This window comes from Pezoporus occidentalis, unplaced genomic scaffold (assembly GCF_034315485.1).
Source record: "Pezoporus occidentalis ecotype Australia unplaced genomic scaffold, CSIRO_AGI_Poc_V1 ctg268, whole genome shotgun sequence".
In the NCBI taxonomy this organism is placed as follows: domain Eukaryota; kingdom Metazoa; phylum Chordata; class Aves; order Psittaciformes; family Psittacidae; genus Pezoporus; species Pezoporus occidentalis.
In genome coordinates, this window is record NW_026914589.1 from 305,482 (window position 1) to 593,839 (window position 288,358).

The 288,358-nt window shown below is 42.5% G+C and overlaps 4 protein-coding genes and 2 long non-coding RNA genes across 43 annotated transcripts in view; 4 read left to right on the forward strand and 2 right to left on the reverse strand.

The window, feature by feature from the left end:
• Nucleotides 1–92,555: 92,555 nt before the first annotated feature.
• On the forward strand, nt 92,556–171,204 carry SORBS1 (sorbin and SH3 domain containing 1). Of its 30 annotated transcripts, XM_062624466.1 has the most exons (37): nt 92,556–92,690; nt 100,631–100,686; nt 101,520–101,585; nt 103,567–103,662; nt 106,649–106,768; nt 108,327–108,353; nt 108,527–108,642; nt 110,985–111,794; nt 112,350–112,721; nt 115,695–115,842; nt 120,922–120,951; nt 124,666–124,841; nt 125,638–125,701; nt 126,820–126,894; nt 127,230–127,292; nt 132,883–132,930; nt 133,043–133,172; nt 134,647–134,761; nt 137,288–137,371; nt 140,472–140,486; nt 141,017–141,082; nt 141,644–141,745; nt 143,060–143,109; nt 146,082–146,248; nt 147,838–149,355; nt 150,096–150,181; nt 151,760–151,927; nt 153,375–153,421; nt 154,532–154,646; nt 154,754–154,879; nt 155,857–156,051; nt 157,948–158,676; nt 160,006–160,122; nt 165,323–165,382; nt 166,001–166,191; nt 167,492–167,604; nt 169,002–171,204. In XM_062624466.1, exons 1-37 carry the CDS (start codon nt 92,659–92,661, stop codon nt 169,067–169,069), a joined length of 6,561 nt encoding a protein of 2,186 aa, XP_062480450.1. In that variant the 5' UTR covers nt 92,556–92,658; the 3' UTR covers nt 169,070–171,204. The 30 variants fall into 30 exon arrangements, with proteins under 30 accessions (XP_062480450.1, XP_062480452.1, XP_062480454.1 ...); XM_062624468.1 differs by lacking the exon at nt 110,985–111,794 and having other exon boundaries at nt 92,557–92,690; XM_062624470.1 differs by lacking the exons at nt 110,985–111,794; nt 112,350–112,721 and having other exon boundaries at nt 92,557–92,690.
• A 3,646-nt stretch (nt 171,205–174,850) lies between these two features.
• On the forward strand, nt 174,851–219,196 carry PDLIM1 (PDZ and LIM domain 1). 9 transcript variants are annotated; one of them, XR_009965943.1, is made up of 8 exons: nt 175,066–175,257; nt 186,863–187,014; nt 196,829–196,913; nt 207,898–207,959; nt 209,601–209,897; nt 213,731–213,885; nt 216,169–216,228; nt 216,905–217,022. XR_009965943.1 is itself a non-coding variant. In XM_062624508.1 (8 exons), exons 1-8 carry the CDS (start codon nt 175,162–175,164, stop codon nt 218,837–218,839), a joined length of 1,152 nt encoding a protein of 383 aa, XP_062480492.1. In that variant the 5' UTR covers nt 175,070–175,161; the 3' UTR covers nt 218,840–219,196. The 9 variants fall into 9 exon arrangements, 8 of the variants coding, with proteins under 8 accessions (XP_062480495.1, XP_062480500.1, XP_062480496.1 ...); XM_062624508.1 differs by lacking the exon at nt 216,169–216,228 and adding an exon at nt 218,653–219,196 and having other exon boundaries at nt 175,070–175,257; XM_062624509.1 differs by lacking the exon at nt 216,169–216,228 and adding an exon at nt 218,653–219,196 and having other exon boundaries at nt 175,070–175,257; nt 207,901–207,959.
• LOC134166655 (uncharacterized) lies at nt 194,533–200,194 on the reverse strand. The gene is made up of 4 exons (XR_009965944.1): nt 200,109–200,194; nt 195,995–196,167; nt 195,056–195,086; nt 194,533–194,919 (listed from the first exon to the last, which is right to left on the reverse strand). It is a non-coding gene; the product is annotated as an uncharacterized LOC134166655 (long non-coding RNA).
• A 5,634-nt stretch (nt 219,197–224,830) lies between the features above and the next one.
• On the reverse strand, nt 224,831–249,552 carry HELLS (helicase, lymphoid specific). The gene is made up of 22 exons (XM_062624500.1): nt 249,336–249,552; nt 249,137–249,258; nt 245,374–245,496; nt 243,960–244,019; nt 243,456–243,492; nt 243,301–243,365; nt 242,932–242,973; nt 241,937–242,161; nt 240,272–240,454; nt 239,896–240,039; nt 238,712–238,908; nt 237,942–238,038; nt 236,895–237,056; nt 236,236–236,378; nt 234,512–234,650; nt 233,034–233,117; nt 232,830–232,949; nt 231,026–231,142; nt 229,944–230,103; nt 227,103–227,199; nt 226,814–226,890; nt 224,831–225,393 (listed from the first exon to the last, which is right to left on the reverse strand). Exons 1-22 carry the CDS (start codon nt 249,364–249,366, stop codon nt 225,296–225,298), a joined length of 2,523 nt encoding a protein of 840 aa, XP_062480484.1. The 5' UTR covers nt 249,367–249,552; the 3' UTR covers nt 224,831–225,295.
• Nucleotides 249,553–249,623: 71 nt separating this feature from the next.
• LOC134166656 (uncharacterized) lies at nt 249,624–257,822 on the forward strand. The gene is made up of 2 exons (XR_009965945.1): nt 249,624–250,072; nt 257,681–257,822. It is a non-coding gene; the product is annotated as an uncharacterized LOC134166656 (long non-coding RNA).
• A 13,665-nt stretch (nt 257,823–271,487) lies between these two features.
• LOC134166653 (uncharacterized) overlaps nt 271,488–288,358 on the forward strand; it is a 29,403-nt gene continuing 12,532 nt past the window's right edge. Inside the window, exons 1-2 of the mRNA XM_062624520.1 lie at nt 271,488–271,717; nt 281,350–282,203. Of these exons, the coding sequence (XP_062480504.1) occupies nt 271,675–271,717; nt 281,350–282,203 (897 nt within the window). The 5' untranslated portion in view covers nt 271,488–271,674. The remainder of the gene's footprint in view (nt 271,718–281,349; nt 282,204–288,358) is intronic.

A 288,358-nucleotide genomic window follows, 5' to 3' on the forward strand; every position in this document is an offset into this window, starting at 1 on the left:
AAACAAGCTGGGAATGGCAAGTTATGAAACCATTGTGTCTTTAAGTAGAGAAGAGGCTACTGGTCAGTCTCAGTAGCATTTCTGAGGATTTGTATTTTGTGTGCTTCTATGCAGTGGTGTAAATACCCCTTGCAATCTGTCCATGAGAAATTCAGGAGTGAAAATTATTGGTACAAGTTTCAGGTATCACCAGTGCCTGATGAATGGTTCAGATGCCTGAGAATTCACAGTAGTTTTCATTAAATCCTGTCATGAAAAGGGCTTCGTTTAGATCTCAGTTTTTTTATATAGATAAGATTCTGCAGCCCTGGTATGGCTACCCCTCTGTTAAAGTGTCTTGGAAAGGAAGGGGCAGAAAAAATCACCAGCGTGATTACCATGGACACAACCCTCCCTTATTTATTTATTAGGCTATTATGATAATGAAGAAAAGCCATGCCTGCCCTGCCGTGCAGATCTCATTTCAGCAAAACTGCCTGTACTCCTGCTGTTACCCATGTTTGATTTTTAACTAGTGAGTGCCCTGTGCCTGTGTCAGTGCCATGACTGCTACGCCTTCACCTGTGGGTGCTCATTGTAGCCTCCAAATCAACAGACTGAAAGAGTGGAGCTCAGATTGTTAGTGTAATTTTTTCTGAACATAATGTGCTCTTCACTCTTCTACCCAAAGATTAGTGTCTGATTACTTGTAGTTGCTGATTATTTATTCTACTTTGTACTGCTATTACTGCTGCTGTTCTGGGGCAATATTTGTGTTATTATATGGTAGTATGTATTTTTTATGGCTTATGCTACTGAAAGTAGCATCTTGTATGTGTTGCTACCATGTCATAAAAGGAAACAGTATCTGCCCCAGACAGTTTTTCTACCTAGAAGGTACAGAAAGGCAGGGGGAGGTTTAGCTTGCACAGGATTATTAGCAGAGTTAGTATTTCTTAACTCCTTAAGGCTGGACCATGTTGGTTCTGCTGCACGTATACAAATACAGAAAATGTGTGTCACATTAGTGCCCCGAATGACTCCCATTTCTTTTATACACCCTTTTTATTGTTCTGTGAGTAAACTTAGTATCTTTAAATAGGAGTAATTATTTGTAAAAATAATTCTGTTCTATAAACCCAATATTGATTTAAAATACCATAGAGATACAAGTAGTGATATTTAGGCAGTCAAAACACAGCAAGTGTGGTCTTTGGAATACATCAGATTTTTTGTAAACATAAACAGATCACACACACACATGCAAGTTCATGCCTAAGCTGTCCACAAGAAGAAAGGAACTATGCCTAATAAATTTCACATGCCCAGAAAGCTAACCTGAAAGTCAGGAAGGTAAGAATTGTGTGCTCCATGTAAGTATTATTTGCAGCTTCCTTTTTCTTCAATATATAAGCAATTCAGAGAGTACAAATGTAAGGATTCTTCCAAAGGAAGGAGGTCATGTGATAAACAGGTTATAAACAGGTTTCTTCTTGTGTTTTCTGTTTGTAAGGGAGGAAAAATATTTGGAGTGCGGGGGGAAAGGAGAGCTCAGAGAAACTTTGAAGCACTCTGCAAATGTTGAATTACAAGTTTACTGTTTTCACAAAGGTTGAAACAGGAATGTTAAACCTTCCTGCAAATTACTCGTCCTGTTTTTAGGAATGTGCTCTATGTATGTGTACTTTAGTGCATACATGTGTGCACAGACACTCGTATCACTATTAAGAGATGGCAGCAGATGTTGGTCACAAAATTTATTTATTCTAATGTGTTACTGTATACAATGTGCTAAATAATTGATGAAACTACTAAGAATGCTTTGTCTCAATGGTATCCTGCAGCAGAAAACTACATGGGTTAATTAGTTGTTCCTCTATGTTTCTTTGGTGTGTTTTCTTCAGTTTTCTCATCCTTAACTTCTCTAAATGCCTCTTTGGTTTGTCATAGAACAGAGCATATGGAGATACCAAAGCATCACTGTTTTGTTTTGAGCAAAGACTATAGTTTATAGATCTCCCAAGACGGATGAACAATCATGGTGTTTTTTCTCTTTGCTGAGTCCTTTGTGGTGAGCCAGAGGGGTTCTGTTGGTCTGATTCTAAAATCTTCAATCCCTTCCATAATCTCATTAACTTCAGTGTGGCTATATATGTGAATGGGCATTACAGAATTAGGTTGTATGATGTGTCCTGTTTGTGGTGCAAGTCTTAAGACAGGGGCAGCACTTTCATTGCTTAGCATAATTTATATCAGAGCAGATGCTACCTATGGGATTATGGAAACTGCTTGCACCTTTAAAAGTGGACAAGAAGTTTTCAGCAGAGCAGGGTTTGTTTGGTTTTTTATGTGTGTGTGAGATTTTTCCTTTGGATTTATTCAGCATTGGGAAATGCACTGGCAGCATGTTCAATGTTCTTTGAAAATTATTTTCAATTCAGGCCTTTGAAGTTCTCGGACATGGGTAGGTTGTTTTATTCTTTGTTCTTATTGTGTAAAAAATATGCTAGGGCTTTTACTTGCTCAAGATTTCTGAAGTAGGAGCCTAACAAAAGCCTGTTTTTTCAACAGTGCTGGGTACCCGCATGTTTCCCTTCACTTTTTTCTTTTCCTTGGGTGATTGGCACTTAGTCTGTGTATTTAAATAGGGATTTATGAACCTGGTCTTTGAATTCAGTATGATTTCAGTCTCTGTTCCTGTGCTTAATACACTGTGACCTTTCTACATGCCACAGCATAAGCAGGTTTAGGAAGGGTTTAGGAAGGGTTTGGGAAGTGATGGTGTCATCTTCACATATAGCTAAGATGGTACTTATCCAAGCATGGCAATAAAGGCAAATGTGCTACTGGAGGTGTCTTTCAAAGAAGGTGTCATACTGATGTAATGCATGCTTGAGTTCTTCAGTACTCTGCGGTTCTTTTTGCATGGAAGTTGATCCATGCCAAACCACAGCTTGGATAGTGATGGTCAGCTGCTGTGTAATAACTCTGCTAACTAGATACAGTTATGCCTCGTTCTCCTTGTTGTTTGTGGTTGCTGGGTGTCGCTAAAACAGGCACTACATGCTATCCCAGAGAGAAAGACTATTTAAATACTAGAAGGAATATACCTTTACATGTGCCCAGGGAAGTTGTGAATGCTCCATCCATGGCAGTGTTCAAGGCCAGGTTGGATGAAGCCTTGGGTGGCGTGGTTTAGTGTGAGGTGTCCCTGCCCATGGCAGGGGGGTGGGAACTAGATGATCTTAAAGTCCTTTCCAACCCTAACTATTCTATGATTCTATGATATGCCTTCTCATGTCTTGCTAAGATATCATGAAGCACGATTAAGTAATTTTGGATTCCTGCATCATAGATGCTGTTCATTGGAATGTGTTTAGAAAAACAAATAGTATTAGATGAGAATAATTAGGTAGAAAAACTGATTTGTGGTGTGCTTCTCAGATCAGACACTTCATATCTGAATTTGGGTGTGTGAATGCTTGTATGTCAGTCAGCATTTTACTCTCTCTCTCTTCCCTTACTTTTACACCCGTCTGAAGTGTCTGGTGTAAACCTGGGTATTTGGGTTTCCTACCCATTCACAGTAAGAGGAGATGATCTGGATTGATTTTTAGGAAAGTTTGTTCCATATACTGTGTGAAGTCTCCCCAGCAGCAGAACTACAGTGTAGGACTAAATCTGTTCCTTATCTACAGGTGCCAGCATAGGCAGGCAGCTCTGCCGTCACATTACAGCTGAAGGAAATGAGATGTGGAGAGGTAAAGCAATTTCTACAAAAAATTATCTTTTTTATCCATAGCCAGTCTTGTAACAGCTTATTGATGTTTGCCCTTGTGATAAACAATAAAAACTTTGAAGTGAGTGGCCTTATCTTAGAAAGCAAACTGTTGCTAAAATTATTCTTTGTTAGGAAGACTTCTGAAATAATTCCACTTCCTCTTATCCTGAGAACAGAGAGAAAATTATTCAGTACTGTAACGGCTGGGGGCTTTCAATGCCTCCATCAAAATGGGAAAACAGGAAACAGCAGCATGCATGAAAACATAGTTTGCCTTCAGGTTTGATTTATAGCTATTCTGGTCTTTCAAAGAATCAATTATTTACTTAATATGAATGAAATATGCCCGGAGACCAGAAAGCTATTCTGGTTTTGAATAAACACTGCAACATTCATTCATGTAAGGAGCAGAAGTTACATTTTTCATAGAGCAGAATGAACATAATTAGGATGACTGTGTGGAAAGAGGGGCTGATAACAGTATGTAAGTCAATTTTTCTTCTATATCTGTATTGATCCTAGCATTTAAAGGTCAAAAGTAGTGGTTGTTCAGTTATTATTACGAGTTCTGTGAGTTTCAGCCCACTTTCCAGCGCCTGCAGCATTGCTGTTACAAGAGACATCAGTCTCTTGCAGGAAGGCCAGGCCTAATGGTCCTCACAGTCAAATACCTTTTATAATCATAGGAATGGTTCTTCTCTGTCAAGCAGGGCCAGTCAGTCATGTGAGGCGCTAAGAGAGAAAGGCCAGATTTAGGGACTTGGAATTTTGCCCAGCTACGTCAGTTGCAGTAATGACATGTAAGGTAGCGTTAGCCCTCATTTATCTCAAACCCACAGTTTGGAAGAGCTAAGAAAAAGCAATGATTCCTACACTGGAACCAAATCTGATTTGATATAAAGTGGAATTATAGATGTCATTATCTCAAAAATATTCAGATCAATTCATTTGAAAGTTTATACAGCATTTATGGTAGATAATGATATATTTACAAAACTACCCCGATCTAGATGGTGTAATTACTTATCCATTTGTCATCGGTGTTATTTAAGCAAGGGGTAGTACTAGATTGTACTGGGTCTGATTCCTACTCTCTGTTCTTTGTTGTGGTGTGCTTTGTCTGAGCTCTCTGAATACTGTGGAAAACTGTTTGCAAGTGGTTGCTTAAGTAACACATCTTTGCAATGGTGGTACTTATAACTCCCTTTTATTGGCTAATTTTGTAGAACTTTATGGAACAAAGTATTGGTTTTACAAATAGCTATTTTTCTGAAAACTTGAGTGAAATTTGTTTGCACGTGAAGTACCCCTAATCCTCATGGAAAACCATTTTTGTCTTTTGGAGATAAGCCAGTCACAAAGCATAAGCTGTACTGAGAGACAAGCCAGTCATGCAGCATTGAGCTCCACAAACACTTGGTGGATATTAAAGTGTGGTTGGCAGTCTTTTGCTTAACTCTGAGTTGAAATTTGTATGGTCATGATAGGAGGCAGCTGAGCCAGTGCTTGGTAGCAGAGGAAAAAAAAACAGGAAAAATAGTGTGATCTGTTGGTGCCTGCATTGTGTCTTGGAGGATGACCCAGGTCCTAGAGGCTCAGTAACACACTGGCACTTGTGGTCTGACATCATACTGGCCTAGCAGAGTGTGAATCAAGTGTGAGTTCAGGCTGCCTAAAAATGCTACAAGTCCTTGCATCTGGTAATGTTGAGACTGTGGGGTGTTTTCAGATGATTCCCACCTCATCTTGCCCTCCTGAAATCATCACCGCAAGGGCAGATGACATGACTAGAGGCTGTACCATATAGGGTTCTCCTCATACAGCTGGCTGTGTCTAAGATTTTCTCTGGGAACACTAGCAGGGTCACTGAAAACCTGTCCAGAGGTTCTTTCCAGGAAGTAAATGGATTCACTGCTCTAGACAATGAGAGTGCAACGTCTGTCTCCAGAACCCTTAGAGAAGATCTTTGTGTTAATTGCAATGGAATTTCTCCATGTGTAGTGTGTGAGATACTGCACGTAGTATTCTGTATGTCATCTCAGAGTTAACAGTCAAATCTTGTGTTGCAAAGAAAATTTGTGATGAATTACTGCTTAGCACCCTGTACTGTTATAACGTGTCTTACGAAGAAATCTGTTGGGCACAAGTCTGCAAAATTGGGAAAGAATATATTGCATATACAAACATTCTAGATGACAGTTAAAAGCTGCATGTGCCCCTTAGTTACAGCATCAGGAAAAAATGGTTAGGTATCACAGCTTCTCCTGATGCAGTGTGACATTTGAAGGGCTAGAAATAGCACTCTGATAACACATTTTAATAGGTGACTAGATATTTAGTTTTGTTTCTCCTCTTGAAAAGTCTGGCTGTGCTGTCAGTGCAGCTAGACTGAAAGCTCTTAGGCTGATTAATTATTAAAAGAACCCATTAAATATTTTAGACCTTTTTATTTTTTATCTTTTTATCTATCGATCCTTTTATTCTTCTAAGACTTTACAGCAGCAGGAAAAACTAATCACAATATATGTTAAGAACTTACACAGCTTCCTAGAAAAGATTAAGAAACCCAAAGACTCTGTAAATATTTGTTTCCTCACTCCACCTTTGTTTCAGTTTATTCTCATTTTCTCTACAATGCCCCTCTGAATCTGTTTTGTTGGGTAAGTAATCAAATTTATTTACATGTCAAGCAAATTTGTGCTCCCCTTATGCAAGGTGTTACGTGAACGTAGAATAAATCCAAATGTATGTGGCAGAAAGTGTGCTTTCTAGGTGAGATGTGCCAAACAAAGGTCGCATGTTATGACTACGGTAGACAGACATCCATGAAGAATACATGGTTGTGTCCTACCTCACTGTATCATTAGATACCATTTCTTAGCACAGCTGTGAGTTAGGAGTCTTTACAGCCAGCTATATAAGTGCACAAAAAATTACAGAATCAGAGACCACTGGAAATCAAATTTCTTCGGACACTGAAGACATGTGGATATGAATTTAACATCTTGAGCAGATCAACAAAATACTTGTACAGTCTTTGCTTGCTCTTCTAACGTCTAAATGTTTCAAAATGTGTACAAATTGTGTTATGGTTCTACAAATGGTGCTTAGTTACATACCTGGCAGCGCTGTAATACAAGCAATGTGGTGAGCTCCCGCCTTTTCCTTTCCTTATCTCTGAAGCTCGGCTTTTGTCTGTGATCTGACATCATTGGACAGTTTGCATATTTGGTAATGAGTCTTCTCCTGCCTCAAGTAGGTATGAGACAAAGCTGGCGGTAGAAAACCCAGAAACTTTCTAACTTCTCTTTCATAGCAGTCTGCATAGTTTTGTAAGACTTCTTCTGTGAAGACTTTCACGAATAATACACTGCTTATTCAGTCATGAGATACATTATCCAATCAGAAAGAAAAAAAAAAAGCCTGAAAGTACTTAAAAGAAACTTAGCATCTTCACAGAGAGATGGCTGTCTTATGGACTTGGAAGACTGATTGATACTCATGATAGAACCAATCTTCAGGCCTGGGTATACTTATGAACAGTAAGTTTTTAATGAAAGTGTTCTTAAAGTATATGTAATTTGTTGCTTCAGTGTATGAGGTGGTCTTTGGAACACTGTCATAAAAGTGGTATCAATATTTTAATGATAAAGGTGTGCTTGTTTCCTTAAAAACTATTTATACCTAGAAAAATGAAACAAAGCCCCCAAGGACTGTTTCTTGTTTTGTTTCCTGGGTCACTGTTCATTGTTGAACAAATGAATGTGAATGGAGCTAGTGACTGGCCAACAGTCTTTGTGCTTATGATACTGAATGAGTGATGATTAGACTTAAATCATGTTGTTTAATTAGCTGAGAAATGTGACACATGTATCTTTACATGAGGTTTGTGAACTTCTGTAAAAATACTAATCTGTATCTTGATGCTAAAACCAAACAGTAAGAACTCTAACGAAAAGGGTTTATCAAGCAAGCTAACTGGGGGTTCTTGGGTTAGAAGCCATGAAGGATAGAAGGGAATCCTGTTATTTTAACTCTGAAGGGTAGAAAGTGGAATAGACTTCACAGTCAGATGTTCCACATAAAATTGTTATGTTCAAGTCCAGGAAATGAACAAGGCAGAGGTGTTCCTTCTCCCTGCAGCTGGCTTTAACTCATGGCACTCCTGCTAGTAAGTCTTTTTCCTCAGTCTGCATATTTCATATGGCTGTCTTTCTTTGGGTGGAATTTTGGTTAAAAAGAATCCTAGTCTCTTATTTTGCAATCAGATTGCTGGCAGGAATAGAAACATCTCACCTGATCTCCTCCATCCCCTTGGAGGGGGGATTATAATATTAATACCCTAATGTGTGGAATCATAATGTTAGTAGATGGCCTATGGAAAGTCATCTGTTATGTTGTGAGACCTTATTAAAGAGAGGACAGCAACCCTTTGCTATCTTACAGCCTTCACTTTTGTTCTTTCTTGCTTTCTGCTTTGTTCTGTACTAGAACAAATAAGCTGTGAGCGCACTCAGATGCTCATATTCATGTTTACTGAAAAGCATAGTGCTAGGCATGTGCCCATTGTGTTGACCCAAACAAATGTTCTGCTGCTGATACTGTACTCATGTGAGCTCAGACACAGTGTGAGCTGTGGTATTTTGTGACTCATGCTTCATAAGACTATAGTTGTTAGCTGTGTTTAGCGCTCGCCAGTGCAAGGGACCCAAGATCAGATCCAAACTTACTGGAGTTAATAGAAACAATGTTACTGGCTTCAGTGAACTAGATTAATCCAGAAAGATTTTGGGTTGTGTTGTCAGGACAGGATGTGAAATAATTTCTTCCTTTTGGTTTTTAAATGTAAATAATTTACCCTGGAATTAGCAGAGAGTAAGAAAGAGCATGGAAATATTACAGTGGCATTGTAGTTCATTGTTACTTTTGAGCAACATGTTAGGCTCAGTGGATGGAATAGCCCTTACTGCTGTACTGCAGTTGGCATGAATCACAACAGATGCCAAAATCTCCTTTTGAACACCATGCTGTTTGCCCTGTGATTCTCCGCACTGCTACAGAGGTTCCCTGCTGTGAAGAGATGACAAATTCCAGAGTGCAGCCCACAGGAAAGGTAGAGTCACAAGTGGTTCAGTGTTTCCTGATAGTCCAGGGCTTGTATGTATTCCTTGAATAGAGCTGATAGAGGAGCCCTGGACAGAGGTATTACTAGCCTACAGTCCATTAAGAGAAGACAATGCAGTCATGTCCATCTCTCCCTCCCAAAGCAGAGCTGTTGAAAATTTCCCTGATCTTAACATGTTTACATGAACATTTTCATTTGCATTTTGGTTGTCACTGGAACTGGGTGGGTATTCTTTTTTCTTTCTTTTTTTTATTAAATGTGACATTTCTCCTCTTTTTTTTTTTGTCAAATGTTGTCCTGCTGCCTTCTTAGGTGAAGTACTGTGCTGTGATTTTAAAAAAAAAAATATAATATAATATAATTTACAGAGCCTGGTATTCATAAAGGCTTGTAGTTCAGCCCTGTGAAATCCTGTGACTAATTCATGATATGCCCTTGTTCTATTATAAAAGCCTATAAGCCCTTGGCCAAGAGATGATGGATGTTTCTACATAGTTTCTTTTCTTTTACAGGAAGACTAAAATTTTACGATAAATGATTTCATGCCTGTCTGTCGTATTTTTTATCCCTCTACTAGTATTTTGCACTACTAGGCCACTAGGTCTTCCACATTTGTGATAAATATGAGAGAAGTCTGTAGGAATTTCAGTCTGGTTGCAGGCTTTAATTAAGACCCCTGTGCTCCAGTACATTCCCTGCTACGTGAGCTAGAGCAAAATCACTGTTAGTTAATAGCGCTCACTGCTCAGCAATTGAATCCCATCCCGGTTATATACTCCTATGAGTCAGTTCAGTGAAGTTTTTCAAGTGAAATCTAGCTGTTGAATTAAAAAAAAAACAAAAAACAAAAAAACCAAACCATAATAATTTTATATAGACTCATGACCTTCCAAAATATCATGCTGCTTCTCTGGCACATCAGCTGAGACAGGAATTCAGTCACCTGGCAACAGAAGTCCTTTGTGAGTCCTGGGTACAAGGACAACCCACAGCCTCTGTTTGCCTCATAGCAATGAGCTACAAGAAATCGTTGCTGCTTGAGCTGCTGGATGTCACAGACCTCCTCATCTTAAGTGACTCCTTGATGCTGAACTAGCCTGTGGTTGACAGTTAGCTTCTCAGACAAAGCTTAATCCTGTGAAAAGTCTGCTTTGCTTGGCATCTTGCCAAACCATGGTCTGTCCTCGTATTACTTCAGAATTAATTAATTAATCCTGTTTGTAATGGCTTAGTAAATTAAGGCCAAATCTGAGAATACATTTAGTTTTGTATTTAGGAAAGCTTCCACTGAAATGAAGACCATTTTGCTTGAATAAGGAGCCTTGGTATCAGTGCCTTTTATTATTAAGACTCTACTAAAAGCTAGTTGCTATTATGTTACCTCCTCTTGTCATCACGTAGGTGCAGACAGAATGATAAAAATTCATCTCCTGCAAGCTGGTGACTGCAGAAAGGGTAGATGCAGGGGAAAGAATTCACCAGCAAGCTTAGCTGAGCCTGTCTTACCACCCATCCTTGCCTTCCCATGATGTTATGCCTACATTCTAGCTTACACATGCTTTGGAACAGGACTATGAAGCACCTGTCATGCCTCTTGATGTGTCTAATAGGGGAGGTTTCTATTTCAAGCTCTGTAACTGCTATAGAGCAGGGCAGCGGGTAAATTATACAACATTCTTTTATGCTTCCACTCTCCCATCTGTGATGTGGCTGGAGGATTTTTACCGGCCAATCAGAGTTTCCTTCTGCTGTACTGTAAGAACTCTGGTTTATTTGTGCTAGGGCTCAGGGTGATTTTGGAGCAGAAGAGGGATATCCTGTCCACATAGAATCATAGAATAGTTAGGGTTGGAAGGGACCTTAAGATCATCTACTTCCAACCCCCCTGCCGTGGGCAGGGACACCTTACGCTAAATCATATCACCCAAGGCCTCGTCTAATATTTAAATTTACATGAAAAGATAAATGATGCAGGAAGCAATGTTGATGGCTCAGTGCGAGGCAGTCTGCTGGTTGCATGCTGATCATACGACCCAGTAGTAATTAGTGGACTCATAAGCAAAAATGCAAGCAAGAGGTCTGATTATCTGCCTGGCACTTTGCAAGTGTACAGAGACATGAACTCTGGTGATATCTCGTAATTTTTTAAATGCCACAGTTCCAAGCATCTCTTGTAACCTACCCCAAAATTGTCTGTGCTCCCTGTAGTGAGTACAGGAACTTTCGCCACATGTGGTTTCTGGGAGTGACTTCGGGCCACTGTGACTGGAAAGCACAATAGATGTGCGAGACACTATCTTTGTGGGGAAAAAAAAACATTGCTGGAGCTGACCTAATCATCTTCACTACTGTAAGTTTCCACTCCAAATAATGAAGTTTTCTATATTCTTTTTTGTTTGGTCAGTGTTTTGTGCACTGCTACTCACAAGATTCTCAGAAGCTTGTTTCAATTCTGTTCTGCTTTTTCCTCCATGAAATGTTGAGACAAACACTTTTATCACACATTGTTTGTGGGCCATATGTTCCTGTAAAAGCTATAATTTCCCACGAAGGGATTCTGTTTCCATTAAGTCATTCTGAATGTGTGCTACACGCTGAAATTGCCACTGACTTGAGAAGCTTCATTGTAACTCCACTTGGGTACAGTACTGATGTGTGATGCTGAGACCTGAACCAAAAGCATAGATGAAGTATTTGGAGCCTCACCTCAGGCCAGATCTGAATCTGAGTGAGAAAAAATTCTTATTTAGTTGTATGCAACAGAGAACGCATGCATAAAGTGTCCTGGCATGGTCAAGGGTAGAACACTGGTTTTTGCTCCCAGAACAATGATAGCACAGGGGGTGTCTGAGGCAGACACACAGTGTAATAGAGGTGCAGCTATCCAATCACTAGTAATTTAGTATTCACATATAATTCAATTCACTAGATACCCTGGACATAAAAAGAACTAAAATAAGACTGTCACGTTCCCCAAGCCATTTTATACCCAAGACACATGTCACACAAAGTTAAAGTGCCATAGATCTTCCCAAGGTCTCTAATGGTTCCTGTATAAGAGCCACTGCTTCCTCAGTTTCAAACTGGGTGATGGCCAAGTTCACTCAGCATACGCATCCTTGAGTGTGAATTATGAGCCCTTCTAAAGTACCCATGTAAGTTTACTCCATTTTTATCAGCATTGTGAAGGATGACCAGCCTGTGACTTAGAGTATTTGAGTCTATCAGTTTGCATCTGGATTTTTTTTTTTTTTTAAGGGCCATATCAGAATTAAGCAGGGATATGGATGAGGCAGAATTAACTTTATTGTTGTTATGGCAGCTGCTGGCATAGCATGTATCACAGATGCGTTGGGAGGAGGGCTATACATGAAGTTCACTGTGACCATTAAAATAAGGTAGGCAGTCTCCCTGCTGGGACCTGGGCTCTTATGCCTGGGAGCCCCAGATATGGAACAGGAGACTCTTGTGCTCTGTGTTATCCCAGCCAGAGTAGGAGGACAATCATAAGAGCCAGCCATGGACAATGAACAGCAGAATGAAAAAATGTATTTCTCCTTATTTTGCTGTAGCCTTCTCTGGTTACTCTGATCAATGAGTTATCCCAACTCCATTCACTATAGAAGGCATCTTCCTGACTGACAAGACCTTGGTTAACTTTTGGATGCCCAAATTAGGAAAGCTGGAACCACAAAAGCAAGGGAGCACAAGGAAGCAGAAAACAAATGCAATTAGCTGAAGGAAAAAGAGGTTCAGCCCGTGTACTCCTGTCAGCTGGACTCTTAGGCAGCGCCTGTTTTCCTTCTTTAATCTAAACCCACCTTTCTAGATTTTAATATTATTAATACAAAGAAATTCAGTTATGCAAGTCTGATGATAATTTCACTTCCTGCCACTTTAATATTTCATGAGAAAATGTTATTTTGAATCTAAAAATTACATTTGTGATGATTGCATAGCAGCTAACTGCTTGCTCGATACTTGTCCTTAAGCAGAGAGTTGTTAATTTTTGTAAACCCCCCGTACTTAGCAGATGAATTAATCAATTAAATATTTAATGTCCTTCTGGGGATTTTTGCAAGCTATTATTAAATAATCTATAAAAGATAAAAAGTACACATGTGCACACACACCTGCTGTGGTGGATTTCTTCTTCCTGTTCCATATAAAATAGGCCCAAAGGGTTCCTCTGTTTTCTGCCTCTGGTTTTCTTCTGTATGAGGATAGCATGTCTTGTTTCCTTCCCCCCCCCCCCCCCCCCCCCCATTTATTTATTTATTTATTACAATTTCTCCCGGAGTTTATGCATAATTGATGATCCGGTAGAATTATCTCATGGATATTATGAGAATGAAAGCTGAGCAAAGGTCCAGGGAGGAGGTACTTTTATTTTGATGGCGTAAAAGTTTAAAACAAACTAACAAAGCCCCCAAGGTTTTGAACACCTGAATAAATATTTGGGGGTAAAGTTGTTTGCCAGAATGTAACAGCTTGCTCAGATAGATGGCTGTAGGAGCTTCAAGTCTACAAGGCATCTAAGGAAACCACAGAGTAAGACAAGCGATATTTTAAATGAAAAGACCAAGTGGCAAATAAAACTCCCAAACACCCCTCTCTCTCATTCTAAACAGTTTTCAGGATTCTGGGAATTAAAAATAAAGAGGGCACAGAACTGGAAAGGTCATCTTTTGTCTATTTCGCCATAGAAGTCAATGTTATATAAATAGATAAGCAAGATATTATTTACGGTAGTAAATATTAACTATGTTGAACAAATCTTTTCATATGAAAGTAGCCAGGTTGCCACTGTTTGCTGTAAGTGAAAGATCTGAGTTGCAACATTTTTTCCCTCACCAGTTGTACAGATAGCTTTGCAATTCCTGCATCACTGAACATGGAGGAGTTTCAAAACCATCTTTTTTTGCTGCTGTTGGTGATTAGTAATTACTCTGGCTTCAGGGAATCATTCCATTTCTTTGTGCAGGAGCGTTTTGGTTTTAATTTTATCAGCTCCTAATCATGCCACTGTGTCTTGCTTTATAAAAGCTGACTTTGATAAAGGGTCAACATTTATATTGGTATGTGACTTGGGGTGAGGGAGGTGCACAGGGCTGAGGGGGAAGGAAGGGCTGGGAAGGCTGCTAGGAGAATCTGTCAGACAATACAGACCAGGGTTGTGCTCTGTTCCTCTGAACCAAGGTAGGTCACAAAGTCACACCCTGTCCTTCAGTTCCAGACAGAAAACAAACTAGACTTCTTTCTTACTAAACTCCATATATCTTGTTAATACTATGTATGTATGTCTTCTGGGAAATGTTTTTCAATTGCCTGAATGTAGCTAGCCAATTTAGTTTATTTGATTCCCCAAGAAGCTTAAGAGAGGTATAAAAAAAAAAGTCTTTACTTCTGAAGCTAATTCATGTATCTGAAAGCATTTCCCATTAGATGTTTCTTGGGATTATGAAGTATTATACTAGTGCTTCGTGTTGGGCTGGTTTTGTGTTTGATTTGTATGTCTGTGTACTCAGTGATCTGCAGGATGTTAACTGTTTTAACTGTATATTATAAGTCCTGTGCTACCACTGGAGTATCCATTGGAGAGTATGGGAAAGCGTCTCCCTGTTTAGGGATATATGCTTCTGGAGCAAGAATGTGTACTTGCTGTCCTTGCTGTGGAATTGCAAATCACCAGGGAAACCACAGCTAACTCACATGTTTGTTTCCATAGTTGAGAAGGTTGCATGGCCTTAGTGCAGTAAGGTGCTTCTACTTTTCACAAGCTGTTGATTTATAAATACCAAAGGGAATGTGCCTCTCAGTGCTGGTCTGTGAGAGACAGAACAGCAACAAGATGACATTAAGGAGAATGCAAAATATAAGAGGAGAATCCTCAGTCTTTACAGTCTCAGCTCTTCCCCATATTGTTGCTTCTTTCTTTTAGGAAATGGATGTGACAGTGATATTTTTTTCTGCCCTGGTTTACTTTAAATTCAGGTTTAAGTTTCAGGCAAGATTAGAAATAGAGCTTTGATATGGATTTGAGCAAACCGCTGTCACTAGAGCTGCTTTTCATTACTACAGTGCAAACTTTCAGGTCTGTGGTGGGCTCTGACACTAAATTGCATAAGACAACCTCGCAAAGGTCATGCAAAAGGACAGCGATGCCTTCTCTATATGAAATTCATCATACCAGCATGCCCCTCAGTAAAATCTCTATTGCTAAGAGGAAAGGAAAACGTTTGAAAAGGAAAGCAGTGTTCTGAAGCAAGCCCTGCAGTGTGTACCATGTTGCTGGGATGATGTCAAGGCTGGTAACTAGAAAGTCTGCCCTTGCTTATGCCACACTGTCTTTCTAGGTACTGCAAGATAGGCAGGAATTCCAGCTCTCTCTTGTCAAGAAGCATGGGAATAGCAGAAGAGTACTGTGGGTTTAGTTAAGTTGGTCCTTCTTGGCCTTATGGGACATCATCATTGTAAGTCTGGAATAATCATTAATGTTTATTTTCCATAAAGTGCTGTGGTTGTCCATTTTTCCGAGGAAAAATGTCTTCACTTGTTTTTAGCTCCTCCTTCAAGCAACCTCAGTATTCAACATAGAACTTAAATTTTGTTCTTTTTTTTTCTGAGCCAACTCAGGACAATGAAAGTCCTGTCCTTATACATGGACAGAGTTCACATTCTGGTCTTTGTCACTGATTTTCTAGTGCAAGTTCAGGTGAGGCTGCATGAGGCTCCTGTGAAAAGGCCTCAGTGGAGTATGGGGAGGCTCATTTGTAATAATTTCACCCCAGAAGCCGTGCTGTTGTAATTGTAATTGCAATATGTAATTAAGGTAGTATGGAGCTCTATTACTCACATGTGCCATTTTTTTTCATTAGAAATATATGATAGTATTTAAATCCTCAAGTGACATAATCCAATATAGTCACTGACACCTGCAAGTGTGGCAGAAATGCCAATGTAATCATAACAACCTTTACACTTGGTTCACTAAACCTTACATCATTTCACTCTAACTTGTCTTTCAATCTAATCAGTCTGTACTAGAATTTAAATTCAGCCGTTTGTTTATTAATTGTCATGGTTTCTGCCTGGAACATTGGACACTGATCTTTTTATTTCCCCTCTGAGCCGCACGATGGTAAGCAGTAAAGAGCTCAATGGCAGAAAGAGATTGTTGAATGACTGAGGAGAAAGCATCTACAAAAAATCTGTGACTTTCCTAGGTAGGTACCTCTGCAGCTGATCTCCCTTCCTCTTCACCCCAGTATCTCAGCAAGGTGGGTGCCTTCAGAATTCCTTTTTGTCTTCTTCATCTTTTAGTAGTAAGGTCTGAACCAGAATCCCTCATCTGAGCATCCTTTAAGGTTGTATTTATGTGGCGTTTTAAAATTGAAATAAGAATGGGATGTCTCAGGCTCAGATAGTCAGATTTAAATTGCTTTATTAGTTATTGATTTTTTTCAGGCATTTAAAATGATTTATTAAGTACTTCAGCTGATTAAATATGGTATATTTCTTCTTTCCAACATCCTTCTTAACCTGCTTGGGAAAGGAAAAATGAATTATTTTTGTGAGAGTACTGAGGTGTCCTAGTGCAGAATTATTCTCTCTCTGGAAAGCAACAGAAGAAATTTTTAAAGCAAAGCATCAGAATGTGTTTTCTAAAAGCTATGAAATGAAGAAATGAAAGATAATAAAGATTCAAAATGTATTATTTATGAGGTTATCTAAAAGACAAAGCAAAACCTTATGATTAAAACAAAATTCTTGAGTCAAGATAGCCAGCTCTCTTGATTTCTGAATGTTTAGCTGTGGCCCTGGTTTCAAGGTGGGTATCTTCTAAATTCTGCAATTTGAAACCCAGAATTGCTCAAGCAACAAAAATCTTAATTCAGAGCTCATTGTCATAACTCTTTTAAAATGAACTGTGGTGCAAGTCCTAACAGTAGGTAGTGCTCTGAATGGCTGTTACAAGGTGCAAAAGTAATTCATTAAAGTTCTCCAGTAATGATAAAATGTATGTCAATGCCAGGCTGGTCAAGACCCATGATTGCAATTTCTGTCTCCGAATGTTCTGCATGAAATTTGCCCTTTAAAGTATTACAGCTGTGTTTTCTCATCCGTGGTGGGAGCATTCTCATGTATATTTTCTGCTATTTTGAATTTTTGTCTGAAGTAGTATTTAGCAGTGATTTCTTGCTGTTTTTTGCTCTTGTCCTTGCTAAACTTCTAGGAGTGGAATTAGTCCTAAACACATGTCTGTCCTGTTTTTTTTCTTTCGTCACTTTCATTCTGGTTTCTTTTTCAGACAGGCTTTTCAGTCTCTTAGCCATTACTCTGATGCATGTATGATGCTGTTTGCTGATAAACAGATCCTGTTAACTATTATATGCATGCAGGTGCTGGGCTTTGGCATAAAATGTCTGCATGCTTCCTATCAGATATTCTGGTGCACTGTGATATGCGTTGTAGGATATACTGTCGTGTGTTTTACATACATAGTAATTGAGAAAGTATGTGGTCTAATGTTTCTGAGAAGGGAGCTCTGATTCAGCATCTGGTTCTGATACCAGCTCTGTCAGAGTCTAGCTGCCACGTTGGGCAAATTCCTTCATTCCTCTACATCGTGGTTCATGAATAGAAACTGCTGTGACACTCAGGTGATGCAGGCAGTAACAGTCACAGTGAGGGACTGCAGTTGCGCACCTTTGTTCTGCCTGTTCTGCATATCCCCACCTTGCCTGGGCTGCCTCGTGCCTCTTGCTAACCCATGCTCCTATTGATGTCTGCCCACTGCTTTACACCTTCATTATTTCATGTGTGAAATGGGGAGGAATGCTAGTTAGCCCACCAAATCCACCACTGCATGTGTAACATGAATTGAAACATGCTTTGATAAATGTTTTGGGTGTGCTGTGGAGTCTTCATCTACGAGATGCTGGGCCAGGCTACCATGAGGAGAGATGTGTCTGGGTCCTGAGGAAGGGAGTCAGGTGAGGGGAACAGGCACTACTGAGAGCTCTGGTGGCTTTATGACGCCTTCCATTTGTTAACTTTGGTCTTTCAGTTCCTACAGAAATCCACAATCTAGTTCTTCTAGAAGTTTCATTAGACTTTATTTTCAGGCATGCAGAAAATCTTGTGAAGTAAAGCTGAAAGATGAAAGCATAATTTACAGTCTGTCGTTATGCTGTGGGTTGCTGATCAAACTTTTTCTCTCATTTCTCTCTTCTGCTCCCAGATAAGATGAGAATTAATGTACACAGTGCACCAGGAAGTTGTGAGGGTTAATGACTCATCCAGTAGTGCTCTGAACATTACAGTTCTTGAAAGGGGTTTTATCTCTAAATACAGATCGTGAATTTTTGATCCAAGCTGAAGGATGCAGGCAGGTGTTTTGAATAGCATCCTAAGTCATGCTCTCCAAGAGTTTTATGTACTCTTGTTACAGTTTATTGGAAAAGCAGTGGGAGGACTTCTGCCACCAGTTAAGTTGCTTGGACAGTAGAAAGGGTAAAGTTTGCACTGTTTTCAAATGAGTGGGGCCAAAATTCTGCCCACTTTGCTTGGGCCTGCTACTGTTTGGTAAAATAAAAAATAGACTATGAAAGATTTTGTAGTAAAGGTTAAATTTGTAGGATTTGTTGCATTTGATACTTTTTAAGTAGAAATAATATGAAGAACTTAAGTCAGCACAGAATAAATCTCAGTTTTGTTGCACCAGTTGTATAAAACTAGGCTGCTCTGCTCTACATTTGCGTTTAAACTGTTTATATTACCTAAAATGTCATTCCAGAGGAGAGTTTGGCTTACGACTGCAGTGAAAGCCGTTTTATTCCATGTATGGACCTAGTCTCACAAAGCTATTTTAGTGAGGAGCTAGAAAATGTTTTTTAGTGAGCCATAGTTTCATTTGTGTTTACGTGCCTAGGCCAGTTTAATGAGGGAGCTATGCTGTTCTACAATTCTTCTCTCCATTGTTTCAGGAAAAAGAGAGGAATTTTCAGATGCAGGGTGGGTTGTGTTTTTTTAAATGCTTTATTTAAAACCACAGCTTGAAATCGCTGTGTTCTCAGTATAGCTACCAAGAAGTTAAACCCTTCTGTGCCTAGAAGACGCTCTGTTAAAAAAATTACATCCCTGGTTGGTGTTAATCAACATTGCCTTTAACAGAACCAAGCCATTTTTAAACCATAGCAGGCGCTGGTACCGACTTTCACATCTCAGCCTTCAGAAGCTCATTCATTTCTCTTGTTAGAACACAGCGATAGGTGGGTGAAGAAGATCCACTGGTTCAACAGCGGAATCAAAAATCTTGAAGCTTTTATCCTTGGGACTATGTCATGGCAGTTCTGGAGAAGCCCGGTGTAAGGATATAGTTCTAGAACCGTGCAGCTCTGGGAATGGTAGCTGGGAGTTTGCTCTCAGGGTAGCTTCCCTTAGTGTGGATCCCCAGAAAGTGGTAAGGAAAGTATATAATTTGACCATATTTTTAATTTGGCATTATTCCATGCTAAAGAAATAATTTGGAGTCTTTTTATGTTTGAGACACCATTTGGTGCTTTTTCAGAATACTCCCTCGTAATTAATTAATACGATGTGATCTTTTAACATAGAGGAAATGTTATAAAAGTGGTATATTTATATATAATACTAGGAATAATTAGAAACAGTTATCTTTTATGCCACTGAATATTCCTTTGAAAGTGGAAAACTTTTATATTCTGCTGTAACTAGCAAAAAGTAGTTCTAATATGGCTGCCCAGTTTCCTCCATGTATAGTCTAGAAAGTCCTTTATTCCACTTCCAGGGGATGTATTTCTGGAATTAAAGAGCAAGTTGCACCTCTGACAAGGCATGCAGCCTTTGCATTGACACTACCAACTGCTGTCATTCATTCTTATCATCTTTATACTTCTAGTGACCTGGAGCCAGGTTTTCAAAGGTATTTATTTGCTTAAGAGCCATTAGACTCTAAAAGGGATTTCAAAACTGCCTAAGTAAATTAGATTCCTAATTCACACTGTAGATCTGATTAGGAAGCTTTGTGTATCTCTGGGTGCCTAAATACCTTTGTTCGTATAGCTGTCTGCTGGATACTAGGAACTGGCCTGAACGCATCTGTGAAAGTCACAAACAATAGTCAGAACACTATAGTTTTTGATAGATTTTTGAATTGGTAGTATTCAGATTACTGAAGAAGAGGTAAATGGCTCTGAATTTCTTATTGATCTTTGTCTTTCAAAGTGCTTTCAGTCACCCGCTTGAGCGAGCCCTTGCTATAGGGCAGGACTGAAGTGGATGTGAGGCTGATACGATGAATGTATAGCCTGTGCCACTTCCAGCACCAGCTGGGCTACAGTGTGGAGCTGTTTCATGCTTCTTCTATTGATATGAATAAAAACTCACAAAAGATGTTGGCAACTGAGAAATCCATGGTAGGTACCTCATCAGCTTGAAACTCAGTGTTTCCTCAGAATATTGCCATTCCCTAGATTGATTTAATTCAGCTTTGGGTTCTTGCAAAAGTAAGTTTGTCTTTCACACATATGTTCAGTAGGCAGTCCTTTAGTAATTTGTTTCCAAAGAAATGTCCTGAAAATGTTTTCAACTTATCCTTTAAACTTAGTGCTTACCTTGATGTTTCTCTTAGAAGATGAATGAGAAAACGTTCAAAAACTTCAGAAATTGTAGGACTGGGGCCTGTAAATCCTGAATAGCTTTTCAAAAATTCCATTTTGCAATAGTCTGATTTTTACATACTTGGAGTTATTATGATCACTATCAATTTTGTATGTCTCAGAGAATTGTTATTAAGTTCTTAGCAGTCAATTGAGAAGGTTCTTACACAAGTTTCTTTTCAAGCATGTGGCTAAATTCAGCTAAATTGTAAGCTGATCCAGCTTATCTTATCTTGACTTTTGTGTTATACTCATTTATATCAGAGTTAGAACTCATACAGATTATGTGGGTTGAAAATCTTGTGACCTCCCTGGGATATCGCTTTGGGCTATGGGCTATATTCAAATGCCACTGCTAGGTATGCAGTGTAGACATGTCTACTGTGATCCACTGATGGTGCAAAGAGTCAGGCTTTTCTCAAATTTTAGGTGGTCTAAAGTGCGTATTGTGGTCTTGACTAAAATGGCATAGTAGTCACACCACCAAAGTTGGGCATGAGTAACGTGTAGTCTGAATAATGCCATTTGTCTCAAGGCTGCTGAGCAAGTTTGAGACTGATCTATCTCAGATTTGTGTATGACTATTCAACAAGGTTGTTGAAGGTGAGCAGTGAATTCCAGGGGAAAAATTTTGAGTATTCTACCTAGGTCTTAGATCTTTTAACGTCACACTGTGGCCATGTTTTCTCATTCTCTGTTAAGGCTTCTTTGAATGAATTCTCTGTTAATTCATTCAAAAGCGAATGCAAAACTATTCCTCAGAAGCACTTTTGAGAAGTATCTTTATTTGCTTTTACGTGTCAAATATTTGGGTTTCCTCTGTTACCCTTGGAAATTATTTCATTGTCAAATACACCTGGAATTTACTGGATACTGAAGAGCGCTGCTATCATTAAAAGAGGCAAAGGTAGACAAGTCAGTAAAACCTTTACTAACATATATTTATGTCATGCTAGAGTAACTCTTGGTAATAAAGGGTGGGTCTATATATTCCAGAGCTGGACCATATTGTAAAGCTTTGTGTATTTTCTGCTTCCTTTGAGCTGATGGACAGTCTTTTAATCTGAAGCAGCAGAGGTTTGTACTTCTAAGTTAGTGTTCCAGTTTTGCTTTCTGTGTTCCTAACACATTCTTGCACTGGGACAAAAGCAGACAATTGGTGGAAAGATACCAACAAAAAGTTGTTGGTTAGGCACAGTGATGTTGCAAGAAGCACACCATGTCATAGAATTTAAGCCCCACATTCCAAAGAACTATTTTGTCTCAGAAACTAACTTTCAAAAGTCTAGACAAATAAGCCTGTTTCTTTTACTGGGAATTATACCAGCAGGGTTCCCAAATATCTTGGGCTTCTCTGAATATCCTGAGTAGAAAAAGTCAGTAACACTCTTCTGAGGATGTACCACATGGAGAGGACAAAACAGGTTTTTGAGCAGTGCTTTGCAAAAGGCTGTAACTGCAGCTGGGAAAATATTACTGTATTCATAGTTATAATGGCATATTGCTGTCATCTGAAAATATTAAAACTCTGTAGTAAGATGTTCAATGGAAGGCCATTAATACACCTTTTAAAGTTTTCCACTACAGGTTCTTGAATGTATTTGCCTCCTTTTATTTTGCTACAATAGGCAGTTTTGTTTTGCGCTGGCTTGCATACCAAGTAGTTAGCTAATGAATATTTAATTGCCATTAATGCAGAGATTCTTGTTACATAGAAAAATATGTTGTGCAAGAAAAGTCTCAGACACATCCTCACTGGAAATGGAAGTCTGATTTAGGTCTGCTTTTGGAAAGTTTGCTAGTTTAGTTTTTTAAAAAGGCTTGGTGTGGAAGCTCCACGTTTACTGGATTTTTATTGTGACTTATGTGGCAAAGTGGTGCTAGATTATTGAGCTTGTTAAGTGGGGAAGGATCAAATATAACTGAAGGGGTTGTGTCGTCTGATTCCTAGGCTATAAGTCTCTGAGACAGTACATGTTATGTATTTGCACAGTTCTCACAATCAATGCATAACTCAATCCAGCTTTCATTGCTGTCTAGACCTGGGAAGCAGAATCAGGTGTTAAAGGTTAGAAATAAACATGAACAGAAATTAAGATTGTGAGTATCTGAAGCAAGTGCAGGTAGATGAAGGGTAAACAATCTCAAATAATTAGAAATATGGTGTGCATCTTTACTGCCCAAGTCCTTAACTGAATGTGTCCTTCAAGATGGTCTTCTGTATGCAGCGAAAGGTTGTGTTGTGCTCTAACTAGTCTGGTTCACTGCTTAACAACCATCAGGTTGCCTGTGAGTAGGGATCTTGAACGTCCTCACAATTCATAGTCCTCAAAAATAGGATATTCAATGCTCAGACAAAGTGTTTCGGTAAATGACATTGCAGCTTGAGAACAAGGTAAGTCCTGTGTGTTTCTGCTGAGTGAGGTGATCTGTACAGTGTAACATGCTTTCCATTTGATAGCATGCTTCGAGTGTCCTAAATATGATGTTTATTTGTTTGGCAGGCATTATGGTTTCCTATTGAGAGCTCAAATGGTTCACTGACAGTAGCAATTCATCTGTAATAATCTACCTTGGATGGTTTTGTTGGTTGTTTTCATTAAACATGAACCAGAATGATTTGTGGGGGAATCAGAATGAAAAGCCATTTAGATTTAAAACACTTAAAGCAAAATTGCTTTTCACACAAATTTCTTTGCAATGTCTTTCTCTTTGCAGTGTTTTTTGTAGCACTGTTCTGAGAGATGTGAACTGACTGACAGGAGACAGGGACTGTGAGATAAGATTCTAAAACCTGATCAGATACCTCAGTATGAGCTGTGGGAAATGTGGGTATCATGGAAAAAAACACCTTTTAAAAAAGAACACCACAACAAAAAAAAAGCCCTATTGTTGTGAAGATCTGTGGATATTATTCTTTCTGTAGTGCCAAGAACAAGATCCAGACTCAGGAAGTGGTACTTAACTTTATTTGTTATCTTAAAGTCCATGATCTCTTTAGAGAGAGTCAAGAGAAAAGAGGCTAATTTTCTTAGTAGCTTACAGACTTCTGCAAGACCTATTTTCCCCAGGTCATTTAATTTAACTGCTCTTTGACTACTAAAAGCAAAATGATAAACTGTCTTTTACTGCAGCCTGGATTTCTACAAACGATGGTAAGGATGAAAGCATGTCTATCTCCTATTTCCATATGCCTACATTTGATGGATGTCGCACATTATAGTTAGGAAGGAAAACTGAAGCTAGTTTTAACTACTGTACCAGACAAAGGTGAAGACCCGTTAGCATCACTGGTCAGTCTGTCAGCCTTTTTGCTAGGTCAGCCTAATTTATATGCATTTTACAGGGCATTTTGAAAGATTATAAGATCAAATTCAGAGCTGCTGGTAGAGCTGTTCTTGCAAGTAACCACCTCCTTCTTGGATGTGATTCCATGAATCTGAAGAGGCAGGAAAGTTTAATTAGGCAAAGAGTTACCGTCATCCTGTTCTATTGTAAAGAGCACTACCTAGATGCATTTCAGGTTTCCACCATTAATTTTGGGTCTCAGCCAAAGTTAACAGTGCCAGAATTATCTCTTTGGGATGTCAGGAACTGTGTCTAATGAACTAGTCAGTATACTGGTGCCTTTCTGCCCTCAGCACTCCATCATATTGCATCTCAGCAGTCTAGCAATATTTGGTTGCTTCCATTCTGCGCTGCGCTGAATGTCTGTTAGGAATTCTTAATGCACAAATTAAGCACAAATAAGCTAAATGAGCACTAAGGAAGGCTGGCATCTTGGCTAGAGTAAATCTACCTAGTGCTGTGTTTGAGAAAGTTTCTGTGAAAATATGGTTACTTAAGATTAATTAAGCTAGTTCATACGTTTGTTGGTTATCTTTTATGTATTATTATTCCAGTTTCTCTAGAACCACTCATTAAGTTTTGATCAGTAACTGTCAATGGATAGTGTGTTATCTTATGACTTCCAGGCAGTAAATAACTTTTAATAGGTATCCTAGGAGGTTTTAGTATATAGGCGGCTGTGACACAACTGCAATTGAACAGGAGACAGTATTTAAGTATATGTAGCAGTGCTGCTAAGACACAGTTAGGACCACAGCCTCCATTTCTCAGGATGTGAACAAAAATTTAGCTCTTGTCCCAGAAAGCTTACAGTCAACAAGGCATTGTACTGTAAACACATTTGTCTGTGGCCAAATGAAAGTACCTTTGTTTATCTGCCTAACTGAAGGATCGTATAATGAAGTGTAAGTTTAGGAAAAAGCAGAAAGCAATTATCACTTAGCCTAAAATAATACTGTGTAATTCTTTCTTATGACATTGTTCAGCAGCTTCTCACACTCTTAAACTGTAGTAATGGCTGCTGCTGAGCCTTAGTTTATCTGGTTTTGGCTCAGACTGTTCTTCCACGTCATTTATTCTCACTTTATTTGCATCCCAAATCCAAATCTATCTACCTGTTAGCCATCAGCAACAAAATTGTTCGTAATGTAAAATGTTGTATCAGTTCACAACTGATGTACTAACTCAGCAATAGAGACTGGATGTATTGTGGGTTTGAAAGGAAAAAAAGAAAAAAGACTAACTGCCCTAAAAGCCTCTAACAACTTAATTTGGAAGTCTTTCCTCCTCTTGTTATCTTGGTTCAATTTGCAGTATATTTTGAGAAGACATGTTACAAAGTGTGCAGAGCCACAGGACAGATAAAATTATGGGTTGAAATATGGTTGTGCTGTTAGAATCAGTTTTGCATGGCATTTTCCAGTGTCTCATTATGGGAAGAACATTTAATTCCAGTCATGCATCAGATCTGTTTGACTTATACATACCACAAGATACATGTAAGTAAAACAAAATGATTTCATGCATCAGGGCTCTGAGAACTTTCTGAGCAAGCGTAACATTCCAGGTACTTTGTCGTGGTTTAAACCCAGTCAGGTAATTTCGTTCGCTCACTTCCCCCCCTTTTCTTGCCCTCCCCCTGCTCTCGGAGGGACGGAGAGGAGAATTGAAAAGAATTCAACTCCCACGGGTTGAGATAAGAACAGTTTAGTAACTAAGGTATAACACAAATCACTACTGCTACCACCAATGATAATAATGATAAAGGAAATAACAAGGGAAGAGAATACATCATCTCACCACCAGCCGACTGATAACTCGCCCCCCCCCAGCCCGACCAAGCTCTGACCGATACCTCCTCCAACCCTGCAGTCTCCCAGCCCTTCCGGCTAACTCCCAGTTACATCCTGGGCATGACGTGCTGTGGTATGGAATACCTCTTTGGTCAGTTTGGGTCAGGTGTCCTGTCTCTGCTTCCTCCTGGCTTCCCCTCCTCCCTGGCAGAGCATGAGGCTCACAAAGTCCTTGGCCAAACCAAAACATCCTTGTTATCAGCTCTGTTCCCGAGCTGAAAGTCAGAACATTGCACTGCACCAGCTACCAAGAAGGGGAAAAATGACTGCTACTGCTGAACCCAGGACATACTTGGTGCAACAGTATACACTGAAATAAATATTGTCAGGAGATACACAGGGGAGGAATTTTTTGTACAATACATTCACACAGCAAACCACATTGACTTCAGCTGGTTTTCTGGCAAATCACCAAACCTCTGTGATGATTTAAATAAAGAGGAGAAATCTTTTTTTCAGAATGGCATAATTGTAAGGTCCTAAGAGGTCAGGAAAAGCATATAAATGCTTGTTTAATGTGTTTTGTTGTACAGTGCAGTAACTTTTTCATTGTCATTAAAATTTGGTTATATCTGTCTAGAAAAATACCAAACATGTTTCCATAGGGAATATGTTGTCCTGACATGGAGGAATATTGTTTGGAGGGTTTTGCATGTTTCCTCCTTTTTTTGTTATTAACTGGCATAGCTGAGTCTGTTGTAGTTTACATCCTGTGAAAGAGCTGAAGCCTGTTTATTTGAAATATTGAGCAGTAAATATTCACTAAGATCGTTCTAAGGCAAAACACAGGAAGATTCTAACTCTTATGGACCCCTGCCAAGCAAGACAAAAAAATAGCAACATCCCCAACATCCTTTCCCCCTGATTTTACCCCAGTTTGGGTAAACACCAAGTATCACGCATTAGAGTGAGCATTCTTAACTAGTTCATGAAACCAAGAAATATTCTGATCATCAGAGCTTTTGGTGTTAAACCTATAAATACTGTGTGAAACTTAGATAATGTTGATGCACATTCAGGCACATTACAGTTTGGTTCCAGTGACTACAAGGTGTTGGAAGCATTCCAGTGCAGTATTTTTAGCAAGTCACAAATTCTCTGAAATTGAAATATGCTTCAGAGATAGCTCAGTTTTGACAAAATGCTGACAGGTTCCTGACTGCCAAACACATTTCCTGTCTGGGTGCATGTCTGGTTCATTGGTTGTCCATTTGCTGGGATACCTTGTCCTGAAGTCAGTAGCCTGGGGACATACTGACTGAACTGCCTCTGAGCTGCAGGTTCTAGGCTGCCAGTATCCACATCTTGCCCTGGTCAAGTGCTCTGCATCCTTTTGCAAAGAATGGACAAAGATTTGATGCTTCTTCATTGTCATAGAATAGTTAAGGTTGGAAAGGACCTTAAGGTCATCTAGTTCTAACCCCTCTGCCGTGGGCAGGGACTTCTCACCCTAGACCATGTCACTCAAGGCTGTGTTCAGTCTGGCCTTGAACACTGCCTGGGATGGAGCATTTACCACTTCTTTGGGCAACCCATTCCAGTGCCTCACCACCCCCACAGTAAAGAACTTTTTTTCGTTGTATCTAACCTGAACATTCCCTGTTTTAATTTAAACCCATTATCCCATGTCATATTGCTATAGTCCCTGATGAAGTGTCCCTTTCCAGCATCCTTGAAGGCCCCCTTCAGATATTGGAAGAGGAAAACATAATTCAGAATGGAAAAATTCCCCACAGATAAGAATTAATCTTCTTGTGCACTGTTCTAGAGCATGCATCATGTTGGCAAGTAGAATGGGGAACTTAAGTTGTTCTGCTGATGTAGAATTAAATTGCTATCACTTTGCAGAATCATGTTTTGTAATGTTGCAGGGTAGAAGATGAATGCTAGCCTTCCATTTTAGATGACAGGTGGTGCTAGGAGGTTAAATGACTTGTCTAAGTTATTCAGAAAGCTTTCTCCAAAGAAGCTGCACTTAACGTCTTCAGCCTTCACCACAGCGTCACCCAGCTTTCCTTTGTGAAACCTTTCAAACCTTTCATGGTCTTGCTGCCAGTAGTCTCTGTATTTGATGGTCTCTCCATGTTGCTCTTCAAGTGGAACCATCTTCTTTACACTTGAAGGCTGGCTTCAGGTACCCATGTGGGTGTGATGATATGGTTTTGGCTGATGGTATGAACTGTAACTAAATTAGAAGCTCTGTTCCTGTGTTCTTCAGCTATAAAAATAGGAATCTTGTTATATGCCTTGGTTCAGGCACAGAATGCTCAAGCAGCGCATGTTAATGCAGTTGGGAAGGACTTTTATTTTCCTAGCTTTTAAACTAAAAAGTGGTAAGTTTAAATTGCCTCTTCCTTTATTGTTATGTTTTTTATTTAGCTTTAAGATAGCATGGCAAAACCAGGAAGCATTCACAGAAGTTGCCAGCCTTAGCTACGGTAGCATTTCCCTTTCCTAAGCTGCACTAGTGCTCACAGCGATGATAGCTACTGGTATTTTAATTGGTGCCTAGTGTCCTTTCACTGTCAGCATGCCTGGATTATTTGGTAGTCCCACTTGGTGGCCATGGGCCACTAGGGTTAGTATGAATTCACGCACAGCTGGTCTTGGTCAAATCACTGCATACTTCAGTTTGTGAAAAATTCTGATGGCCTCCAGTATGTGGTAGAAAGGATATAGCAGTTAAATAGTTATATAGAAGATAGTTATCTTTCATTATCATGGACTAATTAGGGTTGTCCAAACTTCCTGCGGGGATATGTAGTAATACCCTGTAGTTACAGAAGATTGAAACCAGGCAGGAGTTATTAGCCTGTGGAGGAGAAAATGTACTTGTTTCTGCTTCTCTGTCCTTTATCTCCTTCTTACATCTTAATGAAATGTAACTTGGATAAAAAAGCTAGGAAAAAGATGAACAAACACTCTCTTTTCTTTGAAGCCTGTGAGCTTTAGGCCCTAAAGGAGGCTAGAAGTGTTTTCTTTCTCACTGTGGAAGTGTGATTGCATCTCAGCCTTGCTTTTGAAAATTTAGAGGGTTTTTTTTTCCTCCTCCTTCATTTTTGTTTTACTTCTCACTTGCACTGCTGAGGCTGATGCTATTTTGCCTGCATTGCTAGAGTGAAAACAGGCTTTGCATTCATGAACTTCTAATCGGAAGTGATGACAAGCCCTTGAACAGACCACCGTTGCCCTTGTCCTCATGAAATATTTTATCCTTTCTGATACTGTTGGACATGTAACTGTTATAAAGGGCAGTTTCTGCCACTGGATATGTGTAGAAGTTGATCCCTGTTATCTTTGTGCAGGAACGCCTCACAGTGACATCTATGGCTGTGCTGAACATGATTTCCTCCATTTCATGGGAATAAGATGATGCTTGTGCATTATTAAAAGGGACTAACAAGCTTCCTGGGGAGAGACTGTGAAGTGCAGTGTATAACAGTATTTATGTAATTAACTCCTTGGGATTTTAATGAAAAGTACTGCTATTTTGCAACCATAATTTTCATTTTCTGGCAGCCTCAGAATAACAAGGAAACTGTAAATTGCAGAGTCCCTAAGCTGTTGTTTCTGATAGGAAAGGTGGACAATTTTGCTGTCTTGAAGTGATGATTAACTAGGATCTAATTGTGATATTAGAATATAACCACGAGCATTTGGTGTAATGTCATCAAAATGTCATTCCAAGGATGAGGTGTAGTAAGAAACTTAACTCCCCCTTCCTTCCCCCCCCTCCCCCCAAGTTGTTATTTGAGAAGACATGAAGGAGATTCAGAAAACATGCAAGAGGTGAAACAAAGCATATGTGTCACCTTTGACTTCTCATGATGTTCTTCCCATACGGAGTTAGCTCAGATACCAGATCAGGTGCTAGGCACTCTGAATGGACTAACTTCTTGAGCTGTCACTCTGCTTTTCAGCCTGGTCTGCTGGCTTTCACTGAGCTGTCTGTGGTTGTGGCTGCACTGCTCTCCAACCATAGCTGAGCTAGCAAAGCAAATGGTGTCCCATTCTTGATGGTTACAGTAATGACTGAAGGGTGTATGTAACTACAACTGCTCCTTCTTTGATCATCAGAAATGTAACCTGCAGGAACATTGTACATGCTGATGGAGTTGTAGCCCCTTCTGAATGCCCCATCCCTTTGTGTGGGACATGATTTGTCATTTCCATAATAGGGTTGAGCTGAATGTAGTGCCCTTGACCTGACTTAGTTTAGCACTACTGTAAAACAACTGAATAAAAACAACTGAATAAAGCTCCATCTGTCATCCAAACTCAATCCCTGTAAAAGTGTAAGTTTCTGTGATGCCCAAAGACTAGCAACATTATCTTCATTCTGTAGCTTGTCTCTGGTGAGGGTCCCCAGCCCTCTCCAGGGACCTGAACATAGTGTGTCTGCCTGCTGTCCTGTTTTCATGGTAGCAGGGTTTATGTGTAGGCAAACTAACGCAAGCTGCAATGATCTGCTTGATAGTAGATAAGAGAGTGTTTGCAGTTGTTTTGTAGGAAAGTCCTGGCATTTGGCTTCATTACAGAAGACAGTAAGTGAAGTTGAGGGGAAGAGCTAGTTGTTGGTGAAGCAGGAGAATAAGTAAGGGCTCTCTGGAAATCTGATGCTAAATTGCTGTCAGGTAGAACGTAAATTGTGGAGGTTTGTTTCAGTGGAGGGTGGTATAAAGTCCTAAGCAGACTTGTCCAGGGAATCTTAACAGGTCTTAAGTTATGCCTTGTGTGCAGTGTTTAGCTCGTACATTTTTCAAATGTTCTGTGCAATTCAGTCCAGGATGGTTTTTCCTTCAGACCAAATTTTCAGGAGGATGACGCACCATAGGGTGACAATGGACAGCCTACATTCTTTTGGTTCCAAGAGGATTTATGAGAGAGTTTCTCAAGTGAATGATTTACTGTCTCATGCCCTGTTCATTCTCCAACACAGCTGAAATATTCTAGTGACTGCAAAGCTAATGCAATCCAGTGTCTCTGGATGGCGACAGCGACATTTTTGGCAGTGTAGTTTTGAAGCATTATTGTCCCTTCCATTTCCAGCATTTTGGGATATGCTTCTAGCAGAAATCATGACTTCAGAAGCCTCTGCTGGAAATCAGTCCACCCACACACACTGGGCAGATTAATACTGCTCTTCATGCTATCCCCTGTGAAGGTGAAGCAGCTTCCTGTGTGTGCATAAATGGAAAGCATGTCATCTTCTGGTTATTATCTGTATTGTCTTGATCAGACCACTGAAGTTCTTTTATTTATTAAACTGTTTCATAGTCTGTGGCTACTGTCATATGTCAGAAGGTTTAGGAACAAGTTTCACTATGGCATTTTACATCTGAAACTTTCAAATATTCTTCTATAGAGAAAAAAATATTTGGCTTATTTCCTTATGTTATTGTAGTCTTTTCTTCCCAAATCTCTTGCTCATACAACTAACTATAAGCTTTCAAGCTGAATATCCCCATGTTGTGAATATAAGGACTCTGACTATCCTGGCATATAATTCATGAGATTTGTTGAAGTGTCAAATAATTGACTCTGCACTGAGGTGGACAAAGAAAGATGTCTGTTCATGACAATGTCACTGGCTTCAGAAGCTACTCTTACTGCACTTGTTGAAGATCTGGTCTTTCGAGCCTGTATATACACTCCAGTTAATACTGTTAATATAATAATAAGTTATCTTATTTGCTTCTAAAAATGTTCTCTTCGTTTTCCAGATGGTACCTTGGATATGATGGGAACTTGCCCAGTCAATTTTGCCTTCCATGGGCTGATAACAATCTGCTTAGAAAAGGTTTAAAATCCTGTCTTCCTATATTCAGGTTCTGCTTTGGTCTTATTTATTCATAACTGAATACCTTTGATTATTTCTGCTGTCATGTGCTCAGTATTTGATGCTTTGCATAGTAGAACTGGAATAAACTGGCTGTGCTACAAGATGTTCAGTGTATATATAAGACAATGACCATTTAGCTGTCTCATTTCCTTAGCAATACTTTAAAGATTAATCATAGAGAGTGGTGTTAGCCAAGAAAAAGACAGTTGAAATAGATCAGAAATAAAGTATTTTCTTCATGTTGTTTTGCTTGGATTCAGTATTTTGATAACTTGGTGCAGAATTTGCAACCACCACAATGTCTTGTGTGCCTGAAATTTGGATGAGCAGTGGTGAAACAATTCTTAAATATGCAAGGCTAAAGTCGTTGAGCCCGTTTCTCGCTCTTTGATGAGACGGCAATAAGCAGTTAATACTGGTGGCAGAAGTGGATATGTTTCCTTTGTGGGCTGGAGGGGTGTCCACTCATTAGATAAACTCCAGGCAGAGGCACATGAATCACTACAGTATAGGCTTCCAAGCAGTTAAAGCAATGGCTTCCTTCATGTCTGGGAGATTGCTGTGGGGGTCTGCATGTGAGAAATTGCTCCTGTTTTTATCAGTTTAGCAGCATGGGGGAGAGAGGAAAGGCTTTAAAACATCTAGAGAAAGTGTTTTGTTTTCAAGTACTCTCAAGTACAAATGTATTCTTAAAAATCTTTCCTATTGGAGTTTGGTGTTTTAGCTGTTTTGAAAGTCATATTACCAATTTTATGAGAATAATTTTGAAGCCTGATTTTTATATTAAAAATCAAGGAGTGGCCTTAATGCCAACACAATATTGCCTGTGTAAAAAAACCGAGCAAACCAAACCAAACCCCACACCCAAAGAACAATAAGCAAAACAAAAAAACCCTCACTGAAAACCAAACATCTCTACCCAAAGCAATCTCCCCCACCAACTTTATTGCTTATATCAAAAGGAAATTCTATGATTTCTCTTCCTTCAGAGTCATAGACACTGTTGTGGGGTTCCTCTTAATGAGTCATTTTTGCAGGTGATTGACTAATTCCACCATAGGCATGAGAGTAAGGAATCGTTTGTGCTCTCTTTTTCTCTGAAATAATATATTGGGATAGTTTTTGTTTTGCTTTGTTTTGTGTTGTTTTTCTGACAGGCAATCAATCAGTCTTACCTGAGTAGCTCCAAGTGGATGAATCATGGCATCAGCTAAACTTGAGGACGATGGTTTAGACTTTATTTTTTAAGTTTGTTTAATTGCTTAGTAATACAGCAAGGACAGACTGGGGAAATTTTGACCTTACCTGGTGTGGATTTGACTCATGAGGAGAGACCTCATGTCTCATGCATGCTGGCTGCTTATAGTCTTTAAATGCTTATAATGTGTTTAAACCCTGAGTGGAAGAGATGTTTGGGAGGACTTTCTGAAGCTCATTGAGGCCTGGATTGCTTGGTTTTTGCATTAGACAAATCCTTAGCAAAGGATCCTTACCTAGTCACTACATAGGGGATCAGACCTTTGCCAGACCATGTTTCTCACCAGTTATGCTATGTCTAAGTAAATGGGCTCTTTGAGCAAGTAGCAGATTTGACAACTGAAATAGTTTTTTCATGCTTTCAGGCTTAAGCACAAAACTGAAGCCCTCAAACTTGTATCTGAGGAGATGTCAGCAGTCTTGTTTCCTAAATGAATGGAGTTTGTGTTCTGTGCTGTTGTACCTTTTCAAGTATCCTCTATACCTTCTTGGTTTCATATACGTTTGTAGTTACTTTCTTGGAGCTTTTTCTTATTGCTTAGTTTTTTATATATCAGCATGAAGAGACTATTAAATTCTGTTCTGACATGGTGCAATTTTCATCTTTGATTACATAAACTGTACATGATTATTGAGTTGTTTGTATTGTGATAGAGTCTAAACTTGCCTCAGTCATGAGTCAGGGTCTCCTAGGATTTTCAGAAATGCAAAACAAGAAGACTGTATTGCTCTGGACTGAACTGCACAGAAGCTGTATTACAGCTGGAGATGGGGAGGCCATATGCAATGTACTGTTCCAGGGTGACACAAAAGATTTCATTTGGCTGGGGCTGCCGCAAGCTGTCACAGGTATTCTTCTTTCATTAACAATAGCTCCCTTAAAATATAAATGACTGCATTTATTACATCAGCTCTTTTTCCTTCTTTGGAATACTCCAGCTAAAGTTACATCACACATAACAAATGTTCTTGCTCCCTTGAGTATTAGTTTAATTACTGATGTAGGTGGGTAAAGGATCTATCTTGTCTGAGATGTTAATTTTACCATGCTTTAATTAAGAGGTCAAGTGTGAAAGGCAGCAGAATACCTCCCACTTAAAGATGCTGAAGAGAATGGTGGGGGATAGAAAGCACTGATATGATGAGTTTTTTACTGTCTGTAGGAGTATCGACTTTCCTTCTGTATCTCATTACAATGAGGTTGGCTTCTGGAAAAACATGCCAACTTTTATTCTCTCATTGTGTTTTTTAAGAATAAGGGTTTTTTCCATCCAGAGTCTTTGAAGCGCAAAACCAGCATGTCTCTTGTTTTCAAAGGTGGTGATCACTCCTAGGTGCCACTGATTTCCATTAGAAATGTCAGGACCGCATCCTCTTACCTGATGTGCTTGAAGAATGGGGCTATGACTACCTTTGTGCTCTGGCACAAGGGTGGATGTGGGGCATGTTCTCACCAGAGGACAACAGGTGCTACCATCTCTGAACACTCAGTTGTTTCCTCCTTATGTCTCACTGTGAATGTGGGCAGATTCCTTTCAGCATTTAATTTGAAAGTTGCATTTCTAGCTCACTCAGAAAACAAGGAAATGGACTTGGAAAACTTTTGTGGAAAAATGGGCAGGCAGAAGGAAGGAATGTCTCATACCAAGATTAAAGAAGACTAGACAGTAGGAATGCCTTGCAGTAGGGTGGCCAGGATGTACCCAACTGACCTTGTTGCATTTATCCTGGCAGCTGGAGCAGCAATGCCATAGATAAGAGCAGGTATTCGCTGCCATTGTTTGAAAGTTTTCTTGAGATTCACCTGCTGCACTTTGAGAAAGAGTAAGTGACCAAATAAAGCAGTACTATTGCTCTCAAAACAGCTGTGAAGGGGTACAGCTGATGATTTTTATTAATGTCTTTCTCATCACTTACTATGTGAATTGATGATTCATTAAGATATTTTTGTGATGTGTGATACAGAAAGTTTCTTTCCATAAACTTTTCTCCTTTTTCTTGTATTTTCTGTTGCTGTTTTCTCCTTTCTGTGGTGGTCACTTCTCTGGCTTTTAAAGGATAGTAACAGTTCAGCTATGTCACTGCATTAGTGGTATAATACTGGAAAAACACAGAGTTAAATATTAACATGTGCTACTGAATGTTCCCACTGAAAAAATCAGGAACACTTCCAAGCAGTGAAAGCAGACTTTCCTTTCCTGTAGTTAAGTTTTGCTTCTTCACTTTTAAAACTATAGCTTCCTTGGTCATTTTAGCGTGGTTAAAAGTTAGAAATTGGGAGCCCTTCCTTGTATCCAGACTGCTTCTCTTTCCAGATTATAGACTTAGGGGAAAAATCTCATGTGGTGAATTAGTGCTGAAACATATAATAAGATTTTTCAAGGTAAGAGGTTGATTTTTTTTTTTTTTTTTTTTTTTCCTTCCCTCTGTACTTTGGCTTGGAAATGGAAATTTCATTGCTTGCTTTTATGGTCAGAAAAGCAATGTTGATAAATGTTGTGATTTGATGTTGATGCTATAGTAACTCCTTAATCAGACTTGGGGTTCCTCTTGAGTTATGAAGACACATAGTTGTTCCTATGTAGCTGTCCAGCTGTGTATTACCTGAGGACCTAGTCAGCTGAGGCCTCAAATGCGGCATTTTCTTCTGCTGACTTGTAATGCCACCACTAGTCTCTGCTGAGATAAAAGAGGCACAAAGGAAATGGTTTTGATGAAGAGGAGTCTTTCACACTTAACAGTTCGATGTATTGTGAAGACATATTTATTCTGTCTTGCTGGTTGTCTCAGGTGTTGAAACTTCTGCCTCAATGCACTGGGAATCCCTGCTCAAGGTGTTAAAGCTCTAATCTTTGTGGAGCAGCTCAGGTATGAGGTATAGTAAAGCAGGAGCAATAAAGCCCGACCCTGAACTGGAAGGTCTAATTCAGTTAATGTAATGTTTGTGGGGTGGTACTGCTGACACTTCTCTATATATGTAGAAACCATGCATAAGAATATGGACTTAATCTGTCAGAAATAAAATTATGGGGTTTATTTTAATTCCCATTTACTTGCATTTGTGCTGTAGCATCCCAAAGCAAGAGAGATCCTGGCATTCACATGACGCATGTGCTTCTGTCCACAAACAGACAGTAGGATAAGTCAATAAAAACGAGCATGCAAGGCATGAATTGCTCAGAAGTGGAAGAGACCTATTAGGCTATCCCTCCTGCGTGCCAGTGAAGAATTGTTTTGACTGGATTTGCTTTGTGGGATAGATGAATAGCTGAGTAAAACACAGGATCACATTTTCTGTATGATATGGTAGAAGGCTATCCATATTTCAGTTTTCACCTGCACGTCTAGCTTTGAACCTCATAATCAGCAATATCCCAGAGAAATTTTTTCCAGGCTGTTTTTTTTTTTTTAAAGTGTAACAATGGTTTAAACAGAAACAGTTCTGATTGTGCAGCTGTGCAGTTTTTCTTTGTGGGGTGATTTTTATCTCATCAAAGGAAAACAAGAAGAAAAGGCGAAAATCTGTGAGTATGGCTGTCTGTGAGACCGTGTGTGTCTGTGTGTGTTTGACAGAGCTAGAGGTGTGTCCATGTTCTATCAATTGTGAGAATAAAATGGCTACTCTGCTTGACTGTAGGGAGGGAATCTTATAAAGGCAACACATTGCAAAGAGAACGAAGGCCGTGCTGCATTACGGCTGTGTATGACACTCTTAATGCAAGCTACCATTTCCTGTTAGTGTCTTACGTGTTCATGAAACAGAGGTTGTGATGCAAAGTGATTTAGCTCACTGGGAGCTGATGCATCTAGTTCTGGCATGGAAATAAGATGTCTCTGGTTGAAAAGACAGAAAAACTTATTGCTGCTGTCTTTTAAGCAGCTTCATCTGCAATTCCTGGACAGGGAATTGCAGGCACATTTGTCTCATTGCATCAATTTCTTGCATTATTCCCTTTTATCTGTTATTGTTTCCTTACCAGCATTTGTGTTTGAACAGAAAAAGAACACTGTGGTAATTTATGTGCATGCCTCCGTCTTTCCAGGCCTGACATGTTTATATATACAAAGAATTATGGAGGAATTAAAAAGAGGACCAAAGAAGCTCAGAAATTCTTTGGTAAAGCTTGTCAGGTTTTTAATTAATGGGCATATAGCAAAGGGAATGAAATCTGTTGCTCAATACCATAATAGGCAGTGCAGTGCTTCTGCCTCTCTCTGTCATCCTTAACAGACGTATTTATTTTTGGTAATGAGACATTTATCTCCTTTGCATCTATTAAAAGCCAGTTCCAGTGTCAAAAATCAGTTGGTAATAACATGAAGAAGCCTAATCAAGAAATGTTTTTCTTTTGGATGCTTGTCACAGCTCCATCAAATTGTGGGGCTCTGTTTTGACTTTATTTTGGTGTATTTTTGCCTTGCTGCAGCTTGCATTTCCAGATGACTTAGGTGTTTTTCTGATGGCACCAAATAATAGTGTGAATAATACTTTTGGTGTAAATAATTGTTTTTCAACACTTTTCTCTGTGTGGACCCTTTAGGACTATTTGTTAGCTGCAGATCCCTGCCTACCTTACTTCAACCTATTGAAAGCAGACTTGCTTTTCTTCATGGGCATCCTTGAAGCAGTCCACAGAAAACTATGCTTAAGTGACAGCCTGGTTGAACTCACCTGGTGCTGCAGAGGAGGAGTCCACATAGAAGTAATTGTGGTAAAAGAATGCCATTAGTCAAAAAAAAATACGTGCTCTGCATATATTTCTGGTCCTGATGCAGTTTAGTTAGGAAAGTATTTTCATGCCTGTGGATTGAGTAGTTAATGTCATACTCAAGCAGGTCAGCAAGCAGACAACATTACTTAATCTGTCCATAGAGAAGCTTGTGTGAGCGCTAGATGAATGCAGTGGGGGTTTTGTAGGCATTTGTTTTAAATCTTGTGGGATTTATTAGCTGCCTTTTAGTAAGTTCCCAAACTGTTCTATAGAGTTCTGCAGGTGGGATGTAATTTTCGTGGTGAGATCTGAAGTGCCTGACAACTGCTTTCTTTCAGGTTCGTAAAATAAGATTTCTTTAAAGAAGCTGTCTGGTGCCTCTGTGCCACCTCCATTTTGTTAGCTTTGAAAGAGGGGAAATGATCAGGATATCAGAAAGACTTACTGATGTGAAGTGACCCAGAAGCTTATTCCAGGAGGTTTATTTTCAGAAAGTGTTGAGTATTTGTACTTTGACAAACCTGTAAAGTATTTATGATTCACTCCAGATGCTCCTTTCAGTTTTCATTGATACCCACCTCATAAAGGTGATGCAAGACTAAATAGGTTGATTCAAGGAATGTTTCGACTTTTTAGCTGATAAAGTGCTAATTATAAGAATCATAACCCATCTAGTAACAAAACCACAGATAATAAACATTGAAAGATTAATATTCCACCGGAGTTATGTCAGCCAGCTCCATGGATGAAACATCTTTTCCATAGAAGAAATTGCATCCTATTTGGAAAGGATTCTCTTCTGTACTGTACAAATTCTACAATTGTCCTTACCTAGCCATTTCCTTTCACTCTTCCATTCTTTCATGGAAGTTATTCTCCTTGTTTGGCTTCTGCTGCAGTCCCTTTGTATATGTACTGTAAACAATGCTACCCTTTCTTTCCTCTATCCTCCTACACATGCTTTTGAACAACTCCATTTGCTACGGTTACAGTTCTTATAAGGCTAGAGGTGGAGAAAAAAATGTCGCTTAATTGTCAGCTTCCTTTTGTGAGCTTTGCATTACCTAAGTCATTTTTTCCAAAGGCATGTTTGTTTTAAGGCCTTTGCTGTGTTTGATGTTTTTGTTCTTGCTGTCCTTGATGGTCTTCCTGGCTTTTTGTTTAAAAAGGCATGGAAAGTCAGTGACTAAGTTGGAGAAAATTATTTAATTTCATTGCATGCTGTGAGCTAAACCTTCGGTGGCTTGCACAGGGACTACCATAATTTGTGAAGAAAAGGGACAGGTATTCTAAAATGGCAGAGGCAGTGATGCTGTTCTGTTCCCTCTCCTTCCTCCCTTCTGCCCTGTATTCAGGTGTATGCTGACTCTGTGATGCATCATGTATGCTGTGGGTACTACTTATGGGTAGAAGTATGGATATATGTGCTATTTGTTTTCTAATAAACGTGTGCTTCTGTATAGTGTGAGCACTGATTTTTTTAAGCATGAACGCTGTTTGTCAGCCTGCTTGAGCTACAGTGTTCAGCTACAGAAAGTTTTAGTGCTTCTTCCAGGAATCTTACCATAGATTTTCCCTGGAAAGGTTAAAAAGTGTAGTCATTCCATAATCTATGTAAAACCTGAAGTTTGAAATGCCTTCACAGTGCTGAAAGTAATACAGGATAGTGCCAAGTTCTCTGAGCCCACTGGACCTGTTTTCAAAAGGCAGGAGCTCATTTTGGAACGAAGTTTCAGTGTGTCTTAACACTTTACCTGAGATACTCAGGAGTGAGTTGTTTAATAATAATGCTGCAGCTGAATGATTCCTCTTGATCAAGAGGCCCAGCATGCAGCCATGGTAAAGAGTGAGGTTTTGAACAGCCTTCACTGATCCCTGCTTCCCAGCAGCCTGGCTGATCCCCACATTGCCTTGTGCACCCTGTGGGAGAGGACACTGCTGAAGTCCTGCCTCTGGATCATTGAGCCATGTGCTTTGGGAGAGGACAAATGGCTGGAAGATGTGTCATTCACCTGAAAATACAATGTGGTTAGAGAGGAACTGGTATTCAGCAGTTGCCCCTCTATGCAGTAAACTCAGGACAATATTTACTCCATCAAAGAAAAGTGAAATGTTCTTACCCTTTCTGTCACAGAACAGCTCATATTAGGACACAGAACATCTCTGTGTAAGCTTCTTCCTGGGTTTTACATACAGGAGGCTGTCCAGATTTATTGGATACGTTCTCTTTGCCTGCTCTTCAACTTGTTTCAGCTTAAATGCTTAACAGCTGTGGCAGAAATTGGCTTGGAGGTTGAATAGAGCACAAGTGAAAAGCTAAAAGCTTATGGTGAACCGTAATTAGGAAGTACTGCAAAGGGTGGTTTGGGAGGAGGCAGTGAAGTGAAGTAGTATGAATGAGGTTTCTGCATGAGATGCAAGGAAGGCTCCCCAGAATATCTGCTTCTACCTCCAACAACTTTCAATATTGCAGCATCTTTATGGATGGTATTTTGGATAGGTACTTTTGCTGCTCCTAACTGGGTATCCAAACATTTCACACTTTAAAGTAATTTAGAAAATTTACTTGGGCCCTAAAAGAGTGCCTCAGTCAGAACATTATGTTCTGTACATTTTGCATACTACTTAATTTAAAAGTTAATAATTCAGATACTGTACTCTCATCTTGCTCAACCTATTTGGAAGCTGCTTGGCTGCCACCTAAGCAAAATTTAGACCATTGTGCTTGCCAGAAAGGAAATCTCTGCATATTTTGCCCTCACCAAATCATTTTGCAGTGAACAGGTGACATGCTGGATACTGTGTCTTCAAGATGTAAATCAACAGTGTAAAAGCAGAATTTCATTTTGCTGTTACTCCCTTTCTGGCTGTTAGGAATGTAGTTGCAGTGTGTGTCTGATCCTCGGGGATATCCGTAGGAAGCATGTGTTAGTGATTGAATTTAACTGGACTCTAAAAGAAGTTCTCCTTCATTGCAAACCATGGAAACAACAATCCTTTGGAGCTCTGAATTAACATTAGATAAGAATGGTTCGTGTCAGAGTTACTTATCTAATGGGAACACATACTATTACTGCTATTCATAATAATGCTTGTTCCAGTATAATTGGGCATTTTGCTGTCCTGTGGTGTATGGAAATTCCATGATTTTCCTTGAGCAATCTTGGTGGAATTAGGGTGTATGTATCTCACTTCCAGTTCTCAGCTTTTGACTCTACATTCTTTGTTTTTGTTTTTAAAGAAATCTTACTTTTTTTTTTTGTTTTGTTTCTGTTTTCAGAGGCAGTGTGTAGGGCATGATTTGAGTCAAAAAGTTTTTTGTGCAGGTAAACAATCCAAGTTTGATACATTTACAGGCAACCTGTAGTCAACATGTGACCCTCATAAATTAATACAGGGGAAATAAAAATAACCTCTGTGTTTTCATGTAAGCACCAGCATTAGAGCATGAGATAGGTGTAGCTAGGGGATTTGATCCAGAGTAAGCATAGGATAGAATGGGAAGATACAGCTGTGACATTGTTAGTGTGCCTCTTTTTTTTTCTTTATTAGAGTTTCTAAACAGGGATGTCAGCACATCATAGCACTCAAATTGTGTGGAATAGTGTTACTCTTCCTGCTTTGCAGACAGTAAGTGAGAAATCAAGAGCTGAGTGTCACAGGAAGACAGACAGCTGGGCTAGGCAAGCAGGCAAATGTCTCTGCTGGTGAAAGGGGCATTACGGTACCAATGGTACCACATGGTATCTGACTGGTATACCCAGCAGTGCTATGACATGGTTGTGGGTTGTACTATAGTGTGGTGAGCTTGATCTGTTGACTCTTGAGGAAAATGAGGCTCAGAACCTAAGGAGATGGGGTGAGGAGGGATGAGGTGTTCCTAGAGCCCTTGTTCTTACTTCTGGGTTCAAGTACCTGGTGAGTCAGGTTGCTTTCTGTGAGGGAGAAAGAGGTAGAAAAGTTGATCGGAATTTTACTTACCTTGTGGGACTGGAAAAACTCCTCACTGACTGAAGTACCCCCAAGAACATATCAACACATGCATAAATCTTGTGACTGAGAAAGCAACAGCAGGATAGAAAAGCAGTGATGTGCTGTGAATCTGGTGTAAGTAGTTCCCCAGACTAGCTTCTGCTGCACAGGACAGTGGACTAGTATTTGATGTCCTGTAGCAGGAGCCCTTCCTGGTGGTAGAAGGTGTGTTGGAGAGATGTGATTTTGTTGGAAAAATGCAAGGGCAGAAGGTTTCTGCCCTTTCTGGTGGCAGAAGGTGTGTTTGAGAGATCCTCCTGCTTCAGGACTCTAGCTGTCCTGACTTCAAGGATGAGAAAGGGAAATGTGGACATGATATATACAGCCAAATGAATGCTTTTCATCATGTAGCACCTTTCCCCACTGGGGAGAAGCTGGTGTCTTTTCCCCATCCAGAGGTGCCTACATGTCTACCATTTGAGAAGCAAACAAATTCATTGGTACTGAGGACAGCTTTTCAATGGGAGTATACAAAGGGTGTAGAAGTTCCCTTATCAGAATCCAAGTATAATGAACATTCAAAACTGTGAGCGCTATCTGTGCCGAGGCTCTGTAGCATGGGCTCAAAGAAAGCTTGGAGCATGGGCCCTGCTTGTATCATGCACACTGAACCTGGAGAGTAAGAGTTGAATTCTGCTGCTTGCTGGTATTTCAAAACATTTGTCCTTGGTGGCAGCAGCAGAGAATGAATTTCCCAGCTGCTATCACCTGCTCTTGGAAACATAGAGCATCTGTTGCAGGTGCGGAGATTGGCACATAAGTTCCACTATGTGGTCTTAAAGAAGTGAGAAAACCCTAGATTTAGCCTTGAGCAGAGATTCTGAAAACAGATCTTCTACAGGGCTTAGATCTCATTGAAATACGCTAAACAGCATTTGCAGATCTGTCTGGGTAGCTCTGCGCCTGGTTGATTCTTAGGGAGACCTAGAAGAAGAGACACGCAAAGGTCAACATCTTCAGCCAGGAAGAGGCGCTTCCCTGAAAGAATGCAAGATGGAGAAACAGCAGCAGCGTAATTTTTACAGGAGGGAACTATCTCTGCTTCACACCAAATGTATTTCTACATTTCAGTATCCACAGGCTTTGTCCTTGGCAAGGAAGAAGGCAGCTAACTCTAGATAGTGACGGCCAAAGCTGTACAGATTTCTCTGTACATGAGAACTCTTGTCCTAGTCCTGATTCACTTGTAACTTTGTATTAAGCACAGCATAGTAAGAGTAGTGTTAAATATTTGTATACATTAATCAAGCTGTTATTTATGTGACAAACTAGGAGAATTTAACTATTTACCAACTTCCATGGTATTTTTAGGATGTTTAGAACACTCCTGAAAAAAATGTAAAGATGCTTAGTCGAAGTTACTCCGTATGAGTTGCATACAGTGTTTTCATATTTGGATCTATGTTAAGCTATTATGAAATCTAGTGGGTTTTTTTGTCTCCAAGCAAGCCTGTGTCTGATGTATTAGATCAAAACATATTCCTGTCTCCAAATGCTAACAGCAGCACATTCAGGTCTCTGGATTTCAGGAGCTAAAGTGGGCGTTGCTGGAAGTTTGGCACTGTTTCTCTTTACAGCATAATAAATACAGATGACATTGCTTTGGGTTTCATACAGACATGGATGCTCTTGCATCATAAAAGCTGATTCATAGACAAATGGTGACTCTTAGCTTTAAAAGACAGCAATGCTAGTTGAAGTAGATCAACTAGAAATATTTGTCAAATTTCCTAGCAGACGCCAGGGTGGTGGTTTCTTTTAGTCTGAGAGAACATTTTATAGTTCACTTTTCTAACAGCTGCATTAGATTATTGTGTTCTATAACACAGCTTTTTTCTTTCCCAGGAGGAGTCCAGAACATACCTGTAGAGCTGTGTCTTCTCTTTCTCCAAGCTCTGCCAAAGGTATGTGCTTTATGCGCTGTTACTCTCCCCAGTAAACATCTGAAATGCAGTGTGAAACTTTCAGAAAAGTAGGTTTCAAAGTTGTTAGCAGAAGACTACTTCTGCTGTGAAGTGTGATTGTGCTTCTGAATACTGTGAATGCAGTATTTTAAATAAAGGTCCTCCCCAGAAAGTTGTGTTGAATCAGAACTAAGCTTGTTAATTGTACAACAGTGCCTTCCTGCTTGTACTAAGTGATGTTCAAAATTGGTCTGCCTGGTAATGGATAAACACTTGGTTTCAGAGGCTTCAGAACAAGAGCAGAGCTATTTAATAGCAGGCCTACGCTGACTTCAAACTCATGGTCAGTGTCTGTTAATTAATATGATTCCCCAAGTTTATACCCTAAGTCAGTTACCACTCCTAGGAAAAGAATGTGACATAATAGAAGTGTGGTGTCCTTCTCTTGCTGACTCTGGGAGTCTTCCTAGCCCTCTATAAGAAGGTTTTGTTTTCTAATTAAGCACTTAGTCAAGGTTCAACCGATTCTCCCCAGCAGCTTGGTATCTGAAGCAGTTTTAGCAGGAGAATTGCCTGATGTAGAGAAAGTGTTTTCAGCAGATGTGTGAAATTTTGACCTAAAAATAGGATAACATAGTAAATAAGAGCCTGATGTTCAAACATTCAAAGCTGTCCTTGCTGTCTAGTTTTGTTGTAAAACTGGAAGAACTGAAATAGCTTTTGTGGCAATAATTGTTAACATATGGTTGCATAGTTAAGTATAAAGAATAGTGTTTTTCTGTAAATGTTACTGTAAAAGCCCATAATTCATTATATTTCTGTGTTTTTTTCTAAACTAATGCAAAAAAATACATAGCCTAGTGATTAATTTCTACATATATAAAATAATGAAAAATTCCTGAATAAAATTCTAGTTTCTGATGAACTCTGCATATCAGTTTGACAGTGTCTGCCTGGTAGCAGAGAAAGCAACGTATGAAGAGGGACAGTGGGACTCTTGTTTTGGTTTGGTGGTGGATTTTTTTTGTTTGTTTTTTTCTTCCTTTTGAGCAGAGGATGGAAGTGGTCCTTTGAACTATCACATAAGCTTTGACTACTACAATTTGTACTTCCCACTGTACCTTCTAAACGTACCACCCCTTCCTTGCAGCTGCTGCTGCTGATGCCCCAGGTTCTTAATGAGCCATGGGCAGGGAAGGTGCTGGTTCTTGCTTTCAGTGTCCCAAGAGCCATGAACATTTTCTAGTTCTGCATTTTGAAAAACACATATTCCCTGACCCTGTGTGAACTCCCCAGTGCATTTCTTCCTCCGTAGACCCCTCTTTTCAGTGTGGAAGAAAGAACTGAGAATGATTAATTCACACAAAGTTTTCCCAAGTAATTCTCAGCCACCCATGGGTTTTCCAGGAAGAGTGGTATACAATAGGCTTTTGTCTGCAAATGGATTTATTTATTGTTTTTTGAATCTAAATGCCTAGCTTGACCCTAATCTTAAAGGGCTTTTTAGTCCCCAAGGCTTAGCAGATCATTCTTGAAACCTTTTGACAATGTGAGTCTTCTGTGAAAATGCAATAAATACAATAAAAAATCATAAATCTGTTCAGTACTAGAATGCATGCAAATTACTCTATCAAAGTCAGACTTGTTACATTTTAAATGAAGCAGAAACAAAGCAAAATGGCAATGAAGTTTTATGGTTTCTACAGAAATATACTTTGTGGATTAGGTCTGGATTCCTTGACAAAACCAATACATATTGAGGGGGGTGGGGGTGGTGGAGGAGGGAGGGGCATACTCTCAGCAATAGTTTCAAGAGTTCCCACAAGGTATGAGCTCTAAATTAGTTGAGATTAATTAATTAATTAAATGAGATTAGTTCCTCAGTTAAATATTCTTTTCATTATTTGTTTGGGTACTTGAAACTGTGTTCTGAAGAGACAAAATAAAACACAAATGGATCTCAGTCTTCTCCTCTTTGTTTCACATTAGCTTCATTAACCACAATGGCATTGTACCATTTGTCCACTTGGTGATACAACAGTGATTTTAATTTGAAAATAATGTTGCTAAAGGAATGAGGACTTCACAAAGAGGTTTACATTCAAACTCTTTACAAAGAGTTTGGGTGAGGGGTTTTTGGTTTCTTTGGAGTTTTGTTTTGGTGTTTTTTTTTTTCCTGGTCTCTGAAAAAGAGTGTGCTTTTAACTTAGCCTGTTTAAAGGTCCCCTCTCCATTTTAGTTTGATTCTGCTAAGTCATTTGGCCTTGTAGAACACAGCTTTCATGGGGAAGTCCTCTGACATGTGAGCTCTGATATTTTATAACCTGAAAAGTTCATGAAAATGGTTATATCTTCAGAGGAAGTGTTCTTGACACTAATTACAATAGGTAAAAGAGCCATTGCCAGGATTTGGTGCTTTTGTGGTCTGTTGTTTTTAATACTTCTCACACCTTTCCTCCCAGAGAGATATAATTTACACCAAATCTGAACTCCAAAAATTGTGTTGGTTGCAAGTAAATAAATTTTGACTAGTACTGAAATTTTGTCATGCATGATCCTGAAGTCAAGAGAAAAGATTAGTTCATCTGTTTTACTGCCATGCTAATATAGCTATGTTCCTTGCAATATATTTTTTTACTGCTTGGTCCAATCTACTTTTAAATGACTGAAGTGGTGGAGTATTTTTTATGCCACTGAGGAAACTATATGAAGTCCAGTAGATTTCACTGTTACAGGAACTTTTCTGAATAGAGTTGTCTTTTGCTTAGTTTTAGACTTGCTTCCATTAGATTCCTAATGCACACTGGCAATTTGGAAAACCTTCTCAATTCATCACTTAGTCAAATCTCTTTCAAGGATAACATATTAAGAGTGCTGTTAGTGAAATTATTAAATGTATTAAAATTAATAGGAAAGAGATGCTGACCATAGGCTGCAGTGCTGGCTGGATGGGCACCATCCCATGCTCCTTTTTTCATGAACATGCCACAACAGTGATTCTTTATATCTCTGGATTTCATGTCAACAGTGCACAAATTGTTGAGATTATGGGATAAGATATGTCATCTCCAACTTCACCATTAGGAACAACCTAATACAGGGAGAACAAACCTCAATGATTTCTGTTTGTACAGGTTGTGGGAATTTGTGATGTGGCTTGTCTTTGTGAGCGTTAACCTGAGGCTGGATGACATGAAAGCCTGACACTCCTGCTGCCCTGTTGAATTTTCTCCATTAGCATCACCATATTTTATTCATTGGCCCTGAGGCCAAGACATCATATATTCCCTGTTTGCTTGAGCATTCACTGCCTGTGTGGTGTCAGTGATGAATCACTCGGCCCCTATTTGGTCCCTGAAACAAAAACTATGCATTTGATCTGCCACTGGGTTTTCTATTTCACAGTTAATTCTACATGATACATAATACACTGAAACCCAGAGAAAAATCAGGCCAAGAGCGGTGTGAAAATGGAGAGGACCATTCTACACTCTTCAGCTAACATTAAAGAGAAAGCTGATATTTGAAATATTTGTTTAAAATTTTGTTAACATGGAGGTCTAGAGGTAGATAACGTGAAGGAGATGAGGCGCAATGGTTGCATCTCAATGCAGCCCCACATCCATAGTGCTGAGCTCCCAAACTCTATCCTAATTCAAACATGGAAAGACTAGATAGGGCCATTTCCAGTGCTATGATGTTTTGTTAGACTACTTAAACTGTTGCATCCTTTAGCTTTGAAACTGTAGTGTCACCAAACAACTGCATGGTTTGATCTTTTTTAATTCCAGAAGCTTCTGATAGTCAGCAAGGATTATATCCAAATAGTCTCACTGAGTACCAGCGCACACAGCTTGTTCCAGCTAATGCATTAGTACCTATTTAACATTTATACAGAAGCATTAAGTTAGAGAAGGATTCACAAACATAAACAAGACCCGTTCTTTTCACTGTGGAGCCTTTAGTCTAAATCATGCCTAGATGATGACATACAGCACATCTGCTTATATGAGGAAGGGCGAGAAATACCTGAAAGAAAAGTGATTTCTGAGAAGGCAGTGGTTAGTGAAGGGGATTTGCAGGTCTAGAAACTAACAAATCGGAAGGTGTAACAAGAACGAAAATAGGCGTTGAAGTGATACAACAAATTTAGGAGGTAGTAAAGAATAGAAAAGCAGCTGTTAGCTGCGAGAGAAGCTTGACTATTAAATGGCCATCTTGCCACTTTTTAACATTCAAGCAGAAATGGCTTCATATCCAGATCTGATTGAAAGCATCTTGCAGATACCGAGTGCAAGACACTTCGGGTGGTTTTCTATCAATATTCTCCGCATACTAGCTGAATGGAATGAAGTCTTTCAAAGTGTCTGTCTTGAAAAGCAGTAAATATAGTTTCTTCGGTCTACTCTGGTCAAAATGCAAGTGTTCCTTCATTACCTTGGTCTTTGGAGCTCTGCACTTTTTTTTTTGTTCTTCTCTGTTTTCCACCTAAGGAAGCTTCCTTTATTGATTCAGTGCTTCCAGAACTGAATTTCTTTTGTTTCAGTTAATAACAAATTCTAATGGCTTCTTGCAGTTTTTCCCTTTTTTTTTTTTTTTTTACAGTAATATCGAGGAATTGAAAAACAAAGGGTGTTGCAGACGTTTTTACGTGTTGCCTGGAATGTGGCCTGTATGGGAGTTACAGGAAACACTGCATGATGAGCTTCCAGCCAAATGGAGTCTCAGTAAATCTGTAAGTCTAGTGGACTGTATAGGAAAAGATAGTGATGCTGAGCCTCACTCTGAGCAAAGCTGTCTAGGCGGCTAGATAGCCCTAAAATAAACCCTCCCAAAAAAGTCAGGGTTTTCTCTGGTCTGAGAAACCAAAACTGTCAAAAAGAAAGAATGCATGAAACAGTGACATACTTGGTGTTGAGAAAGAAGTGGCATCAGTTGCTACTTTTTCTCCTTGCTGTGTGTTGTCAGTATTGGGAGCAGCAGGGCTCCACAGCAGTCTTGACACAGCCAAATGCATAATTCAAATGCATTCACTCTTGCCCATATTGCTGGGAAGCTTTTTGCCTATTACAACTAACAACTGTAAGCTCTTAGTAGATCATTCTTAGGAATAATTACATGACAGTGCTACAAAATTGTGCAGGTTTCTGCCAATTTTGTTTTGTGGTTCCTTGAGGTTTCATCTGAGATCTGTGCATAGTGCAAGTATAGTGAAAGACTCTGGGTATACAACCTTGATATATGTAGTGTTAATGTAAACTTTGCCTGTTTATGAAACATGGGAGGATAAAATGACTCAGCTCAAGTCCTGGAGGGAAACTCTGGGTAAGGCTAGAAATGAAGGTCTTTGCCTAGGGCTTCTCAGTGCCTACGTGCCCATTTTGTCCCTGCAAAAAATCTGCGTATGGCATTTGGAAAGCAAATTTTTTCTTTGCCCAGCACTGCACTTAATGTTCTCAGACCATTACACTTCTTTTGCTTTCCCTCACCAGCACAGTCATTTTTAATATGCAGATATCAGAGGAGTAACTAAACATTTGGCTGAATGCAGCAATTTTTATCAGAGCACTCACGGAATGTGGGAAATCACACATTGGAGGGCTACTTGCACAAAGACAGCAAATCCAGAAGTATTGCTGTCAGAAAAGGGACATCCTGTCACCAGCTTTTGTTGTCTGACAGTTGCCACCGAAGCGAGAAGGCTGGACATGCTGTCCCTCCTGCTTGCTGACTCTGCCAGCTCAAGTCTGTTTGTGAGTGTTTCTGTAGTGTGGCTAGTGCCATGGCTGTGGAATGCAGAGAAACAGCTCAGCTACTGATTACTCCCTGCTTGGAACTGAGACCAGAGTCAGGACGTTAAAGAATGAAACCCCTCCTGAGAAATATTTTGTGGACTGTGTCTGTGTAAGCCTCCATCCAGAAGTCTTTGACTCTGGTTTGGATAAAGTCTGGATGACTTTAGTTTCTAGTTTCTGTGTGCTTGGGTTCTTCTGCTGATCTGATCTCTTGCCAGCTGCTAGTACTTCACAGTCTGATGCTTACCCACTCTTTGGGGCAGGGCTGGCTGACCACACTACGGACTGTGGCCATGTGCTTCTTTTGTAGACCAGCGACAGCGTTCAGGAATGGCCTGAAATGAGTAGGCCTGCTCAGAGAAACATAATACTGCAAAGCAGGGCTGTACCCAGCCCTCTCCACCAAAAAGGAAGTTGTATTACACTAGCATTGGGGTTACAGGCCCCATCCAGCTGTGTTCTTTTTAGGTTTGATCTGCAGTTAATATAAGCTTGTGAAACAGGCTTGAATTGGACTGATATTAAAACCAAGTTTAGAAACATGAAGCAGAGCAAAGGTAATTTGTATAAAAGTCTACTGCTGCTCCAGGCACTGCTGCCAAGGAGAGGCAGCTGGAGAGAAGGAAATGTCACAGAGAAGGGGGATGGGACCTGTAAAGTGTCTATAAACTTCAGATTTGTATCTGTAATGAAGATTTAAGTGGCAGCTAAAAAACCGCAAGGATGAGGTAGAAGGGAAAGTAGCAAATGATGCAGATATTAATCCTGCTTAGCAAAATATTTCCAGGAAATAAAATTTCATCCCTGAAGAAAACCAAAAAATACCAAAGCCAAAGCTGATAATCTGAAGGTGAAATAGGAACCGAAGGCTGTGCCAAGGTTAAGCTTTCTTTTTATCTCCTCCCAGTGTATTATCATAGGGGAAAAGGTAGAGACTGCTATTTTTTGCCTGTCCCAACCAAGCCGGCCAGGTTGTTTAAGGGATGCTTTCACGATTTTGGGATTGGATCTGAAAGATCAAGGAGATAAATTATTACTTGCATTGGAACATGTGGGGGTGAGGAAGAAAATACAGGGTGAAACACAAGGGAAACATCTGCTCTAAGGAGACATTTTAGAAATAAGCTTCAGCAAAAGGGAAGGGGAAGCAGCTGTGCTGCATGCAAGGGACCACCAGGGCTGCAGTGAGAAACAGGAGAGGAGGCAGAGCTAGGATAAGGCTTCAGCCAAATCCAGAGAGGAGGCAGAGCTAGTGAAAAAGCTTCTGCCAAATTAAAGAAAGAGACCGAGGGAAGACCCAGACTGGAACTTTGTGACTGAGACACCTCTATAGTCTAGACTGAAAGTGAAAGTTTGGAGTGTCTGTGGATCTTATGACTGCCTTTAACCTAGACCTATCTCAGGGAAAGGAACAGGGTGCTCTGAACTTGTGCTGAAAGCGGGCTACAGGGTAAACATACAGAATGATTTCTCAGAAATGGTGTGCTCCTCACGGAGGGAGGGAAACGAGGTGCCTAGAGGAGATTAAGCCAACCGAAGAGGGTAGGTTAAAGCTTCCAGGCTCTGCTTCTTATTGTGCCATGAGTTCTTTAGATGACCTTGGGCAGAGTACTTTAGAGTAAATTCAGGTGTTTGGGTCTAGGTCTTCAGAAGTGCCAGGTGCATTGTTCTGGAAGTACAATCATACTTGTTTTCAAATACCTGGCTTACTCAGTCTGTTCTCTTGGCTTTTATTTTGTTGCACTAAACTGTAGAATAACTTTTAAGTTCTTGTGTGGAACTGTGGTTTTGTGACTGGTGTAAACTGATCCAAGTCCTGGCTGCCACTGAAATATGCTCAAATTTACCCCTACCCCAATTTCACTCTTGTGTTAGCTCTAGCGTTGATGGGATATGGTCAGGTAAACTGAGAATGAACCCAGCTAAAATCTTACCCAGCAGAGACAAAATGGTGCCTCACTGGAGTGGGGAAGCTGCTTTATGTCTGCTCAACTAGGAGGGATGCCCAGCTTCATCTTTCCCAGAATTGCTGGTTGGTTTCTTGTATGTGACCCTGAGGCTTCTGGTACTGATGAAGGCTTTTGAGTTATGTAAACTAATTGTATGATCAACTGCGGCATCTCCCAGGTCCTTTTTTTCTGGGAAGTATTTTTATTTCTTCTACGTTGGCGAAAGTACACTGGCCTTGTTTCTCTGGTTGTCAGACTTCATATTCTTTTCATGTTGCCCATGAAAGACCAATCTTAAAGTTCAGGTATTGAAGGTAATAACAGGATTCGTATTATTGATAGACTTCAGACCAGAAGTAAATTCATTTATATTATGCCTGGTGGTTGTACTGTTTATACTCCACAGCTCCGTTTCATTATCCCATAGTTATCATTAAGGACAAGTCGGAATAAAATTTATCCTATATATCCAGTTGTCTCTATTACTCTTTGAATTCATGGGAAGTCTTTCCTATTCTTAGATACCACAATTGCCCTAGAACTGATCTAATCCTTGTTTTTATAAAACCTTTTTTTTTTTGGATGAAAGCAATTCAAAGTGCTCTACCATAACTGTTCTCAAACCATTCCAGTACAGCTCTTTCTGTGGTTGTGCCACACCACCATTCCCATAATGAGCCACAAGAAATTGCAGTTATGGGATTGCTTCCTTGCAAGTTGAAAAGAACTGTCTGCAGATGGGCAAAGTTATACTGGGTTTTGGCTGGGACTAGTATTTTTCTCCAGCCTAGGTGGGCTGGAGAAAAAAAAAACAACAAAACTTTCCATGAACCACATTAAAAGAAAGTTTCGCTTCCCTGGTGAGGAAAGCCACTCCCAAAGCAGCGTGCTTTCAGGGTGGGTGGGGAAGTTAGATGGAAGGGAGAGTCTTCATGATCCAAAGAACAGATTGAGACTGTTGAGGTTCTGCTCAGCATCTCTGATGCTTAATCATGTTGCTTCAGCCTGCCAGATTTCTGAGTTAGGTCAATCTCAGTTTGGTTCCATAAAACATGTGCATTGTTTAATGGATCTTGAGAAAACTGAGCCTTCTGTGCTCAAGATGGGTATTAAAATATCCCATGGGACTTCAGTGTAAGCATGGCAATTTGTGTCAACCTCAGTCAAAGTGAATCTTGTCTTCCATGGTTGTGAAAAATGCTGGGCATGGGCAACTTGCTGACCTTGGTTGAGAAAGTGCTTAGTTTTTTAAAAAAGATAGCACTGCTGAGGAATTTATTAGTATATGTTAGGCTGAAAGTAGGAATTGAGAGCTTATCCTGAAATACTGCCATTAAAATGTAGGGTTGTGTCCGATTTCTGAGGCCCACTGGTGTGCTTGCAGATGCTGGTTAAAGAGCAGTAGCCATTCATTATCTTTTAGGATTTTGTGATGAGAGACCAATAGATGTTGTCCACCAGAAGTGTTTCAGTGATCTTTGTGAAAATACAAAGCTGTTTTTCAGGGTACACTGTAGAAATGGCCTAAAAAAGTTGAACATGGCAGAATTTGGGAAGGATCCCATGAACCCTTTGATTACGTCATAGCAACAACGTCTAAAGCCAAAGTTAATAATCTGTGTACGAATAAAATCACTGCAAATTTCCCAAGGATAGCATCACTAGTAATACAGTGCCTGCCATTCCAGAGCCAATAACCAGAGGTGGTTGTTTTGATACATTGTAGCCATCCAGTCCATTTATATTGCAGCTCCCATCTCCCTTTCGGTGTTGAAGTTGAAATAATTATGAATGTTTCCAGAAAGAAGCAATTGCTGAGGAAAACTGTAATACAAAATGTATCAAAATAAGATCTTAAGTTTTAATGGCAGGATTAACTGTTTTATGTTTCCAGAATGAGACACAAGTTTTTTCACTTTTCAGCTTTGAAATCCCTTGTTTCCTTGAAAAATTGTTCTCCCATCCTTTCTGCTTCTCCTTTCCTAGCCTAAATACCTGTGCTCTCCTTTCTTTTTCATTGATTTGCCCCATCCAGTGGAAAAGAGGGTAAGGAGGAAACAACTGGGAGAAGCTCACTGGTATTTCAAACCTGATTTAGTACTTCAAAAGATTTTAATTATTTATTTTTATTTTCTTTTAAATGGGGCAAGATGAAATCTCTGCGGAACTGCTCAGAAAATCCTGTTGGACTGCAGTTGCTGCAATAAATTGTTACCTGTTTCAGCTCATAGTACAGGTGTAACTCTCATCAACTGGGCATGCTGAAGGCTATTCAGTTGCACCTCCAAACACTATAATGACTTTTCCGATCTGTGAAAACATTTGTGTGCAGAGGCACTTGTTCAGAGGGAAACATCATTTATTGAACCATCATTTCCCTCTATAACACCTAAGGGACTTCTTATCCAGCTATTGAATTGTCACAAGTCTGTTTATTTTAGGAGATTTTGATGGGAGGTGCTGTACAAAGAGGAATGCACGCCAGAGCATCCCAGAACATGTCTCAGCACTGTATTGATCTTGTTCATCTACTGAACTAATATCTGGTTGCACTTTGGTTGTTGTTTTGATAACCATCATTCCACCACATTGCACCTGCATGAATTGCTCCATCAGTGATTTCCTTAATGTCTTCTGACATAAAAGGTGTAGTTGCAAGTAAATGAAGATAAATGCCCCTTTTGAGTCCTCTTGATTTACCATGCAACTTTTAATTAAGAGAGGGAAAGAAGGAGTGGGGAAGAGAGATTTCATTGGCTTTGGTTCAAGCCTTGAAGAAGAGAAGATTGCATCTAGGAAAGGCAGATTGTCGCAAAATTATTTTTAATTTTGCTGATTCATTAGCAGCAGTAAAGTGGAGGAGAGGAAGGATAGACTTGTCAGGCAACAGTGGTGAAGGAGACTAAGGGTCAGAGTTTGCTGCCATGAATGGATCGAAGATCAGGACCTGAAAATTATTGATTAAGGTCTGTGTAGGAGGAAATAAAACATTGATTCTTGTTCTATCATCCCCTGCCCTGATGGGAAGGAGATGGAACATACTCTTCACATTGCATTATGTGAGGTAAGAAGCAAAGCCTTGTTTATATTTGTGTCTTCACTGTTTTCTAACTTACTTGCACTGAAACACTCATAATTTTCCAAAAGGTTGTTTTGATGTAGATGTGAAGAATTGCAAAGGAAACATGTTTTCTTAGGTAGACCAAAGCCTGTGGTTTGCTAGGTCCTGGTGACCACACATCTTGTACAAGCTTAAAGTCTTGACCAGCCCAGGATTTAGAAGAAAGCTTTCTCTTTGTGAGGCCCTTCTGCAGCTTAAAGGAACTAGTTGGCAAAGATAGCATCAGAACTTTCTTTTTAATATGAAGAAAAATTATGACAAAGAGAACAATACCAGGATTAACAAGAAGTAACCAAAAATAAGCGTCATCTGTATTCTACAATGTGAATGTAAAGCAGTAAATATTTGTCTTTTCCTTCCCTTTGAAATAAGCGCTTAAGACTCTGCAGTCATTCACATAATCTGTTTCTCTACTAACCCATGTCTTAAAGGGAGACATCTATTTCCTATTACAACCATATAGAGGCCCTGAACTAAAATATTTTGCATGCCTTTGCAGGCCTCCAGGAAACATTAAACACACAAAGAAAGGCAAGCAGCTATGAAGCCCCTGTTTAAAATTAGGAGCAGAAAAGGGAAACAGAGTTTGTTTTTGCTTTTCTCAGACCTGATCTGAAGAGGATCTCAAGTCAGGTCGCTTATTTTGCATAAAAATATCTTGGTTTTCACGATTAATTAAAACTAGCTGTTGAACCACCAAGGTTCAAGGGGGCAGTTCCGCCTTTTGCCACACAGTGAATGCTTGGCCACTACAAGGGTATTTTTAAAAACGGGGGGGGGTGGAAGTGACAACAGGCAAACACAACCTTGATTGCACAAACTATTTGCAAGTTGCTGCTGGAAGAGCAGCCATTACTCTGTGATTGCCTGCTTGCCTTGCATTGAAAAATGCTATTTGACAATATATAAAAAGCACACATGTATTTAAAATAGCTTTGCTACAGTAGGATTTCATGACCAGAATACATTAGTTTTTGTAACTGTAGGCAGAGGGAGAGAGAGCAGAAAATAGGAGTAATAGCTACTGAAATTGTTATGAAAAAGCTTCTGGTGAATAACTTTGCTCATGCGAGTAGTTATACTGAGGTAATTATACTGGAGTGAAAAGGAAAGAGTCACAGAGTTTTGAAGGGCAAGCCACGTCAGGTGCTGCCCTTGAGACGTACAAAGTCACTTCAGGGTGACTTTTAAGGGTAGTACCAAGCTGTCAAATTGTGGCTACTAGTCAAGGTTTCCAAAGAGCTGTTCTGCTTTGGGCCTTAATGTACATAATTAATTCCCCATCTCTGAAATGGACCTAATAATACAGACAGTTTCTCATTAAGGACTGTTGTGAAAGTTAAGTAAATGGGACTATAAGAATGGGCACAGTTGTGGCTCAGAGATCCTTCTAATGACATCTGCTGCTCTGGCAATGATCAGTGTCACAGATTTAGTAGAAAGGTTAATGTAGAGGGAAAATCCAAATTGCTACTTCACCTGAGATATCCACACCTTCTAGTTACTTGTGGTTAATAATTTCCCAAGCTAAAAGTTTTAATTTAGGATTGTTCTTTCATGTTTTTTCATTTAATTTTTTGAGCTTGCTCACACAGTGGATCTCCACAATATCCTGTGGCAATGAGCTCTGCAGTACAATTACGTATAATGTGAAAAGGTACTTCCTTCTGTGGTTTAAAACTTCTGCCTAAACAATTCTGTTCTTGGTCCCTTAGTTCTTGTGTTACCAGAAGGACTGAGCTGTTGTTCCAGACTGGCATTTTTGGTGCCTTTTACAACGTAATAGAGCGCTCTCATTTCCTCTCTGCCAACACTTTCTCAGCCTGAAGAATCCTCATTGATTTGGTGTCCCCATGTCAAACAGTTGAGGAGGTTTTGTTGTTCTTACCACTGTTCCTTATCTAGTTTTAACTTTGAGGTGATAATCTGTAAGAGGCATGCTATCAATTCTAAATGTTACTATTCGTGAGCTAGTATTTGTTGTTTCCTTGAGACTTCTTGGTGGGCAGTCATTTGAGATGAATTGCGGATTACATTACATGAAGATTTAAGCATTATAAAGCGCACATGTGCTTATACTAGTCCTTGCAGAGAGGAGAGGGAGGATATTTTAGGGATCTGTTTTCCTCTAGTGAGATGTAATGATTTTGAAAACAGAGAGCTATCCACTGTGATTTTGAAAACAGAGAGCTATCCACTGTGATTTTGAAAACAGAGAGCTATCCACTGTGTTGTACCTATTTCTGAGCTGAGTTAGAGACAGTTTCTGTAAGAGCAAGGCGAGGAAAAATTAAATTCAGAAGAAAAATTATTTTTCTTTCAGAGATTGCAGAATGAAACCATATTACACCTAAGCAACTTAATCAAGAACTGCCTGGACATCCTTTTCCTTTCTATGGCAGCTGTTTCCACTCTGAATTTTAATAAGTGGGCTGAACGAAAACCGTTGGGGAAGGGCTTTCCCCTCCCTCCCTCCCTCCCTCCTCCTTGGCATCACAACGTGAAAGGCTGTACTTACAGTATCATGCTCTGTGCTTATGTTGAGTGAGTAAATGCCTGTGGCTGGACAGTCCAAAGGAAAAGCTACATCATATTCTCAGCTAGTTAAGCTCCTTAATGCAAGCTTTTGAAAATTTTCCTGGATATTCAACCAATTTGATTTTGGCTGCAAGAAGTAAGTATTTAAAACCTTGGAAGATTTAAGACCTTTCCAGTCTGTTGGATTTGTAGGTAGATTCTGTTTGAATTACTCCAATTTACATTTTCTGTTAACTGTTCTGAATTACTTATAAATTCCCTGAAGTTGCATACTGAGATTCTTGGAGGAAAGTAATTCAAATGGTGTTGTGTATGATGTTTAGTGGAAAGTATTGATTCCCTTTTACTGTATAACAAAATGAGACTTACTTACGGCTACAGATATTTCCAAAATACTGTGTGAGTCTCGTATTTCTTAATTTACCTCTGCCTGCTGAGTGACTTTTTTGATCTTGATTGTACAGTTTTATTGAACGTCTAATCAGTCCCTCTCGTGTATGCTGAGAACATCTGCTTTGCAAGTTTCTGTCCTCTTTCACAGTAGTACAGTAATTTCTCTGTCTTTCGTATGCTTTCTCATATAAAGCAGGACTTAGAAAATGGTGAAAGCAGCAGCAGGGTTTTTTTTGACTGGTTTTCCGTCACACTAGATTACATTCACTAAACTCAGCAAATAGCAGAATTCCCTCTGGAGTACTGGGAAGCAGCACAAACTCACTACAGTTGCATTTTGCTGGACTATTCTTGTAGCAGGGTTTTCTTTTTTTCCCCCTCTCTCTAGTCTGCTGGAATTCTTTCTGTTGTAACTGCATTCCTGATTGATTCCATTCTTAGATAGGCATCTCTTGCTTGTTAAATTTCCCAAAATGAACATCCTGAAACAAAAGTAAAAGAGATGCCATGCATCTAATTGCAAATTTGAAAGAGTTTTTACTAAAACTGCTAGTAAAAAGGGCTGAACTTCAAGATGCCTTAAAAAATTTGGAGCTGAAATTATTGTCTTAATTTAAGAGAGAATTGAGGCTAACATTAAGCCTTAGAAGCCTTTGGGTTTGGTTCTAGATTTCTCTGCTGCAGCTGGAACTGTGTAGGGCCAGACTCAAACTTGATAATTTGACACAGTAATTAGTAACACAGTTAAAACAGTTTAAATGAGACCTAAGGTTAGGTGTTTCTTGGTTATGCTGGCATAAATCATTGAATCATAGAATAGTTAGGGTTGGAGAGAACCTGAAGATCTAGACCTCACCCTAGACCATGTTGCCCAAGGCTCTGTCCAGCTCTGGCCTTGAGCCACGCCAGCATTTACCACTTCTTTGGGCAACCTGTTCCAGTGTGCCTCACCACCTTCACAGTAAGAATTCCTTTAATTTTAAAAGTTCTGGTCTCTGTGACCATGCAGACGCTTGGACTTTAAGACAAGCATGTGCTTGCAATGTTCATTTCACCCAATATTTACATGGCAGCAAATAGCCTGTACTTCCCCATAATGGCATATGGCTACTCTGGGCATTCCTATGGCCACAGGTATGCTGTGTTGTGTAGGGCAGTTGAGCTACTGCTCTTTGGTACCAGAGCTCTTCTATAGGCTTTGGTCTCAATAATTAAAACTGCAGCTGGTCTGGGTTTCATTCTGACATAGCTCCAGGCTATGAGCTTGTCTTGGTTGGGAAAACGAGGCTTAAATTAAGCAGTAACTCTAGGATCATTTAAAAAACACTTTTTGGCTTAGGTAGATTTGAGTAATACCTGATGATAGTAACCCTCTCTCTGTCTCATGATGGACTTCAACTTTGATGTTGCCTTCAGGTATTCATCATCTTGCTGAGTAACTTACGGTCATTTTGATAGGCTGGAGCTGTAGTTTATATTATTGTAAATAAAGGGCTACCTGCTGCTGCTTCCAAGTGAAGAAGGGAGCAGCAGCACAGCTTTCTCAAGCACCCACCAATGCCTTCCCAGTTCTCCTATCAGTGACTGGAGATGGCTGTTAATGGCTTGATCTCAGGGGGCTGAACAGTACCCTGTCTCATTTTCATGTCATGCTTTTCCGGATAATTTCCTTGAAATGTAAATGACAAATCTTGTTGTTCCACAACTTGCTGAGGCAAACAATTCAATAGAGGCAGTCACTTAGAGGGACAGCCAGAACCCAGAGTGTGGTTAATAGCTTTTAAAGCACCTTGTAGAGGGCTTCCTGACTGTTCTGTGAGAGAGATTTCTCTTATGAGACTCTTCTGAGGTGACTGAATGCTCTTCCCTGATGCAAAATATCCCCTCTGTATGACCAACATGTGATAGTTTACTGTCTTGCACACCTATAGTCCATGGACAACAAGAGAGAAAGAAATAACTAGATGAAATCATAAGTGGGCATAGCAGCCTTTCCAGCCTGCCTTGTGGCAGATAAAAAGAAGCTTTGGCAATGAACTGAGGCTTACTAGGAGGAATAAGTTTAATACCTATTTGATCTGTTTGCATTAAGTTTCTCCACCTGTGAATGTAATAATGCTTCATTTGTCTGTATTGGCTGTGAACTAGTCTGATAGGACTATAGTGTTATTCACACCTAGCACATCAGAGATAAGATTTGACTAGACCTTTAGATAACACTGTAATAAAAATACCGAAGTATGGGAACAGACTGTTTCAGGTAACTGCATTGTTAGTATTTATACAGAAGGCATATGATGAATTAAAGATTTGCTGAAAGCTCTGTTAGGGAAGAGTCTCATCTGTCACATAGAATGTGTCTCCTGTATTTCACTTCAGTTAGCTCACAGAACTGAAATATTTGTCTCTTATTTTTGATTGTGGTTTTGGTAATATCTGAATGGAGGGAAGCAGAGATTTATGTGTTCATGTCTGCTACTAGGCAAGCTGCAGTAATGTTTTGCACATGAATATGTTTTAATGTAACTTCTAAATTTAGATGTCATTGAAATCTGCTGGTTCTGTATGTGTTAGATTCTCCAGGGCCAAGAACACAAAACTCTGGGGTGTCCTGAGTTATACAAGAAACCCCATTCAGCCCCTGACTTGATTAGTTTCTGAATCCCCCAGTGTTATGTTCAGAGCTCCCAAGACTCTTAAGACCCCCTTACTTTTCACAGAGAATAAACTCTGAGCTCTATTTCTTTTTTGCCAATGTCTCATAATTTTGCCAGGTTATGAGAAGCTTTTGGCACTCAAATCTTTGCTAACCTGTTTTGCAGCTCACTCTGATACCTCTTCAGAGTCTTCATCCTCACTTTGTGTCCTGATATCTTCCGTATGACAAAATAATTCTCAACCCTGCTGTTTCTGATGTTGGAGTAAAAAAAAAGTTGAAAAAAAAAGAGTAAATGGCAAATTCGGTTTCTCATTAATGAGTTAGGGAGAGTAGATAAAATGTGAAGAAGTTCATAGGGAGTATTGTTTACATACATGATTTTTCTGCCTGATGTATGAGTAATTCTTTAAAGATTATTTGATTTAATGTATTTTACAAAGAATAGAGTACTAATTATCTGTAATGATATACCTTCTTGTAGATAGTATGCATAGAAAGACTGTGGAGTAGTCACTATGAAGTAGTTAAAAGGTATAGGTGGATTTTTCTTTCAGTGCACTTGGTATTCTCATTCTTCCCAATTTATTCATGCTGTGAATGGCTGGGTAGGAAGGAAGGTGGGATTTGTAGAAGTTAATGATGCCATCAGAAATCAAATGGCACTAGGAATCATTTTGTCTTTCTCTGCATTATCTGGTTTTGGGATGTTTTCTGTGATTGGACAGATGAATGCATTCTCTCTGGTTGGGATCTCTATGGCTGTAAGTACTAGCATGGATCAGATTCCATGATGAGAGCCAGATCTTGGATTTACTGCAATAGAGCTGGCTGTAACTGAGTTTGAAATCAGTTATTCTGGATTGACACATGAGTAACTGAAGTCTCTGCTCTTGAGAAATGCTGCTGTGGATGAACTGGTGCAAACGTTGTTTGGAATATTTTGGCAGAATGAAGCAAATAACTATCAAAATCTGGTTGGTTTGGAGAGGGAGGGCTGAGTATTTAACATGGTGATAAAAGTGCAAAGCTTTTGTAGAGTGTTGATCAATTTTTTAAGTGCTTAAAAAGAAGACTGGTGCTTTTAGTTCTGTTTTCTAATGGAGAAAATGAGACACTATTCTGTAGCGCAGTGATTACACAGGGCTGGGAATAAGGCTCAGATTTCCTGAATCCCAGTTTCTCAATGAGCTCTTTGAGAATCTGAGTCCTGCTGCATTATCTTCAGGGAGAAAACATCACCCTGAATTGTGATTACTTTGCAGTGCTCTGAATGGGAACATCCTAAAAGGTTTGAAAGTTGAGTATAATCAGAAATCTGTTTTTCATAAAGACAAATGTGGTAGATGTGTGGATAAATGTCTTCTAAAAATATGGAAGGGGGGAGCGGAACATATCCATTAATTCTACTTGCATCTTACACTATTACCAGGAGCAGGATGTTGTACATGGTAAATTCCACATGCTTACGGGGAATGTCTTATCATTGTGTAAGCTTCCACACATTTCCTGTATCCTGGATATTTCTTCAAAGTGTTGCTGGTTTGTTTTTTTTTCCTTCCTGAATGTCTGTTTCTTATAGGGAAGAGGAAGACTGCTGCAATGTTCTCCCCAGTAAGTCATATGCTGCAAGAGGCGATGGTGATTTTTAAATTGTATTAGAGCTTTTCATGTGACCAGCCACTCCTAAAAATGGCAAAACATTGCTGTTTCATGCACACCGAAGGATTGTAAATAAGAAATTACCCCAAAATACCATAGTTTTTGGCAGGGATAAGACTATTTGGCAGGAAGTTCGTCTGCAGATAACACAATACTACTACTTTAAACATTGGTTATGGTTTGGGGTTTTTTTTAATAAGATCAAAAGGTTTTCCAGAGTTCTTGACATGATAATTTGTATTTGAACCATTTTGGGGGCACATTGTATGTAACTAAGTTTATAGACTTGTCAAAAATCTCAAATAGACAACCTCCTACACATGGAAACTCATCTGTCACAACTTCAGTAGCAAGGGAGAGCAGGCTATCTCAGAGCCATTTGGAATGTTTTTCTTTTCTATTTGCCAAGCTTTTTTATTCTCCGTAGGTTTTAATGACTCAAAACTCTGAAATCTCTTCCATACATGGTTAAAGTGTAACCACTGGGGGTGGAGGGGGAGGAAGGAGGGAACAACTTACTGAATTGATAGAGTTTTAAACAAACTTGGGTGGTTTTCTTGAAACAGCATTTAGGTCCGAAGTCCTAGATATATATTCACACACAGAGTATCTCTCAGGTTTTAATCATGTTAGGAGCTAATGGAAATAATTATCCATGTACAGTGAATGCAGTATGTTTGCATCCAGCAAGGACAGCTAACCTCAATCCTTCATCAGGGTCCACCTTAGTCAGCATCCTTTCCTGGGCTCTTGTTACTACCAGATCCCTTCAGCCTTTCTGCCTTTGCCATTTTTTATGTACAGGTTAATGAAATAACTTGGTTAATATCACCTTCTTTTGACACTGGACCCCCACTGCAGATATTCAAAAGTGCACAGAGTGCTTATGTGAATCTATTCCCATTCAAGCTGATGGAGGCCTAATTCTTATTTCCACTAAGGCTTCATTACGCTGCCTGCAAGGTCAAGATACTTAAAACTAGGCTTTCTGCCCTGCCAGAGGGGTATAAAGGGACCATATCTGGCACTGACGATTTTTCCATTTATTTCAGTGGAAGCAGAATTTAACACACACAGCAGCTTAAAAAAAAAAATAAATCAATTTGTGCTTCTTTGTTTCCCCAGTGTAAAAATAAGCCTAATAATATATCCCTACTTCATACAAATGCAGCAAAGCTAATTTAATGTTTGCACAGCCATTTGAAGATGTACAGTGCTACGCAAGTGTCTCATCATTAACTTGAACTAATTTGTGTGCTGATCCGTGAAAATGTTTTATGGCATTTTATATCTCTCTGAGAAACATCCACGCATCCAAGTAACTTAGTTCTATCAAGACAAACAGTGTATTGATTGTGAATTTAAGAGCGTCAGGCGTGGTACGGACTTCTGATAGGCAGGGCTGCATCATTGTAGGAAAATGTTCAGTCCCATGTGTCATGGTTTAAACCCAGTCAGGTAACTCGTTCACTCACTCCCCCCCTTCTTTCCCTCCCCCTGCTCCCAGAGGGACAGAGAGGAGAATCGAAAAGAATGCAACTCCCACGGGTTGAGATAAGAACAGTTTAGTAACTAAGGTATAACACAAATCACTACTGCTACCACCAATAGTAATAATGATAAGGGAAATAACAAGGGAAGAGAATACAACACCTCACCACCCACCGACCGATAACTCACCCCCCCAGGCCCGACCAAGCACCGACCCATACCTCCTCCAACCCTGCCGTCTCCCAGCCCTTCCGGCTAACTCCCAGTTACATCCTGGGCATGACGTGCTGTGGTATGGAATACCTCTTTGGCTAGCTTGGGTCAGGTGTCCTGTCTCTGCTTCGTCCTGGCTTCCCCTCCTCCCTGGCAGAGCATGAGGCTCACAAAGTCCTTGGCCAAACCAAAACATCGCTATCAGCTCTGTTCCCACGCCGAAAGTCAAAACACTGCACTGCACCAGCTACCACGAAGGAGAAACATGACTGCTACTGCTGAACCTAGGACACCATGTTAGCTATGCTGGATGTCACAAGACTGTTGGTGAGGGCCAGTTTCTTTCCATCCCATCACTACAATTGCCTCTCAGTTGCTCATGGCATTGTGTAACAGATCCTTCTGTAAGTTCATAAGGATATGGGGATCGCTGTCTTCCAAATGCCACGTGTATTTTGCAGACTGAAAATGGAGCATTTTGTTATCATGATGAACTGCCTTTTCTTTTCCTGATGACATTCTAGATCTCAAATTAATATCACACTCTGTAGCTCAGGATAACATCACTTGATTTGTATTGAAGTGATAACAGAAGTAAAAATAAAAATTTATTTTAAGGACGTTCTTGTTGTATGATCTGAAATGGTTGTTAGATAAATTAAGAGACCACAGTAGTGTCAATTTAATAGGAACATACAAACACATACTAACATATGCCTGCGAAACCTTGCTTGCAAGAGAAATCCCTGCCTACATACGTGACTGCTTTGCTGTCAGTGAACTTGCTTATGAAAAGGCTGATTGTATATGAAATTGCAAAATCAGATCCTAAATAAAATATTCAGCATGGCTAGTCTGTGAAAGTGGGAGGTTATAGGCACAGAGCTTTTGCCATCTCTTTAAAAAGATGTCTATGGTGCAAAAATGGTGATGATCTAAAGCATTGCTTCATGAAACATCTCACTCCACTTCCATTCCTTAGTGCTGTCTCTGGATTCACATGATCCATAATGTACGTAAATCTGTCATGAACTTAATCTGTATTTCCTTCTCTTGGTGTTGTATTTTTGTCTCTGTCAACACTGGAATAAAGAGGTTCTGGCTAAACAGGTTGTTAAATACAGCTAATAACATTGACTGTGTCTGGAGTGAAACCTGATTTACAATTAGAAAAACTAACAGGCATTTGTTAAAGGAGTAGCAGTAAAGCAGGTTGAAGATGAGTAAATCAGCGCATTTCTGGTAACTGTGTAGCTAGCTGAGAGGACTTCTTACCTTCTGTGATGTCCAGTACAGCATATGTTAAGCAGCTGATGTTTAAATGCATTATGCTTTATCAACTCCATTATTTTATCATTGATAGAGTTGTCCAGATACCCCAGTACTCCAAAGTGGTTGCATCCAGAGACCACCAGTGATGAATAACCACCCTTAAATCTGTGGCTGTAGCCAGGGTGCAGATTTTCTCTGAGGAATCTGGACTCAAATACGTCTTTAAAGAAAAGAGCCCTAGCCTCATCCGTGTCAGAGCAGAGGTGTGCCAAGATTTAATCTCATTTGGGTGCTGAGCCACACAGCCTCCATGGGACTTTTGGGAAGGTGAAAAGGTGACCATGTTATGAAATTGCTGTTTTAGTGTTCCAGACCTACCACTTTCACCAAAGAACTGTGCCATCTGGCATTGGATTAGTTATCTTAATGCCACAGAATCCTAAATATTCCAATGTAGCCTGGTCTTTAAGTACAACCACATTTCCAGCCTGGAATTAATACCCTCAGCTGTAATACTTGCACCAAGCGTGGTTGGTTTTAAACAACTTCTCTGCCAAAACACAAACCACAGCTTTAAAATCCGCAACTTTAAGTCTGTTACAAGCTGATGCTGCATAACTGCATAAATGCCATTCTGGTAGGAAAAGAAATCTGCATGGCTGTTCAGTGCTAGTTGTACCCTTTCTTTTTGTAAATGATTAAGCATCTCCATGTAGCAGGGAATGAGAGCAGCCCTGCAAATTCAGGATACTGCCAATATGCTATGAGCTACATGTAGCTAGTGTCCATGATCTCAACTGTTACCACCCGAGGTCATGACAGAGGGTTTATTGCTGTGTTTCCTAAGGGGACGTAAATCTCATTTCTCTGAGTAAAAACTAGGATGCCAGCCTCTTGCTGTAGTGAGAGAAAGAAAAGCACTGCTGTGTGGTGATTCATTCCAGCTTACTGGAATTTCAGTGGCTGTCTTAAGACAGGATGACTTGTCCTCCTAAAAGGCCTTGTTACTCACCATTGACCTCAGAGGTAACTGCCTAGATGCCTGACAGTGGGTTAACTCTAGTTAGGTGAAGTGGATCCTGCCATTACTACTTATCCTTCATGTTTATGTATGTGGAAATGTACGTGTTTAGAATCAATGGCATCACTAACTGTTATCTTGAGTGAGGATTATGTTCTACAAAGTTCCTGTATGTGTGTGCTGGTTTGCAAGCCAAGCTTTGGCAGCATTTTTTTTTTGTTCAAGATTCTCTCTGTTACAAAGCACTGTGTAGCTGGTCTTGTTGAGAAATAGAAAGTAGATGTTCGTGAAGAGATAATTAAAACTGCAGCTTTCTGCAAGATCTAAAATTTCTGAAAAATTAAAAAGATTAGAGTTTTGTGCTACACGAGCTTAACGTGCATGGTATCTTTGGTGGTTACTTGGAGCTGACTGGGATTTCACCTTTTTGCGTATGTGAAGTTGTTAGGAATGGAGAGTTTTCTTCTGAACCCATCACCTAATTGTGAAAACTAATTGTTATGAATTTGCAAAGAATCTAAATATCCAGAGCAAGGTGGGGGTAAAGTTAATTCTGTTCAGTAAAGACCAATGGCACTTGCATAAGTGGTGTGTTGCCTCAGAAGCCTTCTGCAACTGCAGCTCTTTACATCCTTAAAGTTATGGTAATAACTAATTCTGTATAGTGAAAGTAATCATGTGCATAGACTTAAGTAGTTGCAGGGATAAATCCTAGTTTTGTAGTTTCTTTGAAGCTTAGACCTGCTGATATCCAAAGCTGTACTGGGGGTTCCTTAACTTATGGCATGTGGGGATACCCGGTTTATCATTCCTGCAGGAAGAATGGTGTTCTGTTTGTATTCATTTTGTCAGGGGTGGGAAGAAGGAGTTGTGGTAAGATACTGTGTCCTTGTCTTCAATTTTTGCATTACTGAGGGAAGAAAACCTGGTTTGATTGCCAAGCATATTAAATTCCTTTAGTCATGGGCCTGGTGTTCCGTGTGTAGTTGCAATGTCAGATTCTAGTCTGCTGAGCTGCTTCATTGATACAACGTGAGTTGTTTCCTGATAGGGCTAGTTTGGATGGATGTTTCTGTGATGGGTTCTTCACAAGACCCTGGGAAGCTAACTTGTTTCACACGATCCAACAAAGTTATGATATGGAGGTGACTTCTGTTCACTCCTGGTTTCAAGATCCTGTTGGCATGGAGTGGTTATTATGTAGGAAGAGGTTCTCTTCAGAGTCATCTTCATTATCAGTGTCTTCATTATGCTGTTTACGTGCTTCTCTAGGCACACTCGTGGAGAGTGTCGAAGACTGTCAGCACTTCACTGTATAAGTGTATTAATTAACTGTTAATACTTTGATTGTAGACGTGAAGCCCCAAATCACTTCAGTTGTTTAGAGAAGCAGAGCCTGAAGAGGGCTTGCTGCATTACTAAGGATGCTTTTTATCGCTTCAGGAGTCTACTGGCAATTAATTGCACTCTGGACTCGGTTCACCCGACCACCATTTCTAATTTCCCTTGAGACTTGAGACAGAACATCCTGCCTGTGCTTTAATTTCTCTATTGATAGAGCAGGGACAACCCTTACATAGTCACAGAAAGAGGGAGTTCTCAACTTAGACTTGCAATGAAGTTCTTGAGATGACGTGCTATAGAAATACATTATTTTGTTCTGACTGAAATGCAGCATTAAAATTCCCCTTGTAAGTCTCTTTAAGAAGAGAGTGCCAGAACTTCAGCACTGATGGCAGTTCTCTTACTGCATCACTGGGCAAGTTCTTGCTATTTGTACCAGCATAGTTTCCATTTGTGATGACAGACTATTTCTAAACTCTGCTTGTTATTTAGGACTGGATTATATCACTTTATTTGTTTCTGTAGATGCTTTCACCAGAAACCAAGTCCAGATGTAGCGGGTTGGCAGTAGATCAGGTTGAACTACCCAAGGTTTTGCTGAGACTAAATAAGGTTTAAATATTTTCATTATGTTTCCTCTTCACCTTACTTATCATACTGGCATTGATAGAAGCAAGGCTGCTTTCCTGAGTGCTGATCACCCTTCTGCATAGTCAGTAAGTGCTGTTAGCAGTGTTTAAAATATAAGTGACTTGTTGATGCAAGAGGGAGACAGGGGTTTGAATAGCTAACCCTCCTTGTTTTGGCAAGCCTATTAAGATGTCAAGTGGCTCATACAGTGGACGGGATTCTGAAACCTGCAGTAGCACAGCCCTGACATTTGGAACTGGCAGCCAGCCCTGGAGGTAACAGTGCACTCAGTCTGTTTTCACAGTGATTCTCCTCACAGGTCTATATCTGGTAATAGACTGCCGCTACAATTTGCGTGGACTAATTGCCAACAGTGTTGTCACCTGTCACAAACGATTCACAATCAAATACTGCCTCTCTGCAACTCTGGGCAATTACTATGTATCTTATAAGATGTGTTATAATGTAGTATGATCAGTAAACAACAGCATTGTACTGACTTGCTTTCTGAAGAGTGCTGGTGGAAGCCAGCTTGCTGTGAAGCATGGCGACCTCTGGCCCTCAGAAAACATCCTTTCATTTTCTGTGTGCAGGAGCCAAGAATGAGGGATGGCTTGCACTTGGAGTGGGGGGTGAGACAAAATACTGCTTTAAAGGCACTGATGTCCCCAAAAGGGCCTCATGGTGAGGCAGTTTGGCTTTCAGTCATTGTCTCAGAATAAAAGGCAAACTCCAACCCCTCAAACCTAGGTCTTAGAGCAGTGTGGGCTTTATGGAAGGTGCTGTTCTGATTTTTAGCACTTGAGTCAGTAAAACAGCATGACTTGGCATCTGCTTATAGAAGAAGTTGGGGAAGGATATTGCTTGCCAAATATGTGAAGCATTTATGTGATTTACTGCAGCAGAGATGTGAAGTACATCCTACTCAGTCTGGGCTGAGGAGGAACCCTGGGGCTAGGAAGGCACAGAGCTTTGAATGGCAAAGGGAGAGTAGAAAAGCTGTGAACCACCAAGGAGATGCCTGGTCTCCTACCTGCTTGAGCAGCCTGTGGTGGTGATAAACCTACCTCAGGATTGAACCCCTAGGACTGTTCTCTGTGTCACAGTGGAACAATGAGGTTTGACAGAAGGTGAAAGCAAGTTTAGGCTCCTGTTTCAGAAGAGCTCCTGCAATATTTTGTTGAAGGCAGATTGCTGCTGGAACTTTCTGATGTATTTAGGGCCAGTGCTGCTTTTCTGCTGATATGGAGGTCTTTGATTTGTGATACGGTTTAGTTATGCATGAAGATAAAATGTCAACTGTCCCAGTCTTGTTTCCTTAAAGCTGTAATAGGAAACATCTCAAGTACATCAAGCTAATTAGCTGCAGATACTATTTAGTTACCAGTATTGAATCTGTTGTATCATCTTCTGTATATATGGAATTTTGACTTCTGAAAGCTGTAGGTTAGAACTTGTCCTTTTACCTGTCTGAGCTTAGGCTTCCTGAATACTTTTTGATGAATTATTCAAATGGTGAGGAGAATAAAAAGTACACCAATGTACATCAAATTTGGGTTGCAGAAGTTACCAGAGTAGAATTTCTTTGCATTACAGAATTCTGTCCCCCTCCAGGAAACACGTGTTACCAGTGATCTCAGCAAATCAGTTGGTCTTCTATGGAAGATCTCATTCTGTACAACTGAGATAACGAACTCTCAGATACATAATCTAAACTGCATTAAAATATGTTTAGTTACCCACCTCTTCACTGAGCACATGCAGCATTCCTCTTTCCTTATTACTACATGACAATTTTCTGATAGCAAAGCTAGAGAGGATTAATTTGTACAAGAAGTCAGGTCAGGTCCGTGTGAAGAACGTATCACTGGTACACTGTGACAGAAATGTGTACATACTGTGAATGTAACTTATAGAAAAACTGCACCTTCTGGACAGAGATCACTTCACCTCCCTCATTCTCTAAAAAGAATAATTTTAATCATTATTGTGAAAGCTTATTTAGCTTCTCTTGGCATATAACACAGCTGGGAGCCTCTATACCATATGTGAGTTATGGGGAGTCGAGAATGAAATAGTTCTCCTTCTAAGGTTTGAACATGTTTTAAGAGTAAAATGTGTTGGCCATGAGCACACGTTACAAATGATGGTATAACAGTTAAGCACAGTCACCTTCATTATGTTCAGACTTCACAGATTTTAGCAGTTGAGAAACAAAGAACTGAGTCTAATGCTGTGTGCCTCTTGATATTGATCTTTGGAATGGGGATATGTTCCTAACTCATTCCAGTCCTGTCATGCTGGGAGCAGTTCTGGTTGCTGTGATTACAAGGAAGTGTGGTAGAACAAAGCTGGCTTGCAATTGCTGAGAACGGGAGTACAATGTAATGGAAGTTCCTAAGATCCTGGCAACTTAGCTAATGGACATTGCATGTCTTTGTTAGTGTTTGAACATCTGTTTAGTTAGTAAATCCCAAGACAAGTGAGTACCTTGCTCTTTCTAGGATAAAACTAATAATGTTTGAACGACTTGTTGAAAATGTTTTGGCCCATCATCATTTGGGCTAGCCCTTTATTTTCTGGATGGATGGCTGGATGGGAAAAAATATTTATCATATTATAGCCAAATACAAGGCAGCTGAGTTACTGATCTTATGAAATGTGTGTCACTTTTACTACGTAGTCATGTTCAAAAGGTCTTTCCAGCCCTTACTATCTAGAGGAAATAGTCTGATTGAGCCGAAGCATACTCCACTTCCGAATGCATGACCAGGCTCTGTTCAGCAGCCCCTTAGCCAGGACAAGCAAGTTGCTTACTTGGGAGTGACTGCAAAATTCCCTACCTTTGTTTAAAAAGTGCAGGCATGGTAGATGATGGGTGATAGGTGAAAGGAATGAGAAGAGAATTTATCCTCTATCAGTGTTTTCTACACAGCCTGTAAAGTTCCATGAAATAAAAGGAGTCTTTAGACTTAAGGTCTGAAATTTTTACCTAAAGGGGATAAGGATCTGCAGAAGACCAGGTGTAGGGTTAACAGAGAATAATCTAACCAAGATGTGGTCTCATAAATGGGAGCACTGTCTCAGGTTGAAAGTTTTGACTTGGATTAAGTGAATAAACATTTCCGAAGACAGAATTTTATGCATCGATGAATAAGAAAGAAGCTGAGTTTCATTTGAATATCTAATGCCAGATAAGTTATTCATGTGCTTCTCTCAGATTTTAATACTTTTTCTTGGTTTTAAAAATGGAAATATGTCACCTCAGAATCATTTTACAAATTTGTGATCTGCCCTATCTTTTGTCTCTGATTTTATGTTTTTTTTTAAATGATAAGTCTGAAAAGTTTATAGTTCATCTGAGTATTTGTGGGTTGTCCTCATCTCTCAGATATTTAATGACCATATTAGGGAAGCTCTGAAAGCCCAGAGAATCTAGTTTATAGGGATGCTGGGGAGGGACTCTTCATTAGGGACTGTAGTGATAGGACAAGGGGTAACGGGTTAAAACTTAAACAGGGGAAGTTTAAATTGGATATAAGAAGGAAATTCTTTCCTGTTAGGGTGGTGAGGCACTGGAATAGGTTGCCCAGGGAGGTTGTGAATGCTCCATCCCTGGCAGTGTTCAAGGTCAGGTTGGACGAAGCCTTGGGTGATATGGTTTAGTGTGAGGTGTCCCTGCCCACGGCAGGCGGGTTGGAACTTGATGATCTTAAGGTCCTTTCCAACCCTAACTATTCTATGATTCTATGATTCTATGATTAGTTCTGAAAGCTTAATATGCTTACAGAATTTGAAAAACAGCTTGACTTGCTGGCTTGCAAAGCTGTAAACAAGAGGAATCAATGGTTCACAGATATGAATACTTTAATAATATCTCATGGGAAATATGAGAAAAGGCCAGTTATTCAGGTTCATGGGCAGCATCTATTCTGGTGAATGATGGAGTATATAAAAAGATACGTAGGTCATGCTTTCGTACTACCCTTTCACCATCCTGAGTGAAAATGTAAGGGGCCAACACATCCCAGTTCAGGGTGAGGAACTGATTATGTTAGTGCCATTTCTCTGTAGACAGAGAAATTCTGAGATGTTCTGCACAACCTGAGCAAGTGTGCTCAATTATTAATTGGATTACCATTATATCTCACATCCCATGAGATATTTAGCAATGAAGTATATCTGCCTCTTCATTTTTATAGAATCCCAGTCAACAGAAGGTATTTCAATGCAATAACAAGGTGGTTGTAGTTAATTTTTTATGAGGTATGTGGATTTTGAAATAATACAAGGATCTTTCTGCGTCATTTTGATTTTTGTTCTGAGCTTTTGATGATGTTTTTCAAACTTATTTTCCATAGCCTCAAAGAAGGCTGAGGTTCTTCTATATTCATATGGTTCTTTAATTAAAAAAAAATAAAGAAGCCAACAAAAAAACAAAATAGCCCTTTAAGAATTGCTATATCTGCTCTCCAAGGTGATGGAGTCTTTATCACTCTTCTGCAGTGGAAGTACAGTGCTCACTTTTGCAAAAGGTGCAGGTAGTTATTTCCTCTGGAGAATGATGCTGACAGCTTGGTGCTTCAGAGGTGATAAATAGAGTCTCTAAGGGGAAGTCAGTCTTTAGGAATGTGAGAAGTAAATGCTGTCTAGGCCATGTGTATATTTATAGGAGTAATACTCATAAATGCTGATTGATCTCACCTGGGAATCTGGAGCAGCCTTCCTTATGCCCGGGAGCACAGTGCTGACATAGGTATGTGGCAGCTTGCTCACATATCTCCATATGGCCCTGTGTTGTGTGGAGTAGGCATTCCCAGAACATTAATATTTTCTATTTTAGTTGAAACCTAAGATTCCTGGTTACTGTGTGAGCTACAACAGCACAGACTTTGCAGAAAACCCCAGCTGTCATGGCAATCGCAGTCAGAGCACAAGACTGGCATGGCTGTGCCTTCTACACAGTTGTCCAAGTGTTCCTTGATATTCTTGTCTCTCAACTGGAGAGGCATGGATTTGATGGATAAACTACTTGATGGATAAGGAATTGGCTGGATGGCTACACTACAAGAGTTACAGTCAATGTCCTGATGTCCAAGGGGAGACAGTGACAAGTGGCATTCCTCTGATTTTATTCAAGTTTGGCTCAGACACCTGGCAGGATGTAGAATCATAGAATCATAGAATCGTTAGGGTTGGAAAGGACCTTAAGATCATCAAGTTCCAACCCCCTGCCGTGGACAGGGACACCTTACGCTAAATCATATCACCCAAGGCCTTGTCCAGCCTGGCCTTGAACACTGCCAGGGATGGAGCATTCACAACCTCCCTGGGCAACCTATTCCAGTGCCTCACCACCCTAACAGAAAGAATTTCCTTCTTATATCCAACCTAAGCTTCCCCTGTTTAAGTAATAGCAGTCCAAGGTGTTTGCTGTTCTGGGTTTCAGTATGCACAGATGGAAGTAACTGAGCTCTGTTAGGGGATCCTCAATTGAGCACAGCACCTTCTTGCCACCTGCACCCAGAGTGCTTGTGCAATGATTAAAGGGAAGCAGTGGCTTCTGGAAACTTGTCACCAAGCATTTAGAAAATCATTCTGTTTGGCAGCATTTCAGCTTCTTATTTGTGAGTCTTCTCTCCTCTGTCCTTTGATATTATAGGTCTTTGCGTTAAAATAGGATCTGTGCTTCCCAAGAGAGAATGCCTGGAGCATGGTGTGAAGTCATGTTGTATGTTCATAGTATTGCCACTTCAGATGTTCTTGCATCAGGGTGTGGGTTCCCCCATCGCAAATTAAGCAATTTCACTTAAGGGATCATGAGGGGGTTTTGTTTGTCATGTAAGAATATACATTAGAATGACTTTTATTTGCCTTCTGGTTCTTCAAGTTTGTCTCTTCACCATCTCTGTCAGTAGCTCTCTGTTTTTATTTTGGGGGTTGGCTTTTTTATTTACTTCAGATGAAAGAGGAGATTCTCACCCAATCTTTTATTTCCATCAGGTTTGGCTTTATGAAAACATCACATATTTTAAGAACTGACAAGGCCCTATTAGATGTGCAGTGCCCAATGGTGCATCAGACTGGCAGGTGGCACTTTGGGCTGTGCCGATTCTTAACTGACTGGGAGATTTTATACGATTTAGAGTAGCTGCATAAGTGATTGTTGGCAATTCTGGATGGGTTCAAGGTTTGAGAATCCCCCAGGAGATTCTTGGTTAAAGACTGAATGTTATTACTTGACTAGAGCTATGTGAGAAGACTTCAGTATTTTGGCAGTGACATTTTAGAACTATTTCAGTTACTTGAACAGTAATGTTAAAAATCTGGGCTGCATTTTAGCACCAGGGCTTTGCTGAAGACATGGTGGCTTTTAAAGCCACTTTACAAGAAATTAATCTCTGTTAAATTTTGTGCACTTCCTGGTGGTCCAAGTATGAAGACCAAACATGGAGTTTTTTCATGCTCCTCTTCATTCATAGGAACAAACTGAATCACAGCTGGGGCAGACTTTAGGGGGAGAAGGACTCTTGAGCTGAAGTAAGTGATTTGCTCGTTAGCTTTCCAGCTCACTGGAGGAATAGTTATACCAGAAAAATCTGTAGGCTTGCTCACTGGCATTAATGCAATCCAAAACTTTTGAGAACTGGAACCAGTGCTCCCCATGGTTTGTGCACCCGTCACACACAAGACCATGTAAGGGCCAAACAGGAATTTTACGGCCTTTTAAATTCCAGCAATGACTCAGAAAGGGCAGACCCTGCCTGAAGGCACAAGTACAGGGATGCAAATGATTGAGAGGTGCCTTTGGGCTGCTTATTCTTGTAACTCCACATGTAGCTCTCCCAACTGTAGGTATTATTTATGTTAATATAATTGTCTAATCCGTTTTGAAAGCCAGTAAAGCTATTTCTCTATGCTATTCCCTCTTTGCCCTCTGATCATAAATTCCTCAGGCTGATTTTATGCCACATTTTATAAATTATTTTCATGAAAGAATATCTATTACATTTACTGCCTTTTTATAGCATGGAGCAGCTATAAAAAAGCAGCACATCCCAGTCTTGCTTCACAATTATTTATTCATTACTTCACTTGCAGCCTGAAATCAATCAGCTTTTCTTCTTTGCTTCCATCTTTTCAAGCTAAATATTCCTCTAATCTTCCCTTGTAACCTTAATATATGTTTGTCATTTTTAGTCTCTTAAGCATTGATTTGATTAGTTGTCTAATCTTACAAGGTTCTTTGTTATTATTTAATTATACATGGGTTAGCGAGTCAGATTTGCTGGCTGGCTGCTCCAAGAGTCTGCCTGATTCTTCTGTAACTCTTGCCTAGAACATTATGAATCCCAGTCCAGATAATAATGGGGTCTCTGGGATTTTGACAGCATCCATATGCCTGTCCAGAGATGTTCCTCCCATTAGAACTTTCTTGTGCTTAAGACAAGCAGGAATTATCTTAAATCATGTTTGTTGGGACCCACAGCTATAGGCAGGGTACTGCATAGTCTGGCAGCAGCCATAGCAGCTTTGAAACTGCCTCTGGTGTTCCTCACTTCAGCATCCTGTACCAGTAACCTGCAGTGCATGGTAGCTGTATCTTGGCATGCTCTGGCCTGAACACTGTTCTCTGAGATCTTAAATCTCTGTGTAATCCATTTTAGAACCCTAGAAAGGCCATCTGAGCAGACGTTTTGTAGTTGTTTTCACCCATTTTAAGGAGACCTTACTATGAGTGTAACTGCAATCCTACCTGATGTAACTTTGCCAGCTACTTTGTCACTTGCAGTGTTCAAGCCCAAGATACAGAGTTAGAAGGGAATCTCATGACAATTCTTCTCTTAGTGATTACAATCAATTTTCTTCTGTTATGTATGGAGACATCAAAGCAACATGAGATTTAAAGAAATACAAAACATAAATTTGTTCTTTAGAACAGGGAGCATTTTCCTTTTCCTGTTGTCCTGATTGAGAACCTTAGCATTTGCTCTTTATTTTGCCAAGAACAGATCATGTTTTCAGGGTACGAGTCCTATTTCTGAATTAGAAGGGCAATAAAGAGAAAAAGAACTCATCTTTTAAAGTCTCAGTGGGAAAACCAGAAAGTCTCAGTCATGCACAGATGGGAATAGAAGCAAGCAGTGTGACTTGCTTACATGAGGCTCGCTTGCTGTTTCATTGCAACACAGAGCTAATGTACAGAGAAAGTGGAGGGACATTTCACATCAGTTACACAGCTTGTGGACAGTATGCCTGTGTTAGGTTTTCTGTGAGCTGATAGTGACCCCATGCAGTGCATTTTTCCTTTTCTCATTTCCATCTGCTCAGACTTCCAGTTTCTGAAATCACTGAAAGTTTGCTGTTGTTTTTTAAATGTGTCCTAGGTTTGCTGTAAAGTGACCTCGTACTGCCAGGAAAAAAGATTTCGAGACACCTTCAGCCCAACATCTACCCTTAAATAAATGGATGATGCTTACAAATTGTTACAACCCTCTGGGAATGCCTGAGTTGAAAGAGAATCGCCACCACCTTGGTGGTTATTGATGTCTGCAGAGATCAATTCATTTTCTTGAGAGAATTCAGAATTCAGCCACTTTACTCTTTGTTCTCTGTATTTTGGTGTATAGTCATCTCTCATTTGGTAGATGCATGGCAGAGCCAAATCTCTGGTTGTGTCTGTCTGTCCAGCATTGTGTGATTTCATTCGAAGGCAATGCAGACTCTGTGTTAGATCAGATAGAGTCTGCTCTGGCAATGATATGTCTGCCTGACATGCCCCATTGCTCCTGCAGTCTACAGCCGAACCCTCTTTATATTATTCCACTGTTCCTTTTCTCATTCCCATCTGCTTGTCATCCTGGAGTTTCTTGAATAACAGAGACACAATGATTGCTTTTGGGATGTGTCATAAGCTTGTCGTAAGCATTTTTTTCCTTTAATAGCCCCCTTTGCCAGGCAGTGCAGTTGGAGGAAACAGTAAGGGGAATGACAAGTTACCCCAGCTGTTCTGCTGAAGCAAATGCCTGTGGCTCTTCTGCGTGTTTCCCCGCTCGCTGTCCACATTGATTTTTCTACTACTCTTGGCAGAAATACTGATGCCTATTATTGCAGCCACTGGAAATTAAGGGGGCCTTGTCTCTTGAAGTGTTAGAACGAGAGATTTTAGCACTGGGGAGATGAGGAAAATAAGTGCTTGTACTTTAAGCAATTACTGATATAAAATCTAAGGCAAGAAACTTACTCGTGTTCTGAATTTTGCATGCTTCACCCTTTCCATGTTCATTGAGGTAAAATTCATTACCATAGTTGTTAGCTGTGAAAAATCATATTCACTGTGGGGTTAACTCGTGGATGGATTTAAAGTCAAAGCTTTATTTACAGCCACTTAATGTTTACCTCAAGCTGTGATAAAGATCTTATACCTTAGGGCTCCAAGTGATTTGCAGAGAGGTCAAGTAGAAATAACATACTGTCTTCCTTGCATAGCCTTCTTGAGATGCAAAGGGAGAATGCAAGTGCGAAAGGCACCTGCCTTCCATAGGGAGTACCCCATGGGAGCCAGCTATTACCGGGGTCAAAGCACAGCTGTGCTGCGACCCAGTGAGGGTGGGATCCTTGCAACCCCTGGAGCTGTGGCTATTGCCCCCCTCCCAGTGCAGAGTAGCTCCCTCCTTACCTTGATTCTGCCTCACAGTGAGTGCAGAACCATGGTTCTGCATGGTTCATGGCATATTCACCCTTGTACAAAGCCCTTTGTGAGTGATACTGCACAAGGTGCAGAAATCATTCACTGCCTTCTCTTTCTCTGCCCCTTCCCTGCTGTGGTTTCTTATTCCTGGGCAGTTTTATAGTTCTTGGCCTTCTTGAACCAAATGTGGTGAGCGTGACCTCAGTGAGATTCTGTTGCATTATGTTTCCCCTCTCCCTGGAATGAGGGGCTATTGTTTCCTCCTAGAAAAGTGTAATAGACACAGTGCCCGGAGGCCAAGTCACTGTGTGTTTGACCCTTTGCCTTGGTCACTGACCCACATTTCATTCAAACACATTGGTAAATAGTGGCACTTCTTATGTCTTTAAGATTTATGTAACAGACGGGGGAAGATTAGAATTGAAGCTATCTTTTACTATTTTGGGGCATGGGCAGCCTGCCAGTTTTACTTCTCGAGAAGAAGCATTTGGTTTTGTGAGTATGAAGTGTGTTGACTCATTCTTCTCTTTGACATGCTTTAATACATGTACTGAGTGGTGATGTACATGAGGATGCATTGAGGCTCTGCGTGAGCTGACAGCACTTGATGCACTATAATCTCACATGTGGAAAGAGGAAATGAATTAATCTGCAGTTAAATATAGAGTTGATGAAAGAGGTGGGAAGGGGAGGGGTTGACTCTAATCTCACTTAGGTTGGGGTCATTTGAGAGTAACCTCTGTATCTGGATGGTATTACTCTGGGGTAAGTCATATCTCACCTCTGCAGAGCTGACAGTATTAGCTAATGGAAAATGGCAACAAAGTGAGAATGTGCTGTAAGCTCTGGCATCGCTGCAGTGTTGTTCTTTCCGTTCAATCTCTACATGTTGGTGGCACTTTTCTTTTTTCCTTTCAAGAGGTAACCAAAGTATTGTAGGTGTGAGCAACTGCACATCGCTGGAATTACATTTTAAGAACCAAATATGAGGGTGGATTAGTCTTGATCTACAAGCTTGGCTCTCTATGATTGTCATGAAAATGCACCATGACTTTGTTTCTTTATTCTGCAGTTTGTTTGGTTTTTATTTATTCCCATCTCGGCTTTGAGCTGGGGATGCAGGAGAATTGAGAAACCAGGATACCTCCTCTGTAGCTATCCCATTCTCTTCTCCTTTTTTGTGCAGGTGTGTTCTTGACCTCTGTGATAGACGGAGAGCTACCGATGACCATTCTCTCCAGCTTCCTGAATGCCTATGCTTTTTTTAGGGGAAAGGCTCCATTATTGTATTGCCTTACTAGTATATATTGGCTGCTTCTGAGCAATTTTCTCTGTGAAGTGCTGCTGGTGTGCCCAACCAGAATGGCAGCTACCCCCAGTCAAAGACAGGTGCCTTGTACTGGGCTGGCACTGCTGCCAGGCAGGGTGCATTGCCTGCAGTGCATTGAAGAAGAGGTAAAATGGATTTTGCCAACTCATTGGGCAGGTAAAACAAGACTTTTGAATATGGGCTGAACAAACCTGAAAGAGGAATTTCAACAGCAGCCAAGAGTTGCTTCTTCTGAGAAGGCAGCTTGAGCTAATCTGTTATATGCTGGCAGTGTTTTCTCAACAGAGTTGAATGCAAGTAGTCCATGTAAGGAATTTGCATTTGGAGATCACATACTATGTGGGTCATATTTGTTGAGCAGTGGGTGAGGAAGGCCACTGGTTTACATAAGCTTGCGAAGATGAAAGGCCTATTGGTTAAAAGAGTTCATTTTTATACTGAAGAATATCTACACCTGTTTATAGAGATTGAGATCTAACCTGGAATGTACTTGAGCCTTTTTTGTTGACTTCACTGGGAATAACATGCTTTTGCAGGATTTGGCCTTACATGTGAATTAGTAACAGCATCGCTGTTGTCTTCACTGTTCCTGGTGGCCCAAAGTGGTATAATGTCAGACAGTCCAGTCCATGGGTACAGGCTGAACTCTGGCCATCTGTCCCTAAGCAGTCTATATAGGTTGCATACAGTTTGTTTGGTAAAGTCTAATAAACTCTTCACAAGTCAATAATATCAGAGATGGCTTGTAATATCAGGCTGATTCTCAGTATTATTATTAATTGTAAGTGGCAAAATGCTACTGGAATCTGATCTTTGCTGCAATAGCTGAGGGTGGCAGTTTTGTTGTGTTTGATACTTACTAAGTTGGAACTTTCAAGATGGAGTGTCTGAGATAAGGAATTTTAAAAGATCTGTTGGTAGCTCCTCTTACCTGGACCACAAGTCTTATGACTTCCAGAGTTGAAGACCAAGGACAAGCATTAACTGAGCAAACAGTTGCTCAGGTTGAAGACAGGGACCCTTGTCCTCTCCTCCACACTGCTGCTTGATGCTGTACAGATGCTAATGGTTGACTTCACTTACAGTTGTGCCAGCTGAGGAATGCATGTGAGCCCTGTCTGATCAGCATCAAGAAAACAGATGAGCTTAATTTATTCACTGGTTTTGTGGTTTAACTTGGTGGATTCTGCTTTCTATGGACTGCGGAGTGCTCACACTGACACTTCTGCCACCAGCATTGTGAGAAGAGGTAACCTCCAGCAGGTGGGATGATGACTAGCGGATTTAAATGGAAACACCATCAAAAGATGGGTGTTGATTTCCACCCTTAGAGGCAGCATTAGACCAATGAAAAGACCATTGGGTTGGGAAAGCAGGAGCCACAGTTTGTTCTTGGCACTGATCCTGGTGTTATGTGATCAGGTCAAATCACTTCTCATCCACGCATCTGTTTTCCCTTTATCTGCCTTGTCCATTTAAACTCCTTGGAAAAGGGTCTGCTTTATGTGGGCAATGGTGAAATAATATTTTTATCCTGCTAGTCTTCCAGAGCTGCTTAAATTTGTTGTTTGCTAAATGGCCTTTAGATCTGAGTATTGTTGGTTTTTTCATTTCTTTCCAACCCTTTGCGTTTCCATTGCAAATCTGGCCCCATGCTGATGTGTTTGATTATTTTTTCATTACCATTGTGCTTGCTTTGATTTTGCAGCTCAGTGCCCAAATCACAGGGTGCTGTACAAACAACATGATGAAGTCAAGCAGGGTTAGCCTTTCTCTTTTTACCTTGGAAACAATGTGAAACTCCTGTGTTCCTTTTGCTTGGCACCTCCAGTTCCTGAGCTCAAGGCTGCGTGTGCATGTGTGTGTACTGACCTGCTGTGTTCAGGTGTGAGACCACTTGGACGGTATTTTCCACTGCTGACTATGGGGGTACTAGATGCTGTGCTGTCTGCTTAGTTGTGTGTGAGGGCAAGCTGTGAGGTATAGAAAATTAATGTAGATATAGCAGCATGCTGAGCTGATGTCTATGTCTACAGCATGTTGGTTGTGACTAGGTGCCATTACTAGGGCTCACAAGTATACACTTGTCTTGATGATCATGTCTGACCACTGTCTGTGACAAGGAATTTTCTCTCATTTCTCACCTCTCCTTTTTGATTTTTGGCAGCATTGCTTTCTCCATGGGGATGCGGCTTGAGTGTGGCCTATGTCCAACCCTTTTAAGAAGTGCCAGGTTACTGGCTGTTGATCTGAGAAAGGAAGAAAGAGCTGGATAGCTTGATTCTGCACTACTGCGGTGTTGTCAGCCACTGTATCAGCCTGAATAGAGCAGCCTCCAGAAGCATCCGTAAAAATGTGGACCTTGGTACTTTTGTACTTTAGGCTCATCCTCTTTTGTTCCTGCTATTCCCCTTCCCATGTCACACTGAAAAGCCCCTTATGGCAGGTTTGGGTACCAGGACAGACTGAGGCTGTGGCTTGGTTCATCAGAATTACAGACAGCAGTTTCCCTAAGTCAGGGTGATTTATTTGACTGAGGATCTGAACACCCTAAACTCAAGCAGTGCTTAGAGTTAGGGAAACCCCTACCTTTAAGAGAGTGGGAGTGTGAGACAAACACCCCCACAGGAAACCCCTTTATCAGCACTGTGGTGAGGGGGTTGATTTTGTGTTGGGTTTTTGTTTTCTGCTCACTTTGCTTGATTTCAGCACTCACCTGTTACACTGCTGCATCCACTTAAAGTTACCAGGTGGGAGTGCTGGTCCAGTTTTATGCTCAGTTACTCAGTTTTGTAGCTCACCAAGCAGTTCAGTTACTGTTGGGGGCCCGGTGTGCTGCCTGCTTGTGCTGGAAGAGTCCAACTACCTCTTGCATTATTCAGTGGAAACTGGTTCAGCAGAATTTTCTGTTACAGTGCATAAAGCCAGAACACAGCTGAACACTAACAATGTTACAATTAAAAAACATTGAAAACTTTTTGGCAGTGTCCTTCATCTCTGACACTGTCAGCTGCCCTACTTTTGTTGCCACTGACAGTAAGGGAAGTCACTAACAGCAGTGGGTTTAAAGTTTGTCTGAACTGAATCCTAGTGTAAATCCTGCATTGATTTTTTTCACCAAAAAATAGCTTCTTATGGTCCTCCAGGAGTTAATGTGGGGCATATTTCCAAGGGGAAAGTTCAAATGTCGAGTGCTGTCTTCTAGTCTGGGGCACAGACCAGCTATAACCTGCGTCTATATTCCTGTGTCTTCCTGTGCTCCATGGCTATATGCCAGATTAGAGTCTTAGTTGTAACAACTCTAGGCACCAGAGGAGTTTTTATTAGTTGCTTTTTGTGCCATTTGCCCTCTCCTCCCCCTCTCAACCTAGCTCTTAGCCCTTGTGATGAGTAACAAATTCTCTGCTTTGGGCAGCTTTTGGTAGCTGGGACTCTGGCCAGCTTCAGCCTTTTGCCAACTCACAAGGACAGGGCAGGTTGGGAAAGCAAACAAGCTGTAGTAAATGCCAGCAGGGCAGCTTCTTATATCACAGCAAAACCAGGGCTTGACCCTGCCGCTGGAGTATTAACTCTGTCTTGGTGCGTACTTCAGTCAACTCTATAGGAAATTTTCTTCAAAGTACTAAATAAGCCTTTCAAAAGTGAGTCATTTCACTGATCCCTTTCTACTTCTTACAGATTTCTACTACTATACTGTCCTGGAGAAATTTGTTTCAATTTGCGTTTTCCTAAGACTATTCTAGGTTATTGGAAACTAGCCTGGTTCTTCCAGGCTCATTGTCTGAGGTATTAATGGGTCTCGAAGGAAGTCTTGAAGCTTGTAAAAATACCACACTATTGGAACTTTGTGAGCATATTCTGAGATGGTTCCTACTCCTCGGCAAGGTCCCTGATGCTCTCAGAGTTTTTACCTCTGAGCATCAACTTCTGTTTATGTCCTCCCTGCATTGTCATGAGGACATCTAGCTAGTAAGGCTTATCGGCTGACAAGCTGATAGTACCAGGCCTTTGGAGGTTCTGGTCTTGCGTTGCTTGTAGAAAGAAATGTTGATCCACTCCTCTCAGAGCTTGAATAAAACACACATAATGATTTGTTCAGTCATCCAGCATAGGCACGAAACTCTTCTAGTTGATCTCTTCAAGTTCTTTTTGAAGTTGTTGAACACAGAGAAGTATGAAGAAGGCAGTGTAGATAGAGTCTGGGTTGCCCCCGGAGGAAACTCTCCCTTCACTCAGTGTGGAAGAAGCTTCGGGTGAGTGGCTGGCTAGTTCAGCCTGACAAATGACATGATTAAAATTGAGGGGTGTCAATACTTGCCTTATAAATCAAACTTCAAAGACATCTCACTAAAGCAAGGCTGCTGTTAATGTTTTTGAGTGAATGAATAAAGCTGCACAGCCATCAGTCAAATCAATGTCAAATTAAACTATTTAGACTTAATATTGATCTGGACTTAAAATAGTCGCATTTAGTAACCATCAATACATGCAAAAAAATAAATTGTCCTCTGTGAATTTTGCCTCTGTAGCTGTCAGTCTAGCTGTGTACCAAGGAATTTGTCTGAAGACAACCTGATGTGTGTTTCTCAGTATGTGTCTACTGTCTGTCCTTCTTTCTGAGGGTTTTTATTACTGGCAGTGGGAAGTTATATTTTGTGTCTGTCCTTACCCCTAGCTCCCAGCCTAGGGTCTGTATGGGACAAGCCTGTTCATGCATCAGGGATATCTGCATAAGATGTGTATTCACATCTCTCTCTCTCTGCATCTTGCAAACCAGTATACTAAATGAAGCTGAAATCAGCAGTGATTTACATTAGTAAACAGACTGTAGGTTGTAGGGAGGCGTTGAGTATTTGTGCTATTTAGCTGTCCTTGCTGCTCTGGGGGGGAATCTCTAGCATAAAGGCAGGAAAACGGATGTGGTTTCAGCTTTCCCAGGAGACAACCGTAAATACCAGTTCTCACATAGGGGATGCTAGGATACAGATCTGGTCAGGCTGCTGTTTATCCCAACTTCCTGCATGGTGAGGAGAGGGAATTGCTTTATCTAAAAGTAACATTATTTCTGTCAATGGCTGATTGCTTTGGTACAGTCCTCTTGATAGTTGTGTTGGACAGCAGGACTAGTGGCACTAATAGCATTTTCTTCCTCTTTGACTTTTGTAGGTATGTACTGTTACACAGCAGTTGCATGTGAAGAGAAGACAGAGTGGAAGTTGCTGTCAGAGGATCCTGTCCTCCTAAGCCGGGCCTAAAAGAGTTCAGCCAGCTGGCTGGTGTGAGTACTCTGAAGGGGTGGGGAAGGAGCATGTCACTGTGAGACCTCATCCTGAGTTGGGGCACTAAAATCCCATCTGTCTCTATCACATGCAGTGAAGGAGTTTGTCTTCCTAATAGCAGCCTACCTGGATGGTGTAGCAAAAGCTATTTGTGGGAAGAGCACCAGTGTAATATAGGGGCTTTTTTGGTAGATGAGCCAGTCGAAAGCTCCAGTTCATGAGAGAAGATCAAGCTCCAAGTGCTATTTTTCTGGCAAATCATGAGTGCATTAGATGAAACATAGTAGTTCCAACAAGGTTTAAATTTACGTTTGTCACCATCAGATGTGTTCCTTGTTTATTATTTGCATTTATGACAGCCTTTTCTGGTTATTTTGGTGCTGCTGCCAGAAAAATATTTTGTGCCTTAGTCTAGGTCAGAAGCATATGGAGGTCGTGGGATTTTTGAACTGGTTAGGCTTTAGGATAAGGACCAAAGTTTAGCAGTTGGTCTTGAATAGGCTATAAATGCAGGTTTAGTACTGTTGCTTGTCTGTATGGCAATAGTGAGCTGGATTCATTGCCTCCTCTGTAAGAGGTCATTGGGTTAGGTTTGAGTGGATGTCGGGGTGTGTGACTTGGTGTAGGTTTAGAGCAGACTGCAGCTGTTGGAGTGGGATTGGGATTTGAAGGGGAAATATGGAGTTGATGACATAAGATCAGATCCTCAAGGGGTTACTGGACTAGATTTAGGATAGCTACAGACACGACAGCTACAAATACTAGTGAAGCTGATTTGCTTTCTTTAAAGTTGGTGTGGGGGTTTTGGTACAGTATGGTCTAAGATTAAGTCCTGGTGGAAAGAAGCTTGACAGTTCTTAGGTAAAGTTTGATATTCTTACTTGCCTAAGGCAGAAGTGCTTCAGCCTTTGAGAACTCTGCATTGAAACAGAAGTCTTAGACACAATCAAGTCTGAGGCTCACATGTCAAGCTCTTGGGACCATTTTTTCCCCATTAGGACAGCTGTGAAATGGAGCCTGTTTGTGATCAGGACAGCAAAGGTCAAAGCAGCAGTTACAGAAGACTGAATCACTGCCATCCCAGAAATAGCAAATACAACTCTATTGGACTACTTCTCTCTTTGTTTCTAAAAAGGCTGAAAGCATCAGGGGAGCAGTCTCTCCTGTCTTTCCCCTTCCCTTTTCCCTGCCTGGATGTTCTAGTGGTCTCAAATTTCAGCTCTGTATGATCATCTTAATGCCTTTTCCATATAACACTCTACCTGATCTTTGTCTCCAAGCCACTCTTGCATCCATACTGACATTGTGATTCTCAGGGTTTGCTTATATCTCTCTCCTTTGCCAATACAGAGCCCTTCCAGTAAGGCTGCATCAGTCTCTTGCACGCTAAACATGCAGAGGCTGTTGTTAGCATGACTGTGCTGTATTTTTTGTGATTAGTCCTCTCTGAGGAACAAAAGTCCAGGTTGTTGGAGAGGAAGCTGGAGAAACTTTTGGGATGTGTCAAGCCACGTTTTATGTTGTCCTGCTGCCTTATAAGCAAAATCACATTAATCCTGCTGTTGAACTGGTAAAACCACTTGGGCCATTTCACACCATTTTATGATCCTGTGCTTTGCTTGCAAAAGGGAGGAAAGCTCCTTCTCCTTAGTTTGCCTGCTTTAGATGGGAATACGGTACTAGTCCCCATTCCAGGTTAGGTGGAGCTTTAAATGGCTCTTCTTACATTACCTTTTTATGTGAGGGAAGATATATGCCATTCTGTAGTTCGATGACTCTTTTCCATTATTTGTTTATGGGAATGCATGAAAGTGTTTGTATACCATACGATTTTTGCATTTGTTGGTTTTAAAGATATAATTAAGGCATTGTGTTGGTTTTTAATATGACCTGCAATTCATGCTGCAGATCAGCTATTCACTTCAGATCTTTAGTCCAGGCATCTGGCACTTATGGCGACAAAACAGTTCTGGGCTTGACAAGCTGGACCAAAGGCGTGGATTTGCAGGGGGATATCTAGCCAGTGTACCAGCAAACAAAGTAAGTCTATGAAAACACAGGGGGGAAATCTTGACTATTTCTTTTGCTGTCATAGGTGAGGGAGGCAAAGTGTGGGAGAACACTGCCAAGTAGGTCCAAGGCCTCTCTAATTGTTTTTCCTGCAAAGGAGGTATCTGCTCCTAGGGCATGTAGAGAGCTGTTGCGGAAGCTGCTAAGGAGCTGCTGTTCTCACTGATGGCCACATTTCCCAGGGCCTTCTGGTCAATAGCTGTTGCCTTATTAGTTCCTGAAGTCACTGCTTCAAGTGAATTCTGAAGATTACTCAGGCTGCTGTAAGGTACAGTGAGTCCTCCATTAGCTAATTCCCTGGAGACAGAGCAGGATGTCTTCTAGAGGAAGGCATTGCCCAGAATGTCATTTTGTCTCCAGTCAGCTCATCACACCAGCTCTATACCAGCTCTGCCTATTTTAGACTGTAAGAAGTTTAAATGGTGCAGCACGGTACCAGAAACTAGAGCAGTAACAGTGAGAGGGAGTTTATAGAAAGCAGGAAGATGAAGTTTTCATTTTTTCCATTGAACTTTTGGGAACAGATGGAGAGTTGATGAGGCAGAGATGCTGGAAGGGACAGTGTGTTTCAAATGTTTTCCTTAATGTCTTCCCAATCTGCTCATAGATTCATAGCTCCTGCCTGTTCAGTATGGGGCAGTTAGTGTGTGATGTGAGCACTTCAGCGCCCCCAGGCCTCCAGAGGTGGATATTCCCCAAGGCCTGTTGAGCTGTGTTTTTTTGCCTAAGGAACTTCTGACATAAAGGGTCATGAGAACAGCTCATGGCCTGAGGGGCAATGTCTTTTTTTACTTCATTCCAAGTCCCTGTAGTGGTGGGCTTTCTGGATAGAGACAATGACCCAGGAACATCTTGACTGAGGCTGGTATGGATGTCAGCCTCTCTAGCTGGCCTATGTTGGGGGTATTTTTGGTGTTTTTCTTTCTGTGGTTTTTTTTTAAAATCTGCTTAGAAGCCAAGAAGAACCTAATCAGAGCTCAGCAGAGCACTGACCAGCAGTCATTATCGTTACTTAGTCACCCACTTGCTGTTTCTTTGCTCTGACAAGGAATGTTGGTGTGGTGAAAGGGGACAGAAGATCAGCGTTTGTCTTCATATCCTTTAAGAGGTTCAAGCACATTTCCTCTCAATACACCTATACCAAAGTGTTGCCATTAGAGGACAGACTTAGTCAGTGAGGAAACTCGGTGGCAGCCACAGTTTGAGGGAGAGTAATCAATGAGAAGGGGGAACTTAAACTCTCATTAACTCCCAAAGGCAATGACTTTCAGCTGTGAAATGTGAGATATGATTACTCTCTCATTAGCTTTCATAGTTACAAATGTAACTGGTTAAATAATTCCAGCCAGCTGGCCAAGTTAGAGGCAAATCCACATTTATGCTCAGCCTGTTTTTTTTAGGCTGGATCTCTAGTTATTAATGATGCACACAGCATGTACATTGGGCAGAACTGCTGGGACTTAATTTCCATGATAGCCTGGGCTTGGCTGCTGGAAGGCATGTTGCTTCTTTTAGCTCTGTCGTTCTGTTCCTGGAGAACACAGAATGAACTGTGGATAGCCTCATTTGATATTCACTTGTCTTTAGCAATTAGGGAAAAGCATCGCAGAAAAATACTGAGATGAAGAGAGCGCACAACCTGAATTTTCTTTGCTGTTTCTACTAGTTCCCTTCTTCACTGCACTCCTACCCCTCATTTTTACCCTTGACAGTCTACCAAATCATTGTAATTAGAAGAGATAGTAAGCTTGGGTACTTGGCCCAGAGATTATGCTAAATATCTGAGTATTTTGAATAAGAGAATTCTACAAAAACCAGCTTCCTTGTGCATCATAAAAGAGATGATTTTGTCCTGGCTGTACCTTAAGGTTAATTTAAGCTCTATAGCACAAAGGTTTAAGAGCACTGGTAAACAGCTTGTGCCATTACAAAAGTTTATAATATTGGTTGGGGTGCATTCTGTTACCTTCCCAGTTAGTGGTGCCTTTCATTGAATAAGGTGCTGCTGGTTGGATCAGTTATGATGGCTCTGGCCTAAACTAAACTTGTTATGCACTTGAACTGTTGTTGATGGTCTTCTGTAGCAGAGGAACAGAAGAGCCTGGGTTCACCTGTCTCACACAATCCAGTATCACTGAGAATAATCTTTGTGTCTTACACCCCAGTTTGGCACATATGTCACAAATCATGCATGTAAGTTTTTGCTTCCATTTTGCCTGAGTGTAGATGGTAGTACAGGGTACAAAGTGCTGGAGATACATGCAGGTGAGGGTGCATGTTTTCTTGATTGCATACTGTAGTGGCAATTTCTTTAGGACTGGGATAAGCATAGCTGAGCCCTAATTTTTTCCCCTGTAGTGTTGTTAGCACATCCTGAATTCTACTACATTGCTTGGTCCCGGGTCAGCAACTGTTCAAGACAGATGAGCAAGGTTATACTTTCTTTTATGCATGGGAGTTTAAATAGGTCAGCAGCTGGGAGAAACTGCTACTCAGGTGACTGCTAAACAGAAGATCACTCCCAGTTTGTGCTGGTGTGAGGCAGTGCGTTCTAGCCACTGCCGAATTCTTTATTCAGTAGAAGACAGCAGCAGGAGCTATGCCTCTCACAGAAGACTCCCTTAAGATGCTGTAGATCCTAAATCCTGCTTAACTGTAATCCTACCAGGTAGTATTTTTTTCTGTTTTAAATGAGAGATCACTAGCCTACAGCATGTCTTGTCTCCAACAGACAGAAGGGACACTAGGACAGTTCTTGAGTCTTCAGCCAGGAAGCCAAATTACCTATTTGCTTTTCTCAGCCATTTGAGAAAATTTTCTAGCAGTTTGTCTTGTAGTCCATGCTGTGTTCTCTGTACACTTAACAGGTAATGTGCTTTCATTGGATTAATACATCTATTATTATTGCAAGGACTTCTTGGTAGACTTTAACTACTTCTGCCCTAAAGACTTACTAATACTGGCAGATCAAGTTCCTATCTAGAGCTCTTAAAAGGCTGTGTACATCTTTACAAGGCATTTTTCTCTGTCTCTGGTGACAGCCTGAACACATTTATGCCATGCAGATTCAGCTGTTAAGTGCTCCCTGAGTCCTTATGCAGTCGCACTAAGGTGCCTGACAGTTGTAGGGGCTGCTGGCAGCAGTACGTCTTTCTGCGGTGACACTGGTTCCTGTAGCTTTCAGCTGGGAGGACTGAGCTGCAGAGCTCAGGCACAGGTCTGAGGCGTCCAAGGGGATCTGGATGTTGGGAGCTCTGGGACAAGCTAGGGCTCATCTCTGATAACAAGGAGGGTGCTGTAAAACTGTACCGACCAGAATCTGGGTGGCTGTTCTGTAACAAAGCAGAAGCTCCAGCCCAGCAGGGTGAGGGTGGGGATGAATGAGTTTGTGCTCATTCATGGTACTGGGTGGAACCCTAGCAGCATTGTGTTACTTTGAGTTATGTTTTGCAATTCAAGCCCTAGAACTTGGAGGAAACTGAATGACCATGATGTAAGTTTGCTTGCCTTCCTCCTCCATTGGCAAAATCAAGTAAGCTCAATCGCTTTTGCTTACTGTCTTCCAGATTTATCAAAAGTACCTCTTTTTTTTTTTTTAAGATTGCATGTCACAGCACTTCTTTGACCTCTTCTGGTGGCTGGGAGGCCTAGCCCCATGGCATACTGGGTGACATAAAAGAACTTGAATGGCTTTGTGACATTTATCAAAACACAAACACTGTGTGGATTGTACAGCAAACTTTTCAGGGTAGCTTATAACTGGAACAACCCAATCCCTCTAGTGAAAGGATTTCCTTATGACTTTGGTAGCAAAACAGACTTGATGAGGGTAGCCTTGTCCAGGGGCTGCTACAGCAGTGATCCAGAACCTCCTAGAACTGGCATCTGCCCGTTATACCAAAGACTTCTTTTTTTGCACAATTTATTTTGGCCCTTTTGCTAGGTGTGATGTCTTTTTGCAAAGACATAGGTATTATGGGGGGAAAACTACAGCAGTGGATGTGCAGCAGTAAGTGCCAGGAAAATTGCAATGTGTAGTACACTGTTACAGCAGGTTGATGGTAAAGCAGCAACACTTCATAAGGCTGTTTATCCTGCACTCAGGGTTGACTTTGGAAACAACCAAGCTATATGGCCATGCAGCCGTGTAAAACTTGCTGCCAGGTTCTACATTTACCCAAGTGGCACAGCAAATTCTCTGAAAATTTAGTTTTCTAGTCTAGTACTTGTCTGTAGCAGAAATTCTTTCCATTATGCCGCATTCATTGAAGGTTCTCTAAGCTGGTTCCTGCAAAGACTAGAATGTTTCAGACCCCAGTCCTTGAGCTGAACTTTTCTATCTAAGTTTGGTCTTGAGCCAGCCCCTGGATTGTTCCCTACTTTGCCTCTCCCCAGGTGCCATTCTTTTGATCACTAGATGTTATTTTTACAGTATAGTTTCTACTCTTTCGACATTTTAATCACAGTCATTTTTATTACCTGAAGACAAACTATCAGAGGCTTGTTTATAAACCCCTGCTACACAGCAAGCAGGGCTTACAACTGACACACTCTTGTGTGGCCCAGGCTCCGCAAGAGACTTGAAGAGATCAAGGAGGTTATTTTCAGGTGGTGAGGGAGGTCTCCTGTTGTGTACTGTTGTATAAACAGGTACATTTCAAGTAATTGGCACTGGTGATGACTGCACATCTTACTCTGGACAATGTTGTAGGCTTTTTTGTTAGCTTTCCTGCTTTGTTGTTGGCTTGTTTGGGGTGGGGGCGGGGGGCTGGAGGGGGGTTGCAGAAGGGACAGTAGGGTCTGACTGTTCAAAACATACTGTTTCCCCATTCTTTATTCTGACTGTTGATATGTCGGAAATAATCCTCTTCCTCCTCCACCCAAACACACCTGATTTTCAAAGGGGCTGGAGTCTTAACCTATATCCAGACCTGAATTTTGCAAATAGCCTCTGAATACCTGCTTCAGTGAATGAAAACAAAACTCCAGGTACAAGCTCCCCAGTGTTAGTCATTTGTGGTGTAGTAGTAAATGTGGGCTCAGGAGCCCTTTGTTTCCTCTGATTAGAACTACCAGCAGCATGTTCACACTGAGGTATGGGATTGGTCATAAATGAAGTGAGAGAGAGCAGTGTTTTCCAACCTCTTCTGGCCCCTCAGCCTATAAACCAAGTCAGAATTGTGCCCATATTGGCTAACAATTAAATGCTTCAACTGGTGGGAAGCAAGTACTGGGATGCTAAAAAGGTGTATTGGGGAGGAAAAAGGAGAGCTTGTGTTTCTGACAAAACCTCAGTCAGCATTTCACATTGCATCAGTATGGGTTTATGTGTGTAGGTATTTGGAAACCTTTGTTCTGTGTCCTTCGCCAACACTTCATTGAAAGAATCTGAAGCTAAAGTAAACATTGACCCACAAGTAGCCTTTGCTCTATGCCCTTCTGCAATCAGCAGCTCTTGCCATCTGTGTTGCATTCTAAGTCTTGTTTCAGTGCTGACCTGCTTGCCTTCGAATAATTTTCAGTACATTTTCCCAGTCTGTGAGTTTGGCAGCTTATCAATGCCTGCACATGCATATTTAAGGAATAAAAATTCAGAGACAGGCTGCAGACAGAGACACTGTGGAGTGTTGTTCATGAAAGCCAGCAATGTTTGGCGCACTGGTTGCTGTAGTCTGGTGACAAAGGACAGTACCAAGATATTTGAGGGTCTACTTCAAATTATTTCCACCATTAAACTATCACTTGGTCTTGCATGAACCAACCACCAAGGTCTGATTTCAAGAAGTCTTGGCGCCAGTGGTTTGTTTCACAGACAGTCACTGTGGAAGGAAGCATGATCCTATGCTGCTACTCACCTTGCTCACCAAGAAGCTGCCTGGGCCCGGGGATATATGAATATACCCTCACTCTTCTAAAAGCTGGCACCATCTTCATAGCAGTGCAAGCCTTAGGCTATCTAAAGGGAAACCAGATTGCACTGTGGTAGCGCCATTCCACTCTAGGGATACCCTAGTAGAGCTTGTGGCTTAAAAGCTCCTTTGATGCCTGTTATGATGCCCATAGAGCAGGCATGTAGTATGTAATAGCAATTCAAGCAGTTAGTTTCTCTTTGTGTCATGTCAAATATTTCTGCTACAAATCTCAGCTGCCAAGTGCAGAAACTTTAGCTGCCCCTTCAGCTCCTACCCATTGAAATAGGATCTGCCATGTCTAGTGCTAATGAAAATACTCCTTCGATGAGCAGATGCTGCCTGGTCTGAAAACAAAAACAAAGTGCTTTTTCAAGTGTTTTCCCTGTATTTTATTGTATCTTCAAGGTCTGCCTGTCCTTTCCCTTCTGAAGGGCATTGCATGCCTGTGCTACCATAGAGTGTCAACTCCAAATTTACTCTCTTTTCATTCCCTACCTCCAGAGCTGCAGGAAGAGTCAGTGTCTTTCATGATGACAGTGGTAGGGTAGTGACAGGCAGGCTGGGTGGGGGTGGCTGACAGTGAGCAAGCCTAGTGACAGGATGGGGTGACTAAGAACCAGCTGGCTAATTAAAGCACAGCAGTGGGAGGAGCAAAGTATTTAAGGGTGCCAGAGAGATGCCTCCACAAATTTCTTGTTACACCTCAGCATCCAAATAACTGGTTTCTTTAACTCTTTTGTGCCTCTTACGAAGTGAAATCAAGGGTCCAAGAAAATGGCACCATTAACTGAAAAGCCTGAACCAAGGTAAGGACATCGGTATGTTTTTTTTAGTCACAGTTAGTCATAGGTAGCCCTCCTAGAGCTGCTGTGAGCTGAACTTCCAGGGCTTTACATGGCACTGGTGTATGCTATGACACTGATAATTGGGTACACTGATGTTCAGGTTGCTTCTTTCATTTGGGTATGCTGCTTGAAAAGATAGGAGATACCAAGGTAGTCATTACGTGGGTTTGTGTTCTCATTAAGGGAAATGGGCTGGCACTCCTTCCCTAGTGACTGGATATTTCTCCTGACTATTTTTATGGGAAGGAGGGATTGAAAGCAATTCCTGAATGCTGATTCTGAGGAAGTTGCTAAAATGAAAGTGATGAGAATGGATGTGGAGTTCTCAACGATATGCAAGTTTGGTCACCTGAGGCTGGAGGAGTCAGAGGGAAGTGAAGATGAGGATGTAATTTTCTGCTATTTATAGAGATGATTTGAATGTCAGACTGTTGGTTATTCCAGCAGTTTGGTTTTCTCAGAGCTTTTTCAGTACTGAGTAGAGGAGCAGTCACTGTTTTCTTGTTACAGTGTGTAGGTGACCTTAGGGGCAGCACAGTCCAACAAGGCTATCAAGCCAGCACTCCAGCCTGAGCTCTCTGGCAGTCATGGGTTTGCTGTCTGGCCTTGGATGTGTAACAGTAACCAGCTTTCTGAGTTTTGCTGGAACCTTTTTGTGCCTGTTTTCAGGTAGATTAATCAGTTTCCTGGTCATTTTTGTAGTGTAGCAATGCTTCCAGGTCAGCAAAGGCTAAGGAAAGTGACCATCTAATTTCAACTTGCATCCTTAGGCTTGTCAAAAGTGTGTTGGAAGTACTTTATGCCTGGATCCCCATATGCATTGGCTAGACTTAGCTTTATGTGGTTCCCTGAAGGTCACTGCAGTTGTGTGTAAATGAGACCAACTCTGAAACTGGCTTTGCTTATTCTGAAAATATAAAAAGCAATCTGTAAGACTGATATATGCACCTTGTTATGGTGTGCTAGCTTAGCTGATTTCAGATGTTGCATAGAACAGAGACCCAAATCTCCCATCTCTGTATGAAATAGGAATATCATTTATACCTTGAAAAGTGTTAGTTGTTGCTTACTGAGTGCTTGTGCAGAGCTTCAAAACTGCTAGTGCTAGCAGAGGTTAATAATAAAATATTAATGTTTGTTGTCACAATGCCTGTGCAATTCCTTTGCCTTACGCTACTAGGAATCTCAGGATATGTCTGGGATGGCATAAGGTGACCTGTAGCATTAAAGTTTCTGGTTTATGTGTCAGGGGTGTGTATCAGAATCTACTCTCTACCCTCATTTTTGTGAGACGTTTGTAATCTGGATTTGAACTTTGTGACAGTATTGAATCTCTAATTAGTATTTCTACTTAATGCAACTTCCTCTTATTTACTACTTCACCATCTGAGAGTGTGGGATGGAGGTGAAGACAGTCTTTGTAGTCTTTGTTATACAAAATCATGCAAGAGAAGCTTCTGGATGTTGTTTAGATGATCTAATTGATTGTATTTATAGAATGCCATTCACTGTAGTAAATGCAATGTAGTGTTTGTGTCCCGCAATCTTGCAGTCAGCTGAATGGATTCATTGTTATACATAATTAGGGCTTCTGGAATTTGGGTCTGTTTATTTACAGCAATTGTTCTGCAGAGATGCAAGTGGCCCCATATCAGAGGTGTACAGAGAGCAAAGTGTGGTACAAATGGCAGCACCCCAGCTGCATGGCTCTTACAAGTAGTCTCACAACAGCTTGAACCCTATGAATCTTTTGTTTCATCCAGCTGAAGTATAAAACCAGCTTCCTCTTGGCTAGGTGTGGTCATTGCAGATTGTCTAAAGGTAAAAAGGTAAATCTGATGTAATTGAATTATTTACCCCTTAACTGTAAATAAATCCTAATTATGTGCTCCCTGCCCAGATTCCTGTACCAGTCTCAGTTAAGTGTCCTGGATGCTCCAGGCTGCATTATGCTGTTAATTTCTTTACAGCTTTCCCTTGAATTGGTGGCCTGAGAGCTGTGCCCAGTGTGCTCCCTTGTATAGGATGTACATCAGGCTGTTTCTAATCTCTGCTCTCAGATGCTGTGCCTTATGTCTCCTGCGCAGATGAATATGGGATTTTATTTAAAATACCATAGAAATCTTTATTTTCCTGTCTGAAGTTTTAAAATGTTCATGTGAGCTGCTTGGGCATATGGGTGTGGCACAAAGGCATGTGTTTCTTTAGCAGACATGAATGCTATGTGGGCCACAGCTACTGTTACCAGGATCTCAGCCATGAATACAAAAAAGAGCGAGTAGTCATGGCAGACTCTGGAGGAAGTCAGAGCTCAGTTAGTGTATTTAAAAAAATCTAGTGTCATGAGAAGAAAGGTTTTTGACTGTAAGGCTGCTGATAGCAGTTATCTGGACGGAACTGGTGATGCACTGCATGTCAAGTTACTCTTCTGTCTGTTCTGTGCCAAACAACCCTCTGGACGGCTGTTTTCCAAACCCCGTGTCTGTAGTAGAGCAGAAGGTCGATGGCTTGAGAAGGAGCCACCTTTCACACCTCCTCCCCCCTGCCCCAGCCCTGCGTGTATAAGTTATAACCAGTGGCTGATATGAAGTATTCCAGCCTATTTCTTTGCAGGGAGGTCCCTGTAGACATCAGATCACTATCTGAACTAACACTGACCAAATAACTGGTTTTAATATAGAGGCCAGAATTAGAATGGACCAAAAAAGCCAATTTATCTTTTAAACTTTGCTTTTCAGCTGTTGGGCAAATCAGCTGTAGTCTTGTGGCGTTAAGCAGAATTTAGACTTCGGGCTGTCAAGCTTTTTCTGCTATTTGCCAAATTTTAATGAAATGGGTGGGAATGTGTAGACCAGTTGCTTTGGAAATGCTTGTTCATAGGGTTGCAAAATGAAGACTCATTTCAATCACCTTCTAAAAATGAGTGTATGGGATGAGTGCAGGGAAGAAGAGCTGCTTAAAGAGAAAAATTGTGTCGGTACAGATCAATTTAACTGTAGCTGTTCATGCATTAGGTTGCAAATGAGAAACAGCATTCAAACCGTAAGAGGAAGAAGTTCTGGAGCAGACTTCCAGGAAGAGCACTGGAAGCAGGAAGCCTTACCAGTTCTAAACTGGAATGTGAAATGTTCTTGCATAGGATTGTATGACACAGTTGCCTGCAATAGCATGGGAGTAGGCCTGATGACCTAGGAGATCCTTTTCTGTTCCCTGCTCCAAAAGTGGTGACCTTGAACTGAGTTAACTCAGGTTGCAGCTAAGCTTTGTTTACTTTGAAATTGATGACTCTAAGATGACTTAGTTCAAAAGCATTTCTGAGTTCTTAAAGCCACATCTCCTAGTTTACATTTCCTGTTTGATTTTTAAGAGTGGCATATTCCTCTTAAATTGCAGAACTGCTGCATGTGACCCAGATAATTTTGTCCATTAGGAAGGAAACAAACGTGTACCATATTAAAAAAAAAGGCACAGTGATACTGCATAGGAAATGTGCTGTTGTTTATTCTAACAGCTCTAAGTTCAATTATTTATAAGTATACCTTATGCATGCTTCTGTTGTATGCTGCCATTTACTTTGTTTAGCAAGCTTTCACTGCTCCCACTCACTGAAGAGCATGGGGAGGCTGTGGTCTTGTACAGAATTGCTGTGATTCTTCCATGTGCACTGCTTGCTTATTCATAGTCTTTTCATGACATTTATTCTTAGAAGCATAATGTCTTCTGAAGGATAACAGAATGTTCTTTAACCCTTAAAATAAAAATGACAGGCAACATATTTCTCTCAGTATTTTAGGATAAGAGAATAATGATTCTTGGAGAGAGAGCTGATTGCCTTGGTTAACCTGAAGCTGCCTCCTGTATGCTAGCTTTTTTTTTTTTTACTTGTCACATTTTATGTGATACAAAATGAGAGGTATAGAGGAGATGTGCTTTCCAGCAAGTTCTTGTAAGCGGAGGAACCTCCTGGTAAGAGGTGCTAGCTGCAGTGCAGTCCTTTGCCCACTTTCCAGATTTGTAACTCCGCATTGCTGGCGTGGCTGGTTGAGCAGAGCATCTTGGTCAGGGACACTGTTGACAATGTGGGAAGAGGTCTGAGTCCTGAGCTTAATGAATGAGTGCTGTCAGTGATGTGTGAGACCTGACCAGGTGAAAAGCAAGTTCTGTGATTGCAGATCATACCTTAAATCTAAAAGATTACCATTTTTCTAAAAGCTTCAAATCCTAGATTATACTAATATAAATGACTTTGATTTTTCATTTAAGTGCAGCCACAACGCACTTAAAGTTCTTGAATATAGAGAGAAAACTTTGAAAATGTTAAAAACTTGAAACTGAGAAAATAAAGCAGGAGTCCACGTGTCAGGAGTATAGGGGAACTGCCCAGTAAGTTTTGAATGCTTGTCTCATGCTTAGCAGTTGTTTTAAAATCCGATGTGAGTCATCAGAGCTGTCAATAATAACAAAAGAAGAAACAAAAGGAAATTACTTTTCCCCACACACACATTAGATCACCAAAAATAACCACCACTTGCAACTCTTAGTTGAGATACCACTGACTTAAGAGCATGTGTCCTTGCTTGGAACTATTAATGAGCTGTTTGTTACCCCCTGCCATTGTAGGGGGAGTACTCAAATGTTTAGCACATGTGAGATAATCCAGAGACATGCTGTGCAGAAGTAGTTGCCACTTATCTGCATTCCTCCTAAATAGGCTTCTAAATGCCCTGTTCTCTTTTCCACACCAAGTAGGGAAGGAGCTACAGCCTTGGAAGAAAGGGGGGGGGCGTGGGGTGGTGGCGGAAGGGGGAAAGGAAGCGTTAAGCATTCGTCTAGAGGTATGACTGAGCTGGCAAGTAGTTGGTGGATGTTACATTTGGACATTGGCATGTTCAGTGTTACAGCTGCTTGCTTATGCCCTGAGGAATTAATTACCTTTCATTGTGTTTTGAATGTCTGCAGCTTTGAAACCTTTGTTGCTATGTCTGTTACATTTCAGGAAAGGCACTAATTCCAGTCTGGCAAGGAGACACATAGCAGGGAGCTGGAAGGACACACTTGGGGGTTCTGGAGGTTTGTTGGGTTTTTTTTAGTTGTTGTTGTTTTTGTTTTGCCTGATCTGGCAGTACTGGTTTCTCTGTTTTTAATACTGACAGATCTCATTTTTGCTTCCCTTGGGAAGGCTTCCTTCTGAAGCACTGCTGTGTGTATTTCATGTGTATCTACAGGAACTGCTTGGCCGTATCTACAGGAAGTTCTTGGGAAGTGGGATCCAGGTCCACTTGCTTCCGCAGCCCACAGACAGCTTTTCTGGTCAACCTGACAGAAACTGCTGGTCTAAGGATGTACCATCCAAAGACTCAGGGTGCACTGATTAACAGCATGTAAATTCTCAGGTGTTAGAAGGCAACACTTTACTATACTGGGGCCATGGAGCCAGACATGCTCTCTGGCTGGACCACGTATCTAGTCCCAACAGCAGCCTTTTGGCTAAGATAGGCCTAATAGGACTTCAGTATGTGCTTTGGGTTAAGCATGTGGGAGGGAGGTAGAGTAACTCTGTAGCCCTGATGCAAACAAAGGCACTGAAGCATGTTCTTTTCTTCAAACGTGCGCTATGATTTCCTCAACCTAACAGCAGCAGATCTGTATGCAGATCCTCAGCTGATCAAAATCAACTTTTAAATGGAGTTTCTGGAGCTATAGGTGCTGAGGATTGATTATGCTTACCCTGAGCATTGCTGAATCCATTCTGTGTATGGGAACCTGCATTAAGTATGTGTTTGAGTGCTTGAATAATGTTGATTAGTTTCACAGTTAAGTGAACACTGAAAGCTTGCTATTTTAAATTGAATTCCATAGTTGTTAAGTGTGGTGATATGTGGAAAAGTGTTTTTCTAGATCTAGTTCTAATGAGTTTGTACACCTCCTAAGTTTAATTTTAGCAAACTTCTTTAATTATCACTTTATTTTTAACCTTGAATCACTTCTTCTGGAAAGTAATTTGTTCTTTTAAGGCCAAATAATTGTGCTTCTTTTTGGTGTGAATTCTTTGCTTAATGCTTTCCTTAATGCAATGAAGGCCATCACTGTAAGCAGTGTCAAGACTCTTGAATCAAAAAAAATCACTGAAAATTAGGTTGATGGCAGTTGTGATGTCACCGTTTCTAAAAAGAGTTTTTTAAACGGTCTGTTTCTAAACAGGCCGTTTAAAAACTTGGTCTCACAGGTTTAATTGCTTGGATACTGCCATTGTGGAAGGGGACCAGTGTTGCTCTGGGATTGCAGCAGCAGTGGACTCTGCCATTGCCTGGGCATGTGAACTAGTATTTCTTCTTTCCTCTCCTGAAAAGGTGTTAGACTAGATTTCACCATCCCACCATCCCCCCTACATCATTAAGTTGGGCTCAACTTTTGTTGTTGACTGGTTTTAGACTGTGCCCTCCACTTCACACTGTATTTTACTGGGATCAGCTTGGATTTATGTTGCATGCTGCTGAATGTTCACCAGCACATAATGTATATCTCATGTGGTTATTTTAACAAAGAAAATATAAATAATTAAGTGTTGGCAGCTGTTGCTTGGTGCCATGCTGGTTTTACAGACTGATCTGTTACTATATTTGCCTGTTGAATTTTCTTTTCTTTCCTTTTGGGTATCTGTTGAATATATTCATTATGTTCTGGCTGGTATGAAACAAATGCTAGTTAAGAATGGGGATACTTTTGAAGCAAGAGAGCAAATTCAGATCCCTGAGGGCAATTTCCACCTCCTACAATGTCCCACTGCTGGCTTCAGTTCATGTAACATGAAAACAAGTATCTCAAACTCTCTTGTTTAGTTTCTTGTTAACATGAGCAGTTTTTCCGTATAATTCACAGATTAGGGTCTTTGTTTATACATGATTTTGCAGCTCCAGATACCTATTTCTATTCATGTTATGGAAGCCATTAACTGACTGTAGTGACACTTGATCTCACTATCTTTAGCACCAACTTTTGAGGGGAGTGAGACTGAAACATAAAATTTAAGGGCATTGAATTCAACCTAGGTCCTTTAGAGAGTTGAGAGATCCTGGCAAGTATGCCTTGTTTTCTATTTCTAGAAATGCTGCTTTTTGAATGTTCAGACCAACATCTCTGATGTGACATTTAAACATGTTCTTTTGCTGCAGATATCAAGTCCTTACAGGAGTGGGTACTGAGTATGAATAGGACCCATTGGTGTCCTGTGTAGACTGTCAGGACCATGATAATTGACTTTTTTTTTAATTCTTTGACCTCATCTGGAAGTTTTTCTCTTGAGTTAATAGTTTTACTACCTTTGGTCCCAGGAGGATTAAAGCTTCAAATTTTGAAGTTTCACTCTTGAAAATATAAGCAGCGCTGCAGGACTGGAAATGGTTGGTGCAGAAGTTAAGCATTTTGACAAGTATATCTCTTCTGTATTGTAACGTCTTTCAAAGGAGACACTGACTTTGAGCAACAGATTGCCTTGAAATCTGGCAATAGTCTAAGTCGAGGGGTTTCACGTAAAGCTTTTAGTTTCACTGAGATTTTTTTTTTCTTAAAGGTGATTCATATTTTATCTATTAGAAGCTTGCTGGATTTGCATATATATGTTGGACTTTAATCAGTACTTTATGATTTAAAGTTGAGGATTAGTCTTAAAGTCTGAAAGTAGTACCTATATTGGCTGAAAATAATCTTTAGTTTCTGATAATTTTCAGGAAAAAAATGTAACTGGTGGTTGACATAAATCTATTTTGGTTTTGAAACTAAGTTTTTTGAAAAAAATTGTGACTATTGCCTGGACTTTCCTGATGAATGTTCAGTGTCATGTCCAGTACTGTCTGGGCGGATGTGAAACATAACATAACCATTCTGCCTTTCACTTTAAACAGACATAAACAAAATCAAGAAGTGAAAAAGGCAAGACCCTCTACCACAATGAGCTCTGGTAAGTCTCTGTTGTTTTTCACTTGCCCTCCTTCACTTTTCCCTCCTTCCTTTTTATTACTAGAAATATTCCTGCCTATCTGGTGCTGTTGTGCAATTGCTCTTTTTCTTTGTTTGTTTTTTTTTTTTTTTGGGGGGGGGGGGGAGGGCTTAGAGGGGGCTTTTTTTGTTTGTTGTTTTTGGTGTTTTTTTTTATGGCTTTTGTTTGTTTGGTTGTTGTTGTTGTGTTGGTTTGTTTTGTTGGGGTTTTTTTTGCCTCCTCTTCTGCCTCCCAGAAAAGTGTCAAAGCCTATCAAGAAAGCTCAGGGAATCTGACTTATAATGACGACAGTGGAATGGCTTTGTACTAAAAAGTGTCTTGGCTTCATGTTTGTTGTTTCAATTTGGCCCATAATGCTCAAAAAATGATTAAAAACATCTTGAGGTCATCGGCTTTTTTAACTTCATAATACAAGAATTCAAAATTACCTGAAAAAAAGAAACAGCCCTGAATTTGATATGTTTTAGTAGGGATGAATGCAAAGTTTGACACCTGGATAGGAAAAATCAGGTGTTCAAGAAAAAAAAAAGGAGGCTGGTTGGGAAGAAGAAAACTTCTGGGCTTGTCTTGGTAGCAGGGTAAATTAGAGTGAAAAACAGACACCATAATGAAGTGAGATATGTAGGACCTGTGGAATAATATTCTCACTTGATTTTAGCAACATCTCCTGAGATAGTAGGGATACTTCATGAATCAAATAGTGCTGATGCATGGCATCCCCTCATAGTCAGAAGTTAAATTCAGTTGCACAGGTTTTAACCCAGAAGTAATCTGCTTCTTCATTTGTCTTGCAGAACACGAAGAAACTGATGTTGCAAAAACTGTTGTTAATGGGCTGAGCAGCAATGGACGAGAAAAAGGTGGGTTAAGAGTTTCAGAGACATCTCTGCAGCTCCCCCTGCATGTCAGCTGCGTGATGTGGTTAATTTCCCTAGACAGTCACTGCAGCAGCGGTTTCCAAACTTAGTTTGCTTGGCTACTGGTACAAGAAAAGCCTTGTGCTGCACTGTGCCAGTAGCAGCAGCCTTTCTTAGCTGAACAAGAGTTCTTTGTCTCTTGAAGGTGTGGATGGCTTTGCCTCCTCATATATTTTGTGCACTGTGTTACTTGTGAGCACCTGTGAATCAGTGTGTTTAGACAGCATGGGCTTGTGGATGCCTATGTGTGAATCCTGTTAACTTCAGTAGGAGATGAAATTTTGAGCCCAGGATTAAAGGGCAGGAGCTAACCATTCAAGTAATAAAAAAAAAAAATAAATCTAAACAAACCGTGTTAACTTCAGCAGGTTTGCAGTGTGCTTTATAGCATTCAGTTTTATATAGTGATGCTGTGTGTTTTGGCAGGCTGAGAGCATACGGTTGTATAGGTTGGTTCTCTGCTGGTTTAATTTCCTTCTCTTTTGATCTTTTTTTATAGTGGTTAGTATTTTAACTGAATTGTAGATGGATGAATTCAGTCACTTAGAGGGTAAAACACAATTAGGATTGTTTCCTAAACCACAGGCTGTTTGGATTTGGGATCTATTGTATTTGCAAGGCCTCCAAGTACTCAGGAAGAAGCATGGAAAACAGAGTTTGATCTGTGTTGCTCATCTGTAAAAAAAATAATTTAAAACAATCCCATCAATTAAAAAAATTATGATTCTGAGGTTTGAAAACATTCTACCAAGCTCTTCCCACATCCATGAGAGCCTTGAGAGCTTTCTTCTAGGTTGGTGGTCTGCGCTTTCCAGTTTTGCCAGGGACCAGAAAGATCTGCCACAAGAGGGGGTGTCCACACCACCCTGATGTGGATGCCTCTTGGGCTGGCCCAGTGCTCAGAATCGGTGTGTAAAGTATTAGAAATGTAGTTCCTCTTACTCCTGATTTTGCAGACCTGTGAGGGATGGCATGGAATGTGAGGAAGCACCGAGCATTTTTCATTTAATACATGCAGAAAGCTAATAGGTTTTAAAGGAGAAAATCCTGGCTCTGAAGAAATCGAGAACGAAACTCAAGTTATTCTGGGGGAGCCATGATTTACAAGATGTTTATCTTGGCAGATCCTGTTGAGCTTCACCTCTGAGTAGTTTTGCCTCATTTTTTTTTAAAAACCACCCCCACCCATTAGCTGCAGTACGGAGTCAGAGAGAGCAATCACTGCCTGGTTTGGGCAGTTTTGTAACAATTGCTAGAATTTTGCACAGTGCTATGTATGGTTTTCCCGTATGTTACTACATCTAGTATAATTAGTGTGCTAGCTGATGGATGCCAGTAGAAATTTCTTCAACTTACTGTTTAAAGGGATGGACTTTTTTCTCAAATAAGTATTTCGATGCTACCCTTTGGCATTGAACAATTTTTAAGATTATTTCACGTTTCACTTCCTTCTGTTGCTGAACTTATAAAATATGTGCCGTAAAATACAGAATTTATGTAATGTGTCTAATGTTCCTCTCTCAACCTTTCAATCCTTGTTTTTTCACTTTTGTTTTAACTGAGTCATACTAATGTTAACATTTTTATTTTTGCATGTAGTGTATCTCTCTATCTGATTATACTAAAATTTTTTGATGGCTTCTAAAGAACTAATGCTTCCAGATTCTTTTTGCCTGCAGCATAGTGGCAGTCAGCAGTTAGTCAATTCAGTAAGCAGTTCTGTATGCAGCATAAAACAGACATGTCCTGAATTAGGGCGAATGAAGGGATATTTTTAACAGTTGCATCACTGCTCTCTGGACTGCTTTTGTATTTGAAATTTCCTGCTATTGTGTCTCCAAGTACATTAGAAAATTTTGTGGCATGCTTCCCAAACTCTGCTCTTCCCTTTTTGGATGTGCCATTTACACTTTTGTGTTTGCAGCTGTTGATGTCCCTTTATGTACACGCTCTATTTCTGCCGTTAAAATAATCCCTGTGAAGAAAGTGAAAAGTTCTCCTCACCTAGTGCTGCCTACAGGTATCTTCTTCCTTCCTCCCCCTGCCATGCATTAGTTTACCATCATTCCCTCCTCATTTTCTCTCTCCTCCTCCTCCATACATCTTTCTGCTTCACCCGTGTGCTTTGGCTAGTTTTCAGCTTCATGCTCTTCTCACTGTTTCCAGAGCTGTAGATTTCATCAGTAGGTAATAAAGTTAGCTCTTAATGGCACAGTACATTGTTCTCAATTATGCTGCTCTTCTGCAGACATAATTGTGTCTGCTTGAATCTGGGATCGTTGTAAGCTCTTCAACTAATGCTTGATTATGAATAATATTGTTATTACAGCCTCATTTTGAACCAAACTCCTGATGAACCAGAGAATGTTTCCTGCATATCTTTAGTCTTTATGAAAGTGAATAGATGTCAGAGATGGTATTTTACAGGTTCAGGCATAGTTCAACATTGGTTGGATGGTTTTGGTTTTCTGTATGTACACTGACTTCACAGAATCTTTATACAGATGAATAAGGATGTTAGGCTGTATGTCACCCCCTCCTCAAGCACATTTTCCCACTAAAAGTAGAAGAATATTTTTGTACTTTGCTGGATTTGCAGAGTCAGAGTAGTTAGCTGATACTGCTTGTCTCTCCTGATCTGTCACACATGTGCTCTGTTGGACTAGTATAGTGCTAATGTCATGTTTATTACCATCTGCTGGATTTGTGTAGTGAGAGATTCAGTTTTTTGTTTTCCATCATCTCGCCTAAATTGTGAAGGAATTCAACATCTTAAGTATTTGTCTTCCTCTCCCAAGTTGAAATAGTCTGACAATATTTTATTTTCAAAGTTTTTCAGAACATTTTCATTTTTCTGAGTTCAGAACACTTTTTTTCCTCCTTCTTATTCTTTTGATTCAGTATACAGCTTTAGTATGTTGTGTGAAAATAAAGTACTTTGATTCCCAAATTTGATCCTCCTCCAATATGATGTAGACATTTATGGCATGTTGAACTCTTTATGTGTTTCCATTTCTCCAGTGCCTGTGAAGGGAATCTAGGTGTAGGAGCATGAGAGAACCCTGTGCTCTTTGTGATTGGCTAAATCAGGCCTGGTGACCCCTAACAGTGTGTCCATGCCTCAGAATTAGTGATCTCAAGATTGGACTGCCAGAGCTTAAACCTTTGTCCTCTGGTGTGAGTGTATCCATTAGAGTCCTTGGATGCGTTGTGCTGTGTGTATGGGAATGATAGAACTGGATTCTTGGGCAAAAGGAATCCTGACCCTATCTGGATCATGCAAAAATCAGTCAGAGAAGTCAACTTCTATTTTACCAGGCATGTGGGTAACCTTAAGGCATGATCAGTTGTGTGGTGTCAGGGCAAATGTGGTATATTTAAGGATGAAGAGCATTTGATATGTCTTTGTGGATAGTCTTTCCCCTCACCCCGGCTGCCTCTGTGCTGCCTGAATTAACTAAAGGCTGAACTATAGGAAAGTATCCTCTGATTCTGTACTTATTCCATCCTTTTGTAAGTGTGGATCTGAAACTGCTTTTTGTGAAATGTCTAAAGCATTGGAAGCCACGTAAAAGCGTGAACTGCAGTGACATCAGCATAGAGAACTTTCTATGTGAGTTCAGCATTGATTGAGTCTTTCCCCCTACTGCTGTTCTTCATCTGGCACTACTGATGTTTCCTTATATTATGGCCTGTTTTTTAACCTTAGTTGAGGCATTATCGTGGTCTATAGGCACTGTACTGGTGTGATTTTAATGGGGCGTTATCTTCTTGGAGTCAGCCAGGGAATATTGATCTGCACAGACATCAGTTGTTGTCTAGGCAATGAGTGGCAGCCTTTGCCTGCTCTGTTCAGTCTGAAGGCTTAACCGACCAATGCTATCTGTGTGCAGAGACAGTATGATCCTCACCCCATAAAAATCATCATGGTGTAACACAGTGTATATGCTCAGTACCTCTTCAGGTTCCCTGTGTGGTTGCATAGTAGGACTAGCACCTCTGTTTAGATAGGTCAAAGTGAAGTCTGATGGCAGCTACAGGGTCAGTAATAGTGCGTGAGAAAGGGAGGCAATGTGTTTTCCTGTGGAAGTAGCTTAGATAAGTGAGAGGCTTTTTTTTTTCTATAGGTATCTTAGCAGAAACAGCTTTCTGGAAGGATTTTAAGTAAGGGGAAGAAGATAACATTGAAGTACTGATTTGCTATGACTTTAAAGGATGATAGCAGATTTAAAACAAACAAACACCCACCCCACCCCCCCACCCCCACCCCCCCCCCGAAAAAAAAACCAAACCAAACAAATCCATGGACAGAAATGCACAAAGGTAAAGCTGCACAGAAGCTGTGCTGAATTGGGCCTCAGCAAGGGTGCTAGTGTGATCTAGCGTTTGGCTCACAGGGTGATTTGAGTGCGTATATGCTGAATCTCCTCTTTTGGGGGATTTTGGTTCCTATGTCAGAAGATGAAACACTGCCATGAAATGGGGGGAGATGGCAAGTAGATTATACTCAGCACAGTTACAAGATTTTATCCAACAGTGGTCATAAGACATTTTTTTTTTTCTCTTTCAGTCCTGCACAAAAGACATATTTAATGCTTCAGCACACAAATCGTATTGCTTTATGCCACTGGGACATCCCAACAGAAGAACTAGAGGTGTAATGGTAGAATGTCCTTCTTGGTATAATATCTCCATACAAAGCTGACCAAATAAAGCAAATGGGCCTGTGAAGTTTGGTTCAAACACTCATCCAATTTTCTTCCTTTCTTAGCTCTGTTACACTGACTCCGAACTTACTTCTATATTCATCAGTTACATGACTGTGAAACTGCTTTGATTTCTCCGTGCTTTAAATCCAGAGCTAATCTTCATCTGCATAAACATTACTAGATTGGTTCACCCAGAGGCAGCCATGCTAAAATTATTCCATAGAGCTGTGATGGATCCTAATAGTTTTGTACCATCTGTTTCAATATGTCTTCTCTGTGTATGTGCATTTCCTATAGAAACAGATCCCACTAGAGTCTGCAGTGGAAAAGGAGCTGTGACTCTCCGGGCATCTCCAGCCTATCAGGAGAATCAGAATATCACTTTGCCATGTCCTAAGAATGTCGAGCAACCTGAAAGTAAGTGGATGGAGTGTTAACTGGAATATCTTAACCTCAAGAGAGGTCAGTCCAGGGTCTTGGGGTGACTCTTTTTTAGCTACAGTTGAAAGCCCCAAATTCCAGTAGCATGGTTGGAAACCTCATGCAAGAACCAGGCCAGTGGAGGGAGACTGAACCCTATTCTTTCTTAGTGCCGGTTTGATGACTGCTGACTCTTTGGCTTAAGTTTATTTACAGCTCCCTTTTGCTGTCAGGAGCACAAAAACCTCTTTCAGATAAAACTCTCAGATGTTTTTTCTTTTTTTTTTTTTTTCTCTCCTGGCAGGCCTATGTCACCTCCTTTTATCCCAGACACAAGGTTAACAGAAAGAGGGCGGGTGGTGCTCCTGCCACTGAAGCATTCACTTGGGTTGTCAAGGGATGGGGATAGGGTCCCAGACAGACAGTGTCCCCAGAGAGCTGTGCCGTCTTTCAATAGCAGATGTGTAATTACTTAATTACAGGAGACAGGCAAAGCATAACAAATCTGGCCAGTGTTTTGGGTCTGGCAGAGAGGATGAAGTCCTAAGGGCACGATGCAGTTAAGAGGAGGGGGGGTCAAACTTACTCTTGAAAGCAAAGCATACGTCATTTATGATTGTATTGTTGGAGGAAAGGCAGTTTCATTAATTTCAGCTTCAGTGTGCTGCTTTCTGCTCTGCCTTCTCTTCCTATTCTGCTCCACCTATGACCTACCCTTTTTTCATGCTTGCCATTCTGTTTCTTCACTCCTACCCTCCACAATTGCCTCTTTCCTTTTTGTTGATGGCTTCATAAATTTCCAGCAGCTTGAATGGCAATGAGCCCATTACTATGGAAATCAGCTCATTAATACTTCCTTTGCTTAGTCTCCCAATTGCTTTATGAAATGTACTTTGGAGCTGGAAGAGCTTTTTGTGTATAACTTAAGCAGCAAAATGGGTAGAGGGGTAGGGAGGAGCCCAGTGGGAAAGTGGGTAAATAGGTGATGAGACCAGTGCACGTAGCTGCAGAAACTGGGCTATAAAGTGACATTGTATTTTGTAACTCCGTTCATGCACACACATCTAGGCTGCAAAACCTGATCTAGTTGTTAGCAATCTTTTGTCTCAGTTAATCACACATAGTGAATTTGATAAGGCTAGTTACGTCTTTGTAGCCTGTATTATGGCTGAATAGGGGATCCCTACATTTCCAGTAATTTGTGGTGCCTGGATGTCAAGCTGCAGCTTTAGAAAGTAGCTAGCTGGGCTGCCTTTTTGCCTCTGAAATAAGAATGTCAATGAACAATTGTTTCTTCATTGCTCTGAATGAATTGCTTTGTGTTTACAAAGGTCATAAACAAGGAGGGCATCATGTTTAGGGCTGGTCTCTATGGTAATTAGGCAGCCCTGTCAGAAAGCATTCTGTGTGTGAAATGAAGTAGCTCAACTCTTAACTTCAATTGGTACATGTTTTCTGTAAATGTAACGGTTTATCCCCCCCCCCTTTTTTTTTCCCCTCTATGCCTATTCTCCACCCCCACCTCTTCCATCCCTCCTTTCTGTGAAATGCTTAGGTCTGGAGCCAGAAAACCCAGAAACAGGTACAAACATTGGCTGCTTATGTTGTTGCTTCTGTTGCTTTCTTGGAAGTATTTCTTGTTGCCTGGAAAAAAAAAAAAGAAGGGGGGGGGGGAAGAGGAAAAAAAGAGTCCCCTCCTTTCATTTGTACTGTAGCTGGAGAGAATTCTCTGTGATCTATTTTCCTTCCCCTCAGATGATTGGAGGTCATCGTCTAACACTGATGCCAATGGGGATGCCCAACCATCTTCTCTGGCTGCCAAGGGTTATAGGAGTGTGCGTCCGAACCTTTCCTCAGACAGCAAGCCACAGGTAAGCCTTTCTTCTGTGACTCTGAGGGTGATCTTCTGAGTTCAAGCGCTGGATTCATGGTAAGGATCCCTGGGGCGAACTCCAGACTTTGCTGCAGACTTCAGTAAGTTTCAGCTTGCCTCCACTTTTCCTCCCTTTAAAATGGGGCAACACTGGTATGACCAGAGTGCTGTGGAGCTTGTGTGTTCAGGCATGCCACAGTATTTCCTTGGTGGATGAAGGAGGAGGACAACGCTATCTGATTGGAAGAAAAAAGGTGAAGTAGCCATCTAGTACTGTTTTGAATTTTATGTTGGTATATTTCCTAGAGGTTGCTACAGGTTGAAAGCATTGTTAAATTAAAAACAAGATACTGGGGAAATGCCTTTCATTCTTAACACTGTAACTGATAGAAGCCAACAAGGGAAAGGTTATTTGTACCTGAAGCTGAATGGTTGAAGTCAATCTGTTAAGAGAAGAGTAACTTCATCCTTTTTCTTTTGGGCAGTTGGTCTGCACAGTCTCAAAACTGGTAAGGAAACCCTTCATTAGAAACCACTTTCCCATGTGAAACAAGAGTTTCTTTAAAGCCTTGTTCTCTATCAGGGACCTATAGCAATGCTGCAGGACAGTGTTCCTGAAATGGTACGTGAAAGTGGAAGGGGGCACAACTTGCAGGAAGGCATGAGAAGGAGCACCACCCTAGAGGAGAAACCCATTTACTGCCTGATACTTACAGCTGTCCTATAGTCCATTATCGACCTTGTCGATGAACACAGAGAACACTGCTGCACATAGTGATTTCTATAGGAGTTTCAAGGACTGCTGTCCAAAATAAGCCGAAGTGGAAGAAAATGGAAAACAGCAGTTTTAGGTGAATTGTTATTTCCTGATAATACTATGTAGCAGGAAAGTGAGGCTTCCCCTAACTTAGGGAAATATGGTGGCATTCTGAAGTTTCCAGGCTGAAACTACTGTTCTTAAGGAATCAAAAGGAATGAGCCTGTTCCAGAAGCAGAAGCCCTTCAGAAGAAGCACTTACCAACCCAATTCTTCTCTCTCTTACGCATCAGGAAAGTGGAGGAAAGAGTTGCAACATGAGGACAGTAGCTTTTGGGGCAGCAGCTGTAATTTTATGAAGCTGTTCTAGGTCTGTGTCCATGTAAGAAGAATACATGCTGGCTGTAAGTTGTCATATGTGGATGAATTATAAAGGAGGTATATTTGTCAGGTTTGAATATTGCAGGCTGTTAAGGCATCTTCATTTTCTGATTTTGACCATTTTAGCAGTGGTTTAGCCAGCCCTTGCCTATAAAGATATGACAACAGGATAAAACCTAATTTTGTGGTCTCCAGAGGGTTCAATTTCAAGAATTCAGGGAGCTACTGTTCACTAGGTGGGTGTTTTAATTCTCTTCCTTTCAGTAGTTTATAGTTTTCAGCCACTAGCAACAAAGCAGTAAATAAAATAAAACTTGCTCTATTGCTGAATTATTTTACTTCAAAACGGTTTGGCTTTCAGAAACAAATTGCTGGAGTTGGAGTTGAAGTTGACAGGCATTTCTGCAGTTAGCAACCTGTATGTTGCAAAGTACTAAAACCAGTTAAGTTGTTTATTATTTACTAGGATTTCTCTGTTGGTGATCTTGATTCTGAAGGCAAATTCTTATGAATTCAGTTCATCATGAAACTTTAATTGTTCTTGTCTTCCTGAAAGCATTTTCAGGATGGAAAAATCCTGAAGAGAATTCAACAGCTAGCTTTTAGAAGGAAGAAATGCTGACTTTTTACTTAGCCAGCTGTGGCAGTCTATAATATTCACATGATGTCTGCTTTCATTAGCACTTGTGAAACTTTGCAGTGTTCATTTTTCAGCAGTGCACTTAACATGCAGAGATGGCCTAGAGCTCTGAATTTAGCATAGTGATTCAGATGTCTCCAGTGGGAAGTATTTAGTTATACAGACACGAGCCTGGGTTTTGTTAGGCAGGATGTTAAATCTTGACTCTAGCTTCACAAGGGGCATGGTGGGTGTTGCTCTGCAGGCCTCTTGAAACAATACAGCACTGAGACTTAATTAGCCAAGAGAGAGGAACGTATAGGCAGGGATTTGAGAGCTGGGTAAAGTTTGTATGCTGCAGTAAGCAGTGCTAGGAAAAACAGTGTGCAAGTGATGTATGTGAGTTCTGCACTAGCCTTCCAGATACTGTATTTGCGTTTTTGTTCTTGCTGTGTTAAAACCTGCTTAACCCAACTCTAATGATCAAATTAATTCTTTGAATTTATTTATTTTTTCCTTCCTTATTCTTTCCATTTGGTGCTGCTTTCTCTCTCCCTCTCGTCCTTCTTGACTGTCTGGGCAGGCCCTTGCTCCTCCCCGTCCTCCTCTTCCCAAAGAGGAAAGCTTTGCATGGCGTCCTCGCACTGACACTAAAGTGACCAACCTGTTGCCAGTGCCCATCATGGACTGTGTGTACCTGAATGCGCCCAAGCCTTATACGCAGCAGTGTGCATCACCAAATGCCAGTGCACGGTGTTATTTCTCATCACCTACCCCCTATGGGATGGTCCCCAGTGGGAAGCAAGGCTTGCCAGCAGGGTATTCTCCCTCTCCAGGCCCCAAAGATGAGGTGCATGCTGGGCAGCCACTCTTGGAAAGTTGCTCCTCGTCAGGTGCATTATCTGTACAACACAACCCCAACAGGGCAGATCCCAGTAGTAAGGCTGGAATGAATTCCAGTCATGAGACGAAGGCAAATAAAAAGGTCAGCAAACTATATGTAGCTTGTTTATCTAACAACACTTGCTCAGCCACATCTGAGAATTCCACTGGCACCACACATGACCCAGCAGCCAGCACCAGTTTGGGTGCTGAGCTCACTCTGGCACCAGCCACCGACATTGTTTCCTCTGTAACAGACACTGGAAAGTCTCTTCCTGCTGTTCCTCCTCCTCCTATTCCTCCCAGGCCGTACTTTTACATTGTCCTCAGTAAAGACGCAGTTAGTTATGGTGCGGGCCAACCTTCCTGGACTCAGTCATCACCTCCGCAAGCTGTGAGGGACAGAGTGCTAGAGCCCCAGAGCACAGCTGCCACAGAGGACAGGATGAGAAAAGAGCCTTATCTTACCCAGCAGCGACAGGCACCATACAAGGCAATGGGACGCAGCATGGTACATGTTTTCTCCATAATCTTGTTTTCTTTCAGCCGTGTGAACAGTTCTTTAATTCATTACAATGTTCCCTTGATGCTTTATTCCCTACCTAATTTCTGAGCACTTGTTGTGCCACTTGAGTCTTGTGGTCTTCTACTTCATAATAATTAACACCCCATGTGTGTCCCCTCAATATTCATCTATGTGTTTGTGTGTGTATGGTGTTTGTAAGGGGTTGGATTGGGCTGGCAAGGATCTTTCTATTTTAGGGAGGTGTACAAGAAGCAAACTTTGTTACGTGATTGTTAGTGCTTCTCAAATGATGGTGGATGCATTTATGCCTCACAGCACAGAATTGGAGAAGAGGGGTGGTGAAGGGAAGGAAGATCTTTGTGAAAAGCTGTGCGTATTCATAGAGGCCAGGGCTGCAACACTGAAGTATGTCTTCTGAAGGAAAGAAAATCTGTTGGGGCTTTGTATCATTTTGGGTGCATCCTTGCATGGCACTATATGGCTGCATTAGACTAAAGTATCAGTCTCCCCTGTTGCATAACAACACCTTGTTTCCTACAGGATGCTACTGCCACCACCACAACTCAGCCTGGGGTTATAGTAGTCCCCCTCCTCCAGGTTAATCCAGAAAGACAGCAAGAAGGCAGCTCCAGCACTCCACCGCCACCTCTGGTTCCTTTCGGGCAAGGCTCCACATTCCCTGAGATTGTTCGTTCTGGCTCACCCTTGACTTTTCCGACTCTAGATGATTTCATTCCCCCACATCTCCAGAGGGGCTCCCACCATAACCAAGCACCCTCCTCATCTGGCACATTACCCTCTGTTTACCCGAAACTGGCATTCTTCTCATCACCACCTTCACTTGTCCCTCCAGTCACAGGGACTTTGCACAGGGGCTTGAAGCCTGAAATTACTGGAGTCATCTCACGTACAGTAAGCTTGCCAAGTACACTCCTCGCCCTTTTCCTAAATTTGTATTCCCAGATAAAAATTACTTTCTCCTTGCAGTACTAAACTTGAAAGGGGAGTGATGACTCACTCCCTGCCAACAGCATGACAACTGAAACCCTGTTTACATCCTGTGCTAGTGCATGCATGTTGCCTGCCTTGTGCAGCTTTGAACCTTCTGTTGACTTCTTGCAAGAATATTTGACTGTCTCCTGTTGTGCTCATTCTGCAGGTGATGCACACATTAAGAGTATTCACAGGACTTGCTCAGAATAATTAATTCTGTATAAACACAATAGTTGCAACTAACTCATCTCTTCAGGCTCTTTTAATAGCATCCTTAATTGTGTCTGAATAATTTTGAAAGCAGCAACAGCAGAGCAGTTAAAGGTTAGGGCTCGCTTTCTGTTGCACTTGGAGCCACTGTACGCTTCCCACACAAATCCCTGTTGAAATCAGTATAAGACTAATGCCAGTATCCAATGACCTATAAGCAATAGTATCAGTTACTGAGCTAAGAGTCTTCCAAGTGTGTAGGTGTTACGGGATAGATAAGCAAGAGAGTATCTCTTCAGTTTGAAATTGCTGGTCTTTGGAAATTTTGAAGAATTCGATCCACATCAGTTGTAACTTGGAATTTACTGCGTTCTTCTTGGGTTAGGTGTTTGTTAATCTTTAAGCTCATCGCATGTTTTAAAAAGTCCTCAGGGACAAGGACTAAAAGTAGCTCTAAGTCGAAGTTGCAGAGGAGGCAAAAAGTACCTGACCCTCCTTGTACTGGAAGCCTTACAACCACCATTTGTTTTTGGTTTTTTTTGGACAAGCAAGAAGTTCAGCAGAAACCCCCTCCTCTCATCACGATGCCTTTTCTGCCCTCTGACTCTACAGGCATCTAGCAAACAGGCAGCTGTGAGGAAAAGAAGCAAAAGAGCAACCAGGATGATACTTTCAAAAGTTCTCAGCATTGGCCTGCTTCTGTTGGAATCAGTGGGGTTTTTACTGCAGAGAGCAACAAAAGTTTGAAGGTTTTGTCTGTGGTGTTTTGGGTTGTTTTTTTGGGGGGTCAGATTTGGGTTTGTTTGGTTTTGGGTTTTTTTTGTTTTTTTTTTGTTTGGTTGTTTTTTGGGGGGAGGTTGGTTGGGTTTTTTGTTTGGTTGGTTGTTTTGGGTGTTCTTGTTTGTTTAGTGGAGCCTATCTGCAGGCTACAGAAGAATTCAGCAGAGAGAGGAGGAGTGGAAATTTTGTTGCGTCTGATTTTCATGAGATCAGAGCTTTGAAACATTTTTGGGTATGCTCATTTCAGGCATGTAGTCACAGAGCTGTTTTCCACAATGATTCTGATGATCTTTGTTCACCAACTTTAGTGACAGGTGGGGCTGTTGAGCCTGTCCTTATCTGACATCCGTCTTCCAGGGGTTCTTTATATTTTAGTTATCAAAGTGAAGATCAAACCTCTCCTACTTCTCCTTGACTCCCACTCCTTTTCCCAAATTGCATTGTTTGAAATATTATCACAGCCAGCTAAATGGGGCTGGGGATCTCTCTTAGGGATATCTATTTCTGAAGACCATTGATTCTCTTCTGTCCACGAAGATCAGATGCTGCTTGGAGCAAGATCACCTCCAGCCATCAGAATAGGATTGTGCTTTCCTATTTCCCCTCTTGGTTGGATGGACTGTAGATGCTTGTTCTGATTCTGGCAAGTTCTTAATGATTTATCTCCAAGCACTGGTGCCAGGCCTCACTCTGTCCTCTGTTCATCCCCCTGCCTGATCTTGTAAGTCCTTTCCCCTGATGCTGGTGGATATGAAGGGCGCTGGGTTGCATTTGGCCAGAAAAGCCAGGAGTAGGAATTCTTCTGGAGCATTATTCTGCACATATTCTTTTTATTATTATTTATTTATCAGTAGTAGTATCAATGAAAATCCCCCTGAATGCTCAGCTCCGTTTTGCAGATCAGTGGCCTGCATCATTTCAGATTGGCAGTGAAGTAGGAGTGTGGAAATATGCTATGTTGTTCCATACTTTTTTTGTTTGGATGCTTATTCCCAATTAACTGTAGTTGTGTCTTTGAATTCCTTAAGAAGATATGAAAAATCTCAGCCTAAACTGACATAGTCTTAGTCATTGTCCCTTCTTTATCTTTTCTCCTTACTACCAACAAAAGCATAGTATCCCTGGACTCAGATTTTTCAAAGATGAACTAGTTTTTAAAGTCTCTTTGCTGACACAGCCTGTATTTCTACAGAACAACCAGAGCTGTAGTGATACCAAAGGTGGTTTTGAAATAAGCAAATAATGTAGCTGTATGCTTTAAGAGAACAAGAGCAGCTTGCTGTCTGTGCTCCAGCTGCAAAGCCATGATGAGTATCTTCCTTGCTACAGTCCTGCTTTTTGTTCTCGTCAGTTTTGGGGTTTTAATTTCATTATTTGAACCAGGTAGGTGTTATACTATCTCCTGAGTGACAGTGTTGAACTTATTTCTCAGACTTTACTTACCAAACCAGCTGCAATAATACTGTTTCACTACAGAATTGCATGAGTTTTGCATGCCTGATTTCTTGCTCTGAAAGGAATATTTTCAAAACAAAGGTTTGTGTGTGTATATATCAGGGGAAAGATGTCCGTGTTTTCCCCCGCCTCAGAAATGAGATACGCTCATTTCTGGCACCCTGTGTTTCCTCCAGAGAGTTTGCTGTATTAATTTAGTACCTCCTTTTGGGGTTGGAGTTGTGAAACTCAACACCAAATAATTATAGTACTGCCTTAGCAAACTAATTGCATTAACAGCGAGGAGGGTACATACAGGGAGCAGAGTAACACTCATGCTTATGCCTGTTTTACTAAAATTTGCTGTGATTGTGCTTCTCATTCAGCTTAAAATGTGGGGGGTATTTTCCAGATTTTCCCAGTGTAGCAGCCTTCTGCATGCTGCTGATATGTTGCTCTCCTTTTCAGGACCCAAGTCCTGTGCTAAATGAAGTGCCCCAGCCTGGCATTGGCACTGACTATCCAACCTCCTTCACTTCAATCAACAAGTCTTCCTCTGCCTATCCCTCAACCACAATCGTCAATCCTACTATTGTCCTCTTGCAGCACAATCGAGGTAAGGAGACATCCAATTAGATATTTGTGGCTGAAATTGAGCAACCTGTTGTGCTACAGGAAACTGGGGAATGTGTGTGCCATGGACAATTAAGTACAGACTACTAAAAGCTAGCAAAACTTAAAGTTGTAGTTAGGGGAGCATACAACAGGTGCAAGTAAGAGGTTAGAGCTGTGGGACAATGCCTATTTCTTCCTAATTAAAACCTGTGGATCCCAGCCACTCTGAGGCTGGGGGAGAGGCTTACAACAGGCTGTGGACATATGAGTAAGTTATTGCAGTGTTGTAACAGTTTGTCCCCCATCAGGCGTCCTGTCATGGTGGGAAGGGTGTATGCTCACATGTGTCAGTAGGAGCAAGGTAGCTTGAGGTAGGTTCACCTGGAAAAGGGACTGTGGTACTTCTCAGCTACTGCAGTGTGAAAGCAGCCATATTTTCAGTTACTGTGGGAGAGATTTGACTTCTGATTCTCAGCAGAATTTACCCAATAGTAAATAATCCATTTGCCCATAAGTTTGAACTTGGCAATTTCTTCCTATATAACTAGATCAACTAAAACTCTAGTAGGCCTAAAGCTCTGGGTTTACATATGAGCAAAACAATGTTGTTTGAGCATTGCTTTCTCGTGTTTACTCATCTAAACCTTTCTCTGCCTCACAGCATCTCTTTTTGAATGAATAGTTGCATCATTTTGCTTCTGGCATTAGAGGGAAACTTTGTTTCTCCTTTTTAGTGCCCCTGATGGCTGGCATTCCCCAGCTTCCTAGCTCATTGTGGGTCACTGAGGAGAGTAGCTTATAAAAGGCCACAGCAATGCAGTCCAATTTGCCTTGATTTCCAGTGGAGTTAGGAAACTCCAGAACAGACAGATTCCAGTCTACAATGCTATGACTTACCTTTTGCAAAATAAAACAAGAAAATAAGGAAATAGGGGCAAAGCCTGCACTCCTCATATTGTAGTCATTCTATAATTGCAGGCATGCATTTATGTGCTGCTTTGCAGCCTCTCATGTGTTGGTTTTTTAGTGTATTTTTAAAGCAGATATCAGTCTTGATCTTGAAAATAGGATCTTCTCTGTAGCCCAGCTGATAATAGGGGTAATGAGTGGGTGATCTCTTCCTTTTTGCCAGCATCTGAAGCAGCTTTGCTTATGTGCTTCTGAATGAGGGTGTCTGGATTCCTCAGCCGCTTCAAGAGGAAAAAATATTTGAGGCATCCTTTTTTATCTCAAAGCTTTTTGTTCACTATCTTGAGGTGGGATACTCTTTTGGTTGTTTTTTGCATTAAATCTGGAGCATTTCAGTGTGTACCACACAAGAATATTTTCTCTTTGTAGGTTTTAATAGCATGAGAGACAAATCTGTAAAATATGATGATCCACACACAATGGCTCTGAGACAACTGATACCAAGTTTTTCCGTTAACTAATCACCTTCAGAGTTACTGATTTGTCCTGTCTGATTGTCTTTACTTTGACCAGTAGCACGCACAATATTGTATCCCGATAGTTTGAAGAGCCTTCTCTCATCACATTTTTGTTGACTGCAATATAGATAATCACCTGATGAGCAACTTGATTGTGCCCGTATCTTATTCTTATGTGTGGTTTTCAGTCTTTTTTAGTCAAATTTGTAATCATATTGAACTGGTTTGACAAGGCATCTTAGTCATAAATCTGCACTGATTGTTGTGTGTCATGCCATGTATTTATTAGTAAAATCACATATAAGTCATTGCTGTTTTTTTTTTCCTGGCATTATTGTCAACTGGACAAATAGAAGTCCCAGCCATCACACTAATGCTTTTCAAAGGTTGTCACAACATTTGCTTTCTTGCTTGTCCTGGAAAAGGAAGGTTCCTTTGTATTCCAAGACATACAGAGGATGAATGTTAATGGTGCAATGAGCTGCTCTCTTGAGAGCAGAATACTGCTCTAAAACTCTTCATTACAACTTATATGAAGATGGTACTTTTCGAGCATCTGACCTCAGTTGTCATTCAGCGTAGTCCTTAGTTGCTGTTGAAGTGGAAAGATTTCTTCATCAGGCAGCAGAATGTCAGATTTTTTTATTTTTATTTTTTCCTCCAAATGCAGAATGGAAAGAGTAATCAGATGTGTCATCTTTTCTGCCCTCTTATTAACAGTTCCACTGTGTCTGTTTGGTAGAACAAGATCATTGCTAGGTTTCTGTTTATTGTTCATGTACCTCAAAACCTCTTTTTGAGTCTGAGACATTCTGTTAATTCTTTTTCTTCCATTGTCACTTTCTTCCATTTCTGAGCATATGGTATCTACTCATAGGTATACGTTTTCTTAGTTTTCCATCTTTTCATGTGTTGAAGGTTTCTTATCGTTCATTATGCTTCCATTCCTATCTAGGCTGTATCCAAGCATAGCATTCAAATTTCTAATTTCTAACACTAAACAGTGTTTTAAAGTGGTTCTCAGATGTTAGTTGTCTATTACATGTCTGTCCTGGCTGACATGATTCATATTTGGTTTCAACTTTATGGACCTTATCTATTAAAAATTGTTTGGTCTTGTAGCATGTAAAGAATTTTTACTAGTTCATGATCCACATTCACCTGAATGGTTAATTATGTTTTGTGCTGAAATCAATTCCTTCATGTCAAGATGAGGTTTAAAATGAATTCCTCTTATCTGCTATGAAATACCCTCTGAATTAGAATTTTTAAGGTCATTTTAATGCTGGCATCTGAGATCTGCAGTAGTTTAGTTAGTTTTCCAGATGTATAATGTGACTTTCTTTCTCCTCAGCAGATTATTGCCTGCTTTTTAAGGAGCTGGTTATCTTTGTTTTTGGAGTGACTGTTGTATCAGACATCACCTACTGTCCTATTTTATGCTTTATCTGCTAGTTGATTAATCTGTAAGCATGTAAGACCCTTTGATGTGAAGCTGTCAGAGACTTAGAAACAAGTAATGGCATTTGAAGCGCCAAAACTACACTATATCCTTTTTTTTTCTGCTTCATCTTAGTCGGTTGTGATGAGAGAGCTCAGAATTTTTTATACTGCATTTCAGTAATGCCACCTGAATAAGATCGATGTTTATAAACAATTCATTTCAGATCCTCTTTCTCATTCCTAGCAGCAAGGTAAGGGTATCTTCCCTTCACAATCTGTTGGTGCCTTGGTTAATCTTTGTTTTTATTTTGCACTAAGTACTTGTCTCCTCTTCCCTTTTTTTTGCTAGTTTCATGTCTTAGTTTCCTCCAGTGCTCCCTCCTCTGGGAACTTTGAAGGCATCTATATTCATTCCTTCATTGGTGCCAGCAGTTCTGTTCCTCTGCTCAACCCTTTCTCTGAGAAGCCTACAAATTTTTGGCCTTTGCTTACAGTTCCAGAGCACAAGATCAGGAGTTAAAAACTCATTTAGCTGATGTGTGCCTGGGACTTGCAAGCTGGTTCTGGTCATGCAGGAGAGTGAAGTAGATACCTCCTACTCTTTCCACTTCTATCCATCAGCAGCTCTCTTTCCTACTCAGAGACATAAGTGAAAATGAAACCTCCTTTTCCTCCTCTTCATGTAAAAAGTACTTTTTTTTTTTTTTAATGAAAAGTCTATTAATCCATTATATACTCTCCCCTATGGAGGAAAAGACAGGAAAGAGCTCTCAAGCATCTACTCTTTAAAACACATGTTCTTGTCAGGAGACCTTAGTGACTGAACATCATTCTCCTAAGTGAACATGATGGCAGAAGCTGAGACCATCCTTTACTTTCATCTTTTCCTCCTTTCTCATAATACAGCAGCCTATCCTGATGGCCTGCTTAAAAGCGTGAACCCTGAAGGAGGTAGTTCCCATCTGCTTTTCAGGTCCAGATTGCTAACCCTTTTACCTATTGCATATAGGGGTTTGTTTCATGTGATAGTAGCTATCATGTGAGCATAATGTGCACTAGCAGCTTGCCATTGGTGGTTAGCAGAGTAGAAGTGCTAGGGTTAAAGAAGAAAGCTGATAGGTGTTGGTGAGGGCACTGCGCTTAGTGAGGAGAAATATTGCTCTCCCTTGCCAAGATGATCTACTTAGTACAAGTATCTAGTAAAGGTGGGTTCTGCTAGCAAACAGCATAATCCTGGAGGATTGTTACCCACTGCAGACTTGCTTGGCAAGTGTCACATGCCACCCCACAGCACACTTACTTCCTGGGCAGGCATTGCATGGCATGATTTATTATGTTTATATAACAGGTGTGATTAATATATTAAAGTTTTTGAATCTTTGCATTAACAATATGAGCTTTGAAGAGTGTTTGTATTTTTGTATGTAAATAAAATCCTTTATTCTTTTCAAATGGTTTTCATGCTTTAAATGAAAGGATTAATTGCTAGGGAATAGAAAAAGCAGAGAACAGAGAGCTCAGGATTCTTGGTTTATTCCCAGCTGTGACTTGGGCAAGTCCTCTGGGCATCCCTTTAGAAAGCAGCTGTGAACATCAACTTTAGGGTGGTCAAACATGCTGGAAGATACCACAAATGTCTCGGTATGAGAACTCAGTAAGGAAAGACCCTAAACCAAGGGGAGCATTCAGAGAATCAAAGCCTTAATCAAGCTGTGTCTGTGTGCAAATCACCAAATCTGTGGCTCAGTAGACTGTGATGAGACTCAGCAAGCACCAGCAATGACTTGATTCTCTCCTGTATCCTTTCAAAGTGCTTCAGCATTATTGCTTCAAAATGTACTTCATGCTAACGGGTAACAGAGTTAGCCGACAAGTTGTTTGACTCTGTGAATCTTTACTGTTTTTCAAACTGTCTTCTGTCCAACTTTTTTCATTCTCTGATGTTAAAAAAAAAAAAAAAAAAGTCCTTTGTAAATAATATTGGTCACTGCATCACGAGATTTATGTTATTCCACAAGGCTGCTGTGTGGAGAAGAGACTGTGGGCTGTCACTTTGGCAGGGTACTTGAAAACAGATTCTCTTCAGCAGCTGCTGCCATTCTGTCTACAGTGTATTTCTTGCCTGTCAGAAATGCAGCACCAGAGCACTTGCTGTTTATGTCTCACCCATTTGTTCTGTATTTCTTGTTTTGTTTCTTCCTTTACCACAGAACAGCAAAAAAGGCTTAGTAGCCTGGCAGGTATGATATGAAAGGTCTGCAACCCCCAACTGCTACCTCTGATGGAGCAAAGCTGCTGCTTTGTAGGCTTGTGGAGTACCTTTAGCAAACACACTTCCCAGGAACTGCAAATGAATTAGTATAAATATTTGCCCTGGCTTAGTCTGGCTCACTTAATGTTTGATTTCAGTCTGTTATCCAAATGCTACCTGTGTTGCTGCATGTTAGTATACTAAAAACCTAAATTACTCATCTATTCCTCATAAGTCATGAGATTTACATAAAGTTTAATTGTTCCAGTTGACTTTGGGGGCTGCCTTTTGTGCCTTTAGGTTTATTCTCATGGGGCATATTATCAAGTTTCTCTACATAGCCATTAGAGTCGTGGTGAGGGGAAAGGAAAAGGAATATAAACCAATATGTGACTCTAAAAGCATAAGTATTTGTGCCAGATGTCAAGAAATAGACAATAAAATTGTAATGTGCAAGTATGCATGTGTGCTGCCATCCTTCTTTCTCTGGGCAGTTCTCTGCTCTTGTAATTGGTATGAGAGTCTGTCCCTGAAAGAAGAGCAAGTTGTTTTCCTGGCTATCTTTCCCTCCCCATGCCTCAAACAGAAGAAGGTCAGTCTGCAGTGGGCATTATAGGACCAGCACATTATGCACCACTTACCCATATCGTTATTGTTAGGTTATGGCCATGGCAGCGTAAATGGAGACGGGAGAGAGAAGAGTCACAGAGAGTGCCTAAGCACTTTAAATGTCACAAATAGAAACACAAGGAAGCCAATACTGTGTGCTCTTACTCTGCTGTGTGGGCCCTGGACTAACAGAGCCTGTCCCATGAGGCAGCTGCTGACTTGGTCCAACTTCATCCGTCAGGCTCCTTCAGCTGCTACACCAGCCTGTCCATCCTCCCTGCTGCCACCCTGCTGAGGTGACAGGCTGCATACAGCTTGCACTGGTTTCTCTCAGCTCCTTCCCTTAGTTAGGTAGTATGTCATCTGACGCCACTCAACTACAAGTTTGATACTTGCCTGCAAGTCCGGATAGATGTTTCCTGTTGGTTTTTGCTTTCGCAAGGTGTTTCTCTTAATTATGAGGAATTGTTTTCTGAACTAGAGATAGTCCAGAGCAGTTTATTAGAACCTGAATGATCCTTGCTCTGGAAGAGTGAAGCATATTGTGGCACAGCTGGGTCTGCATCTGCTCTTACCATACCAAAACAACAACACAAAGCTGCTTGTTGCCACCTCTCCCCCTACTTTTTATGTCCTATTTGTCACAGCAGTAAAACACTTTTACTGTGGAACCCCATATATTGCTGCTGCTCTTGCAAAAGGATAGCTCAGGTACCATGGAGTGTGGTTCCTGGTGCAATCTGTTTATTTGGGTGATAAGGCATCAGATTTGATGCTCTAATTTTTAAATACCTCAAAGCCTGGTATACAGCTCCATAAGCCCTTTCGAAATCATTGAAACCCCATGGCAAAAAAATAAGTATGAAGTTTAGCCTTTATTTTCCAAGTTGTAGGGTATTATAGGAAATATGTGGTGAAAGATGTCTGCTTTAGTTCCTCCCTCTGAAAAGAATGCTGTGCAGCAGGTGTCTTTGTTTGCAGCATCAGCTGAGCAGCCAAACTGGACCGGCAGCTAAGCTGATTCTCTTGGTTGAGTCCTGTGGACCTTGGAAGAGCTTTCCTGGCAAAGTACACAGGGAGGGCTTGCCCTAATACAACTGTCCTGTTAGACAGGCCTCTCCTGTCCCCAGGATTGTCAGTCCAGCACCTTCAGCAAGTTCTAAGTGCACTCTAAAAAAATATTTTTTAAATACATTTAACAGGCTGGTAGGTTTCCCACCTGGCTATACCATGCTTGATTGCTCTTAAAACTTGATGTTATAACATTAAAGATGTGAATCCATGGTTGGGAGATGACTGGCACAGGCCAGGGGTCAATTTTTGCTAAATTAAAGACTTTGCATAGATCATGGCTGGGGCACTGGGGTCCATCTGGTAAACAGCCAACCACTTTTCCAGTGCAGGAAGCCAGGGAATCAAGAAGAAATAACATATATTTACCAGTCCTGTTAGAGAAGGACTTTGTGACCTTCTCTGGTGTCAAATTCTTTGTCCTGCAGAAAATAATGATTTTTCCAGACAGAAGCTCAGGACTTGTAACCAGCAGTGACAATGATAAGTAATGGAAGAAAGCTGTGACCTTTCCTGAAGTTTGCATCCTCTCTACATCTTCATCCACATCCCAAAACCCACTTCCTTTTGGTCTTCAAGGTTATGGAAGAATGGTCTAGTTTCAGTTGCTCTTTCCCTACCCTGTTCCTAGAGGCTTAGTAAGGAGTTTAGTAATGTAAATGGACTAAATACTTCCTACAAAATAGAAAGCCCTGTACATCAGCAACATGAAAGGACCAAAAGACAGTGCACACACCTTCACAGGGCGGGGAAATAGTCTACCTAGTCTAGTGGAAGGTGCCTTTGCCTGTGGCACGGGGGTTGGAACTAGATGATCTTTAAGGTCCCTTCCAACCCTCCAACCCAAACCATTCTATAATTCTATGAAAACGCTAAGGATTTAATAGATTCTTTGCCTGATTTTGAACATGTATAAACATTATTTAATTAATTTAATTAAAGAAGATGAAGACTTAAAGTTTGATGGTAATTTCATACCAGCCACTCAAACACAAATCCTTCATGCACTGAGTTTTGCAGGGCAGAATTGTGTTTGCTCAAGGTACCAACAGACCAATGCTTTGTTATGCATGAGCCTTTCCTCTGCTAACTGCCCCTTTCAGATTTCTGCACACTTAATGGCTTTGGGCAGTATGGTGATGTGCATGTGAATAAAAGTATCTTTCTCTCTTCAATGCATGCAGTGATGTATAAATGATAGAACTTGGCAAAGTCTTGATGAGGCAGACTGTAAAATCATACATGTTTCCTCTCCAGAAAATCCACATAGAAGAAGTCATTGGCAGAGCCTAAGGGTTACTGTGCTGCAGCTCTCCAAAACATTGTAGAGCTTCAGAGCAACCTGGGCTCCCTTGGTTCTTTGTCCAGTAGTGGTGGTGCCCGCTGCTATGTGCGGGTGTCAGTTGTGCTGCGTCAAGGAATTCTGGGTGGAACAAGATGGTCTGGAGCAATTAGTTGTTTTGCCCAACCTTTATGCAGACTCATGTTCAAGAGGAATCATATGTATGCTTAAACAAAACTGGAATTTACTGTTTAAAAACTGGTTAGGGCACAGAGGTGAATTAGAAGCATCATATGTAATGAATGGGACTGTAATGAATGAGATTGCCAGGCAGGTGAGTGCAAGCTGTTAAAAAACTAATGCTCCACTACCTGATAGGATGCTCCATTAGATTGAAGTCACCAGCAGAAAGAGATGTCTAGGAGACTGTATCACTGATGTTTTTGGATGAAGAATGAGACTGCAGAGTCACTACGTAGTCAGAAAGACACAAAACACCAACCCACAGACAGTCCTTGAAACCAGAATTTTCTGTTGTCTTACATGACAGCTGAGAGGTGCTAGCCTCCTTTTGCTGCCATCAAATGTTTTCATGCTAGCTTTCCTTCAGTCCACATGTTAACCACATCTAGCAGTGGCACAGTCTGTCTCATCAACTACTTGCTAGGATTTTTGTCTTGAGTGTGGAATGTGGTGATGTGGTGAAATGCTGGCATAAGAATTGCTCATTGTCATTTCCAGATTCAGTGCCAGACAGACTAGTGTCTGATAAAGTTGATTCAGCTCTCATACGGGACAAGCCACTTAAGGAGACAGTGCCAAGTGAGAAGAGAGCAATGGAGGAAAAGAGAAGCACTGTCAAGAGTCCTCAGCACATGGCTGATACCTCTGTTGATGATATTGGCATTCCGCTGAGGGTAAGGCAACACTGAGCACAAATGTAAAAAACCTGGGCCAGATTCTGCCTACCTTAGGGGTTGGGGAATTCACTAAAGCTGCAGATTTTGCAGAGATTTAAGAGAGGACATAATTCTAGTTCCAATGTATTTTATGATATTATTTCTTATATTTTTTATTTATTTCCTATTAGTGACCTATTTCAGTCTTCTTGGGGAGTAGGGGAGGGATGTGGATAAAAACTTAATTCACTCTTCTCATCATATTTGAAAATACTGATTTCTGCTCTTTTCTTTTGCAGCTAGCAGCTAAGGGAGAATTTTGTCCTATTTTAGCTATCCTAAAGGCAGATACCTCTTTTATATGACATGTTTAATTCAGTGTTCAGGGGAATTATCGTGAAGAGAATTATTAACCTCTTTTTACAACTAGTGTCTGGAGTGACTTGAGCAGTAAATGTTTCTAAGTGCCCATTGAATACTCAGGAAGTTGATATGTATGACTAAAATGGGCAAGGTGTCTACTTCTACATGTCAAATCCGATTAATATGCAAAACCTTCTGCACAATCTACACTTCTGTGTGGGTTATAAGCAATCCATGCAAAGCTTGTATGTTAATCAATAACTTTAGTGAAGCCTGTAGTTTCATTATGTATGAGATTACGTATCTGAATGAAATCACTTGTATTTCAAAGTATTAATTTCATATACCAGAGTGTAAACCTCTTTCATTGCTGTAAGAATCCTAAGAACTTTGAAAGACTGGTAGAATTCATGGTTGTGATTATTTATGTGCATATTTATTTTTCCAATAGAATACAGACAGATCGAAGGACTGGTACAAGACAATGTTCAAACAGATCCACAAGCTGAATAGAGGTACTGTAACACAGATGTTTTTTTTATTTACTTTAAAAGACCGCTTTGATAACATTTTGTTTCATTCATGGGAAAAATTGTACTGGATTATCAAATAAAAACATTTTATGTTAACTAGTGTTTGCTCTGCACCACAGAACTCAAACAATGCATTTGAAATCTCTGAAGGCAAAGGTAAGAGAACAGTGAAGTCCAGAGGAAGGTCTGAGTTGTTCTGAAAGGTGAACTGCAGTGCCTTCATGAAATCAAGAGAACTATTTGAGATCAGAAAGTTGCTGATAATTCCATATTTAAAGAAAATAGATCCCTGAACTCCAGTTTTAGCAGCTAAACCTCATACACACACGCACTTTTAAAGGACAGTAGGTTTTGCTCTGTGAAAAAGAGGAATTTTTACACTGTAAAGCTTGATTTGAAGCTCACTGAAACTAGTTGAAAGGTTTCCATTGGTTTTTTTGGTGAGCTCAGAATCTGAACTCTGCTTTTTTTCAGAACCTCAATTTTTCTCTTTTCAAAACCTCAGATTGTGGTGATCACTTGCAAACCATGTAATGGTGTACTCTCAGGGGATCCCCTACTTCGGGGCACTTCTGTGCCTGGCTGCTGATACACTCATGTTTTCTTCTGTATGAAAAATGGCTGCAGTAGCAATTGAAAACTACTCTCTGAACAGCCTGACATGCAGTAAAATGCAGTTCAGAACCATGCTTACATAATAAAACACAGAGCATGCAAAACTGGAGCTGTATTTGCTGCTACAGGTGCTGTCACAATGAGCTTTATGCATAGGTAGATGCTGTGTTATACTGATTGGAATGTGATCCTAATCCTCGTGGTCCTAACAGAGGTCCTTCAGCTCAGCTTTAGAAGCTCAGCTTTGGAAGCTCAGTTTCAGAAGGAGGAGAATTATTTCAGCCCCCTTGGCTTCCAGACTCTCTCATAGGGCCCAGACATGCATGGCAGCAATAAGCAAAGAGGCATCTAGGTTGTGTCATGCTAGAACACCAGCATGAAAGAGACTGTTTTGCAGCCAGCTTGTATGGATTCTTGTCTTGCCCTTCTTCCCCTTTAAATCTGTCCTCTCTGTTCTTTTTTGCAAATTACGTTCCTCTCCTTAGACACTCCTGAAGAAAACCCTTATTGCCCTACCTACATATTTCCTGAACTTCCTGAAATCCAGCAAAAAACTGAAGGTACCAGAAGTTTAGTCAGAGTATCTGTTGTCTTGTGCTTTGAGTTAACTGTACTATAGCACCCTAATAGTAACTAGATTCAGGTTCTAGAGATTTCTGTTAAACCACGTGTTACACTGGTTGGAAATTCAGTTATGCCCACTATACCTTCTTCTGTGATGCATAAAATAACAAAATCTTTGCTAATCCATTGATCTTTTTTTTAAAGTATGATGCCATTTAGTATCGTTAAAGTAGGCAATAAAATCATACGATGATAGGAAATTGGGGGATGAAGCAGAACCTCCACTTTTACTGTGGATAGTTTCAAAATCCACTGCTTTTCTCTGCTGCAGAAGACAATCCTTATTCTCCTACATACCAGTTTCCTGCATCTACTCCTAGTCCTATCTCTGAAGGTAATAATAAAGGACCATATATATTTTTCTGCACAAATGCTGCCTTACCCATTTATTTTCTTCCTGGAGTTTTTTGTAGTTGCTGAGCATTATGCTGCCTCATAATGATTTGCTGCACCCTAAGCATTGCCTTGACTGTATGATGCCTTTTTGGCTTTGCAGTGTTCCTCTGGCTTTGTAACTAGTATTTGACTAATGCTACTTGGGGTTTGCTTGGTTTTATGTGCTTATCAGTTCTATTTAGCCATGTGCATGCAGTGATTATTTAACATGCTTAGAATGTTGACTTACACAGAGATGTGGTTTAACTGAGATTTCTCCCACCACCCCCCCCCCCCCCCCCCTTTGAGATCAGTGTATTTCTTTAATTATTGGCTTCTGGTTTTGAATATTAACACAGTATTAGGGCCAGACCCAAAATGCCACTGAAGTCTATTGGTAAAAAGGCTGCTTGCTTCAGTGGGTTTTGGGTCAGTCCCTCAATGTAGTCTTTTAAAATAAATATAACTTGGTGACATAGGTTCAGGGCTGGCCTTAGGTGCACTTGGCATATCTAGGCAAGGACAGAGTTTAGTAGTCTCATCAGTTCATCTTGCAAATATATGTTGTCTTTACCTGATCCTCTTCGTGTGCTCAGCAGATTCCTTTAAACTTCATGCACAAACCAATATTATTTGCAGTCATCTTTCAGGGGTGGTGAAATAGCATCTCTTGCAGTGATAATCGTGTAACTGTGTGCGTACACATGAAAACATATATATGAGAAACACTGGAATCCGCTGCATACATTGGACATAGGGAAATTTACTGATTGGGAATTTACTGGTGACAGCCTTGCTGACTTGGTAGTGCTTTGGTGTCACTTTAGATCCTGCAATTTAGGAACTTGCCTACTTAGCCTGTGCCTCAAGCCAACCCTGGTGAGACTGTTAACCATTTCATTCTATGTTTATATTAAACATCTGGTGGGTACTGCATAAAAATGCATATGCATACAATATGGGTTCTAGCTGAGATGCTCTAAGAAAACCTGGAGATGTAACGTGTATGTCACTGTTAAAATAGATGTGGATGAGTGTCACTCAGGTTTCTAAGATAATTGCTCATTTCTTGGTGTAATGTGTAGATGAATTTTGCAGAGTCCTGTCTTGCAAATCATAATACAGTGTAAATTATTTTCTATTGGTAGAATGGTATGTGAATATGGATGAGAGAGAAACAAAGAGTCTCAGTAACTAATTGATAATGGAGTTCTACAGAGATACATTTTGCTCTTTTTTGAAATAACATAGTTTGCAAAAACAGTGGTGGTAACATATTGAGTCTGGTTTACTGTCCCCTATACACTTACAAATGTGCATATGAAAGTAATATGCTGGCTTAGGTAGTTGGAATTTTCTTGGACCAAACAATCGATTTTTATTCTCAATATGTTAGGAAATGTTTCTCTAATATTTGCTTGTATTCTTTCCTACATAAAGAATCCAGAATATCTGTTGGGTTGGAGTGCATGTTTCATGCTTAGAAAACATTTCAGAGTTACATACTCAATGGTAAAGTGTTTTTAAAAAGATGGGCTGAAGCCTCAGTTCCATATAATCAGTGGTTTTTTGCTTTGGATTAGAAACATAGAATTATAGAATAGTTAGGGTTGGAAAGGACCTTAAGATCATCAAGTTCCAACCCCCCCTGCCGTGGGCAGGGACACCTCACACTAAACCATGTCACCCAAGGCCCTGTCCAGCCTGGCCTTGAACACTGCCAGGGATGGAGAATTCACAACTTCCCTGGGCCACCTATTCCAGTGCCTCACCACCCTTACAGTGAAGAATTTCTTCCTTATATCCAATCTAAACTTCCCCTCTTTAAGTTTTAACCTGTTACCTCTTGTCCTATCACTGCAGTCCCTAATGAAGAGTCCATCCACGCATCCCTATAGCCCTCCTTCAGATACTGGAAGGCTGCTATGAGGTCTCCACGCTGCCTTCTCTTCTCCAGGCTGAACAGCCCCAACTTCCTCAGCCTGTCTTCATATGGGAGGTGCTCCAGTCCCCTGATCATCCTCATGGCCCTTCTCTGGACTTGTTCCAACAGTTCCATGTCCTTTTTATGTTGAGGACACCAGGACTGCACACAATACTCCAAGTGAGGTCTCACAAGAGCAGAGTAGAGGGGCAGGATCACCTCCTTGGACCTGCTGGTCATGCTCCTTTTGATGCAGCCCAGGATATGGTTGGCTTTCTGGGCTGTGAGCTCACACTGCTGGCTCATGTTCATTTTCTCATCAACCAACACCCCCAAGTCCTTCTCCACAGGGCTGCTCTGAATCTCTTCTCTGCCCAACCTGTAGCTGTGCCTGGGATTGCTCCAACCCAGGTGTAGGACCTTGCACTTGTCATGGTTAAACTTCATGAGGTTGGCATCAGCCACCTCACAAGCGTGTCCAGGTCCCTCTGGATGGCATTCCTTCCCTCCAGCGTATCAACCGAACCACACAGCTTGGTGTCATTGGCAAACTTGCTGAGGGCGCACTCAATCCCACTGTCCATGTCAGTGACAAAGATGTTGAACAAGACCGGTCCCAACACTGATCCCTGAGGGACACCACTCATTACTGGTCTCCAGCTGAACACTGAGCCATTGACCACAGCTCTTTGCGTGCAGCCATCTAGCCAGTTCTTTATCCTCCGAGTGGTCCATCCATCACATTGATGTCTCTCCAATTTAGAGACAAGGATGTTGTGTGGGACAGTGTCGAATGCTTTGCACAAGTCCAGGTAAATGACATCAGCTGCTCAACCCCTGTCCATCAGTTCCGTAGCCCCATCATAGAAGGCCACCAAATTGGTCAGGCAGGATTTCCCCTTAGTGAAGCCATGCTGGCTGTCACCAAGCACCTTGTTTATTTTCATGTGCCTTAGCATGCCTTCCAGGAGAATCTGCTCCAAGATTTTGCCAGGCACAGAGGTGAGACTGACTGGTCTGTAGTTCCCCGGGTCATCCATTTTCCCCTTCTTGAAAATGGGGGTTATATTTCCCTTTTTCCAGTTGTCAGGAACTTCACCTGACTGCCATGATTTCTCAAATATGATGGCCAGCAGCTTAGCAACTTCATTCACCAGCTCCTTCAGGACCTGCAGATGGATTTCATCAGGTCCCATGGACTTGTGTACATTCAGGTTCTTAAGATGGTCTTGAACCAGATCCTCTCCTATGGTGGGCCCAAGGTCTTCATTCTCCCAGTCCCTGTGTCTGCCTTGACAGGTGTGGTCAGAGCATTGATGCATAGGATCTCCTCGAAACATCAAGATTTAGGCTCTCTTCTAAAAACACTACAGTCTCTCTAGAAACATAGAAAATATGGCCAACCCATGAAAAAAAAAAACAATACCAACCACCTGCAGATTCTCAATGAACTACAGGGGAACAGTCTCTTCTTGTTATAACAATCAGATTTTGAAATTACAAACTGGTGATACCTTGCTCCATTAGGGAGGGTCCCATAGATAGAATGCAGCTCTGATAAATAATACTTATTTCTGATTCATTCTTTAATCTTTATCGAATCATTCCAGATTTCTAAGTGTCAGTATTCCTTGCTATGAAAAGAGAAGAAATGTAGACACTCTTTATAATATACTTGAAGACAAAGCATACCTATTTTCCATATTATTGTAGATATTTGAATACTAGCAACTGGAAAATAGCACTTACATGAAGTGAATTTTTCATTGTGTGATTTTCCTGTCTGAATTATGACCTATAATGAATATTGATATTTCTCTTCAAGTAAATCAGTATTTTCATTGATCACCAGCACTAAAAAGGGCTAAGATGTGTGAATGGCTGTGAAGATAGTTTGAGACATTGGTTCATCTGTATTTGCAGTTACAAGAGTTTTGTGATTTACCAAGTAGTTTACTGATTGAATAAACACAACTTTTATAAAGGAATACCAGTGAATTTTGTGAACAATTCCATGTAACAACATCAAATAAATATTTGTTTCCTTTCTTAGGCTTAAAATGTTGTAATTGGCCTGAAAATTGATCTTCAGTTTTTTTTTAACCTAAAGGTTATGATAAGCACACTAGAGTCAGTAACCATCTGTTTGGAACTTAAACGTCATTCATTCACCAAAAGAGGAGCTAAAAGTTAAGACTTGTTTGAGCCTTCCTGAAAGGCTTGATTAAGGCTGGAGTGCAATTTCAGGTCAGCTTTGTTAGCTAGATTGTTTTTTCCAGCAGATGAGAGTGGCTGCAGCAGCTGATTGAGGTCCTCCTTGAGAGAAAATCTATCTAGAAACTGTTTCAGTCTGTTGATCAGCATCACTAAATTCACAGAAGTTTTTTAGTATGTTCTTTTCTTATTTAGCTTATTCTGGCTTCATCTATTTTGTTTCTCTTTCACTTTGGTGGTTTCTTCACAAAAGCATTGGTAATACTTTTGTTCACAGTTCTTGCAGTCATTGTATTGTAGTTTCCTGCATTTGCCTTGGCAGTCCTGTAGATGTCTCATGTACACATCCCTGCAAGTTTGAACCCTCCTCAACATGGAAAGGTGATCGGCCTGTGGCTCCAGTTTCTAGGTCTGATCCCAACTTCCCCTGCTACTACCTCCAGTTCTTTGAGGATTCATTCTAAAGCCTGTTGAAGATGGTGGAAAGATACTGCTAGGTTTTTGATCGAGTCAAAGTCTCTCTGTCCGTCACCTATAGAGCGAGGGGTGGTAATGCTGCCATCCTCCCACCTTCTTTTTGGGCCTGTCTGCCTTGTGCACTACAGTACCATGTTACCTTTGAAGAAGGCAGTTTGTGGCTCCATGGCCCAAGGTGACACTGTGTCCTGGGAGTGACATTGCTGTGTTGATACAGCGTAATACTTTCACTGTCAAAGAGAGAAGATTGTTCAGCTTGGTTTCCAGACTGCACCACTGTTACACTGATGTCATTGCTAGCTCTTTTAGAGCTGCTTGAAATCTCTATTGTATACTATAGACATGTCTTTCCTATTTAAAAAGTTCTCCAGAACAAGGATAGTCTGTTGGTGCAAGTATACATGTGTGTCTCATGCCAGGAATATTATCTGTGCTTAAAAAATAATCTGAGTCAGAGAACAGACTTCAACTTGGTGTATAAGTTAATACAGCGAAAATGTCACAGTCATTATCATATGTGATTGGGAGCAGGATTTCTCAGTTCTTTACTATGTCCAGCACATAATGAATTACTTTTGGCATATATTACAGCTTTTAGATACCCTATTTACCTTTCAGCTTTTGATAAAGTGGATCTAATAACCCTTGCTGAAGGGTTTTGTGAGAAAAAGTGGTTGTTTTCTGAAGTGCTTTGAGAGCCTGAAAGAAAGGTATTAGTGTAAGTAATAATTCATACTTATGAATAATCTAGGAATTACATTTAAATGCAAATTAAATCTCATTGGGATTTTCTTTTTTAGGATCCTTTCCCTGTGGTAAGTATTGGGCTTATCACACAAATTATTACCATTGTTTTAGTAGAAGAAATGAGAAGGGTCTCTGTTGCTTCTCTGGGGCTTTTTCAGCTCACTTGCAAAATGCTTGTGTCTTTCAGATGAAGATTCTGATTCATACTCTCCTCGTTATTCCTATTCTGAGGACAGTAAGTACTTCTCATTTCTTGTGTAACCTGTCATATAGAAAGTGCATGTAAACCATGTATTTATTTGGCTCTTACCCGGTTCCCCAATGCTTGTATATTTGTCATCCTACAGGCAGAACCCAGCTTGCAGTTCCCCGCTCCAAGAGTGAGATGGACAATATTGATTCAGAGAAGGTTGTTAAGAGGTCTGCCACTTTGCCCCTGCCAAACCGTACTTCATCATTGAAATCAAGCCCAGAAAGGTGACTTGAACGTCAGTAGTGAAAGAATCTCTGAGAGCTGTGAATGGGAAGGGACCAAAGGTGGAAGCTTTAGGTCCACAACTCTGTTTAAACTTCTTTTCAGGAAGTGGAGATGTAGTTTTGTCTCAGGCTCTTCTACTAGCTAGCAGTGAACTCCATCATTGTCACATCCCAATTCTCCATTTTGTATGTCCTGTTTTTTACCGGGCATCCTACAGTTTGTTGCATAGCTTCCCGCCTGGGTGAGGAGTGCTTCCCTGGGTGTTGGGCTGATACAGTGCCTACCACAGAGGCACAGTGGAACCTCAGTGTGACACTGTAAAGGCAACTCAGAATACAAGCAAGTAGCAGTAATTGTGGAGAAGTAAAACTTGGATTTATGTTGAGCCTTGGTAAAAGTTTTGTTACATTTTCAATTTCTGAGGAGTCCCACTCATATGAACTTTATTAGAAGTAGGTTCTTGGTAGTGGTGTCATTTCTGATGTTTCTTTTCTGTCTTCTGATCTTTTTTCCCTCACCAAATTCCACACGTTCTTAATGTTTTTCACTTTAAGAAAATTGCTGCCTAAAATGAGCAATGCTGTAATTTGAGATTGCTAATTCAGAGAACATCTCAAGCCACTGGATCAGGAGGCAGTGTCTGTTGATAAAACATGTCTTCCTTATGCAGGAATTGAAGGCATACTGCTTTGGCCCTCTGAGAAAACTCTTTCAAGTGAAAAGATTGCAATAATTAGTGCTTCCTATTATCTTATATTCATTTATTCCTTCTTTATCCTTCCTTATATTCCCTATTCCTATTATTCCTTTCTATATTCCTTTTCAGAGGAGCTGAACATTGTAGGATATGGACCCTGAACACCTTGTGACTACTGTTGTCTGAACTGTGCTAGTGTAGACACTGCACAAAATTATAGTGGTTTGGATAGTCAATAGACTGTTCTGAGTCATCTTTAGATATACTAGTCTGAGATGATTTGTTCATATCTCTAGAAAAGACTCCCTTGTGGACCCCAGTGTGGCCCCTAATAGTAGTACTCAGGTAATCAGTGATGTGGCTAAAATGAAGAAGTTTAGCAAAAAAGATTTAGTTTGAGTTCTGCTAAGTTTGGACATGTTCATATTTGTGAGCTTAGTTGAAGCCCATCACTAAGCTAACTCTAATGAGGAAAGATATGGAAGCCTGGAAGTTTATTGAAAGTACTTGCAAAAAAAAACCTTCTGCTCCAGTGGTTTCAGCAGTTGAGCTGTACAAAAGTGCTATAGATAAAAAAATAACACACCTGGAGCCCTGTCTGAACTATTCCTTTTGCAGCAGGCTTCTTTCCTAGATGAAAACAAGTACTCTGTTTAACAGAGTAACAGTAAAGTACTCTGTTTAACAGATTAACAGGGAAAGGCGCCTGTCAAAAAGAAGTGCTTATCTCCACGGAAGCCACAGTGTTTTGAGTTAGCTGATCTTTCTTTCCTCAGGACTGACTGGGAGCCTCCAGACAAGAAGGTGGACACCAGAAAATACCGTGCAGAGCCCAGGAGCATTTATGACTATCAGCCAGGAAAGTCTTCAGTTCTGAACAATGAAAAGATGGTAATATTTCTTTTATACTATGTTGTGCCTTTATCCCGTGATTGTAAAATACTCAAGTGCTTGTCCAGTTCCATTTAGGTAGGATTCCTTATGCTTACATTGCAATGCTCATGATATATTTACTGTATATTTTGTTTAATAACTGGTTTTTGTTTTTAATAACTTCCTAACATTTTTGTTCTCTTTAAAGCAAGATCCAGGGGGATTGAGAGACTTCTTTCCTTTTCAACATGTTTTGTTTTCTGTGTTAAGTATGGATCACTAACCCTAGTTTTTAATCCATGTTTGACACTATGACCTCTTCAGCAGCTGTTTTGCCAGCTGTGCTTTTTCTATTGCACAGTGTTAGTTGGTGCGGGAGGGTTGAATGCATTAGGCAACAAAGCAGGCTGGTTCAGTTTCTGTGTTCCTCTGAGGCTTTAAATACCTAACACCTAATGTTTACAGTGCCCGTAATGTACCTCAGGGGATGCCTCTGAGGTGCATTAGGGCATGGCCATCTCCCTAGGGCTGCTTTTTTCCTCAGCTGGATTTCACTACTTCTGTGACAGAGGTGGCAAAACTTAATGTGAGCTGGTTCTCCAGCTATGCCAGTGTGTAACCTGAAGTACAAAGTGAGGTTTTACCAGTTCCAGTTTGAATCAGTAAGAGCTGCCATGAATTGTGACAGCTAGGGGTCATAACAAGAGTCTCATTCTGCAGACTTGGCTGAGAACACTTGGCAAGGGGCAGGGCAGAGAGCAGAGAGGTGGTGCTAACCTCCTAAGCCAGTCCTGCATAAATCACCACAGCTCACTCATGGTGTCCTCCAATGGTATAAGTGTGTAAGTGCTAGAAACAGTACAGGAAGATATAATTGTTCTATATAGGTGTAATTTGAAGGACCATCATCAGCATAATTGAGAAAAATTGTACAAAGCTCATCAAAGACAAGAAGAATGTGTTACTTCCAATGTTATTTTTTGAGCTTTAATTTCAAGCTATTGATCACAGAAGAAAGGAGGTCCTGAAGAAATGGCTTCATGGTCTCTATCAGTCTCATTAAATAAAACACTAATATAGTGATTAGCAACTAGATCTTTCAAGGAGGTTGCAGGAGATTTGTGGTATCACAAATCGCATCCATGTGCAATCACACCCATGACTATCAGAATTTCAATCCAAAACCGCTTCAGAGCAATGAAGAGCCTCCTGTTGATGACAGTGGGCTTTTTTTCCACATGAAGGCAGTTATATAACAAGATGAGTACTTCTCATTGGAGTGCAGTAAAGAAGAAAATGGAGGCATCGCTTTTATTGTGCCTTTAAGAAATAGTCAAATATTCCTCAGACCACTGGAAATCAAACAAGATATAATGATTTATCTTTCATATTGAAGCATTGCTTCTCCTTCAGATCACTCATGAGCTCTTGTCCTAGGGCGTTTGTTGTGATGTCTAATGGCTGTGTCAGAGTCTGGGACACCTTGCAAAGCCCAGCAATGTTGGGAGCTCCCTGCTGTCTAAGTAACCTCATCACAGGATGATTTGCATCAAGACACTTTGTGTTGGCTCTCTGTGCATGTGTGTGGCTCATCGCTTGTCGTGATAGAGCACTTGGAATTGCACTGGCATATCGGACATAATGTATTTATATTTTTAATGCACAGAGATCCATTATGTCTAACACTAGGTACACTGAAATACAAGAGTTTGCTAGATGTCTTTATGAGGGTGGCACCTCATAACCCTCAGCAATGGACTTTATTCTCTTATCTCACCAGTAATGTTTTTAAACAGCTACAACTATTTCAACTTTTTTTGTTTCATTAAAACAGATTGTATGAACAAAAGGGAACTTACTTTTTAACTGTACTGTTTTCTGTCCTGTCTGATTTTTCCTTCTTTGTAGTTTTGTCTGATTCTCTAACATTTATTTGTGAAGAAACAAGTAATATTGTCGCTCTATCCATCCCTTCAGAGATCTTTCAAGGGTGCGCTCTCTCTGACTTGTCTCCTTTGGTTCAGAAAACCACCATTCACTCTGCAGTGTATAGAACAGGGTTTCTCACATACTCATGTGCTGTTAAAGATGCAGTATTTGATTCAGGTCTCACTGAACCTCTATTTTTAACCAAATGAAGATCAAAATAAAATTTCTAAGTACATGCAGCTTTGGACTCAATGGAGTGTCTGACAGTAGGACTGAGGGACTAGTTGACTCCCAGCTCTTCCATTGAGTCTCCCTGTGACTCTGGCCAAGCAACATTATCTCTCTCTCTCTGTGGGTCTCCTGATCTGTAAAATGCAATTCATTCGTATTCGTGTTGCTCACTCACAATGATGCCGTTAGGCTTAACTGATGTTTGCAAAGCAGTTCATGGCCTTTGTGAGAGAGGTGCTACAGAAATTCCAAATTATAAGGTGAAATATCTACATTTTAGAATGGGAACCATGGAATCTGCATCTCTAACAGTCCCTTTCCGTGTATTCTTTGCATAATGTTATCCTTCTCTTTCTTCCATTCCCCTATCACCAACTCCTTTAGACTCGGGATATAAGCCCAGAAGAGATAGATTTAAAGAATGAGCCTTGGTATAAATTCTTTTCGGAATTGGAGTTTGGGAAACCGGTAAGTTTGATAGTTGCGATGACCAATGAAGTCAACCTGCCTTTTTTTTTTTTCTTTTTGCCCCCTCTCCTTCCCTCCTTTTTTTAATGATTGTCACATTCTTTTGATAGGCCTTAAACCTGGAACAGTTGCCTCACTTATTTAAAAATGTGATTGTTCATAACATCACTCCTGTACTGATGCAAAGCAGGTGTTCTGTGACCACTTTAAGTATTTTTGTCATTTACAGACATTCCCCACCTTCCAGCCATATGCATCAATAAGACAATATTTTTTCACACACCATAGTTCAAACTGCATTTTTGTTGTTAATGTGTAGAAGTAATGCCTTGTTCTCATTACTGAAAGGCCTAATTCAAAGCCCTTATTCTCCCTCTGCCTAACAAGATCTTGGATGGCTGATAGGTGGCTTTAAGTCAAGGCAAATCGCTCATTCATACCTGGCCTTGGCTTATAAACTGTAGGTCAGTAATTTTCAGCTATCCATAAACAGATCATGACCCTGTTTCCTGCTCATTTTCTTACGCATGTAGCTGCCTGTTCCCTAAATGGGGTGCATCAGTCTGTGTTCAATAGCCCTTGCTATTCCCTGAAAGCAAAAGAGGCTGAGAACAGTGTGCTTTCTTTACAAATGTGTTGCTATGTGTGGGGAAAGGAAGAAAAAAAAAAAAGAAAAAAAGAGAAAAAAGCCTAGATTTCCCACTCTGGAAAAGATGAAGTAAAGCTTAATTATTCAATAGGACAAAGGACATTTTGATGGAGAGAACACAGCAGTGGTCATTGCTACTGGAAAAAATGTGACTTCAAAGCATTTTATGGCCTGGTTCTTACTGGTTAAACACTGTTAACTTCATTATTAAATACTATTTAATAAGCTACTCTTACTGCACCAGAGGGTCAGTATCAACCTCTTGCATCTACTCAAGTGTAGTGGTTGTTTCTCCCTTCTCCTGGAGGTCAGTCATCACTTGCCCATGCACACCATTTTTTGAGTGCTATTGAGATTTCCCTGCATGTACAGCAAAACAGAATTACATTTTTAAATTCAGTGCTAGCAACTGCAACTGCACATGGACACCAGAGAACAGGTTTTCTTTAAATCTAGCCTTTGTTCTCATGGAAGTGACAAAATTCCTCTGCACAGAATGTAGCTGCCTGAGGCTGGGTGCCCGGTCTGATCACATCATAGAAATAGTGTCATTTTTGCTGAAAATCAAACATGCACAGGGGCTGTATGGTAGTCCATTTTGTCATAGCTACATATTTGTAGCTATGAATCTTCCGTCCTGAGTTAAAGAAGGAGCTTCAACAGTGTTTGAAATGAAAGCTGCTAACTTTTAGGCAGTAGAAGTCAGGTAAAACCTACCTCAGTGGGGCTTTGAAGTGATATCAGTGTAAGTATTTAACTCTTCAGAAGTTGTCACAGTTTAAGATTTCCATGAAGTGAGACAAAACCTGGTTTTCTTTGCTGCTGCATAATTAATCACTTTATGCTCTTGAAATTAATGAATGTTTGCATCTCCATGATCCTTTGAGTTAGTGTAAATTGATGGAAAACGTGTCAGAGAAAGGCGAATATTTATGCTCTTGGGCCTTTCTAGGAGTGAGGGTATATCTGTTCCTCTAGAAGTGCGTTTGTGCTTTTAGTCATGCAGACTTGGCCTTGATTCAGAAGAAAGCATGTCAGGCTACACCAACAATCCATCACATCAACTTGCCCTACCTCCAAAGCCATACAACCATGCGCCCTGATCACTATGAATGTAGTATTCTGTACTTTGGCATCAAGCGCTTAAATTGGGGGTGCCATCTCAGACTTGTATAGCTGGCAAAGCTCTCTCTGAGCTTCTTACCACAGCCAAAGGAGCATTCTTTTTGTAGTTCTGCTGACTCTGATCAGGAGAGGACAAGATTTTTGTGACCAGCTGGTGGCTAAGTCTCATGCCTAACCAGAGAGTTTAAACTGATGTTTGCTAGTGCCTGGGATTTTCAAAGATTCTATTTGTTCTAGCTTTTTTTCCCAGTGCTGGAGATAAGGTGTACTACAGGCATGCTTCCACAGGCGTGGTTTCCCCTGGCTTTCTGACTTTATTTGCAGCTATGTGACAGGGACAGGAAACACCCGCAGTGAAAGGATTCTCATAAGGATTCTCCTAAGTCTGTGGGTGTAGTTCTCCAAAGACACTGAATGGCCAGGACGGGGCTCTCCCCATTGTAGAAGGCATATGTGCTTCTTAGGGCAGCTGAAGCAACACTTCCCTGGACCAACATCCCAGATGCATTTCTGGGGAACTCCATGGACATGCATGTGCCCTGCAGACAGGTAGATCAGTCTCTGCAGTATGAATGTTTTTTCACTGTGCTGCTGGGACCAAATTCCCACGCACTTCTTCCTCCTGACCCATGGCTGTGCAGCTCCATGGAGCCCATCTGTGAAATTTGACATTCAGTCAGTCTAGAGCTCTATTGTCATCTGCTGTGATTGTGGGATCACACGCACAGGGACTTTCTCCCAGCCCTTCCTGAGATAGCACTGAGTAAACTCTTTGCTGGAGAAGCAGGAGGCTGGAAAAAGGGGTGTGTATCCTGTCTTCTCACCTCCTTCCCTTCAGTTTCTTGCTCCAAACCTTAGACCTAAATCTTTACAACACCATTTACACTCCTGCAGTTGCTGATTTGATGGATAAGAAATAGGTATTTAGTATTTGCATCCACAGTGGCTGTCCAAATGCCAGCCAACAGGTTATTTTTGTTTGGAAACAGCAGATGTATTCTGATTTCGCGAAGCAAGTCTTTTTGAGCGTATTACTGAGAGGTGCATATCTGGTGAAACAAAGGTATTAGCATGGCATTTGGATAGGAGTGTCAGGACAAAGGTCTTTCACTTTGAATATGTACACATATGCATCCAAACAGGAAAATCCTATTTGGAAATTGATGCCTTCACCTACAGGATTAATTTTAAATAACTAGTTCCAAAACTTCAACATGTCCCACTCTTTCCACCAAAATCCTCCACAAGCAAACCCTCAAATGAGTGAAATAAAGAATAACAACTCTGCATTCTCATTACCCCACAATGCCACCACTGGAAATTCAGCCATTTGTTCACCTGGTATGTATTCATAGTCTGGTGTGAGGGGGGGAAAGATCCTCTGTTGTTTTGGTTTTTTTTTTATCAAAGGCCCTTGTTTTACCCTTTCATTTTGAAAAGAAGAATGAGCAAAACAAATGCTTTTTAGGACTGTGTGTTTCCCCCATTCCCCCCCCCCCCCCCCCCCTTTTGTTTTTTTGTGCTAAGAATGCTTTAACCACCAGCTGTGGGCTCCCTCTAGAGAATCCAAAATCCCTTAGATCACCTTGCAAAAACAAGAATTTCCTCAAACACTACTGTAAACAGCCCATCCCAGACTGCATGTATGCTCCCTTTTACCTCCCATGATCTCTTGATATTTGTGCTATAGAGGATTTATCTCTCCTTCTATCTCTCTTTCTCTGTTGTGTTTGGGGTTTTTTTTAACTTCTTTTCCGTGTTGATGCAAATCCCGTGTTGTATTCCCTCTCTGTTCTAATCCAGTTTCCATATTCTCTGTGATGTCTTTCCTTATCTTCATTTCCTCATTTCCTTCCTCTGCTTTTCATCAGCCTCCAAAAAAGATTTGGGATTATACTCCTGGAGATTGCTCTATCCTTACTAGAGAGGATAGAAAGGTAATTGTGTCTCATGTACATTGTGCTACAGCATCTAACGCGTATGTATGTGTGTATGTGGTTTTCCTTTTTAATTTTTTTTGTAGCATTGCTTGGGTTTTGTGTGCTTGTGAGTGATTTGTTTTAATTGGGCTTGAGCTCATTAGCCTAACAAGTAGCTAGTAAATTGATTTAATAAACAATTCTTAAAGCATAATCAGCCATAATTTCGAGTGGTGGTTTTGCTACCTTGCAATGATAATGATACTAACAGCATATTGCATATTGTTACAGTGTCTTTTTTTTTTTTTTTTACAGGTGGGTTTTATAACTTTATGGTTTGTAGAATTAGATTCTAGCAGGCCTGTGCATCTCTTAATTTTCAGTGTTAAATGCTTAAAACTATTTCTTCTGTAATGATTGAATCATGATTAATTACTGGTGAATTTCTTTGTATTGTCCAAACCATCTTTGTCTTTTTTTGATTAAAAGGCTTGCCTTTTTTTTTTTTAATTAACATTCCTTTGGTTTCCCCTAACCCTAAGCATTATTTTCCCATTCTTCTTCTCCTTCTTTAACCAGACTGATCTAGAAAAAGACCTCTACCTCTACCAGACTGAGTTAGAGGCAGATTTAGAAAAAATGGAGAAGCTTTATAAAGCGCCACATAAAAAGCCACAGAAGGTATTTCCTATTCTTTTCATGCTGCCAATCCCTGTTTCCAAATTCTCTGCTCTAATCTGTTCACTGCTGGATTATTATTAAATGAGGTTGGGATAAGTAATGGTTCTGACCGTTCTGACTGCATGGCTTGCTGTGTTGCTGTCAGAAATAATAGAACATGATGCTGATATCCGGCTTGAAATCCATACAGATATATCTGCAGTGATTTCCTCTATCCCCCATTCCCTTTCAGCTGCGCAACCCCTCCCTCCCCCTCACATCTCCCTTTAGGATTTGGAGTTCAGTGTCTGCAAAGAAAAACCTATTTTTCACATGAATAGGCAGCAGCAATCAGCTTAAAATTCTTGGTTGGCGTCACGTCATCATCTCGTGCCTTTCAAGCGTGTTGCCATCTACCCTCCCTTCATACAAGCCCTGCTCTCTCCTAGAAGCTCATGCCTATCCACGATTTGGATATTCCAAAGAGATTTTACAAGCTGCACCTTGCTAGGGCCTTCTAGGGCAGGTCAGCTGCTGCTGAGGCTTTGAGGTTCTGCAGGACCCGAACCATGAAGCAATAGATTAATTTGGTAACATGCCATTTTTTCTGGTTTATTCTGTTGTGATTGATTTCCCTTTTTTTTTTTTTTTTTGAAGCTGCAGCATTTCACCAGCACCTGAACAAAGCTGCTCTTTCTTTCTACATAGGAATTCTCAGATAGTTACCAAGATAGAGCATTTCTTCTAAAATTGCCTTCAATTTTTTAAATAATGTGCCTAGGAAGTGTTAGATGGATTTAAAGCAAGCGGATAAGAACTGGCTTTTGCAATTGAACCTGTGCAGCTGGCATTGCTTCTCTTAAGTAAGGAAATTGTACTGAAACATTGCTTTACTTGTTAGTGCTTTGGTATTATTTTTTGAATGCTGGGGAGTGTTTTGCTGCAGAAATGTAATATACCTTTAAAGCAAAGGCAGGCAGTGACTGGTTGGGGAAAAAGCTTGGGGAAATAATTATGAGCATGTGTCTCCTGGTCGTGGCCCAGCTGGTTATCTCTTCTTGCTTTTGGCTTTATTCGCAATGACTCATTTGCAGACAAAGAATAGACTCTGCAAAAAGACATCCGCTGTGCTAAAAACCTGTCACTGCCCTGAAGGAACTCAGGAAAATTGTCACTTTTCTGCAAAGACATTGACAGCTTAAGTTTCAGTTAGACTTAAACCTCAATGTCTTCTAAAGGTTAATATTCAAGCAGTAGATTGAAAATTACTTAGGCAAGCTTTCTCTTTCTCCCCATGTGTGTGTGTGCCAATGACTTTTGTTTGGACTTTTGCAGAATACAGCAGGTGTCACTCCTCTGGAAACTTCCACAGACCATTCTTCCTAGTAAGTTTTCCAATTGCTTTTTGATGTCTCTTTTACCATCTGAGGGCATGTAGAACATGGTTTTGGGTGTTGGAAATGGGTAGCTTTATTTTTTGATGATGGATATAGACAAATGTGTGCACCATGAGAATTGTACAGGTGCTTTAGATGAGTCCAGGTACAATATCTGCTCTTTGATCTTGAATGAATTTTGAAGTAATTACATGAGTAATTTTATTGTCTAGATAAGAATTGCTGTTTATGCTAGGCAATGACTTTAAGGTCTGTTTTTGTTGTTTGTTTGTTTTTTTTTAATCTCCATCATGATGTAGTTTGCGAATTGATTGTAACTTCATGCAAATAACTTCATTGTGTGGAATAAACAAAGTTTGTTTCTGATACACATGTATGATAGATTGTCTCCTGTTAGATATTCCCATTTACGTGCTCCAGATCAAAAGGATGCCGTTGATGGAAGGACGTAGTTTTCCAGCTTCCAGGAGGGGAACAATGGTAGTAGTAATGATACTTCTCTATAGAAAAAAAAATCTAAATTAGGTTTCTAAAGTTCTAATGTGGCTTTGCTTTTCTGAAGGAATACATAATAAACAGTATACTCTGTCTAAATTAGTTGCATATGGAGCTGGTTTGCTTTAAAAAAGGAATGCACACACACAAAACCAATCCAGATCAAGATGCTGAGTTGTACTGAGTTACTTAAGCTGTACTAAGGTACTTGAGCTGTGGAGCCAGCTCCTACTGGGAAGCTGCTACTCCTTGTAATTGGACAGAGCACTTAACATTGTCTGTAGGCACAGTGATCCCCTCTGCATGGATGGTTGTTAGGAAAGGCATGTTCTTTTCCAGACACTCATTAATTTCACGTGTTCGCCACCCCTCTGGGGCTGCCTTAGAGGTCTCTTGTACTTCTTTGAACTCTGTTGCCTTCTGTTTGTGCTCATTGTGCTGAGAAACTTGCACACTGCTGTATTTTGTTGTTTGCTCCTATGACTGTTAGTTTTGTTTTGGTAGGGAGAGGGCAATAAGATAAATGAAAATCTCAGAGATTAGTATAGAAAGTTTATATTTGCCAAAGGACTGCTAAGGTTTCCGCCCACAGCAGCACTGTCTGTCGCCTTTCTGACACCGCCAAAAGCACACAGGCGTGCTAGTGCCTGAGCCAGTGAAGGGATGGTCTAGGAATGGGACAAAACAGTGAGGCCTGGTGTGAGAGTTGCACATTCTTCACTGCCCCATCTTTAGAGAGCAGGGAGAAAAGATACCTGGAGTTTACTGGCTTTTTTTGCAGTGTTGCTCTTCCCTCTGTTTACCTGATTCTGATGTTGCAGCCTGCTTTGGCCCTAATAAGGGAGCAACTGGTAAAGAAGCTCTGCCAAAGGCCTCCTCTCTCTCCTCTAACTGTATTCTGAAAGGTGAATAGTTTTAACTCTTTGGTTTTTAACAACTAGACTAAAATGCTTTTACTTCCCAGGTGAGGAACTTCAGGGCAGTCATTATTCCCTGCAGCAACTGGCAAGGCTTTCCTGTCAGGGAACCTGACAAAGATAAACACTGGGATAACCTCCGCAAGACACAAATCCTCTGTAGCTGTTGATCTGTTTGAGCATTGCCTAGGTTGAAAAAGTGACAGTATTCCCTTTCCGTTTTGTGGTGCTTTTCGTGAGCTTTTACTCCAGAAAGTAATTTATGAGACTGCATATGACCTGGTTTTCCTTGTCCAGAAAGTAAAATCTTCTCTGTGATCCAGATGTTGTGTAATTCCACCTCTGTAGCCAGTCCTCTGATGTATTTGAAATCTTTCTCTTTCCCCATAAGTACAGCATGTATCCAAAATAAACAGATGCATGTACAAATCTGTCCGCAACAAGCAGGCATAACCACAGGCATTTCCACACTTAACATAAGTTTGAATCACTCCTGGACTTGACAATGTTCACCGGCTTTCAAAATGTTTCCATGAACTGGCAAATGCCATGCTTTTTTATTTTTTCAAGCTTTCCAGCAGTCATGCTTTGGCCCAAAAATAGCTTTCTGTGAAGCTGCATCTTATTCTGAAGAGCCCAGTTCAGCGCAGAAACTGGTATCAGATGAGTTTAGCTTTTAGAAAAACACTGCCTGATTGCTCAGTAAGTCTTTTGTACCTGGCAAGGCCATTTATACCACAGCATTGCAATTATTTATTTTTTTTAGAGAAAAATATAGAAATCAGATGTAGGGGCTAACTTGTACTCAGATTCCTGTCTGAGGAAAGGGATTTGTGATGAATGTTCAGTCTTTAAAAGACAAAGAAATTAAAATTGTACTCACTTTAGCAGCATTTTATTTATATATCTGCATGGTAGACCCAGAGTCCGGTGGTTTTCATTCCCTGTAGTGGAAGCCTGAGGAAAAGCTGAGCAGAACTCTGTACCTCTGGGAATTTCTTTGGTATTTAAAACGGTAGTGTCAGTAGCCTCATACTGTTTCTTCTCTGCATGGTCTCCCACCAGTGGAATTCAGAAATTGCTCTGGGAGTCATGAACTGTAGTGTAAATGCGAAGCTGAATTGGTTCGTATGAGCTCCTGAGCAGCTGTGCTTTGTAAGCAGGGTACAGGCATGGCTGGTGTTTTAAGGAGAGAGGGCCGGGAGCTGAAAGTTATTTGTTCTACTTCCAGCTAGCGAGTGAATTTGTGTCTGTAAAGAAATGGTGCATCTGCTCTGTGACTCTCTTGTCTAATCTGTGAAATAAAGGAGGAGTGGTTTTCTGCTACCTGTTTTCTGTGGGACTGAGCTGGGAGAGTTTCTGCAGGTGGAGAATGCTATGGTAGTGCCAAATCTAGAACACTATTGAAATGTCGTGTTCTTCATTCAGAGCCAATTCTTCATACTCAGTTTATTCTGTGTTCACAAGTGTGGTTTTCTCTTACTCTGCAGGAAGCTCTCACTAAACAGAAATGACTCACTGGTGTCCCTCCTCTTTTGTGTTTTCCAGCTCTGCATATTCACCCAACTACCAAGCAGTGAAGAGGGAATCGGAACCAGACCCTGCTGGCTTGGAGAATGAAAGGCAGATTTACAAGAGTGTGCTGGAAGGTGGAGATATCCCATTCCAGGGGCTGAGTGGCCTCAAGCGACCTTCTAGCTCTGTTTCCACAAAAGGTAGGTGGTCAGGGCACTAACCTCTTCATTCTGCACAGTGTCAAAAGACAGGTGATAATGGTGCGAACTGCTGCAAGGTTCATAGTCCTCAAGCAAGTTCAGGTTTCCTTGTCCTCCCTCTTTGCCATCCCCCGTTTTCCCTCCATTTTTGTCTTAGACCGCACTGGCCAATAATTTTTATGACCCCTTTATCTGATCCAGGTTCCTCTTTCCAGCAGGGACCAGCTCACTCCATCCAGCGCATCAACCACACCCCACACCCTCATGTTCTTCCTCAAGGCTGCTTAGGCTGGCCTTGTTATCCATCTGCACCCACTACCTTGCCATGCTAGAGCCCTTCCCTGCCCTTTCTACTCTTCCTGCTGTGGTATCTCAGCAGGCCACACCATGTCTGCTGGCCTGGCTACCTTGATGTAGCTGGAACTGTGTGCTCCACAGCCTCCTGCCTGCCAGGGGTGTGCGGAGAATGCATGGGACACTGTGAACCAGCAATGCCCGGCAGGCTCTGAGACAGGGAGGCAGCAGGGACCACTGCATCTCTTCCCCTTTCCTTCCTCCATCATGGACTCTCTAGAGTAAGACAAGGAAGAGCCTGACTCCCATAAGAGAGTTGTACTGGGGAATATATCCTGAGCCAACTTCAACCTAAAAATGGCTTCAGATGGGGAGAGGACTGAGGAAGGAATGCATTGGCTTTCTGAACTGCTCTCCCTAAAAATAGTACATCATACCAAAAAGGTCTCTCTCTGTCTCCATCTTTCAGCTGTTTTCAGCCTTATGTCAGGCTTGTAGGGCTGGGAGTCAAACTGGGTCTGAACGAAAAAATCTGTTCAAACACTTATTATTTCCCAAACTGAAATTGAACCTGAATGGTGATTTTGACATCCAAGTTTAAATTCAAATTGGAAACTGACCTAAAAACTGCAGTCTAAGCTGAAACCAAACTGGATCTGAATTTAAAAAAAAAAAAAAAAAGTAGTGTCCTGATCTGACTCCTTGATTTTTAAAGCAAATATGGCCAACCACAGTGTCTGAAGGACACTTGGCTTATTCCTAGTATGGGGACTCTTGAAGAAGGCTGTTCTTGAGCAACACCAGCTGCTGTGGCCTGGATGTGCTAGCAGTCAGCCACAAATTGTCATCTTCCTCTCAGAAATAAACTGTTTGGCAAGCAGTGTGGTGAGACCATAGTAGGTGTGATTACAAGCTTAGTATTAAGCCATTTTTGCAATGTTAGTGCCCCTGCATTCTTGCTGACACCCTGATCCTGCCCACTATCCAGCTGCCCTTTTCCATGGTGCTGCAGCTTTCCTAGAAGCTGATGTGCTAGCACTTTTTTAGGAGGGTACCTTCACAATGCTCCAGGTCTGCTTCTGGCCAAGCCTCTCATTTTAGAGATGTTAGCAGCACTTCACCTACTCCTGTAAGCGTGGCTTGTTCTGCAGTTTCTGCCTGCTTTTCTTTGTTTTGAAACTTTGTTTCTTTAAAGTGCATTTTATGAAATCCAAGCATGTTCCTTCTCCTTTCTCAACAGCTTTCTAGCACTTAAGCTAACAGGTTGTATTTATTTTATTCTGCATGCTTACCAGTGGATCATAAAGGTGGGAATGCTCATGTGACTGCACCCTCTTCAGTTAATAGCCGAACCTTTAACGCTAGTCATACCGGTATGTTAGGTCACGCATGTAAACATAAGAAGCCCTTATCAGCTGCAAAAGCCTGCATTACTGAAATCCTCCCTTCTAAATTCAAACCCAGACTAGCAGCTCCAGCTGTTCTTGTGCAGGACAAGAAGGGTATTTTGCTGCCTCATGAGAAAGCTCAAAGCTGCGAAAACCTTCGTAGCTCTATTACCTTGCTTGATAATAAAAAAGCTTTCATGGTAGACATAGAGGAAAGCATAGAAAACATGTTGATGAAGTCGAAGGAGGAGTATGCCATCAAATCTGGTAGTACCATGAGCCTGCAGGAGTATGGCACCAATTCTAGGAAAGGCTACCTGTTCCCTGCCTCCAAGAAGAGTGGGATGGAGTTTACAATGCTGTATAAAGACATGCACCAGATCAACCGGTCCAGGATCCATTTGAGCACAGTCTCCTCCTGCAGTGTGAGGGATATTGCGTGTCAGTTTGAGAATGAAGCAAAGGACAGGATGGACCACAGCCTTAGTCGAGAGGATTCAGAGCAGATCCCCAAACACACCGTTTCCTCCCGTATCAGTGCCTTTGAGCAGCTGATCCAGAGATCCCGATCAATGCCCTCACTTGACTTTTCCACTGGACAAAACAAACTCACCACTTCTCTCCAGTCTAAAACTTGCCTCAGTTCAGCCTACTCTGCAGAGTTTCTTCAGGATTTGCCAAAGGCACACCAAGAAGAGAAGGATGCTACCAGCTTGGCAGATAAATCGTCTCACTCCTGCAGCAACATGGAGGACACTGCTTCAGATGTCAGTGATGCCATCCCTATGGACACACTTTCAGCTTGCACGGATGAGATAGATCTCCTCTCAAATGCATCCAATGACAGTGGTGGCAGCAGCAACCTCAATGGGCCTCAGAAGCATAAAATCAACAGATGCAAAGGCACATGCCCAGCTTCCTACACCAGGTTCACTACCATCCGAAGGCATGAGCAGCAGCAGGCCTCCAGGAGCCCTGATTCCAAAGGGGATGTCTATGGAGACAAACACATGCTCCCCAGAAATGTCTACCTAATGAGCCCGCTGCCCTTCCGATTGAAAAAACCCTTCCAACACAAATCCCGCAGGACTCCACCCCTAGACTGCCTGGGAAGCCTGGCAGTACCCAGCCCTGAGAACCCAGGTGACCCTATACAGCTGCAGGGAGGCATAGGAGACAAGAGTCACCACTTCCAGCACCAACTGTGCTCCACCAGAAGCAGGCCTCTAGCTCCCATGCGCCTGTCTTCCTATGACATTGTGGAGAGGCTTAGCTACTTCCCCACCAATGGATCTAGCCAAGATAGCTTCATGGGCCGGGCTGACACTCCTGACTCCTTAAATATGAACCCTGTTCCATATGCCCTCTGTCACAGCCTGGACACAAACAACAACCCGCAAAGTGACCTTGGGACGTACCTAGGAGGTGGCTTTTTGTGTTCTTTACCAGTGTCCCTTCATCTGTCTTCTTGCTTCCTTTTCCCTCCCCTTTTCTTCCGCAACCCTTGTATTTTTACTCCCCACCTTTGCCTCCCCTGACTCTCTGGTTTTTCCCCTTGTGTGTCTAACGTCCTTTGAGTGTTTTGCTGGACGTTTTTGTTCAGGACTTGTTTACAGCTGCACTTCTGAGAAACGATATCTGCTGCCTTTCTAATCACATCAGTTTCAGTTTGTCTCTCAAGCACCTCTGGGGATGCAAGAATCTCAACATGAGATGTTTCTAGTCCTGTATCATTTGTACACATGGGAATACAAAACAAACCCAGATGATTTGCTTTAGGGAGTAGTTTCTCAAGGTCTAGTTGTGTGTGTGTGTGTGTGTGTGTGTGTGTGTGTGTGTTAAATTTTTCTCAACAGTAAAATGCCAAATCTTACTTTTGATGGCAGCGAATCTTTTCTTCACAAAGTCCTTCTATGTCTTTACACTTTCCCGTACTGTTATTTTCTCCCTGTTTTTTTGACCTTTGTTCACAAGTACAGCCCAAAAGGGAAAAAAATAAAAATGGATAAATTATTGGGCATCTGATTGGCAATTTGGTCAACAGCAATAGAGAATCCTTATTGTCAGAATGGAAACAAATTGTTTAAAAATATCTGTTTTTTCCTTTCTGGTTATGCTAGATAAATCCATCTGTATTTTAACTTCCTTATGTTGTTTTGAAGTAGATTCAGAATCACCAAGGCATTTTGCACCAGTTGATTACATGGAAACTCCAGAAGAAATTATCCGCAGACGGCATGATGATAAAGAGGTAATGCCCTCCTTTATGACCTAATAACAGCTGTAGCAGCTGCACAGATAAGAAATATAGCATTCAGCCTTGAGGACAGCTTGTATGTCCATGGCTAATTATATTGGAAGTTAGAGCAATCTAGCTGGAACTAGTATGTTTTAATTTTATTAATACTTCTGACACTGATTTAATGTATAATGTGTAGTCCAGATTAGTTTTTGTTTAAAATAAAACTGATAGTTATTATCAATTGCATAAAATTACATATTGGGCCTTTAAAGACTGTGAAAAGATTGGAGATGTGTATGGGATGTGGTACAACACCCCAGTATTGACAGATAAAGATGAAATGGTTATTCTGTGAATTAAGGTTTTATTGTTCTCCGAGCAAGCCTCTTGAGTCAGTATTAATCAAAGTGGTGAGAACAGTGTTTTCTTGTGGGGGATCCTTATGTTTTGAACAGCAAATGTAAGATATTTTAAGCTATCAGAAAGTGTGAGTTTTCCCTGAGTGCAAACTAGAATTCTTTATGGTATCTCAAGTTGTTGATGACAGAATGTAGCAGTCCTTTCCAAAATGGCTGGGCAACACTGGGAAAAGCCAAAATAATAGGAAAACCACATAGACTTTTCAGCACTGACTGAATTCACACCGATTTAAAAAAGTTATAAAGTGATTGCTTTCCAGGAAGCTGGATTTAATTTTCACTGTGGGAGTGGGGAGGGAAAGATACATTTTTAGTGTTGACTTTCTGAGTTCAGATAATGTGTATGTGTGCTTTGAAAGATGGTAAAACCTGCTCTTAATTTGTATGTGAAAATTTTTTTTGCTGGCTTCTCCTGTGAAAGAGTTGGTAATCCCCCCATTTCTGAAATCCAGCACAAGAAGTCATGTAAGAGCAAAACTCTGAATTCACTAAGACCTACTGGCTTCAAATAAATTGGCACAGAGCTGAACTCTTCAGCCTACAGTCAGCCCTAAAAGGTGGAAGAATCCTTCTACCCAGGTGCTCAAGAATGCACATTTCCCATAGTGTTCCAGAGACGTCAGAAGTCCAAAATAACTATTTGGGGTTTATTTATATTGTATATGTATATTACATGAAACCAAAGGAAGTATGGAGGATGTGAAACCTGAAGGTGGTTAGGATCTCTCCCAAGCTCTTTGCAAAGCCCAGGGGAGTTTGATGCCCTGGAGCTTACTTTGTGGACCTGATTCAGGTCTCTTGGAAGTCAATGAGAGAAACTTTGTTGGTTGAAGAGTGTTTGGATCAGCCATCTGCATTATCAGCAATCTTCTTAGAAACTCCCAGGACCCCTCCAGAACTTAGAAAAACTCCTTGTTGACTTCCATTAACTTTGGATCAGATCCTCTGTCTGAGCTGGATTTCAGTTATGCCATAATGATGTTTTATTTTCTGTGGTTGCAAAATGAAAGGGTATTGTGTAATTAGCAGAATCAGTATTTTATGTTGAACTGTAAAAGTCTAGCTATTTGCTGGGACCTCCGAAGTTTCATTTAAGTCACATTTGTGGCAGCTTTTGAATACATTTAACTAGATGATTTACTGCCCATTTTGTGCAATTTTATGGCAGAAACTTTTAGAGGACCAGAGACGGCTTAAACGTGAGCAAGAAGAAGCAGATATTGCAGCTAGAAGGCACACAGGGGTTATTCCAACGCACCATCAGTTTATCACTAATGAGCGATTTGGGGACCTCCTAAATGTAGACGATACAGCAAAGAGGAAATCTGGGTCAGAGGTCTGTTTTAGTTACCTCAGTCTGCTGCTTGACCCAAAGCAATATTTGCCTCTCACAAAGTTGTGCTTTAGGCCGACATTAGCTCTTCAGAGAATGTTCGGGTTTTTTCCACCTTCCCCTTTCCCACTCTGGCTTCATTTAGATCTGCTTTGACTCTTGTGCCTGGTAAATTAATTGATATCTCATTACCAAGCTGCATATGTTAAAGCATGGCTGCTGAGAATTGCTGGTGCACACCTGTGATGCATGCCTTTAAAGATCAGCTACTTTTAGTGAATTAAAGGCATTCTACATCTTTTGCATCATATTGCTACATTGTTGTCTTGTCTGTGTCTTATGCTTAGAAACTTCATGTCTTGTTGATCCTGGCCATGTCACTGTCTTGTGGTTTTATTTAGAAATAGATTGTTTCTTTTCCTCTTGAATGGTGCTTAATGTCCTTTAGGAACAACTGGAAAAAGTCTTGGCGTGTTTCACTGCATACGACCCAGTTGGTCTTTCTGAAAGAGACAAAGGAGGAAGTAGATGCATTTCCCATAAGTCCAAGGCACTTTTCCTAAGGGCTGAATGCTAGTTCAGATGTCCTGGCTAAACGCCTTTTTCTGCCTTAGGGATTTTTGCTGGGGCTTTTGACAGTGGTTCTATTCCCCAGGGGTGCTGCATTGCAGCGGTGCTTGAGGTGGTCACTGCGTGGATGGAGTGCACTTGTCTGCCCTGTATGTATTTTCAGATGCTCTGGTGCCACATGAATGTGGCTGCTTCTTATTTTGTGCTCTGCTACCACAATTACGTTAAAATTGTCTGAATATTTTGTGGCTATTAGAAAATAGGCAAAGTAAATCAATTTTTAAAGCAGAGGCCAGCTGTCAATGTCACCTGCAGCGTTGTAGCCACTGGAGACATTTTTTTAGCCACATACTTAATTTATTCATATTTCCTCCTCACCTTTGTCTCTTTCTTACAAATTTACACAGAGTACATGGGTCACATTGCAGGAATCAGCAGGACCAGATAATAATATGTAAGAACCACATAAAATAAAGTCCTGCTGTTCTTTTTCCCCAGTTAGTAAATTTTGCTTTTCCATTCACATATCAAGGAAAAATTTGGTCCTGGAGCCCCCAGTAACTGTAGTTACTGGAGCAGCTTTCATTCAGCAGCGTTTGCCACATTTAAAAGTTTATTGGTGTTAAATCTATGTCCTGTAGAGCTCTTAATTACTGTTACAGCAGAAGCTGGCACTTTTTGCCCTGGTGGGAGAGACCCATCCAGCATATTTGCATTGTAGTACCAGTTGCACACAATGCAGAATACCTGCATTCAGTTTCTTCCCCAGACTAATGTTAGCTGTAGAAGAGTTTGGATGTTTTTCCTCAGAAGAGGGTTAAAACCATAATTATTAATTTTAATGTGTTGGGGTTTTTTTTTGTTTTTTTTTGATCTCTAGATGAGACCTGCTAGAGCCAAGTTTGACTTTAAAGCACAGACGCTAAAGTGAGTACAGCTCATTACTACTGCCTTGAGTGTTCTTCATCTGCTTTTTTCCCTTGGATGCAGCATTTTTGAAGTGTCATGGAATTGGATTCATGTTTTGGGAGTATCTTTGCAGCAGCTCAAACTGAAGCTGTCCATAGTAAGACAGGGAAAAGTAATATGAATTTTACAGGTCATAGTCTCTAAAGGACTTTCAGGAACATGTCTTTTTTCTCAGTGCATCTGTAACCCAGGAACAAATCAGTGTTCTGCTCTGGGGTGAGTTGAGCCATGGGAAAGTGCTCTGGTTGATGTTCTTCCACACACCTTGTAAGAGCAACAGCTGGGTGAGACCTTTGGGCAGCAGCTCTGTCACTGCCCTTGTGCTGGAGATAGAAGGGGTTCCTCTGCATGACATCCCTGGTTGTGCTCCAATCTAGGAGCCAAAAGGACTGTATTAGTCAGTAGCTTACTACCATACAGGTAGTAAATCTATTATACAGGTGGTCAGAACAACATATATATGCAGAACAGCAGCATCCTTTTCATTGTGCTAAGCATTGGGACTTAAACAGTTGTCTAACTTTAAGCATGTCAAGGTGTACCCTTAACTCAGGATTTTCCTGATTCAGGAACTGTAAGGTTACAGAGTGGTCACTCCTCCTCTGGCATCTGTGGATACACCAGTGGATGCTTCTGATGTACCACATGCCCTGTTGCAGTGCCTTGTGTGAATCGCACAACAATACTCATTCTTTTTGAAGACACTGTTGTGAAGAGAAGGCCTAGAAGGCCCTTTGCATGACCTTGGAGAAGCTCTTATTTTAACATTGCTAGAGAAGAAAGAAAGAACAGAATTCAGTGAAGGATCTGCTGTTTTTCTTCTCAGCTGCTAATGAGCTGGGAGTATTCTGTATATGTTCTATATGTGATGATTTACACAGCATCTCCCCAGCACCTGTAATAAAAGAGAGGCAGATGTAATTCTCAACATGGAGCTTTCATTTTGCATGGAGCATGATTTGTATCAATAGGGCTGATGCAGACCTTGGTACTTCAGGATTGCTGGACAGAAAAGGAACACATCTGTTCTCCAGTGATGTTCTTATGGAGCACTTGTGTTGTTAACAGGGAGCTTCCTCTGCAAAAAGGAGATATTGTTTACATTTACAAGCAGATTGACCAGAACTGGTATGAAGGCGAGCACCATGGCAGAGTTGGCATCTTCCCACGATCATACATAGAGGTAGCTGCTTTCCTTGCAGGTGTTCTCTTTGCCCACTCCCTTTCTGCCAGTGACCAGTTTATGGGCTTTTTATATGTGACTCATACGATTCTGTTTGTTCATTCCAGCTCCTCCCACCAGCTGAGAAAGCTCATCCCAAAAAGCCATCACCATTGCAAGTATTGGAATATGGAGATGCTATTGCCAAGTTCAACTTCAATGGAGATACCCAAGTAGAAATGTCCTTCAGAAAGGTAGGACTTTCATTGTGTTGATGAACTGAATCCGGACATACGCTTTTTAACACTAGTAACTTGCAGTTTCCAAATGAAAGCTCAAATAAGATGAACTCCATATTCAGGAAGGATTCCTTCTTACCACCCATGTTTTTACTCCATACTCATTATGTAGTGTATCGCAGAGACAGTCAGGTAGGCTGACTCAGGAAGTGTCTAGGGCTAGCGAAGAAGATACTTTGAGCACAAGTGCTGGAAGCCTGGCTCTGCACGACACATTAGATATTTGGTGACATGTCTCCAGTCCGATCCTCTCCAATGGAGATGCATACAGTCACATGAGAATAGCAATATAAAAGAGAAGGAAACTAGATTCACCTTCCTTCATACCACAAGCCAAATCATTGAGACAGGCAAGTTCTGCAGAGTGAAGGAATAGGAATGGGTTGTGTAATGGCTGTTCAGAGCAGTCAGACATACTTGGGTCTCAACCAGCTTTCTGGTTTACAGCTCAGATTAGATTTTGTCTAATTCTCTTTTAATTGTACATGAAGGTAGTGCTTGCAGTTTATATTAATGGTCTGGAAGTTGGTTCATTTGTCAGCAGAAGAGGAGAGAGAGCAGAGACCTAGTTTAAACTGCAGACCTGTGCGTATGCCCTGTATATCTCATACCCAAGAGTCTTGTGGTCAGCCTGAAACTGCTGGCTTCCATTTTTTTAATTGGCTATAGCAAGTAGAGTCCTGAAAATGTTGAGCATAACTGAGTCTGCAGACAGCCCAAGTCAGCTCCAGAATATATGCATTTCCCTCTTCTCTGAACTGAAAAATATTATTCCCACCCAGAGCCTAGGGTTCCTCCATAACTGGGAAATAGAGGAGGCTGAGAGCCACCAGTTGTTTTAAATCAGGTGCAGCAAGATTAAAAATGTAATCTTCTTTGGACTGATGAAATATGTTAAGATCAGGACTACATTACTACATTCCTTCCCATAGGGTGAAAGGATCACATTGATTCGACGAGTGGATGAGAATTGGTACGAAGGCAGAATCTCTGGCACCAATCGTCAAGGCATCTTCCCTGTCACCTATGTGGAAGTGCTGAAGCGGCCAGTGGTCAAGAATGCCATTGACTATCCTGACCCACCAATGTCCCTCTCCCCTAACCGCAGCATGACAGCCTCACCACAGGTATTTGGACTAGATGCAGCCAGTTACAACACCTTGCAGAACAGAGGGATTTTGCCATTGCTGTAGCTAAGGCTAGTGTTTCACGCAGTAAAAGCCATGTGCTCCCTGCAGGATACTGCAACTGCAGGAAAACGCAATGTTTCATTTACCAGAAGGGTTAATGGATGGGTCACGTGGGGATTTGGAGACTCAGCTTTTCATCTCTGATCTGTAGCTTGAATTCAGGCCAGGTTGAAAGGGCTACAGTTCACTGCCATCTGAATAAATTTCACTGCCAGAGATAGAATGAATTGGTGGTCCAGCTCCTTGTGAGTGCTTGTTTGTACTTTATAGACCTCCACTGTGAAGAGTTACTTTCTTATTATGACTATCAAAAGGGTGTCATAGACTGTTATAGTCTGTAGCAGTCATTATGTTGATTCCAGTCAGTTTGAATCAAGCTGTATATTTACCCTTAAATGTTCCAGCTCACAACCAAGGTTTTGTGAGACAGGGTCAGGAGAGCAGCCTGTATTATTTGAAATTGGTGCTAAACGAACTCAGGGTTTGAAAGCAGGCCAGTCTGGGATCTTAGATGAATATTACAGTCACTATAAACCATGCTGCAGTTCAAAGCAGAAATCAAAATGGCAGCAGGTAATTATATGAGGATCCCAGAATGTTTGCTGTGGAAAATACATCAGGGCAGCAGTGAGTCTCTAAATCCCTTTCTTTTGCTCTCATCCTGAAAATAGTCATGCTTGAAGGTCAGCATATGTGTCTGGTTTGCAGCCATGAGGTTCTGGTACATCCCTCTCTCACCCATGGAACAGAAGCAAGGTCATTCTGAGGTCAAGCCTCCAAGGAACAGAATTGGAGACCTGGGATCAGGAGGGAAGGGGAAGGCTGCCATGGCTCATGCCTGGTGTCTGCCTGGATCTTCCCTAAAAGGAGTGTTTTTATTCTTAGCCACTGTGTAAACAGGAAAGACTTGTTGCTTTTTTGGGGTTCCCTGTCGAAGTGGACCTCAGTTGAGCTTTTCTGTTTGAGCTTGGCAGTCTCTCTCCGTGGCTGTGACCTGTCTGCCACCAGCTCTCTGCGAGCTTCTCCCTTTAATGGAAGGGATCGTGTTCACCCTTTTTTCATTTCCTTTATTATTCTTTTGATTCTTCCCCTGGTAAATCAATTCTCTCCCTTACTTTTTTTGTCTAACTTGGCCAGAGGACTGAGAAAACACTCTGATCAGTGCTAATGTAGCTGATCTCGGTGACATTACTGGTTGTAATAGCTAAGGGCAGAAGTCAGTTGTGTGTTCTGCCGTTATAAACATAGGACCTACTTTAATCACCAAAACGCCAAATAGCCACAGCTGGCTTTTTTATCCTTTTCTCCTCCACAGCTTCAGCAATGCAAGTCTCTTGAGGAGCAGGCATTGCTCATGCTAGAGTGGATAAAGTCAAAATTCATTGCACCAGTAAATTCTGACTTGGCTCCACAGTGTGAGTTGCTGGGGCCCCAGCTGTTACTGCCAGACAGTCAAATGCTGCATGCTGCCATCATGAATGGTGGCTTCAGCTGCTCCCTGAGGGACTCAGGACATATGGTATGAAGTCTTAAGGTCTTCCGCAAGATGTTTTGTGTCTGGGATCCTGACAAAGGCTGGAGAAGGTTATTGGCAGCACAGACACACACAATGGACCCTGTGGTTGGAGTAGCCGTGAACAGCATGTTCTCCAACACAGTGCACACTGTCTGTGGAAAACCTAAGCCCCATGCTTGGTCACAGATCTGCTCTTCTCCATACTCGTTTGCTCTCCTTTTACTTTTGCTCAGTCGCTTTATATATTCTTTGTTGTTTTGGGTTTTTTTTTTTTGTTCATTTCTTTCTTTTTCTCTCCTACTTTTGTCTCCTTCAAGTCTCCCAGCTCTGAGCAGCTCCATACACCAACTCCTCCACCTTTGCCTTTCACACGCCGTGCCTTATCTCCAGAGGTGCAGGCGGTCACATCTGAGTGGATTGCTCTGACTGTGGGAGTATCTCCTAGCCCCACTCCTGCCATAACTCCTCCATTGCCTCCTCCGCCTGAAGCCTCTCTCTCTCACACTGGCTATCTCTCGCCTTCTGCTGCAGCCAGCCCTTCCCCCACGGTCAGCCTCCACCATTCTCACCTCTCTGGCTCCTCAACTCCCAGGTCCATTAAATCCCCATTGCCCTCTTACTCATCCAGACCTCAGTCCTCCACCCACAGTTTCTATGAGTCCACCCCACAAAGTGAAGAAAAGTTTGTTGGTTCCCCTTCTCCCAGCGTGAGCTACTCTAACTCCCCTCGCTGGGCAGCGGAGAGCCCCGAAGGCATCTTCACAGAGCAGCGTGACATCACTGGCAGCCAAACCTGGCTCCAAAAGACTGGAGAGGGCAGCAGCAACCCTGAGCAGGGTGCTCATACTGTTCCCAAGATCTCTGTTGAGCGCTGCCTGAAACCATCCCAACTAGACATGCGTGTGAGCGCAGAAAAGAGACCTGTGGGTTCGTCTGAGGACAACCAGTTGTGTCAGGAACTAATGGCTATTGTGCAGGGAGGTAAAACAGAGAAAAGAGACATGAGGAAAGGTGATCTGGGAAAGTTTCAAAGCGGGGAAAATAAGGTACTTCTCCTGCATGTGTGTGTGCTGCTCTGAATTGCTGATTTTAACTGGTGTGTTAAGGTTTGTGCTGCTCTGCTGGCCAGGCAGAGCCAGTGGTTGCCACACATAATTTTGATGTTCCTAAGAACTTCTTCCAGGGTTTACCAGTGGTGTTCACTGGATAGTAGATCAAAAAGTTTTAGAAGAGGGCTCAGGAGCAGTGTAGTGAAAATTATTTTAGAATAGGTAATAACAAAGGACTGACTCAACTGGTCACCTCTAATGAGGTGATTGTCCCAGATAGTGACTATTACTAGATGTGTCAAATGAAAGTATCACACAGGCCTCATGCACATATACCTCACTGCGTGGAATACAAGCAATTCCTTGCTATTCAGAGATTTTTCCAGTGCAGAATGGATCATCTTTGTTTATAGGATTTATTTGTTCCTCCTAAAGCCAAGGACTAAAACGCCTTGTAAATGTCAACCTGGCTCCTAGCATCACAAAGGCTGTCCATCCATGATCCCAGAGCCTGTGGTTCAGTGAACCTCACTCTGAGATGTATGTGACTCAGTCAGGGAGGCTTGATTGCTGTCTATGTATTGAGTGGAACTTATTGCTTTTGTGTCTCCAAAATGATGTGAAAGGATCTAGCCATAAATAAGAATTAGAACTAGTGATACTTTTCCCTAGGAGTTCTTAATTACATGAAGCTATATGTTACAATGAGAGGGAAGATAGGGGAACCCTGCAGTAGCTTCTATAATAAATCTCCAAACCTCTGTCTTGGTGTAGATCTGTCCTAGTTTGCAGCTCTCAGTTGACTTGGGGTCCACTGTGGGCAACAGAGCCCAAATACATGACAGCATCCCCCATGCTGTGTTGTGTAAGAGTGGAAGTTTGGAGAGCTCAAAATCATAGCATTATAAATACCATCTGGAATGCACTGCGATAAGCCACTATGACATACACCATCTAGCAAATATTAAATAATGAAGAACTAAGATTTCTAAGATGACACATTTCACACTGGGAAATCATATGAAGAATTGCTTGATTTCTGCTTGAGTCATAACCAGAAGTGCATCAAAAGCTGTATAAGGACTGTGCTGTCTACCACCTGGACATACTTTTAGTACTGTTTTTTTACAGACATAAGCTGCATGTTTAAAACAGAATAAGGTGGTCAGCTCAGATGAACTAACTGAAAACTGCACTTGCCTTTGCATGAAGTTACGTTTGCTGTGTATGCATCAGATTTACTGCATAGTAGATGCTCTTATCACTAGCAGTGATAGTGATAAGAGACTATGTGCCAAGCTGACCAACTTTTCTTTTCTTCAAAAGACTGCAGACTCAAAAGCATTCTCTTCATCTGCTCCTCTCTCTTCTTCTGCCCTCTCTTCCTCTACTGTCACAACACAGCCACCTCCCAGACTTACATGCAGAGTCAGTAAGCCACAGGTAATCATCTTTGCTGATTACTCTTCCATTACTTAGAGATGTTTCCATGCCATTGTTTTGTCATATGCTTGTTTAGCCATTCATTCACAGGTGAGATATTTATCCTATCATTTAATTCAGAATTTTTATTTTTTTAATCATTTTAAATGACTTCCAGGCTGTGCAGAAGGGCAGGTATGGCCAAACTCTTCAGCTGGTGCAGATCCGCATAGCTTGAAGTCTGGGTTTCTGCCAGTTTGTACCAGCTGAGGATCTGATTTTCTGTTCCTCTGAAGGATTAACCAGGGCTCACCTAGTTCTGACCTTGAGTTCCTACAGCTTGATTGCATTATAAGGCAGTACTGATGGCCTTGTTAGCAGGAATGATATAGTGTGAGATACTTCAGTTCGCGTTTTGTTTAACCACATCAGATCAAAATTCAAGGTTTGAGAATTTCGGACCTAGGGGTAAGGCATACACAACTTGCTATTCATAATGTCAGGGACCTGTGCCAGCCTTCTCAAGTAGGATCCAGAGGTTCTCAGCTCTATTGCTGACAGGTACAAACACCTTTAAGGAGGGGTGCAGCTGGGTCTGTACAGCATAACCAACTCAGCATCAGCACTGTGTGGCTGAGATGTTCAAGGTCCGGGCATGAGCAGTGCTCGCAGCTGCTGGTGGCTCATCAGTCCTTCCAGGCAGCTTCCACAAGATGGCAATATTTGAAACGGAAAGCTCAGCAGAAACTGAACTTTGTAGTGATGGGTACTGGGGAAGCAATCTGGTTTATCAGTGAACCAGGCAGGCTGCTCATGCAGGATGAGTGTCAGAAGTAGCTGCCAATGTTATTTATTTTCTTTAGTAGTTTATGAGACCAACATACAGCTTGAACCCTGAAATTTCCCTGTTACTTGCTTGTTTCCCTCTGATTGTGAGTTTGCACAACTTTTTACTGAACAGCCACCTCCTGCTTCCATTTTCGTTTCAAAGTCTGAGTCCAACAGGATACATATTTTGCCTCATGTTAAAAATACATAGAAGTTTTCTCTGTTGGCCTTTCTCCTGACTTCTGATGTGCCTGGTCCTGCTGGTGCTTGTGCTGGATGTATGTGATTTAAAGGAGCAGGAGCAAAAAGCTGCTTTTGGGGAAAGACATTTCTCCTGAGTGCTGATTAGCATACAGTTCTATTTTGGGTGTTGCACCTGATTGTAATAGGACCCTTGTCAAAGTCAAGACAAAATTTATATTTTATATGCCTTGACAATCAGAGCATTGTCAGTGTCAAAACTGTGTCTGACATTACCAGTAGTCTTGACCTCCTTTCCTTCTCTTGGCCTACAGTTGTTTAGGGAGCAGGAGCAGTATTTATGTGTACAAATGACCTCTAATTACCTGTGTGACCCATGCAGAGGCTGATGGCTTCAGCAAAACTGTGGGTAATATGTTGGAGGCCTTTACAAAAATCTGTATCTTTTCATTGGTTTTAATCAAATGAGAAAATCGCTTGGTAGACATGAAAATGAGACGTTACATTTGGGTTTTGTTTCCAGTGCTGTACATCCTTAGTGTCTGAGATATTTTACTATTTTAAAGTTTAGTTTTCTAATTTTATTTCTCATTATAGAGAACCTTCCCAGTTACAAAAGTCTGACTCAGGGGTTTTTTTTTCAGGTTTAAGACTTCTTTGGTACAGGGCTGGTGGAGGGAGTGTGTTTTTGCCTGTTCCATTTATTAATAGTATAAATTGCAATTCTGAAGTTGTTGCATTTTATTTTTACTGTCCATACTAAAAAGAAAAAAGAACTACCCCACAGCATGTGAAAGATACATCAAGTATAACTTACAGATAATTTGTTTGAATATTCCAGTAAAACATATTTTTATAACATAAATATTAAGCAGTAATGCAATCTATCATGGAATTTCTAGTTTAACCCCTGTTTTACTCTGAGGTCCTGTTAGCACAGTGTGACAGTCAGCAGTGGTAAGCAGTGGTGCTATCAAGTGTGTAAGCAGCAGGAGTGGCTGGATGAGGGTCCCTGTATCACCTGACAGTGTGAGGAGTGTCAGGGGGGGCTGCCTGCTCTTTTGCACTTGTACAAAACCACTGCGGCAGAGTGGTAATTTCATCTGCCTGTGGTAGAGAGGGAGAGCATACAAGGAGGATGCTCAGACCCCATCTTCCCCAGCACAGACTAGCTGTGCTTTCTTAGCATGTCTATTACATAGTTAGCACCATCTCCAGATAAGCTTTTATATCCCCCAGTGGTTTTCTGCTGCTACAGAGGTTCAGCACGGTGGCATTTCTACCCAGCATGTTTACTGTCCAAGCCAGTGCTCCACAACCTGCAACAGGCGTTGGCGCCTGCTCCCCATGGGAGATGCATCTTACTGGTTCAGCTTCTGATCCAGAGGCCAAGGGGGAGTCTACCTTCTGATAGCCTTCAAGCTGCTCTGCACTTCAGCCTTTTCAGCGTCCTTTGTGAGAGCTCTTTGTCCAGCTTTTCCCTAATGTTCACCAGAGCTGGGGCTTTGGTGTGTCCACAGGTTTTTCTTTTTTCCTTTCAGCTGGACTGGGGACTCCTCCCTGCTCATGGTTCTCCATTCACGTGTGGGAGCATCACTGCTGATGTGTGCCCTTCTTGGAGGGGCTGCCAATTTGTCTGTATGTCTGTCTTGTCTGGCTGTTAGTCTGTTCTGCTTAGCTTTCTTTTTGCTTATGTAGTACTCTTAATTCCCACCAGAAAGGGGTGGAAGAATACAGGTAAACAAGAGCTGCAATGGATAGACACAGTGACGACACTCAACTTCACTAGGAGCAGGGAGAATACTACTGAGTTAGCACCAGCATCTTTCTCCCTAATGGTTAAAACCTGTCTCAGGGCTTTGCTAGGCTCTTAATTATCTTAGAATGTTTTTCTGGTATTCTTACATATTTGTGGTACTCTTTAGACCCATCCTCAGGCTCCATATAAGGTGGAAGTAGTGGCCAGCTGTGCTTCAGGAGTCATTATACCACATATTTGTATAGTGTGCACACTAAAAGAGACATAGACACTTCAGCACCTGCTTAAGTTTATTCACTTAGTTTTACAAAGCACATGGTGTGACTGATGGGTAGGAATTGAGTTGTCCTCAGGGACTGTGAATACTTGATCACTTTTAGCGCCCTCAGTTTACCTCCAGCAGCAGCAGCAGGGCTGGCTTATTGTTTTGGGGAAACCTCTTGTGCTTTTTACTTTGGAGCTGTGCCCTGCACTTGCTGATTCCTTGGCTACTTCCTGCACATAGAGCTGTCACTGTAGGTAGTACACAGGCTTTCTGAACCCATGTTTGAAGAGCATTCAGAGGTAGTATCAGATTTTTCAGCTTTCAGATAACAAACTTACTTCATAGTTATTAATGCTTTTTGGAGGAAAAGCTGGTCAGGAAGGTCACAAGTAATCAATGGGAAAGGGACCATAGAATCTTAGGAGCTCATGGAGCAATTCGAGCAGTCAATTTATTAGTATGGAGCAGAGAAGCACTTTCTTGAATTAAAAAAAATATCACAACTGCCTCTCACCTCAGCCTGGAAATTGGTTTTCCCAGCTACTTGACAACCTGCATTAGCTCTGATCTCATCTGATTTGATCCCCTGTATCCAGTTGGTTTCCACAATATTAATTTTAAATTTCTAATTATTCGATTTCCCTTTCAAGGACTGATGATAGAGAGGCAGGAATGACTTCCAGAAATCCTGTGATGATTTCAGGCTCCACAATAAATCCTTTGAATGCAGATTCCACTGCAGTTAGCTCATCCAACTGACATTTAATGTTCTCTCTATAGGAATATGTATGGTAACAGAGCATTGTTTTGTAGGGCAGTGATCCCAGATTCCTGCACCAGACAGTGCAGCTGATTATGAAGGAGTTACTATTGGGTTGGGTTGGCCTACAGTGGGTCACAGTCCTCAAGAAAAGAGAGTTTGTTTTAATGCAGTGATGGGCACAGCTCCAGAGGTGTAAGATGTGGTTCAGAGGAGCTTTGAGAATGGGAATTGGACAGGAATGGGCTCATCACTCTGTACTTCTCCAAACTCTTTGACCATGCTTAGACTGAAGGTGTCACAAACCTCTTGATCTTCTGCTTCTGCTCTGTCTCAGGATGCTGTGAGAAAGCAAACCTTTTACTGAAGGACACTGTTGAAGTGAATAAAGGAGGGAAAGTGTAAAATTTGAGGCTGTTAGAATTTGGGTTGAAAATTGTGTTGAATGATCACAGAGGTTGGCAGTGCTCTATATCTTATCCAGTCCACTTTGCCAAGCAGTCCTGCAAGTAGTACAAGTAACCTACACTAGTTCAGACATCCCGTTTACTCATAGCATGCCCCTTGCTTTCAGTAGGTGCTTGAATATGCAAAAAGCATGCAAAACCAGGATCTGGATACCTATGCAACTTTCTCAGTGACCTTTACCTTACCCATAAAACCTTCAGCCTCAAACACCTTGATTTTCCTTGCTGTGCCCTTGGATATATGAGAACTTGTGAAAAGTTGTGACTGGGGAGAGAGGCTGGGTAGAGGCCAGAAGCTTCACAGATGGTGGTGTTTGAAGCTGGGGTTTCCACTCAGGGCCTCCTCTGACCTGAAGCTGTGCCTCTGTGTGACTTAACAGAGCACCTCAGATCCTCTCTTGGTACAAGCTAGAGTGATTTTTGATGGGGCTGCATGGCACTGTGCCTTCTAAGCACCTGATCTTTTTTTAAGAAGCAAAAGAGTTACTCTTCTCTCCTATGTCAAAGTCATTGAGGACTTTTCTAAAGACAGCAGCAGATTCCTTCCAGCATGCTTTTGACTTTTCAAGTTTGATGCTTTCAAGTATGTGCTTCTGTCGTTGTGGGTTTTTCCCCTTCATAGGAGCGCAGTATGACGCTATGTACCATTTCTGGTTGTAGCAGTGTCCATAATCTTCCACTCCAGTTCCCTGCTCTGAACTTCTGTTTTGCCCTCACTTTCTCTTTGTAGCATTGTGTGCTGCAATGCAGTTGCATTACTGTAGCTTCAATGTCTCTTGTGTAAAAGAAAGACATTGCTGTCCAAGAAGTGTGGTGTTGGGGTGGGGAGGGGAAGAGTTGTTTGTTTTCTTTTGTCTGCTCTCCATTTACGTTTTTTTAATTCTGACCAATATAACATCTGCTAAAATGTCTTCCTTATCATTTGCTTGGTGATCACACAGCCTTCCCACCATTCATTGAGAGCTGGACCAGATCTCACAGAGTCTGAAAAGAGCTATGTGGTAAGGCCACTGTTTAAATCAGATGTGTAGTCCTAGACTCTCCTCACCCAGACAGTAACACCTCAGTAGAGATAAAATGCCAGCACTGTTTTTAGCTACAAAGTAGGTACATATTTATCTATTTGCATATATTGGGTTTTTTGCAACAGTAAAAGGGAACTTATCAATTAGAAAAACTGTCAATGTGAAGTTGGGCTAATTGTGCTGTCAGTCCCTGGGTATAAGTTAAATGAAGCAAAATGCATGAATGGAGCGGCCTGCCCTGCATTCTTGAACTGACTTCATAGCATTTGTATTGGTGCCACTGCATAACTAATTGCAACCTCATATGCTGCTGCTTTTAAAAGTGTATGTATATGTATTTGTTACAAATCTTCAAACTAAATGCCAAATTCTTCTGTATCTTGCCTGTTTTTCCATGCTTACACCTGGATCCCTTCTGCACTCCACTACCTGGATAATTACCTGGATCTACAACTCTTTTTTTTTTTTTCCTTTTACTGGACTTATGTGCTGCATCTGGAATGTCCCATCTCTTCTTGTCTATATTTTCCCCTCCCTCCCCTCTGTTGACTGTCCTTTGGGTGTTCTTGGATGTCAATGCTGCCCACCACACAGGAAGCTGTTTGCAATGAGATCATAAACATTGCAGAAAAGTCTGTTCATTACTGCAGTACTATTGCTCAGCCTCTTGACTCTCGCCACAAGGTGACCTCTAATGATCATAAACCATCTCTCATCATTTCTCAGCAACCTCAAGCACAGCAGCAAGGAACCAGCCCTGACAGAAGTCAAACACCACGAGACATGTAAGTCCTTTTGGCTCCCGTCTCTTCCAAGAGCCTTATTTCTGATGGGTGGTGAAAACGGGGAGCTGTGAAAGCTTCAGCATTTCAGGAGTTACATTAGAATTATGGGAAAGTGTCAGCTTTTCTTTAAAGAAAAAAAAATACCCAGGTATCATCATAATGAGTAGCTTGAATCTGGGACCTCGTGTCTGTATAGCACCTGAAAAAGTGACCTCATGATCCAAGACTGGGTCTCCTTTTGGGCACTTGACTCATGCTGGTCATGGAGATTATCTCAATGTCTTTGTATTTTGGACCTGGGGTCAAATTAATATCCACTGGCTACATCATGCTCGTATAGCATGGGTCAGTGTGTTCACCCCTGTTCTTAGCTTCTCTCAGTACAATGAGCAGTTCCAACACTGTTGCCAGCTAGTGTTTTGTTGGTTCTACAGATAAATCGGTGCTAGGTGATTTGAGAGACCAAACCTGAGGTTTTCAAAGCTGTCTGGTGCATTTAAACCTGCAGCAGCCATTAAGCTAGGTGCAGGTTTTTGCTGATGATTTCGAGAATAGTAGCCTGCACTATGTGCTGGGGACTGAAGTTCCTGGGCACTTTGCTTTCCCCTGTTCCTTTATACAGAATGGAAAGTGTCACATTAGCTATTTTCATTCACTGCAGACAGGGGATCCAAGCCTCCCCAGATTTGCCCAAAGATTGCCACTCCATAAAGCTCCTTTCTAATAAATACAGAGTGCCTCTGGTGCAAGTGGTATCTCAGGGCAGAATTTAACCTTGGATTTTGTATGCACTGTACCTCCTCTGCCATGATTTATACAGCAACCTTAGTGCAGTAGAGTAAGCAGTATCATTTTCTAAAGTCATTCATTCTGCTATTTGATTATTCATGGCCCTGCTTATGTGCCTGGGCAAGGGAAGAGATGTCTCATTTAGCCCAGGCATGAGTGTATCCAGGTTTTGGCTTGTATTCAGTAGGGTGTCTGCACTCATACACTCTGTAGGTGCTACATGCTAGGTAGACACTGATTATTACAGTCTATGGAGACTGCTACATGGCAAAAAGGAAACAGAAGCTCTCTGCATATCCCACACAATGGAGGTGTGACACTTTTTACTGCCATGGCCTTGTGACAACAGGCAATTTAATACACTTGGCTTCCACTTCTCAAATGGAAAACACAGGTCTAGACTGCATTGAACAAAGTATAGTAGGAATTAGAAAGGAGAAGGGAGATGTCCCCTTCTGAAGGGATGTGAGGGAAATCCAATTGCTAACATGCAGTATCTTTCTGGATTTAGAGTTAGCTACCAAGCCCTCTACAGCTACACTCCTCAGAATGATGATGAGCTGGAACTGAGGGATGGTGACATCGTTGATGTCATGGAGAAATGTGATGACGGCTGGTTTGTGGGTGAGTGTGACACTTGCTCTCAGCAGAGCTTTTTGAGACGCAGATGAGCAGTTTTGCAGAGCGTCTGGAAGTTACTTTCATTTGTGGGGTTAAAACAGTGAAAAAAGTGAAAAAGGTCAGCTTGACTTTTTTCACAATTTCTCATCTTTTCCCACCAAAAACATTAAAATCGGGGTGCACGGAGGTGGAGCTTTGCTTTCCTTGCTATGTCTCTAGTTTTAACTTTTACCTTTTCTTAATTTCCCTATTCCCCTCTGTCGTGGTTTAAACCCAGTCAGGTAATTCGTTCGCTCACTTCCCCCCCCTTTCTTGCCCTCCCCCTGCTCTCAGAGGGATGGAGAGGAGAATTGAAAAGAATGCAACTCCCACGGGTTGAGATAAGAACAGTTTAGTAACTAAGGTATAGCACAAATCACTACTGCTACCACCAATGATAATAATGATAAAGGAAATAACAAGGGAAGAGAATACAACACCTCAGCACCAGCCGACCGATAACTCACCCCCCCTCAGCCCGACCAAGCACCGACCGATACCTCCTCCAACCCTGCAGTCTCCCAGCCCTTCCGGCTAACTCCCAGTTACATCCTGGGCATGACGTGCTGTGGTATGGAATACCTCTTTGGTCAGTTTGGGTCAGGTGTCCTGTCTCTGCTTCCTCCTGGCTTCCCCTCCTCCCTGGCAGAGCATGAGGCTCACAAAGTCCTTGGCCAAACCAAAACATCCTTGTTATCAGCTCTGTTCCCAGGCCGAAAGTCAAAACATTGCACTGCACCAGCTACCAAGGAGGAGAAAAATGACTGCTACTGCTGAACCCAGGACACCCTCTTCCTCCTGATCCTTTCTGCTCACCCAGATAGCAGAGCAACAGAGGGAACCAAGGAAAAATGGATTTCTGTAGCTTTTCCAAAGCTGACGTAGCTGTGGCAAGTTACCACAAGTGGCAAGTAGGGGACAAAGGAGACATATGGATGGGAATTGTAGTCGCTGAAAATCCAGCCTCAACTGTAGCTGTACATTTAGCAAAATCTATCCCTTTACCTGCAAAGAATGCAAGTCTGGACAGTGTTCTTCATCTCAACACTGCAAATCTAGGCTTGTTCTCTCTTCTTAAGGGAGATTAGCTCATTTACACTGATAGGAGTTTGGCTCCTATCCTATGGGCCCAGGAGCTTTCACGAGCACCTTACTAAGTGTTACAAGGGAAGACAGAGATGATTAGTAGTAGAACTAGTTGTGAGCTTGTCTTTACTGAAAGGCTCTTTGACCAGGATTCCTATTTAACTTTAGAAAGAAATGCCTGCTGGCAGGAGAGGCTGCCATCTCTACTTTACCTCTAAGCCTCCCCTGCGTGGCTCCATCTTACCCTGGCTTCCTTGTGTTTTATTTTGTGACAGGTACATCCAGGAGAACAAGGCAATTTGGCACCTTCCCAGGCAACTATGTGAAGCTTCTGTACCTGTGAAATAACAGTAATCCCACCGTGACAATGATGGGGTTGTTTTCAGATGGCATTTTTAAACAGTGAAGAAACAGACAATTTATGAATGTAACAGAGAAGAGACAAGACGTGTTAGGAGGATGTGGTTATGTGGTACAGTATTGAGTTGAATGTGTAACCCTGCTTCAATGGATTCAGGGTGTGATTTGTTTGCTGAAAAAGAGACAGTTTCTAGTTTACAGTGCTGCCTTTGTATATTCCTCTTCCCTCCCAGCAAGAATTTTGATGATAATCTTAATTTGTATGGAGTACTTACCTCTGAGAAGGCTTCAGGGAAGCACATGGTTTTGTTTGTGTATTGAGATAGGATAATGCTTTGGGGCAGTACGCACCCTTGCAGCTGCTCCCTTTCACTGGCAAGGTTCAGGGAGGCCAGGCTTTCTGCCCAGTTTCTGCCTCCCTGAAGACTCGCTTTGCACTGCCTTCCACTTCCATAGAAAACCCTTCCTTCATGACATGCATCTTAAGACCCAGCAGAGGCAGAGGACAACTGATGTGGTTAAACTGCAGAGCTCTATGTGGAAAAGGAGTTTGGGACTCATGGTTTAATCTGTTTAACCTGTGCAGCCAAACCATAATGCAAACATGAAAATCCCAAACTCTTTAATAATGTATGACCTTATCTCTGCAGGGTTTTTTTTCTTTTGTGCAGGTGGTGTGTGTGTGAGTGTGCATCAAAACAAACTGAGTCCTGGTTTTTAAAGAGAAATCAGCCTGGCTTTGACATTTATCTGCACAAAGAATAGAACTAATAAACAGAACATCCATGAGAGCAAATCCTGTTTGAGTGCTATGGCCATTCACTTTCTTTTTCCTCCTTGCTCTGTTGTTGTTCCTAAAGGATCACACACTTTTTGAAGCATACTCTTGGGGATGAAGACTGCTTCTTTCCCAGCACTGAATCTTAGAAGCTCTGATACATCTGAGCAACATATCGCTGAGGGTGCCTTTTTTTTTTTTCCTTTTTGGTCAGTGTCAGTGGTAGGTCTCAAACAAATACATGCATTTTGGCTGCATTTTGTCATACAAAATTCTAATCAATTTGGAAAGCTATTTCCAGCAGTTATTACCAGTCACATAGATGCATGTTTCCTTGGGGGGGGGGGGGGGGGGGGGAGGGACTGTGGCGTGGCTGTATGCTTGCCTGTAAATCCACTCTTTTGATAGACAATTTGTTATTAAGAAGAAGCATAAACAAAACCGGTTCTATCAGACTCTGCTTCCTACAGTTACCATACAAATAGCAAAGGGTTAAATTGCTATTTTGTCATAAGCCGTATTAATAATATAAAATGCCTATTTTTATGCTGATGCTTTTATACAGATTTATTAAGAGTAACTACAACTAACTGTTAGCATGACTTGCAATGTTTTGATAAACTAGCCATGCTCCTGGGTTTGAAATCAAGTAGGCTTGTCTTCCGCCTAGCTCAGCGGAAGAGAAGACTCATTGTCTCAGAAGTTTGACTGTAAATATGTATATTTAACTTTGTACAGACAATGTACTTACCTTGTATAGAAAAAATAATTTAAACACATTGAGAGAAGGGAGGGGGAAAAAAAAGGCAGCTGTGAAAGGTCGGGATTTTTTTTCCACTTTTATTTAAATGATGGAATTCTGTGTATGTTCACATAAAGAGTTTTAGCACAAAATATCCATTATGAAAGGTTTTCAGATATGACACAAAGCACCACTGTTTCTTTTCAGCAGGAGATACCTTTAATCCTGCATCTTATTTATGGGTTTGTTTTTCTGCTTTGGGTTTGCTCTCCAGTTATTTGCAGCAATATTTAGGTCTGTTGCTAAGATGGGATAACATCAAATTAATATCTCCAGCAAAGTAACATGATGATACTGACTGTATATAACATAATCATTTAAAGGTTTATTTTTTGTTCTTGCTCTTGCCGTTTTAAGTTACACACACATGCACACATACACACACATGCGCGTACAAACTGCAACTTATTTTTGTGTTGATTTTTTTGTTTCTTATTGCAGTGGATTATTATTTGACAATTAATAAATGGAATTATTGAATTACTATTGTGTTCCTTGTACGAATTATTAAATAAAGTCTATTCCCACTGTTCCTGTAGCAGTGCGCTTCTGTATGAGTGCCCCTCCTTGGCTGTGTCCATATGAACAGCAGTTGTCTGCTATGGGCTGAGTGTCCTGCACCTGAGGATCCTGCTTATGACTTGTTGACCAGTTCTCCCTCCTGAGCTGTAGGCAGGCCATGACTTTTTCCTCAAAGAAACCAAGGTGTAAAAGCAGAGAAAAAGCTGTTTTGCACCCAGATCTCACTGTAACATGGAGTCAGGGTGCAGCTGCTGTGGTATGCATGCAGAGCTGGGAGCTCAGGAGCATACCCAAGTCCACTGGTTTACAGAGGCTCTTTGTCTCTTTGTGACTCTCTTTTAAGATGAGAAGACCACACAGGTTAAGTAGGGCAAGAAACCCCAAATGCCAACCTCTGGGGAAGGGATGTTGGTTGACATTGGGTTTACATAGGCATTTTTAACCCTAACTGGGTCGAAAGCCATAAGATGCTGACCTCTGCAGTAGCTGCGTTCTGACCAGGCAGGTAGGGCTGCAGCACTAACTCAAGGGGTTTGTGCAAGGTTTGTGGTGAACATGCCATGTCTTCTAGCTGTGCAGCAGGAGAGCTAGCTGGGGCTTTTTTGGTGTGCCTTGTAGAGGAAGAGTCCCTGCAGGAGCAGAGCAAGGGAAGGCTGGAGCTGAGCTGTCCTGGGGGAGCCCACTGGGGCTCAGTAACTCATGGGTATCACCAAATTGCACCCTGCACCTCCACAAATCTGCCTAATGCAATCTGCCTATGTGGGGCTGTGCCAACCCCAAAGGCTGGTCTTTCACTTCTTGAGACCTCCACCTCAGCCTGAGCCAAAATTGGGCAAGATTCAAACTCTATGATGGCTGATGAGATGACCAGGCAGACACATACAACACGTCGTGGCTGCAGTCACAGTGATTTCGGGAAACTGTGCGCAAGCCAACCCTAAACCTGAACTGACAGAGCAGCAAAAGCCTCAAGCTATTTTCCTTCCCCAGAAAGCAAACAGACATGAGTCCATTTTTCTGTTTTGCAGGTTACCTTATATGCTGCAAAAGGGCAGCCTGATCACTGCTTTGCTGCACTGTCTATCCTAATATACCAGTTCACAGGGAAGAAGAGGACCCAGTGGTGTGTCACAGCCCTCTGGTAATCCCTCACACCTGGTAGGGAAGGAGCTCTTGGTGTCACTTTCTTCACTGCCAGAAGATGTGTAATGATGTGGTAAAAGAACTGCTGCTCTCTAATAGAAATGAGATTAACAGTCCAGATGCAGGTACCCTGGAAGGAAATAATAACTCGTGAAATGACAACTGAATGCAGGAAAAAAGGAGGAAGCCAAGAAAGGGGATTGCAGAGGCAGGGGTGTGCTTTGTGATTGGGTCATTTGTGGCCGTGCCTCATAAGGCCAGCACTTAGTGACCCACCTCAGCCACATTTGCTGACTGCTCCATGCTCCCCCACTGTGCCTGAGTCCCAGCTTCAGCAGCCGCTTTGTGCTGTGGCTTGCTACTGTTATGCTGACTGATGAGCTGTGTTCATTTACCAGATACGCAGCAGTGCTTACACTCGAGTTGTAAGTGCCAGCACCATTGCTGTAAACAACCTCTCAGATTGGTGGGGGCTTAACATGCAACTGGAACACAGGATTTGGAGAAGGCTGAGGTTCTGAATGACTTCTTTGCCTCGGTCTTCACTGGCAAAGGCTCTGACCAAACCACCCAAGTCTTGGAAGGCAGACGCAGGGACTGTGAGAATGAAGACCTTGCACCCACTGTAGGAGAGGAACTGGTTTGAGACCATCTTCAAAATCTGAACGTGCACAAGTCCATGGGTCCTGATGAGATCCATCCGTGGGTCCTGAAGGAGCTGGCGAATGAAGTTGCAAAGCCGCTGGCCATCATATTTGAGAAATCATGGTAGTCAGGTGAAGTTCCCGACAACTGGAAAAAGGGAAATATAACCCCCATTTTCAAGAAGGGGAAAATGGATGACCCGGGGAATTACAGAGCAGTCAGTCTCACCTCTGTGCCTGGCAAAATCTTGGAGCAGGTTCTCCTGGAAGGCATGCTAAGGCACATGAAAATCAACAAGGTGCTTGGTGACAGCCAGCAGGGCTTCACTAAGGGGAAATCCTGCCTGACCAATTTGGTGGCCTTTTATGATGGGGCTACAGAACTGATGGACAGGGGCAGAGCAGTTGATGTCATCTACCTGGACTTGTGCAAAACATTCGACACTGTCCCACACGACATCCTTGTCTCTAAATTGGAGAGACATCAATTTGACGGATGGACCACTCGGTGGATAAAGAACTGGCTGGATGGCTGCATGCAAAGACTTGTGGTCAATGGCTCAATGTCTGGCTGGAGACCATTAACGAGTGGTGTCCCTCAGGGATCGGTGTTGGGACTGGTCTTGTTCAACACTTTTGTCGGTGACGTGGACAGTGGGATTGAGTGCGCCCTCAGCAAGTTTGCCAATGACACCAAGCTGTGTGGTTCGGTTGATAGGCTGGAGGGAAGGAATGCCATCCAGAGGGACCTTGACACGCTTGTGAGGTGGGCTGATGCCAACCTCATGAGGTTTAACCATGACAAGTGCAAGGTCCTACAGCTGGGTCGGAGCAATCCCAGGCACAGCTGCAGGTTGGGCAGAGAAGAGATTCAGAGCAGCCCTGTGGAGAAGGACTTGGGGGTGGTGGTTGATGAGAAAATGAACATGAACAGGCAGTGTGCGTTTGCAGCCCAGAAAGCCAACTGTATGCTGGGCTGCATCAAAAGGAGTGTGACCAGCAGGTCCAAGGAGGTGATCCTGCCCCTCTGCTCTGCTCTTGTGAGACCTCACCTGGAGTGTTGTGTGCAGTTCTGGTGTCCTCAACATAAAAAGGACATGACACTGTTGGAACAAGTCCAGAGAAGGGCCACGAGGATGATCAGGGGACTGGAGCACCTCCCATATGAAGACAGGCTGAGAAAGTTGGGGCTGTTCAGCCTGGAGAAGAGAAGGCTGCATGGAGACCTCATAGCAGCCTTCCAGTATCTGAAGGAGGCCTATAGGGATGCTGGGGAGGGACTCTTCATTAGAGACTGTAGTGACAGGACAAGGGGTAACGGGTTAAACAGGGGAAGTTTAGGTTGGATATAAGAAGGAAATTCTTTCCTGTTAGGGTGATGAAGCACTGGAATAGTTTGCCCAGGGAGGTTGTGAATGCTCCATCCCTGGCAGTGTTCAAGGCCAGGCTGGACGAGGCCTTGGGTGACATGGTTTAGTGTGAGGTGTCCCTGCCCATGGCAGGGGGGTTGGAACTTGATGATCTTAAGGTCCTTTCCAACCCTAACGATTCTATGATTCTATGGAACAAATATTTTTCCCAAATCACAGCTAAGGAGATTGGCTGGAAAACTCATATAATGGAATTTCTTTGTTGGTGGTACCACTCTAAGGGGTTAGAGATAAGCACTGATGGACTTGAGCCTTTCCCAGGCTCCGCTCCTACCCGTCAGCTCCCATATGGGAAACTGCACACAATGCTGCTGATTTCCATCGCCCTCTTTGGGTTTCAGAGTTAACACCGCGCCAAGCTACCGCAGGCCGGTCCGCGTTTGCGTGAGAAGCGCCGCGCCGGGGCAGTCTTGCATGCGGTTGCGCACCGGCGGCCTGCTCGGCTCTCAGCTGGGAGGGGATGGAGTGGAATGGGGCGAGACGGGGCGTGAGACGCTCCGAGCTCCCGACGACCGAAATTCTCGCCCTCCCACCGCGGCTCGGCCCCGCAAACCTCCCTCGGGAGGGCTTCGCCTTGCAGCGCGGCGGGCCGGCGGTAACCGGGGCGCAGTGCCCCGCGGCAGCCCAGCCAGCCTGGCGGCGGCGGAGCCCGGGAGTCCCGGGGAGGAGCTGGGGCGGGCCGGGGGCGGGCCGTGCCGGGCAGTGCCGGTGCAGGCGGCGGGGCTGCCGGGCGTCCTGCGAGGTGCAGTCGCGCACATGGGGACACACCGCGTCGTGCTGTCGGGCCCCGGGCCCTGGGGCTTCCGCCTGGTGGGCGGCCGGGACTTCGAGCAGCCCCTCGCCATCTCCCGGGTAGGGCGCGGCGGCGGCCCGGGGCGGGGGCGGGCGGTACTGGGGGCCGGGGAAGTCGCTGGGACCGGGTCGGCGCGGCGGCGGCTCCGGGGAAGGCTGGGGCTGGCTGGTGGCACAGGGGCAGGGTTGGGGGCACGGGGGGGGTCTTCTCTTTTTCTTCCCCCCATTTATTTATCTGGTGTTTATGGAGAAATCCATAGTGTCCCACGCAGCCCTTTGACCTGGCTTTGACCAAAGCCTTTGCTTCTTATCTTTCGTCCATAGCAAACCCCTTACCGCAGGCAGAGAGAATGCCCTCTGCTCCCGCCAGCCTGTAATTTGGGTTTTGCAGCCCATCCTGTGGGAAGCAGTCATACTGAGGTGGTGTTAGTGCTTGCCTGCTTTGGCTTGCCATGTATAGGTAAAAGAAAAGCCTTTGTTTATAGAAGCCGTATTAACCTACCTTAAGTGCTGCAGCCTGTTTCTGTTCTAAGTACTTCTTACCCACTTAAAGAAAAATTAGTTATGAAATGACAGTAAAGTTCCCCATGCAAACAGTTTTAGTGGTGTAACTTACTGCGCCGTCCTGGGCTCCAGTGTTCGCCCGTGTAACGTCAGGGATTGGTTCAGAACACCTGGCTTTGCTGTCCACGTACCCCCTGCACCCAGACATCCCCGCGCAGGTGCTGCCGCCTGCATGGCTGCTACCGGCTGGGAGCTGGGCCCTGCCCTGGGCTGCTCACTGCACACTTGCAACAACCAAAGGCACACACACCCATCTCTTCCTGCGTGCCGGCAGTGCACCCTAAACTCCCTGTGGCTTTCTATGGGGTGGGCTGCTCCGTCTCTTGCTGGGGCTGGCTGCAGGCCCGGCTCCCCCCAGGGGGAAGGACTTGCTCTGATTTCATGATTTCCAGCAATTCCTCTGCAAACCACAGGCATCCGATGAGCTGCTGGCAGCCCTGGGCTCTGGCTCTGCCACCACCTTTACGTGGCTTTGGGATCTTCAGGCGAGGAAGGGCCATGGGAAGTAGGACGTACAAGAACTTGAACCTCTGTGAACTGCACTTCAAGAAGCTCAGGATGGTGAAACTTGTGAATTGCTCTAAATATCTCCTGCCCCTTGGTCTCATGCAGTGGGGTGCTGCTGCCTGAATGACCCCAGGTGCCAGGGGGAGGGCTGCTGGCTTCAGGAAGGGCAGAGCTGGGAGTGCTGTCAAACTCACAGAGGGGGGAAGTTATTAATTTTCTGTGTAACCTCTTTCAATCACAGTTATAATGCCTCATTCTTCTAAAGTATTTTTTTTGACATGAAAGCAGCTTTAGCGGAGGGGAAGTGATATTTACTTCATTTTATGGTAATTGTTGCCATTTCCCTCCAGCAAAAGGCTCTGAGGCAGAAGTATGGCTGAAGTCCTACCTCACTGCTCTTACCTCTTCTGCTCAGTTACCTTTGTCAGCACTTATGGGCGCATACCAAGAGACACAGATCAGCAAAGCAGCAAAAATAACCACCTCATGAGAAATTGTGCCCCTGGAGACTAAAATGGATGATGTAAACGCTGACAATTGCCAGCTCTTATCATGGCTTTCTCTGGTGGCCCCTCTGACATGTTTAATTTCCCCTCCAAGACTTCAAGCCATTAATCTTTCCTGTGCCTTCCTCCTAAGGTTCCTGGGTTTGTGCCCTTGGCTCAGGAACAAAGGTCTGGGAGAGTCCCCCTTCACCATGTAAAAAACCCCCAAACTGTACCAAGATCTGGTAAAGTTTTGGTCTGTTTTAGAGTCTGATCCTCCTTGTATGGTGATTTTATGGGGCTATAACTGAATTTTTCTTCTTCCTTATTGCATTTTATACCTGTGCTCTGACCAAAGAGCTTTTTGGGCATGGAGCCCTCCTCTCCTCATAGGTGTGCGCTTGCAGCCCAGAAAGCCAACCGTATCCTGGGCTGCATCAAGAGGAGCGTGACCAGCAGGTCGAAGGAGGTGATCCTGCCCCTCTGCTCTGCTCTCATGAGACCTCACCTGGAGTATTGGGTGCAGTTCTGGTGTCCTCAACATAAAAAGGACATGGAACTGTTGGAACAAGTCCAGAGGAGGGCCACAAGGATGATCAGGGGACTGGAGCACCTCCCGTATGAAGACAGGCTGAGGAAGTTGGGGCTGTTCAGCCTGGAGAAGAGAAGGCTGTGTGGAGGCCTCATAGCAGCCTTCCAGTATCTGAAGGGGGCCTATAGGGATGCTGGAGAGGGACTCTTCATTAGAGACTGTAGTGACAGGACAAGGGGTAACAGGTTAAAACTTAAACAGGGGGAGTTTAGATTGGATATAAGGAGGAAGTTCTTTCCTGTTAGGGTGATGAGGCACTGGAATGGGTTACCCAGGGAAGTGGTAAATGCTCCATCCCTTGCAGTGTTAAAGGCCAGGTTGGACGAGGCCTTGGGAAATGTGGTCTAGTGTAAGGCATCCCTGCCCATGGAGGCTTTAACTAGATGATCTTAAGGTCCTTTCCAACCCTAACCATTCTGTGATTCTATGATGGATAAGCTTTGTCAGCAAGCTCTGCCTGTAGGATTGGCATCTGCCAAGGGTTATGAGGGCTTTAGTCCCACTAAGCTGTGAGATGGGGGGCTACCTGAGGGGAATGAGAGGGTGGGAAAGCTGTAGTCTTTGATGAGAGCATTGCCCACAAAGCAGGGAGGATGTGACTGTCCCTCCTAGCACTGTTGTATGTTTGCTGCAGCATGTAGCTTGTAGGTCTGTGGTACAGATGTGCTCATGGGGAGTGCTGTTAGGAGCAACACATAGGGCTAGGCTGCCTGCCCTGTGCCAGGCATGTATCCTTGATTGCACTGCGGAGCAGCAGCATCCTGCTGCTGCCAGCTGGGAGCAAAGCAATTCAGATGTGCTATGTGGGGGACAAGTACCCTCCCACGAGGCCAGTGGAGCTTGGCTATGCCTCATCCAGGGCTGCCCATCCCAGCGATGCACTGGTGGGGTCACCCTGCTGTTCCAGGTGTGTGCTTACACAGTAGCATGCCAGGAGAGAGACATCCATCCAGTCATGGGCCTGAACTGGGTGTTTTGCAGCTCTCTTTGAATGAAGATGTCAGAATTCAGCCTGTGTTGCCTGCCATGAACTCAGATTTGGCTTCTGGCTGTGTTGTCCTTGCAGTGGGCTTGTCTTGGTATTTATGGCCCTCATCACCATTGTACCTCAGCTCCTTAATAATGGCTTTTGGCTTCTCAAGCTCCCTTCTCACATGACGTGTTTCATGAGATGAGATGCTGATGAAGCGGAGCTGGCTAAAATGCACCGCAGCTGATAGACTCCCATCCCACTCCGTCCCTCGGGTAACATGAGCTTTTTCCTGTTTGGTTGCCTTTAATTTTGGTAAACATTGGAGATTTCTCTTTCCAGTTGCATATATACATGGAACTGTCCAATACACCTTGTTCTTGAGATGATTTCTGTGTTTTGTGGTAGTTATGTGTTGATCTTGGATATCTGACCCAAAATAAAGGCATAGGGGAGTTTTGCTCTATGTTTTGTCATTTAAAAACCTCCCAGCTTCATTAAGGAGGGGTGACTGTCAGAGTCTGTGGAACTGAACGTTTTGTATTGAAACTGAGCATTTTCCCAATGACAAAGTGGTTTCAGGACAGCCCAGTTTTGCAAATGGCAAAAGATGAAATCTCAGTATTATGCTTGTTGCTGAGTTCAACCACAGTAATGTGAATTCATCCCTGCTTAGTCTGATGCTTTATTTATTCATGGTGTTTTAAAATTTCAGGATTTCTAGCAATTGCAGAATCAGAAGATAATTGGGCACTTTTTTTGGTGTTTGATATTTTTAAGCATGGTCCTCCAAACCAGCTTTGTAAACTTAAAATCTGATTTAGTGAAAACACTGGATGTGGTGGTCTGAAATCAAGCACAGGACTGAATTTCATGGTATGAAAAGACATTAGGTTTTACTTCGGTACTGGCTGACATCCTTACCCCTCTCTCAGCTGAGCAAAGACATCCTGGAGCTACCAGTGAAAGGAAGCTCTAGTGGTACGGGACAGCCTGCTAATGGGCATCTCTTGCGGGGGCTCAGTGTGGTGACCATGCCAGTGGATGGGTGGAGACTGAGCTCCATCGGGACCCTGCCAGGGATCAGCTCTGTGGCACAAGTGTCTGCTCTGGGAGCTGGGCTGCAGCCTCTTCCCCACACAGAAAGAAAGGAAAATAACCTGCAGCCATGTTTTGATACGTGGGGAGTGCTGGGGCTGATCGGGGAGGCCTCTGCATCCAGAGGGATGCTGGAACGCCTCCCCCTCTGCAAAAGAAACATGGGACGTGGTGGACATGATAGGACTTAGGGTGGGGCTGGCTTTCTTCCTCGGCATGGGGAGCACTGGCTGGTCCCCACTGTGCACACCTATGGCTGCTGCCCAGCCCAGCTTTCTTGCCCGTAACAGCAGATACCGGCATTACACTTGGCTCCTGTTCTGAGGCTGGCTTGGCAGAGGGAGCCAGCTGGGGAAAGCTGCTAGTGTTTATGGGAAGGTGAAAGTGGCTTGATATTTGCTCTTGCACTGCTGCTCCCAGCTGCCACGCTGGAAAGGGGCTGTGGCAGCACCAGCCCTGCTGGGCCATGCTGTGCCACATTGCCCAGGGTGTCTGGCACAGCTGCTCCATAACTAGACAGTTGATTAGTGCCTGTCGAACACTGGTCATTAAGGTCACCGGCCAAGAGCTTCTGGCCCTCCAGAAGAACCTGGGTTGATGTTTAGAGCCCAGCATGATGCCTTGTGCCTTTGATGCTAGGGGGAGTCCTGTCTGGTCTGTCTGAGTGTGTGGGGTATGGAGAGCAGAGGTTCACATTGCAGTAATGCCCCTACAGACTTCAAAGCCAGCATGAACCCTGGCAGCTTCCTGGGCAGTTGCTGAGGCTGGACAAGCTTGTGCTTCGAAGATACAAATGACTGCTGAGGAGAGGAAAGGACTTGCTGATCTCCCTGGCTGCTGGGGTTTGGCTGAGATGAAATCATCCTGAATTGTGGCAAGGGGAAAGTAGCAGAATTTTCTGTCAGTGAAGACAGAGCACTTCGGGACACAGGGCAGGCGTGACCTTTCCCAGCCCTGTTTCATGAGTCTGGGGGCAGTTTTATCATTAGAAAAACATTTAAAAGAATTAGGATATTAGTAAAACACCTTCTACCAGAGTTACATGCAGCATCAGTACCCTTGCCTCAACAGGAGCCATGAGTGGACTTTCTGCAGTTCACCTTTTCAGACCAATTTGCCACGATTATGGAGTAACTTGATATTGTCAAACTCTGGAGTACTCATTTCTCTGTACCTCTTCTTTGAGTCCAACCCAAGTTCTTTTGGGAATGGAAACCCACCTTGATATTGATGAGTTTGCCAAAGAACATAGAGAACTCTACTTTGACAGCTCCAGTTTCGCTAGCTCTGGAATAGACAGACAGAGCTTTAAGTCTCAGAACTTAAGTTGATAAACGTTGGACTTACTGGCAGAAAGAGATTCCTTTTTGTTCTGTTATCTGCTTATTCCTAGTTGTCAAGTTACAGATGGTTGCAAGCTTATTGGCACCTTTCACCCTCAAAACTCACTTTGTCCATCAAGAGATGTATTTGGCTTGTAAAATGCTTCGTATTTGAAGGGTGCAACATCAAAATAGCAGCAGCAAATGGATTTTTTTTGTATGTGTTTGTTTTTTTTTTTTCCCCTCAGTAGTATAAACAGGGAAATTAAAGGAGGCCTTAACTACATAAACAATTGATGTTGTTCCGGACAGTGACACAGTATCTTAGATGGTTGCTGATTACTGGACATGTCGTTTGTTTAGAGGATGAAATAAACCATCAGGAAGGCTCAGCTGATGAGCAGCTCTGTGTAATGTTTGTGAGGTCTTGTAAGAAATCCTTATATTTAATTTATTTTTCTTTTTAATGTAGGGCATGTTGCAGAACAAGCTGTGAGGCTGCTCTGCAACTCCTTGACCACCACCTGAGCCTCTGTCTGAACAAATAATCTCACATATGTCCTTTTACACCACCTTCCTGAGGTCAGCCCTCTCTGTGCTGTGCCTAATGCCTTCCACTGTCTGTGTTAATAATGCCCATCTGGCTGTCAGAAATGGGCAGGGCATGAAGGCAGGCAGGAGGGTGAGGGCAAGCTGGGCTATCACAGAGGGGCTTGTTGTAGTGGAAACCTAGACCCTGCTGGTGTGAGCTGATGCTCAGGGGTTTCACCAGCTAAGGGCTTATCCGCTTTCCCCTTCTTTCCTTGTGATGGTGTGGTGTGGGCCAGTACAGAGCAGCTACTGAGCTGTGGGCTACGGCAGTGTCAGACTGTAATGGTGCAGAGAATGGGAGCAGCTTGGGAGGAAAATCTCCCAGAGCCAGTTGTAAGGAACCGGCTTGTCATTCCCCCTCCCCTAAAGAGAAGGGGTGGGGAACGTGCTTGCCTGAATTTTCTCATAGCCTCTGATCTCTGCTGACCCAGCTGCATGCTTTTGCTGGGAGAAATTGTGGCTGCTTAGCATAATACTCCAGTGCTGGGGACATTACTCATGGTAAAAGAGCAGTGTGTGTGGGTTGGGAGGATTAAGCTGCATGTCAGAGTTGTCTAGTTGTCACTGGTGGCCTCAGAAGTATGTTGCTGCATGTCTGTTCTGTCCCGTGAAGACGCAGCTGGGTTTTCCTTGCAAGCTCAGAGAGGTGCTGTTTCTCAGGATCTTTGTCTTGGCTGATGTTAATTTTCTCATTCTTATCTCTTCACCACTTCTTGCTATGTGTGTCTAGGTGTGGAGTGATGGGTGATGCTGGAGCCTGTAGGGCCTGTGCGAAACTGAAGGGCTGATGAAGTGAGCAAGTAGTGTGCCTGAATCCATGGGGAGAGAATGCCAGAAAGAATTGAATGAATTTTAGACCCACCCACCTGTGTTGACTCACATGGAGCTGTGTTATGCTGCTTGTCATAGAAATGCTTCCCACCCTTTCTCCCTTTCATTTGCTGTGGGCAGCAGCTTCCCTTAATATATCTACTGCTGCCTCAGATCCTTGCCTGCCGTAAGAAAAAAAGCGCTGTATATCCCTGTCCAGGGACTGCAAATCTTGTTAGGTAGCATGTATGGAAGTAATTGCATTGAATGTAAAACATATTTGTGTTCGGCTAGCTCTGGGTCAGATAGAAGTTTTATAACAAGGGCCTGGGAGCTGGGTAAGCAGCCAAATACATCTCCTCTCCTCCAAATATATCCCTTCACTAAATCAAAGTATTTCCTTTTCTATTGTAAATGCACTTGCCCAAAGACTAGCTGAAAACTTGATATGTCATAGAAGAGTCTTTCATTTGCTGCTTGGCTGCCAGTGCAAGGGGATGATAGCCAACAAACCACCTAGTAGACAGAAATGTGAACTTTGCGAAGTCCCAGTGGTGTTGGCAAGGTGGAGCCCAAAGTGTGTGTGCAGGGAAAGTGAGGGGAACTAATAATTTTCTACTCACTTCATAATTACAGAGCTTTATATATCTGTATCAATCTGTGTGTGTGTGCACATGTACACAAAGCTTCACTTTGTAGTATAGGAAGATAATGTCTTTTTTTTTTCCTATGCATACCAACCCTGACTCTGTGTGTCCTCTTGGGAAAAAAAACAGCGTTCAAGCCTATAACTGATTTAAACTGTAATCTGCCACACTGAGCTCTGCATGATTATGGAGTGCACAATCAAGCCTACGGATTATAGACATTATTGTTCCACATGCTGGCAAAAGTGTCTGACCTGGCACCAGGGACCTAGTTTGATACATCTGGTTATAAGTATCTAGATTTGTGGTAGCTCAGATTTCTTACACAGACACCAAACAGCATCACCACAGGCAGACTTGGTGACCTCTAGGACCTATTTTGGATACAGTATGAAGCAGTATTGTTCAGCCTGTCTCAGCATTGTGTTCAACAGTGAAATGACCTAATGGCAAAGTGTTACACAATTCCCTGGCAGCAGGCACCACAAGGTAGAACAGGGCTCCTTTCCAAAGGAAGTCCTTGGGCATGATGTTACAAGGTGTGCAGAGCTTTATTCACAGGTAGTGTCCCTAGAGCTGGGGGCTCCTGGGGCCCTGTGATGCTGCCCATATCCCCTCTGCCAGATGCTGCTTGACCAGTGGGGGAAGCCAGTCAGGGAGCTCTTTTGAAGGAGACCAGAGACTGCACCTTTGCATGAGATTTAACTTGTACAAAGTTGTGTTTGCAGGTTTTGTTCCTCGCAGTGTCTTTCATCCCCCCTCGCCTTCCCATGCAGCAGTGCAGCTCTGTCTGCTCAAAGGAGAGAGGCTGGTGCAAAGCTTTAAGTCATCTGAGAGGGGAGCAGGACCAAAGCTGTTTCAGGCAGTGCAACATTCACTGGATGCCTGTGAGCCTGAAAGCTTTTGCTCATTTTTGGAGTCCTTTTGGTTGGGTTGTGTAAGCTGGCTGGTAGCTGTCAGTAGTCTAAGCGCCTCTGCCTTCCCTCCTGGGCTGTATGCCTGCCCTTGCTGCTCACCATGGCAGGGGAGAGATGGGACAAAAATAAAAGCAGGAAAAGGTCTTCCCAGTGGCAGCTCTCTGCTCTTCACTTAGTAACAGAAATGTTTTTTCTTTCCTGGCCTAACTGGTAGGTGAGCAGATCTCAAAAGAGTGTTGACAGCACTGAGATAAGCCCAGACCTTACTGCGAGGGGGGAAGGGAATGTTATTAGTAGCTATAAATCATCCTAAAAGGGTGGGGGATGGGTTCCCTGCAGTACCGTGCCCTTGTGCAGACGTGTTTGCTCAGAGTAATCCTGGCAGGCAGTACGAGCTGGATGTTGTAGGGGAGCAGTTTGTGGATGGTTGCATTTTAGGGCAAGTTATTTCCAGAACTGAAGAAACTGGATTTCAAAGCATGTTTCCTTTTGGCAAATTCACTTATCTTTTTCATTACTGTGCATCATTGTAGCTTCCCCTCAGGGGAGAGGTTTGTATGGTACCTGAGTGGATGTAATTGCCCTTGTGCTACCAGTGGCTTTTATCTGATGAAGAAGAGCACTCACATTTCAAATTCCTCTGAAGTGGACACAGAAGGGGAATGTGACACCATAAGCGCTGGCTTGAGATATTTCTGTGAATGCCACTTGCTCATCCCCGTTGCTCTTGGGACTTTCTTCAGGAGGCTTCAGTATTTAGTATCCCTGACTGCTCTGGCTCAGTGCTCCTTGTGGTACAGGATCATTTCTAGCAGCCTGCCACATTGCATAGATTGCTGGTCTTTAAATGCAAGCTATATGGCCGAACCTCCAGCAGTGTTTCAGCGGCGATGTTAATCCACACTTACTCTTCACCCTTTGGCAGACTTGTTTGATCAAAAATGAATCGCAGTAATAGTCTGCTGAGCTCAGTGCTCCTCACAGGGGTGAGTAATGTGCTGCTCTCCCTCCTTTGGTAGTAGAGGAAGTAAAGGCACCAAGAAACCAAGTGACTTGATTAAGGCCAAGTGACCCACAATGCGTCTCCTGCAGGCTCCCTCTGGTGTGGAGATGTCTTTAGGGATCTGTCTCATGGTTTCTAAAATGACAGCTTCCAAATATGAATATGGGTGACTTCCAGTGCTCAAGATTTCTTCATGGCTTCTAGCTGTCCCTGTCACAAGGTTTGCATGAAGGAGTTCTCAAAGCAATGCATCCAGTGGAGCAGCAGCAAGCTACACTCAGTAGTCTTAGTAGGTCACCAGTCAGCTGCAGGCTGCAGCTTGGGAGATGATGATCTTCACATTAGAAGCAGATTTTCTGTATCCATCTGGTGGCTTGTCTGGTCATTTCATTAGCACTTCCTCTGTCACTTTGTATTCTGCTTTGAAGCATTAAAAGTGGTGAGCAGGTATTTAATTGACCTATCTGATGGTCTTCAGGTAAATATTGAGCACCTTGGCTAACCTTGGACATCTGTGATACACATCTATGTCCTTCCCATTTCCATGAAATACTATCTTAGTGGAGAGGTGAAATAAAGAAAAGCAGTTTATGATCTTCCCTCTGGTTAGGGAAAATTTCCCACTACAGCTGTGAGGCGATGTGCTGAACAGCCTCAGTTTTGGCCCACGGAAAGCAGTGATTGCAGCTAATGTGTGTCACCTCCAGGACATGAAGGTTTCCCTAGGGGCAATGATTTGCCATCCAATCCCACGTTAGGAATCTCTAAATCTTGTGAACAATGTTTACTTATGTATGACAGCTCTGCTGGGTTTGCTCAGCTGCTTTCCAGCATGCTGAAACCTAGCATGAATCCATAGAATGACTGCTAGTTGCAACAGACTCATAAATGAGGTATGTCTCAGCTGCAGGGCATGTTTTAATCTGTATTTGTGTCTGAGATTAGCCCACCCTTCTAATTTCCTCTGCCTATTAAATAATTGATGAGAGCCCACAGTAATCATTATGCGTCTTCCATAAAATCATTAAAGCTGCATAAAATCTTATGTAGTGTTTGCAAAGTGACAAACAAATGTGACATTCTTCACCCTCTGCCCAGGCAATAATTTAGTCTCAAAGAGGTCTTGGTTGTTAAGAGGACACACCTTTAAAAAAAGTAGGAAGAAAATGAATGCGCCATTTTGTTGATTTGCTTGAAAATGCCAAGTTTCGGCTGGGACCTTCTTTTTCATGAGGAGTATCATAATGATGGTGTTCCTGCTTAGTGTCTTCTGCTTGGGATCTCTGGGGTTACACTGAGCTCCTTCCCATCAGTGATTTCTCAGGCAGAGCACAGCAGCTCTTTAGCAGTGCAGTGGTGTAAGTGGGAAGCCAAGCACCACACATGCAGAGGAAAGGGAGATGTAATATGACAGAATGTGTCAAGCTAAGCTGTGGTCAGCCTGGCGGGCTGCGGATGATGCTTCTTTTTCAGAAAGTATCTTCAGGTTGTGGTTTAAAGATGAAGTTACTGATGCCTTTCTCCCTTCCAGTCTACTTATTAGATAAAACACTGCTTTGGGATCGATCTCACTGAAGTCAGTGCGTGTTTGTTGCAGCTGTTCTTGGCCAAAGCAGTTCATTACAACTAAAGAAGCGATCCAAAATCTTGACCCCAAATGTTTCTCCCAAGGACAGAAACGAATGAGATCATGATGCAGATGGAGGTGTTTGTGATAGGCATTGATTATATTGCAATGACTCTGATACTCTTTTTTGTCACTTCCATTCTTAAAGACTCCAACCTCTTGGCTGTCCTCAGCACCTTCTGTTTAGGAGAGCGCTTCTCTGTCCAGCAAAGAACAGTTGCTTTCTGTACAATCTCACTGTCTAGCACAAAGAAAATCACCTTCTTAAGTGAAAATATAATTTTTGTTATTTACTTGCTGTCCCCTCCACAGACTGTGGGTGCCGAAACAGGATCCTGCCCCTAATACTGAGGGGTATCTGAGGGACCCAGATAGGTTTCTGCTGAGAATTTACTTCCATGAATTTTCACCTCTTTGCTTCCAGGTGCCAGTGAGAGAAATCGTGAGTTCTCCAACTGTCTGGGGCTTTTTTCAGTGTTTCTATGGAAAGTTCTCCATTGAAAGTCCAATCACTCTTTTTATTTTCTCTTAGGTGACTCCAGGTAGCAAAGCTGCAGTAGCCAACTTGTGTATAGGAGACCAGATCATAGCTATTGATGGAGTTAACACAGATAACATGACGCACCTTGAGGCACAGAACAAAATCAAGGGTTGCACAGATGAACTAACTCTGACGGTCAGCAGGTACATCACTAAGCGAGGCGGGGTGGGGAGAGGGAGGGAGGGAGGGATTTGGGGTGGGCAGTACCTATGTTTTGGGTTGACAAAAGACTTCTGGCTGGTTTGTTTAATTTGACCTCTTAGTGCTTTCTCTGGTCAGGCACTGTATAGCAACTCCATTTCAGCCTTTAATCCTAATGCAGCTTGCGTTTGCTGCACTTTGACCTTATGAAAACAGTTTTCCCACTGAGAAATTCCCTGATAATTTGTGGCAGGGTCTGGCAGCCTGTTCTGTTACTCCTGACAGCAAAGATGGGTCTTGTGAAAACTCCACTCATAAACAACTGGAACCTGTTTTGTTTTTGAGGGTGCTGGGGATTTATCCTTCCTCTTGGTTTGAATTGTAGCCTTGGGTCCCAGCACTTGTCAAAGTCACATGGTAGATGCAGCATGGCATTTCTAGTTGCTCTGGAGTGAGTTTTTCGTGTGGCTGCCTCCTCCCAGAGCAATCGTCCATCAGCATCATGGCAGATGCAAGGGAAGTGCTTTCAGAAGGAGTACAAAAGCATGACAGTAGTTTAGTTGTTCAGGGCTTTTCTGTGATAAACAGAAGTCTTTTACCATAGCAATTACAATGCCAGGAGTTCAGCAGGCATTTCCCAGTTCAGGAAGAAGAGATGGGTCTTGGCCAAAAAAAGGCTGATAATTCATTGAGGGAATTCACAGAGGGAAAAAGAGAGCACAGTGCTGGCAGTGTGAATGGGTGGCGAGCACTGCAGCAGCCTGTTAGCCCCCGAGTTTCTCATAATGGCCTCTGACTTGGCAGCCTGTAATCTTCCTGCAAAAGAGTGCTCCTTTTCCTCTCTGTAATATCCGGCTGCTTGACTTAGCAAACCAGTGCCATGTGGCTCTGGCTGGGCGAGAGGAAGGGAGGCTAGGGCTCTTTCAGCCTGAGGGCAAGCTCACTCTTACCGATCATTGTCTGTAAAATGTGTTTGCTAATGTTAATTAAAAAGTCGTTAACTTTATAGCTACCCTATGCACGTTTCATGGGCCTTGGGTATGGAAGATGCCCAGGGAGAGATTTGTAGCTGGATGTGCAGCTGTGTAAAACAGTGCAGGGACTTTGATTTAGCAGAGCTCAACCCTTTTTCAGGACCCCCTTGCAATGAGGTAGCATGAGTGTGTGCTGGATGCTTCTGCTGCTGTACTGATTGATGAGCTCTGCTGACAAAAGAGACAAGGAGTGTCAAAACCACAAGGATGTGAAAGCATTGATCTGACTAGTTATCCACTTCAGGGTTTGATATTGCTACTCATTGCTCTATATAAAATCCATTTTATATGATTCTGGGGGACTTTAAGTCTTTGGTCATCCTCCTTCTTGGAAGTAAAGTTCTGCTTAGGGAAGAATTTCTTACTCTTTGGGTACTTGATAGCTTGATAGCTGCTAAAGATGTGTTTGTATTGGGGAATATGATACTGCAGGAGGCTTTCTTGGAGGAGAAACTCTTCTTTAATTCCAAAAGACAGCAGTGTGTATCATGTGGTCTTTCCTGGTTGCGCTCTGTTGAGAATAATTTATCCCTAGCACCCAGCTGTCTCCTGGCCCCCTGTAACTGTGTTGTCCCAAATGCAGCTGGACACAAGTGTCAGAATTGTTGTCTCTGTCCTTGCTGCCAAGGCTGGAGACCTTTACTTTGCAGTCTAGGGCCAAGACCTTAAAATGGAAGATCTTGAGAAGAGGCCTAGAGGGGTGATAGAGGAGGCATTTTAAAACAGTTGGAACCTATGCTTCATCTTCCTGTTCAGCTTAGGGTAGATGAAATGGGTGAGGAAAGCTGACTGGGTCAGTGGTCAGCCCTCCTCTGTGAAGAAGGGGAGCTACAGAGGCAGAAAGGGTGGAAGGCACTTTGGAAAAGAAGTGCCACCTGAAAAAGTGGCATGGCTTGGTCTTCCTGAACCTTGGTGGGCAAACTCTGTCAGTAAGACTTGATCATACAGTTAGTGAGGAAGGTTGGCAATACAGCCAGGTCAGAGCTGGAAGTTTTTTCTCAAAGTAGCTCTGTAAGTGTTTGGCCGAGCATAAAAATGAAAGTGGAATACTTCAGCATCACCAGCTCTCGGGTCTGGTCTCCAGGCTCTACAGTTGTAGCTTGTTTTTGAACCAGTTGTACCAAATAGCTGTACTGGTAAAGGCCACTGGTCTGCAGTATCTCTGCTGTAGAAAGCCTTTAGCTACAAGTGGCTGGAGGTTGGGAAAGTTTTAGGGAAGTATTGCACTATGCTTGTCTCTTGTGCTCCTTCTGTGGACCAAAGCAAAGTTTATATGTGTTCTGCAAATATGCAAACCTCTTTTCTCTTTTCAAGGAAGTCAAGCGGTTAAGATGTCTTCATGTTTGGCTGTACTGATGATTATTTAAGGGAAGTGTAAATGTAGAAAATTGAAAGGACTTAAACACTTCTGGTAAAGGAAACGCTGTTTGCAGTGTGTACTTGATTGTGAATATCAACAGCATTCCAATGTTTCCTGTCTCGGTATTTTCCTTAACGATGGTAACAGTCCAAAAATATTTCAGATCAGATTGTAGGCAGGAAATCTAGTCTTAACACATGTCACCATTAAAAATGGATCAAATTACTAGCTGAAGAAAACATGCCTGGTCTGCTTTTTCACCCAAAGGTGCAAATCTGTTAATTGCCTAGGACTTAAAACCCAGCCACAAATTGCTTTCCCTGAATATGCTTTTTTAAGAAGGACTGCCAGGTGCTTTACTGTTTGATGTGTGAAGAGTTGGAAGGGTCTGTTTTCAGCCTCAAAAGTGGGTATTCAACAGTGTTGGCGCATACACCAAATTCCTGCTGAACTTAACATGTCTGGCAGCCCTCTGCTCTTTTCTGAGCCTGTATTTGTTCATTCATTTTGCTTTTTGTTTAAGGCTAGGGAGTGCTTTTAAAAATGTAGTTCTCCAGGAAAGCAAGATAAAGGTTCCATTATTGACTTCAGCAGTGTAAATTCAAGCTCAGCACCATGGTTTTGTATGGTACATGGAGAAGGACTGACCTACAGCAGACAGTGTGCTTCAGTCAACTCAAAACCACCTGGCTAATAAACTGAGAAATTTCACAGGCAAATTTTTGAGCTTCGCCCATTCATAGGAAAAACAAAGTTTTGGATCTTTTATCTTTGAGAAGAGCTGCTCTTCTCCCCTTTTCTCCTGCCCCCTCTTTTCCCAATTAGGAAATGTAAATGTCAGTGTAACATGCTAAGGTCAAGCAAACCCCTCCATAGTCTGCACCCCTTCCAAGCTTACCTCTGATTTTCCTTTAGTGGCGGTAAGCAGCAAGACCTGTCCAACAGACTGGAGAAAACTATCAACTTCCTATGGAAACTTGATGTTATTTTGGGAAGGACACTTGCTTTGACAAATAGCTCTCAAAGAATCATAGAATCATAGAATTGTTAGGGTTGGAAAGGACCTTAAGATCATCTAGTTCCAACCCCCCTGCCGTGGGCAGGGACACCTCACACTAAATCATCTCACCCAAGGCCTCATCCAACCTGGTCTTGAACACTGCCAGGGATGGAGCATTCACAACCTCCCTGGGCAACCCATTCCAGTGCCTCACCACCCTAACAGGAAAGAATTTCCTCCTTATATCCAACCTAAACTTCCCCTGTTTAAATTTTAACCCATTACCCCTTGTCCTGTCACTACAGTCTCTAATGAAGAGTCCCTCTCCAGCATCCCTATAGGCCCCCTTCAGATACTGGAAGGCTGCTATGAGTTCTCCATGCAGCCTTCTCTTCTCCAGGCTGAACAGCCCCAACTTCCTCAGCCTGTCTTCATACGGGAGGTGCTCCAGTCCCCTGATCATCCTTGTGGCCCTCCTCCGGACTTGTTCCAACAGTTCCATGTCCTTTTTATGTTGAGGACACCAGAACTGCACAAAATACTCCAGGTGAGGTCTCTCAAGAGCAGAGTAGAGGGGCAGGATCACCTCCTTGGACCTGCTGGTCACGCTCCTTTTAATGCAGCCCAGGATGCGATTGGCTTTCTAGGCTGCAAGGGAAGGTTCAGGAGGAACAATTCTCCTACAACAGAATTCCCCTGATAACTAAAAGATCCAGGCATTACCAATGTCAGTGATAATGTTCATTATGAATTTGGCATGCACATCTATGTACCTTTAGCTGCACATGTACAAAAGCAGACAAATATTCATTGAAGCACAGGCAAAAGTTGTTTCTAAAAGAAATGGCCTTTTGCATGTGGCTTTAGTCACCAAATGGGTGGTGAATTGTGCAGCCCTGAGCAATTTGAAGGTACACTGGGTAGTTTGGAGTTTTTTGTTGGTGGTTTTTTTTTGGTGGTTGTTTGTTTGTTTGTTTTCTTCCTTCCCCAACAAAAAGGACGTGTTCCTACAGGGAGTTTGTCCTTAACCTCTATGTTTGGAGGCAGGTTGGGGGATGGTAATAAGAGAAGAATATTTGTGAAAAGGGGCTGCAAACATGTAACCTTTTGTTCTGCTCCTAATATCCTTTTCTTCAATTTTCAAGCTGCTTTTCTGCAGCTCTGCTGCCAGCGTATAATATATTAATGCACCGGTTTTGTTTGCAAAACAGTCTGTTACTTTCCTGAAAGCGATGCCAAGGAATGAAGTTATGTATTTGTTTTTTAAAAAGTGCTGGAATTGGGGAAGTCAGATCTGCTACCAGTACATGTTAAATGCATTGTCAGAAAGGATGATGTGTAGATGCTTATGAAGAAGAAGAGAGCATCTGTGCAATGTCATCTGCGTTTTATTTGGGAGGTTCAGTTGCACTCTTGCTTGCTCCACATGTTTGCAGGTTTTGGCTTTGGGTACTAGTTGCACAAAGCCACAATAGACTCGAATTTGTGTTCTAGGAAGTTGGTGGAATCCATTGACTCATTTAGGTTTGCTTTTTGCTTCCCTGCCAAGAAAAGTTTTCCAGCTCTGTCATCTTACTAATAATTCCTCTGGCCCTGGGAAAAGTCGATGCTCTGCTTGCAGCTATATTAGGGCATGCAGATGGCCTGGCCCTCTGTGGCAGCTCACAACCTCTCCATGGCTGGTGTGATGCTTCCAGCCCTCCTGGGTGCATACTGGCAGCTTTTACTAAGGAGTGGCAAGCTCAAAGTCATTTTGGAAAGTGAAGCTTGCCACTGATTGTGGTTTACAACCTCTTAGGTGAGGCAAAAGTAGTTAGTTAACTCTGTAGCTGGCTGGTGGAAGAACAGTGTGAGTTTGAGCACTCGTGTGTGTTTTATCAGTCATAGCTCTATAACGAAACTGCTTATGATAAACTTCTGTTGCTGCTTCTGTGTAGCTGGAGTTGCCCTTTTGGTTTTAGTAGTTGTGTGAAGAGGCACCTGAAATGCAAGGAGCAGAGGGCCATGTGTGAAGGAGTGAATTTGGGGCCTCATGTCCCTAGGAAGTTGTGACTAGCATTGCTGTTTGAATTGGCAATAGGCTGCATGCCGCTGGAGTACAGTTCTGTTTGCCAAAGAGAGTAATTCCATTAATGGGTGGTTGCTAAAAATGACTGCTCATGTTTAAGTCCAAGGGCATGTACTTTGCAGTTGTTGCAGCTAAAAGGCTAATTAAAAGGTACCTTCCTGGTAGCCTGAGAGCTCTTGTAGCTAGTTTCTAAAGGTTATTAAAATGCCTGTCTAAAAACTCTGGGGAGGGTTCAAAGAGTGATTTTTTAGGTCTTTCCTCATTTTTTCTGCTAGCAAACCTTGTGTTTTACAGGGAAGTTTTCAATCTGTACGTGCTTATACTTTGCTATCTTAGTCATGTCCATCCCAGTGTTTGAAATGGGAATGTAAATTTGACATTTTTTTCTTCATGGAACTTACACAGTTCCTGGTGCACAGAAATAGGCCCTCGTTTTCCAGCTCTGAATTTTCCCTTGAGGCTATGGCACAGCTCTGCACCAAAGCATTGACAGCAAAATCTAGGTTCTTGTAATGTTTATATTACACCATGTTCAAGCCAAGCTTCTTGAAAAATGTTGTCTTTTGTGAATACCTCTCCAGATTCCTGCCTTGACTTGCATGCAGTTTCTTTCCTTCCCTTCCTACCAGTACCTCCCCATTCAAACTAGAATCAGAGAAATTCCCTTCTAATCATTGGTCTTGGTTTCTGCCTGGATGAAAGAGCTCATTCCCTGGCCTTGTCTTGGTTGCTTTCTCTCCTGTCATGAGGAAAACAGCATGGAAATGTAAACTGCAAACACATTAAAGTTCGTATATCCACGTGCCTGTGATTAATTTGCTTGGCACTTGTTTCCAGGCTTGTTTGTGCCATGTTTTTGTATTTTCTTTCTGCACTGTTTAAGTGGTGCTCTCAGCTGGAGTCTCATTTGAAAGAATATCCATTAGAAAGCGTATTATAAATATTCATCAATTTAAGCAGGAGTCTGTGAGATCCTATGGGGCTTTCACCAAAATGGGGTGGGTTTCCACAGTATGTTGTTGGACATCCAGCCCCACTACTGGTGGAGAGGCAGGTCTGGTAGCCCTGCTAGCGTGGCCACACTCTGTGGCAGAGGTACAGTGAGCATGGAGGTGGTTTTGTGGCTGGGTATCTTCTCTCCCAAATCAGGGAAAAAATCCTCCAGAAAGCTACTACAGCCCTACCTGTAGAAGCCTGCTGTGAACTAAGGCACCATTGCGAAGGCTGGGTTTGAGCTATGTACTCTGATGCCTGTTCCCAGCTTCGTATAAATAAGATATGAAAAAATGTAGATAAGATACAAACATGGTGAACCTAATGAATCCACCCTACTGTCTGTGTCTTATGCCCACATTTCCCGGCCTTTCAGAAAGTCCCTGGCTAGCAGTGAGACAGGAGGTGAAGTTTTACGTGCTGCTTTTCTTTCTCCTCCATGCTTCAGTAAAAGTGCAAGCACTGACACCAGGAATGGATGCAGAAAACCCTTGCTGACAGCTGGAACCATAGTGATTCTACTGATGATCTGCAGACCATGGGCTCCACTGGCAGTGTGGTGGGATGGGGCATGCACCTTTTCAGAGCTAGATAAAGGCAGGGAAGCAAAACTGTCTCCTCTTGGTGGCTTCACTGGGGCTATAAATGGGCTGCTGAGAGTGGCTGAAGGGCTTTGCTGCAGCTGTTGTGAAGACAAAGGGAAGCTTTATCCTTCCAGCCTTAGAGGGACAACCATGGGGGCTATTTAACCTTTCTGTTTGGATAACTTTTAAACTGGATTGAAAGTAAAGCCTGGAGTGACCTTGCTGCTTCCATTTATATCCAGTGACAGATCAGAATGGCAGCAAGCTGGGAAACAAACTTGAGCTTTTGCTTTGCTAATAAATGAGAAAAATCTGTTTAAAAAAAAAAACAACAAACAAAAAAACACAAAAAAATCCAATCAAACCCCACTGGCTGCAGTAGCTGGCCATAGCTGTCTCTGCTATGATGTAGACCAGTGTACTGTGCCACCTCAGATGCACTGAGTGGGGGGCAGTGGGATGAAAGCAAGTGCCTGAGAAGTCTCTGCTCTGCATTCATACATTGGCCTGCTCTGAGCTTAAATTTCCAGTCTGATTGAGGCCTTTTGGTGCTTTTGACATCTGATAATATTAAGCTGCTGTAAAAAAGATAATGCTACCTCAAAATTACTTAGATCACTGCTAGTGGGAACAGGCACATGGATGCCTCATGCCAGAAATCAGCCGAAGTGTTTAATGCTCTCTGACCTGCTCTTTCATCTCTTGATGAAGCAGCCAATGTCCACTTGCTTGCAGCCTGGCTGGCAGGGTGTTTGATTTCCATATACTTTGATGTGTTCCTTGTTTTTCCAGAGGAGATGAAACTTGGTCACACAGGAGTTCAAAACACTTTCAAGGAATAAGGCTTTGCATTGGTCAACAGGCTGCTCTGCTCTGCAAATATAATTTTCAAGTGCAAAAACCTCTATGTCTGTGACTGTCAGGGTTGATAGCTGTAATCTGGATAAAACTGCTTAAAGTGTGGGTTGCTAGAAGCAAGGAGGGATTGGTTGTTTTATACTCACCTGGGGTATGTTGTGCATTCAGTAGCAGCAGCTGTTGAGACAAAATAATGATTAGATTGGATAATGATAATGATTGTTAGTCTGTGTGTGCCATAACTTGCAAGATGTCAAGATTTGGGTGACAGGTTCTCAGGTATTAGCACTGCGGCTGGTCCTGCACGATGCAGTAGCCTGGAATCAAAGGTTTGCTGTACCTGAATGCCTGTAAAGGATATCTGGTGTGACCTGTGTCTTTGTACTTTCTTGTGAAAGGGGGTGCACCACAGCAGACTTAATTCAGGTTTCTTCTGTGTAAAGTCCAGAGTGCAGTAGAGGCAATAGCAGGTCAATGAAATTTCTCCTCTTCCCAGAGTGAGAATGCTGCCTCCTGCTACCTCCCACTGAGCTGCCCTCTGGATGTAAGTGTTAAAATTCTGTTTATGCAGCAAATGTCTGAGATGTACATGTGCGTCACAGGTAAGTTTGGGCCGTTTGAAAAATGTCCTGGCATTGGAGGGCTTCCAGAAGAATGGTATAGATCAGACTGAATTTATCACTGGTAGCTCTGTCACCTATTTCTCTGTCCTTATCTTTTTTATAAGCCTTTTCTGTTTAAAGGTTGGGTTGTTGTTTTTTTTTTCAGTTATCAATCTAATTCTCAGTGGAAGCATTCCTGTTTTGCAAAGTACTTAAATTGGAGCTGGCCCTGCACCCACAAATACCTGGGAAGTACATCTATCTGCAGTTGCAGATTCCACAAAGGGCTCTTGTCAAAACAGGACGTGGTTTTCAAAGCTAATCCTAAAAGTTTATCAGCCATCTGGTTGTTGCATTATGCAATGTTTAGCACTGAACTACAGTTTTCACTCAGCAGTACTGCAGCCACTCGTTCCCTACTATTAAAAACCTTGGGAAAAGTGGCACTGTTTAGTCCACCTGAGATACCAGCTACTGTTGTACTTCTGACAAATGTTGGTAATATACGTTTCCCACAAAGTATCTCAAGCAGATCGAAGCACTCTTCTTCTTCTTCACCACTTGTTTGTTGTTCTCTGGGACACAGCAAAACTCCAAAATGATGATAGTAAAAGTGGTTGGTTTTGGTCACAGACCTTCATTTGTGTTTCAGGCTGCTGTGAGTAACTGGGTCAGACCACAGACCAGTAAAGGTTATGTAGACTTTCTCTGACACATGATGTCATCTCGGTTCTTAGGGGTTTGGTTTGTTTTGGTTTTTTTCCTCCCCACAATTCCCAAAAGCCTTTTTGTTTAGCATGGATACTGCTGTATAAATAAGAAGAAAATTTCAGAGACCCAAACAAAAAAATATTTCTAGGCTATCCAGGGCAGCCCAACTTCAAGAGCAAAATGCTAGCTGTATGGTCAGTTTCTCTTCCCAGCTATCCGTAAAAGCTGAAGCAGACAGTAATCTGAATTGTCCCATTTAATTAAAGGATCTGCATCTAAGGGATATCTCCACCTTCTGCTGTTGGGTGACCACCAACTTTACTGCCTGGTTTGGAGCCCATGCTTGATGTGTTGCCAGTGAAGTCCCAAAGGATAAGCCAGGACAGTCACTGCTGAGATCCTGTTTTTCTCCAAGGACTTTTTACAACATAACTAAGTCATTTAAGTTACATGCCTAAAATGAGGCTGTCTAGATTCCTTCTGATGTGGATAGTATTATATAAAAGACTGCGGAAATGTTTGGGAAATTGATGAACTTTAGGTCTTTTATTCACAATAATGATGCTCCCTGATGAAAACAGATTATTCAAAATTTGTGTGTTGCAGGACAGAGTCAAAAGTCTGGTCACCACTTGTAAATGAGGAGGGAAAGACGCATCCTTATAAGATGAATCTGGCCTCTCAACCACAGGTAAGTAATGGAATAACTGAGTGCTTTTCCTGCATACTCCTGTCCAACTTCAGCGTGGTTTCTGGCCTGATACTCCAAGGAGCTGAGCATGTGTCGCTCCCTTGGTAGCTTTGGGGTAGCACCATGCCCCATACGTCCTGGAAATCACATGTCCCTCAGAAACCTTGGGAGACAGACTCCCTGCCTCGTTGTGAGAAGTCTGCTGCTGTGGAGAGGTGCTGTCTGCTTGGATCCGAGGTGCCATCTCCTGCTGTCTGCATGCTCACACCTACAGTGAGGCACAGAACACACTGTAGAGGTGTGGCTCAGTAAGTCATTGCTATTGTTGCTAAGCCTGATGATTTTCATAGATAAGAAAGGTCTTGAGAGAGGAGGAAAATGATTCACTCTTACACTTTTTTCTGTTGCTGGGGTGTGTTTTTTGTTGGTTTGTTGTTTTTTTTCCTCTTAGTAGGTTCTTACTAGCAGCCTAGCTGTGGAGAAAGTGGGAGAGAAGTACATCAGTCTTTTACAATTTTACTTGTGTGGCAGATCTTTCAGCCTCTGTCTAGAAGGTTGATTTTGTAACCTGTTGATAGCCTTGTTTCACTGGTCTGCTGCCTCTGTCAAGTAAATATTATAGTAGCAGCGACCTGTGCAAGGGCTAAATCTAGCCTGGGGTAGATTTAGAGGATTACACTGCAAAAATCTAAAATACTACACTAAATATAATAATACATATTACACCTAAATAATATAATACACTACAATACTATGCTAAAATCAGTGGCATTTCTCTGGATTTTTACTTGGGCAGTGGCATGGATTTTGGTCCTAGCACACATCCCATGTGAATCTTTCTAGCAAAATCAGTAGAGATAAAACTCTTCATTAGGAACTGTAGTGATAGGACAAGGGGTAACAGGTTAAAACTTGAACAGGGGAAGCTTAGATTGGATATAAGGAAGAAGTTCTTTAAGGGTGGTGAGACACTGGCATGGGTTGCCCAGGGAAGTTTGTGAATGCTCCATCCCTGGCATCAAGGCCAGGTTGGACAGAGCCTTGGGTGACATGGTTTAGTGTGAGGTGTCCCTGCCCATGGCAGGGGGGTTGGAACTTGATGATCTTAAAGTCCTTTCCAACCCTAACTATTCTGTGATTCTATAATAATTAATTAAACATTAATAGGTCTATTTGGGTTGGAAAAGACCTGAACCAAAAGTAGCACATTTGCAGCAATACTCTGTCCAGACCTTGGCCTAGGATCTGTTCCTATTCTGTTTCATGTTGGGCTGTGTGTTGCTTGGCTTAAGAATGCAGTGTGGTGTTCTCCAGGTACTTCATAACTCAGCCAAGGCACAGTGTGAGACTGAGCCATTTGGACTTAGTTTGGGCTGGGGCCATGCAATGACACCTGTCTGTGACACTGTCGAGCTGAGATCTGGCCTGTGTCTTGGGCTACTCTAGCTCTGGAGATGTTCTGCTGCAAATGTTAAGACTTGGAAGTCATGTCTTGCTAAAGGAGTGGGCCAGAGTCTGCACTGAGGCTTTGCTGCAAGGCTGCAGAGGGCTGTTGTTTAGTTCAGCAGGAGACCTGATCCTAGAAGCCAAGTTCCTAACCCAGCCATTAAACAGAATTCAGCTAAGTACCCCAGAATTAGACACAGGGCACTATACATGCCAAACAGGAGTTTAGTGCAGCTCACTAAACTTAGTTAACTGCAACAAGAAACCTACTGCTGCAGCATCTCTGTCCCTAGCTGCTCCCTGCCCCCCTTCCCACCCCCCCCCACCCCCCCGCACCTTTTTCCCCAGTCCAGCCTGGGTAACTGAACAGATATTCACTGCTGCTCAAGTACTAAACATAGGCCATATTAATTAACTAATGCCACCTCTTAAACTCATTTCCTATGGCAGTTTTAACCCTAATCAATAGCTTTCTTTTAGTCAGCTGTCCTCCAGGTAGAGGGTCTGTATGTGAGTCAGCCCTGGGGTGTTGCAGGGAGCCTGCTGCAATCAGCAAGAAACACGGTTGAGAGAGACTAACCTTAACTCTAGTCTTTGACTTCCAAGTCATGCCCTGCATTCTAAGAATCCAAGAAAAGGCCATTATGAAGGTCAGACTTGCAGGTCTCAGGAATAATCCTGCTGGTAGAGCACATTCCCTCCTAAATCCTAACCTTAGTCCTAATGCTGGTTGTAGGTCTGGCCACAGGTGGAGTTAGGTATACAAATAACCCTATGCTGCCAGTTTGTAAGTGTGGCACAACACCAACCTGTAACTGACTTCAGCAGGAGAATTTGGTGAGAAACTGACTGTGGAGAGATTCCTGTTACAAACCTTATCTCTGAGCAGTCACCACTGTCTTAATCCAATACGAGGATTAAACTGTTGCCTGAAAATTAAGCTTTGACCCTTGTGATGGCTAACAGAAGAGTTATTTCCTGCTGTAAAAGGAACATTCAAGATCTCACAGAAATCTTGCCTTTCTTATTCCCCTTCCTAAAATGAAGCCAAGGAAGTCATTTGCAGTTGCCTAAGTAAGTGGGGTTTGCTATTGTTCAGAGCATGGAGCTTTCCTTTAAAAGGTTTTGCCTGCTGCATTCTCAAAGGAATTCAGCTGTGAGAGGGAAGACATGATATCACCAAACCACAAGTTCCCATTTACTCTTGCTGCTTCACAGGGCCTGATTATTCTAGTCCACTGTGTCAAAGAAAGGTGCCATGACCACCATGAAGTTTTAAGGTTGTGTTGGTGGTTTTGTTTGTGTTTTTTTTTTTTATACAGATCTGCTTACTTTTTCAGTAGCTGACTGCAGCAAGTAAAGTTTGTGGTGAGATCTGTCTGCTTGGAGCATGAAGTCAGTGGAGCACACCAACTGCTGCCAGAGCTATGGCAAGCACTGGCTGAGTCACTCTGGGTCTGTGTCTTCGCAGCATCACCAGGGATTTCAGCCAGGCTTGCTTCAAATCAGCAGCAGCAGAGTGGAGCAGATGTTGTGCATGTACATACCAAATGGCAAACTGCTATGAATTTTAGCACAAAGATGCTGATCTCACTTTTCCAACAGGATTGGTTGAAATTATGAGTAGAGCTGAGTCTTCGAAGGCAGCACTGAGCTGTTCAGGTTTTTTTAACTTGCTCGCCAGTGAAAACAGTGTTATTTGCTTTCCTTGGCAACAGTCTTGTACAGAACACTTATTAATTCACTTACCAAAGAAAACAGGACATAGGGAGTCCAAGTGGTTCATTTAAGTCCTCATGCAAGGTCCTCTGACATCTCACTTTTTTCACACAGCCATTCAAAAATGCAGAAATACATGTGAATAGAAAAAAAAAAACAAACAAAAGCTTTAAACTCTTTGAAGACATGGGACTGCAGTTATTCAAATAAGTGTCTGCCTTTCTTAGACAGTTTGATGTCGAAGGTGGGAAACTACCTTCAATAGCTTAACTGAAATTTCTCGCACTTATCTGCCTTCCTTTCCTCTTCACATTTTGTTGGTGCAGTTAAATAACCAGGTCTTTTCAAAAGGTCTTCCAAAAGAAGTTATTGTCCTGTTTGTCTCAAGAACTAGATGACTAGCCACATATTTTAAGATCACTGATTACACATTCTTTTTACCCCATTTGATGTAGACTACTTGTTTATTGCTGTAATCCTTTTGGAGGCTGATACTTGGTGAAGTGTTGTGTCATCCTCTGTAAGTATTTTCCCTTACTTGGAATGTAAGTTTAAGATACTTTTAGGCATCTTTGGAAAATAAAAAGACATTCTATAACCTCTTTTGCATTCCCTGAAGTCCTGAATCCTAAGACTGACTTCATTGTCTAAGCTGACCTTTGCCCGTGAAAGAGTTACAGCCTTATTATTATTTCATTATTATTATTATCTTTATCTTCTGAAATTACTTTAAACTGAGGCAAAAGAGATGACAAAATCACCTTTCATCGAAAGGTGTAGCAGTCTGTCGGTTATGATGGCTCAGCAGCTGAGCCAGCTTTGTTTTGGGAGTGACCATGGCAACATCAGGGGAAGGAAATGACAGAGCCCTCTTAGTATATTTACTCAATTATTTCACTTGCACTTCTCACCCAGATCCTAAGGGCGATCACTCAGTGTCAGTTTCCCATCTTTTCCTCACCGCAGTGGGAAAGATTAAAATAGCATGTCTGCCTCTCTCTTCTGTTTAATGTTTCTTGAGAAAAGTGATCACAGCAGAAGAGAGCAAGTTATGTGGTGACTTAGGTAATTTTAATGCTTATGACAGTGACCAGAGACCAGCATAACTTTCAGACTCAGCCATGCCCTGTGGTGACCCTGGGCCAGGAATTAAGCTTAGGACCGATGCACTGGTGTGTGTGTGTCTGTATTGCCCCTTGGTCAGTTAAACAATAAGACTCTATCCCCCAGACTGTGCCATGTCTTGTCAGACCTAGGCTCTGTGGGAAAAGGTTTGTCATCTTTTTTTATCCCTCCCTGTGTTTGTAGGACAGTGAGATCAATGGGGCCTAGGTCTCTGAGCTGAGTGAGCTCATGCAGGGAATGAGCTAAGAGAGGCCAGCTTCGAGGGAGGTCAACATCAGCACTGTCTCCAACAAAGCTTGTCCAGCTCCCTGAAGGCCACATACCCTGTTTGCAGTGAGGCACATATTAACGTCACCCCTCAAGAATGTCAGCAAAATCTTTTGGTTTGCAATGGATAGATCGGTTCTTCCTAAACACAGAAGATACAGTCATTCAAACATGAGGATGTTTTGTTTTAAATGAAAAATAACCTACAGACATGCAGCTGGAGGAGCTCTGGGGGTGAATCAGGGTATCTGTGGGATGAGAGAGACAGACAGCCACTTCTGTCTTCCCAAGGCTTCTTGAGTGCCTGTCCTGTCCTTATCCTTGTCATCGTTGTCCTTGCAGAGTGATGTCATTGTTTCCATCTTGTGTATTTTATCTCCTTGGATACAGAGAAGGCAGGGGCTATAGAAACTGGGCGTGTGGCTGGCTTGGCTTTTGATAAGGCCATGCGTGTATGGGCAAAGCATGAAGCAATAGGTATATAAAGTAACAACATCGCATTTCAGACGAGCGAATTGTGCTGGCGTATCGTGACCTGTTTTTGGTTAAAAGGCGTTACCACATGGATGTGGAATGTGTCGGGGATGTGGAGGGAGAGGATGTGGGAAGCCAGCTTGTTGTTTTACCCCCCTGCAATAACAAGACCCCAAACTCTTCCTAATTTCTAATCCTATTTCAAAGCATTGCAAAAGATCTTTCCATAGCTGAAAACCCCAAGCCATAACAGTGGGAGAGGTGAAAGTAAAGGCACTTCTGAATACTTGTGATCGCAGCTGTTGAAACATAGCATGGGGTAGAGTTTGCCATGCAGATTTCCCCTTCTGAGCTGTTGCTGCACGTTTGGTGAGAGCAGCCTACCCCTCAGCTGGGCACAAGCATGGCCTTTGCTCCCCAGGCAGCTTCACAAGGGTGAGGATGGGACCAGGGGATTTGGCTGCCAGGCTCCACTCATCTCTCCTCGTGGGACCAGAGAGCTCTCGTTTGCTGAGGCTTGGTCAGGGGCCTGTTTTCTTAGAGCTGAATAAACATTCATGCTGAGAAATGTTTAATCTTGTTTCCGCTTGGCATGGCTCTCGAGGTGTGCAATCCAGGATCGCCCATCCCGAGCCTCCAGGCTCTGACTAGGGACCTGGCAGGGGGCAGGAGGAGACAGGGGAGTGGGGGTACTGTAAGTGCAGTGGCAGCAGGGCAGCAGCCAGCACCTCTGAGCCCCCAGCACTGCTGGCTGCCTTCAGACTGTGCTGTGGGGAGAGGAAAACCCTGCTTAGGGGAAGGGCTGCCTAACCCTCATGTCTTGGTTTAGTTTTAGCAAGTACGAAGAACTTCCAGCTTTTTCCTGTTTCTGGTGGTGGTGAAGTCAGTGCAGCTGGGATGGCCTTGGCCACTTCCACCACACAGCGGATGGGTCACAAAAGCCCACCCTCATCCCAGACTGCCTCTAACCTGCCTGAGGGCACTTGGGGCCATGGAGGCATCCAGGTGGCTTTATGCCCCTGATGCATGGGATGTGCTGCAGCTCAGCTGATGGAGGTGGCTCATCCTGGTCTGCCTATCCATCTGCCTTGCTGACAGCTGGAATTTCCCTGGAGTCCCATTCAGATTCCCAAGATAAGCAGGCCCCACGGTGGTGTCCATGCGTGGTGAGGAGGAAGCAGCCAGCCGCTGTGAGCTGCTGCCCGACCCCGGCTCCAGGCACGGAGGTGGTGGCTGACGTAGCTTTGGGGATTTCACAGACTGGGCTTCAGCGTCACTGAGCATGGCCTGGCATGAGTGGGAGGAAGGGGCTATTGTTTTCCCAGATAATTCCCCATGACGCAGCCTGAAGCCGGTGCAGTAGGAAATGCTGATCAGCTTCCTGCCCCGGCACAGGGATGATTTCCCCATCCCTGCAGCCTGGTTCTGTGTCTGGCGGCTCCCTGCCAGGAGGGCTATGATAGCAGGGGAGCCACTTGTCAACCAGCTGGAAGAGCCACTGTGCAGTGTCTGCAGCACACAGCAGCATCTCCCGGTGCTCTCAGAGAGGGCTCCTACCACTAACAGCTGGCACTCAGACAACTCATCTAGCGGGACACCTGCATTATTTGACCTGAAGTTGGGGTCCTACAAACCTTGTTTGTCCTTGGGATAGGGGGAATAGCTTTTTCTCTGGGATGCGGGGGGAGGGGTTTGCACTAGTGCCTGAAGGACTTGGGAGCACGCAGGGTTGTGCTCCAAAGCCACTTGGAGCTTGTTCATAGGAGGAGTAGTATCAGATAGGGAGGGGGCTGTTGGAGGAATTGGCTTCATTTTGAAGTGAAGCAAGATGAGACTTCTCTAAGTTCAGAAGCAGCACCCTGGCAGAGAAGTTTGTGCAGTTGCTAATCCACTTTAGCTTGGGCTAACCACTCTGCCAGGCCCCCTGGAGACATACATCTGCAAAGGAAGGAGGGGAGCGTGGCTGGTATCTGTGCAGACTAAGTGCATTAACTATCGTGGTGTCAGTTCATAGTGGTAAAATACTGTTCTTGAGTATGCTGCCTGGAGGCTGGGAGCTTCTATACCCTGTATTCAGACCAAAACAACTGCTGCCATTACTCCTGTTCGCTGCTGACTGCAACCCACTGCAGACAGGGCTGGCGTCGGGGGGACTGGGGCTGCCTGTCAGCAGGCTTAGCAACAATGGCAATGACTTACTGAGCCACACCTCTACAGTGCATTCTGTGCCTCATGGAAGGCAGCGCCATGGCTCGCAGGAAGAGTGAGGCAAGTGCTTCCGGATCTGACTGCAGATTCCAACTGAAGATGTCTCCAAAAAGATCTAATTTTAATTAGTCACACTCCTCTCTACTACTGACAAAGAAAGAGTAGGTCATGCTCTGACTGGATAAGATCATGTCTTTGTGTCTGACTGCCAGTTCTTTCTTTGCAAACAGATCATTGCTTACTGATCTTGCAGTGCATGTCCAGCCAGAGATGCTGTTTAATGCTGCTTGCCCCCTTTTCTTTGTGTTGGTCCTGAGGACACCACAGATTAGAGATGCTGCAAACCCTGGGCATCTCAACTGCATACAAATGCAGTATGCACTGGTTTTGCACTAACATTTTTCACTTGCTTTCTGGTGGTCAGGTTTTTGGGAATGTCACATTTCTGGTATTTTTTTTTAATACAAAGTCCAAGACTCTCACCTAAACATCTGATTCCAGGAGCTGGGGCTTTAACAAAACTGCTGCAACACCGCAGAGCCTGTATTGGTGGTTCTGGCAAATCCTTAGGTAAATACATTTGACGGTGAGAGCACACTATCTTTTGATCTTGGGATCATGAAAGCACTTGTTCTTTGCAAATTCCTTTCACAGCTCGAGCAGAAAGAGCCGAACAGCATGACAGGAAGTGCTGGAGACTTTGGATTATCCAAATGCTCTTTATAATGTTACTGTTCTTGTAATACTTGTCCATAGATTCTTGGATTATACACCTCTTCACTGTTCTGTAGATGGGAGTTTTCTAGTCATCTAATATAATCTTCAGATAATACCTTAAGCACCAGTATCTCTATTTAACCTGTTATAAACTCCCTTATAATCAGTGGGCTTGATCCACATGAGAGTTACTACAGATGTCCTGATGCTTTTGAAAGCTTCATTTATGGTCTTGGATATAATTATGCAGCAGAAAACCTATCTGGTGGCCAAAGTAGGCCAAAGTCTCCCGTGTGGATTTTGTGTCTGATCATGTGTTGGAGCTCTTGGAGTCAAAGCACTAATGTGATTTCAGCCTCACTCATCCATCTGGCTGTCTATTTTCTTAATGCTTGTAGGAGCCTAAACATCCTTGAGGCCTCTATCACTGTCAAACTGATTTGGGCTTGGCTGACAGATCCAAAGGTCCTTCGTGGGAGTGGGAACATGCCCATGTGCATGTGGAGTATGTATTTGAGATGACTCGCTTCCTTAGGAAACCAGAATTAAAAAATAAAAGCAACTCTAAATTACTTCCTTTTTTTCTAATTCTTGATTAGTACTTAAACATTTCTGCAATACAGGTTGTGACATGATTTCAACTTTGAGCCTATTTGACCTAAGAGTGTAACTCCTTTAGCCTAAAACTTGCGCCTCTGTCTTTCATTAAACCAGCTATTTATGTGCACTTCTGAACCCATTTCCTACTTGTGGCCTCCAAATGGTGGGCTAGTATGAGCATTTAATGCTGATAAAAGATCACTGATACTTTTCCCCACGGTGTGATATACAGGCTGAAGTAATTTTTTTGCTAAAATCCACAGTTTCTGCCATGGGAAAGACTATTTTTATGAGCACTGTTATGTGCTTTGAGTGAGATTGCAACAAAGGGAGATTAGCTAATTACTCCAGAGTCTTTCTTCCTTTGGTGTGTGGGAAAGCTGCATAGCTGACATCCATAAGCATCAGCCAGAAAGTCATGGGAGAACAGTTCTGCCACCCCACATCTTGAGTTAGCCCGCTGATTTCAGATGATTTGTGACTCATGAGTGTGTTTGGATCCACACTGCTCTTCTCTAAGGGCTCCTATGTGCTGTGCTTGGTGCCGTATTTGAGTGCCATGATGTGAGATGACTCCCATCTGTCAGTCTGGGAATGTTAGCCAGTTGCCTAAGGAAATCAGGGGACATAAAAGTGATTTAAAGAAAAATCTGTAGGGGCATTTAGTCATACTTGTTTTTATTGAGTGTTTATCCTGTAACTATAGCTCTATCAAACAAATGTCATGAGACGTTCAAAGGGCGTTGAAGGCTCACTTCGTTGCTGTAAAAGTCAGCGCCTATATTGAGTGGGAGGGGGAACCAGTTGTGTTAATTAGTGCTGGGAACCATGGGCCCAGCATGTTAAGAAGGGCCCTGTTTCATCTTGTGCCATTGGACCTTAGCCCTGTATTGAAGCCCTGCCCAAACTTTACAGATGGCTAAAACATTTCAAAATGCACATTTGGGTGCCATCTTTTAGCCCCAGATATTTCAGCTGCCTTTGTAAATGTTACTCCTTTCTTATGCCTGCTCTAGTGAGGCCTCATTGTACTTTCTTCTTGCTTTGGTCAAGTGTCTTCTCTGGAGAGAAATGTTGTTATCTCTGCCTAGGCTGCCAATTCCCAGCCTCCTGAACTGGGGATGGGGCGTAGAAATTTTCCTATTTTTGTTAGCACTGCTTATGATTCAGAAGAGTCTTACATCATCTCTTGTCTTATTTAAGATTTGGATTTTCCCCCTTTCGTATTAAATTGTAATTAGTGTTTCTTAGTATCCACTAATAACCACTGCTCAAAGCCTCCTGTTTGCAGCAAACCCAGGATGTCTGGGTGATATTTCATACTTCCGACACTGTAGAAGTCTCTGGCAGTTAGTTGTCACTGCCTGTGGACAGTCTTTTTTTATTAACAACAGCCATCTTCCCACCCTTATTGTGGGAATTTCTTGTCCAGAAAGTCCAAAGTTGTTCATCAGAGACAGCTGTGAACCCCAGTCTTAGCTGAAGGAGCAGACACACTCCAGACCACGTATAGTAATAACAAACCCCTTCTTTCTGGGTTGCCCTTGTGTAAGTAAAACCAAGCTTTCAGATGTCATTGAAGAGTCTGCCTCTTTCTGCTGCTCATCTTTTTTCCATAGAAAGCCCTGCTTTCAGGAATTGCAAGGAATGCTTAAGTCTTGCATGAGAAGGTAGGTCCTGTGGTTTGCCATAGGTTTGCAGGAGGTCCCAGGTATGTGGCACCTTGAACTAATAGCTCTGGCGATGTTTCTGGGCTCTTATGTTGCCAGCATGTCAACTCTGAAATGTCCTGAAAATCAGCCTGAAGCCATCCAGGGTGGGGCTGAGGCCCTTGTGACTTTTGGAGGATACTTGCCTGATTTGATGGTTATGGTTGTGTACTCCTCAATTGACACCACACATAAAGGCCACCACTGCAGTGGCTACTTGCTTCAGGCTGCCCTGTCACATCCCACCTGCATGCTTGAGCACCTCTGATTTTTGCCTCTACTCCTTTGCATGCAGGAAGTAAGACAAATAGGAAGTGCACACAACCGAAGTGCAGTGCCCTTCACTGCTGCCACAGCTTCTGCCCCCAGGGTGATCACTGCTCAGTACAACAGCCCAGCAGGTCTCTACTCCTCAGAGAACATCCAGACCTTCAACACTGCTGTGGAGTCAAAGACATCACCAGGGGCCCTAGAATCTACCAAGCCGTAAGTATCTTCCTTGCCTCCCATCCCTGCCCAAGCCCCCAGGGAAAGGCTCCAGGAGATGTGAGTTCACTGTGAGGACACCAGTTTGTTAACCCAGAAGAGCTTTTTTTCAGGTCAGGGGAAGGAGCAGACACATGAGTATGCATGTGGTTCCCAGGGCAGGGCTTGGAGGAGCGGGGAACTTTTCAAGAGATCCAGAAATGAAATTAATGCTGTTGTGTTTCTTTGTTTAGCAGAGACCGACGCAGTTTCCACGTGCATTCAGCATGACATGCCAGCCTGCTGGTCTGACCAGGTGCCTGACAGCTTGTTACGAGCACTTAGTTAGAGTTTTGTGCTGGCTTTGTGGGTAATGCTGGGCAGGAGGGGTACTAGCTAATGCAGGAAGCACACATGTCCCCCTTCTGGGATTCATAGTCAGACTCTGCCTAAGTTTGGATCTTTCCGTTTCTTATTACTGAACCTTGTTTTTCACAGGAGTTTTAAAAAGTAGTTGAAACATTGATAGCTGAAACATTGATACCTGTGTGAGCAATTTCATATATGGGACTGGAAAAGTTCCCAACCTTAAAAGGGCCTGCTGATTTTTGTGGTTGTGTCTGAGTTCACCAGAGACATTATTCCAAAAGTCCAACATTCCTCTTTTTCATTGGAAGCAATAAAGCAGGAGCTGTCTGAAATCTTTCTGGCTGTGTTGGTCAAGTTCCTTAACTGCCCAAAGTCTGTAGCTGTACCAACTGCCAGGAAAACTTTGGCCACTTTTACAACAAAAGCTGCAAGACCAATGCTTTACGTGATACTCAGTTAAATTTCTGACATGTGAATGGGGAGCCAAAAGTAACTTCAGCCTCTGCTTTTGTAGGGCACAAAGACCTGAGATTGTGTTTTAACACAAGCCTAAAAACTTGCCCCTGACTGAAACCGGCTTCTCACACTGGCAGCCCCATCTGCAGCAGGGTCCCTTCTAGGCACTTCCAGTGCTGCAGCTGGCAGACAAGGTGCCAGATGTTTGTTCCTCATTTGCTTCTGGTAGAGCTCAGCAGCCTCATTCAGGGGCTGAGCAAAGGCAGGGCAAGAACAAGAGAAATCTGACTTTGCATTAACCTGATGGGACCATTTGGCACAAGGAAAGGATGTGTAGGTTCTCCTTTCACACAGCCTTGCAGCTGTCTTTAAATTCCTGCCCTTCTGTTTTCTGAGTTATTTGTACGTGGCCCACCTTGCTCTGGGTTTACCTGGCATTTTATCTGCACCCCTATGCTGTACCCAGTAGACACACAGCCTATCTGAACCCAACAGCCTGATCCTGCCACTGCACTTGGTGATGCAACATGGGGACCTGGTCCATGCTCCATCCTGTATGATGTAAATGCAAGGCAATACAGACAGAAACACCAGCAAATCCACTGGATTTGCAACTGGTGTTGCAAAGCAGGTGGGGAGAGGAGGGGGAAGCCTCACTGCTGAGCACACCTGTTTTGGGGTTGGAGGTGAGATGGGCCCTCAATAGGATGCCCAGGCTAGGTTTGGGAAGGGTAGCAGTGAAGGTGGCACTCCTTGGCTGGACAGTGGGACCATGAGTGCTAGTTCATATTAAAATCCCTGCTGCCATGTCTTCATTACCTTTACAACCCCTTTGCTCATCAGTAAAGTGACTACATTTTAAGTTTTTGTGTGGGCACACCTGGAGCGTGAGACCAGAGCCACAGCATTAGCCAGAAGCATTTAATGTAAAGTCATGTATTCAGTGGCGTGCCCCTCAGAGACTATTCTGCAACTGCTTGTACTGCTTAGAGTATTAGGTTTAGTCTATTAATATCTTCCTTCTTTCCTTTCTTCTTCCGTTTCACTTTTCCCTCAATTCTACAATGTAAAACCCAAACGACCCCCAAACAAACACAACTCAATCTGCACACATGAACGTGTGGGGCCTTAGCTGCCCTTTGCCAATGAGCCCGATGCAGGCTCCTGTCGCCTCCGTCTATAACCCTCTGCAGGTGCAGACCTCCGAGCGGAGGCACAGCACCTCCTCCATGCCCAGCCAAGTCCGAGTGGGGCCTGAGCAGCTGAAGCGCACGGCTCAGATCTGCCCCAAGAGCCCTGTGGAAGTGGAGGTGCCGGGACTCAAAGTGCTACACGTGCAGTTCAATTCTCCCCTGCAGCTCTATTCGCAGAGCAACATCATGGATTCCCTGAGGGGGCAGATCTCTTCTGTTAGCCCTGATTTCCCCAGGTAACATACCCACTGCCTCTGCAGTGGGCTTCAGTGCATCCCTTCATCTGCATCTTAGTGTCCACGAGTACCTCGTCCGTGTCTGTGGCTCACGGTGTTGCTGGTCACAGGGAAACAGTGTCTACATTTCACCTTCCTGACACTAGTGCATGACTCTTCACAGGGACTTCCTCTGCATTGTGTCTGTGTCCAACATTGCGGGGAGCACCAAACATGATTTCAGCCTGTCACTGTGTCCATTGCCCCCTGTGCACCCATGCAGAACACCCTTGACAGCAGCTGGTGGCTTTCCTGGAGGAGCCACCTGTGACAGATGGCTTTGCTGGGGAGCAGGAGAGTGCTTTATCCTGAAAGCTGGTGTTTCTCCTGCACTGAGATGATTGTTGTTTGTGACTGGAAGGTGTTGCCACGTGTCCTTGTGCTTTTGTTCCACAGGCTGCAGGCAAGGCCATGTGCGTGCGCTGGGCGTGTTTCATTTCAGGCTGAAGCAGGTCCCCATAGGCTCCATCTTATGTTGGTAACACTCATGAGTTTGGTTCAGCCTGGGCAGGCAGTGGACACATGGAGGACCCAGTCTGTGTTCCCACCCCTGCCCACTTGTCTGCACAGGTTGCTGCTCTTGCAACTGCCTCTTTGCCCATAGGAGTGGAGGATGCTCAACATGGTCTGATTTCTGCAGGATGTGCAAGAGCCTCAGCATCACAAGGCCAGGGTGCTTTTAGGTGTTTTGCTTTGTGGCAGTTGGGAACCAGCTGGCCTATCTCTCTAAATGACAGCCCACAGGGTTTTACAGGGAGGACTTCTTTACTGAGAAGGGTGAAGCAGAAAGTACATTTAGGCATCTCACAGGAGGGCTCCAGCCGAGGCTGAATTGTTTCAGATGTGAACCATCAGCAGAGTTATCCCACTCTGTAACCAAGCAGCTTGCAGCTGTGTAACATGTGGTTCAGGAAGGTGATCAGTCCTATGGCTTACAAGGGACAGAGTGAAAGGGCACAGACAGATCTCATAGCTCTTCTGCTGCTCACAGTACCCTCCTGGGCTAAGCACCACATGCTTTGAAGAAGAAAAGTTGGTGTCCTCACCCATGGACCCACACAGCCAAGCTTTTGCTGTGTGCCAGCAGCCAAGAGATAATGGGAGGCTGTGGATTTACTCCTGCCTCGTTACTCAGGCCAGTTACTTGCTTTGGCTTTTAGTTGGTAAACTAGAAGCCAGAGCATTCCGGTAACAGTCTGCTGGCTGGCTGTGCCGGTCCAGACAGCTGATAACACTCACAAAAGGAGCCCCAGGCATCAGCAGTTGTTTCATTGCAAAAGTGAGTGCTCCAAGTACTTTGGAGCCCAGCTCTGAGATCCTTGTAAACTTTACAAAATGTGCTAACAGAAAATCATAGAATGCCAGTAGTAAAGAATAAGCTGTGCTTTTCTGAAGATGCTGTGCTAGACTGTGGCTTTATGGGTTTTATTGCCATCTTCTTGCCAATTTTAAAAGCTCAGCAATGCAGTGTTACTCAATCAGTGTTGCAAGTTGCCCATGGCAGAAGCAGTGAGATCCAGTAATGGTTTTGTGAGTCCAAAATCCAGTAAAGCATGTTGGAGTTGTCACCCACAAAGTTTTGGAGTTGGGGAACTTTGGTGCATGGTAAATGAGACCAGTTGCTGGTGTCTGCTGCAGATAAAGTACCTGTGTAACAGGAGGTGCCATAAATCAGCAAACATACAGAGACTTGCTATCCTGCAGGCACAACTCGTGTGCCTGTGCCCATTCAAAAGATGCATATGCTTTTGTTGTTTTGTTTTTTTATATTTTATTTTCTTTAAGCAGCATAGCTTTCTGCCCTGACAAATTGAGCTATTTCACTCTGCTCATACAAATTCTAGGATTTGGGGGTTTTTATAGTCTTTTGGAAGTTTGTAGAGGCAAATGTACCTATAGGGTGTGTACCAGGGAGAGGTGATGTACGTCTTTTGCACACTGTCACAACACGTGGTTGAAATGTGATGGCTTTGTTTGACTTTAGTGCTCTTGAAGGTGATATAGCTTTTGCTTTTTGAATGCATGTTAATGAAACATTCTTAGTATGCGAACTGCAGTGAAAGGTTTCTTGCCTAATGTTTTCATGGGTCTATAGAGCGGGGGGAGTATATGGGTTTACATAAGATGAACCTAATGTGGAGCATGGATTCATTTTGGATGAAGGACCTAGGACATTTTCTGTGTAATAGAAAGCACGTCATTATTTTATTTTGGGTGAGAGGCTTCAGTAAATGACATTCAGGCATCAAGGGTTCAACTGCTTGCAAGCCTAATGTGCTTCTTGCTCCACTGAAAATTACTAAAGATGGAAACATTTTATGAAATTCTTTTTATGGAAATAGTGTTTTATAACACATGCGATGATTTTAGCTCTGATGCTTGAAGATTTATTATGTAGAGTAACTCTCATATGACTCTATTGCACATTGGCATGGGAAGTATGCAGTTGCCTCCTCAAAAAAAGATTTCTCTCTGCAATTTAGTCTTAACTTTAGAATGTTTATGTACTTTTCAGGCAATCACAGGGTGCAGGAACAGCGAAACCTAATAGACCATTTACATTTATAAGGCTGCATTATGTAATTGAGCTGTCAGAGGAGACTTGCCTCATTTTTCTAGAGATGTTTTTACTCCAGTCATAGAATACAAAGCAGGCAGGAACCTCCCATGTCCATCCCCTAGCCCAGCAGTTACTTGATTTAAACCATCAATTTAAATAATTCCCATGGGATATTTGTCCAGACTCTTTTTAAACCTTTAGTATGGAGGTTGCTCACTTCTCCATAAGCAATCTCCTCCAGCATTTCAGAGTCTACCCATTAGAAGGCAGCAAGGAATATTCTGAACATCCTCCTGCAGTTTTAAGCCTGTAGTTTATCCTGCACCCACTGGATGTGGAGAACATCCTAGGTAGTGCCTCCGAGCCTCTTCCCCCCCCCCCCCCCAATGACCCTTCCACTGGCATAATGACCACCCTTTCAACCACCCTGCATTGTGAAAAGCTGACACTGAAGCGCTTCAGGCTCTAGGCTGAGGGTGCAGGTCCCTCATGAACTGAGTGGCAGCTGAAAGGAGGGCTTAGTGTTAGCACACAGAAATCTCCTCTGCCCTTCACTTGCTTGTTAACCTTGATTAAATGCTGTAAATGGCCTGTGGCTCAGAGTCTTCTCCTATGAAATGGAAATAGCAACACTCACTTGAAAACCAAATTAAATTGTTGCCAATTAGGGAATCTTATCGTTAGATTGTACAGCTGTTACTTTGTGAAGGGAGCCTTTAGGACCCATTCATAGTGTACGTGCAAAGATTAAAAATTTCTTTTTAATGGAATAAACTTTACTTAATTTGAGATTCACAGTGGTGCAAGGTATTAGTCTAAGGTATTAGTTCATGCATGCAAGGAACATGCATAGATGGCACAGCTACCATGCAGGATCCCATCACAGCACAAATTCTTTATTTTCCTGTTAACAGAGTGGTGATTTCCTGAGAAAGTTTTAGTTTCTGGAGTAAATAGTTTATTGTGAAGCACAGAGAACACCTGGGGACTGGCTGGGGGCAGTCAGTGTGAACCTTATCACAGTGGTGTATGTGGATAGCCCAGGGTGCCAATCTCACCTGGGCTGCGGGTCTTGTGCGAGCACGTCCAGCACCTCTGTATTTTATGGCATCCTGTTGCACACTTATTTTGCACGTTTGTTCTTCAGTCGTATGACGCATTGTGAAAATTTTGCTAGAGGCACTGGCTTTAGTTTTCAGCTTTTTAACAAGCTTATTCCCTGTTCCTTTCTCAGTTTAGATCAGCATAACCAGCCCCCAGGAAGTATTGTCATAGACAGAGAATCTGAGGTTTACAAGATGCTCCAGGAGAATCAAGAATCAAATGAGCCACCCAGACAGTCTGCTTCGTTCCTTGTGCTGCAAGAAATCTTGGAGTCAGAAGAAAAAGGTGAGCACTTAACTGCACACCTAATCTGAGTGTGCTTTTCTCTTTGCCATTCCTTGGGCTGCATATGATGTTTAAGAGTAATATCTAAAACTTTGTTTTCCTTTTTTAGCTGTTAATTGTTCAAGGTAGCACACGTCAACGGTTTCTGCAGAAACCTGCAGACCCTCTCATAAACTTAACTCCTAAATGTTCTCTTGTTGATTAGTGTCAGCGTCTACAGGCCTATATCACTGCTCACCCTTTGAGCAAGTGCTCAAGAAATAACCCCCTACAACATTTAGTTATCAAGAAGGAAGTTACAAAATTGCAAAAATTTGTCCGTGTTTTGTAAAGTTTTGCTCCTTTAAGATAATATTCACTGATTAAAGACCATCTTGGATTCAAGATTTTGAAAGGTACCTCAAGATAGTGATCTTTAGTGAATCTTAGTGCTTCTGATAGCCATCCTTTTATATAAGAAAAAAGGTTCTGTAAAAATATGGAAGTTGAGTTACAGCAAGCAGTTCATATAGCTTTTAAACTCTAAAATTTCAGTCTGCTTGGCATTCTTGACCTGACATCTGGACTTCTGCAGTTCAGGGCTATAGAGCTTAAGATAAAAAAAGCCAGTTAACTTAGATGAGGGCCAAATTGTACTCACTTTTCCCCTTAAATAAACTAAAATAAACAAGTAAATAGGAAAGGAATTCCAAGAATGACTTTTTTTTTTTCCTTAGACCAGTTGAGACTTTTGTCTTTCATTACTAGCTTGGCAGTGGTATGTTCAATTTCATCCAACAAAAGCCTGGTGCTGAGATGCTCACCACAAAGGGAAACAGATCAGCCTCAGACCTGGTAGGTCTGAGGGATCTGTACAGAAACAGAAAAATGAAGGAAATAAGGAAACAATAGGAAGAAATAAACCAGGATCTTGGAGTCTTTAATATGCTGTTAAAATACCTGCCTGAAAGCATCTTTTAAACACTGGGTTTGCAACTTGCCCTCAGTGTTCAGCTCCTGTGTGGAAAGGACTTGAGTAGCTGTGACTTCTTACGCAGCCAAGGTTCTCCCCCATGCTTAGTAGTGCTGAAGAAGATACGAAGCAAAGCCTTCTCTGCTTTATCTTTCTTCGAAGATTTGCAGAATTACTGGGATTCTCTGGCACAAGGTTTGCCTGCCAGATCACAGGCCAGGATGGGCTTTGGCATCACTCCACTGTGAGCTGATAATCACCCATGCGGAGGAGGGCCAGGAGGTTACACAGCCCCAAAGGAATGTCAGTCCTTGAGGAGATGGTGCTCCTGCCTGCCAGGCTCAAACACCCCTGCTGCTGAGTCAGATCATGTCTGCTGTGATAAACAGCACATTGGTGATAAGTGGTACATTGGTTGGCTGCTTCTCCCAGCCTGTCTTCAGGTGATGGCTTGTGAGTAGCAGCAGGGAGCTGTCTCCCCAGCTGGGACAAGTTCCTCCAGGCATTGCTCTGTCAGCTATGCTGACTTACACCAGCTGAGAACCTAGCTCCCTACACAGGGGATCTATGTGGGCACTGGTGTGTGGAGGTACCATGGCTGGTCTGTGTTTCCACGTTTAGACCTGACCCTGTACTAGTAGGGGGAGGGTGTTTCACAGGGTGGAAACATGTTATGTTTCCTGTGGGCATTTGATTAAGTTGATCCCTTTAGAAAGATTTAAAATCATGCTGATATGAGCAAAGTTTGAGGCACAGGGAGTGAGCAGAGGTGATACGTAGGGAAGAGTCTGCAAATGTGGTTGCTGCTGTTTGCTTCCCGGGAAGGGCCACTTGCAGTAACTGCTGGAGACCAGGTGCTTTGTTCTGTGTTCGGAGGGTACATAAGCTGTAGGGAACTTGCACCTCTGGACCAGCATCTCTTCATTGAACTGAGTGCAAACCTCTGAGCTGAAGGCTGCCACAGAGGCAAAGCATGTCAGCATCATCTGCTCCATGGATGAGCAGTGGTGACAGGGCAGTTCATTCCTTTTTCCTTCAGCTCCCCTGTCAGTGACGCTGCCCTGGGCTGTGACATGTCCATAACCTTGCTGGTCAACAGCATATGCCTCTGGAGGATATTTCCTTCCCTTACACCAGGAACATCCACTGCAGTGTGCTTTTGGTTTGACGCTAGTCAGAAGAGTTTTATCAATGTCCTTCTTAGCCTGAGGTGCCTGTTGATCCCCTCTGTTTTGGGTGAAACACCATGTTGAACCACTTGCAAAAGTCATGTAGCTAAGACTAGTCACATCAATGGTGTCATTTTGTAAGAAGCTCCTTTTTCACTGCAGATATTTAAAGGCTTGCTTTGTATCCTGCATCTAGGATCCACTGCCGTTGTAGGAATTCAGGTCAGCAGATGTCTCCTGCAAAGGACCTGCAGGACATCCCTGCTCCAGAGAAGCTGCACTAGGGAGACACCTGGAGCATGCTATGCAGCAGCAGGAGGGCACGAGGTTATCCCCAGTGTCCCAGGGCCCTGCAAGAACAAGGAGTTTGTTAACCAAATCTTCCAGGAGTCTCGGGAGAGTCAGCCCTACCGTATGCCAGAGAGCAGACTGGAAAAGGACTTCTGACAGCCCTCCCCAGTCTGCCAGGACGCTCACCTCCTCTTGCTGAGCCCAAATCTGGCAATTAGCTTGACCCTGTATGTGTGACTGGGACATGGCAGGCAGTCTCTGGTGCTGCCAAGGCTGGGGCAGGGGTAGAGGCTTCGCTTTGCTTTGTGCATCTGTGCATGTGAGACACATCGGCTGAGGTCTGATGGGATTTTAATAGGAAAAGAAACTCTCATCTGACTGCCCACAATCTCAGGCCCTCAAATTTCCAGGGGCAGGCTCAGCTGTGCCCTTTCTCTCCCTCCTTCCCACACATCCCTAAATCCCTGCCTGCTTTCCATGCATGAATCCCAGCCTCAGAGCTGGCATTAAAGAACCTCACACCTCCCTAAAGAAACATCTGCTTGGGAGGGATAGCTTAGAACCACGCATCTCACACGCTCTGAAGCACTCTCCTTCCACCCCCCAGGAGACCCCACCAAACCATCTGGATTTAGGAGCGTCAAAGCCCCCACCACAAAGGTGGCCTCATCGATTGGGAATGCCCAGAAGCTGCCCATGTGTGAGAAGTGTGGATCTGGCATTGTGTAAGTAAGCCTGTCCCTGGGGTTTCAGGCCAAGCGTACCATGCCTGTGCGAGGGGCTGAGGTGCTGCACCCAAAACACGTCACCTGCTCACATCCAGAGCGTCCAGGAGCTGGCTCAAGACACAATTATTCTCACCAGCTTTGATAGCACCAACTTTGCAGTTCTCTGTAGTGAGACAGGAGTTGGGTTTCCCTCTACAGATTAGTATCAGTGGAAACCAAAACAGTCCCTATGAGAAAAACTTTTGATAACAGTTGTTGCTGCAGTATTTTGCTTCCTACCTTTCAGGCAGGAAACACCCAGAAACAAAATGTGCTATTCATTCAGGGCTTGTGTATTCAATGATTTTAATGTCTTGGCACCCCCTGCCATGGAGTGGTCAGAGGTGCATTAGTGGTCAGAGGCAGTGTGGACCAAGTGAGCTGTGTTCTCCCTGCTTAACTGTAGCACACCTCTACTGTATTTACCCAGACATAATTTTAGTTGTCTCTATGTGGGTATGTCTAACTGCCAGCACACCAGGGGCATGGGTTTGATACAGAGCTGCTGCACCGTAAGTGTGACAACAGGGGGGACCCAAACCATGCATTCAGTTTGATGTTCAGTTTCTCAACCATGGATTCTTTCCTACAACCCCCTTAGCTTAACAGCTGACTCCAGCAGTCAAGTATTGGTAGTCCACCTGCATTGTCATGGAAGAATTCAGCTTTCTTCCGTGCTGCCCACCACAAGCTATCAGCTAGTTGCTGAGGCTCTCTACACTGTGATTGCCTGGAGCACCAGGGACTGACAGAGTCATTAGAGGCAATCCATACCCTGTAAAATATGAATCAGAGACAAACCCTACAATTATTCTAACAGCTGGGTAGATGAGGAAAGAAAGCACAAAGCTATAAATAGCAATAAAAACTTAATGAATTACGGAAAATATAGGTGGCTGCTGGAACAAAATTATACTCCTGGCAAATTGTTGTGTTTTCTTCATCATCTGCTGGGTTAAGCTGTGAAATTTTCCAGAGCTGGCCCACATTTGGCTGGATCCATTCACTGTGGCGCCTGAGCATCAGTGTCTGAGATCAGAACAAGGATCTGGTCTGTGCTTCTCCCACACAAACCTGGCACATTGGTCACTAGCAAAAGGGCAGCGACGGCCTTCATCCCCCTAGGTTGGTGGCAGGCAGTCATTTCTGTATTTCTTTTGCAATCCACTTGGTTTGGACCTGGATTTTGCTCCCTGAGATGGTCACCTTGATGCCTGCCATTTGATTCTGGGCATTTGAAAGCTGTTGTGCTGTCTCCAGCTATCAGCTAAAAGATGCCATCACAGTGATTCTTGCCGCTACACAGTAGGGTCCCTGTGAAGCTTAGGCAGGCCAGTGATAGGGAACACTTTCCAGAGAAGTCGCATGCCAGCATGTGTTGGGCTCTAAAAGTGTTGTTAACATCTGCTTGGCAGGAGGTAGGGCGTGTCCTATGACTTCTCAGAAATCAGTCCTTTGACTTCTCAGGAGCAGGAGAAAATTGTCTGCCCTCAGCACTGGTGTGGGTCTGGGCTGGGTGGGAGGTAGCTGGGGAAGAAGGAGGCAGTGGGGGGTACGTGGTGCTGAGGGGTACTGGTTCCTTCCCCAGAGGGGTGTTTGTGAAGATCCGGGACAAGCAGCGACACCCCGAGTGCTATGTGTGCAGTGACTGTGGCACCAACCTCAAGCAGAAAGGACACTTCTTCGTGGAAGACCAAATCTATTGCGAGAAGCACGCACGGGAGCGGGTGATTCCCCCAGAGGGCTACGAGGTGGTCACCGTCTTCCCAAAGTAAACTGCACTGCTCACAAAGCCAGTGTGGATGGTTTATCCCCTGCTGCTTTTCCTTGAAAAGCATCATCCCTGCCTGCCTGCCGAATCTTGTTTGCAATAAGGAATGCTAGGCATGGCTTTGAATTTCCTTGCCATTATTAATCCTCCATTTGTTCACATGAGATGTCACTAATTGTTCAACATTCTTTTTGTTTCCTCTTGGCTTTTTCCTAATACACAGAATTATATTTTTTTTCCCCTCCTTTGCACTGTCAATCACACAGGAAAATCAGAGGCCAAAGTCACATTACCACTCTCCTGTGTCTCAAGTTATTTGCCTTTTGTTTGCATTCAATAAACGGGGTGAATCTACAAGGCAGATGGCTCTGCTTTCTCCTGGTATTCTTGTGCACTGGACTGGGGTTCCGTGGGCAGCAAGAAGGGTACTCAGTGCATGGCTGTGTTTATAGAGAGTAGCATGGGGAAATTACAAGGTTGAATCAGACTGCTCTCACATGCCGCCCAGCTGCTGTTAGCAGCTGCCTGCTGGCACCCAGCAAAGGCCCAGTGGGCACAGCCAAGCCACAGACCATAGCTGGCACTGGTGGCCTGTCCCTGGTGCAAGGCAACTGGAACCTGCCTCCTTCCACATCCAGCACCGCTTCATGATGATGGGTCCTGTGATTCCCGTACTGCATCACCCACCTGCCCCTCTATTCCCCATGGTCACAAACCGAGCTCTGTGAAAAAACATCCACTTGATGCTTGCTGGAAGCCGGGGACTCCTGCCTCAAAGAGGGGAAGATTTGAGTGGCCATGGTCTCTGTCCCCTGTTCCAGCTGACCCTGACCGTCCTCTGCAGGCTCCCCAGCCCCATACCACAGGCTCAGGGCTGGGTACAGGCTGGAGACCCACATCTCTTGTCCAAACCAGGGCAGACCTGTGGCCAGGGTTGGGACAGTCCCCTGTGCAAGGGCCCATGTGGCTGCCAGAGGCACTGCTGTGCTGCCAGACGTGCAGCTGCTAGAGATGCCACAGGACTGATGTGGGCAGGGGGCACATGCCCCATGTGTGCTGGATGAAGGGCTGATGGTGCCTGAGCAGCAGTGCTTCACCCGTGTATAGCAAAAAGCTGTGCAGTGAAGTTCTTTCCAGGCTCACACCTCTGAGCAAGACACTGGCTGTTCTTCTGGTGTAAAAATAAATGGTTTCTAAGATGTAGTGTCATCTTTGCCTTAAAACAGACTGCCACAGGTTGAAAACATAAGGGTTTGTAGCTGCATACAGAACCTCTTTTGCAGGCACAGGGCCACCTCAGCCCCTGGGTTAATGGGTGCATCTGCAACAGCTTGGAAAGTTCTAGCTGTCTTCAGCAACCTGTTACTGCTGCAGCCTGTGTTTCTTCTCCTTCACAATGAATCACACCGCAGCACAGCTACTTGCAAAAAATCTCACCCAAAATCCACTAAACCACTAAACCCAAACCACAAACCCCAAAACAATCATCTGCTGAGGTAAAGCTGACCCGTTACCAAGGTTATAAGCCTCCTATGGTCCAGCTCAACTCTACAGCCTTTTGACAAGTTGGGAGGGAACTAATTTCACCAATCCAGCTCAATTTAGCTCATCCCCAACTCCTTCTGTAAGCAGTGGCAAGCAAGCAAGGATGGCATAGCTCAAACAGCAAACTCCTTGTCCTCCTCATCCCTGGCTTCTCCATGCCACCAGCAGATGCCTGCACACACCTGCACAAATTCCAGCCACTGCACAAGCAGCTTTAATTTTCAAGGTGAGTGGATTTTGGCCTGCTGGGGTGACATCTCCCCTCACTGCTGCCAATGGGGGCTAATTATCTCCCATTTGCAGCGCATTTCCCCAGGGAAAGGCACTCCATGCTCCAGTCCTGGCAGGTGCAGGCAGGCTGGCCTGGACAAAAAGCCAGTGCAGCGACAGAGAACACAGACCCGCAGGGCTGAAGGAGTGAGTAAACCTGCAGGAACAAATTGCTCTGGCTGCATTTCAGATGGGTGCTCCTGCCCTGCCATGGCGTGGGAGCACGGCTGCTCAGCACGGCATGCTCCTTGCTGCCCACTTTCTCAGCAAGCTGCGGGCTCCTGGCTGCCCACCACATACGGCAGGAGGAAAGCGCTGGCTGCTGGGGCCATCCGGAGTGCTGCATCCCAACGCCAGCGCGTGGGCTGAGCCCGCCAGCGCCTGCAAAGCCACTGACTGTTTTCCTACTGTACAAACGTCTGTCAGCAAAACAGGGCTCGTTCCAGATAACCTCACGAGCTTGCTCTTGCATCAGGGGGTCAGGGCTGGAGAGCCTGAACCGTGCCAGGCGTTTCCCCTGACCTCCCCACTCCAGCAAAGACAAAAGCCCGGCTTTGTCCAGCGCCATGTGCGTTTATCGTGCGGCTGAGCTCCTGGGGCGAAGCCTGGCAGCACCGCTGGGAAAACGCCGATTGTGCGGGCCATGACGCAGGAGCCGGGAACTACAAACAGCTTGCGGGGTAGCTCTGGAGGTGGAGGTTTCTCTGCAGATACCAGAGCTGATCCAATTTATTGCTATGGGAACAGGCTAGCCAGGGCAATTCACATTCATTACTTAGGGAGGACTTTGATAGCTTTCTGCTGTAGCTTGCTGAGAAAAGGAATGTATTCATTTTTTATGATGCACGACAAAATACTTGGCAACTGCTGTGTTCACTGTAGTCTCACTTCCCAAATTCCTCTGGAGTTTAACAGAGGAATTGTTGTTTGTCAACAACAACAAAATAGGTTTAAATAGGGTTACATCTGCAACCACACTGAGGTCCCTGCTGAAGAATTTAACAATAATGTAAGAAACGCATAAAAGGTTCCTATCTGAAGTATATCAGGCAGTCTATAAGTGAGCTAGCAGCCTGCCAAGGAGGGATTGTCTCACATAGGTGTACAGCACAGCAGAAAGCACAATCTGTAACTTTTAACATGGACCAGACTACTTGCGTTTCCAGTTGTGGCCTCTCCCTGCCACATCTCCCGTTCTTCTGCAGCACAGGGTCCTGTGCTGCTCCTCCCTGTTGGCTGGCAGGAGCACCCCCCAGAGCACAAGGTGCCAAGCTCAGCTGCAGCATGGAAAGCTGTGAGCACAGCAGTAGCCGTGGGCCGTGGCATGCTGGAGAAGAGGGCTCACATGGGCCAGAGCAGCACATCTCCTCCCTGAGCCAACAGAGATCACTATTTTTCAAGTGTTTACACAGTCAGACCTGCTGCTGGCAGTGACTTGACAGAGCTAGCCTCAAGGAAATATGACAGGAAAGGGTTAAAAGCTGCTGAACTAACAGCATCAAGACAGAGGTCTCATATGGGTCTCTTCCTCACACCCTACACCACGACCACCACTGCCCCCACCAAAACAGCCCTGAGCAACAAGGCAAGTTGCTCCAGCTTGGACATTGAAGTTTCATTTGTTAATGGCAACGCATAGGTCTTGGCAGCTCAAAAATCATCATCTTTTGCTAGGCAGAAAGTAAAAATACTCAAATGATGGTAAGCACAAAGAGCACTTGAGGACTGGTGAAATGCCACTTAATATATTCTAACGTGAGATAAGTTTACCATGCATTTTCTTGTCACCACTTGGAAAAAGCACTAGCAGCCTCTCCCTGACCCTCCCTGGCCAAGAATATGAGCTGCTCACCAGTTATAACAAAAAAAAAACAAAAAAACCAACAAAAACCCAAACAAAAACCAACCAACCAAAAAAAAAACCCACAAACAAAACCCCAAAGAGGAGAAAAACAACTTGCAAACAGACACACAGCATTAACACACAAGCGAGCTGAGACCCATCTTTTTGTCCATGAATTTGGTCTCAACTCAAACATCTGCAAACATCCCAGCAAGAGGAACAACAGCTGAGTGTATCTGGATGCAGCATGGGACAGAACTGCTTCCATTACCAGGACAAATCTATGCTTCAAGAATGTGTCTTGCAGCTTTGGAAATATTTTTTCCCCTCGGACAATCAAGGGGACACTATTTCACCCAGAGCAATTAAAAACTGTTAGCACCAGTCACGTCCCTACAGAGCCTCCAGCATCCTCACATTATCATTACCGCATTTACCTGTGTATCTCCCCTGCTACAGAAAGGCTGCTTTCCAAAATCCCAGCACCCCTCGCAGCATGCCACAAGGTTTGCCTGTCAGCAGTAAGCATGCAAGTGCTGGACTGCCCCTTCAAAGCTTAGTTGGATAGCAAGTGTGAACATTACTCTTGACTATAGGCATACGAAATATAAGGTCATACAAAGAAGGCACTGTGTTTGCTTCAGGAGCTAAAAACAACAGGGGATGGAGAGATAGGCTCCTCTATGGCAGTAAGCAAAAAACACGAAAAAATATGCATTGCTTTTGCTTTTTGAAGGTGGGCTACAAAAGCAGTCACAGCTCTGCAAAGTCTCTACAGAACATTGAGCTCCACACATTACTGAATGGCAACTACATTTCACTAATGCTACCATTAGCATTAATGCCAGTTTATGCAAATTCAGGAAGGCTGCAAGTATTAAATCCTAGCTATGGGACAGAAACTTTTTCATTTTCCACGATATTGCCTGGTGATGACAATCAGGTAGCTCTGCAGGTTAAACAGGGTAAATCAGTCTTCAGAAGTTAAGTATGCCTATGTGGAAGCAGTTATGTTAGTTGCTATTAAAACTTTTACAATTATTTCTTTTAGATACTATTGTAGCTCTATCTACTCGTAAATCTTGCAGGTCTTTGCCAGCATAGAATGAGGCATAAAGGAAACTAGCAAAGTAGTTCAGCAAATACAAGTAACACATGGAGACAACACATGTTGGACTTCCCATTACTTGGGCTAATAAGTAACTGAGCATAAAACCTGGAAACTTGTCTTCAGATATTAGAAACACGACTGGACTTTCAACAGGCAAAGGTCAAAGCTAGCCTACTCATTAATTGACAAGATTTGTTACCTTATAGAGGCAAGGATAAACATTTCTCACTAACAGAAAATAAATCCTGCTCTATCATGCATCAGATTACTCTCTATGGGGAGTAATTACGATCATAATGTGACTGGAAGCTAGTTTCCAAAGTCTGATGGGATTAGGTAGGATTTTATTTTATTGCATTTTACCTGTGCCTTGGCATCTCTAGTATTCTGTGACAGCTCCAGCTGCAGTTCCATGACTGCAGCTTCTAATTATACCTAGATGGCATTTTCACAAATCAGAACTCAAAGATTAAAGGCTACTTGATGCCTTGAATACTGTGTTCAGTTTTGGGCCCCTCACCACACGAGAGACATCGAGGTGTTGGCGCACATTCAAAGAGCAATGAAGCTGGTGAAAGGTGTAGAACCAAGTCTTACAAGGAGCAACTGAGGGAACTGGGGTTGTTTAGCCTGGAGAAAAAAGGAGGTTCAGGGGAGAGCTTATTGCTCCCAACTACATGAAAGGAGGATGGAGAGAGGTGGGTGTCAGTCTCATGTCCCAAGTAATATGCAATAGGACAAGAGAAAATGGCCTCAAGTTACACCAGAGGTTTAGGTTGGATACTGGGAAAAACATCTTCACTGAAAGCCTCATTGCTTGAGGCAACATAAACAAGTAGTATCCTTCACCTATCATTTCTGCTCCACTGTAGTCTCAAAGCCTTCCTTTCCAGGAAGTACTCCCTGGTCATCCACACAGCCACAGAGATACTCTGCACTTTCCCCTCCACATGCTTCAAACAGGAACCTTAGCTGTGCAAGCTGACAAGCAAGTCAATACTGAAGTAATGCCTGCACCAGCAAAATTCAAGCTGCCTTTTTTTTTTGTTTGGGTTTTTTTTTGTTTGTTTGGGGGATGTTCTTTGTTGTTTTTTTTTTCTTTTTTTTTCACCTCCCTCTTTTAATGTGTGCTATATTTAGACCTTAGCCAGAGTAGGTAGAGAATGAATTAATGGACACAACATAAGCTGCACTTATTTAAGAAGCTATGCTAAAACCCCTACACCTTTAAGACAAACCAGACATTTATTTAATCAAAATAATTTGGAGAAGTTAAAACACAGAAGCTGCACAAATGGCTGTAACAATGGGACATGTTCTCTCCCTTCCAAATAAAACATAATTCACACCATATAAGGAGGGAAAAAAAAAAAAAAAGTGTTTTAGGACTTCCACAGGAAGATTTTTTGTATACAAATTTGCCAGTATTTACCACTGATCACAGGAGTTAGCTGTAAAGGTGAAACATGTCCATTTTCTTAATCTTTTGAGAGCCTACCAAATCTATAACATGAAACTATCACCTGCATTATAATGTAGAACATGTTATATTTCACTGAAAGAACACAAGGGATTTGAAAAACGCCTGAAAGAAAGTCAGCATAAAGGAACAGTATGCGTAAGTAACATCTCCGGAAGATCTGATGTCAGTCATATGTTTGTGCTGTAAGGCTACCAGCCACATTTGCATATTAAAACACACATTCTGCACTGGAATCTGACGATTCTTCTAAGACCTTGAAGATACCCATTTTTTCCTTTTTCATTTTTTCAGAGGTCTTCATTTGATCTAGGATTAAAACAAAACAAAGATCACCAATGACAGATGGAGTGTATGCAACCTAACTACTGCAACATAAGAGTTGCATATATTTTTGTTTGGATCTGGAAAGTAAGCTGATAAAATCATTTTGCTCCTTCATCTACAGTTTGCCACTAGAAGTTTGCAAGAACTAGTCTCATTTTCCTGAGAATAAAGCAGAATGCAGTGAACCTATTTAGTGAAGTTACCAGGAAATAAAATTATGGCCATGTTAATCAATATTATTTTCTAAAGTTCAAAGACCTACCTCTTGTTTTCCTAGCACCTGCAATCATTATAAATATATAGCAATATATAGCACTATAAATAAATAGCATATAATCACTGCAAATATAAAGCTAATGAAGTATTGTCTTTATATAAAATTTAATAATTATGGCATATGGGGTGGCATTTCAGTTCCTAAAGCATTAACTGTAGTTAGGTGTAGTAAATATTCAGTACATAATGACAGATCAGTGTCTTTGTATAAACTTTTTTTTTTTTGAAAATTAATATACTAAATTTGCTTAGTACCACCATGGAATAATTTTCTCTATTAGCAGTCAGTTAACTGAAATAAGCAATTTTATAGAACAACTTCTTTACATAATGTATGAAGAAAAAATTATAGGAATAGTTCTCCTAAGGCAAAGTTATTTTACTCAGAATATATGTATCACACTTACGTAAGGCTAGCTACCATTTTTTACTTCTAAATCCAGTAATTACTGATTTTTTTCATGTATATATGCTTTGAGACTTACCTCTGCTGAAGATGCTGAAGGAAGCAAAGCATTCATTCTAAATCTACTTTAGATGAACTGGACAAGATTTTTTTCCTTTATCAAAAGAGTTAAGGATTGTTTTGTGTTTTTTTTTCTCTTTATAGCAGCTTGGCCTAATCAAGCACTAGAACGTGCAGACAACCTGTTGTTTTTTTTATATTTGATCCACTGACAAGTCACAGTAACTCTGAAAAGCCCAACTTCCCCCAATGTTATATTTTGAATTATGATAGTATCAACATAGGTTTTTATACAAGTTTTTTGAAATAAATCTTTTCTGAGAGTAATTTCTATTTTGATCCAATTACAGCAACTTATAGCGAAAGCTGCTTTGCAGAACACTTCCCAATCTGTACTCTTTATTCACAGTATGCTCAAGGGAGACAGGAATATAGTCTGGAATACTTCTGTCTAAGTAAATTGCTTCTTTTTCAGCAGATCCTGCTGGAAATGTCAGCAAAGGAACTAAAGGGTCCTTCTTAAGATGTGCAACACAGCTATAAGTAAGTGAAGCTATGGCAGGTTTCTATATATAAAGACTTTTATAAAATACAAATTTACTGTTGAACAGAGGGAAATAAAAAAAAAAAAATCAAACCACCAGATAAAAACTGACTTACCAATAAGATCACTTCTATCCAAGAGTAACTCCAGATCTTTATCACTGATTACTTTTTCCTTAGATCCTTTAACCTCCCTGTAGAGGAAGAAATAATCTCTTAATAAGATAAAAGCATTTTACAGTTAGTATTGTATAGAAGTCAGTTTTCCCACACAGCAGAATCCTAGGATATTCTTTCCACTATGAAGATCCACATATCACTTCAGAAGAGAAGAGAACTTCTAACAGCTGCTGGCAAGCTGCAAGTTATAAACTCATGATCCAATAAAAATATGAAATCTGCATACCTCTCATAGTCTCTGGATTTCAGTAATTCTAATAATTCCTGAGGGTCCAGGCAGCTCTTTGACTGTGCTAAACCAGATTTGCCACCTTTAAACTGATCTGTAGAAAGAAGAAATTTTAAGGTCAGTACACAGAGACAGGAACAAATGCTGTAAAATATTACATCAATGCTGGAATCACGTATTGAACAAATTAGTCTTGCACATGAAAAATAATGCTAAATTTCACTGTTTTAGCCCTCAGGTAAACACACCATATGTTAATAACCTAACTGGTGAGAAAAAGTCAGAGGTACATGAAGAGTTCTTACATGCAGGCCTTTCACCTTCTAGCTGCAGTATGCAGAAAAACTGATTGAAACACCAATTCGACATGCACACAGGCACACACAGAGCAAAAGAGCCATTAGTTCTACTTACAGTAAAAATATTGTAAATAAAGTTAGATGGTGGATACTGCAGTTTGTTGCCTTTGTATTGTAAGCTGGTTGAAACAAAGTAAGCAGTATTAACCACAAGATAGGAAACACGTGAAAGATACATGGTTTGCAGACAGAACATCCCTCAGTTTGATGGACTAGATAGGCATGACAAAGTAATACACCTGACAGGTTTATTTCTTGAAGAGACTATGCTAACTCCTGTCTACACACAAATCTGGATGTCTGCCCCAATATGCTAAAAAATTATACACAATTATTACTTAAGCAAAGCTGAGCATGGATGAAGTCAAGCTCAGTCTTGCACATTTTGAGGAGACAGGCAAGGTATACTGCTTTGTGACAAGTTTCCTCAGTTTTTATCAACACATTTACTCATTTTATGACTGAGGCTTTATTGACCGCTAATTTAACTAAAAGCATGCTGGTTCTCATACAGTTTGCTAGGCAACTTTTGCCAATAAAACAGAAGCACAAGACAGACAGAGTAACCTGGTACTGAGGACAAAAAAAGCATTCCGTTTTGCAATAAATTCCAGTTCTTAAGCTCTAGTACTGGTACTGTACACACTCTACTTGGTTAGACACCATGGAAAGGCCTGAGTTAAGTAAGCTTTGTGATATTCCTTCCTCATTCATTCCTCCAAAATTCCAACACTTTCTAGATAGTCAAAATAACAGGATCCATTACAGCACCTTTATATTTACACAGTGGATCCAAAGGTTCCTGGAGGGGACACCCCTAACTAAGTTGCAAGATCCACCAACAGTTATCAACATTAATATTTAACTTACTGCAAAACTGAAGGCATGACCCAACTTGATGCTTAGCTTACACCAGTTCCCATTGCTCCTTTAGAATATGTCAGTTATCTACTATTAAGAGCCCATTCTGGTTTGTACGCTCATCTTGCCACTTTGATTTTAACTTCAGATTGGACCATAATCATACCATTAAAAAGCCAATCTTTTCTTAAAATGGTCATTAACATGCCTACAGATGAGTCAGATGGCAGTCCTGTCTGTCACATGAAGAGACCAGTGGCAAACATAATACAAACAAAAAGGTTAGGATAAAGGAAGCATCTAACAAAGACTGGCTGACATCATCCGAAACCAGAGGCAAACCACACCTTCAGCTTGACATGCAGTGCACTGTGCAGCAGACAGTTACAGCTGCAGCCTTCTGCCCCCCAAACATGAAAGTTTGCTTCCTGCCTCCCCCAATATACTACGGGAAAGTTATTCACCTACTTTTCAAGTTTAATATAAGGCTAATTATTGCCCATACCAAGTTACAAGAATTGTGTTTTTCAAGTAAGCGTAGTGTTTGAAAAAATGCTATATGGAGCTACTGTCCAAATATCACAAACAGAATAAACTATGGAATCAAAGCATGATTCCTATGGGACCCACAAGAAAAATTTACCCCCAAAAGAGCCACTTCAACACAACTGCTTCTAAAGACTTTTGAGTATGACCAGCTATATAATCAAGAACTACAACAAGAAGCACCATTGCTCTACACCTAAATTCAAGGACTATTATTCTCTTCAGCACTGCTAATTGTTCAAACAGGACTGTTCTATGGGGGTTATACTGTTCTTCAAATCCAGGACAGGTGCAAACAGGATGCTGATTTTTTTTTCCTACAGTTCTAGGATTTGCAGTCTCAACCAAGTTTAGTAGGCACCCCCAGGTACCTACCTAACCAACTTTCTATTCTATATTCTTTATTAATTTTATCGATTTTAACAGGAACACTCCCTACTCAAGCAAGTTTGCCAGTGCAACTGGAAAAGTCTATTGCTAAACTTTACATGATGAAATGCTGCTCTAAATGTCATTAGGAGGGCATATTGCTCCTCCTAATGAAGAACTGTTACAAATTAAACTGCAAGGATGAAGAATTTTTTAATTTGCTTTTCGATTTATATTCTGGTTCATTTAAGTTAGAATTTTTTAAATATTATCAACTCAAGACTTGTCACCTACCACCAGCATTTTCAATGGTAAAAATGCAAAAGCATTTCAGTCAAACTACCTGACAAGCTGCCACAAAAGCCCAGACCTCTACTCATTTATTGCCTGGCCTTACCTGTATTTTCTTCCAGGTAGGCTCAGTGTCCCATAACCCCTCTTTTCTGTATGTACTAGCAAAGGAGTAGTCATGACATGGTATTCCAGAGATAACAGAAGTGCTTTAATTTGCTGCAGAAGCTATTTACAATGTGTCTTAAGACTGCATTTTGAAAAGTAATACTATCTAGCCATTTGCTGGGAGAATAAAGCTCTGCATTTAAGAAAAAATACTAAGCAGTCAAAAAACAGAGCAGAAGGAGTTGTCTCAAGATTCAAAGAAGCAACACATGCTTACTGGAAGTCGTAAGAGAAAGGTACTAACTTTTGTGGATAATCAGCTTTTCTAGCTTCCTTTTGGCAGCAGCTCTCTCCACAATCTTCTGGTCGATGGTATTTGCTGTCACAAGGCGATAAACAACCACCGGCTTTGTCTGGCCAATTCTGTGACACCTGTCTTGGGCCTGCAGGTCCGACTGGGGGTTCTGAGCAGATGAAGAAATAAACTAGTTATACCATTAACCTTTTCTTAAGAGACATACCACAGGCAGCACTTTCAGTAGTGAGCTCTAAGAATCGGAGCAGAAGCAGTAAGCAGGGCATCCATGGCATAATAGAATCTTATATCTTACACTTGTCCTACTCTTACACTTGTCCTTCACAAGCTGCTGTAGCTACGCAGCCAGAGTAACTCAACTAGTTTGGGCAGCTTCTGCATTATATGCTGCAGTTTTCAACAAATGGGCATGGGTATCACAAATTTAGCTGGGAGTGTCGTAGTTTTAGGTTTGTGAGTTTTTTTGTTGGAGGATTTAAAAAATAAAAAATAAAAATTCAGCCATTTGTGAAGTTGCTTTAGCTCTCCTGAAGCTGAATAATCATGCAAACAGCAGAGATTCCTATTAAAGTAAGTGAAGATGGAGAGGTCCTCAGTCATACGCTTCCATACCTCTCTTCTACTCTGCCTCCAGACTCACAGGAGCAGTATAATCCTAGCTAGCTGAAACACATGTCAAGTCACAGGAGGAAATTCAAGGGGCTAATACTAATGTGGCAGCTGTTAGAAACTGGGAACCTGTAGAAGGTCCAGCTACATTCACACTTTAGTAAATCTAAAGAAGGAAACATCTTCAACAGTAGTAAGAAAACCCTTCCTGCTTTTTCTATAACTCAGGGGCATACAGGTTAGTTGTGCAAACCAGCTCTAACATTTTATTTCATAAACTAGAACTTTTCAAACAAGGTTGCATATTACATACATAACATGTCTGCATACACTACCTTGTAACACCTCATTAAAATTATAGAAATGGTCTATAGCATAATGAGTTAGTAAATAATTATCAAAAGCAGCAACAGAAAGCATTTTATGACACTTCTCACGAAGTTAACAGTCTGTCAACATACCCAGTCACTATCATATATGATCACAGTGTCTGCCGCAGTTAAATTAATGCCCAAGCCTCCAGCTCTTGTACTCACTAAGAACAGGAAGACTTCAGGATCAGTATTAAATTGATGCATCTGGAAGAGAATTCATTAAAAAACAGCAGACAAATCAAACACAAGATAGTTAATGCTCTATTTTGAGACATGTATGTTTAAAAGTATTAACACAGATAAAATACAGCACACGCTGTCAAGAGGCCAAAGCAAGGCTTTAAGAAACATTGCATGCATTTGGGACAGGACAACACCAAGAAGTGAAACAATTGTATTTTCTTGTCTGACGAGCACAGTCCAAGTTGCCAGAGCCTAAAGACATATCCAGTTACTGATTCAAGCAGCAATCTAAAATACTGATGCCAACTTGACTATAACTTCCAGCCACCCTGTATACCTCCTCCTCTTACTTCAAAGCTAAGAGTAACTTTCTGGCCTCCTACTCAACATTAAACCTACTTTCACTGAAAGATGTTTCCAAGTGTCAGCACAGCTTTTGCCAGGTTTACAATACCAGTCAAAACCTAGTCTACCTTACTCTGACCAGTCAAATACTGGTAGAAAACTTCAAGTGTACAGTAATTTTCAGGACCTTGATCACAGCACAGAAAAATAAACTATCTCCCCACTGCCAGGTGGAAGCAGTTACCCAAGCTCTCTAAAAGAAAGGGTGTCCAGGAGAGCCCATATTCTCTGGACTTTCCTGGACATCAGTATCTGTAGCACCAGCAGCAAATCATAGAGCCTTGCTGAACTTCAGACTGGTGACCCGAAGATTTCTCTCATCCTGCACCCACACCACAAGTGTTTGCACACAACTGACTAATCCCCACCACCACTACAAGCCAATTCAGAATTTTACCAGCTTAATAAAAGTCACTATAGCTCACCAATATATTGCTAATTAGCCTTTCCTCATTAAGAATCAGCTCTAACAGTAGTAACTTAAATGTTGCAGGATTTGGTTTTCCTCAGCACTGAAAAAAAATTGCACAAAAGGAAGCACACTTTGAGCTAGAATATCTGTCATCTGCCACTGTTCTGTATCTTCAAAAGCACTAGTGCATACTTTGTAGACCAGATAGCAATTGTAGCACACCTCCATGATATATCCTGCATACCTCCTCCATATTCCTCTTTTACATCCCTGCAAACCCTCAGAGAGGCAGTTTTTCAGAACAACCCTGCATGGCTGCTCTTCATGATAAATATATGCATCAGTAGTAAGGTATTCTGTAGTTATTTGAAAATATATTACAAGCAACCAAGTACAAAGGATTATGCTGGAACTAATACATGTGCAATTTCAGGCTGAAGTTACTGGTCTCCTACTAGGTACAAAAAATTGATGTTCTGGAAATCTACTTTATTTGGCACTAGGCTTGCAGTACACTCCCCCATAGATGTTGCCATCATATCCTGGATGCTAGGAAATGATATGTGAAGGGGTAAAATTAGGATTAGCATCTTCCACAATCTAGATATATTACATACACACCTCATAAACACAATACATATCATATTTGTACAACAGAGTAAAGTGAGCACTCCTCATTCTAATCATACCCCAAGATATTTGTAGTAACACATTTCATTGCTTCAGTATTCAGGAGCTACAGAGATTTAAGCAGCAGCAAGGATGTCAGTTTTCAACACAGATCTTCTGCCTATTTAAGGTTAAATGCTGCATGAAATAATATTCCAGTGTCACAGGATCAAGCTATCTGCAATTTACTAACAGGCTCAAAGGGTATATACATCTACTTACATTTTCTTCTCTCTCTGAGTAGGACATAGAGCCATCCAATCGACTAAACTTGAAGTCTCTTAAATAGCAATAATCCATCAAGATGTCAAGCATCTGAGTCATTTGTGAGAACATTAAGACCTAAAAAAGCAAGAAGATTCCTTAATACCATTTTTTTGGTCACAAGAGGACAGCTATACTCCCCTGCAAAATCATAAGCTGTACCTTATGTCCTCTTTTTTTCAGTTCTGGAAGCATTCGGTCCAAGAGTAGAAATTTGCCTGAATTCTTCACTAGATCTTCATCAATCTTGGAAAAGGGAAGAGAGGGTCATATATTAGGAGGGAATGACATCACAGGTTTCACCAACTCAGAAACACTAACAAAAGCTGTCTGAAAGCTTCTCACAGAAACAAGCTTGTACCATCTTTTTAACTAAAAGCAACACTAACTTTAGCAAACTACACTGAATCAATTAAATCATGCCAAAACTAAAACCAACCCCAACATTTCATATGCCCAAATAATTATTAAAAGAAAAAATAATTAGTTTTTATCCCAATTCTGGAAGGCGAAACTCTGATGACACTATTTTTATCCACAAGAAAAGGGCCGCTGTTTCTTTCACAGTTTGTAATTAATGCACAAGACTTCCACCTACTGGCTGTAAGGAAGCACTGCTGAAGAAGTTACTACACACATACCATCCAAGTGACAAAGTCCACAGAACAAGTTTCCACACTGCTACCTTAGACTCCTTTTTCTAATTCTTGGTATGGTCTAAGAGCAAGGATGTAGAAAACTTCTCAGGCCTGAGCCATATAACAATCACCTCAGTATTTCCCAATCCATTTTCCTGAGCAGGTACTAGCTCCTGCAAGTGTTGTCAACTGTCAGCCTGCATTTTCCGCAATAATTTCCTCTCATCACCCAAACTGGGCAGTCTCCTTTTTATGCACTGACTCTACATTGGTAAGCTTCAACAACCGTCTCCTGAGCTCAGCTGAATCTATTATCACTCATTGAACAGGAAACACCATTACACATGCCCACAAACCTACACTTAGAATGTGCAAGCAACTTAACAGTTGCTCAAGATTCTTTCAATTCAAATTACTTCATAGTTTCCTATATTACCAACTGCTTTGCGCAGATTAAGCTACCAGCTGGCCCTCATGATATAATTTGGATTTTTTTTTCCCCTTTTGAGGAGAAGGAATGCTGTATTCTCTGAGCAGACAACTCTGTTGTACTTGGTTCAGCCCTTCAACACCTCACACTTTAAAATTACCGCTGCACCTCCTGCAATGCGTACATTATGAACTGTCCACCAAGGTCAGTGTTTTTGTTTTCAAAAGAAACCTTTGTGAGGAGAGCTTGAGGCAGATCCTTAAACACCTCAGGTCAATGGAAACCCAGCTACTGTCTGAATTCAGCAACTCTCCCCCCAGCAGATGAGTGCTGCCATAATGTAGAACATTAAGCATCACTATGTGAAGGCTGAACACACACAGAGACTGAAATGGTCTCTGCAACTGCTACTGCAAGAAATTTCAAATAATGGATTCAGGACACTGCTAGAATTCAATGGGAAGGCATTTGCCAAATACACTGAAAAGGCCATTCTTTACTGCTGTCACCTCACAGTCTATTGCTTTCTAATGTTGGAATAATTTTTCTTGTAATCCTTTTAAAATATGTACCTTGAATTGTTGTGTAGCAGGGTCCAAAGGATATTCAATAAGGTAGGGGTGATTACAACATTTCCTCAGTAACATCATAATATTCTGCAGTTTCAGGTTCACCTCAGAATCCATGGGAACGCTCACTGCTACCACTGGCCTTGAAAAGATACATCACCTTATTAGTATGGAAACTGTCACTTTATTATGCTACAGATATTGAAGAGCAGAAAACAATAAAACCAAAAGAAAAGAAAGTACTGGATTCACATGCTGGTCAAATGTCCTCAAAATTCCTCATATTTAGTATAGCTATTATCAGATGAAACTTCTTCTAGTGTCACACTTGGGATGGGTTTGCCATTATTGGTTTAAAACACAAAAGAGCAATCAGTAATAATCAGAAGCAAAAAAAACCAACTTGCGCAAGTCACCCAGCAGAAAAGGGAACAGAAGCAAGCCCTCTGTAAAACAAACAGTGACATCTCCTGTGGAACAATACATAAGCTATTCCAAAATCAACTCTCTGCCTCTCCCATTTTGGCCACACATACAAAGTGCAGGATTCGCAACAAATACAGCTATTTAGCTCTTCCACATCTAAGTTCTGTTCCCAACATAAGGGATCCATGAGTACCATAAAACTAATATAAACATGTATTTAAGTGCCTGTTCTTGTAAAGAACAGGATTACAATAAAAATCTAGCAAAATAAATACATTTCAACCCTGAAGATTAACCTGCTTTTCCTTACATCCAAGGGACTGCCAGCCAATTCAGAGCCACCAACAGACCTGATTAAACTCAGGAATGAACATGATTCCTCAGCTTCCTCAGTCCTGAACCTCAACTCTGATCTTAAGCACCAGAAAGTGATCAATGCTTGTCACGAAAACAGCAATAATGTGCTGACCATCTGGGTTCTAGGGCTCAGTTTAAGCCTACGTATTTTTGAAAATTTAACAAGGAAATAAGACTCCTTTCTTTTCTCCAGTCTTGAGCCCAAACTTTGCTTCAAGTATTCCTGAGTAATTCTGCAAAAAAATAGGAGTTAACTGTAGTTAGCACACAAGCATTATCCCTTGTCCTGTCTTGGAGCCAGTGAAAGATACAGCTGTGAATGTAGCTGGACATCAGAGACAAAAGGCTTATCAGAAACTCTGCAAAACATAACAATAAATCAAGCTCTTCAGCTCTTTGTCCTCATTGCCAGCCATAGCCAAGACCTAAGCTATTACAATGAAATTTCAACTACCAAATAACTAAGATGAAGCAGTTCTTTCCTGGCTGGCACCCAACACTACCTTAGACCTTGAGGCTTTGGTGAAAACACAGTTCTTCACTATTAAAATGTTTTAACAGCCCCCAAAAAAATTACACTTCACACTAGGACATTTGAGCTCTTTATGGCTATCAACAGCACTATTGTGACAGGACCTACAAAAGACTGACTAATGAAAACAGGGACTCAAGAAGCAAATTTATTGCTAGACTCTGCAAAGGCCACACATCTAGTAGTAAATGTCTTATTCAACAGTACCTCTAATGAGTGATGTTACAAGCTAATCACTGCTATCATGGCCCAGCAAATATTAGCTAAAAGCAAAGAAATAAATCATAAAGCTACAAAGATAGTGACTGACAAAATTCTGTTCTTCTTGATCAATTTGAATAAGCAAAGCTCAGAAAACAAACTAAGACTGAGATATGCAGTATAATGATAAAGAATCTTTTAGACTAGACACCTCTCTTTTTCTACTTCCTCTTGCATTTTGCTGATCCATTTTTCCAAGTCATCAGATGACCTATTATGCTCTTCACAGTAATCAACCACTTTTCTACTGCGGCGTTTTGGTCGGCCTGTAGGACCCAACTCAATTACTTCTTCCTGTAGGAAACGATAACGTTGCCATCAACAACAGGCAGCTTCAGATTCAAAGGCCTATGTTGACCCAGTGATTCTCAATACTAAAAAGAGGTCTCACTGATATGCATCATGCAATACCTACTTAACACTCAACAGCTGTAAGCTTCGCTACAGAGAAAATGCAATCCAAATTTTAAAGGTCTATAACTGTAGATTTTGAAAGCTTCTGCTTTATTTTTAAAAGCTGCATTGGTAGCTTACTGATTTTACAGCAGAAATTGTCAACTCTATTAAACCTGCTTTCTTTACCCCCAGGCTACAAGTAATCAAGAGCACATTTACGCTTATATTGTGTTAGTTCTGTGCACACTGAGGTCAGTCACAGTAAATACCACTGAAATAGATAACAAACGGATCAGACTACATATTTAAGCAGAAAGTCAGTTTGATTACAATGGTAATGAAGCAAGATTAATGTGGTTTTGCCTACAAACCATTAATAGCAAACATATTTCTAATATCCACGTTAGTAGATACCTCATTATTTCCAAATAGCTTCCTAATGGTGCGATTTACAATAGCAGTATAGAAAGTTTCTTGCTTCTTTGACAGTGGTGCATATACCACAACTTCTCGTTTAGGAGGAACCTCAAGAGCAACATCAGTTTTCAGTCTTCTCAGCAAGAAAGGTGTCAAAATCTGAAACATTGAGCAGATGACTTACTATTATGCAAAGCTCTCAACATTGTTAGTTTAAAACAAAACAACACACAAACAGGCCTACTGATATAATGCTGTTTTGACAATTTAAAACAAGGGATTTAATTTGCAGAGTTTGTATTTCATTTCTTAATATGGATACCTTCTCCAAAACTTTTATGTGCATGTCAGTAATACATGCATTTAAACACCACATCCATTGACACTTTTAAAATTCTGAAGTGTTTCACAGGGGTGCAGTAGTAAATATATTACAGACCTTTCAATAACTTTCATTAACTGAAAGTAATTTATTATTATGAACAGCTTATTTCACTTGTTATACTTCTTAAATCAAGTTACTCCAGGAAATTCCCAAACCTTTAACTAAGTAATTCATTGTAAATGACAATTGTATCTGGAAGATACAACTTATAACTTGCCATCAGCTTGTGATGGAAAAATTAACAGTTACATAAGCATTTGAGTTTAAGGTTTTGAAGACAGGCACATTATATAACTAGTTTGTCAAAAGGTATTCTGTTCAACCCCTAAAAGTTACATAAATTCCTTCAAAGTTACCTTTCAACAAAAACAATACACCAGTTAAATCTTCTGGCAAACAGAAGCAAGTAACCACGATTGACTAAACTCGATTCAGTTGCAAGAATAAAAACGAGTCATTGTCAAAGAGGTATATTGTTGCTTTCAGCATTTATGTGCTGTAATGACTGAAAGAAAAACCCACAAGTCTAAGTCTGGAAGTGTCACAATAAAAGCCTCAGGCCTATAATTGAGCTCCACAAACAAGATTTTGACACACTTCACAATAATGGTCAATGTTAGAAATAAACCACAAAAAAACCACAAAGAATAAGTGAAAACCTGATGCAGCATATGTAAGATGTTTTGCTCCCTTTCTTTAGCAATAATATCTTCAGCAGTTTCTGTAATGCTGGTAATATCAAACCAGGATTCAAAGCTATAAAAACAAAGAAAAAAAAAAAGCTTTCTTCACATATATTATTCTTCATTATGTAAGTAATCTATTCTTGTCTTACGCTGTGATTCAAGAAAAACAAAGCATTAACATCCATCATGAATAAAGAGTGAATAGAAAGCATTACTGAACTATACCTGCCAATTCAGATGCTTGAAGTTTTAAATGTTTGGTAAAAATACTTTTATTGCTTGGAATACTCACTACAATTTATTCAATCTAGTCTATATCTTTTTCCAAAATTAGCCTAAAGACTGTTTTGGCAACATTCCTTCACCTGACCCCACACTGTTTCAGAAAAGGATCAATCTCTCAGGGGTCCCACATCTGCCAGCCTCACACAGCTTCCTCCAGATCTTGAGCGAATACTCAAGCAGCACAAGGCCCTTTGATTAGGCAAACATCTCCCCATTAAATGCTCAAGTCTTATCTCAGAGTTGAGCTTCCACTGATGACAGAGCTGACAATCACTTCCTTTCTGAAACAGCAAGTGTGAAGGCAAGACACATTTCAAAGCCTTTGCCACCAAATAATCATACCAAATTACAACCATACCATAAAATAGCTCTTTACATGTTGATATAAGTTTAATAATTAAAAGATTCACCCAAACAGAACAAACGGGAATAGTTTTCACCATCAGATTGCAACCTACCTTTTCAAATCATCAAACACATCTGGCAACAGGAAGTTAAGCAATGACCAAAGCTCTGCCAAGTTGTTTTGCAGGGGAGTACCAGTCAACAAGAGTTTATTATCTGCATTGAATTGTTTCAATTCTCTAATAAGGCGGCAGTTCATATTTTTAATCCTGTGACCTTCATCTACTATAAGGTATTTCCAGAAGCAGTGCTACAAAAAGAAAGGATATTTCAATAAATCTTAGCTTTACTCTATCCAAACACATGCCAGGTGAGATAAAGCAGAACTAATAAGATTGATACTGCCCGTTAAAGATTCTATTTACTTTTGATTCTCACTTTGCCAGACTGGAAGAGCCAAGTCTAAACAGTTAATGCCATAAACCTGCTTCATGGCAGCTACATCTAGAAAGCTTAGGTGATTACAATAAAACTTCTGTAAGAAACTCATCTTGCTGAAACAGCCATTCTGATACTAACCATGATATTTATACACTAAACATAGCTTTTACCCTAAGCCTCACTCACCATCACCTACAGAGAGGTAGCGAGAAAAGCAGGTATGCTGTAACTATCTGCTTAGGATGATCGGGGGACTGGAGCACCTCCTGTATGAAGACAGGCTGAGAAAGTTGGGGCTATTCAGCCTGGAGAAGAGAAGGCTGTGTGGAGACCTCATAAGAGCCTTCCAGTATCTGAAGGGGGATGCTGGGGAGGGACTCTTTCCATTAGGGACTGTAGTGGTAGGACAAGGGCTAATGGGTTCAAACTTAAACAGGGGAAATTTAGATCAGATATAAGGAAGAAGTTCTTTATTGTGAAGCTGGCGAGGCACTGGAATGGGTTGCCTATGGAAGTTGTGAATGCCCCATCCCTGGCAGTGTTCAAGGCCGAGTGGGACAGAGCCTTGGGTAACATGGTTTAGTGCGAGGTGTTCCTGCCCATGGCAGAGGGTTTGGAACTAGGTGATCTTAAGGTCCTTTCCAACCCTAACTATTCTGTGATTCTATGAACTTCTTAAACATGAAATCCCAGAGCTACTACTACCAATGAAACAGAAAAGAATGATAATACAAATGCCACAGTATGACACTCATTGTATGGGCAGCATATAGGGTTTTTTCACTGTACTCAAAAGCATTGCTATTAGCGGCGAGGCATTCCACCCTCCTGAGCAATTTCAGGAGAACTTAGATACCTGCAGGGCGTTTCTATCACGCATGGCTATTTCAAATGAAGTAACGACCACAGGATGGATCTGCAGTGATCCTTGTCGCCCATGAATTTTGCGAACCAGTTTACGACGTTCCTGCTGAGCTCCATGATAGAGCATTAGGGGAATCTGAAAAAAAGAGGTTGAGAAGTCAAGTGAACTACGCTCATTTAAACCTAAAGAGAAGATAGTAGAGATAATTATCTGTTACAAGAAGGCTGTAAATACATAGCACATCATGGCACAGTGTGTAACAGCTAACAACTGCAATTACACTTGTGTCCTATACAGAGAAAGCTTCAAGGTAAAGAATAAGAATAATTTGTTCTTTTAAAACCTAAGAAAAAGGAAAATCTTTTACCTCTGGAGTAAATCTCCTGAATTCAGACATCCAATTTGGAAGAGTAGACAAAGGACCACATACTAAGAATGGACCAGGGACTCCTCGCTCCACCATCAGTGCTATTGTCGCAATACACTGGATTGTCTTCCCCAGCCCCATTTCATCAGCTAAAATGCCATTGATACCATTTTCCCAAAGCATCTACATATACAGAAAAAGAAATGTAAATACAAAATAACCAACACACCTTAGGAACAACAGACATTTTTTGGAATGTAGGACCTGTGGAAACTCTCTACTAAGCACATTTTATATTACAAATGAGGATGATTTTCTCCATCGTGAAAATAAATACAAGCATCTTGTTAACCTCGGGCATTCATAAGTAGGTGTATGTTTCTAGCCAATTAAGTGCCTGACTATGGCACAAAAAAAGCCCAGAACAGTATCAAAGAATATAAATTAGCTTTATATCAAAAGGCACTTCAACTGCAAGTACAGCTCATACTAACTGTATTTTTTATTCATCACAGCTCCAAAGAATTCCCTTAGCTCCCCACTCTAACTCTAAAAAAGCAAGTTATTATGCTGATGCTTCAGTTTTACCTAGTCAAGTAGCTTCTGCAGGCATAGCTACTTCATCATAGGAAGAAGGTAAAACTCCTGACCAATATAGCTGCTTGCTCCAGCCAAAGTTCTTTGTGCAGATTCTGCCTATTCTAACAAGCAACAGAGTAAACTCTCACAAAAGTGGAGAAAGAAAGAAATAGAAGTGCTCTTTGGCTACTCTAGCTAGTAATCATAAAGATTCATGAAAAAGATTGCTATAACTGAGGGCCCCACTAAGGAAGCTGATTTTCCCCTCAGAAGTGGCCTGTCCTCCCTAGGTACTTCCCAGTGACAGAAGTCAGTGAGAAAGTTTAGTGGCACTCACTTCAGCCTAAGCCTGTTAAAACAGGATAAACACGCTTGTGGGGAAGAAAAATAAAAAAACATAAGGAAAACATGAGATCAGTAGCAGAATGAATATCAATTCTGTCTGGTTCCAAAAATAAAAAAAAAAAAAAAAAAAAAAAAAAATCAAAGTTGTTCTAATCTGGCTTGCAAGCAAAACCAGGCGCAAGTTAAATATGTATCTGGACATTTTTTATGGCAAGTTTCTGTAGGTTTATTTCAAAAACTAAAGACAAAACATTTTTAAAATACTGTGTTGGTATTACTAGTTAGATTTCTAGATGCAGAGAATGGAAAACTCATCCATGCCAAGTCTACAAGGCAGTGGGCCTTTAAACACCTATGGGCTAGGTATCCAAGCTTTTAAGAGAGAAAAATAGTAACTGTCCCTTAATATGCATAGTCCTGCTTTCACCAAGTATTTTGTAAAAAGATGCTGCAAAGACAGTAGAGTTGAACAAGAAAATAGATGGGCAAAAGGAAAATGGAGAACACCAACCAGGAAGTCTAACGAAATGTTTACAAATATCCTCCCCATGCTGAAACATTGCTGCTTGACAATTTTTATAACACCAGGTTCTTCTGTCATAAGAAATCATGAAGAACTGTGTCTTCTCCACCCTCCCTGTATCAACTATTGCCACAGACTTTTAGCGTATCTTCCCCTCCATTTCTCTGTTTCCAATCAATCAGCAACAGATGTCAATATCAGTAACAATCACTCCATACCCGTAGCCACTCCATGCCTTCTACTTGGTACCACCTCATTACACCGCCAGTAAAAATCTTTGGCTGCTGAAAAGGCACTGGTTGTCCATTAAATTTCCGTACTGGATCAAGGAATTGCTTGGCACTATTTCGTACAGCTTGACATAATCTGTCCTTAATGACGCTGTTTGAGTCTTCATTTTTCTGCAGGTCTTCTGGACACAGGTTATCAGAAGAACTTCCATCCTATAGAAGGAAGTTCAAGAAACACATGGCAAGTGTAATGCACAACAAATCCCAACTAAAACATACTTTTGCCAAATTTACACCAGTCTTAATAGGCAGTGATGTAAGCCAGCCCCTGACACAAAGACTAATTCTGTGTAACTGTCAACTTGAGTGGAATTTATTTTTAGGATTAATATTACTACCTAGGGAGATGCAAAATTTATGCGTACTTTACTCCTTAAGAATTGAAGAGCAGGGATAGCTACTAAAGATATTTGGCTTATCGTTTTCTACTCATAAGAACGAGCAGACTTAAAACCTTCCTCACAGCGGCTGGCATTTAATGAAACCATTCCCCTTCTGTAAGCTATTTCTAGAAAATGGTGGAAAGAAATTCATACTGTGCATGTAGCTTTTAAACTATAGCAGAAGCAAAAGAGACCACACCTGTTATCACCACGTTTGACTGCTTAAGAATGTCTTAAGGTCTTACACACCAGCACAAATATTTCTTAGTAAATTTCTATGTCCTTCATTTTTTAAAATACAGGTGCTCTATACAATACATTAAATTCAGTGTTAAAAAATAAATCAGAAGTTTGGATTTCTGTTCGTATTTAAGAGCATTCACTTCTATCACTTTTTTAAACCTCTAATTTAGGGCTTCAATATCTAGCAGAGAGATGTTTATTTACAGGAAAAGTTTAAAGATATGCTATAAAGTATAAAAAGCCCTCCCTCCCTTTGGGCTTAAGACAGTTAAACTGCAATAACATGTGTCAACATACCTGATTTTCCACTTTACTTTTTTTTGCCACAGAGAGTATTTCCTGGAAGCAAAGAAAAAAAAAAATTAAAATCTTACGTGCTTTTCAACCTTAAAGGCTACTACAATTTGTATTTCATGCGATCTTTTAATTGAAGAATTTGGACATACTTTAGAAAGCTTTCTATACAACATCATTAATCATACACGTGATTCTAAATAAGGCCACACACCAGAGAATGCACTGCAGTTACAGAGGGTAACTGAAAATTCAAATGGTGGTATCTCTTCACAAGTTGTCTCCCCAAAGTCTTAAAAAAAAAAATTTGCCTCATCAGTTAAAGTTTGTGCTACAAAAGTCCAGACAAGCCTATTTAGAGTTATGGCCTACCTCTTTGGACATAATTTCTGAGATGTTGTATGTCCCTTCTTCTCTTCCTCTCTTCTTCTTTGCACCTAAAATATCATATTTGAGTTTATACAACACATCAAACATTAAGGAAACTAAAAACACCTGTAACTGACAAGATGCAATATGTACAGTACCTGGTTTCTCGTCTTTGCCATCAACTGCACTTTGACCCTAGAAAATAAACAAAGGAAGAGGTTCATCTTCTTTTCCATCTCTATCATGACAGAAATAAAAAACACTACCAGCCTCAAACCACTGCCTTTGAAAGATCCTTGAAGCACTTTTTACTATTAAGCAGTTGTTCCTGCTTTTTCACTACTTATTCAGCATCTTGGTTAATTAAACAATCATTCCTAAATAAAAAATAAAAATAAAAATCTCAAGACAAATTGAAACCATTTTCTTTAGTGTAAATTAGTTATAAGCAACTCCTTAAGATAACTGTCATGTTATGCAATTTTTAAGCACTTATAAACAGCTTTATTATGGTTAAAATAAATATAGCATACTAGATAGATCCTGCATGTCAAATACCGGCTAATCTAACTTATTTAGTTTACCTACCTTGATCAAAATTGTCATAATAATTTGTTAGACTTTTATTCAGGAAGTTGCATAAAATAGCTGGTTAATCTTACCTTGGCAGATTTTAACATCATCTCCCTCTTTCTTTCTAACTTCTCTTTCCTCCGCTGTTCCTAAAAAAAAAAAGCAAAAACAAAAACCAAACACCCACACATTTTTTTATCCTTCAATAACACTATCCATTATAGAAATGATAACAGGCAGAAATTACATTGGTAATGCAGGGTTCTGTGCTCTACAGACTTTGTTTTTACACTCTCATTAAAAGCTTCTGACAGTTTAAAATGGTAAAGCAAAACTTAGACAAGAAAGGGCACCTGCCCGGAATTACTTGTCAGTAAATACTTTAAACACTTAAATACAGTATTTTAGAAAGACTACAACAAAAATATTCCCAACTGCAAACTCTTCAAGATCATGTCTACTGCAGTAAGCTTTCCATGTATTCAGCTCTTCTTAAACTTAGCATACTACATCTGTGATCACTGAAGAACAGAAAGCATTTGTAAGTAGTCTAAAATGCCTTTAAGGAAGAAGTGCTTTCATGTCTTGAACAATTTAAGATTTTCATCCCATCTACTACTTCTACTTGCTGAATGCAAAAGAACCCTGGGAAAAAGAGATAATAGACTTTGGTATTTATCAGATGGAGCAAGACTTGGTACTGAAACCTGCATTCTATCAAAGCAGTCACCATGAATTCGAGCTAACAGTTAAACTACAGAAAGGAGATTCCTGCAGTCTGCCAGTCTCATTTTTTACTAAGTCACTGCCCCCTCTCTCAAGCATAAACTCTTATAAGCTTGTCCACAAAGGTACAGTTAAGAAAGTCAAGATAAAAATGAAGTCAGCAGCCCATGGATTAAACAACCAAGCAAACAAAACCCTGATCAACCAACCAACCAAAACAAAATCGACAAACCACAAAACTCCACATCATTTTATGGAAGCTCTTGTTTAGTAACATCATGGCCTCAGATCACTCTAATTCATAAATTTGTTTGAGGGAGGCCTACATTAGCATCCTCTGAAGAGACACATCATCCTCAGCCTTCAGTAATTAACACAAATAGGCTGCACAACTTCTTGTCAATTCTTTGTGTCTTCTATCCTCTAACTCTCTTAAGCTTTGTTTCTTATTTGAAGCTTATTTTTCCTTCCTAGCATTCAGACCAACAGAATAATTGTAAAGATATCAGTGCCATTTTTACACTGTGATTTTAATTCATGCTATTCCCAGTCCGATTTAGCTATTAATCTATAGAACAAATTCTGAATATTATATAAAGCACCACTTCATGGGTGGGCAGTGGATTTTCATGCTGTTATTGTTAACAGCATTTTTACTTCATTTTAAACAGTTGGATGACAAAAAAAAAAACACAAAACCAAAACAACAAATGACCAAAACACAACCAGATGGCAGCATATCTTAAGTATCCCCACTGCAGACAAGGATACACCTACCTCCAATTGCTGCTGTTCCATTTTCGTTAGCAAGAATTTGGAATAGATGTTGCTCTTTTCCAGCAGATGTTGAAGCCTCTTATAGCGCATTTCACTTGACTCCCTGTCCCAAGAAGTGCGAGCCTAACCAACACAAAGAGATGTCAAGTACTTACAGATGTTTCAGAGTGAAGGCTTTTAATACATCGAAGGGTTCTTCTACAGGATAGCTACAATTGTCTCACACATGCACACCCTTTCCCTTCCCTCAATTATAGGTGTACAAGTCCCGAGTGTAGGGACTCACATGTACCTACAAAGTTCTGTAAAAATCAAAGTAACTGAGGGTTGCGTTCAGTTGCATACATAAACAGAGCTCTGTAACACACACACACACACACACCAGTGCAGTAGCACAAGGCATTCAAGGGCTCAAAGGTGTCTCAAATGTAATAGATTTAGAGCAAACTGAAACTGAAGTTCATTTGTAACCTGCAAAATTTGAGAAGGGGGGGGAGAAAGAATCCACCTGGCAATAATTAATTTCACCAAGTGCTAGCTGGGACTCCTTCACGTGCCAACTATTTGCACAAAGGTACAGTTTTCCATTATCAACAAGATATTCAGAAGACTACAAAACCCATTATGCCTAATTTACACAGGTCAATTCCTAATGGGAAAACAGCAATTTCTGCTTACTTTGCTTAGAAAATCCACACATGCTTTTAAAAGTAACTTCTGTTGAAATAGTCAAGGATGTGCATTTAGTGGATTTCCAATTGTTCTTTAAAACTCAGATCAAAACTCCCACCCAAAAGTAAAAAAGTGTTCACCCTTCTGCATTCATCTAACATTGCCCATTAGACTGAGGTATCAAACAACTGAAACGGTAAAATTAGCATCTCCAAGAGAAACCCCAGGAAGGCAAGATGCAGAGCTTTACAAGATGCTTATCTGTGCCACTGCCTTCAGAAGAAACTCTGGGGGAAGGGCACGCTAAAACAGAAAAGCAAGGGAACCTTCTGAAACTAGAGTTAACAGACACGGAAAAAGGATATTAGCCGAATTAGGTGGTATGTGACTCAAGAATGGGGGAGGCATGTTTATCTCCCAGAGAAATCACACCTTTATTTTCCACAAGTAATACTCCATGTCATTCTTATCAAGTAGCTACCATTGGATCCTTTCAGGAGAGGAAGAATCTATCTCCACAAGTTTCCTGGAGGAAGAGATTGCCTGCCTGTGATTTTCCATAGTTTCTACTCACTTCTGCTCTCCCCAGTACAGGTTTTTTCCTTCAGATGAAAAGAACCTGAGCTCAGAAAGATCAACCTTTGGTGGCAGTGCAAAGAGCAAATATAATTAAAATTAAACTACTTCATTCAGCAAATAACTATTGCTCAGTTTTTACTGAACACAGCATCCTTACATTATTCGACCAATCTGAATGACTGTTACCTTGACCAACTGCGAAAATATCAAGGGGAAAACAGAAACCTCAAAGATGACAAACAGCATGGAATTCTTATTATTTCCATCTTGTCCTTTGACCCAAACCTTAAAGTGTCAAGAAAGTGGGTTCCCCCCTCCCTTTTTTTGACTAAAAAGGTCAAAAATTTGCCACTGTCTTTCATCACTCTACGTTCGTATATATTTGTGTAGTGGAATATTGCCATCAGCCCACAGAAAGCATAAGTGACTGCTTTGTTGAACTGCTATTCAAATCACCTGGCAGGGAGCTTGCTTAAGTGAGAAGCATAAGAAACCCAGATGCTTCGAAAACATCAGCTGCCTGTGAGGTGCCAGTATGCCTGGGTTTAACTACAAGAGTAATTTCCTCTGGTCTCACTACCGCCAGATTGCACAGAGAAAGCATAACAGAACCACATAGGAACATACAGCAACACTCTTGCTACAGGTAAGCTCCATGGATTCTGAAGAAATTGAGAATACAGAAACCCCCAGGAGTATCACATTATAGCATTGCTGCAGAAGTGGTTGTTAAAGAAATGAAATTCTAAGTCCTTTTGTCAACACCTCCTGTGCAATGAGATAATCTGCTCTACAAGAGTTCCTTCCCTTCTTAGCCTCTATAAGCACTGCCTCCAAATTTTTAGTTTCAAGTCTGATCAAATACCTGTACAGAAGTTCAGACAAGCTCCACAATGACTTATTGTTTGCAAGAAGAAAGATTGTAAGATTTCTGCGAAAATAAAGTATTATTTTCCAACTATAGCATCACAAAATGCTGCAGCCTAAAACCACCTTTATAAATCAGTTTTTCCTAGCTAAAGGAAAGATAAATTAAAATTAGTTCCAGGTTTTAGAAACTGTATTTTTCATCCCCTTATACTAATGCTTCAATTTTTAAGATGGGAAAAAAAAACTTATTTCTCGAGTATTTCAAGTAATAGCACTAGTTAGTCAGAATACAATTCCCAAAAGCATTTAAGAGTTTTTTCAGGCCTTATTTCCTTACACCTGAAATACAGTATCTTATGTAGTATGGCAATAGCTTGATAATTTGTATCAGCAGAGCCTGAGAAGCATGATGTTTTCATCTTCTCTCTCCAAAATTGGTTCATATCAACCAATACTTATTTTCAACATAAGAAAACATTCACAGTGAGAGAGAAACGAAATGTAGTGATGATTAGGTCACTTGAATTAGCCCTGTATCATTTCCCTGATACAGTCTGTATTTCCTGCAACATAACAGGACTAAAACGTTGACTCTCCAGATGATCAAATGTCCATTTCTTCTGGCAGCAAGGCCAGCCCAAGCAGCTCCTGCTCTCCTTAACTCAGGGGTGCCTGCACAACTGCATGCAGCAAAGAGCAGACAAGGCGAACGACTGACAATAAATTGATCCTTTCTGGCTAGGCCACTTCCTTGATGCTGCCTAAACTATACCTGCTACCAAAAATAATGCTTATTTCTGCAAAGGATGAAAGGTATCTATAGAGATGCCACAGAATGGTTTGGGTTGGAAAGGCCTTTAAAGCTCATCTAGTTCCAACACCCCTGCCACAGTCAGGGACACCTTCCACTAGACCAGGTTGCTCAAAGCTCCATCCAGCCTTGAACACTGTCATCGATGGGGCAGCCACAGCTTCTCTGGGCAACCTGTGCCAGCAACTCACCACCCTCGTAGTGAAGAATTTTTCCTAATGACAACTCTAAATCTATCTCCAGTCAGTTTGAAGCTGACAGTCCTGCAGGCTTGTATGAGGTCATCAGTTAGTCTGATTGGTTTGGGTTTTTTGTGGGGGTGGGGGAGGCTGGGGTTTTTTTGTTTGTTTCGTACAGTAAGGAGCAAAACTAGGAAAAGAAGCGTTATGTACACACACAGGAAACGCAAAAAAAAAAAACACTTCCCTTTAATATTTCATGTAGAAATTCATACTTATCTTACTACACTTTCTGAAGGCACAACATTATAATTTTCTTAAACTCAGAACAACAAAAATCAACAGGTAATAATTTCCTCACTGCAAACTTAAATGCGTAAAAAATGCAGTAGGCTTCTTACTGGCTGCGAGAGGCCACCGTTAGCCTTTAGAAGGAAAAAAAACCCAAACACTCCAGTGGATGATCAAAGGCACTTGTGAATCACAGCCGCCGCCCAGAACTTCACCAGCCTCCCACGTTTGTTTGTTTTGAAACCAATGGGGCTGCAGACACCCGGCCCCGGCCCACAGCCTCCGCCGAGCCACGGCACGGCGCTCGGACCCACGAGCCCGCGGACAGCCGCATGTGCCGTGCCCTCAAGACGCCCCTCACCTTCTCCAGCATCTGCCGCTCTTTTTCCAGCCCCGCCGCCTCCAGCTGCTCCTCCTCCTTCAGCATGGCCGGCGTGATCACCGCCGCCTCCGCCTGCTCCCCCATCTCCACTCCCAGCGGTTCTACAACGAGCGCACGGTTACTTGGTGTGCCCGCCCTCACACACCGCGATCCCGCCCGCCCCCAAGCTTGCCCTCACCGCCGCTGCTCGCCGTGTTCTGGGCCGGCATGGCCGAGCGCCGGGGCCACTAGAGCTCAAAGCGGTGCGCTCCCGCCACACACACGGCCCAAACTCCCGCGCGCACCACGGCACCTACCTCGCGAGACCAAAAAACCGCGCGCTAGACCAAGCCGCGCGAGAGGTGGCGGCGTTCTCGCGAGGCAGCCCGCTCCACCCCCTCTGTGGCCCGCCGGGAAGCCATCTTGGGTCCTGGCGGAAGACGGGCACATCCGCCTGTCGTTCTGCGCCTCGGCGCGCTGCAGCTGCGCTGCTGCTGTTCCTCCTCTGGCCCGACTGCAGCTGCAGTGTTGAAGCGCTCTTGGGCTTGCCTGTCCTCCCTACCAGCGGGGGACCTCCACTCTCTGCAGCGAGCCTGGGGAGCCTCTGTCGTGGTTGGTGGTCGTTGTTCCAGTTCAGCCGTGTTTGGGGTCCTGTGGGGTACAGCGCGTCCTCAGAGGGCCGTCGTAGGCCGTTACTGTCGGCTCCATAATCCTGCTTTCCTCCGCAGACAGGAGCGGCACCGGTACGCGTCACTGGATCTCCACCTGGAGAGCGTGAATGTGGCAAGGGCTGATAATGTCCGCCGTGCAAGGACTGAAATACTTTGAACATTTGCTTTGTGCCGCGAGAGGGCAGAGGAACGCTTAAAACCCAAGGGACAGCTGTGCTTCCTTCACCAGTGGAAAACCCCTCCTTCCAAAACAGTCTGTATCAAAGTAAATATTTCTAGTTGTTCATAACACAAACACTTCAGCGTCACCTGAATAACACAAGCTGTCAAAATACCTTTGAGCTTATCACCTCAAATCCATAAAAAATAAAAAAATTGCTGTGCTACTAATTTCTTGGCACGTGTCAAAATGGATCGCTATTTGAAACTTGCGAACAAGGGTACCAGAGCTCCTCCTGGTTCTAAATAGAAACCTGGAAAGGGAGAGAGGGGGAGGAAAGAAGAAGCAGAAGAGCAAACAAGTCTAGTAATAACTGAGGTGGATGGCATTCTTCTCATTCCCAAATCTTTAAAGGCTGATTCTGGATGTTGTAATGTGTTTGTGGAAAGTGATTCTGCTTTGTAAGGCACAGTTTGGAGGCTAACTTGGGATGGTTCTGCATGGATGTGAGGGAATGTTCTTAAACCCCTAATAAGGTTATTTTACTGGCATTGTGCAATTGAATGCAGGCTTTTCCAGCCTTCTGTCTCACTTGAAACTATTCTCAAGACATCATGGTAAATAAAAAAAGAAAACCTTTATTTTCTGAGGCACCTTTAATTCTGTGAGACCTAATGTGCTTTCCAAACTAAAGCAAAATAATCACCTAGATGACAACTGGAATGCGTCCAAGCTGGAATATGATGGTGGCTTAAGTGGCTCCTAACAGCAGTTGCAAGCAGGAAGCATGGATGAAGATGTAGTTGGAACTTCAGGAGCACTCAGGAAAATGAAACTGCAAAGATTTGGGCTGCGATATAAATGTTAACGCCTCTGCTTCTTTCACAAACCACCATAAAACCTGTTCTGCCCGGAAATTCGAAGCAGCACAATTTATATCTCCTATCCAAAGAAAATAAGCCTCTACGTAAAATACATAATACAAATGTTCCATTTCACTTTGGTATCCATACACATTATTTTGTAATGTACTTAAAGCCGTTTTTAGAATTGTGAGACATAAACCACCTTACCCCAGATTATCACTTAAATCAGACAATTGTGTTTCAACCATTTCCTGCTCTGCCCAACACCTTGTCTGAAAGCTGTTTGGGGCAGGAAGGGATTTGCTGGTGGGTAGTGCAGCTGTGACTCCCTGTGGGCTACTCAGCATCATGAATGCCATTCAGTTTTGCAGGGAGAGACTGTGCCATTGTGTAACAGCTCTCACCCTCCTTCCCACCACCCCAGCCACTAGTCCCAAGATACTAAGCACCACAACAGGAAAGCAGTTCTGTTAGCCTCTAGGGGAGTATTTCCTTTGTGTGCAGGGTGTTTCTGTGTTCAACTAGTCATAATTTAGGGCTGGAATATTATTTTCCGTGTTTATTGGTAAAAGTCATCAGAAATAAATGACAGAATAGTAACTAAAGCTACATCTTTGGTGACACTGAAATAACCAATATCCACAAAAACTGATGAAGTGAAAGATTTTGTAAAATGTGACTTAAAAAAAAGTATTCCAGGTAAATGCTACCAGATCAGTCAACTGTGGCTAGAGCCTATTGGACACATACCATGGTCTGGTTTTAATGTCCTACAGACAGAAACTTAGAAGGGGAATGTGCAAAAGATTCATGTCCAGTCTTGCTCTTATCCTGGTTTAGCACACGTGAGTAAGGTGATGCTGACAAACATCCTCATCCAGATCCAGCAATTACTGTGGAATGAGTAATTGCTGCTTGTCACTGCTCCTCTCCAGCTGCTCTAGAGACTGCAGTTTCTATATTTGATATTAATGTCTTAGGTAACAAGGGGAATAAGGCAATGTTTATGTAAATTGTTCATGGGGTAGATTCCTAAGGGTTGGGAATAAGGCTATTTCCATCAGCAAAGGATGTTAAAAAGCCAGAGCTGGTAGCACCATCCATAAGTGCAGCAGGATCCAGAAAAGGATGTGTCTCCATGGTATAAATCTCTACTTGCTGCTTAGCTCAAGCAAAGAGGTTGTAATGTATAACTTCTATCTAGAAGCAATTTCTTTTACCTCAGTAGTTGGTGACTTGTTGCTGCAGTGCAGAAAGTCACCAGTTCATCACCTTTTGTTTCAGAAGATTAAAGTTCCTCATGACACACCTGGACACTTATACAGTGTAATGCAAGGAGCAGAGAAAGACGAACCTAGTGAGCAGAGGGGGCTGGGGGAAATTACAGCGCAAGAGAGCAGATAAGAGTTAGAAAAATGCAGATTGTAAACAAAGACGGTTCTGTTCTCAGGTTTGCCAAGAGGCTGCTGCTAAGTCACAGTAACCCTGGGTTGTCACCTTTGAGATTTACTTGTCACTCTGGTATGCAATACAAGAATGTGTGTTGTTTCAGCCTGCTCCTTGCCTGCACAGGTTGTCTAACTAATTTACTACAAACTGTAAAAGTAGTTCCTTGTACTAATTGCCCTGTCTGCTGAACGACCGAAGAGGAAGCTGGGACTTTGAAATAAGATGGTTTTCTCCAGATGTGAAAAGTGAGGCATTCAGATTCAAGCTATTTTGCCCTTGTCTTGCTCTTTCACAACGTGGGTACAAGGCTTTCCTATTCCTGAGCAAATGAAAAAGTCTCCAAAACTGTGGCAGATAGCAGTGGCATCCCTGAACTTGCTCACTGCTCTTCAAATTTAAATGTAGTTTTTCTTTTTCCCTTTTTGCTTTTTTTTTTTTTTTTTCTTAAGACTCAGTGATTGCTAAAATGCAGCAGCAGCAGCCACAGACACCCTGGTTGCTCTTCCTGATAGTAACACCCTGTACTTGCTATGGCTAAAAAAAATACCATAGCAGCATCCTCTTCTCCATCCACAACCACAATCCTTAGGTAGTCAGAAATTTCAGACACCATCAAGATCAGTGAATTGGCACATTTAACAAAATCTCCTGTAACTTAAACATCCAGCTGGGAGACATGCAGGAAAAAAAGCACTGAAGCTGTCTGAGGTCTCAGCAGATAACCAGCATGCTATATACACAGTAACGCTAGATGGCTGCACAGTCTCCAAGAAACTGCTGTTGCCTTCAAGTTTAGTTGTGTGGCTTGTGGGCCTGAAATATGTAACATAAGACGTATTGATCAGTGAAGTAGGAGCACATTTGTGTGCCACTCCCTCTGTGTTAAATAAGCAATCAAGTTCTCTAAGCTATCAGTCAGAGCTGCAGGGTACTAGGAATGGCATTTGCTGATGGCTGGGCTGAAACATCCCACCAAATAACGAAAAATATGCTACAGCGATGCAGTCTTCCTCCAGATTTGCTATGTCTCCACCAGGAGGAGCTGAACCACATATAGAGCAGCCCCTGAGACACCCATTTCCAACCTGGCCTTTGGAGTAACCTGAAATCCCCATAACTGCAAAGAAAAGGGTGGGGTGTGCAGAGGGAGGCAAAAACCTCTGTGGCCATACAGCTTTAATCAGCTATATTTGTTTGTTTACACAGACATCTAAATAACACCATGCACCATTCTGTACATCAACATCCCAAGGTGTTTTTTGGGGCACAGAGTTCGCTGTTTTCTAGCTCCTGTTGCAGCATGCCGCTCAGACAAGAGAGAGCAGGATCAGGGTTGTCAGGGAAAACAATTGATAGCATGATGTCACACTTCAACAGGTAAGCAATTCTGTTGGGGGCCAGGATCCTTCCTTAAAAAGCTGCTGCAAGTGCCAAAAAAATCACCACATTAATCTGACAGTTACATGGAGCCCTTTAGCCTGGTGCTTAAATACACAGGTTTTATTCATCCATTTCTTAAAAGATTGCTTGTGTTTTTTTCACTATGATACGGTCTGGATGTTAACAGCACTTCTGCTTGTAACTGAGAATACAGCATCTGGTAAGAAATGACATTTTTATCCAGCTGATCCCTTGGTCCAAATCTTTCAAGCAAAGTTCTGTCAGCAGGATGTTTCCTGGCTTACATTTGGGTAACTGTAACAAAATCCTCTCCTAGTTTCTCTGCCCATAACTGTTTGGCTCTTTGCAGTGATTTGTGGCTGTGTATTCACACTGGCACCAGCTTCAGGCATGATGAGGAATGGCACTCATCCTGATAACCCTCTGCTTCAAAAATACAGGCTGCCCTCTCTTGATGTGAATACATACTTGGATCAGAGTTTACGGCTTCATATCAAGGTACCCCACATGGGCAAGATGGCTCCAAACACTGGTTGGCATCCAACCCCATTGGACAAAGCTCCTGGTCCATAAACCACCTCTTTGCTTGTGGCTGCAAGAAATTAAAATGTTACAGGTGAGGCAGAGAGGGCAAGCACAGAAATCCTGGTGTGCTGCAGCTTGCTACCTGCCCAGCACTCTTGCCAATCTGCCGGTGAAGTCTGGGGGCCACAGCATGACTGACTGCAGCCTGTGACCCACTGGATGCCGAGAGGTCAGAGACTGTGTTTAAGGGATCTGGAAAAGCTAATCACAAGCTGCAGCTTTGCGTGTGCTGCACAGCAACCCACAGAGGTGCAAGCTCAGAGTCCTCACCTACCAGCTCTCTGCTTCTCCTCATAGTCAGAGTTAACTCTAACCAGGAATGATTACATTTTTGAGTGTCACATGAGATAATGACCTCTAAGTCATGCTAAAGGAAAATTCTTCTGAAATTTTTGCTTGCAGGCAAAGGGGGAACACAGACATCCGTGAGCTCAACGTACATGCATGTTGAGATCTTACTACAGGTTGAGAGCACAGAGCAGGGAGACACCTATGTAAAGGCAAAACCCAGCACTGACAACATGTGAGTAGTGGTTCAAGCACTGTGGTGTTCACAAAAGTCTGTTCATAGGTAGTAAATTGGCTCCTTCTTTCATGGCTTTTCATCACTGTGATTCAGCCACATTGCATGACAGGTGGTTTGTGTGAAATGATCAGTCTTTTATTGTAAGTCCTTCAGAACTGGGCTAGATACAGGCTTTATCACCAGGTAGATGTTCTTTATCCATTTAATTATCATTACAAATATAAGGAAATGCTGCATCATTAGCAAGACTGTAGTTTAACCCCAGCAATAAGAAGGGCCAGATTCCTGTTCACATTGCCTTCTTGAAGGCCTCTTGAACCACAGCTATGGTGGAAAAGGACTTGTCAGTACCATTAAGAACCTTTTCACAGGGTTTAGTCAACACCTTTACTAGGCTTAGATCGCCTTCAGAGAATTCTACATTGTACGTGGTTTGCTTGCAATTGTACTTTGTGATTTATTTATGTTTTGTAATACAAGACCCAAAATCTACTCAGTTGGCTGCATGCAGACGGTAATGGGAAGTTACTATTTCATCTGAAATCCCATTCCTCCTGATTCCTACATACTGATTTTTTTGATGACTCAGAAGGGACTTCCACCTTGCAAGAGTTATTGATCTCCAGCAACATGCAGAAATATACACAGACCCAGTGTCTCCAGCCTGTAAGTCCAGGGTATGCCAGAGCTGTGGGATCAGGCAGACACAAATGGTTCCCTGCAACCTGGGTGGGGTGAGAGCCCATCCCATAAGACATGCTATGCTTTTAGCATATCTGCTGAGGAGTGAAACTCCCTTCCTTCACACTCACCACAGCACAAAGGTATTTTGAATCCTACAAAAGGCATGCCAAAAATCAAATTTCTTTCCAGCAATAAAGAGAATAAGGAATGTGTGTAGCTGGTCTGTTGGGCTCAAAGGGGGAGAAGATTAATTACCAGCGAGGGAGGATGACTATAGATGGCAAGTCAGCATCTCTGAATATTTTGGTTTTCCTCCCTTCATCGCTTTCTCCTTTTAAAATGAATTTTAAGAGACTGTTTACAGTAAAGTCCTTTTGCATGCTCGGGTATCTTGTCTTGCATCAGCAAGTCCCATCTTTTCTGCCAGCATTCAGAAAATGCTGGTCTTCCATGATGCATCAGGGTCTTCAGTGAAAACAAACCAATGGATGCAGAGGTTCAGGAGTAGCTGTAGGTGAAGCTTTGAAGAGGGGCTCAGATGGCCAGCAAAACATCCAGGGGTAACTGGAGGGAATCCCAGCCTCGATGAACTCACTAAGTATTTTGCCATGTCAGTGCATATCCTCTCCACGCCAGATTTCTGTCAAAATTCCCAATATTTCACCGAGATTCTCAGCACCTCTAGAGTTTGCTGTTCATGATTAACTCCCAAGTCATAGAAGGCTTTATGGTACAGCATACACACGGAAATGGCAGAGGATAGGCTGCAGGATCTGTGCTGGAGATACTGCACTTTGATTTAAACATAAAACTGGAGGGTTTATGCAACTACAATCATTAAGGGTCATCTAGTATTGACTGAAAATAGATGTTAATATTTGCAGCCAGACCAAATTCGTCCTCAGATCAGTTTCTGCCCTATGGTTTCAGCTGGATACACTGTTTTCCATTTTGTCTCAAAGTCTTGACTGGGAATAAGGAATTTCATTTCATGCTGTTACATTGAGACCAAGATCTACGTCATTTATAAAGTATTCCAGATTCACAGGGGATAGGAAACACTATAAAGATGTGAAAATGTAACCTTTCCCTCTTTCTTTCAGATAAGAGGCAAACCCACCAAGCTTCTCTCAGAAGATTTTATGCTGTGATCTTGATCCTGAAAAGGCAGAAATATTAACTAAGCCAGTGTTTTTCATCCAAAAGAAGGGGTTTAGGGTTTTTTGATACAAAGTGTGTCTACAGCTGTCTCTCTGATACAAACATGCTCTTTAACCTTAGAGCTGGGTACACAGGCAGAGCTACCACTTGGACCCATAGGTGCATCTAATTAATACAGACCTCACAGAAGGGAGTGGTGCTAGGTAGGAGATGGTATACTATAGATCAAGCAAGCTCACCCTCTGTGGTACAAGCAACCTTAGGGTGCTGTGCAGGTATTACTCCAGGGCTAGCAGTGATCTTTCTCTTTTCACTAGACATTTTTCCTAGAACCTAAGCAGAAATCACCAGGAACTGTGCACTACTGGGATGCTACCATGTAAGTCATACAAGTGCATCTCATTGGTCATTACAGTACTCTGCTTACATGGAAGCAACCCAGGATCATGTACATCCGGCTTACAGCGCAAAGCCAAAGAAATCTGAGCATTGTGGACTGACACCATTAGGTGCCAGACAGGAGGGCTAAGGACATATTGTACAGACTAATTGTCAAAGACACGTTCCTGGCATTCTGAGTTCATAAATAATCTTTGCAAAAAGGTATTAGGTGCCTTCCCCAAGGGCTGCCAGAAAAAAGAAACAAGCAGACCAGAAGGAGCTTAGGTACATTCCAATTTGGGGTGGAGAAAGAGGCTGCAAAGACATCTCCAGCAGACTTATTATGGTACTTTTATGACATGTTTGCCTTTTCTTACCCAGAGGGCAGGGGTGGGGGAAATATGATTCTTTGCTCTGACAATGGTGGAGTTTGAATGCTGTATCTTATGGACAGCACTCTCTTCTATTGGAGCCACTCCTGCAAAGGTGTCTTGAGCCAGACTGACAAGAGCCAGAGGGGGTTCTGGCAGCTGCTCATATCGCAGGAAAGTGGCAGGTATATGAACTGATCACACCAGACTTGGGAGAAAGCAGAAGGAATGAGGAAAGTGTTTGGATATGCATAAACAAATCTTTTCTTGCTCCATTATTATTTACAAGGTTGATTGAGGCCAAAGCGTCACCTCTTCAACCCAGAGCAGCAACATGCAGGGAGCACCGCAAGTCTGTTGATGGCCTCACTGTGATCCTGCAGGGGCCTCGAAGCACTCACATTTAAAATAAATGGATTGCAATGATAAAAGAGAGTTATCTTCACTTTATCATCATATGCTTAGAAAATTCCTATGAAAACAAAGCAAATTCCCCTGCTGCTTCCCCAAATGTCGCTGCCTGAGGCCCAAACTCAGTTACCCTTTTAATCCCGTGCATGAGATCCAAGATCAAAGTTGGTGGGACTTTGTTTCATCGCAGCTATTCCCAGCACCATCCTTGGAATTCAGAATTCAGACAGCTGCTGGTTTTCATTCCTCAGTCATAGGGTAGCCAGAAATGACACTTCAGTGTTAACCCCTGGGTTTGGCACAAATTATGAACTGGAGTCTGTCTCCTGAAAACTTCCCTGCTCTGTGGAAGGTGACTCACCTTCACTAGAGTACACCGTGGGGATAAATTGTTCACTGTTGTTTGCTGCATAGGTACCAACATTTCAGTGGCAAAGGTAGTGATCCCTATGCAATCTGGGATCTTCTGAGATGCAAGGTGATCTATAACTGTCCATTATATTATCCCCAGGGGAGGGGGAAGAGAATTGAAAACATTGAACATTTACTGGAAAAAAACAAGACTAGCCCTGTATTTAATCAAAACATTTTGTTTTGCTCCATTTGTAATTATTTCCATCCAATGGGCAAATATTTTAGCAATGAAAATGACAGTTCCCTTCCATGGGCAAACAAAATAAGAAGTCATGTCAGTTCCCGTACAATGCCACAGCAAAGGTGACATATTTTTAATTCTGTGTTGAAATTTTCTTCTATTCCAGTAATAATGAAAGCATCAATTTAGGTTTAATGTTCTATTGTTTTCAGTGCTGGAGGGTTTTGTTAGGGTGGTGGTGGTAAAACCAAAGATTTGTGGGGAAAGAAGTTGAAGTGACACATTATTTCCCCTGAAACTCATGAGGACATGAATATGAACACTGAACATGCCCGCAAGACTAACTCAGGCAGAGGTTCCCAGCAGATGAAGACCAACCTGAGGGCCCAGGGAGAGACTTCCAGCTATGCTGGTACCTTGCATTTTTTTAGTTGGAAATTCTAGTTTACATCTGGTAGAAAAAGGTAAACAAGAAAAAATTTCCATTCCTGTGCAGCGCTTTACTCTTACACCCAAATGGCTGTCACAAAATTGAGACAATGAATTGCTGGCAGCTTGGGTTTGCTTTACTGAGAGCCTGATCTAGCCAAAGGCTCTCTGTATGTCTGCTTTAACTATCATGTGTCCCTAAAGATGGAAACAGTATATGCAGATTTCCTACAATGCCTGACTCTCTTCCCTTACCTGTGCCTTAGCTACCTGAACTTTGTATTCCCCATAGAAGAGTGGAATTAACTGTAGAGAGACTTCTGCTGCAAAATGCATTCAGATCTACTGGTAAAACAACAGTAGAAACACATTGCCACTTCCATATGCTGGGAAACACACATATGCAGTCATCAGCAATCACAGCTGCATTTTCCTGTCTAGAACAGACCATTTTCTCTTCAACCATTTTCTTTTCAATATCAGATGACTTCATTGCCCAAGTGAAAATGGAGATGCAATTCATGGACATTGCTACTTGCTTTTCAGTGATTTTTCACCCAAGAACATCAAGCTGCTTTCTGCACCATCTTGGTGCAAATCCTGTTTCCTAGTATTACTATCTCTGCACCTCACCCATCCAACTCAACAGGTATGTTCTCATGCCCTCTAGCAATAGATACTTTGCAGAGGAGTCAGTGTCTGCCAAGTGTGATTTAATACTAATTAATGCAGGCTCCTCACCATTTTCTCCTCCAGCTTAAAATGACATCACACATCCTTTTCACTGGGACATTGTCATAATATCCCACTGAGATCCAGCATGGCCCTTTACTGCAGCACAGACAGAATTCAGCTGCCTCTCAGATGGATGTAACACTTGGGGACCCACCTGACATTGACTTAAACCCTTGTTAATGCATTTTGCAGTAGAAAGCATGGCTAATGTGTGTGATGGTAGGAAAGCAGCATCTGGTTTGGGAAAAAGCAGGACAGTTTTGAAGAGGTAGAGGTTGCCTAAGATGTGCCCACTCAATATGGGGAGAGACACCTGGAAAACAACACTGGAAAGATCTAGAGGCCTTTCTGGATCTGGAGGCCTGCCTGCCAGCTGGCTGGTGGGATGAAGTGAGAACACAGATGTAACACTCTCCCTTGCCCGAGGCCAGCACCCCAATATCAACGGTGAGAAAACTAATTTTCTTCTGTGAGAGCAAGGCAGGGTGAACACAGCACACTTGGCAGGCCAGGTCTTCCCCAGAACAGCGGGATGAAATCACAACTTTTATCACAGATATTTAAACCTGCTGGTACCAAACCTCACATTACTCATCGAGAGCTCCACCTTATCCTCCCTTTGGGTGCTGCTGACGTTGTGAAATCTTTTCCTCACCACAGTCTGTCCACATAGGATTTTCTGTGCCAGCAGTGAGGTCTTGTCTGCTTTGGGAGGCCAGGAAATCTGTAGAGTACCAGCATTCTAGTGCTTTAAGTTAAATGACAGCTTGCAAGAAACTAAAAGTTAAAACTGACCAATGATCCAAAAAGTTTATGAACTATGCCAAAGAATCCTCTAAAAAAAATACCAGTCAGGTGCTAACTAGAGCTGTCTAGCCTGTCTAGTTTAGTCTGTCTCATATCCCACTGTCTTCCTTCATCCATGGCCTTAAAGATCACCTCTCTTTCACCTACACCTTTCTCAAAGTGTTTGTGAGCTACGCAATGCAAGTTGTGCTAAATGTCTGTAAAGGTCCAGGTGTTCAGATATGGAGCTTGGGTTATATTAATACCTCAAAGCTCCCAGATCATGAGCTTGTATGTGGGGATAGCAAGTGTGTTAAAAGACTCACTTGTACATTTGCATCATGGTGGATTTTCTCTGATTGCCTTTTTTTCCTGAATTCTAACAGTTGTGAGCTATTGCAGGCATGAATTTTGTGAGCCATTGCAGCCAGGTTATAGCCAGGAAGGTTAAATATAAATTTGTCAAACCTATTTGGCACCAACAGAGACTAGCACATGAAGAGAGAGGCCAGGGAGGTTCAGAGTTAAGGAATATTTCTATTTCAAGTTGACAAACATGTAATGCTACCTGCAAGGCTTGCTGATAAGAATGTGCAGACACTTGGGTTAGTGCTGGAGCCAGAAATGTTACACCAGATCTAACAAGGAGTGGTGGTACACTGCTGCTGCTCCTTCAGCATCCAGCAGCACCACAGCCACACAATGCAACTGTATGATCCTGTGGACCTGTACTGTCTTCACAGGAACATCTGCAGTAAGTTACAGATTTCTACTGGCTTTCATCATTGCTTGGGCTAAATCACCTACAAACACAAGGACAATGACAACAAAGGCTTGCTATTTCTAAGGTTGCTGGTGGCCAGGATGAATGGCTGCTGGCAGCATGCTGTCCCCTGTGCTTGCTGTCTGGGATGTCTGAGGGAACACTAGTCAGGGTATCTGCTTCATCCATAAAAGCAACAGGCATAGCCCTCTGTTCTCTGATGTTTCAGCTGAAGGACCCAAACTTGCCTCCAGTAAGGGGAAACTGAGAGACAGTGGAAAGGGGCACTCCTGGCCTCCCCACACCTCCTCCTTTCTCGTGCTCATTCTTTCCCCTTCCCTTGCAGAATGCTCCCCTGGCCTTATCACATTCCCTCCATTCCTCTCATCGCCCCCTGAGCTTGCCTCTGAAACACTGAGCCTGCGCTGCTGCACCCCACTGCTTCCAGATCCCCTTGCTCAGTCCTGTGTCATGGGGCTCCTGGCCACTAGAAAGACAAGGATAGGGAACCCCTGGCTTTCCACTCATCTTCTCCCACAGCTCTGAAAAATATATATACACTCCCTATCCACCTCAGCTATGCACAGCACCACTTAAAACCCCCTTCTCGATGCTATCTATTTACCATAACTCAGTTTCCATAAACTCTTCTCCATTTATTCCTCACTGAAGTGCTCTTATCTTATCTTGCAAACCTGACTTGACATCAGGCAGTTTGGTGTTTATATGAATAAAGGGTTTGGCTTTTGAAATAGTTCAGCAGCCACAAACAGGGCCAGATCTTCATAACAGCTTACCCTGCATTTTTGGGCACTAAAATGAGCAGCCAGCTCTTCCCAGAGGGCTCTCTGTAATGGTGTGCTTTGAAAACATGACTTTAAATATCCCTGAAACAGTTAGACGTGGAGCGTTTGCAGAAAAATTGGACTAGCTCGATGCCTCCTTGGCAGCCAAGCTTACCTGAAATCTGCTTTGCAGGCCTTTGCAGGCCTTCCCTTGTTCCCTGCTACCTTCTCAGCCTGCATGAACATGGGTTATCAGGACAAGGGTAAGTCTGCCCCCCACCTACTGCTGTTTTTGACAGACTAGAACTTGGCTGATTCAGTTTGCAAACTTGGGGCAATATTTTATTGTGTCTTTGCCTGTTCCTCACATAAAAACTAACTTAGGGACAAGCAAATTGTGCTGTCAGACTGCAAATCACTGAGATTCAAAGTTGGGTCATCTGGAGGTCAGTATTCACTCTTTTGTTTTTTGTTAAGACCGATGCCAGGAACTGTGGAAGGCACCAAAGAATTGTGTTCTCCTTACACACATACACTAAAAATACATACACCCGTTATTTTTACCTGGCATGGAAACCTGTGTGTCAGTTCAACCGTATTGGCTTTTGATGAAGGATCATTGCACAGTGACTGTTTTGGTGTGCAACAGTTCGGTGACATCTGTCCTCCATCCTGTGGGTTGCGGAGCACCACAGAATCATGAAGCAATGTATCACATCCCTCCTGTTATTTCAGGATACGGAAATATCTCTCAAGCACTGCATATAGACTACGGATTCATCATGAGCCAACGTGGAAATTTCAGTCTGAATGGCAATTAGTAAGAGCAGGGAAGTCTGCAGTAAAACAGTAGGCTGTCTCCATTCATCCCACACTAAACAAGCATACAAAAAGAAGCAGAGTTTTATAGATAAAAGCACTAGTAGCACTGCTAAGATGAAAATCACAAAGGTCTTGGTCACAGAAAAATACGTGGTAGTATTTAATTTTCTTCAGTGAGCTTCAATCAGACCTGAACAGAGGGGCTATGAAGAGAGGTATTTCCACTGGCATTTCCCATCTGGGAGATAATCTGCTTTGGGCTTAGTTTTGGAGAGGAAAAAATATCTATTTATGGTGAATTTGCTTTTGTTACTCTGGATGGCAATGGTCACTTATTGCTCATAGAAACACAAGGCTTAATATAGAGTCAGTTCTAATGCCCAGGCAGCTTTACAAAAGAGAATGGTTTTACCTCTTTTTTCAAGCAGGGAGATAAAAAGCACAGAGCAGTGAAGTGACATGCTAAAGAGGCAGAGCATCTCAATGCTGGTGTCAAATCTGAGCTCTTGTGGCCTTTCCACTGCATGCAGAAGGTACCAGTTGTGGGGCCAAGCAACAGCACACACCTGCTGCTGCTCATGGTTGTGCACACAGACTGTGGCGTAAGGTCCACAGTCACGTTACCAACTTCAGTTCACAAACAGTGGAGCCAGCAATATCCTCTGGGATGTCCAGAGGAAATACACACCCAAGAACTGGATATCAGAGTTGTACACAAACTAAAGAGCATTGCTTTGGCTTCAGCAAGAGATTTTTTAAACAGCAGGTTTGCAGAAACAGATGCTATTTGTAAAGTATGTCCTGGGGTTATCTGTCAGGTCCTTGGCTACTGAACACTATCTGCTCATCAAGGACAGTTGTTTTCAACACTTTTAGCCCAGGAAGCCCCTGTATACATTTCCAGTGGAGGTTAGGTCTTGTGCAGCATATTTAAACCTTCTCACAGTCATCCTTCTTTCCTCAGTTACTTCTCCTGAATACCAGAGCAGCCAGATCCACAGGAACTGGCAACAACTGCTCCAGGCTAATCTGGTGTCTTCTTTAATGAGAGCCCATGTGGCAACGCTCAGTGCTCCTGTGTTTTTCAGGGACAAGGGAGCGCTATCATTTCACTGGATGGGACAAATCACCTCATTCCTGATCCCAGGCTCATGTACTATATGTCAACAGTTTTTGGTTCCCTTTTTTTGTAGGTGTACAACACTGTATACCCCCTCCAAGCAGGAAACAGTCAATTCTGTAATCAAACAATGAAAGCATAATTACAAATACAATTAAGGTGAAATACAGCCCTATTGAAGTTGGTGGGAGTTTTATTATTAACTAAAGTTTCACTTCTGTGTATCGGGTGGATAGTTACCCTGTTCAAGCAAAGAAGCCATTATTTAATCAAAATTACATTTATAATGTAATGCCACTATCATATTCAAACCTTCAGGACATGTTTACTTTAATCAGTTCTAATTAAATTGCTACACAAGAAAAATATTTACTTCTACTGATGTGTACACATATATTCAGGGGAAAGCAATGCAAATTGCCCAGGATCTCATTAATTGCTATTTGTACTGCTTTAAGCTCTGGTGATGTATTTACCAAGTCACATGTAACTCTTTTCTTGCACTCCACTGGAACAGATTGCTCTAAACTGAGAGTGAGCATTTCCAAACCAAAAGCTGCAAAATGGTACAGCATTCAGACCAAGATAAATGAGCCACAGACTGCCAAATGAGCCACAGACTGCCAAACCCTCAGCCCTCTTAACTGCAAGGATTAAGCAGCACTTTCACAACCACCAGGATTCTCCAGGGATAAAAAGCCAAACAGGCTAAGGGATGCTCTGGAAACTCTTGCTCCCCAGCTCTGGCCCAGGATATGGTGTTGGTGTGTGCCTGGCAGATCTTGCCCAGGCTGGCTGCCTCCTGGCAGCAGACTAAGGGCGGAGGGTACTGGCTGTTCTGCACTGAGCGAGTCATGATGGGGACAGAGGAACAGGCCAAACACAGAACTTGTTGGAGCTTTATGGCACTGCACACCTCAGATGGCGGAAAGGGAGGCCCAGGTCAACAACACAGCTCTTCTGAGTTCCTTCTCATCACCTTTTCACCTGATTTCAGGGTGGGAATCTCCCCAGCACTTCCCTCACGCCCTCTATATTTTCTGTCACGGTCCCCTGGATTCCTGTCTAGTTTTACCAGTCTCTTCTTGACAAAGCAGAGCATGAAACTATGCAGCACTTCCAGTATGCTCAGCTAGGGCTTTGCAGAGGGGAAATGCCCCTTCTGCCATGCACCCAGCCCTGCTACACTATGCTGCTGTGCTACGACCCTCGCCTCACCCTGCCCCATCGCTCTACTTTCAGGCCAGCACATGCACACACAGATGTGAGGTTAGACACAGTGCCACTCACTCCTGTTGGATGCGATTTGTGAAAGGATGTTCAGGATCAGGGACAAAGCTTGGCCCAGCTCTGGGGTATGCTGTGAGCTGGATAGACGGCAGAGGCCAGGCTCACTGTCTGGCACAGGCTTCCTGACGCCAGGGAGGCCAGGAGCCAGGCAGCAGGCACAGCTCCTCAAGGCAGTCACGTCTTCTACTCTTGCTGCTGCAACACCCTAAAACTCCCCACCCATCTGTTCTGGTGCTACCTGTGAAGATGACAAGGCTGGCATCAAGGTGGCTTCCATGACAGCAGGGCTCTGGTGAAGGGTGCTGCCCAGTGCCTGGCAGAAAGCAGGGGGATGCTGGCAGGTGAACTGGGACGGGAGATCACCTGTGCTCCTCACAGTAACCCCACAGCATCTATCAGGGCTGTCCCACAGAAACTGAGCTGAGGGTTGCTGAACTGGAGGACAAGCTGCCCTCCATCACAAAGGTAAAGAATCATAGAAATAAAGGCAGCACAGCAAAAGTGGGCTCTGCTTCTCACCCCTGGAGGAGGGCAATGGCCCCTGGCAAAGCCCAGGAGCAGAGTGCCCCTGGATGAGATTTGCCCTTTGTTGAGACTACTAAAGCAACACCCTGGTATCCTCAGGACACCAAGGTCCCAGCAGAAAACCAAGACACCTCTTATCTCAGACCCAGTCAACTTGCTTGCTTCATTCCTTCCATTCTTCCTTCATGAAGGGTTGCCACTGCTCCTGAAGCACCTCTGTTGCCTTTCCTGCCCCTTGCTAGCTGCCTGGCATCACCCCACTCCTCCTCCACTTGTTCCTGGCTGCCCAAGGTGCTCACCACTGGTCTGCTGCCCATCCTATCCTTAGCCAGGCACCCTTCTCTCCTGCCTGAGCTCTAGCACCCACTGACTCAGACACCTCACCCAAAAACACTGGTGGAGAGGGGTGGAAGTGTGCTGGGGGTAGGAGGACCTGATGGGGATCCCTGAGTGCCTGCATGCCACCAGCCAGCCTGCAGCATCACAGAAAGTTTGGGTTGTGCCATAACCCAGAAAGCAGCCAGTGCAGCATAGCACAGCTCAACCTGCCTTTGGAAGGTGTTGACAAGGTATGTCAGCTTGTCACTTGGCTGGGAAAGGTGTGGACCCTTAGGGCAGGTTATGCACAGGAAAGCAGGGGGACTGTCCTGGCTCTGGAAAGTTAGAGAGCAGCAACCTGAGTTTAAGCATGGTTAACCCCAAGAGCTTTTCAAATGAAAGGTCCCTTCAGCCCCACACAGTGAGCACGAAGGTGGCAAGGCCACTGGCAAGCTACTGGCCCCAGCTCCCTGGGGCACTGTGCTTGGCAGCTGCTTCCCATCTGGCTCACCAGGGCTCCTTTCACAGCAGGGAGGAGCAAGGACCATGTTCGTGCTCCAGGATCCAGAACAAACCTGGCATTTGAACCTTCTCTGCTCTGGAAAGTGTAGGGGACACACCAGCAAGCAGAATTGGGGCAGTAGGTGTTGAGCTGGGTGGCAGCTTTCTCCCCTACTCTGTGAATTGTTTGGGGAAGAGGCTTCCATGCAAAAGGTTAAGAAGATGCAGAGGGGCTTTGCTTATACAGACAGGCTTTGCTCATTTTGAGTATTTCATTCATTTATCAGATTCCCTGAGGAACGAGCAAAACCTACAACATATCTAGACTAAGGCAAGTGCCTGGAGCAAGGCATGAGATTCACAGGAGTTAACACATTACTGCTAGCAGACTCAAGAGCTGCTTGCTAGCCCAACAGGCTATTTTTACACTTGTAAGGGCATTGCAGTAAAACATCTTCCTCTTTTGTGACCCCAAACCTCCACCTGCACAAGCAGGACATGTGCAGGCCACTGCCAAGTTACAGGAGAACCATTTCACAGGAAACTGGAGTCTTCTGGAAACTTCCGTTTGAACACCCCCACCCCTTCTTTTTTTTGCCCTTGACCCATCTCTTGTGCGAGAGGCTGCTGGCCAAGGCAGTGTGTGTTCCCCAAGCCAAGCCACACCAGCCAGCACAGGGTACGCCCAGGGTGGCACTGTACACCCTCATGCAGGAGGTGCTGCCAGTCCTTGCTTAAATGACATCAATACAGCACTGCAGGTGTACAAGCCAACCCAGGAGGTAGTGGAGCAACCTGTCCAGATCTAGCCTATAACTAAGGGGTCAGGGAACAGGGTGAAAAATGAGGTCTAATATATACATATGATGAAAGGTTGACAGTTATTTCACTGTGTACTTCAGCGTGAAAACCACAGTGACAATACTGGAATGTGGTTTTTGTCAGCATAAATACTTCACAACAGTTGGAGGGGCCTTTTACATGCATGAGAAATCCTGTGATTTGGGGGCTGCACAATTTACAGAAGACAGGTCCTGAAAGTACTGAGAAAAATCCTGTTCTGCCAGACAAGCTGCAGCAGAAGGAGATGAAGTTACTTGCACAGGGAACTTGCCTCAAGACAAACAGTAGAGGAGCACCTGTCCCAGCTAGGAGAGCTCACCCATGCACATGCCCAGGGCTCTGTCCTCATATCGCATAATTTGGCTCCTGGGGAGTGTTTTGAGTAGGGCACACATTCAACATGCAACCTCCTTTGCAACTGCATAGTATCTCCATGGACACCAGGAGCCACTTTTAAGGAAGATTTCAACCCCTGTAGTGCACAGTACTAACTGGGGCATGGACAAACAGCACAACGGCCAGCATATTTTTAGGAGTCACCATTAAATGTATCTGTCTGGCTTTCCAGGTCCCTAACTTGGGAACTGCACTATAAACAGACCTTGCCACACACCCTCACCCACCCACCTTGGTGCGAAGGCTGAGCAGCACCCTGTGAGCTCATGCCTGGTTTCTCTGTGGTAGGGAAGTGCCTTCGCCTCTGAAGTCGCTTCGCACCAGCCCCAAGTCTGACAAAGGTGACAAGAAAGATAGGATGCAGCTGGGGAATACAGAGACACAACAGCTTTCCACACTCAGAGACTTCTTTGAGTGGAGAGTTTTCTTATGGCTGAGGAGATTAATGCATCCATCAGAAATGAAGCAGATGCTGACTAAGAGGTTCTTCCTCTTCCCGTTACAACCTCTGCAGCTCAAGAGGGAATTTCCTGCCCAGTTGCAATTCTGAGAACTCATCTCACACTCTCAGCACATGAGTGAATGGGAAGGAGCACCAGCATGAGAACTGGCAGCTGCCGGAAAAGGTCAGATATAACATGTGCCAAAAATGACAGTATCATGATGGGGCATGTGGTAACATGGCCCCAATCCTCAGACCAGGTTGTCCCTGTGACTGGAGCAGGTCCATTTCCCTGCCCAGGTGATTCCTCCCCATCCTTGTGCTTTGCATCCATCACAGCAGTCTACAGCTCAGCCCTGGTGCCCCATGATCCCCTCACTAACAGGCTGGGCTTTAAGGAAAAGGAGCCAACCAGTCTCAAAACTCCCAATTAAATAGTGGGACCTGGCAATACTCTTGTTGCCAGACAGGAGAAAAAAGCTATAAGCTGGAAGCATCCTTCCTTTCTCGCTACATGTGGACTACAGCCACAACTGGGCCTCATATTTCTGTGCAGAAGGGATATGACCTTTCCCATATCAAGGGTGTTCACAAGGTTTAGACAAAAGCACATTAATAATCAGGTTCCCTTTGCTGCACTTCTTCAAGTTTGGACACCAAAACCAAATACCACTTAGTTTTCTTGCTTGTAGGCTGTTTTTGACAAGGACTGGAATCTGTGGTGTCCACCCTGTGGAAGGCTTCCCTTGCTGTTAATAATACAACCACAAAATGGTAAAATCTCCCTCCAGGTAGATGCATTTATACTTGGATAAAAGTGCTAAGCATGCTATAGCTTTTTCCTGATCAGTGCTAAGCTATTCAGGTGTAAAATATTGTGATCCTAATATGGCCAAAAACCTGAATTAAAAAATATATAGAACAGTTATGCTACTAAAGCTTTTCAGGTGTAGACAAAAATAACCATGTGCGACACCTAACAACAACTTTGTGGGGCCCTCTGGACTCTGAACACTGTCATATATTGTGTCAACACAGGACGCTTCCAGTAGTAATTATGTGTTTCACACATACCGTCTCATGAGAGTAGCTAGAGCATTGAAATCTTGTGCTTATTGCCAGCCAATTTCACTCCATATTTGCCCAAGCCCAGGGCTGGAGCACTTGGCTTGTGTGCATTTCAGGGGATGTTGTATTCTTGTTCAAAAAGCTTGCTGTCACTGCGTTCTTTTATTTATTATATTTTGGTAACACAGTTGGCCTCAAGCATTTGTTGAACACAAGGGGGTAAACTGAGCATAGAAATAGCAGCTTCAGAGTCGCCTCTAGGAACCTTGTTTTCTGACACTGAACATTTTTCTCACTACAAATCTAATACATCTCAAAGCACTTCGAGTTGCAGCTGTACACAGACATCAGCATGGCAGCTTTTTTCCTTTCCCAAACTAGTTGTTTTTTTAAATAAGCCTCTGGGTAATAAGAGAGCATTCAGCTGTGTACAAAGCAATGGAGCTTAATGGCAGAAAAAAAGGAGGGTGTGATGGTATACGGGCAGCAGAGCTGGAGGTGAGAGAGTAATAACTTTGTCCCCAGAATTCCTCTAGCTAACAGTGCTATTGCATTCATGCTAAGGCACCTTGAAATTATGTTTCTGCTAACATAATTTAAATCTGCTCACTGCAGCTGGGAGCTGAGATGGTGAGCTCAGGCTGGTACCATGGGTAGAGCATGGCAGCATGTTGCACATCAAGCACACAGCAACAACCACAGCAGTGCATACTTCCCCATCCTGGCACTGTCTCAGTGCAAGAAATATGGACCTCCTTCCCTGAGAGAATTTATGGCTTTCCTTCTCAGCAGCCCTGCTCACAACCCTCTGGCTTTCCCTGAAAAATGGGAGCAGGCACCAGGTGCACGATGAGTGCTTGAAATGCTACAAGAAAACTGGGTGCAGCCCACAAACTCTCTATCCCACTGTGGTGAGAGGCAAGATGGGAAACAGTATGATGAACCTCCCAGCCAGGGGATGAAGGATGCCTTCTGTTGAATGATACGAGTTCTGGAGCAATAAAATACTAACTAAATACAAGAGCAATGTGGTGGGGAAAAGGGGCCAATTAAACTCCCTGTCTTTGAATTGTGGCTGGTGTCAGTCAGCAAACTCCAGTGACTGCTACAGCAAAAAGTCAGTTCACCTCAGTTGGTATCTGGCCCAACATGGTTGTTGCAGAGACACAGGAGGACCAGCACCTTTGAGAGCTGATAAGGCAGCTGGACTAGGTCTCCTCTGCCAGCTCCCTTCCTGCCTGGCTTTTTCGTGGCATTTGTAACAGGGCTGTAGCACTCACTCTGTGGTCTCTTCAGGGCCACTGATCCTGTGGACAGCTGAAGCCCACAGAATTAGGCTGGTTTAACCGGTGGAGCAGCACCTGCCAGTGCTTGAGTCAGGTGGGAGGGTGACGCAGGGACCGGTGCTCTCTTAGGAAGCAGAGACCCCATATGTGTTATGGGGCTACTGGCTGTAGGAGCTTGTGTTGCTTAAACCCAGCCTAGGAGTAATTTCCCACGATTTTCCCAGGGCAGCACTCTGGTGAGCACAGCCATGCTCAGGGCATGCCAGACTCTTCATGCCTGGCCTGTTTGGAGTTCACTCCAGTGGGGTGACACCGCAAACCTGCCCATGGAAGCTTGCGTTCAGGACAGTCCTGCCACTTCCCCCTCACCCCTCTTACCCGTAGTCTGCAGCCCCAGCTGCAACCACGGTAGAGTTTTGCATTAGAAAGATGTTATTTAAACAGAAAAAGAAAAAAAAAAATCAAAAGAAAAAATAGAAAAAACAACCACCAAACCCACTCCCTCTCCTCTCCACCCAAAACATTCCAGCCTTTCCTTTCTTGCCACTTGAGAGGGGGGTTGTTTATTGACATTATGCAAGTGCTGAAATATTTTTCTTCTCTCCCGTCCCCTTTTTCCTTTCTCCTCCTCTGTCCTCTGGGGGTTGCAAAGGTAGTTCAAACCCCTCCAGTCATCTCGGCTTATCAGCCAAAGGAGATGCATTCCTCTGGGCTGCTCCCTTTATAAGTCACTGCTGGCGGGGCTCCCACTCGCCGCTCCGCAGCCTCCACGCTGGCAGCGCTGCCTGCTGCCCGCTGCCCCGCCATGCCCTAGCCCGGGCCCCCGGCCCCTTTCGCCCACCGGGGGACGCGCAGCAGCCCGGGGGAGGGCCGGCGGCGATGGCACCCCCGTTCCTCGCCCGCCTCTGAGGGCGGCTGCTGCCGTGATGTTCAGTTGGCACCGGAGCTTCACCCTGGGAGAGCCGTGGAGGAGAGGTGAGTCCGCGCCCCCCGGGGCTGCCCCGGCCCGCCCGGGGCCAGCCGGCGCTGCCGGCACACCTCCCCAAACCCGCTCCTCCGCCACCCCCTTCCTTCCCCTCAGCGGCCGCGCAGACGGTACTTAGGACAAACCCAGTCCGGCCCGCCCCGCTCCCGGGCCCCGCCGAACGGGCCGCCCGCTCCCGGCCCCATGCTGCGCTCGCTGCTCTCCGGCTGCCTCTGCCCACACGCAGGTAAGGCTGCAACCAGTCCGTCCCCGCGCCTTAAGCGGAATTGTTTTCCTCTTAAAAATGGGTTTATTTTGCATTTATAAGATTTGGGAGAGAACAGCAGGAGAGGCGGGAGCACTGCGATCCCGAGTGGGCTGTGAGTGAAGGAAGGCGAACTGCCCGGGATGGGAGCAGGAAGAGTGAAAACGGGGCTCGGCATCCGAGCAGCTGCGCGCACGCTGGCCCGCACGCATCGCTCGGGCTCTGCGCTAACGTGAGGCGGGTCAGATCTGTCCCCAGTCTGACACTGCGCTGGCAGCGCACATGTCATCGCTTTCTGAGCGCGTATATCCGCATCCAACAGGGATTATCCCCAGTTTAAGGTGTATGGTTTGCATCCTCCTTTTCTGTGCACATGAGATGACCCAAGTAGAGAAGGCAGCAGATAGCTTGTAACTTTCCAAGTCTCTTGAAACAAACTATGTGGTCTCAGTCTGCCTTTCTCAGGCACAATAGGTCTGGTATCTTTTACTCCTTAGCCAGGGCTGCAGGCTGAGATTGCAAGTCCCAGGTAGCAGAAACCCTTTAGCCTCCCTATTTACCCTTCAGCTTAGCTTGTGCCAGATGTAAATGAGATCTGCAGTTTCTGTCCCCATTAACATCACTGCACTGGTTGGTTTACTTGGCACAGAGGTGTCCACTCAGGTTTTGCCAGAGTCTGAGTGTAGCCTGCTGTACAAGAGCAGAATGGTAAAGATGTTGTAAAACAGCGTGGTGGTGTGGTTATGCCTCCTGGGGTCCTGACTTCCCATCAGCATGCTGAACTCTGCAGGAACTGCTTGTATTGCCCTAGTTCAAGGAGACAGGACTCACCAGGGCTGCCATGTTCCTGGGCATCTGCGTGCCCATGTGCTCAGGCACTCACTGCTGGTATTATGCTTCCCAGCTCTCCTGCTCTGGGGCAGCTCCTCAGAGCTCAGTGTGAGCTGGAGCCTCTCTGAGGTGTGGTAGCAGGTATCTGCTGGGCACTGATGTAGCAAGGCTGCTGAAGCACATTTCTCTGCCTGGGTCTGGTCTGGAGACTGCATTTTTACCCAACGACACAAAGGACTCTGGAGCAGTGCTGCTGCGAGAGCACTCCACCATCACCACAAGACATGGGGAGTGTTGGAAGAGATGCCATTTTACAGAATGATAGAAACTGCTCGCTATTCCCCCCCGCCCCGGGATGTAATCTGACCATGAACTTTGTTTCCCCCAGGCTATATACTGCTAGCCTGATGGCAGGTCAGGTTAAGAGGGGAAAGGAAGCTTGCTCTTCCACATGGAAGTGTCCCTCATTACACAGGCACAGCAGTATTGTCATAGGGGTAGGTGGAAGCTTTTGGTGGGGGAAGAGACATATCACTCAGAGCACTGAGGAATCAAAAAGAGATGCAGCTAAAATTTCTCCAGGTAAGAAACAGGGACAGCACTCCTTAATCACCTTGGCTGGAAAGAGGTACCAAATGTTGTGTCCTGGTTTGGACCTTGTCTGTATTCAGAAAGAGCCAAGAATATGCTGTTTTGTGCGAGTTTTGTGGCAGGGACTTTACAGTTGGATCTCGACATAGAGAATATAAACCAAACAAAACTTTTTTAGAATGGCATCTCAATAACAGAGATATAAGCTGATCTTCCCCCTCCCCCTCCCCTCCCCCCCCGGGGGCTTTTAGAGCAGAAGTATCAGGTAGTAGGACCTTCTATCAAGAAGTTCAGTTTACTGGAGCTACAGAGCCCTAGATCACCACCTCCTCCTTGTTATCTCAGCAAGGTCCTTGTGTGGCCCCAGCAAGAGCAACAAACCCCCAGATTGTCACCACTCTCATTTCAACCATAAAAGATTTCAGACATACCAAAGAGTATTCTTACTCCTGCCCACTGCTGCCTCATTTAGCAGAGCTAGCACTCCAAGTTTTTGCCTAGGGACAGTAACGACTGCACATGAAGAATGGGTTAACAGTGACCTTTCTGATATGATTCATGAGTTCCTTTAGCTTCAGTGGAAGCACTGGGGTCTTAATGGCTTTAGTCTGTGGGGCTATTGAACAGTTGTTTATCCAGGCTTATTATAGGCAATAAAACCTGAATTACTACATACCTGTCATCACTGGGGGGCAAGTTCCATTCCTGCAAAGGGCTTCCAGTCTCCTAGTTTGTTACTGGCTGAATACTGCTTTAGAATATGAGGCAGCCTGCAAATCAGATGTGTAAAGAAAGAGCTCCTAAATTAGACAGTTTTGCCAAGGTGTGGTGTATTTGTTTCTATTGTTTTAATTTTCTGCTCAGACACACTAATGAGTTGCGAGCCAAATAATCTTTTGGTATTATACAGGGCTGCCCATGAAAACACCATTTCCTCTATTTGAGGTTTTGAACCTTTCTCCCAAAGAAGCACATGGGAATTTACACGGAGAAGAATTTGCAGGTCTTCAGTGAAAGCTGTCATCTCCCTGACAGAGTCTCACAAATAAGCACCACAGGTGATGGTGAGAAGTGAGCTTCCTCCTGACCCCAGGAATGGTTACGCTGTAGAGTAGGGAAGACTTGGGCACAGATCCTCGTGCACCAAAATCATCCTTGGCCTGGTTTTCCCACTGGGCAATATATCCAAAGAAACTAGATGGTGTTTAAGGTCCCTTCCAACCCAAACCATTCTGTGATTCTGTGAAATAAGTTGCAGGATAAAGGCAGTAACAGGTGGAAAGGCTCTTTAGCGATGCGCAAGGTCAGGCATTGGTCTGAAAACTGGTGACTGGCAGCTACCCAAGTTATCTGATAAAGCAGGTGGTCTGTGAGGACCTGCTGTGCCACCTTCTGCCAGAGGTCAGTAATCTGTCAGACCTGTCGGTCTGTTTCAAAAACTTCACAGGTCACTTGGAATGAATAGGAGCAAGCTGTAAAAATGTCAAGTGGTCTCTCTACTTGGAAATCCATTTCCTCTTTAGTCCACCCAACTATATCCATCAGTAAACAATCAATCTCCCTCTCATTCCTTCTCAAATGCCTGGAAAGAGCTATAATTATCTCCTCCTCTTCTAAAACATATGTATTAAAGCAATGAATACCTCTCCAGTCAGAGTCCTTGAACCCTGTTATCTTTCAGCATCTATTTTATGGATCTGTTTTATGGACTTAACCATTATCAGCTGCGGCTATGGAAGATTTATAACGTTTCTGGTCACCTTATATCACTAAACTATCATCCAGAGGAACTTCACACCCTTAACTAACAGTATGACTGGAGAGCACCTTGGAGCAAAACAATCTAAGAACTTTGTGCTTTTTTGTTTAAGGACTGTCTGAGATCTCAGTTTTATTGTGGTTATTCCTTTGCATTCAGCATTTCAAACAAATCAAACTGTACACATATTCTCATGAAATCCATGTGCATTTCAGTTCCCCAGTTGGATAAACTGAGATTTCAAGAATTTGATCTATCATACAAATATAGTTACCACATGGGAGTTTGTTCCTCTGCAAATGTGGATTTTTCAGTCACAATTCCAGTAAACCCAAATATTTCTAAGACAGTGATTTTCATGCCTTCAGAAGTTTCTACCATTGCAGATAGAGGCTGTAAGTGGTGCACCAAACACATTTCCATAAGCACCCCTTAGAAATTCTTTGGCTCACAATTGTCCTAATTGTTTATGAGAAGCCATTGCTCAGGTTGGGCAGCACAAATTACAGCAGCATGCTCACATACTAGCTTTGCATGAAAGGCACTGGGAAGGCAGATGAATTGTAGATACTTTGGGCCAGGCAGCACCCCTGCCTTCGCCAGGCCTGGGGTCTGGTCTTGAACAGGTCTCTAAAGCATCAGGGAGCAAGGGAGATCCTCACCCCATGGAAGTCCATGGCAAAGCTCTGTGGAAATAGATTTTCCTCCCAGACCATCAGTTGGTAGTGGTTGCAGGATTTTTTTTTGGGTGGAGGTTGTTTGATGTGTGGTTTTGGGTTTTTCTGCAGCATAGAAGTAATCCAATTCTTCCAAGTAATGGGATCCTGCACGTGCAACAATTCTATGTGACCACAGGGCCTGTGCAAGGGACAGCTATTGCCCAGCTAGCAAAGTTAACACAGCTCCTGGATGCTCTGCATGTGGCTCACTGGTGGGCTAGTGCTGAGGAGGAGGTGCCAGCACAGCCCCAGCACCACCCCTGAGCACAGCTGAGGGAAGAGTCAAAAGCAAAAAATGCCTATTGTTTCAAAAAGGAAGTGAGCCTTTTCCCCTTAAATGCTGGGAAATTGAGACCTCATCACTGCTGAGGGAAAAAAAAACCCAATCCCCTCTTCGAAGTCAAAGGGAAATACCACCTGAGCTGTACTGCCAGCAGCGTTAGAGAATGTGCCTCAGTAACAGGACTAAAGGGAGACTTTTTTGTAAAGGAAGGAAGGAAAATGAGGGAGTGCAAGGACTGAATGGGAGAGGCAGCCTTTCATTTCTAGGTCATGAGTTCAACTCCAGCTCACTAGTCACTGCTGCCTAATGATTCTTCAAAAGCTGATGATCATCTCTTAGCCTGTTACTTGGAGCCCACAGCCCCATCATGGAACCTGTCCTGCATGGCACAGGATTTAATCATTGGCACAGCTAGAAAGGAGTTACTTGGCAGGCTCTGTGGGTCCTCTATGGGATGCTGAAAAATCTTTTTTGGGATGCATGTGCATCCTGCTCTTGTGCTCAGGGCTAAGCAGACTGGTAGGAATGAAGGTGGTTGACTTTGGTCTTCCTTTGCAGGGCAGCTGTGCAAAATCCCTGCTACTCCAGCAACCCAAGTCATTGGTGCTGCCCTTTGTTTTTGGTGCTCTTTTCCCATGGCACACTACAGTTGGAAAGTATTGGCCTTACAAACTGAAATCTAGAGGGTGTTGCATGTCTTGTGGTGGATGGGAGTGGGGGGAGGAAAAGGTACTCTGAGCATCTCTGGATTGTTCACCTTGTGCCTCTCCCTGGGACTGCCACCCTGCAAAACCCTGTCAGCACCACCCACCATGGATGGGTACTCTGTGCACATGAACCTTGCAGCAGCTCTGGGGACAAGCAGAGTGCTGCCATGGCTCCAGTGATGCTACCCTTTGTAACAGAATGGCAGACTGAGACAAGCAAAGCTTTGGCTCCAGTTGTGTCAGTCATTGTGCACATGTTTAACAGAGATTCTCCCCATGCAAGTAGCCTACAAAGCATGGACATTTTGGGAAGATAGGTGGGCACAGACCAGAAGAGAGGAGAGCAGCACAGGGCAGTACTGTATGGTAGAGTTCTCTACTGCCACTAGCAGCACTCATCCTACTGCCAATCTGGCTTCTTCCCATTAGCTAGATGCATCAGAAGACCATGTGCTATGATACTTGAGCCAATGGGTTTGAGGCCAAGGACTGCCTCAGTGATTTAACAGAGCTTAACAGGGCTCATGCTGAAGGAGCTTGCCAGTGAAACATGCCTTTGAGCCACAGGTGTAGATGCAAAAAAATTAAAAACACCTGGAGCTGGGTTTCAGTGCTTTGGAATATGAGAATTTGAACACAGACTTTGGCTTTGTTTACTAGAAAGGTGGGAGCTTCTGCAAAAGTTGGGTCTGGCCACGACTGGGAATGCCTAGGAGTTATGCCTGGGCAGTTGTTTGAGTGCATCTCTTGCACACAACTTACTTGGGATAAAGAAAGTGCTTTAAAGTAATTTCATGTTAAATACCTACCCTCCTTCCTCAGGCCAGAAATCTCTGTATTAATGCACTAGGCTGTGCCCTGGCAGCTACTAGTTATTGTGCAACAGGAAAAATATACCTGGACTTAAAACTGCAAGGAAAGGAAGGGGCAGGAGCTGATGGAATGTTATTCACCTTTGAAGGATTTAAACTTCTCTACTAGGCTTTGCTAACTGGCAACAGAGAAGTATCCTAGAAAGCAATTTGGAAACAAAGCAAAGCAACATTCTAGAGACCTAGCTGGGACACATCAATTCCTTTTCCTCACTACTAATTACCTTCTGATATTAGCTAGTTCACTGTTACCACCTCCTCGTTAGAAGGGAAGCAGTCTTACTCTCCAGTTGTACAGGAAATCCAGCAACTTGCCCATGGCAACGCATAATCACAATCAGTTACAGGCTCATATTACAACTCAAGGAACCCTTTTTATCTCTAGTGTGATTACAGAGCCATATAACCCTCTGAGGGGGCTACTAGGCAAGTAGCACAGGTTAACCCAAAACCATATTTGGCCTAGACACGTTGCCAAAGATGCAGGAAGCTATACTGATTCCCAAGCATATACACACAACTCCATTTGCTCCCCTGCTGCTATAGCAGTGTCCCAGCCAGCTGCCTTCCAGTACCTTATCCCCACATAGAAGAGGTGTGGAAAAGCAGTCCAGGGGAAAGGAAATAAAAAACAACAGCAAAACTCTTGGCCGAGCTCCCAGAAGCAGCAGTGTCAAACCTGGCTGGCCTCCAGCAGAAGTAAATGCATCTTACCAACCTTAGTGCCACGCGTTCAGCACTCTGAAGTGCTTCACACCTCCTTTCAGAAGCCTCCGCACAGCACTGTAACTGAACCCCTGCAGCACGATCCCTCCAGCACAGGGAGGAGACCATCTTCCCTGTTTCGCTTTGAGGCCCTGGTATTGTTATACAAAGCGCTTACAAGCCAAGTCCTCAACCAGAACTAGCCGACACAATTCTGGTAGGGGCTCTGGTAATAAGCTAATTTATAGCAGCTAAAGGGCTGACTCACTTTTTTTTTCTGTAATTGCACAGATGAGCTTTATTTGCACCATTCTGGTGTTCATTGAAATAGGCTTGAAAGACCTGAGGTTTTCTTTTTCTATGTTTCTTTCAAGATTTATAGCAGAAAAAACCTGCTTGTTGGAAGCCTCATGGTTTAGATCCCATAACCCAGTTAACAGAGAAGAAGAGACTGTTCTGTCAGTGAGGTGCAGCAAGAAAAACTCGAGTTTCAGGTCGCTGCCTTAATCATGGGAGATCTCTCTGCTGTAGCACAGGTGACCTCACTGACCACGAGAAAACATCACTGAATGGATGAGGATGAGGTGCCTAAGTGTTTTGCAAAATATTGCTGTCCTCTTCATCTATTCTGAACTTGCGGTAGGGGGATGATAACATTTTGCATCATTGTGAAGGGTTGGGAGGTTAAATCAGAAATGCTCAAAGACTATGATTACCAGGATCTGCCAATGATGAGTGGTTTGCAGCCTAGAACAGATAAATAAGAAACCCTTGTGAAACTATGCAATGTTGCTAGTGACCACAGGATGAGGAGAGCAAGGGACTGCCTTGTTCAGAGTGCAGACCTTTCTCAGCTTGGAGTTTCTGGTATTGAGTGAACCCTCGTGTAGAGGGTCAGAGATTTCATCTCATTTTTCAGTTTTTCTACACCAGCCAAACCTTCTGGTATGCATTGTAGCTTTTGTAGTCGTAAAAGATATGAATTTAAGCATCTGACATCTCCTTCTGTAAGTAGCAAGACCTCATTTTAATATGCTGCCTCCTGATTTCAAACAAAGAAATATTTGTGTAGGCCAGGGTGGAACCAGTTAAGCAAGAAAAAAGGGGACAGATTGAAAGACTGTAGGAGAATCTCCAGTCAAAGGAAAGCATGGCATGGTTAATAACTGAAGGCAGTTGGAGGCTGTGGGAAGGAATTACCATTGCATCTAGTAATTCCTGGCAAGAGTGATAGCTGTACTATTTCTCCTTAAAAAGAAAGTGCAGCACTGCAACTGTTCTCCTCTTGAGCCTCAGTGGGTTTGTTGTGCCATCTGGGGTGGTGATGCCATCAGAAGAGCCTCTTAGCCTTTTATTTTTCATGCAGATATGATGCTTTGCTTCACTCTGCAAAAGGTGTTTGCAACTGAGCAGGTAGATCCTCTTTATTCCAAATCAGTAATGACTCAGCTCCATCTCGTTCCAAGACCTGGCACCAAGCTCCCTCTCATAGGTGGCATTTTGCTGTGCATGAGGCTGCAAATCAGGCTCCCCCCTCCCAGCAATGTACTGGTATTGCACTGCTGATGGTCTGGCATTTACTGTCCCAGATGTGGCTCTTTACAGTGGACAGATGCCTGTGAATCCTGACAATGGAGGCAGGTGCAAATTCTGCATATGATAAACAAGATCTTCGGTAAGGTGTTAGAAGCACTATGCCTAAATGCCACAAAAAACCCCCATCAGATGGCATGATTTATCACTGACAACACCTTATGAAAATCCAGTGTAAAATACTAAATTTAAGGCTGCCTATGAACAGCAAAGGGCATGTTTCAGTGGCATCCCAAGAAATTCTCATAATCAAATAGAAGGAATTTAAATAAAATAGAAAATGGCCTTAATGAGTAAAAATTTCCATTGTCTGTGGACATTGCAGAAAGCAAACTGGAGGAAGGAAGTATGAAAAATGGGTTATTTCTGAAATGGAGAGTTTTCTGGGTTACTCTGAAGGAGGGCTGTACAGCAGACCTCGTCCTGCTCTACCACCAGCGGAGGGTCCCCAGCTTCTCTGCCTGCTTATGGATGTTTACATTACCATGAGTGAGTTTGCCCAAATTTGATGTCAGGCAGAAGGAAGCAAGTAGGAGAGGGGAATGAAAGGAAATGAAGTGGGAAGTAAGATATCCTGAAAAGAGTATGCATTGTAGCCCTCTGAGGCGCTGTGGGTCAGGCACTAATAAGTGAAAAGGTACCAGAGAAACTGAAGTTTTGGTTCCAAATCCATGTACAGAAGAATTTGAAGCTGAGGTTGCAGTTTGCTAAAGGGTGGATGCAGAGCTTTCACACTGGCTCTCATACCAGAAGACTGCATGGTGAAATACATACTAGATTCAGGAAAACAGTAAGAAAACCTGGGGGCAGATCTTCAACTCCTGTAGATCAGCCTTTCATACAGAGACTGTTCTACCACATTACCATGTGAAATAATTGTGATACGAAAAAAGGTCTTCTTTGTGTGCAAAACGCTCATGAGCAAATTTCCCATTTCCTTTCTCTTTTTGGAGAAGGTAAGATTTCATTTAAAGAACTTATTTCATAGCTAAAACCATACAGGGAGTGAAAAAGATCTACAGTGTCTCATTTGCTTTTCCTATCAGTTCTTGCTTTCTGTCACCTGTATGTGTGCAGAGAATACTGCAGAGAATATCAGTTTGCAAACTGCTTGTAAAATTCACTTAAGCCTGTTGGAAAGACAAATTTCATTTTATCCTTTTTGTCTGCTGGTTCAGGATATGTTTAATCAGAGGAAATGTTTTAGCCTTGAATTCACATCTATCGTGCTGAAAGGGCATATACCTCTCTATGTTTGTACACAGGTAATCACTAAAAGGTTATCTGGCTACATGTGTTGTTTTCTACCTATCTACTAAATCAGAACTCAGTGTGCATTTATGACTCCCCTTGAAGGGCTCTGGGGCTATGAAACAAAACACTTCTACTGTAGCAAAGCCTACAAGAAATCTTCATGTAGCTCTAGAAAAACAAATAAGGGCTGTCCCCCTCTACCACCTTAATGTAGAAGTTCTGCATTTCACATCCCTTAGGGGATGCACTAGACCCTAAGTTTTGTAGCCTTTTGTGACCTTCTACTTATTTTCATTTAAGCAGGTAAGAAGAGCCCACCTGCTGAGGACAAAGTTGTGTTAACACATATGAAGATATTGAGCAATGAAGGAATTCAAAACCCAGGGTTAATCACAGAGGCTGCAGCTGACACAGCCTGCACAGAAGAGTCTCATGTCCCTGGTGCCAGCCTCCCACCGGACTGCCAGGGAAATCCGAATGCAGCAGCCAAACCAGCAGATCCAGACTATGCAGATGCCCCAGCAAGCACAGACTATGTAGCCACGCTGCCTGACCTCAGTGCCTTCCAGTCCAAGTGCCGACTTCACAGATTCTCCAAATTCGAATCTGAGGACTCAGGGGTTGAATTGCCAAGTGGGGCTAATTCTCCATCAACACCAACCGGTTCAGAGAAGAGCTTTGTGCTTCACAGCAGAGACTCGTTTTGTGACTCAGGGGTGCTTAGCACCTCTTCTTCTCCAGAAATTGATCATTTGGTGATGAGAACATGTAAGGAGGATGCCAGAAAAGTCAGCCACCAAGATCCAGAGAGCAAAAAGCAAGCTGAGTACTACAGCCAGGAGGCAGATGCTGTGCAGGGTCCTACAACTTCCCTTGAAGACTTAAGTGTCCCTCAGGAAGAAAATTCAGATGAACATTTTGACCAGAGTGAAAGTCAATCTCTGGAAAAGGAACCCACCCCAGAGACAGATCTTCCCAGGGAGAGCACTCTTCACACCCCAGATCCCATAGAAGAGCCAAAGACAATTGCTGACAATTTCCCAGAGAATTTTGGCAGCATGCAAGACCTCCAGATCCATGGCCATCAGCTGAAGAAGTACCCCACAAGCGACAGTCTAGATGAATACATGGATAAATGCTGTAGGCTGAGTGAGGTAAGAAACACCTAAACTGAGTCTTAAAGCTAGGCCTGTCCAAATCTCAGCCAAGGTTCAAGTCCTTTTGTTTGTCACAAACTAGGATGTATGTGAGTTAGAAAATCTCCCCTGAAACTGTTGTAAGCAGCAAATCTTGGTAACTGATTTTTAAGAGCTTTTTTTCCCAGTAGTGAAATTCTTAAGTAATTCACGTATATCGGGTCTGGGTAAGGATGACTAATGGCTCATGGAGATCTGATGTTCTGAAAAGCCCTAGATTAGAGAATGGACTTGATTTTGGTCTTAAAATGAAGATTGTGAAGTTAGTCATTGTCCTCTGATACATGTGACGTGGATCAGAACATAGTTTCTTTTTCAAGGTCAGGTTATTCCTGTTCTGGGAACAGCTGGGCTGCTGTTGGGGCACCAGAATTTGGAGGGAACTTATCTGAGGAGTAGCTAATTTCTGCTCAGATCTGTCCTGTCCTCTTGAGCCAGCTCTTAATGAGTAATTAAGTGAGCACATGCACCAATTCAAATCTTTGCTGGGCTAGAAATGGAGATTGCATTTTAACTCCGCAGCAGAGGTGTGGTGGGCTCAACTTAAAGACATAATTTCAGTAGCTTGTTCGACACCAGACTCCTTTCCCCCCTTGCTGTGTACACTGTGCCACAGACAGAAGGATAAAAGCCCTGCTGCCCCTTCTCCCATAGTGGATGCTGGCAAACACTCACCCCATGCTGCAGACATGCCCACAGATCACCGCTTTGTCTGCTCACTGGTGGCTTCCATGGACCAGCAAAGGCAAGCTATAAGTGGGTAGCCGATTCCTGACAAGGAGACATACCAAAGAGCCCCATGGCCAAAGGGAATGGAGAAGAGCAGACTAGATGAAGAGAGTCACACAGACTCACCAAAAACATCAAACAGTGCATAACGGGGATTTCTTTTTAGGGTGTTCATTGCGTTAATGAATTGAAATGAGAGATGGGTGGAAGGAAGCCAAGTGACAAGTGCTGTGTGCTGTGCATATAATTTTACTATGACCTCTCTGTCTGACTGTAAATCATCAGGCAATGGCCTTCCTGGCCAGCATGCCAAACCCTCCTGAGCAGTGAGGAAGGTCAGAGATGGCCCATCTCTGTTAACATTGGATATTGACACAGTAAAAAGCAACACATGATCCACTTCAGTAGCCTCTTCCTCTCCAGAGCCGTCTCACACACAGCAAAGACAAATGTCTATTTTGCATAGTTCCTAAGGAGTCAGCAGCTTGGCCTTTTGTCAGAGAGTTAAAAAGGACCAGAGCAGGAGAGTTTGGCCACAAAGAAGACTTTTTATAAAGTTACCTAAATTCTCTGTCGCGCTCCAGAGAATGTGCAGCCAGCTTGGTCTTGTCTGACAGCTCAGGCTGCCTGTGAAATTCCTTTAAATCTTTTGTGAAATAGGGATTCAGTTTCCCAAAGGAGAGCATTTAAATAAACAAGAGAATAAATTAGAAAGAAGCTGAAGAGGAAATGAAGCTCTTGGTAGCTTATCTTCCCTCCTTTTTAATATCCTCACTGGCTGAGTGCTAAAGCTCTGTGCCCCAGAGCACTTTTCTTTCTTTGTTTTTTGAGCTGTATAAATACAGCTGTGACCTAGATCCTGGGGAGGGTTGCCCCTCTTGGCAGAGCACCTCCAGGCTGCTGTATCTCAAGAGCAGTGCCCTTCAAACTGCTGGGATGCCAAGTAGCACCCAAGCTGACTGGGGCAAGAAATGCCCATGGCTGCTGCACTGACCTGTGGCTGCAGCTGTGCTGTGTGCCTCTGAGCACAGGGGCAGCCTCCTGCAGCTGCAGAGCCTTCTGTCCTCGCCAGACCTGCACAGGATTGACCTGTCCTCACTGCCATACAACACAGGCAGGACAGAGTGAGACCTGCTAAGAAATGATGCCTGGATGATCACCTGCCCATACAGCTGATGGGTGCATTATGGTTCACTCCAGCTGAGACCCTGCTCCAGGCTTACTCTATGGTTTTCACATTTGCCTGTAACATGTCCAAGACACAACATGGTACGTGGGACATGTTGTCTGGCTTGATGTCATCTCTGGGACTTAGATACCCCTGGAAATGCCATCAGTGTTGTCTGAAAGACAGCAGGCCAGTACAGGGTATTCCCGCTCTGCCACAAAGAACATGGCAAACCAAATTGTTCTATCAAATCTATTCCTGCTGCATTAAATTCATGTTGATAGAGATGCAAGAGTGCTTACATTGTCTTATATTTTGTGCCAGCTGAGAACATTTGATTTTAGGTGACAGCAGCTTTCTCAGTTCTGTTGCTGGTCTGGGGAATACAACTTCTGAGTATCAGGAGAGCAGTTGCTTTTCACCCACCCAGCTGACTGGGGCAATGCCAACAGCACCATGCTTAATGGCATACCACAGCAGAGCAAGGATTCAGTCTCTGGATGAGGATGCCCCTTGATGTCCTCCCTGACTGCTGAGGCCACTTCCAAGAGAACAGGAAGGAAAATGTTGAAGAAGAGAGACTAGAAATGACCAAATGTTTTGACCATTTGTATTCATTTGGTGAATGGCTTTGGCTGAAAATATACATGAAATTATTTCAGTCTGGCATTTCTTAAACAAAGCTTTCTGATCTTTTGTTTTGAACTGTCATTATTTTGACATTTGCCTACATTTAGAAAGATGAAAGGAAGTGCAAGCTGTCAAACAACAAGTGAAAGAACTTTGAAGCCTAAATAAAAGCATTTCCTTTTAAGCCAGATGAAATGTTTGGGGTCAGTTTGAAGAGACATAGCTTTTGATGCTTTTGCTTTGCAAACACTTCCTCGCGCTCCATTAAGTTTACATTTAAAGTCAGCCCATACCCCTAGAAGAAGAGAGAGGGTGGGAGCATTGACATCATTAAATAAAAAACCCCCACATTATTCACACAGTACTAACTATTATCATGGGCCAAAGCAGTCAAAATACTTTTCTGCAGAGAGTGGTACAGTTCAGAGGGAGCATAGGGCAACCTGTGATGGTCAGCCCCATAGCGTGTGTGTGCTGCTTAGAGGAAACCAGAAGCTATCAGCAAGCACAGTCCCTCCTGGACAGCAGGGTGGAGCCGCCAGAAATACACAGCATGATCCCTCTCTTTCCTGTTATTCACAACCCGTTTGGTGTTGTCAGCTTCCAGGGACAAATGCTCAGCCTGTGGCATCACTAATCAGTTGCCCTAAGCCCACGATGGGCAATTTGTAATTATGTTCCTTAGCTGTCACTGCAGTGACCACATTGCCTCCATATTTGGCCATGCGAATGTGGTGGGAGTGGGCAGTGAGGGATTTATGGGAGGTTGGAACCAGGTACAACTCTAAACTATCCATAAAAGAAAGTGAAGAGCATTGCGTGAAGCACAGAAACCTCAGTCACTGCAAAACCCAGCAGCAAACTGTTGGCTGAATGACAAAGAGCTTCACCTGCAAGCCAGTTCTGCCTGTCAGCTTCAGCCCCTGCTACCATGTCCAGCTCAGGACAGTTTTCCACTGAGCCCAGTGGAAGAAAGGCCTATCACATGCATCAAAGTAACAGATAACATTCACATTTCAGAGACAGGATAAAATGCTGATTAGATGATCTGAAAAGCAGATTTTGATTATAACTCAATTGGACAAGAGTCTTGAAAACAAGTCTTTCTTGCAGCTCCCACTGAACTTCAAACCTGTGTAGTGCTCAGATGCTCAGTGAGCATGATGTTACACATACACAGAGGGACAGGCTCCCACCTCTGTGATTCTGGTGGCTTCAAAGGAAAACTGTGATTTTACATTAGTGAAAATATTGACTGAAAGTCTCTAGATAAGCCAAAGTTCCCTGTGCAGATGCCAGTCTTGTGAGCCAGCAGAACTGTGATGGTTTATTGCCAGCTGAGCAGGGACACATGTACTGAAAACCTGACTCCAAAACTTTGCCAGGGGAGCAATAACAAGGGCAGAAATCTCTCTTTAGTTACATGTGTGTAAAGTCAGCATAGTGCACCTAACTCCACATGGTCAAAACTGCCATGGAATAAACTCAATGCAGTATAGCTGAGAGCCTTGGATTCCTTTTCTTCCAGCTGAGAATCTGGCTCAGTATGATGTACCTCGAAGCAAAATCTGTCACCTATCTATACATTACTTTTCTAGCACAGCTTTAGCCATCTGATTCATAAATTGTGTCTGTCTTATCTCTGCATATTCAGCTTCAAAAAAGTAGGTGAGATGTTTTTCCCTCCTCTTAGGTTTCATCAACTCAAAAATTGGCTCATGGCTTTTGTTCAAATACTGTTTGACAATCTGCATGTGGGGGATGTGAAAAATTTCAGTCCAGTTAGGTGAATGTTTTGGGAAGCTTTAACTGGGAGTACAGAGATTGGAAGAGACAACCTGGAGGATGTTTGCAGTTTTTCTGTGTTTGCTCACCCTCCACTGCTAGCATAAAACTGTCTCACAGGTGCTGGGAGGAAAATACTTAGACCAGAATGTGACAGCATGGGTTCTCTGCTGTACTTGGCATGACTAGAAGATGCTTCTGAAGCTGGGCACCCCCAAATCCTCATCTGCTTTCAGATATGTTGGTTATAAGTGCTTTGATTCAAGAGTTTCCCAGCAAATGCCACGGGGGCTTTGTTCTCCCTGAGGGTCCTGGGGCTGTGCCCCTTCCTACCACACAGACACGCTAAGGACTCAGTTTCATGGCTGAGAAACCTTTGTCTTGTTACCACTTCTGCAGGCTCTGCCTGAGAGGAAAATAAAAATCATGACTGTAAATGACTGGTTGGCTTGTATTCATCACAGTTTTTCATATGATTTCATGTGACCTCTGTCCCAGCCTCAGACACAAAAGCATTTGGACATAATAATACCTGTTTATAAATAACATTGTATCATCATTTGTTTAAAAAGAAGTAAATCCTAATGTTGATTATTTTTGAACACACCATGAGCTTTCTGACATAATGAAAAGACAGGAAGAGTCCCAAGGCTGGCATTTCCCCAAAAATGTAGATTGTGGTGGGAAAGGAGACAGAGTAAGCTTCCTGCTTTTGTGGAGGGAACTTTTTTTTTTTAAGTAAGATAAACTTAGAGCACTGCTTTTGTAAAGATCGAGGCTTATTTTACTTACTTATATCACATGCACATCAGCAGGCAGGGCCAAGGTGGAAGTGAGCCTCTGTACAGATTTGCTAGCAGCACGTTCAGCGGAGTCCACTTGCGGCACAGGAGAGGATACTTGCTGTGCACGGGGAAGTCCTGGGGCCAGAAATGGTGAGGTGCAGAGCAGGGGACTGGGAAGCACCGTTGCCTTTCTTCTGCCACAGGATTACTGCCTGTCTCCAGCAGCACCCTTGGCTGAGCAGCAGTGAAACTCTGCAGGCCCTTGGTGTGGAGAGGTCAATGGTACAGAATATCCCACCATATCCAGACAGCAAGCTTGATCCTGAAGATTTTCTTCAGGCATGTCTTAATGATTGAGAAAGTAGCAGCAGAAACGTAATCTGGGATCTGCTAAAGACCAGTGGAAAGATGTTCTTTCACCTTGGCAGCATGGTTCAGGCACATTTCCCTCTCACTGACCCAGTAGTGACGAGGGTCTGAGTTCAGCTGTGTTGTAAAGATTGCAGATTGCCAAAGGCAGACCAACCCAAGTTGGTCACAAAGAATCAAATCATTGCAACCTGCAGATATGTGCCTTTGGATAGGGGCCAAGCTCAGCTTCACTACACATTAAGTGTGAGTTGTGCTGGGGGCTATGGCTAAGTAAGCCATACTAACCGCAGCCATACCATACAGTAGAACAATATTTGTTTGTGAGGGTCCTGTGGCAAGTAAAAGACAAAAATTACCCTGGTGAAACAGAAACTGGTTGACATGAGGTGGTCCTGTGTGTCAGCCTGTGATCAGTCAGATGAGTTCCTCTGATGGCACATAGAATCATAGAATCGTTAGGGTTGCTAAGAAATTCATAAAAGAGCTGTGCGCAAGCAATGCTGTAGTTCAGACCTGCCCATAAGCAAAGCCCCTTGCAAGAGGAAGCATGAGTGTCTTCACTGTAGCCCACACAACTGTAAGGACTGTTCTGGGCTCCCAGCTGCTAGCAAGAATTGCTCTGCTGTTACTCCATGATCCAAGAC

What these genes read in the sequence shown, in the direction of transcription:
- PDLIM1 (XM_062624511.1), top strand. Translation starts at nt 174,866, where the DNA reads ATGGAGTGGAATGGGGCGAGACGGGGCGTGAGACGCTCCGAGCTCCCG. An exon ending in AGCCCCTCGCCATCTCCCGG is followed by an intron (nt 175,258 to 196,828) that starts GTAGGGCGCGGC and finishes TGTGTGTTGCAG; the next exon opens with GACAGAGTCAAAAGTCTGGT. An exon ending in CTTGGAGTCAGAAGAAAAAG is followed by an intron (nt 213,886 to 216,904) that starts GTGAGCACTTAA and finishes TCCACCCCCCAG; the next exon opens with GAGACCCCACCAAACCATCT.
- SORBS1 (XM_062624466.1), top strand. Translation starts at nt 92,659, where the DNA reads ATGGCACCATTAACTGAAAAGCCTGAACCAAG. An exon ending in TCACCTAGTGCTGCCTACAG is followed by an intron (nt 103,663 to 106,648) that starts GTATCTTCTTCC and finishes CATTTCCTATAG; the next exon opens with AAACAGATCCCACTAGAGTC. An exon ending in TCCTAGTCCTATCTCTGAAG is followed by an intron (nt 127,293 to 132,882) that starts GTAATAATAAAG and finishes TGTGTCTTTCAG; the next exon opens with ATGAAGATTCTGATTCATAC.
- HELLS (XM_062624500.1), bottom strand. Translation starts at nt 249,366, where the DNA reads ATGCCGGCCCAGAACACGGCGAGCAGCGGCG. An exon ending in GTGTTTGATGATTTGAAAAG is followed by an intron (nt 238,039 to 238,711) that starts GTAGGTTGCAAT and finishes TTGTTTTTATAG; the next exon opens with CTTTGAATCCTGGTTTGATA. An exon ending in TGAAAAAAAGAGGACATAAG is followed by an intron (nt 232,950 to 233,033) that starts GTACAGCTTATG and finishes TTGCTTTTTTAG; the next exon opens with GTCTTAATGTTCTCACAAAT.